Here is a 288358-nt window from a genome sequence, read left to right as displayed (position 1 = left end):
AAGGTGAAAAGTTTATTGGGAACATGAGGGGAAACTTGTTCACTCAGAGGGCTGTGAGTGTGTGGGATGAACTGCCCGCACACAAGTAGTGCATGCAAGCTCAATTTCAACATCTAAACGAAGTTCAGATAGGTACATGGATGGTAGAGGTATGGAGTAGGTCATTGGGAGTAGGCAGTTTAACTGGCTTTGGCATGGACTAGATGGGCTGAAGGGCCTGCTTCTGTGCTGTACTTCTCTATGATGATGACTCTATCTTCCTTCCCTCCGCCATCAGATTTCTGAAAGGTCCATGAATCCAAGAACACTATCTTTCTATTAACACACATCAAAGTTGCTGGTGAACGCAGCGTTCACCAGCAACTTTGATGTGTGTTGCTTGAATTTCCAGCATGTGCAGAATTCCTCGTGACTACCTTTCTATTCCTCTTTTGCACCTTTTTTTTTATAACTTATAGTAATTATTTTATGTACTGCTGTCACTAAACAGCAAAATTTCTCAACATATGTCAGTGATAACAAAACTGATTCTGACTCTTTTGATCCCACTGTGTTTCATCTATTGCAATTTTGTTAGGCCCCCGTTAGATTGAGGTGGCAACAAAGTTAGACAGATGGTTAGGAAGATGTGTGGTATACTTGCCACCATCAGTCAGGGTGTTTAGAAAGCCATTCTCCATCTGTATGAAACTTTGTTCAGGCCACATTTGATGTATTGTGTGCAGTTCTGGTCACCTCACGACAGGAAGGATGTGAAGGCTTTAGATCGGGTGCAGAAGAGCTTCACCAGAACGATGCCTGGATTAGAGAGTATTAGCTGTAAGGAGGGCTTGGGCAAACTTGGATAGTTTTCTTCAGAGCCGAGGGGTGACCTGATAGAATTAAGTAAAATAATGCGAGGCATAAATAGGGTTGATAGCCGGAGACTTTACCTCAGGGTGGAAATGTCAAATACTGGAGGGTGCAGCTTTAAAGTGAGAGGGTAAACTTTAAAAGAGATTTATGAGACACGTAATTACATAGAAGATGGGAGGTGACGGAATGCTCTGCCAGGGAAAGTGGTATAACACATTCCATGATGGTGTAATGGTTAGTGCAATGTTGTTGCAGCTCAGGACATCGGAGTTTGAAGCTCAATTCTGGCGCCCTCCATAAGAAAGCTTGTACGTGTGGGTTTCCCTCAGTGCTCCAATTTCCTCCCACAGTCCAAAGACGTTCCAGTAGGTTAATTGGACATAGTAAATTGTCCTGTGATTAGGCTAGTTGTTGGGCAGCACGGCTAAAGGGCTGGAAGGTCCTGTTCTGAACTGTATCTCTAAATTTAAAAAAATACAATAGCAATGTTTGAGAGGCATTTTGACGGACAGGCGAATATGTAGAGAGAAGAGGATTATGGACCATGTGCAAGCAGATAGGATTAGTTAGATTAGTATTAGATCACTACAGACATAGTGAGTCAAAGGGCCTCTTCCTGTCCTGTACTGGTTGATGTTCTAGCTCTATTAAGACAGCACCACAAAACTTCTCAAATCCTGACCTCTTCATCATTCCCAAATATTACTGTGGCACGTTCAGTCTCTGTGGTTTAGCTGCTATGGTGGATTGTGGACTTCAGTAAGGGGAAGTCAATGAAACATGCACCAGCCCCCGGCAAGAGGGTTTGCAGTGGAAAGGGTGAGCAGTTCCTGGGTGTCAACGTTTCTGAAGATCTACCCTGGGCCCAACATATTAATGCAATTACAAAGAAGGCACGACAGGAGCTATATTTCACCGTGAGTTTGAGGAGATTTGGTATGTCACCAAAGACAATTGGGAAATTCTACAGATGTACTATGGAGACCATTCTAACCAGCTGCATCACTGTTTGGTGTAGGGAGGAGAGTGGCACGGCACAGGATTGAAAGAAGCTGCAGAAAGCTATGAATTCAGTCAGCTCCATCGTGGGCACTATCCCCTGTAGCATCCAGGACATCTTTAAGGAGCGATGCCTCAAAAAGGCAGCATCCATCATTACGGATCCGCATCACACAGGACAGGCCCTCGCCTCATTGCTGCCATCAGGAAGGAGGTACAGGAGGCTGAAGGCACACACTCAGTGATTCAGGAACAGCTTCTTCCCCTCTGCCATACGATTTCTGAATGGACATTGAACCCATGAACACTACCTCACTACTTTTGTTTTTGCACTACTTACTTAATTTAAGTTTTTAATATATATAAACTTGTAATTCACAGTTTGTATTATTATGTACTGCTACTGCATAACAACACATTTCACAACATATGCCAGTGATATTAAACCTGAATGTGATTCTGATTGTGAACTGAGAGCCCCACATAAATTTCATGACCCACTTGTGGTTGCATTCTAGTGAAGCAAATTTTAACAACACAAGAAATGGAAGCAAGAATGGGCCATTTTGTCCCTCAGGCCTGTACTGCCTCCCAGTCAGTCTATTAGCAATCTTTAACCTTGATGCCAACTTACGGCACTAATTTCAAATTCCTTGATTCTCTTAATAGCTAAACACTTTTCGGTCTCAGGTTTGAACATACTGGGTGACCGAACATGATCTTCTTCAGTATAGAATACTTCTCAGTTCCGATTTGAATAGCCAAGAGCCTTAGTTTAATTCTGTGACCTGCGATTCGAGATAGCCCAGCCAGAGGAAACATCCACAGGTAACTGGTCTGCTGAATACATAGAGCATATTCCATGTTAATGGCAGGATTTGGGAAGATCTGTATCTCCTTCCCATCAGTGTTTTTTTTAGATTATGAGGACACGCAGTCCTCTTTTATTGTCATTTAGTAATGCATGCATAAAGAAATGATACAATATTCCTCCGGTGTGATATCACAAAACACAGGCAGACCAAGACTGGAAAACTGACAAAAAACACATAGTTATAACATATAGTTACAACAGTGCAACAGTACCATAACTTGATGAAGAACAGGCCATGGCACAGCAAAAAAGTTCGAAGTCTCTCGAAAGTCCCACATCTCACGCAGACTGGAGAAGGAAGAAAACTCTCCCTGCCTTGCCCGACCACAGTCCGACTCTGAGTCGTCCGAAAACTTCGAGCCATGATCAGCCCCCCCAACACCGAGTACCGAGCACCATCTCTGCCGAACGCTTCGACCTCAGCCTCGGTCACCAGCAGCAGGCAAAGCCGGGGATTTTGGGGCCTTCCCTCCGGAGATTCTCGATCGCACAGTAGCAGCGGCAGCGAACTGGGCATTTCAGAAGTTTCTCCAGATGTTCCTCTGTGCTTCTCACGTCTGTCTCCATCAAATCAGAATTGTCCACGGCCCCTATTTAACAGATATGATATCATTTCACTGGAGACCTGCGCACGCTGCATCAGTGTTAAGTGTGGGTTTAAGGTAAAAAGTCAACCGTGGCCACAAGTCCAGTAGGAAATGAAGCGTTACCAGTCCCTGACACTTAACTAGTCCGATATCCGCACACACCGATCTGAGGCTGGATATTCCATGGATAATCCTGCACTCACCCAAAGTCTCCCAACAAGTTAGGAATCTGATGAAATACTCTCCACTTGTCTGGATGAGTATCATTTCAACGATACTCAATCTTTTCACATCAGGGATAAGGTACTATTTGTGGAATGATAGTCTTTGCAGTGCATCTTTGTCCTTCAGCCTCTTCGTCTTTGAGGGCTGGTGGCTTCCACCAGAACAGAGTGAAGGAAGGAAGAAGAAAAGTAGTGGGCCGTGCAGTTTTTGCTCATAATCAAACCCATGCTTATTAAACTTGACATTGCTTGCAGCACACTGCTGCTCGAAGGTATAGGAGGATCTGTAGAATGTGTGTGGGTGTTCAGAGGAACACAAAAGTCAGTCTCTTAGGGAGAACTGAATGTGCGTGGGCTTTGCTGTAATAACCAAACTTACAGGGAACATGAGCTGGCTGAAATACACTTGGCTATAATTTTAAAGGGCAACATTGCACCAAAGTATGAATGATCTCTGTACTAAAGTTTTGAGTAGCTATTAATCCTTGCAGGAAACATCTACAGCGTGAGGGACGTACCCTGCAGGCTTTAATATTCTGGTACTTCTATTAAGCTGGGCTTCATTTAAAAATAAAATGGTGAACAAAATTAAAAACTGGTTCTGAAAAGCATCTTTCAGAACTTAAGCAGAGGAAAATGCCAACAACTCTTTCTCAAGTGCACTTGTAGCTCAATATTCTTAATGCTATACAGTGCAGATGCAGGCTCCTCAGCTCACCAAGGGGCGATCTTACAGAAATGTTTAAGTTATGGGAGGCATAGATACTCTGTTTGGTTATACATCTTTTCTCCAGGGTAGCACAGACCAGAATTAGGGGTCATGGTTTTAGGGTGGTGGGGGGAGAAGCTTTAAAGGTGATCTGACGGGCAATATTTTTCATGTGGAGGGTGGCGTGTTTATAGAATGAGCTGCTGGAGGAAATGGTTGAGGCAGGTGCAATGGTGTAAGAAGCACTTGGAATATGGGCTGAATGCAGGAAAGTGGGACTAGCTGGGCCAGCATGGACTCATCGGGCCGGGGGAGGGCAGGCTGCACCCGTACTGCTTTGCTCTATGGCTCTCTGACTGCCCTGAGCATCGAGCAGCATTAATCCTGCAGATATGACGGTGGCATTTCAGAGACTGCTACATAAATGCATTGACATGCAAGAAATGGAAGGATATAGATCATGAAGAGGCGGAAGAGATTTTAATTGATTCAGCATCATGTTCAGTGCAGACATTGTACGCCAAGGGGCCTGTTCTTATGCTGCTCTACTCTAAATTCTAATCCCATATTATTCTCCCTACATTCCTCCGAATTTACAACACACTAGAGGAAATTTACAGTTGCCAGTTACACTATCTACTCCATGTTTTTAGCTTGAGGGAGGAAAATGGACCTATCAAGGGAAACCCATACAGTGACAGCAAACCCCACACAGACAGCACCCACGGTCAGGATCGAACACGGGTCACTGGATCTCTGAGGTACCAGTTCGACTAGCCACGGCAAGCTCCCACAAACAGCAAATGCATGATAGCTAAGTGATCTATTTATGGTCCAATGACAACTAAAGACATCCAGCCACTTGGTTACAGTGTTCTTAATCCAGGAGAAACATTCCAAACAATTCCATTCCTCCAAAAGATGCTGCTTGTCCTACTGAGTTCCTCCTGCAGAGTTTTTCTAATGTCTCTATTGACCCCGAAGGAAATCACAAACCACACAAACTTCAGCCATCTATGTAATTCTTACCCAAAAGGATTGGTTTGAAGGAGTATCTTGGGGGAGGTAGAGAGGTCCAGAGGTTTGGGGAAGTAATTCTGGAGACTAGAATCAGAACTGGAATCTAGTTTAATATCACTGGCATATGTCATAAAAGATGTTATTCTGTAGCAGCAATACAGTGCAAAACATTAGATATACTATAAATTACAATAAGAAATATTAATAAAATAAATCAGTGCAAAAACAGCAAAATAGTAAGATAGTATTCATGCGTTGGTTCATTGTTCAGAAATATGATGGCAGAAGTGAAGAAGCTGTTTCTAAAATGTGGACTGTAGGTCTTCAGGCTCATGTGCCTCCTCTCTGATGGTAGTAATGAGAGCAGGGCATGTCCTAGGTGGTGGGGTTCCTTAATGACGATGCCAGCTTTCTGAGGCATTGTCTTTTGAAGATGTCCTCGATGGTGGGGAGGCCAGTGTACGTTTAAAATCCTCCACAGCTTACCTGATCATTAGAAGCGACCCCTCTTCAGAGATGTTGATTCCCAGGAACATTATATATTGTTACTTATATATTAGCATTTGCATTTTTTTATTGCTGTCACACGTAGCAGATACAATGAAAAGCTTTTTGCTCGCTACCATTCAGGGCCCCAAACAGCCCTTCCAGGCGAGGCAGCACTTCACCCGTGGGTCTGTTGAGGTCATCTACTATATACGATGATCCCAGCGTGATGTCCTGTATTTCAGTGAGACCCGACGTAGATTGGGAGACCCCTTTGCTGAGCAGTGGAAAAAGTGGGATCTTCCAGAGACCACACATTTCAATTCTACTTCCCATTCCCATTCCAACATGTCAGTCCATGGCCTCCTCCACTGCCGCAATGAGAACACACTCGGGTTAGAAGAGAAACGCCTTATATTCCATCTGGGTAGCCTCCAACCTGATGACATAGACATCGATTTCTCAAACTTCTGGTAATTGACCTCTGTTCCTTCACCATTCCCCATTCCCATTTCCCTCTCTCACCTTATCTCCTGACCTGCTCATCACCTCCTTTTGGTGTTCCTCCTCTTTCCCTTTCTTCCATGGTTTTCTGTTCTCTCCCATCAGATTCCCCTGTCTCCAGCCCTTTGTCTCTTTCACTAATCAACATCCCAGCTCTTTACTTCACCCGTCTCCCTCTCCTGGTTTCACCTGTCACCTGCCACCTTGTACTTCTTCCTTCCCCTCCCCCCACCCCACTTTCTTACTCTGACCTCTCATCTCTTTTTTCCAGTCCTGATCAAGGTCCTTGGTCTGAAACGTCAACTGTTTACTCTTTTCCATAGATACTACCTGGCCTGCTGAGTTCCTCCTGCATTTTGTGTGTGTATTACTTTGATTTCCAACATCTGCAGATTTTCTGCTGTTAATGAAAAGCTTTTGTTTCTGAGCCATCCTGTCAGATCATGTCAGGCGTAAATCCATCGTATAATAGGAAGAACAACAGAATGCAGAATTTAGTGATATAGTGACAGAGAAAGTCCTGTGCAGGTACAGAAATACACTACAAGGGGCACTATGAGGTTGATTTGGAGATCAAGAGTGCATCTTCAGTGTATGAGAGTGGGACAGAAGCTGTCATTTAGGATGACGGTAAGTGTGTGAAGCTTTCGTATTTTCTGTCTGATGGCGGGGGAGAAGAGAGAATGACTGAGGTGAGAGGAGTCAAAGTTCAAAGATCATAGTAAATTTTATTATCAGAGTACACCTATGCCACCATGTACAACCGTGAGATCCTTTTCCTGCGGGCACGTTGGCTCCTTTCCCGAGGCAGTCTAGACAGATTCACCTGAATGCCAACTGAAGATAGCTCTGAACCAGTGTTAGTTAGCCATGCTTCAGGCACTCAAGAGACAAGCAGCTAAGGGTTTTGGGGATGAAACAGTGGCATTGGCAGAAGTGTATTTGTAATCTGCTTTCAATGTCGCCAGCTTAATGTCCAGCGTCCTTTGAGTTATCAGGATCAGAATCAGGTTTAATATCACTGGTGTATGGCGTGGAATTTGTTGTTTTGCAGCAACAGTGCATTGCTATACTTAATAATAAAACTATAAATTACAATAAGAATAAATGTAATGCTCCAGGTTTAAGACCAAGCTTTATTTTATTAATAGAGTCAGCTATTTTACTTTCTGCAGACTTCCTCAAAATGCAATGTGTTCCTTTGATTACATTATAAAAGGGCTTCTCGATCGGGATTCTGTAAGATGTTGCTAGGGGTTCTGCAAGAGATCATGATAAAAAAAAATCATTTTTTTGAACTTGGTGGATTGAATGATGCCAGCGCTCACAGTGGTGGGCATCAGCAATATAAGCCCAGTATGGTGGTGCGCTGTAGGGCCATGTTTATTTGGTTGAGTCCATTCTTAGTTTTTAATGCGAGATAGGGGAGGCCATTGATAATTGGTAAGTCATGTATTGCACGGAGGGGAGGACTCACCCAACTTAGGCTATGACGACAGCCTCTCTTTTCCAAGTTACCTCCTCAAATTTTCCCTTACTCATTGCCGACTTATTTACGGATTGAACAAACTACCAGTCTATTAGAAAATTGGAGGGAAATTTTCATTCTAAAGGCGGTCCACTGTGGTGGTTTTTGAAGAGGAGCTGTGAGATGGAAGAGGAGGATTCTAGTCCTGGGCCTACAGACAATTCTGATAAAGTTAGTGATGAAGAATTACAAACTTCTGAGTGATTTCACTGCACTAGTGGAAGAACAAACACAAAAAGTATTTCTTTACAATGAAAGGTACTTATCAATGGGTTTTACATGGGCTGCTGATCCAAGTTGTCCTATTCCATTGTATGTAGTCTGTGGCAAACAACTTACAAATGTAGCAACCGCTCCAACAAAATTGAAAAGACATTTAACTACAAATCATAGCCATATGACACATAAAAGTGCTGATTATTTGAAACAACTATTTCAAAATCTCAAAACAGATTAAAGCTTTAGAGAGAGAGAGAGAGTGTGGATGGGGGGGGAGGGAGAGGGGAGGGGAAGGGGAGGGGAAGGGGAGGAAAAGGGAGAGGGAGAGGGATAGGGAAAAATAGGCAAGATGCCTTTTGACCTGTGGAGAAAAAAATTGAGCCTTGTATACTGGACTTCCATAATAAGGTGGGTGACGTCCTATTTGACATATTCAGATATCATGGTTGTTGATGGATGGGTTGGCTGTACTGCAGAATTTATGGCCATTATCAATAGTTTGCAATGGGTTGAACAAGTTAAGCCAAATAGATTCGTGATCAGCTTAGCTTTTGCCTCAGTGCCACAGGGTTTGGACTCTAAGTGTTGATGGAAGTGTACTATAATTTTAATGTTCTGGAGAGTGTAGGAATAGTAATAGGTTTGTTGGGTACCTGCACACGTGGGTGTATCGGGTACTTACTAAGTCAGAGGTAGATTTTATAGTTAATATGGGAAAGTATGAAGCCACATCTTGCATTAGGCTGGCTGAGATTAGAAAATAGCAGAATTTGTGGGACGGGACAGGAATGGGACAGGGGGGTGATATTACAATTTGGTTCCAACATTTCAAAGGAGGTGTTTTTGGGAAGGAGTAGGAGGGAAGATGTGTCGTTGGCGATATTGAGGTTAAGACACATGGGTTTGCACTCTGGCACTGGTTGGTAATGATGGGAACGGGTGGTGTGACTTTTGTAAGGTATCAGAGACAGTGGAACACATGATCATGCTGTTCCACAGATACTTGTTAGAACATAGGAAGCTGTTTAGGGAATTATTGGGTAGATCTGGGGTGTGTAGGCTGCCAGATATTCTGGCACCTGAAGCAGGATGGTTAAGTCATGTAGGTCGTGGTGAACATTTTAATTTTAACAGGTTTGGGAGGTAGGACCTGATCCCCATCGTGGTCCCTGTCATACTCCATTACGGTAGATGGCGGTAATGCACCTTCCTGATAGGTAGAGCGGCCACTGGCACAAAAGAAGAAGAAGGAAAGAGACAGAAGAATAGAGATGGGCAACAAATACGAGTGAAGACATAGTGAAATGCTCACAGAACCCATTTGGAAGGACAGATATTGCTGCTGGAACATCCTCATGCAGACAATAGTCCTACTGAGAAAGTACAGTTAACTTTTAATTAGCTAGTTATCACACCACCTTGGAGAACGTTTAGCGCCTTGTCCTTGGACATGGCATGGATATATATTTGGCTCGGACTGTTTTTCAGTCAGAATTGTTTAGTACTGTGAGTAAACAAAGTGAAGCAAACTGGATTGACTATGCAACAATGAGCTCCAACGATTGTGCACACCATAGGCTAATATGTATGTTATATTTATTTTGTTTGTTACAGTTTATAATATTTTATCAAGACAATTTCAATTTAAGTTTATACTGGTATGAGTTAACGTACTGCTTCTTGGTGAACAATAAATTTGCATGGGTGTGTCAGTGTTCAGACAAGTGATAGCCTCATTTCTCTTAAAGGAAAATTCAAACTTTTACGTCTGTGTTTATCCAAATCATGTTTACGCTAGACATGTTTCTTTATTGGAAATGGCCTTTTCATCATTATTCCCCATGCATTGTAGAGTAGGCTGTTGTTAGGTTGGATTCACAGTAATAGCTAACCCATTACAAGTCTAAGGTGAAAAGTTTACATATAAATAAGTCAAATGTATTAGTAGCAGAAGAATAACAAGGTGCTGTTCATGGATTTATTGTTCATTCAGAAATCTGATGGCGCAGCTGAAGAAGCTGTTTCTGAAATGTTGAATGTGATCCTGTCCACCCGTCTTGGTGGTGAGAAGAGGGCATGTCCAGTGTGATGGGGGTCCTTAATGATGGATGCTGCCTTTCCAAGACATCACCTTTTGGAGGTGTCCTGTATGGTAAGGAGGCTAGTGCCCATAATGGAGCAGACAGCTTTTTCTCATCCTGTGCAGTGGGCCCCCCATACCAGGCAGTGAATCAACCAGTTCGAATGCTCTTCACAATACAGCTAAAGAAATTTGCGAGTGCCTTTGGTGATGTACCACTTCTCCTCAAACTCCAAATGAAATATAGCTGCTCTCATTCTTTCTTTGTAATTACATCAATATGTTGGGCCCAGGACAAAGCCTCAGATGTTGACACCCATGAACTTGAACCTGTTCACCCTTTCCACTTCTGATCCCTTGATGAGGACTGGTGTGTGCACTAACCGTACCATCCGCCAATCTTTACCCATTAGTTCTCTAGCCCTCAGTAAGGACAGAAACTCTGTGGAGTAGAACTTTTTCTTCCTTGTGCTCTTTAAATGGGGGAAGCTGTGTGCTTGTGTCCAACTCTGCACCTGCTGGCATCTGGAAGCTGAAGAATATGAACTATGTTGGGGGTTAGCAGACAGTGCATGTGCATGGGTAGGGCAGAGGAATAGGACTTGTTTTGCTGCTGTTGTTTTGTTGTGTTCTGTGTTGTTCTGCTGAACATTGTGAGCATGCTATGTTGGCGCTGGAACGTGTGGCAACACTTGTGGGCTGCCCCTTGGGTGTGTCGACTGTTAAAGCAAATGATACATTTCACTATATACGGAATCGATTTATTTATTTATTTAAATTTTACATCCATCCCACAACGTGAGGGATTAAAAATCTTCGTGTTATGACTACATCATAATGTACAGACATGTAAATTTGAGTCTAATGTCTTGTAGAAAGAAGCTGTCCGTAGCCTGTTGGTCCTGGCTTTAATGCTGTGGCACCGTTTGCCAGACAGAAGCAGCTAAAACAGTTTATGGTTGGGGTGACTGGTGTCCCTGATGATCTTCCAGGCCTTCTTTATGCACCTGCTGCTGTAAAGGTCCTCTATGGAAGGAAGTTCACATCCACAGATGCGCTGGGCTATCCGTACTACTCTCTGCAGTGCCCAGTGCAGTTCCCATACCAGGTGTGATACAGCCGGTCAGGATGCTCTCAATGGTGCCCTCGTAGAAGGTCTTGAGGATTTGGGGGCTTGAGTCGAACTTCTTCAGTTGCCTGAGGTGGAAGAGATGCTGGTGTACATTTTTTTTTTGCCACAAAGCCAGTATGTACCATCCACATGAGATCTTTGGTGATGAGATCTACCAGGGAACTTGAAGCTGCTCACCCTCTCAGCTACAGACCCATTGATGTTGATCGGGCCGAGCCTGTCCCCGTTCCTCCTGTAATCCACAATCAGCTCTTTTGTTTCTTGGACACTGAGGGAGAGGTTGTTACCCTGACACCACTGTGTCAGGGTGTCAACCTCTCCTCTGTAGGCTGTCTCGTCACCGCTAGAAATAAAGCCGTTTTGATGTACAAGTGATAAATAAACTTGAATCTTGGATTTTAATCTTAAAACTAGGCTAAATAGGAATCATTTCCCCGGACAAGCATCCAGAGAGCCAGACATGCCTAAGTAATAGTTGACAGCCCTTCTACATCCCCTTTACACAGCCCACACTGCCACACACTTCTCAACCATTAGAAACTTGCACTTGATCCCTTATTCCAAATCATTTTATAGATCGTAAACAGCGATGGGCCTAGCTGACCTGTGAAAACCACTCGTCATAACCTCTCAACCTGAAATGTTCCCTTTTTTTTCATTAACCAATCCCAAATCTCAGTCTGGTGTCTTACCCACAGCACCTTGTGTATTAGTTTTGTTTGATGCCTTCCTGTGTGGCACCTTCTCAAGTTCTTCAGAAAGTTCCATCCACTTGCTTTTTCCTTCTCTGCAGATCACACTCCAGAGCTTACAGTATGCAGGCAGAGACTGCTTCATCTCCTGAGGAGTTGTGAATTGAATTGAACATTGTATGATCAGCAGTGAATACCTCCTCCATAACCTTATGATGGAGGGAAGGACGTTGATGAAGCAGCTAAAGATAATTATATTGCCCCAAGGAACTCCTGCAGTAATTTGGCAATTGCAATTTTCTTTCATAAATCCATTTTGACTCTGCCCAATACTGTCAGAGTGATGGAGTCATACAGCACATAACATCTTCACCATACATCAAACACTAATTTACACTAATCCTATTTTTATTCTGGGTATATTGCAGCCTTCAGCACTCAATGGCAAACTCACCAACCTTAGATAACTCATCCTTTCTTTCTGTCTGTATCACAGCTGCCCTTTTCTGCCAATTACCCATTTGTGCGCTTGGCTCAGTTTCCGTCTCTGCACCAATATAGTCTGACCTGATAAGCCTGATATTAGTTAACCCCCTCCCATACCCCACCCAGACCATACCCTCCCTCTAAAAGCCACATTTACTCATTTGGTGTCACCCTATCAGAGGTATTCCCTCCATTCTATCCCTCCCTCCACAGCTGAAACTAACTTATCTCCTCTCCTTTCCAGTTCCCGGAAGAAGATGGTGTCAGTGAACAACTTGACCAAAGGCGACATCCTTCAGACAGTTCATGAAACTACTTCTTCTATGTCTTCTTTTCCTTTCAGATGTGTTTCTACTACGGTTGGAGCCTATAATCTATATTGTGATGGTGTGTTTACCGGCCAGTTGAGTGAACTGACACTTTGTTGTCTCTGAAGGTATTTGATGAGGTTTAGAATGAAGGCGTGCGGCCTCAAGGCCAAGAAGCCTTGAGACGGGGCGCGAATCCATGATCAATTCCATTTCTCACCGATCTCGTTGATTAAAGTGTCGAGGAAGTTTGAAATAATCAAGGTGAGAGCGTAAGGAGAGCAGATGTACAGCACCGTCTACCAGCCTCTTGCTCGCTACTGCCACAGAAAGGTGGCTGCACGTGATGGTCCCCCTGTCACTCATTGCTCCTGGAGCCCGTGCATTTGAATGGCCTCCCTCTCTCCCTCAGTGCTATTGGAGGATGGCGCCAGAGTCCTGAGTCTTGGGCAAGGTTTAATTAATGTGGTTCGCGCACTGGACTCTGATGTATGTCTGGTTTCTGGTCAGTTTTTTTTGGTTGCTATTCTGTGCGATTTTGATCGGAGCAGTCTGCAGTTTAATGAATGACACAGGGCTAGACTGAACTGAACTGAGCTAAACTTAATTGCCTGGACTTTTTTGATGACTTTTGTGGGTAGGTGTTTTGTATTCTGTGTTTTTCACTTTTTTTTTGCTGTTTGTTGTTTTTTTGCGTGTGGGAGAGTTTGATGTTTTTCTTTGAACGGATTCCATGGTGTTTCTTTGTTTCGTGGCTGTCTGTGGGAAGACAAATCTCAGGGTGTATACTGCATGCATACTTTTGATAATAAATGTACTTTGAATCTTCGCATCTGACAAAAGATTTCAGACCTGAAATGTTAAGTCATCTTTTTTCCACAGATGCTGCCTGACCTCTTAAGAGTTTCCATCATTTTCTGTATTTATTTCAGATTTCCAGGATTTGCAAGCTTTTTGGAAACTGATTCCATCTTTCCTCTCGCCATACATTAACTAATCCCCCCACACCCTAGCCCCATCTCCTTGTTCTCCTACCACCCAGCTATACTAGGGGCAGTTTACGACAGCCAATGAACCTATCAGCCAGAATATCTTTGGGATATAGGAGGAAAGTGTTGCTTCTGGAGAATACTCTGCAATGACAGTGCTCGAGGTTGAGATGGAATCTGTCTCTGGAGCTGTGAAGGAGCAGTCCTAACCACAACAAGGCTGTGCCTTCTTGCTGTCACTTCCTTAAAAACAAATTCCATCATTTTTCATGATGTCAGTAGCTCCCTGCCTTCTCTCTTCCTTTCTTTTTGTAGTGGTGCAACTTTTTCTCGCTTTCAGTCTGCAGGCACTGTGGTAGGACCTATGGAATGTGGGAAAATGGGAAAATGGCAACCAATGCAGACATTATCTTTATAGCCTCTTCCCTCAAACCCTCTTGGAGGTTATCAGGCCCTGGAAATTTGTTGTCTTTCATTCCAGTTCATTTCTCCAACATCGATATTTTCCTCATGCACTTCAGACCAATATGTCTGGGAGGCGTTCAATGTCTTTTCCCGCACAAGTGCTTGCTTAATTTGTCTGCCATTCCCTTATTCCGCAGTACAATTCCTCCTGTCTCAGACTGGAAGGATATCAAAGTTACAGCACTATGTAAAAGGCTTAGCCCCATACTGTATACGTAGCCAGTGTGCTTAAAACTTTTGCACAGTACTGCCGTAATTTTATGTATGCACCATACTACTGCTGCAGTAAAAAAAATAAATTTCATGAAACATCTGAAATATGTGAGTGATGATAAACCTGATTCTGATATGGGTCTCTGTTGTGGACTTGGAGTTGAAAGGGGGCAAGAAGAGTGGAATCATGGTTGAGAAAAAGGGAAGGGAGAGGGGAGGGAGTGGGAAGCACCAGAGAGACATTATGTAATGATCAATAAACCAATTGTTTGGAATCAAATGGCCTTGCCTGATGTCTTGGGGCTGGGTGTGTCTGCACCAGCACCACCCCCCTCACCCCTGGCATTCCCTCTCTGCCACCCCCTCCCACGGCGCTCCACCCTTGCCATTTCCAGCATCCTTTGCTCCCGCCAGATTTACAAACACACTCTCCGCTCCAGGTTTGCAAGTACAGTAGTATGCAAAAGTACTAGGCCCCCTTGCTCTATGTATGCACCCAAGACTTTTGCACAGTACTGCACATTGCTCTTTATTTCCTTTCTGCACACTGTCAAAACTCTTACCATCTGTTTTGTATTTCTCCGATGCCATTACTTCTTTCCTTATCAATGCCTTTGTCCTCTTTTGCTGATTTCTGTAATTTTCCAATTCTTCAGATTTGCTGTGTTTTCAGCATTTTTAACCTTTCTTGTTGATCTAATGCTACCTGTATCTTCTCTCAATAGCCATGGGATGTCCTTTTATGCCTGTTAAGGGATAAGTTTGTCAAGTATATATTAGTCTTTAAAATGATCATATTGCTTTTTAACTATAAAATCTTTTCATGTTGTTTGCCAGTTTACTATAGACAGCTCTTGCCTTATGATCTTGTAGGTGCTTATTTAGATTTACAATCTTACTTCAGATTGAAATAAGTCACTTTCAATATATACCGTACATTCAGATCTACCATGTTATGTTCACTGTTTCTCTGGAATGGCAGAACAGACTTGATGGGCCAAATGGCCTGATTCTGTTCCTATATCTTACAGTCTCTTATGGTTTCCTAAAAGATCCTCAGTACAAAGTCATCAGTTAGCTCTTTCTCAGGTGGTCGGAGTAACATCACCCATCACTACTCAGTCAATTCAGTCAGGAGGTTCTCCTACTGCTGCACTTTCCTCTTGATGAAACAAGCTTGTTGTGAGATGAAGGTGCCTTACTTCAGCAAGTTGTTTCACATTTCATTGATTGCTGTTTCTCCCTGTCTCCAAGCTCTGGAGGGTGAAGGGGCTCAGCCTGGAATGTCAGCTCTTTATTCCTCTCCATCAACGCTGCCTGACCTACAGCATTTTGTGTGTGTGACTCTGGAGGGTGTGGGCTCAGCTTCCATTTGGAAACCCAATCATAAAATCTTGGCCTGCTCTCTTCCTACATTGCTGTCGAACACCTCACGATCTCCCTTTCTGAATAAAATCTGTTACCAATTTACACTGCCTGCTTTTGTTCAGGCCCTCCGTTGATCAGGGTCAACCATGGATATTGCATCCTAGTTGTCTACATGATATGCAAGCCAGGGCAGTACGATGTGGAGAGCAAGCTGTTGCCCATGCAGGAGGCTCCCCTTCTCCACCCAGATGTTGAATCCAAAGGAATGGCAGGGACTGATATCGTCTGGCACCAGCAGCATCTCAGGAGTTGCCAGTCACCGTTGAACTCAACGTATTATTGCCTTAGGACTCCAACTCCAGACTTCTCCTTGAGGTTTACTCCTGAAGCCCTCCCCATGTGTGGGTATGGTCACAAGGCAACAGAGGTTTGAGATCAGAGTATTCCTTCTCCTAGGTGAGCTGCCAACCATGGCTGACAAGCCCCATCTGCCCAAAGTGACTGGTTTTAACGCACCAGTAATCAGCCTTTGCCCCTTCTCCTCTCAGTAGAAATGGTTCCTCTGGATAAGTAGTTAAGCCACACATGAAGGCCAGGAGATGGACTTGGCTGTCAGAGGCTATTTGAAAATCACCCATTGGGAGCATTTAGTAGATAGAGGATGCGTATCCCCCATTACCACCCCTGACTATAAAAACCTTTAGAAACAACTGCCTCTTTTATTTGGTCAGTTGTTGGTGTTTTCTGAAACATTGAGCAACTTCGGGGAAGTTCAACAGCACAGAAAAATGAAAAAGAGCAGGGATAATTATTGTTACTAGGGATAATTATTACTAGGGGCAAATCTCAGCCCTAGTGTACAGTGCAATAATTAACTTAATAATATCATCAATATTATGCAATTGTAAACTGCATTTGGGACGTTGTTCTGGTACTCCACAGTTATATTGGACTCTACTATGGCCAGATTATTTTAGACCTTAACATGGTTAATGAGAAAATGTGTAATTAGTAATCTCACTATAAAGGGAGCTCTTGGGAGAAGTGATCATAATAAGGTTCTTAGTGCATTAGAGAGACATAGATCATTGGGAAGCTAGAGTCCATGTGACAGAAAACTAATTCTGTAAAAATGAGGGTAGATTGGGAAATTAGATTAAAATCTTTGCTTGCAAATCAGTGATAACAATCATTTAAAGAAGAGTGTTTAAACTGTCAAGAAATTTTATATTCCACTCAGAAATAATGATTCCAGAAGAAATGTGATACATTTGTGGTTTCTTCTCTCAAGGCAGTCCCGCAGGATGAAGGGTTACTTGCTTCTGTGGGCTTGAATATAGACTTACAAGGAGGTTGCCTGGATTGGAGAGCATGGTTTATGAGAATAGGTAGAATGAACTTAACCTTTCCTCCTTGGAGCGATGGAGGATGAAAGATGACCTGATAGAGGTGTACAAGATGATGAGAGGCATTGATCATATGCATACCCAGAGGCTTTCTCCCAGGGCTGAAATGGCCAACACGAGGGAGCATAGTTCTAAGGTGCTTGGAAGTAGGTACAAAGGGGATGTCAGAGGTAAGCCTTTCACACAGAGAGTGGTGGGTGTGTGGAATGCACGGCCAGTGATGGTGGTAGAGGTGGATACAATAGGGTTTTTTAGGAGACTCTTAGATAGGTACATGGAGTTTAGAAGAATAGAGGGCTACTCAGTAGGGAAATTCTAGTCAGCTTCTAGAGTAGGTTACATGGTCTGTACAACATTGTGGGCCGAAGAGCCTGTAACATGCTGTGGATTTCTATGTAACTGATGAGCTGAGGAAAGTGTAGACTGTCCCTTAGATGGGGCAGGAGGTGCCTGTTGGGCTAATTGGTGACTTGCGAGGCACTGGAATCCTTTCACTCTTAATGCTGGGCTTTTGCTTGCTCTGGGCACATGGACCAGAGATCTTCAGGGCTACCCTGAATTCTTTTTCTCTACTTTGAGTGATATTGAACCAAGGATTCCCAGGACTATTTGAATCTTTCCTTTGTCCACCAGGCAATCTTTTCCCATAACAGCGCTTATTGTGGGAGTCCAATGTTGGGCAAACAAATGAACCTAATCACTACCTCCAAATAGCCCAAATGAACCACAGTCACTGCCTCAGTATAGCAACACCATGTACGCTTTAACCACTTTGCCCTATAATAGATATTTTTTCTGTGTTATTTCTCGTGTAATTTATGGTTAATTGGTTTCTTCTGTGAATGTTGTGCCTCTAATGCTATGTGCCTGTGAAGCTGCTGCAAATATGTTTTTCATTGTACCTGTGCATACATGAACTTGTGCAGAAGGCAACAGCTCGACCTGTCTTGACATGCCCTGTCCAACAGAGCAACCAGGTATAAAGGGTGAATGTTGGCGTGGGAGACAGTGCTAATTTTGCTTCTTGTGGATTTGGAGGATTCTGCCAAAGCAACATAGGTGGTATTTGTTCGGTCCCTTTGGATCTCTGCTGTAGAAAGTCCTGAGTCACAAAAGTTGCAGTAGCTTTGTGCCAGTTCTGGGACCTTGATCTTCACAAATTCTTTGGCAGACACACAAAAGGCAAGAACAAATTTCATCATTGATGTCCGCCACAGCTGAGAGGTAGTTCCCAAGATATGGGTAGTTTGACCAGTTTCCGAGGCTTGGCATAAATATTTATTATTGGAAAGTAAAATTGGCAGAAGTTCCCACCAAGTGTTAAGGGTAATATCCATCATCTGTTAGCCCTCAATGGATGAGGCGATGATAACTTGGAGTACCAAGCTATCATCACCTCATTCTCTCAACTATTGTGGTTCGTGTGACGTTGATTCTAGCATGCAGTGATTGTTGTTTGAATAGTCTCCCATTGTACTTGGAGATCAGCTCTGCCCTAGCGGGGAGCTAACTAAGGTGAGCTGCAGCATTGCGGTGAGAATGTCTGGGGGAAAACGTCAAAGAAATGCGCAGCAGCACACACAAAATGCTGGAGGGACTCATTAGTCCAGGCAGCATCTATGGAAATGAATAAACAGTCAACGTCTCGTGCTGAGACCCTTCTTCAGGACAGGAAGGGAAGGGGGAAGATGCCAGCATAAAACTGGGGGAGGGGAAGGAGAGGAGGAGACCTAGAAGGTGATGGGTGAAGCCAAGTGGGTAAGTAAGGTAAAGGTCTGGAGAGGAAGGAACCTGATAAGAGAGGAAGGTGGAAGAGAAAGGGAAGGAGGAGGGGTCCTGGGGAGGGGAGGTAATAGGCAGGTGAGAAGAGTAAGAGGACAGAGTGCGGAATAGAAGAACGTGGGAGCAGGGGAGAGAATTTATTTTACCTGAAGGAGAAATCGATATTCATGCCATCAGGTTGGAGGGAAATGCACGGCCTTGTTCATCACAGGTCTATAATGAGATGGTCTTTGCTGAGGATTCATTGGTTAAGAAAATACATGCAGAAAACGGAGGTGGAAATCTATGAAACCTGCGAAAAGGACGTGAGATTTAGCATTGGTCTTGGCATCGAACAGCAGTGCAACCTCAAAGAGCCTGGAGCCCAACCCTTGTTCTTGGATTTTACATGGAGCAAGTTTGTTCACATGTTGAGCATAGTCACGGTTGAATTACGACACAATTTGCTTGTTTTTTTTGTTGCTGTTTGTGTGATTTTACTTTTGCATGGGGGGAGGGGGGAGTTTGATGTTTCTCTTTGAACGGGTTGGTTCCACGGTCCTATTTTGTTTCATGGCTGCCTGCGGGAAGATGAATTTCAGGATGGTTTACTGCATACACACTTCGATAATAAAAGTACTTCGAACCTTATAACTCACGGCATCCTCCATTCCACGATTTGTTTAAGTTTGACTATGTTCTGATTGTGTTGGAGGAGTATAGTGGATTGGGGAGTGATTAGGTTCCATTGCAACTGTTTCTGTGATAGTGTTTTTTTCACATTTTAAACTTCACTGAATGTTTTTAAACAGGGAAAGAACACCTGCTATGCAGCTTTTAAAGATGTTTACTTTAGGGGAGTCTTTTTATGAAATCCCGCAGTACAGAAAAGCGCCACTCAAAACTTAGCTTTTGTCTTGCAAGCAGTAGTTACACAGGGGAAGGGGGATAAACTGGTGATCCTCAGATTAAAATAAGGATAATCTATTAATCAGATTTACTAGACAATGGGCAGACAATGCTGGAAATACTCAGCAGGTCAGGCAGCATCTGTACAGAGAGGATTAGAGTTATCTGAGTTAGAATTGTCTGGATCTGTCATTCATCCGTGATACTTGCTCAGCTTGATTGATTTCTTTTCCCTATTGCTTTTTTCTCCCCCCCCACCCCGCCCCCGGAGTGGAGGACGTGCCACCTCAACCTGTCTTACTGCTCTGAATTTCACAACACCTTTACTTTTTTTTTGAGACTCGAGTGACTGCAGATGCTGGAGTCCAGATGGAGGATCTCCAATCAAAACATCAACTAGCCAGTTTTCTCCACAAATGCTGCCTGATCCACTGAATTCCTATGTTCCTTGTGAATTCTAATATTTGCACCATCTAGCTCCTCCCATTTACTCATTGACCAGATATCTGTGTTCACTACCTATTTCCATAGTCATCCTCCCTCTCCCATCCACTCTGCAGAGTAATGACCTTTTGTTAACTGCTGTCCAGTTCTGATGAAGCATTGGATCTGAATTGTTGGCTGAGATGTAATGGGTTTTCAGAGGCAGGGAAGAGGGAGAGAGGGAGGGAAGAGTCAAAGGCAAGATCTGTCATAGGGAGGGTGGCAGGGAGGATGGAAGGGGAATGTGGGAGCGAACAAAATGGGGCTCAGAGGTATTAAATGGCCAATACCAGAACTTGCTGTTTGGAAAGGGGGGGGCAATGTTAGTGCAACTTGTTAATAGCACTATGGTTGGAAGTCTGTAGGTTATGAGCCTATTGAATGGGTCCTAGCACAATAAGATGGACTCTTGGCTCGCATTCTACCTCACTATGATCGTGCACCTTATTGTCTACGTGCTCTGCACTTCCTATTCTGCATCCTGCTATTGACTCACCGTGATGCATGATGAAAAGAATTAATTTGTAGGAACAGTATGCAAATCAAGCTTTTCATTGCAGCTCAGTACATGTGACAATAATATTCCAATTCTTATAGAGAGTCCCGTTGAAGGGCCTCAGCCTGAAATATCAGCTCTTCATTTCTCTCCATAGGTGCCGCCTGACCGGCTGAGTTCATCCAGCATTTTGGGTGTGTGTTTTTGTCTGGATTTCCAGCATCTGCAGAAACTCTTGTGTATTTGTGTTACAGACCTACATCTGTAATCTCCACCCCCCACCCCCGCCATACTTCCTTCCCAGCATCGTAAAGTTAAGCTCAATCACAAACATCTGCAGATGCTGGAAATCAAGGCAACACACACAAAATGCTGGAGGAACCCAGCAGGCCAGGCAGCATCAATGGAAAAGAGTGCAGTCAACGTCTCGGGCCGAGACCCTTCATCCGGATTTTCCGAAGATGTTCCCTGGCCTGCTGAGTTCCTCCAGCATTTTGTGTGTGTTGCATAAAGTTAAGTTTCCTTGTATTCGCTATTTCCACCCTGGGGGAAAAAATCTCTGGCTGTCCTCGTGATCTGTTTCTCTTTTGCTCGTTGAAACAGTACGGGCAGATTGGGCATTGTAAGGGGAATTACTAAGGACAACGTGAAGCATGTCAGGAATATTGTGTAGGATCATCACCTGATCTGTCCAGCCTTGCCAACGAAGCACAATTGCTCTGCGTGTCGTACACTAGGCTGATAGAAGTAAAAGTGAAATGCTGTTGCAGCTGGAGACAACTGTCAGAATGTCCCCAGGCTATGGGTGAGATCACCAGCAGATCTGGCCAGCCTTTGGAGTGAACTGTCTGTTCGCAATCGGCAGGGATACACCCAAATCTATATGGCATGCAGTGACATGCTCCTCACTGCGGGCATGATGTCAGTTTTAATAACGAGGCTATCAGAAAGCCACGAATCACAATGCCCCATCCTGCCTTTTGCAGGGAGGTATGCACACCATGCCTGTGGCAAAGGCTTGAAAGACCTCCAATTTCTTCCACTCCCTTGCCTTTTCTCCACAGAGCTGCTGACATTTCATTCTTACATATTTTAATATATGCAGAGGAAAGATCCTTGAAAATGAGCTACAGGTTGGAGGGGATTTAGATGGGTGACTCAAGGACATGTCCTACTACAACGACACGGGACACTCAGGAATAGATTACATTTGAAATATAATCGTGTCATTCAACTAGTTCTATCTTCCCTTTTTCTTGGGCAGTTCCTTGGGTTTGAAGACGAGTTGCTTCCACTCTGGCTTTGTGGCTGATGGAGCCCATGTGGAAAATGAAGACTCCTTTGTGAGTGGGGCAGGAGGCGCATCTGGGGTGTGCAGAAGCTCATTAACTCAAGCTTCTCAATACCATCCCAAATTCTTCTTCTCCACTTTGAGCTGGGTCAGGGTTTGGCAGGAGGCAGTAGGACTGTTGCAGTTCTTGCTTTCAAGGATACTTCTTGAATCCTCTCCTCTGTTTGAGTAACAGTGATTGGAATAGAGTGTTTGATTTAGGGCTCCGGGCCATGCAAATGTTACTGCCCAGGTGGTTGTGCAGTCATCTACGGATACGCATGTGGCTTCGGGGGCCGAAGGCTGAAGCAGGCATGTGGTTGCAGGTTAGACATGGAATGGCAGTTGCTAGAACAGGTGCATACACAGCTTTGCGGCATCAGTCTCGTGCTGCTGCAAGGCGCTGATTTCAGTCATCCTCAAAGTCAGATGCAGCTTTCCTGGTCAGGGCACGCCATGCAGCCCTGTTGGCTGCGGACTCCTCAAGTTGTCGAGGCTGGAGGTCTGTCCATTTGATGTACGATTTCAGATTGTCTTTGAATCTTTTTTTGGGGCGGCCCTGATTGTGACTGCCATGCTCAAGCTCACTGTAGAGCAGCTGCCTGGGGATTCTTGTTTCACCCATGCGGATTACATAGCGTAACTGGGCCTGGAGGATCCTTGCCTCAATGTTTGTGCTGTTGGCTCTGTCAAGGACTTCCTGGTTGGTGATTCGGTCCTGCCATCGAATCCTCATGATCGACCGCAGAGAGCGCATGAGAAACTGCTCCAGCTGTTTGATGTGCCTGTGGTACAGGGTCCAGGTTTCGCAGTCATACAGGAGATAGGTGAGGACCACAGCCTTGTACACCTTGAGCTTGGTTGAAAGCTGAATGTCCTTGTGCTCCAGAACTTTGACATGGAATTTCCCGAGTCGTTTCCCATAACAGTGATTGGAATAGAGTGTTTGATTCAGGACTCTGGGCCATGTCAATGTTACTGCCCAGTGAAGCCGTAATTACTGTCTGTAATTTGAGCTGGGATATTGGCATGGGAAAGGATCTCACACTGGTTCATTTAGACTTCCAGTGCATTTGGAGGATTTTGCAGAAACAAATTTGGCGTTATTTCTCCAGTCCCTTTAGATACTGGCTGCTGGATGAATAAGTCTCAGCAGCAAAGGACGGGGGTCATTGCTGCTTGGTAGACCAAAGGTTTTGTTCCACGCTCAGCTCTTGATCTTCTAGCGTCTTTTCCTCATGTATTGAAAATCATGATTGATTGTATCAATGATATTTCTCTTTTCTGAGAGGTGCTTCCCAACTTACAGGCTACGTCTTCCAGCATCAGGATGTGAACTTTAGTTGTTAATGTCACAGTGCGCAATGGTAAAGATGGACTTGCAATGCAGAGGGAAGACTGACTGCCATATAGAGACGGCAAAAAGAGTTTATACATAGGAATCCCAACAGAACATCAGTGCCTCAACTGAGCAAAACCACAAGACAAAACATTCTCAGAACTGGGACCCCATGATAAGCGCCAGGGAACGTCTGCTGAAAAGGTACAGGTGACCTGGATTCCCCGAGCTTATCAAAATAAGCTTATCAAAGTTAAACAATTATCAATTACTAGTTGAATAATTGTTGATTAACAACAATTAACTAACTGAAGCGCTATTGAAACATCGGATCCAAGTGCTCTCTGGCTCCCCCCACAGGCTTGGAGAGCTCATTACAGGTTAAAAGGCATTGTTGTACAGCAGGGACAAGTTGGTAGACAACACACACATAAAAATTGCTGGTGAATGCAACAGGACAGGCAGCATCTATAGGAAGAGGTACAGTCGACATTTTGGGCCGAAACCCTTCGTCAGGACTAACTGAAAGAAGAGATAGTAAGAGATTTGAAAGTGGCAGGGGGAGGGGGAGACCCGAAATGATAGGAGAAGACAGGAGGGGGAGGGATGGAGTCAAGAGCTGGATAGTTGATTGGCAAAAAGGATACGAGGCTGGAGAATCATGGGGCGGGAGGCCTAGGGAGAAAGAAAGGGGGAGGGGAGACCAGAAGATGGGCAAGGAGTTATAGTGAGATGGATGAAGGGAGGAAAAAGGGGGAAAAAGAATAAATAAATAAAGGATGGGGTACGAAGGAGAGGTGGGGCATTAACCGAAGTTAGAGAAGTCAATGTTCATGCCTTCAGGTTGGAGGCTACCCAGACGGAATATAAGGTGTTGTTCCTCCGACCTGAATGTGACTTCATCTTTACAGTAGAGGAGGCCGTGGATAGACATATCAGAATGGGAATGGGATGTGGAATTAAAATGTGTGGCCATTGGGAGATCCTGCTTTCTCTGGCGGACAGAGCGTAGGTGTTCAGCGAAATGGTGTCCCAGCCTGCGTCGGGTCTCGCCAATATATAGAAGGCCGCATCGGGAGATGTTTGTCCCATGCACGTTGAAGGAAGGGTCCGTCTTCCCATATGATTCAGTGAATGAGTTAAGCACACATGGGTTTCCATTGGGTGCTCTGGTTTTCTCCCCATCTTCTAAAGATATGTGGTTTGGTAGGTTAATTGGTTGCTGTGAATTGCCTCAAGGTGAGCAGTAGGATCTGGGAGGACTTGAAGTGTATGTGAACTGAGTGAGTCAAAGGGCCTGTTTCTATACTATATCCTTCCTTGACTCTGTGGAGACAAATATCTGTATCACACGACAGTATAAACTAATCAAACGTTTGCACATTTTGTGTACAGAATAATGAAAATCAAAAATGAGGTTTTTGGTATGGAATCAAATCAGGGGGCTGGGGAACAATAGACCCATAACCAACTGATCTGATTGCACACTAAAATAAAATAATAGAACCACTCACTCAGTTGCAAGCTGGAATCAAATTGATAAATACGGGTGGTTTATATGTTGAATAATAGAAACTTATAAAGGACTTGCATGCTGGAATCTAATTGAGGTGTCCAGATGGCCTATATTTAAAATAATGCCCATTCAACTGTATTGCAAGTTTTGGAAAATTATGGCTTATAGATCTTTTATCTCCTCAATATTCCAGTTTACCTGCTTTGCAGGCTTCTCGTGTGTTTAGATTTATGTTGTGCTCTGGTTTTCATGATGTCTTTCCATTTTCTCTATACTATGCTCTTATAGTTCTTGTTGACTTCGTCTTGATTTACCCTCCAATGCACACTCAGTGTATACTCAAGTTCCATCTGTACCTAATAAAGTGGCCATTGGGTGCATGTTTGTGGTCTTCTGCTGCTGCATCCCATCCACTTCAAGGTTCGTGTTGTGCTTTCAGGGATCCTCTTCCACACTCCACTGTTGCAACATGTGGTTATTTGAGTTACTATCACCTTCCTGGCAGCTTGAACCATTCTGGCCCTTCTCCTCGGACCTCTCCCATTAACAAGGTACTTTCACCCATGTAATTGCCCCTTGCTGAATGTATTTTTTTTCCATTTATTCACACCATTCTTTGTAAACTTTAGAGACTGTTGTGCATGAAACCCCCAGGAGATTAGCAGTTTTGGAGATACTCTAAGCACCCTGTCTGTCACCAATGGTCAAAGTCACTGAGATCACATTTCTTCCGCATTCTGATGTTTGGTCTGGGCAACAACTGAACCTCTTGACCTTTATGCATTGAGTTGCTACCACATGAATGGCTAATTAGATAATTGCATGAATGTGCAGCTATACCTAATAAAGTTGCCATTGAGTATATGTGTCATATAAATGAAATTTAAGACAGATTTGGTTTCTTTTTTTTTGGCTTTGATATCCACTTGCTCCGATTTATCTGAGCATCTAACTTGAGATTAATCTCTATTTTATGTCTCTGGTGTTAATTCTTGGTGGTCTGAAGATTTCTGGCAGATGCTTATTGATGTCTCCAGTACATTGAGTAGTTCATTGGGGGGTTCGAGTGAAAAGAAGAGTCATTTTATTAAAAGGTTGGAGGTCAGCCTATAGTTCCTTTATTAAAGGAAATTAGCAAATCAGTTAACGATGATCCTGCAGTCTCGTGGTCAGCAGATGATTTGCTGCTGAATTGAATTCAAATTCTGGAACTACTCAACTGGCTTGAGTGTTCAAGGGCATTTTCAAACTCTCACTGCAGATGAAAGCTTCCATGACCATCCCCCGGTGGCACTTACATTTACTGAGATGAAGTGTTCTCAGAGGTTGATTATGACAGGAAATGCCTCCTGCCTGAGAAAGGACCTGGTCCCTCTGCAATTTGCCTACTGCTACAACAAGTCTACAGCAGAAGTTACCTCACTGGTTCTTGACCTGGCCTTGGACCACCTGGACAACAGCAGTACATACATTAGTCTGCTCTTTATTGATTACATGTATTGGTCCCCTAATCTGAGGAAAGACATCCTTGCCATAGAGGGAGTACAAAGAAGGTTCACCAGATTGATTCCTGGGATGGCTGGACTTTCATATGATGAAAGACTGGATCGACTAGGCTTATACTTGTTGGAATTTAGAAGATTGAGGGGGGATCTTATTGAAACATATAAAATCCTAAAGGGATTGGACAGGCTAGATGCAGGAAGATTGTTCCCGATGTTGGGGAGGTCCAGAACAAGGGGTCACAGTTTGAGGATAAAGGGGAAGCCTTTTAGGACCGAGATTAGGAAAAACCTCTTCACACAGAGAGTGGTGAATCTGTGGAATTCTCTGCCACAGGAAACAGTGGAGGCCAGTTCATTGGCTATATTTAAGAGGGAGTTAGATATGGCCCTTGTGGCTAAAGGGATCAGGAGGTATGAGGGGAAGGCTGGTACAGGGTTCTGAGTTGGATGATCAGCCATGATCATACTGAATGGCGGTGCAGGCTCGAAGGGCCGAATGGCCTACTCCTGCACCTATTTTCTATGTTTCTATGTTCAAATGACCAAAACTTGTGCAGGAGGAGTTTAGTAGTGGAAAAAGCCGTTGCACTGGGGCAGTTCTACTCTCTCTTCCTCAAAAATCTTGGTCCAATGGTATGAAAAATCATCATGACTGGAGACTTCCTCGGCTGCAGTGGATAGCCATGATGCCTTCTGTGCCTTGTCATGCTCTTCGCTCTCCACAAAGCATTGCAGCACCGCCTTCTTGGCTGTTGGATCTTGTAGTTAATCTCACCCGCCCAGTCCACCAGAACTGGCTTCGCGTGCTAGGGTAGGTATACCTCTGTCTCACTGGGATTGGAGGCTTCTGGCTACCCTCACCTGGTTTATCCCACTTGTCCAAGCGGTGCACCTGGGTGTGGCCACTCTCGCATGCAAACAGGTGAGCGCTGGGTGGCAGGTGGGGGCCAAATTTGAATGAGCTGCCCCGGGGCAGAGCGCAAAAAGCCTGCCACCTGAGGTGCTACCCCTCCCTGGACACTCCATACACCCCTACAGCTTAGTCGTCAAAACTGCCATCCTCTCAGTACTCATCAACAAGCCTCAAAACCTGGGTTTCTGTACCTCCCTCTGCAACTAGATTCTTGATTGGGAGACCATAGTCAGTGCAGAGTGGGAATAACATCTCTTCACTGACAACCAACGCTGCCCACCTCCAGGATCTGTTCTTAGCCCATTGCTCTGCGTTCTATGCACTCATGACTGTGTGGCTAGACACAGCTCAAATACCATCCAGAAATTCCACTGTTGCTGGTAGAATCTCAAATGACAATGAGAGGCATATTGGAGTGAGGTTGATCAGCTGGTTAAGTGGTGTAGCAACAACAACCTTACATCAATAAGACCAAGGAATTAATTGTGGAATTTGGGAAGGGATGTTGGAAGAACGCACACCAGTCCTCTTTGAGGGGTCAGCAGCGGAAAGGGTGACCGGCTTCATATTCCTGGGCATCAACATTTCAGAGGATCTAACCTGGACCCAACGTATTGATGCAGTCATGAAGCGGACTTGCCGATGGCTATATATTATTAGGAGTTTGAGGAGGTTTGGTGTGTGACCAAAGGCTCTAGCCATTTCCTCAGATGGACGTGGAGAGCATGCTGACCGCCTGCTATGGAGATTCCAATGCACAGGATTGAAAGAGGCTGCAGGGAGTTGGAGACTTAACCAGCAAAATCAGGGGCACAAACCTCCCTACCATCAAGGACATCTTCAGGAGGCGGGGACTCACAAAGGTAGAATCCATCATTCAAGACCCTCACCATCTGGTTTGTGCCTTCTTCTCATCGCTCCTCTCCTTCAGGGAGGATGTACAGGAGCTGGAAGACCCATGGTCACCATCTTAAGAACAGGTTCTTCACTTCCACCGTCGGTTCCCTTAATGACCCCTGAACCCGTTATTCCTCTTTTGCATTCTCTATTTATCAATTTCTTTTTGTAAGCTACAGTATTTTTTTTCATATCTTGCACTGTATTGCAGCCACAAAACAACTAATTTCCTGACGTACGTCAGTGGTAATAAGCCTGATTCTGATTCCGATGCTGAGGTCAGGCAGCTACTGCCGAGAGCAAAGCAGAATTGGACTTTTCAGCTTGACCATCTTTCATGAGAACCAATCTCGATCTGATCATGCTGAGAATGAACTCCAATCACCTCATGTATTTGTCAAGTAACATCACTGCCACTTTCCAATCCCACCTCTTCTTTATCCTGCATTTACATAGCTATCACAACCCCTTCATCCATTTATTAATTCTACATCCAGTTTCTACAGTTTCTATAGGAGGATGTTAAAAATATCATGGACTACACACACATCAAATGAAGAAGTTCTCAGAAGAGCCCAAGCAGTTCGATCACTCACACCAGCAATAAGAGAAAGACAACTCAGATTCCTAGAACACATCATGTGGAAAGATGAACTAGAAAAACTCATGCTCTCTGGAAAGATTGAGGGGATTAAACCTAGAGGAAGACCTCGGCTTGTGTACATCAAAAGCATAGCCAGGTGGCAACACATCGAGGAAATGGATGTCATTCAAAAAACAAAGGATAGATCTACATGGAAAACCATTGTCACCAAAGTCCGCATCGGATATGGTACCTAGACAGACAGACATCCAGTTAATATAGAATATATCTTTGTTCAGTGACTAATCCAACTATTACTGGCATTTATTTCAGTTTCATTACAGTTGAATTGCAGTTTCTAATTTTCATTTCCATGCTCAGCTTTCCCTTACCTTTCTGTTTTGTGTTATTGCACAGGGACCCTTTGTTAAGTAGGAATGAGAGAAAGCACTTGGAAACAAAATCTTGCATCTTTCATGTCTCTTTCAAAGTAAATTTATTATCATAGTACATATTTGTCACCATATAAAATCCTGAGATTCATTCTCTTGTGGGCATACTCAATAAATCTATAGAATAATAACCATAACAGAATCAGTGAAAGACCATCCAACTTAGGCATTCAACCATAGTGCAGAAGATGACAAACTGTGCAAATATAAAAAGAAAAAAATAATAGTAATAAGGAAATAAACAATAAATATTGAGAATGTGAGATGAAGAGTCCTTGGAAGTGAGTCTATTGGTAGTGGGAACATTTCAATGATGGGGCAAGTGAAGTTACCCCCTTTGTTTCAAAAGTCTGATGGTTGAGGGGTAGTAACTGTTCCTGAACCTGGTGATTTGAGTCCTGATGTTCCTGTACCTTACTCCTAATGGCAGTAGGTCCAGGGTGGTTGAGGTTAGTGATGGTGGATACTGCTTTCCTGTGACAGTGTTTCATGCAAACATGCTCAATGTTTGGGAGGGCTTTATCCATGATGGACTGGGCCATATCCACTACTTTCTGTAGGATGACCCTGAGCATCGTTTTTCCCAATATAGTTAAGAAACACCACAATCAATACAGAAGAGACACGAAAGACTAGCGGAGCAGGTATCTGGAGCAGCAGACAAGGTGCCAGAGGAACCTCACAAGCCAGGCAGCATCTATGGAGGAAAATGGACAGCTGAATTAATACATAGGAAGCTTCTACAAAGAGCAGTAAATAATAAATGTACTCTATGTCCACTTTATTAGGTACACCTGTACACCAGCTTATTAATACAGTTATCTAATCAATACGTGTCAGCAGCTCAATGCATTAAAGCATGCAGACATGGTCAAGAGGTTCAGTTGTTGTTCAGACCAAACATCAGAATGAATACTTCATACTTTATACTTTATTGTCGCCAAACAGTTGATACTTGAATGTACAATCATCACAGCGATATTTGATACTGCGTTTCCTGCTCCCTGGATTACAAGTCGATAGTAAATAGCAAAAATTTAAATTATAAATCATAAATAGAAAATAGAAAAATGGAAAATAAGGTAGTGCAAAAAAAAACCGAGAGGCGGGTCTAGATATTTGGAGGGTACGGGTCAGATCCGGGTCAGGATCCGTTCAGCAGTTTTATCACAGTTGGAAAGAAGCTGTTCCCAAATCTGGCTGTACGAATCTTCAAGATCCTGAGCCTTCTTCCGGAGGGAAAATTGTGTTGGCTGGGTGGGTCGTGTCCTTGATTATCCTGGCAGCACTGCTCCGACAGCATACGGTGTAAAGTGAGTCCAAGGACGGAAAATAGGTTTGTGTGATGTGCTGCGCCATGTTCACGATCTTCTGCAGCTTCTTCCGGTCTTGGACAGGACAACTTCTGTACCAGGTTGTGATGGTAAGAAACATGATCTAAGTGACTTTGACAGTGGGATGATTGTTAGTGCCAGACAGGGTGGTTTGAGTATCTCAGAAACTGGTGATCTCCTGTGATTTTTATACTTAACAGTCTGTAGAGTTTACAGAGAATGTATGAAAGATAAAATACAGCTGGTGACTGGCAGCTTTGTGGGCGAAAATACCTTGTTAAGGAGAGAGGTCAGAGGAGAATGGCCAGACTGTAAGCTGACAGGAAGGTGACAGTAACTCAGATAACCATGCTTACAACAGTGGTGTGCAGAAGACCATCTCTGAACTCACAGCATGTTGAACTTTGAAATGGATTGACTGCAGCAGCAGAAGACCACGAACATGCACTCAGTGGCCACTTTATTAGATACAGAACATACCTAATAAGGTCCCCTAATAAAGGTGTTAGTGTTTTTAATTGGGTTGCAATATTAACCCAGAAATAACTCTTCTCCACAGTAGCACCATAGGTTCTTTACTTAACATCTCATTGCAAAGACCTCCAAAGTAATGCTGGAGAGTCAGCCTGAATTTGTAAGTGCAAGTTGCTGGAGTGAGATTTGAAACTACCATTTTCTGTAAGTGAACACCGACAACTGAGCCACATTTGGCAGCAGATTAAGCTGCAAGACCCCTTCCCCACTTGAACTGTAGAGAATTGTCCCAGCTTAGTCTTTCATAGAATGACAACAGATAATAATCATGAAGGAGTTTAACAAGGAAAAACTTGTTGAAGCTTTGCAGAAACGTTCTTGAACACAATTTGACTCTGAAGTCATAAGCTCAAACTTGATCGGAGAGCTGGGTTTTATGAAGAGAAAGGTGTAAAGAGGTAGAAAGGTTTCAACATGAAGTTCCAGAGGTCTCAGCAAGAGAAGCACAGTGAATGATCATGATCCCAGTTAATTCAGGAAGAATTAGTGGTCACAGCTAGAGAACACAGACCATGGAGGGATGTAGGTCCGGTGCGATGCAGCAGATGTTGGGATCAATGAAAACACGAAGGGATTTGAAAACAAAGGGCAAGACATTCACAATCAAAGCGTTAATGAGGTAGGATTTGTTCATATGTGCGTCATGGAAACTCTAGTGTTTATTGTCCATCCCTAATGGCCCTTGAGAATTCGCTTCTTTACGCAGCTGTGGTCCATGTGGCGAAGATATTCCCACTGTGCTGTTAGTGATGGTGTTCCGTGGTCTTGAACCAGCAAAGATTAAGGACCAGCGGTAAATTTCCAGGTCAGGTAGCTGTTTTTCAACTTTGCTACGGCATCAGACTTTCCTGAGCTGTCTGCAAAATTTATTTTCAATTTCTTCTCTACTACTTAAGGATCTACAGTGCATTTAGAATATGTAACTGATGATTCATTGTTCCTAAATCAACACAGATTTTGTCAAAATGTCTGCATCATATATTTTTGTTCCAGGCTATAATCTTGCCCTCAATTAATCAGGTGACACTCTAGTCTGATTTCCTATACTTAGCATTTTATAGGACAGAATACTCAGCTCCCATCACGCACTGGATAGAGCCACTTTCCAGATAAAACTAAAGCATATGCACTTCCATGCGAATCAGTGCCTCCAGTTCTCTGAATTTAATTTTGAATGCTTTATGCCTTGGAAGATTAACATTTCAACCCTATCTCACTTTGAAGCACCTACTGCATTATTATTTCTTGCTCTATTTTTCACAGTGAGAAGAGACCATTCAGCCCAATTGTGTCTGTTCCAGCACTCAATTGTATCATGGCTGAACTCTTCCTCAGCTTAATTTGCTCACTTAAGTTTCATATCCTTTGACAGTTTGACCCAACTTTCCACCTGACCTTGAAAGCTCCAGATGTACCCCAACATCCTCAGGCTTTTGAAAGAAAAAAAAAGACATTTCTTAGTTGCTGGGCTGCTCATATTTAGATGGGGCCATCCTGTTCTTAATTGGAGTCATTCAGATGTAGGCCCGTCAGCCCATCTCATCCATGCCGATCTAGATATATATATATGTGTGTGCTTAAGACTGCTGCACAGTACTGTAGATTGTAGGAGGGCGTTACGAAGATTTATCAAATTGAAGAGAACTGCTCACAAAAGTAGAACATAAGGCAAGCTCATAAGATGTAGGAATAGAATTAGGCCATTTGGCCTATTGAGACTGTTCTGCCATTTCATCAGGGCTGATCCAATTTTCATCTCAGTCCCAGTCTCCTGTGGTCTACCCATATCTTTTCATGCCTTGATCAATCAAGAAGATATCAACTCTGCCTTAAATATATATAAAGACTTGGGCTCCACAACTGCCTGTGACAAAGAATTCCATAGATTCACCACTCTCCAGCTAAAGAAATTCCCCCTCATCTCCATTCTGAAAGGACACCCCTCTATTCTGAGGCTGTGTCCTCCGGTCTTAGACTCTCCTACCATAGAAAATATTCTATCAAGGCCTTTCACCGTTCGATAAGTTTCATTGAGGTCACCCCTCATTCTTCTGAATTCCAGTGAATACTTTATACCTTATTGTCGCCAAACAATTGGTACTAGAACATACAATCATCACAGCGATATTTGATTCTGCGCTTCCCGCTCCCTGGATTACAAATATTAAATATTAAAAATTGTAAAAATTAGTAAATATTAAAAAGTTAGATTATAAACCATAAATAGAAAATAGAAAAATGGAAAGTAAGGCCCATTTTTGTAAGGCACAGTAAGGTACAATACAGGCCCAGAGCGATCAAACACTTTTCATGTGACAAGTAATTCAATCCTAGAACCATTTTCGTGAACCTCCTTTGAACCCTCTTCAGTTTCAACAAACCCTTTCTAAGGTAAGGGGCCCAAACCTGCTGACAATACTGCAAGTGAGGCCTCACCAGTGCTTTATAAAGTCTCAACATTACATCCTTGGTTTTAGCTAGATCGGCATGGTCAACTTGGGCTGACTAGGTTTTAAATTGTAGTCCTCTTGAAATAAATGCTAACATTGCATTTGCCTTCCTCACCACAGACTCAACCTGCAAATTAACTTTTGGAGAATCCTGCGCAAGGACTCTCAAGTTCCATTGCACCTCAGTGGTATGTATTTTCTCCCTATATAGAAAATAGTTAACTCTTTAATTTCCTCTACCAAAGTGCATGACTATACACTTCCTGAAAATGTATTCTAGATGCTATTTCTTTGCCGATTCTCCTAATCTAAGTATTTTTGTAGTCTCTCTACTTCCTCAAAACCACTTGCCTCTCTGGTTATCTTCATTCCATCTGCAAACTTTGCAACAAAAGCATCAATTCCATCATCCAAGTTATTGACACATGAGAACAATCAGTCCCAACACAGATCCCTGTAGAACACCTAGTCACTGACAGACAGCCAGAAAAGGCTCTCTTTATTCCCAGTTTTTGCCTCCAGCCAATCAGCCACTGCTTTGTTCATGCTGTAATCTCTCCTGTAATGCCATGGGCTCATAGCTTGTTAAGCAGCCTCGTGTGACACTTTGTCAAGGGCCTTCAGAACATCCTAGTACACAACATCAACCGATTCTCCTTTGTCAATCCTGCTTGTTATTTCTTCAAAAAATTCCAACAAATTTGTCAGGCAAGATTTTCATTTGAGGAAACCAGGCTGACTATTGCTAATTTTATCACCTGCCTCCAAGTACTCTGAGACCCTTATATTTAATAATCAACTTCAACATCTTCCCAGCCACTGAGATCAGACTAACTGGCCTATAGTTTCCTTTCTTCTGCCTCTCTCCCTTCTTGAAGACTGGAGTGACATTTGCAATTTTCCAGTCTTGCAGAACCATTCCAGAATCTAGTGATTCTTGAAAGATCATTACTAATGCCTCAACCATCTCTTTAGCCACCAATTGCAGAACACAGGGATGTACATCATCTGGTCCAGGTGAATTATCCACCTTCAGACCTTTCAATTTCCCAAGGAGCTTCTCTCTAATTATGGTAACTTCTCACCTTTCATGACCCCTGACACCTGGAACTTCTACTTCACTGCTAGTGTCTTCAACAGTGATGACTGATTCAAAATACTTATTCACTTTGTCTGCTATTTCGTTGTTCCCCATTACTACCTCTCTAGCATTATTTTCTAGTGATCTGATATCTTCTCTCACCTCTCTTTTACATTTTGGTATCTGAAGAAACTTTTGGTATCCTCTTTTAAAATTATTGCTAGCTTACTTTTGTATTCCACATTTACCTTACTTTTTAGTTGATTTTGTTTGGTTATTAAAAGCTTCCCAATCCTCTCAATTCCCACCAATTTTTGCTCTATTATATGCTCTCTTTTTTGCTTTAATGTTGGCTTTGACTTCTCTTGTTCGCCACGGTTGTGCCATCTTTCCTTTAGAATACTTCTTCCTCTTTGGGATGTATATATCCTGCGCCTTCCGAGTTGCTTCCAGAAATTCCAGCCGTTGCTGCTCTGCCGTCATCCCTGCATATTAATTCTCTTCCTATTATTTCTGGCCAACTCCTCTCTCAAGTTTCTGTAATTTCCTTTACTCTACTGTGATATTGACGCATCTGATTTTAGTCCCCCGTGACTATTGTAACATTGCCCTTTTGGCATGCATTTCCTATCTCCCATTGTAATTTGTAGAGCACGTTCTTACTATTGTTTGGGGTCTGTATATAAATTCCATCAGTTTCTTTTTACTCTTGCAGTTCCTTAGTTCTATCCGCAATGATTCAACCCCTTCTGACCCTATGTCTCCTCTTTTGAATGATTTGATTTCATTTTTTACCAACAGAACAACACCACCCCCTCTGCCTTCCTGCCTGTCCTTTTGATGCAATGTGTATCCTTGGACATTAAGCTCCCAGCTATAATCTTTCAGCCATGATTCAGTGATGCCCACAACATCAGACCTGCCAATCTGCAGCTGTGCTGCGTTCATCGACCTTATTCTATGTACTGTGTGCATTCAGATACAACACCTTCAGACCTGTATTCATCCTTTTCAATTTTGTCTACTTCTTACCTCGCAACTCATCCTGTTGACTGCAATTTTGCCCTATCAACAGCCTCCCCTCACTACAGATTGCCTTGCTTTGTAAACCAGCGACCTCATCTTCAGCACCATTATCCTCCTTTCCTGGCATAATTCTTGCATTGAAATATACACAACTCAGGACACTAGTCACACCATGCTCAACCTTTTGATTCCTAACTTTGTCTCTGAGGTTTCAACAACACCTGCCTCCATAACCTCTCCACTAACAGTTCTGGCACTCTGGTTCCCATCCCCCTGCAATTCTAATTTAAACACCACCATGCAGCATTAACAAATCTTCCCACTAGGATTTTAATCCCCCTTCAGTTCAGGTGCAAACAGTCCCTTCTGTACAGGTTCCACCTTAGCTGGAAGAGAGCACAATGATCCAAGATCTTTAGCCCTTCCTCCTTCTCCAACTCCTTAGCCGCGTATTAAGCTATATAATCTTCCTAGTTCTGGTTTCACTAGCAGGAGGCATGGGTAGCATTCCTGAGATCACACCCCTGGAGGTCTTGCCCTTTAACTTAGCACCTAACTCCCTATACTGAACATCACTACCCGCGCTAACCAGAAGCCATGGATGACCGCGGATGTGCATGCGCTGCTGAGGACCCGTGACTCCGCCTTCAGAGCAGATGACAAGGCAGCCCTAACAACAGCGAGGGCCAAACTATCCCGGGCCATCAGAGAGGGAAAGCATGCACACGCCCGGCGAATCCACCGCCACTTCCAGGACAGCGGCGACACGCGGCGCATGTGGAAGGTCATTCAGGACATCACCAACGACAAGACAACACCATCTGCCTGTGCTGGTGATGCCTCCCTCCCAGATGCATTGAATAACTTCTATGCTCGTTTTGAGGCAGAAAATGACATGGCGGCGAGGAAGGCCACCCTTCCTCCAAACTACCAGGTGCTGTGTCTTACCGTGACCGATGTGAGGAGAACCCTGTGCAGAGTCAACCCACGGAAGGCTGTTGGACCAGATAATATTCCTGACAGAGTGCTTAGAGGATGTGCAGACCAGTTAGCTGAGAGTCTCACTGATATCTTCAACATCTCCCTGAGCAGCGCCGTCGTTCCTATGTGCTTCAAGGCCACCATCATCGTCCCCGTGCCGAAGAGGTCATCAGTGTCCTGCCTCAACGACTACTGTCCCGTCGCACTCACATCCATCATCATGAAGTGTTTCGAGAGGCTTGTCATGAGGCACATCAAGACCCTGCTGCCCCCCTCACTGGACCCCCTGCAGTTCGCGTACCACCCTGACCGTTCAACAGACGACGCCATTGCCATCACCCTCCACCTGGCCCTAACCCACCCGGACAAAAAAGACATGTACATTCGAATGCTGTTCATAGACTTCAGTTCGACATTCAACACAATCATTCCTCAGAAACTGATTGGAAAGATGAGCCTACTGGGCCTGAACACTTCTCTCTGCAACTGGATCCTAGACTTCCTGACCGGGAGACCTCAGTCAGTCTGGATCGGAAGCAGCATCTCCAACACCATCACACTGAGCACGGGGGCCCCCCAGGGCAGTGTGCTCAGTCCACTGCTGTTCACTCTGCTGACCAACGACTGTGCTGCAACACACAGCGTGAACCACATCATCAAGTTCGCCGATGACACGACCGTGGTGGGTCTTATCAGCAAGAACGATGAATCAGCATACAGAGAGGAGGTGCAGCGGCTAACGGACTGGTGCAGAGCCAACAACCTGTCTCTGAATGTAAGCAAAACAAAAGAGATGGTTGTTGACTTCAGGACATGGAACAACCACTCTCTGCTGAACGTCGACGACTCCTCCATAGAGATCGTGAAGAGCATCAAATTTCTTGGTGTTCACCTGGTGGAGAATCTCACCTGGTCCCTCAACACCAGCTCGATAGCAAAGAAAGCCCAGCAGCGTCTCTACTTTCTGTGAAGGCTGAGAAAAGTCCATTTCCCACCCTCCATCCTCATCACATTTTACAGAGGTTGTATTGAGAGCATCCTGAGCAGCTGCATCACTGCCTGGTTTGGAAATTGCACCATCTCAGATCGCAAGATCCTGCAGCAGATAGTGAGGTCTGCTGAGAAGATCATTGGGGTCTCTCTTCCCACCATTAGAGACATTTACACCACACGCTGCATCCGTAAAGCAAACAGCATTATGAAGGACCCCACGCACCCCTCATACAAACTCTTCTCCCTCCTATCATCTGGCAAAAGGCATCAAAGTATTCGGGCTCTCACGACCAGTCTATGTAACAGTTTCTTCCCCCAAGCCATCAGACTCCTCAATACCCAGAGCCTGGACTGACACCAACCTACTGCCCTCTACTGTGCCTATTGTCTTGTTTATTATTTATTGTAATGCCTGCACTGTTTTGTGCACTTTATGCAGTCCTGGGTAGGTCTGTAGCCTAGTGTAGTTTTGTGTTGTTTTACGTAGTTCAGTATAGTTTTTTGTATTGTTCATATAGCGCCATGGTCCTGAAAAACGTTGTCTCGTTTTTACTGTGTACTGTACCAGCAGTTATGATTGAAATGACAATGAAAAGTGACTCGACTTGACTAGACTTTCGTCACTCATCCTACCCATGTCATTGGTACCTACAGGGACCACGGCTTCTGGCTGTTCACCCTTCTGCTAAAGAATGCTGAGAACTTGATCCAAGATATCCTAGAACCTGGCACCTAGGAGGCACCATATCATCCGGGAATCTCGTTCTCACCCACAGAATCCCCTATCACAAACAAGGGAAAATCTGCAGATGCTGGAAATCCAAGCAACGCGCACAAAATGCTGGAGGAAATTAACAGGTCGGGCAGCTTCTATAGAAAAGAGTACAGTCGACGTTTTGGGCCAAGACTGGAGAAAAAAGATGAGTAGAGTTACAAGGTGGGGAGAAGGAGGGAGAAACAGAAGGTGATAGGTGAAACAGGGAGGGAGAGGGGTGAAGTATGAGCTGGAAAGTTGATTGATGAAAGAGATACAGGGGAGGAGAAGGGGGAATCTAATAGAGGACAGAAGGCCATGGGAGAAAGAAAAGGGGGGAGGAGCACCAGAGTGATGCAATGGGTAGGCAAGGAGATAAGGTGAAAGAGGGAAAAGGGGATGGTGAATGGTGAAGGCCCTTTACCGAAAGTTTGAAAAATCAATGTTCATGTCATCCAGTTGGAGGCTACCCAGACGGAATATAAGGTGTTGTTCCACCAACCTGAGTGTGGCTTCATCTTTACAGTAGAGGAGGTCATGGCTAGACATATCAGAATAGGAATGGGAAGTAGAATTCCGATATGTCTACCCATTTTAATTCTACTTCCCATTCCCATTCTGATATGTCTATCCATGGCCTCTTCTACTGCCACAATGAGGCCACACTCAGGTTGGAGGAACAACACCTTGTATTCTGTCCGGGTAGCCTCCAACCTACAAGTGTTTTCTTGCTTCCAGTGCCAACATAGCATGCCCACAACTTGCTAAGCTGTACGTCTTTGGAACGTAGTAAGGAACTGGAGCACGCAAAGGAAACAAACACAGTCATGGGGAGAACGTATAAAGTCTTTCCAGAAAACAGTGAGAATTGAATCTCAGCTGCTGATGCTGTAAAGCATTACACTAAACACCATGCTACTGTACTGTGCTAAGCAACATTGTTTAAACAGTTACCATTACCTACACGAATTTACTGTGGCTAATTAACTACCGTCTGCCATGGCTTTGGAATGTGGGGGAGAATCAGAGCATTCGAAAGAAACTCCACACTTCTGGACCAGATGGCGTCCCTGGCTGTGTCCTTAGATTCTGCACAGATCAGCTGGCGGGTGTATTTGCAGATATTTATAACCTCCCCCTGCTTCAATCTGTGGTTCCCACCTGCTTTAAGAGGACCACTATCATCCTAGTAACTAAGAAAAACAAGATACTGTACCTTAACAACTGCTGCACGGTAGCTCTGATCTGCACCATCTTAAAGTGCTTTGAGAGGCTGGTCATGGCATGCATCAGCTCCAGCCTTCCGACCTGCACAACACTTCCTTTGTAGCTGTTATACTTTATTTTGCATTGTTATTGTTTTACCTTGTTCTGTCTCAGTGCACTGTTCAGTGATCTGATCTGTATAAACAGTATGCGAGACAAACTTTTCACTGTATTTTGGTACACGTGACAATAATAAATTCCTGCTTCAATTCTCTGCGGACAGCATCCAAGGTATGAGTGAAGCTGGGTCACCAGAACTGTGAGGTAACAACACCAACAGCTGCTCACGGTACCACCCTCTTCGCATATAGTTCTGGTCTCTACGTCAATGAAATGGATCTAAAGGCTTTGGAGAAGGGGCTGAGAACCTGAGAGGAACGATACCAGAGACACAAGGTTTCACACGTCAAGGAAGGGTTGACAGACTAGGTCTCTATGCTCCAGAGAAAGGTTTTACCAGATTCAGATATGGCCCAAGTGCGGAGTGAGAGACACCAAAGCAGGTTGATAGTTCGCAGACTTTAATGCAAACAGTGTTAAAGCGAAAAGAAAACAATAAACGCTAGGCCAAACAGGACTGTTAACTAAAACCACCAAATGGAAAATGAAGCCTGCACCACGGCTGGGAAGAACAACTAAGAATAAAACGAATACCGCTAGTCTTCAGAGTCAGTTGACTTGACAGTCCAATTTCTCAGGCAAGGTGGAATGCAAGCAGGCAGCGAAGTGTTGCTGTGTCCAAGTCTCGATGAAAACTATGACGGAATGAATGGAGTTAAATACTATCACAATGTAATAATAATTAGCTGGCATGTGCATATTCACGAGTGCAATTGCCATATCTGCTGCGCTGCCGAATCCGTGGTTGTGACAGAAGGAAGGCTGAGGAGTGACCTACCTTAAAATTATAAACACAAGAGATTCTGCAGTTGTTGGAAATCTGGAGCAACATACAGAAAATGCTGGAGGAACTCAGCAGATCAGGCATCATCTACCGGGGGCGGGGGGGAATAAATCGTTGATTTTTCAGACCGAGACCCTTCATCAAGACTGGAAAGGAAAGGAAGACAGCAGAATAAAAAGGTGTGGTGGGGGAGAGGGTAGGGGGATAAGTACAAGCTGGCAGGTGATAGGTGAGAGCAGGGGAGGGGGAAGGTTGGTGGGTGGATGAGCGGGGATAATGTGAGAAGCTGGGAGGTGACAGGTGGAATAGTCAAAGGACTGAAGAAGAAGGAACCCAATAGGAGAGGACAATGGACCATGGGAGAAAGGGAAGGAGGAGTGGACTCGAAGGGAAATGATGGGCAAGTGAAGAGAAAAGAAGGGGTAAGAGGGGAGCCAGAATGGGGAATGGGAAAGGAAAGAAGGGGGATAGGGGGAGAATTTACTGGAAATTAGAGAGATCGATGTTGATGTCATCAGGTTGAAGGCTACCCAGATAGATTACGAGGTGTTGTCCTTCCAAACTGAGAGTAGACTCATTGAGATAGTACACGAGGCCACGAACAACATGTCAGAATGGGAACAAAAAATTGAATTGAAAAGTGTTCGCTGGGACACACACAGAAGTTGGAGCTGGTCCTGCACAGCTCAAGCATCCTTGGTTTGATCCTGACCTTGGCTACCATCTGGAGGTAGTTTGTGCATTATCCTTACAGCTGAATATGTTTCCTCCCATGTGCTAGTAGCTTTACCAGCTGCGGTAAATTGGCATTTGTTGTAAAGAGTGGTGAAAATGTGCCTCCCATAACCACAGAAAGTGGCTGAGGGGTAAGACTTAGGTGCATTGATGGATAAGCCAACGAAAGAGGAGGGAGCAGAGGGTAGCCCTGACAACTTTAGATGAAGAAAGACAGGAGGAGGCTCGAGTTAAGCAGGAATGATGGAATCAGCCTGGTTCTGTAATCCAATGAGACCTATAATCGGTTAATCACAACTGATCGGTCAGTGATATGCTTTCATAGCTTATTTCAACAGGGATACAGTACTGTGCAGAAGTTTTAGGCACACGTATATAGAAACATAGAAACATAGAAAATAGGTGCAGGAGTAGGCCATTCGGCCCTTCGAGCCTGCACCGCTATTTATTATGATCATGGCTGATCATCCAACTCAGAACACCGCCCCAGGCTTCCCTCCATACCCCCTGATCCCCGTAGCCACAAGGGCCTTATCTAACTCCCTCTTAAATATAGCCAATGAACTGGCCTCAACTGTTTCCTGTGGCAGAGAATTCCACAGATTCACCACTCTCTGTGTGAAGAAGTTTTTCCTAATTTCGGTCCTAAAAGGCTTCCCCTTTATCCTCAAACTGTGACCCCTTGTTCTGGACTTCCCCAACATCGGGAACAATCTTCCTGCATCTAGCCTGTCCAATCCCTTTCGGATTTTATACGTTTCAATCAGATCCCCCCTCAATCTTCTGAATTCCAACGAGTACAAGCCCAGTTCATCCAGTCTTTCTTCATATGAAAATCCTGCCATCCCAGGAATCAATCTGGTGAACCTTCTTTGTACTCCCTCTATGGCAAGGATGTCTTTCCTCAGATTAGGGGACCAAAACTGCACACAATACTCCAGGTGTGGTCTCACCAAGGCCTTGTACAACTGCAGTAGTACCTCCCTGCTCCTGTACTCGAATCCTCTTGCTATAAATGCCAGCATACCATTTGCCTTTTTCACCACCTGCTGTACCTGCATGCCCACTTTCAATGACTGGTGTATAATGACACCCAGGTCTCGTTGCACCACCCCTTTTCCTAATCGGCCACCATTCAGATAATAATCTGTTTTCCTATTTTTGCCACCAAAGTGGATAACTTCACATTTATCCACATTAAATTGCGTCTGCCATGAATTTGCCCAACCTATCCAAGTCACTCTGCATCCTCTTAGCATCCTCCTCACAGCTAACACTGCCGCCCAGCTTCGTGTCATCCGCAAACTTGGAGATGCTTCATTTAATTCCCTCATCCAAGTCATTAATATATATTGTAAACAACTGGGGTCCCAGCACTGGGCCTTGCGGTACTAGGATCCCTAAGGCTTTTGCACAGTACTGTATTTATCAATGTGCAGCAGAGAGTGGGCTTGCAAATCTGGCTGGAGCAAAGGGTGTTGGGAATGGCAAGGCTGGAGCACCAATGGGAGGGGTGTGGGAGAAGTGGCAGAGAAGGAATGCCAGGGGCGGGGTGTAGCAGTGTGTAGATACACCCAACATCGATACACCAGGCAAGGTCATTTGATTTCAGACAATTGGTTTATTGAACGTTACAGAATGTCTCTCAGGTGCATCCCACTCCTTCCCCTCCGTTCCCCTCTTCCTGCCCCCCTCTCACTCTCAGTCCACAATAGAGACGCAAATCGGAATCTTTACTCACATTTGTCATGAAATTTGTTTTTTTTTAACTTTTGCAGCTTCAGTACCTTGCAACACATAAAAATGCTACAATACTGTTAACACGAGGAAATCTGCAGATGCTGGAATTTCAAGCAACACACATAAAAGTTGCTGGTGAATGCAGCAGGCCAGGCAGCATCTATAAGAAGAGGTACAGTCGATACTTCAGGCCGAGACCCTTCATCAGGACTCACAATACTGTTAAAATGTCTTAGACATCCTAGGACATATATGTGGTGGGAATGACGGCAGGGTAGAGATGGCTGAAGTTTCTGGGGATAATTCACAAGGTGCAGGATAGATATGTTCCACAGAAGAAATAGTTCTCAAATGGCAGGTGTAGGCAACCGTGGTTGACAGGGGAAGTTAAGGACTGTGTAAAAGCCAAGAAAAGGGCATATAAGGTAGCAAAAGTAAGTGGGAAGTTGGATCACTGGAAAGCTTTTAAAATCCAACAAAAGGTAACTAAAAAGCTATAAGAAGGGAAAAAATGAAATATGAGGGCAAACTAGCCAATAATATCAAGCAGTTTTTATTTCAGTTATATAAAGAGTAAAATGGAGGTGAGAGTTGATATTGGACCACTGGAAAATAGTGCTGGTGAAGTAGTAATGGGGGACAAAGAAATGGCAGATGAACTTAATGGGTACTTTGTAGCAGTCTTCACTGTGGAAAACACTAGCAGTGTGCAAGTGAGTGTCAGCGAACAGAAGTGAGTTCCATTGTTATTACAAAGGAAAAAGTGCAAGGCAAACTCAAAGGTCTTAAGGTGGATAAGTCACCTGGACCAGATGGACTACATCCCAGATTCCTGAGAGAGGTTGCTGAAGAGATAATAGATGCATGGGTTGTGATCTTTCAAGAATCATTTGATTCTGGCATGGTCCCAGAGGACCAGACAGTTGCAAATGTCTCTCCACTCTTTAAGAAGGGAGGAAGGCAAAAGAAAGGAAATTAAAGGCCAGGTAGCCTAACCTTAGTGGTTGGGAAAGTGTTGGAGTCTATTATTAAAGATGAGTTTTCCGGGTACTTGGTGACTAATGATATAATAAGTCAAAGTCAGCATGATTTCTGTGAAGAGAAATCTTGCCTGACAAATCTGTTAGAGTTCTTCGAGGAAGTAACAAGAACAGCGGACAAAAGAGAGGCAGTGGATATCATTTGCTTGGATTTTCAGAAGGTGTTCGATAAGGTGCCACACATGAGGCTGCTTAACAAGATAAAATCCTATGAGATTACAGGTAAAATACTGGCATGGATAGAGAAATGGCTGACAGTGAGTGGGAATAAAAGGAGCCTTTTCTGGTTAGCTACTAGTGACAAGTGATGTTCCTCAGGGATCAGTATTTGGACCGCTACTTTTCACATTGTCAATAACTTAGATAATGGAATAGGTGACTTTGTGGCAAAGTTTATGGATGATATGAAGATAGGTGAAGGGGTAGGTAGTACTGAGGAAGTAATGTGATTGCAGCAGGACTTAGACAAATTGGAAGAATGGGCAAAAATGTGGCAGATGGAATACAGTGTTGGCAAATGTATGATAATGCCTTTTGGTAAAAGGAACAATAGTGTGGACTATTATCTAAATGATGAGAAACGTCAAACATAAAGGTGCAGAGAGATTTAGGAGTCCTTATGCAATTCTCCCAAAAGGTTAATTTACAGGTTGAATGTGTGGTAAAGAAGTCAATTACAATGTTGGCATTTATTTCAAGGGGAGTAGAATATAAAAGCAAGGAGATAATGCTGAGACTTTATAAAACACCAGTCATGCTGCACTTGGAGTACTGTCAATAGATTTGGGCCTTATATCGCGGAAAGGATGAGTTGTCATTGGAGAGAGTCCAGAGGAGGTTCATGAGAATTATTCTGGGAATGAAGGGGTTAACATATGAGGAGCGCTTGGAACCTTTGGGCCTGTACTCACTGGAATTTAGAAGAATGTGGGGGGATCTTATTGAAATCTACCGAATGTTGAACCAACTAGATAGCGTGAATGTTGAGAGGATATTTCCTGTGATGAGGCTATCCAGAACTAGAGGGCACAGCCTCAGAATTGAAGGGCTGACCTTTTAGAACGGAGGTAAGGAGGAGTTTTTTCTAGTCAATGAGTAGTGAATCTGTGGAATGTTCTACCACAGACCGTGGTGGAGGCCAAGTCCGTGGGTATATTTAAAGTGGAAGTTAATCATTTCCTGATCGGACAGGGCATCAAACAATATGGCGAGAAGGCAGGTGTATGGGGTCGAGTGGGATCCGGGATCAGTCATGATGGAATGGCGGAGCAGACTCGATGGGCTGAATGGCCTAATTCTGCTCCTATGTCTTATGGTCATATGGTTTATGTGCCTAAGACTTTTGTACAGTACTGTATATCCATTTCAGATTTTAAATGATCAATCAACCCAATTGTAGAGGAAAGCTCCAATATTCCCCCCACCCCCACTCCCCTTCCACATCCATGTGAGGAACTGCTTTCTAAATTCACACTTCAAATACCTGGATCTAGCTTTCAGAAAATGTGCTCTGGTTCGAGATTCCACTACCAATCAAACCTATCAGTCTACTTGCAATATCTTGAATAGGTCCATTAAAACCTCTCTTTGACTTCAAATTTGAGGGGAACAAACTTGGTTTTCTTAATCTGCACTTGTAATTTGGTTTCCAAACAAAGCTGCTATCTCTGCCCATCTTAAACTATTCCATGCATTGCCCTGCTATCACACTTGGCATCACAAATGGTAGCCAGATGCAACCTGTCACAGATGTCAAAGGAATGAAATGCCCTGTCCTGCTTCGAAGAACAGAAGGAGTAGGACACATGGCCTCTTGAGGCTTCCCTTCCAATCCTGGGCCACTTCCCCTTCACTCCACTGGATTAAAAATATTTATGAATCTCAACCGTGGGGAGATTCAGTTGTCGTATATCCACTCATCTCTGATGTGGCTCCTCGAGCTGACCTTTCGACATTGATTGGAACTGGTAGCTACTTTATTATTGTCACATGTACTGAGGTGGAGTGGGAAGCTTTGTTTACATGCCATCCAGACAAATCATTTCGCACACAAATACTTCAGAGTCATGCAAAAGGCAGGGGATTTCGGAATACAAGATATGGTGTTACAGTTACAGAGAAAGTGCAGTGTAGCCTGACAAGTTAGGGACAATGCTATGATGAGGCAGATTGAGCTTTATCGTATAATAGATCCATTCAAGAGACTTAAAACAGCAGGGTGTACCGTAAGCAGAAGCAACACACACAAAATGCTGGAGGAACTCAGCAGGTCAGGCAACACCTGTGGAAATGACTAAACTGTCGATGTTTCTGGCCAAGACCCTTCTTCAGGACTCCGTATAAGCAGTCCTTGACCCTAAGGGTGCATGTTTTAAAGCATTTGCACCATATACCTGACAGAGGGAGGGAGAAGAGAGACTGACTGGGCTGAGAGGGGTCTTCGATTATGTAGGTTGCTTTCCTGAGGCAGTGGGATCTGTACTCAGGGTCAATGGAGGGGAGGTCTGGCTTTTATGATAGGTCGGGCGGTGTTCATAATCCCCTGTGATTTGGTGTGGTTATAGTGCAGAGCATTTGCTTTTACCAGGCTGTGTTGCATTGGGTTACGATACTTGCAAAGGTACATCTATAAAAATTGTTGAGTGTCAGTGCTCCTGTAATGAGAGGAACATTTCTGCCTGTTGTTGCAAGCAAGGAGTGGAGCATTCCTGGACTTTGAAAGGAATACGTATAAGTACAACACACAATGTACTTCTGTGCTCCACTGACAACATAATCCAGAGTTCATAGTCGATAATCAGATTCAGGTTTATTATCGCCGGCAGATGACGTGAAATTTGTTAACTTAGCAGCAGCAGTTCAATGCAATACATAATATAGAAGAAAAAGACAACAAAATACAGTAAAATAGTAATTATAAATAAATTACTGTATAAGTATATTGAATAGATTAAAAATCGTGCAAAAAACAAACATACTATCTATTAAAAAAGTGAGGTAGTTTCCAAGGGTTCAATATCCATTTAGGAGTTGGATGGCAGAGGAGAAGAAGGTGTTCCTGAATCGCTGAGTGTGTGCCTTCAGGCTTCTGTACCTCCTACCTGATGGTAACAGTGAGAAAAAGGCATGCCCTGGGTGCTAAAGGTCCTTAGTAATGGACGCTGCCTTTCTGAGATAACGCTCCTTGAAGATGTCCTGGGTACTTTGTAGACTAGTACCCAAGATGGAGCCGACTAAATTTACAACCCTCTGCAGCTTCTTTCGGTCCTCTGCAGCAGCCCCTCCATACCAGACAGTGATGCAGACTGTCAGTGCTCTCCATCGTACATCTATAAAAGTTTTTGAGTGTATTTGTTGACAGACCAAATTTCTTCAAGCTCCTAATGAAGTATAGCCGCTGTCTTGCCTTCTTTATAACTGTATCGATATGGTGGGACCAGGTTCTTCCATGTTAAATAAATGGCAAGAAGTAAAGATGGTACCATCAGAGGCAGAGATCGTTAATGGTTAAAAACCTATGCTGATTGGGATCACTAATATCTCATCTGAAATATAATGCTGGACATTTGGAACTGAGAGATACCACCGCAACACAAGATTCTCTGACTCGAGAGAGTCTGCAGAGGCTGGAAATCCAAAGCAACACACACAAAGTGCTGGAGTAAGTCAGCAGTCCGGCAGCTTCTACAGAAAAGAGTAAACAGCTGACGTTTCGGGTCGAGACCCTCCATCAGGACTGGAAACAATGGTGGGAAGTCAAAGTAAGAAGGTGGAGGGAGGAGAGGAGGAAATACAAGGTGGCAGGTGAAAGGTGAAACCAGGAGAGGGGGAGGGGTGAAGTAAAGACCTGGGAAGTCGGCTGGCAAAAAAGATAAAGGGCTGGAGAAGGGGGAATCTGATAGGAGGGGACAGAAAGAAGAAAGAGAAGGGGGAGGAGCACCAGAGGGAGGTGATGGGCAGGGAAGGGGATAAGGTGAGAGAGGGGAATGGTGAAGGGGGAGTCGGGCATTACTGGAAGTTTGAGAAGTCGATGTTCATACCAACAGGTTGGAGGGAATCCAAATGGAAAATAAGCTGTTGCTCCTCCACCTTGAGGGTGGAATCATCGCCTCAGTACAGAAGGCCATGGACTCTGATGAAGGTCTAAAGATTTTGATATTTGTGAAGAACGCTTGTGTGACTTTGTTCAAAAGCTTCATGATTGGTCAGTGATTACTGTTTCAGCTTGTAATGGAAGGTTGGACTGGTGAAATTTTCCACTCAGTTGAAATAATTATACAGGTCAACTCAGAGAAACATATTCCTCAGACACTCACAAGTCAGCTGAGTGACAGCTCAGCCCATTGGAATTGCTCTTTCCATTGATTGCTTGAATGAGTTTCCACTTACACAAGAGCATGTAACATTTAAGAATAAGCGTGATTTAAAGCTCAACTAAAAATAGTTTTCCAAATATCTCATTTCCTACCCAGATCCTTCACAAAAGATCCCATGCCAACCTTATATAGTCAGCATTATTCAAGAATGCTGGGGAAATGTTTGGCTTCACCCTGTGTCACCTCAGCCAACATGCATTTCCAATTAAAGATCGCTCATAATGTCTTCTGCTCCTGGGCTTCTTGAGATGACTGTAGATAATTATCAGTTTTATACCTTGTGAATGCATGTTTTTTAATTACAAGTGTTCCAAAGGCTAAGAGGATAGTCCCTGATAGGAATCGAACCGGACACCAGATAAACAGCTTGCCTTCTCTTGCAAGTTTCATTCACTTAACTTCCACTGAGCAACAAGCACTCTTCCAACCTTCTTCGAAGATAAAACTGAACTCCCGCAGGAGTCGTTGTAATATTTTGGATGTAAAATATTACATGTGATTTTGTCCCCACGTTTGAGATTGTGGGGAGAATTAAAAATGTGATTAGATTGGATTGGTCAAAGTGTGTGGATGATTGGCAGCATGGACCTGGTGGGTTGAAGAGCCTGTATCTCTCAAAGGTGCTATGTATCACTGGAAAAAATATATTTCTTATAACCTTGTCATGGTAGCTGCAAATTTTGAGTGAAGATTTGATAGAAGTATACAAACATGAGGGATATACTGTAGATAGGATAAATGAAAGCAACCTTTTTCCATTGAGTTTGGCTGAGACTAAGATCAGAGGTCACAAGTTAAGGGTGAAAGGTGAAGTATTCAAGGGAAAACTGAGGGGAAACTTCTTCACTCGGGGAGTAGTGAGCGTGTGGAATGAGCTGCCAGCGGAAGTGATGGACGTGGGTTCGATTTCAATGCTTAAGAGAAATTTGGATAAAGACATGGATGGGAGGGGCATGGAAGGCTGTGGATCGAGGGTGCAGGTTGAGGGGAGTAGGCAGAATAATAGTTCGGCAGGAACTAGATGGGCCGAAGGGCCTGTTTCTATGCCATAGTGTTCTATGATTCTATCTGATCTCCTCAATTAGATTCCAGCTATGAACTTGAGGTACATATGGACCAACAAGTTAACTCTCTGGGCTCCCCAATCACTCACCACGCTGACACTCCAGTTTAGCACCGAGTACATAGAGGTTTGCCCCTGGCATCTGTGTCAAAGGTGTAATACAGCATTGTATCAGAGTATAAAGTGGATACGCTTTGATAAGGAAAGCTCCTGAGGAAACATACTTATCCCACTGTCTTTCCAATATCGAATTAAACAAAGACCCTGCCTGCTACCTAAGCAACTGTCCTCAGCTACTTAATTAACGATGTCATGGAGCCATCAGGAAAGGAAAAAGCCCTTGTGTGCACCAAGACCATGCCAATTACACTAATCCCATTACTTTTATATTTTCCCCACATTCCCATCAATCCCCTACTATCCACATACTCACTCGGAGAAATTTACAGTGGCATTAACCTTCTGATGCACACAATTCTGGGATGAGGAAGGAAAGTGGATCAGAGGAAATCTCTACATATATATTCCCATTCCTTCGGTCAAAATGAGCATGATTCATCAAAATGAACATGATTCAAAATATATCTTCTGGCCACTCTCATGTTGTTTATTTATTTATTGACATGCGGCACAGAGTAAATTCCCTAGCAACCCCCGATTTAACCCTAGCCGCATCATGGGAGAATTTACACTGACCTGTTAACCTACCAGCCCATAGATCTTTGGAAAACCCACACAGTCATGGGAAGAATGTACAAAGACAGCGGTGGGAATTGAATCCGGGCCACGGGTACTGTAAAGCAGGGGTCCCCAACCTTTTTCACTCTGCGGACCGGTTTCATATCGATAATATTCATGCGGACCAGCCGACCCGGGGGTGGGGGGGTGGTAGGGTTGCCAACAAACAAGAGTAGAAGAGTAGCAGTCAAATACGTTGGGATTACCCCAAGAAAGACTACAATGACCATGAAGCCTTGCGCGGGCACCAGTGTGCATGCGTGATTTGCGCATGGGTGTACGTGCCGATTTTTTGCGACAATCGCTTTTGGTGATTCTGTTCGGGGGGGAATGTTAACTACCAACGCTATAAAGTGATAAGTGGCTAATACACTCAATTTCGTTTCTAAAAGGGTTTATCTAACAAATTTAATATTAAACACACAGTGCATATTTTCCTCGCATGAATATAGCGATAAGTCAATTATCAGGGGAGTTTGAAGTAAGTGTTGAACGAACTTCCAGTAGAAGTGGGAGAAGCAGGTTCGGAATTGTCATTTAAAGAAAAATTGGATATGTATGTCGACGGGAAAGGAATGGAGGGTTATGGGCTGAGTGCAGGTCGGCGGTGGGACTAGGTGAGAGTAGCGTTCGGCACGGACTAGAAGGGCAGAGATCGCCTGTTTCCATGCTGTAATTGTTATATGGTTATATAAGTCAATAGCATCATAACATTTTAAGTAACATTTGGATATTAAACATGCAGTGCATATTTTCCCCGTATGAACATATAAAATCATTGCAGCACACCAATATCGCTGAATGAGTGAGAGACCTGGGCTTGTTTTCCTGTAACAAGACGGTCCTATCGAGGGGTGATGGGAGACAGTGATACTCGAAGGAGGTTCCTTATGTCCAGTCTATTCCGCAATTTAGTTTTCGTTGCATTCATTGCAGAGATATGTTGGAAGTGGAAGCAACGTTTTCTGCACTTTCGTGGCTATCTCAAGATACTTAGCCTTAACTTTGACCCAGAATGCCGGCAGAGATGTTATGTCAAATATGCTTTTCAGCCCGCCGTCATTTGCAAGCTCGAGGAGTTGATCTCCTTCCCGCGCTGACATGGATGATGCGTACGTAATGACCTCACGCACATTCAAGCTCAACAGTGGGTGCGACAGGGAATGAGGAAAGGTGCAGCTGACTCCTATCGCCAAATCATATCGTTTCCTCGCAGCCCAGTAGCGCATGCTTTGTGGCCCGGCATCAGTCCGCGGCCCGGTGGTTGGGGACCGCTGCTGTAAAGCATTGTGCTAACCACCACGCTACCGTGCCACCCCACGGTAATGCGCACACACTTGCGTCCATGTTTCTTATGTCTCAACAGTGTGAACAAATGTCAAATCATTTTACAGCCAGTGTGGTACTGAAGACATAAAAGGCACTAAAGATATGTAATTGTTTCATAGTATACAGCAACAATTCTCAGTTATCCGTGACTCTACAAGTTAACCGCTCAAGCCCTGCACTTAAATTCCCGTCTGTAACTCATTCCCAGAGGTCTATTATTCTACACATAAAGCATCCAAACCTGTCAATTAGATTCCCATCTGAAACTCATTTTTGAGTGTCGAAATTCTCTACATAAACCCTCTGAACTCTTCAATTAGATTCCATTCTGTAACTCATTCCCAGGTGTCTGTTATTCAGTAGAAAAAAATAAAATCTGAACCCATAATTAGGTTCCAGTCTACGACTTATTCCTGGATGTCTATAATTTTCTTAATAAATAATCTGCATCTGCACTTATAATCCTATCCATCACTCATTCCTAGGTGTTATTATTCTTCATATACTGAACTCTTATACTTCACTCTGGTATTCCTTAATGCGCTGTTTTGATTCCCTGTTACCCAATTATAGTTTCCTTTATTTTTTTGTAACCTCTTGTCTACTTTACGCCATAAGACCACAAGACCACAAAATCATAAGAGCATAACGACCGACGAGGTGTGAGCCACAGTGGCAGGGCCTCCGGCACTGAGTCTGGCCCGGTGGTACAGAAGGGTGGGACGGAGAAGAGGGGAGCTGTCGTCATTGGAGTCTCTATAGTCAGGGGAGCAGACAGGAGCTTTTGTGGACATGAGAAGGACACCCGCATGGTTTGTCGCCTCCCGGGTGCCAGGGTCCGGGATGTCTCTGACCGGGTGCACGACATCCTGGTACGAGAGGGAACGCAACCAGAAGTCCTGATACATGTTGGGACCAACGACATAGGCAGGAAGAGGGATGAGGTCCTGAAGTGTGAGTTTCAGGAACTAGGCAGAAGACTGAAGAACAGGACCTCAAGGGTGACGTTCTCAGGATTGCTGCCAGTGCTACGTGACAGAGATGGTAAGAATTGGAGGAGATGACAGTTGAATGCGTGGCTGAGGATTTGGTGCAGGGGGCAGGGTTTTAGATTTTTAGATCATTGGGATCTCTTCTGGGGAAGGTGGGAACTGTACAGATTGGATGGGTTGCACCTGAACTCTACGGGGAGCAATATCCTTGCAGGTAGGTTTGCTAGCATGGTCCGGGAGGGTTTAAACTAATTTGCAAGGAGGATGGGATCCAAAGCGATAGAATAGTGAAAGAAGTGCGTGGAGTAAAGCCAGATCTGACATATAGAGAGGCCTTGAGGAAAGAGAAGCAGAATAAACGGTGTAAAGACAGTAAGGTAGAAGGGCTGAAGTGTGTGTACCTCAATGCAAGAAGCATCAGGAACAAAGGTGATGAACTGAGAGCTTGGATACAAACATGGAATTATGATGTAGTGGCCATTACACAGACTTGGCTGGCACCAGGGCAGGAATGGATTCTCAATATTCCCGGATTTCAATGCTTTAAAAGGGATAGGGAGGGCAGAAAAAGGGGAGGAGGGGTGGCATTACTGGTCAAGGATACTATTACAGCTACAGAAAGGGTGGGTAATGTAGCAGGATCCTCTTTTGAGTCAGTATGGGTGGAAGTCAGGATCAGGAAGGGAGCAGTTACTCTACTGGGGGTATTCTATAGGCCCCCTGGTAGCAGCAGAGATACAGAGGAGCAGATTGGGAGACAGGTTTTGGAAAAGTGCAAAAATAAAAGGGTTGTTATCATGGGTGACTTTAACTTCCCTAATATTGATTGACACCTGATTAGTTCCAAGGGTTTAGATGGGACAGAGTTTGTTAAGTGTGTCCAGGATGGATTCCTGTCACAGTATGTAGACAGGCCGACTAGGGGGAATGCCATACTAGATCTAGTACAAGGTAATGAACCGGGTCAGGTCACAGATCTCTCAGTGGGTGAGCATCTGGGGGACAGTGACCACCATTCCCTAGCCTTCAGCATTATCATGGAAAAGGATAGAATCAGAGAGGACAGGAAAATTTTTAATTGGGGAAGGGCAAATTATGAGGCTATAAGGCTAGAACTTGTGGGTGTGAATTGGGATGATGTTTTTGCAGGGAAATTTACTATGGACATGTGGTCAGTGTTTAGAGATCTCTTGCAGGATGTTAGGGATAAATTTGTCCCAGTGAGGAAGATAAAGAATGGTAGGGTGAAGGAACCATGGGTGACAAGTGAGGTGGAAAATCTAGTCAGGTGGAAGAAGGCAGCATACGTGAGGTTTAGGAAGCAAGGAACAGATGGGTCTATTGAGGAATATAGGGTAGCAAGAAAGGAGCTTAAGAAGGGGCTCAGAAGAGTAAGAAGGGGGCATGAGAAGGCCTTGGCAAGTAGGGTAACGGAAAACCCCAAGGCATTCTTCAATTATGTGAAGAAAAAAAGGATGACAGGAGTGGAGGTAGGACCGATTAGAGATAAAGGTGAGAAGATGTGCCTGGAGGCTGTGGAAGTGAGTGAGGTCCTCAATGAATACTTCTCTTCAGTATTCACCAATGCAAGGGAACTTGATGAAGCTGAGGACAATATGAGTGAGGTTGATGTTCTGGAGCATGTTGATATTAAGGCAGAGGAGGTGTTGGAGTTGTTAAAATATATTAGGATGGATAAGTCCTCAGGGCCTGACGGAATATTCCCCAGGCTGCTCCATGAGGCAAGGGAAGAGATTGCTGAGCCTCTGGCTAGGATCTTTATGTCCTCGTTGTCCACAGGAATGATAACAGAGGATTGGAAGGAGGCGAATGTTGTCCCCTTGTTCAAAAAAGGTAGTAGGGATAGTCCGGGTAATTATAGACCAGTGAGCCTTATGTTTGTGGTGGGAAAGCTGTTGGAAAAGGTTCTTAGAGATAGGATCTCTGGGCATTTAGTGAATCATAGTCTGATCAGGGACAGTCAGCATGGCTTTGTGAAGGGCAGATCATGTCTAACAAGCCTGATAGAGTTCTTTGAGGAGGTGACCAGGCATATAGATGAGGGCAGTGCAGTGGATAGTGATTTATATGGATTTTAGTAAGGCATTTGAAAAGGTTCCACATGGTAGGCTTATTCAGAAAGTCAGAAGGCATGGGATCCAGGGAAGTTTGGCCCGGTGGATTCAGAATTGGCTTGCCTGCAGAAGGCAGAGGGTGGTGGTGGAGGAGAGAGTACATTCAGATTGGAGGATAGTGACTAGTGGTGTCCCACAAGGATCTGTTCTGGGACCTCTACTTTTCGTGATTTTTATTAACGACCTGGATGTGGGGGTAGAAGGGTGGGTTGGCAAGTTTGCAGATGGCACAAAGGTTGGTGGTGTTGTAGATAGTGTAGAGGATTGTCAAAGATTGCAGAGAGACATTGATAGGATGCAGAAGTGGGCTGAGAAGTGGCAGATGGAGTTCAACCCGGAGAAGTGTGAGGTGGTACACTTTGGAAGGACAAACTCCAAGGCAGAGTACAAAGTAAATAGCAGGATACTTGGTAGTGTGGAGGGGCTGAGACATCTGGGAGTACATGTCCACAGATCCCTGGAAGTTGCCTCACAGGTGGATAGGGTAGTTAAGAAAGCTTATGGGGTGTTAACTTTCATGAGTCGAGGGACAGAGTTTAGGAATCACGATGTAATGATGCAGCTCTATAAAACTCTGGTTAGGCCACACTTGGAGTACTGTGTCCAGTTCTGGTCATCTCACTATAGGAAGGATGTGGAAGCATTGGAAAAGGTACAGAGGAGATTTACCAGGATGCTGCCTGGTTTAGAGAGTATGCATTACGATCAGAGATTAAGGGAGCTAGGGCTTTACTCTTTGGAGAGAAGGAGGATGGGAGGAGACATGATAGAGGTGTACAAGATAATAAGAGGCATAGATAGAGTGGATAGCCAGCACCTCTTCCCCAAGGCACTGCTGCTCAATGCAAGAGAACATGGCCTTAAGGTAAGGGGTGGGAAGTTCAAGGGGGATATTAGAGAAAGGTTTTTTACTCAGAGAGTGGCTGGTGCGTGGAATGCACTGCCTGAGTCAGTGGTGGGGGCAGACACACTAGTGAAGTTTAAGAGACTACTAGACAGGTATATGGAGGAATCTAAGGTGGGGGCTTATATGGGAGGCAGGGTTTGAGGGTTGGCACAACATTTGTGGGCTGAAGGGCCTGTACTGTGCTGTACTATTCTATGTTCTATGTATAACACATAAGAGCACAATCAGGCCATTTGGTCCATCAAGTTTTCTCCGCCATTCCATCATAGCTGATTTATTGTCTCTTTCAACCCATCTCCGTGTCATTGTTGCTGCCTTGATTAATCAAGAACCTCCATTTTAAGTATATCCAATGACATGGTCTACACAGCCATCCATGACAATGAACTCCACAGATTCAGCACCACCTGACTGAAGAAATTCCTCCTCATATCCTTCCAAAGGGATGTCCTTGGATTCTGATGCTGTCCCCTCTGGTTCTAGACCCCCTCCCCCGCTCACTACTATAGGAAACATCCTCTCCACATCCACTCTATCAATAATCGATAGGTGTCTTTGAGATTGCCCCTCCTAAACTCCAACAAGTACAGGCCCAGAGCCATTAAATGATCCTAATACATTAACCCTTCCATTGCTAGGACTGCCTCTTGACCCTCTCCAGTGCTAGCGCACCCTTTTTTAGATAAGGGGCACAAAATTGCCCACAATACTCCATGTGCAGTCTGACCAATGCCTAGTAAAGCTTTGGTGTTACACCTTCACTTGAATCTCTAGCCCTCTCAAAATGAATTTTAACTTCAATTTAACTTCAATATGCTACACACACCTTCCTACTCTTTGCATTCGCTCAAGCATCCATTAAATTATATTACCAACCTCACAGGAAGTTTTTGTAATTATCTAATTCTGTCTTGGCCAACATTTTTCTGTCTTAATCCAAATGAGAAAAATATTGCCAACTTATTGCCAACTATTCCCAGTGCGTATCCTGCGAGTTCTTCCAGTGGGAAAGGTGATAGGATCTTCTACAAACTCCTTACAGAAGATGGTGGAATTAATCTTGCAGTGCTGTGCACTGTAATCATGTTATACTACCACGTCGAACAAACAAAGTCCTGAAGGAGCCCAGTGGATCCAGAGGAAAGGAATAGTCAACGTTTCAGGTTGAGACCTTTTATGGGGACTGGGAGTGGAGAAAAAAGGTATCTTTTACAAGGAGAAAGTGGACTGGTAGCTAGCGGCCAGGGAAGGGGTAAAGGCTGACAGGCAGATGGAACCGGGTGGAGGAAAGGGAGAGGTGGACCTGGGAGATGGAAGTAGTGTTGATAGGTGGAGGCAGGCTAAGAGGAAAGAGACAGGGCAAATGAAGTCAGATGAGGGTTCAGGAGGAGGGTGATAAGTGGGGACACAAAAACTATTTGTGATGGAAACTGAAAGGTAATCAAGAATTTTGAGATTTGATATAACATTGCACCGTTATCTCACCTCTAGAGGACATTGGGTGATTTGTCACCTGCCAAGTTCTCCTTATGGCGACCCCTGGCACTCTGCTGAGTGGGTGAGTCCAGAACCAGAGGCCACAGTTTAAGAATTAGGGGTAGGCCATTTAGAACGGAGTTGAGGAAAAACTTTTTCACCCAGAGAGTGGTGGATATATGAAATGCTCTGCCCCAGAAGGCTGTGGAGGCCAAGTCTCTGGATGCTTTCAAAAAAGACATGGATAGAGCTCTTAAAGATAGCGGAATCAAGGGTTATGGGGATAAGGCAGGAACTGGATACTGATAGTGGATGATCAGCCATGATCACAGTGAATGGCAGTGCTGGCTCGAAGGGCTGAATGGCCTACTCCTGCACCTATTGTCTATTGTCTATTGCTGTATAGGACTTCCTCCCTGGGGCATCCCCCTCTGATGCACACTTCCTCTCCTTCTCAGCCATTGCATGCAGATCGCCATGGGATCGCATTTGAGAGCTGACACTCTTTTCTAACTGTTGCTTAGCAAAAGGCTGTCTGAAACCGAGCAGGCTGTGATTTAACACCTCTTCCTGAGTGTAAAGCACCCTGACACGCACACGGTTTCGACCCGTTTCACAATTCTTTAGGTGGGATTAGGATTGGCACTGATCAAGCAGTAAATGGGACATTATAGTCCATCATGATTAGGCAGAATTGCGTTCCTAGAACAAGGGGTTATTAAAACATAGTCATGTGGCATGGAAACAAGTCCTTTGGCCCAACTCATCATGCCGATCCTAGTGCCCACTAAAGTTCAAAGTACATTCATTATCTGAGTACGTATACTTGATACAACTTTGAGATTCATCTCCTCAGAGGCAGCCACAAAACAAAGAAACTTACAAGAACCCATTAAAAAAAGACCGTCAAACACCCAAGGTGCAGAGAAAGAGAGAGAAAGAAAACAAGTCATGCAAACAATAAAAATAAGCAAACAGCATTCAGAACTGAAGTTTTATGAAGGTGAGTCCAAAGACACAAAGCTGGAGCAGGCTACAGCCTCAGTTCAGCACAGAGCTGAGTAAGTGTCACGGAGAAGCAAGCAGAACCGGCCCTTCCCTCCCCTCCAGTCCCGACACCCATTCGCCTGTGTTTGACCCATATACCTCTAAACTCCTCCCGTCCATGTACCTATCCAAATGTCTTTTAATTGTTATTACCATGCTTGCCTCAACTTCTTCCTCAAGCACCTTGTTCTATCACTGCACCATTTTCTGCTTAAATAAGTTGATCATCAGATCCCTTTTAAATCTTTCACTTCTCACCTTAAGTGTATGCCCTTTAGTTCTCATTATCTGGGAAAAGGACAAAGTGCACTCACCCTGTCTAGATACCTCATGAGTTTATACACCTCCATAAAATCACTTCATTCTCTAACGTTCCAAGGAATAAAGTCCTCGCCTGCCCAACCACTTCCTGTAAGTCAAACCCTCCAGTCCTGAGAGAATGTTGTCCGCACTCTTTCAGTTTACTGACATACCTCCTACAACAGGGCGACCAAATCTGTATGCAATACTCCAAGTTATCACTGTTAAAAGTATCTGGAGCTGAGATTTCAGCATCAAATCTTGGAACTCTCTGCCTCAGGGTGAAATTCCAGGGTGGGATCAGTTGGTTTTTGGATGCTGAGGAGGGGTCAAGGAAGGGGTTGAGTGGGAAAGTGGTTCCAGGGTCAACCATGACTCATGGGCTATCAGGGCAGGAGTGCACTCCCGCAGCTCTTTCTACATCTTTTTGGATCGCTTGTTTTAGCAGAGGTGCAAATCAGGTGGAGTGTATAGCTTTATTTTGTTTTGTATCAAATGAACATTCTGTTATTGAATAGAGTTAATATTTGTTGCATGATTTCTAAAATTAGATTTAAATTGATCTTTACTCATTTATAAAGTATGTGCTCACATTTATAAAACTGATGTTGTACAGCCATTAGAGTATAAATTCTTTGGGAGTACTGGAAAATAGTACTGTAGTTTACTAAGCAACCTAGTTAGGCATTGCCAATCCATAGCGATTACTCACAATGACCTTTGAATGAATATTTTCCCCCAGTAGCCAAGAAGATTCCTGTATTGCTCTATCTTTAAAGCACTTGTTAAAATGGAATTTTTGGTGTAAGTTCTCTTCATACATCCTCGCCTGATTGTGAGGATGAGGAGTGGTAGTTAGAGAAGTTTCCCATTGCATAACTGTCTTTATAGAAGTTCTGATAGAAGTTCATAAAATGATGAGAAGTGCCATTCGGGTAGACGGTCAGACTCTTTTTCCCAGGATCGAAATGATACAGTGGTAATGAAAACCTGTGACATTCTTGTGTTCATCAGTCAGGGTGCTGAATATCGAAGTTGGGAGTGAGGTTGCGGCTTAGTGCACATTTGGAGTATGGTGTGCAATTCAGATCACTGCCCTGCAGAAAGGATGTGGAGGCTTTGGGGGAGAGAGGGGAGGTGCAGAAGAGGTTTACCAGGATTTTCCCTGGATTGAATAAGAAAAGTCAGGCAAACTTGAATTGTTTTCTCTGGTACACCGGAGGCTGAAGGTACACCTGATGTAACATTATGACAGGCATAGATAGGGTCAATAGAGTCTTTTAGCCAGGACAGAGAGATAAAATACAGGAGTACATGTATTTAAGGTAAGGGTTGGGGAGGGGAGTTTAAAGGAAATGAACTGGACAATTTCTTCACTTGTGCTTGGAATGGGCTGCCAGTGGCACTGAAGAGGCTGTTAGATAAACAGATGAATCTACAGCGAAAGGAGGATGAGTATTCAGAAGTGTAGTGTAATTCAGTGTTCTGTTCAGTGCAGACATTGTGGGCCAAAAGCCTGTTCCCGCTGTATTGCTCTATGCGCTAAGTTCATGGATAGCTGACGCTCTAATCCCTTCACTGTTCCAAACCATTATCTGTGGAGTTGGATATTTTTAGATCTTCGGGAAGCCACTAACTTACCAATTACATCCCTTTTCCATCAGCAGAAAATGATGAATGCCATTGGAGCTGCACGTACACATTGCCTTGGTGTCCTAGAGAATTTTGCTTTGAAAAGGCGGCAGCAGCCCTCAGAAAGAACTGAGATTTACCTAAGATTTACCTCATAATCCATCCCCCTCACACATGACCCATAAGCATGATCTCAAACCAATCACCAAAGCCAGCATTTGATTTTGATAAATGCATTATTATAGATCTGTGCAGCACGGTACCGGCTCTTTGGCCTATTATCTTGTGCTAACCCAAAATCAATCTAACCCTTCCCTCCTACATAACTCTCCATTTAACCTTCATCCATGTGTCTACCTAACAGCCACTTAAACACCTGTAGTATATTTGACTTTACCACTACCTCTGGAAGCATGTTACTCTGTGTAAAATACCTGCCCCTGACACCACCTGTACTTTCCTCCCAACAGCTTAAAGTTATCCTCCCTTGTATTAGCCATATCCATCCTGGGAAAATTTCTCTGGCTGTCCACTCTATCTACGCCTCTTATCATCTTGTACATCTGTATCCAGTCACCTCTCATCCTCCTTCTCTCCAAAGAGAAAAACCCTGGCTTGCACAACCTATCCTAATTTCTAATCCAGGCATCATCCTGTTAAATCTCCTCGGCACCCTCTCTAAAACTTCCACATCCTTCTTATAATGAGGTGAGCAAAATGAACATAGCAGTCCAATTGTGGTGCAACCAGGGCTTTATAGATCTGCAACACTACCTGATGATTCTTGATGTCAGTCCCCCAACTAATGGAGACCTACGCACCATAAACATACATAACCACCCTGTCAACTCGCACTGTAACTTTGAGAGATCCTTGAATGTGAATCCTAAGATCCCTCTACACTAAGGATCCCCTCATTATCCCTGTATTCTGTCTTCAAGTTCGACCTCTCAAGGTGAACCATTTCACACTTTTCTGGATTGAACTTCATCTACTACTTCTCAGTCCAGCTCTGCATTGTTTCAACGTCCTGTTGTAATCTAGAACAACCTTCTACACTGTCCACAACAAGACTAACCGTTGTGTCACCTGCAAACGTATTAACCCAACCTTCCACTTCCCCATCCACGCCATTTATATATATCAAAAAGAGCAGAGGTCCCAGAATGGATCCCTGCAGAACACCACTAGTCACTGACTTCCAGGAGGAATACATTCTATCTACTGCCACACCCTACCTTCTGTGGGCACACCAATTCTCAATCAACACAGCTAAATTTCCATGGATTCCATGCCTCCCGACTGAGCCTACAATGAGTAACCTTCTCAAATGCCTTACTAAAATTCATTTACACAACTTCCATTACTTTGCCTTTGTCAATATGTTTTGTCACTTCCTACCCTCACTCTAGTCATCCTCCGGTTCTTCTTTGTGTAGAATGTCTCTTGGCTTTCTCTACTTACCAATGCCTTCTCATGTACCCTTCCAGCTCTCCTAAATCCATTCTTAAGCTCCTTCCTGGCTACCTTGTAACTCTAAAGAGCCCTATCTGATCCTTGCTTGCTGTTGTTCCTTTTCATTTTCCTTTTGGTGCATTGGGCGGCATTTTTGCCATTTTTGCTGCATTTGACTGTTTTTTACAAGACCAGGTTGCTAACCTCTCAATGTGGATGGACAGCATGCAAGGGGCCGCCCGGATTCAAACTTGGGGCCATTCACCTTGAAGTCCAGTGCTGATGTCATTACACCACTGGCCAGATCCTTGTTTCCTAGATCTTAAGTGTGCTGCTTTTTACTTCTTGACTATATCTTCAACATCTCTTGTCAACCATGGCTCCTTCACCCTGCAACCCCTGCCTCCGCAGGACAGAACCTCATGCAAGTGTTCCTGAACTTGCATGAAGTTCTGATCTTCAAAATCTTCCTCATTTCCATTGTGCATTTCACTGAGTACACCCATTCCCAATTTAGGTTCCCGAGTTATAAACTTGCACTGATTAGTTAATAACAAAGCAGTAAAGTGAAGCGTTTATTCTAGTCTGACCCACACTACTTGTGAAGCCGAGCAATGCACACAAAACGCTGAAGGAACTCAGCAGGCCAGGCAGCATCTATGGAAAAAAGTATGGTCAACGTTTCGGGTCAAAGGGTTTTTTTGTTTGCACTTGTGAAGTCTCCCACCTCAAAACTGACCACATCAAAAGGCAACTGACAGCAGACCATTTGCTAAAATTGACAACAATCAGCCTTACTGTTCTTTCTCCTCTGCTTCATGACAGCCTTTGGATTAAAATTAGGTTCACTGAAAGTAACAAACCAATCAACTCATTTTACATTAATTTCATGCCAATGAACCATCTCTGAAGATGCTACGTGGTATTTGCATGTTTGTCTTAATTCCTAACAAGGCCTGTTGGAATTGTGGTTACTCATAACCTCGCTCTGACAGCTTCTGGTCCATTAAGTCAAGGGACATTTACAATCAGATGACAAGTACGTTTGGAAGGAATGTTAATCCGATTGACATTACTGGAATACCATGGGAAGTCCCAGAGTTGCACGCATGCTTGGTATCTTTAGGCAGTATTTTGTCTCAACAGAGCCAGTTCTGACTTCTTCTGGTTTTAGGCAAAGACTCGCAAGTATTTTGATGAGCATAATTCTCCATGGCAACTATTCCAATTATAGAATTAATGGATCCTCAAAGATGATTGTAAACTCTTCTCGTCCCTTGAGTTGTTGGAGCACCCACATCAATTTAGCATCTTATTAAGGATCCTTCTGATGCCTAGAGCAATAAAACAAGCTCCCATTTTGATGAGATAATGTCAATACAAATTGGTTTTGCTGAAATCAGTGTTTGAGTTTGATCATTATCAACATCATGGGGGCTGCAAATTTAATCGGATAAAAACAACTGAGTCTACAAGAGCAGGCTGAAAGCTGGCCATCCATCAGTGAAAGACCCATCTCCTTACTTGCTCTAACATTTTAATTATTCACAAGTCATTACAGCGCCATCTTCAGCACCATTACTACAAAGTGTATTCTATAAGACCATAAGGCATAGGAGCAGAATTAGGTCATTCGGCCCATCCAGTTTTCTCTGCCATTCGGTGATTTATATCCCTCTCAACCCTATTCTCCTGCCTTCCCTCCATAACCTCCGTAACCTTTGATGTCCTTTGATGCCTTTGAACCTATCAACTTCCTTCAAAAGAAAAGTGTACAGTCGATGTTTTGGACTGAAATGTACTCTTTCTGATAGATGCTGCCTGGCCTGCTGAGTCCCTCCAGCATTTTGTGTGTGTTGCTTGGATTTCTAGCATCGGCAGATTTTCTCTTGTTTGAACTTCCTTCAAATATGCTCAATGACTTGGTCTCCACAGCTGTCTCTGTCATTGAATTCCACAGATACACCACCTTCTGGCTAATAAAATGGCTCCTCTTCTCAGTTCTAATGGCATGCCCTTCGATTCTGAGGTGGTGACCTCTGGCCCTACAACCACCCACTGTTCAAAGTTGTTGTTTGTCCATCGTTGATGTTGATGAAGACGTCGACACCATGGTGATGGTGTCGAGACTAGCGCTTGATTTGGATTTAAGTGAGGGAGAGTTGTACAGCATCAACCTCGCTCTCTCTTCCCAATTCCCATCTGGATCCAGCGGCAAAACAAAAGTCGAGACGGCTGGAGATGGGACTAGACGCAGTGGATGACCAGGACAACTTCTGTGTCTTGTCGTGCTCTACGCATTCCACGACACTTGCAGAGACCGCCTTCTTGACCGTTGGACCTTCCATTGTCTCGTCCACTCAATCCGCCGAAGTCTATCTTCACATGCTGGGATAGACAACTCCCTATCTCACCGAGGGTTTGAGACCCGTCGGCTACCCTCATCTGGTTTAGCCAGCTTGTCAAAGCCGTTGCCCACAGTGTGGCCACTGTGGCATGCAAACAGCTATGGGGAGCCACAGATGAGAGCTGAGTGCCAGGTGGGGACCAAAGGTGGACTAACTGCCCTGAAAAGGACGCGACATGTTCCCCTACCAGAGGTGCTACCCCTCCCTGACACCCCACACACCCCACTGTTCAAAGTAAATGTGTTATCAAAGCACATGTACGTCAACATATACTACCTTGGGATTCAATTTCTTGTAGGCATTCTCAGAAAAACAAAGAAATACCATAGAATGAATGAAAAACTACACACAAGACTGATAACCAACCAGTATGCAAAATAATACAAACTGAGAAATACAAAAAAAAGCAAATATTAATACTACTACTACTACTACTATGTCGACTCAGGCCTAGGGGGCCGGCGTTGGGCACGATGACGGACTCTCCACTTCTCCCTTTCCCTCATCAGTGTGTTCAGTTCATCTACCTTAGCCGCGCCGCTCTCTTCTAGGAGCGTGTTGACCATAGTCTTGGGAGGGCGTCCAGGGTCCATCCTCCCATGCTTGGGCTCCCATATGATGACTAGGCTGGCAGGTAGCTTGGGGTGGCGTAGACAGTGCCCCGCTAGTTGCAGTCTTCTCGCCTCGATCTTAGTGGTGAGCATCGGTAGGTTGTTATAGAGCTCAATGTTCGTCATGTGCTGTTGCCAACTCACATCAAGAGCCATCCGGAGCATTCATGTATAGCAACCAACTAGAGACTTTCGCATCATCTTGGTGAGTGTCCACGTCTCGCATCCGTACATGAGAATGGACTCTATGACTGCTATGAAAATCCTCTTTTTAAGCCCTCTGGTCAGGTTCGACTTCCAGATTTCCTTCACGTCGTTCATAGCCCTCCATGTCAGTGCCTTCCATATCTTTATGTCCTTCTCCGAACTCATCATTCTTGACCCGAGGTACTTGTAGCCAAAGACTTTCTTAATGGTATCATTCTCTATGGTCTTGAGAGTACCTTCGTCGCAGTTAAACGCCATGTACTCTGTCTTTTTAGTGTTTAGGTGAAGTCCAACTTTATTGCTTTCTATTTCCACTTTTGTCAGTAGCTGCCGTGCTTCCTCTATCTGGTCAGAGAGCACATTTATTATTACATTAATAACAATAAATAAATAAATATGTAAATAATGAGGACATGAGATGTATGATCCTTGAAAGTAAGTCCATAGGTTGTGAAATCAGTCAGAGTTGAGGTGAGTGACGTTATCCACGTTGGTTCAGGAGCCTGATAGTCAAAGGGTAATAACTGTTCTTGAACCAGGCGGTGTGGGAAATAAGGCTCCAGTACCTCCTTCCTGATGGCAGAAGCGAGAAGAGAGAATAGGCTGGATGGGGGGACGGGGGTGTTCCTTGATGATGGACGCTGTTTTCTTGTGGCAGTGCTCCTGGCAGACGTGCTCAGTGGTGGGGGCGGTGTATTTATCTGTGATAGACTGGGCTGCATCCACTAGTTTTTGCAGGCTTTTCCATTCTTGGAAACATCCTCTCCATGTCCACTTTAATTAGGCTTTTGGGTGACTTGCTCATTTGCTAAGATATGTATTATTGTTATTTTTGTCTGTATTGCAATGATCCTTCTATTTATACTATTGATGTTTTTCTTCAACGCTGTAGTTTGTAGAAAATCATAAATAAAATATTATTAAAAAACTAGGCCTTTCACTTTCTAAACATACGTCATTCTAAACATTCACACTGACCCCCACCGGCTCACTGAGGCTGTAGAGTTTGCAATGTACAGTTCAACCAGGCTACTTAATTAACACCTCCCAACCCAGCGACTCCTGCCAAGCTCAAAGGCAGCAGGCACATGGGAACACCATCAAATTCAGCCCCAATATATACAGCATCCCAACCTGGAAATAAATCTCCATTCTTTCACTGTAGCCAGATCTAAACCCTGAGGCGTTCCTGGGTGCACCGTCAGTACAAAGGGTTCAGCACCATCGAGTCCATCCGTCTGTAAGGCATTTTGTACGTTCTCCTCATGACCTCGTGGGTTTGCTCCGGGTGCTCTGGTTTCCTCCCACAGTCCAAAGACATACCATTTACGAGATTCACACATAAAAGATGCTGGTGAACGCAGCAGGCCAGGCAGCATCCCTAGAAAGAGGTACAGTCGATGTTTCAGGCCGAGACCCTTCGTCAGGACGAACTGAAGGAAGAGTGAGTAAGAGATTTGAAAGTGGGAGGGGGAGGGGGAGATCCAAAATGATAGGAGAAGACAGGAGGGGGAGGGATGGAGCCAAGAGCTGGACAGGTGATTGGCAAAAGGGGATATGAGAGGATCATGGGACAGGAGGCCCAGGGAGAAAGAAAAGGAAGAGGGGAGAAAACCCAAGGATGGGCAAGGGGTATAGTGAGAGGGACAGAGGGAGAAAAAGGAGAGAGAGAAAAAGAATGTTGTCTTCCCCCCTCATACATTATTTTTCTCTCTCTCCTTTTTCTCCCTCTGTCCCTCTCACTATACTCCTTGCCCATCCTCTGGGCTTCCCCTCTTCCCCTTTTCTTTCTTCCTAGGCCTTCTGTCCCATGATCCTCTCATATCTCTTTTGCCGATCAACTTTCCAGCTCTTGGCTCCATCCCTCCCCCTCCTGTCTTCTCCTATCATTTCGGTTCTCCACCTCCCCCTCCCACTTTCAAATCTCTTACTAGCTCTTCCTTCAGTTAGTCCTGACGAAGGGTCTCAGCCCGAAAAGTCGACTGTACCTCTTCCTATAGATGCTGCCTGGCCTGCTGCGTTCATCAGCAACTTTTATGTGTGTTGCTTGTGATTCCAGCATCTGCAGAATTCCTCGTGTTTCCAGTTACGAGATTAACTGGTCATTGTAAGTTGTCCTGTGATTAGGCTAGTGTTACTTAGGTGGATTGCTGGCTGGTGCAGCTCGTGAGACCAGAAGGGCCTGTTCTGCACTGTATCTCTAAGGAAAACAATGAAAGCTATTCTCAAGGGCAGTTTGTGAAGCCCAGGAATGCTCGCACTGCCAGTGATGCCTCTGTTCCACAGGAGCAAAGTAAAATGAAGCAAACATTTCTGGTTGAGAACACCCCTTGTTCACCTGAGGCTGCCGAGAGACTGGGAGTGGAGGTGGACACTGCGCCAGGAATAGGATGAGAAATAGTGCTGAGTCTAATTGCTAGTTCTAGCTCTTCACTTATTTACATACTGCCCTTATTGCCGCTGGTGCTTATGGCAGCAAAGAAGGTCCCCCATCTCTGTCTGTCCACACCGTTGCACACAGGTATAGAAAGATTCTTCATTGCTCTTTCCATAGCAACTTTGTTTCACCAGGCAGGGTTGCTAGCCCTGAGCTGAAACCTCGAACCTGGAGGGTGAGTGGACCACTCTTAATCTGGCCTCTACTCTTTGACGTGTTTGGCATCGGTGACCCTTCCAAGAGCCTGACTCCAGCCAACACAGCACTCCGGGTCGTTGAGGCATGCAAGCCTCCAAACCCTACGACAAGGTTGTGGTCCACTTGGAGGTCTTGCTCTTCTGGTCTGAGATTACTAGCAAGGTAATAATTTATAATTATAAAGATATAATTTCTTTATATACAGTATGGAAGGGTGAATGGAATGCACAGTAATGACATATTCAGTCAGTTAATAATTAGCATGCTCGAGCTTGCTACATCCCCAATATATCCGGGGGAGTATGGTGTGCAGGGGTTGAAGGATAACTTGAGCGAGTAAAAACAGCAGAAGATTCCAATAATGTTGAATAAAAGATCACCCTGCTCTGGATCCAGTCAGCATGGTGATGCAGCAGGCAGTGCCACTCTCTCACACATCCAGGACCTGGATTCGATCCAGACTTCAGAGTACTGTCTGTGTGGAGCTTGCATGTTCGCCCTGTGACGACATGGGTTTTGATCCAGGTGCTCTGGTTTCCACACCCAGTCCCACCCTCACATCCCAAAGACGTATTGTAGCAATAGTTTAATGAGCTGCTTAGTGCAGGTTAGGATCTGAGGGGTGGTTGTTGGAAATGTAAGAATAAATGGCAGACTACAGAGAAGCAAGAAGGGAACAAATGGAACTAATGGGGTGGAGCTAGAATAGATCTGAGAGGCTGAATGGCCTTGTCCTCTGTTGCTATCTGATGATGATGCTGCTATTTTACATGAATTAGAAAGTTGTAACCGTGTTTAAGTCCTCAATCATTGCCCAGAACAACCTTCCTGCAATCCAGTAGGTTGTGGCAATGGTGCAGACTACTCTGCTGCTGGGTTTAAAATTGCCCTTTCACCTTTGGGCTCCTGCTGAAGGTGAATGTTTTGTCTTCACTGCTGGATGTAATACTCGTGGAGGGATTTATTTGATTCTTTCAATCAACTTTCCACCTATTAACATTCCATTGCAGTGAGTAAGCTTTTAACATGATGCCTATTAACTTTAAACAGGCAATCTCACTCCAGATCATTAAATGTGGGTAATGAAAACTGAAACCCAAGGGTTCTCTGGGGTTAAGGCACATGGCAAGGAAAATATGCAGAGAACTTTGCACCTGACAGTCCTAGGAGTCTTTCATAAGACAACAATGATGTTCTAAGGTGTTTCTCAGCACCAAAATAATTTCAAAGCACTGGTACTGTTGCACTGAGCTACAATACTCAGTAAGCTACCAGGAACAGATCATGCTATATGGATTGTTGAGCTGATTCTGGACAATCAGAAATAGGACCACAATTAGGAATTGGTGCAAATGTTGGGAAAATAGATTATAGGGAAAATTAAGAGTCAACTGGAATCACTTTGTGAACTGGCATAGGCACGATGGGCCGAGATATCCTTCCTCTACACCTTGAGGAAATATGGAATTTGGGAATATACACAAATCCAAGAAAATTTGCTTAACCAGTAGAAAAGGGATATGGATATATATGGACATGTGTAGGCAGAAGAGATTAAGTTAGTTAGGCATTTAATTGCTAGACTAATTATTTGGCATAACTACACTCATCTGTTGAGATATTCCCACAACCAATGATCTTACTTTAAGAACTCTATCTTGTCATTTCATGCCCTCATTATTTATTGAAATTTATTCATATTTGCATTAGCACAGTTTGCTGTCTTCTGTGCTCTTGCTCTTCCATTGATCCTGTTTACAGTTACTATTCTCTAGATTTGCTGAGTATACCTGTAGGAGAAAGAATCTCAGGGTTGTATATAGTGACATGTATGTACTCTGATAATAAATTTTGACCTTTGAATTTTAATTCAAGTCCTGTACTGTGCTAAGTTCGATTTTCAGAGTCTCAATATCCATTGGGAAACTGATCATCTCATCTTTCTGCAGGATTTTCATTTTCTTTAGCAAATCTGGAATTGGAATTGTTTTTTTTATTGTCATGTGTATCAAGGTACAGTGAAAAGCTTGTCTTAGAATCTATTCACACAGCCCAATTCCTTACAATGGAGAATTGAGGTAGTGCAAGGTGAAACGATCACGAACAAGAGAAGATCTGCAGATGCTGGAAATCTGAGCAACACAGACAAAGTGTTGGAGAAACTCAGCAGGCCAGGCAGCACCTATGGAAAAGAGTACAGTCAATATTTTGACCCGAAACCCTACGGCAGGACTGGAGTAAAAAAACTGAGGAGTAGATTTAAAAGGTGGGGGAGGGGAGAGAGAAACACAAGGTGAGAGGTGAAACCTGGAGGGGGAGGGATGAAGTGACGAGCTGGGAAAGTTGATTGGTGAAAGAGACAGAAGGCATGGAAGAAAGAAAAGGGAGGAGGAGCACCAGAGGGAAGCAATGGGCAGGCAGGGAGATAAGGTGAGAGAGGGGAAAGGGGATGGGAAATGGTGAAGGAATGGGGGTGGGGAGCATTACCTGAAGTTTGAGAAATTGATGCTCATACCATCAGGTTGGAGACTACCCAAACAGAATAGCTTTAATGTGGGCTCATCACCACAGTGGAGGGGTCTATGGATGGACATTTTGGAATGGGAATGGGAGGTGGAATTAAAATGGGTGGCCACCGGGTGATCCCACTTTTTCTGGCGGACTGAGTGTAGGTGCTCGGCGAAGCGGTCTCTCAATCTAATTCAGATCTCACCGATATACAGGAGGCCACACCGGGAGCACTAAGCACTGTATATGACATGGGCTGTTATATAACATCAAAGAAAAAGGAACCATTAGTGTCGTCGACGCCACTCCTCTCAACATATATTAAAAAGGAATAGAATAAGTTTGGAAAGGTCAAATTACATCATATGAAAATGTTGAATAAATGGCATGCAAGTCTTTTCGAATTTAATAGAGGGACCAAAAATAACACTTCTAATTTTTTCTAAGTTTAAACACAACTTAGTTTGAGAGAACCAATGAAATGTGGTGGGAGGAATAATCTCTTTCCAATTCAGCAAAATGGATCTTCTAGCCACTAATGTAAGAAATGCAATTATCCGACGAGCTGAAGAGGTTAAGTGACTTGGTTCTGTCACTGGTAACCCAAAAATTGCAGTAACAGGGTGAGGCTGTAAATCAATATTCAGACCAGTTGAAATAATATCAAAAATATCTTCCCAATATTTTTTCAAAAAAGGACATGACCAAAATATATGAGTTAAGACCATAAGACCATAAGACAAAGGAGCAGAAGTCGGCCATTCGGCCCATCGAGCCTTCTCCACCATTTTATCATGAGCTGATCCATTCTCCCATTTAGTCCCACTCCCCCGCCTTCTCACCATAACCTTTGATGCCCTGGCTACTCAGATACCTATCAATCTCTGCCTTAAATACACCCAATGACTTGGCCTCCATTGCTGCCCGTGGCAACAAATTCCATAGATTCACCACCAAAGAAGCTATCTCAAAGTGACATCTATCACATCCAGGATTTATATGAGAATAATAATTAGCTAATTTATCCTTAGACATATGAGCCCTGTGCACTACTTTAAACTGTATCAATGCATGTTTAGCTCATATAGAGGATGAGTTAACTAACTGAAGAATTTTTTCCCATTTTTAAGTTGCAGCACATTGTTAGTATTGACATAGGCAATGTCAGCTTCACTGTAGTGTCACACAGAGAAACAAAACAGCCCAATTCTGTGGACTTTGTAATATAAATTTTTGCTCTTTTTCCAGATTTCACTATGTCATGTGACCTGCATCGCAGTTATCGCTAAAAAATGTGGGATAACAATACTCAGAGTTAATTGTCAAATTTTCCCACATCCAAACATTTGACATGATCATAAGACCATAAGATATAGGTGCAGAAGTAGGGTATTTGACCCATCGAACCTGCTCTGCCATTCCATCATGGCTGATGTATTATCCCTCTCAACCTCATTCTCCCGCCTTCTTCCTATAACCTTTGACAACTTCTCTAATCAAGAACCTATCAGCTTCTGCTTTAAATATACCCAATGACTTGACCTTCACAGCCGTCTGTGGCAATGAATTCCACAAATTAGATTAGATTATTAGATTAGATTAGATTATGAGAACACGCAGTCCTCGTTTATTGTCACTTAGAAATGCATACATGTATTAAGAAATGATACAATGTTCCTCCAGAGTGATATCACAGAAAAACAGGAGAAACCAAAGACTAACACTGACAGAACCACATAATTATAACATATAGTTACAGCTGTGCAAAGCAATACCATAATTTGATAAAGAGCAGACCATAGGCATGGTAAAAAAAAGTCTCAAAGTCCCGATCGACTCCTGAGTCCCCAATGGCAGGTGACAAAAGGGAGAAACTCCCTGCCATAAACCTCCAGGCACCGACAACTGTCGATGCATTGGAAGCACCCGACCACAGCCGACACTGAGTCCGTGCATCTGAAAAATTTGAGCCTCCGACCAGCCGCTCTGATACAGCCTCCCGAGCGTCTTCGACCTCGCCCGGGCTGCCAAAACAAGCAAAGCCGAGGATTTGGGGCTTTCTCCTCTGGAGATTCCGGACCACACAGTAGCAGCATCAGCAAAGCAGGCATTTCAGGAGTTTCTCCAGATGTTCCTCCGTACTCTCACGTCTGTCTCCATCAAATCAGAATTGTGCATGGTACCCTATTTGACACATAACAAATATCAGTCACCAGAGTGGCCGCATGCGCTGCGTCGCGCCGCCATCTTCTCCTCCTCCATCCTCTGGCTGAACAAATTCCTCTTGAGCTCTGTTCTAAAGAGAGCTCCCTCTGTTATGAAGCTCTGACCTCTGGTCCTGGACTCCCTCACTGTAGGAAGCATCCTCTGCACATCCACTCTATCTAGACCCTTCAAAAGTCGATAAGGTGTCCTTTTGTATTTTAGTGATAAACTATTAGATACAACAGGCCTTTCAGCCAACTGAGTCCATGCTGACCATCAGATACTCACTTTCCCCAATCTTGGCCTAACACATTTACTCTCCCCATATTCCACCAACTATTTCCTCAGCTCTACCGCTCACCCACCCTTGAGGATCAATTAACACTGGATAATGAACATGCCAACCTTCGTATGTGGTAGGAAACAGGAGCACCCAGGTAAACTGTGCAGTCACAGGGAAGAATGTGCAAACTCCACAAAGGAGTGCCCAAGCTCAGGATCGAACCTGAGTCATGGGAGATACAAGGCAGCAGCCTGACTAGCTGCACCGCTCTGCCACCATTCTCAATCTGAGTGCACGTCACAGCTTGGTGACAATTCAAAATTAAATAGCTTCATAGTACAAAATGCCTCCATTATCCTATATCTTCATAGTACAAAATACCTTCATTATCCTGTATCTTCATAGTACAGAATGTACCATCAGACTCAAGGAAAGCCTATATCCTGTTGTTATCAGACGCTTCCTTCAAGGGGACCAGAACCTTGTCATGGCTTGGAGGCTTGTGTGCCTCAATGACCTCGAGAACCTTGTTGAATCAAGTCAGGTCTGTATGCTTCGGCTCTTCGTAGGGTCACCCATGCCAGACAGGTCAAAGGGTAGAGGCCAGAGTGGTCTACTGGTCCTCCAGGTTCAGAACTAACAACCCTGACTAGTCAGAAGACAAACTGTTACAGAAACAGCAGTGAAGAATCCTTCTACATCTGAGTGGCGAAGGACAGACATGTGGAAGACTTGCATTGCAACCCTAAGTGCCAGCAGGCGTAACGGGCAGGAAGATTCAGACTCTTGAATGACCCTCTTGTACAATAAAATAGACCCTTGACCTCACAATCTACCTCACTGAGATCTTGCACTTTATTGTTTACCTGCACTGCACTTTCTCTGTAGCTTTTGCACTTCATTCTGAATTCTGCTATTGTTTTACTTTATTCTACCTCCGTGTAACTGTGTTATGATTTGGATTGCATAAACAGTATGCAAGACAAGCTTTTCACTGTATCTTGGTACATGTGACAATAATGAACCAATAAATTAATACCAATACCTTTCTAGACTTGCTATGCTAACTGAATGGAGAATTTGTTTCCAACCCAAGTTGTCCCTTCCCTAAACTCACAGATTTTTCTTGCAGGCTCTCTCTCTCCCTAGTGAAAAGGGAAAAAAGGCCATGCTCTAGGTATGGGTCAATGGTACTAGGCTGAGTAACAGCGCAGCTTGGACTAGATGGGCCAAAGGGCCTGATTCTGTGCCATAGTGCACTATATCTCCATGACATTGCTTCCAACCTTAAACAGATATTTTGAGTTGACTTTGAAAGAGTGCTGCATTGCTGATGGTTCTCTGTTTGGTGTGAGACATTCAACCAAGTAGGCGTGACTGATCCTGTGCCACTTTGATCAAGAAGAGCTGGCAGTTTAAAAACTCAAACACAAGGGAATCTGCAGATGCTGGAATTTCAAGCAACACACATAAAAGTTGCTGGTGAACACAGCAGGCCAAGGCAGCATCTCTAGGAAGAGGTACAGTCGACGTTTCGGGCCGAGACCCTTCGTCAGGACTAACTGAAAGAAGAGCTAGTAAGAGATTTGAAAGTGGGAGGGGGAGGGGGAGATGCAAAATGATAGGAGAAGACAGGAGGGGGAGGGATGGAGCCAAGAGCTGGACAGGTGATTGGCAAAAGGGGATACGAGAGGATCATGGGACAGGAGGCCCAGGGAGAAAGAAAAGGGGGAGGGGGAAGCCCAGAGGATGTGCAAGGAGTATAGTGAGAGGGACAGAGGGGGAAAAAGGAGAGAAAACCTCCCCCTCCTGTCTTCTCCTATCATTTCGGATCTCCCCCTCCCCCTCCCTCTTTCAATTCTCTTACTAGCTCTTCTTTCAGTTAGTCCTGACGAAAGGTCTCGACCCGAAACGTCGACTGTGCCTCTTCCTAGAGATGCTGCCTGGCCTGCTGCGTTCACCAGCAACTTTTATGTGTGGAGCTGGCGGCTTATCCTGGTATGCAGGCAATATTATCCCTGAACTCCATGTTATTGAAGTGGGTTACTTAGTCATTTTCTACAGTTATTCATTTCCCACATTACAATCAAGACAGCACTTCAAAAGAAACAGTTTATTGGTGGTTTCTTTTGGGCATTGTAAGTTTGCAAAAGGCACCACATCAATAAATTAATTCCAGGTCCCCACCTCCTCAGGGTAGCCCTCAGACTGAGCGGCCATGCGGAACACAGTCCAGTTGTCTTGGGAATCGTTTTTCATGTGGGGCTTTGGTAGACTTCATTCTGCTTCAAAAATTGTGTCAAAGACCTGAAGAGGTTCAAGCAATCCTCAGTACAGGCGAGCTGATCTCCCAGCACTGTGACAGTAAATGCCAAACTAAGTCTGGGAGAGCCGCTGAGATTTTTGCAGACAGGAAGAAGCATCTTAATGAGGCTTGGCACACAAGAATATTTGAATTAGTAGAGGACCTAGGCCGTCCAGCTCTTTGAGCCTCCTCCGTCATTCACTGAGCTTATGGCAGATCCAACCCCCTCAGTTCTATTGTCCTTGATTCCTTAATATCCAGACAAGCATCCGTCTCTGCTTTCAATAAGCTCAGTCACCGAGCCTCCGGGGTCCACTGGGGAAGAGAGCTCAGTAAACTGATTGGTTTCTCTCTGAGTGAAGAAATTTTGGATCGGAATACTCAGTGGTCTTCCCCTTTAGTCAGAGTCTTTGACCTCCCACTGGCTCTGGAACCCAAAGTCATGGAAAATGCTCTTCCTGGACCAACACTGTTAAATCTTTCAGGAGTTTTTTTTTAATATATGAATTCACTTCTCATTATTCTAGAGAATCCAGGCTTAGCCTCAAGAATCTAATATTAGAGGGGACGTACTTAAGGCACGGGAGGAGATTTTAAAGGAGATGTGTGGGGCAGGATTTTTTTTACCCAGACTGGAGAGTGCCTGGAATGCTCTGTGAGGTGATGTGATAGAGTTGTAGATGAGTTTCTTAAAATGACATATGAATATGATGAGAATGAAAGGATATCAGCCATCGCTGAACACCTACGTTCTGTCCATCTGAGGAAGCAGGATCTCCCAGTGGCCACACATTTTAATTCCACATCCCATTCCCATTCTGACATGTCTATCCACGGCCTCCTCTACTGTAAAGATGAAGCCACACTCAGGTTAGAGGAACAACACCTTACATTCTGTCTGGGTAGCCTCCAACCTGATGGCATGAACATTGACTTCTCTAACTTCTGTTAATGCCCCTCCTCCCCTTCACACCCCATCCCTATTTATTTATTTATCTATCTATCTATCTATTTATTTATTATCCTTTCCTCTCTCTCTCTCTCTTTTCTCTCTTTGTCCCTCTCACAGTAACTCCTTGCCTGCTCTCTATCTTCCTCTGGTTCTCCCCTCCCCCTTTCTTTCTCCCTAGGCTTCCTGTCCCATGGTCCTCTCCCTTTTCCAGCCTTGTATCCCTTTTGCCAATCAACTTTCCAGCTCTTGGCTTCATCCCTCCCCCTCCTGTTTTCTCCTATCATTTCAGATCTCCCCATCACCCTCCTACTTTCAAACCTCCTACTATCTCTTCTCTCAGTTAGTCCTGACAAAGGGTCTCGGCCCAAACTGTCAACTGTACTTCCTATAGATGCTGCCTGACCTATTGCGTTCCACCAGCATTTTGTGTGCGTTGCTTGAATTTCCAGCATCTGCAGATTTCCTCGTGTTTGCAAACAAAAAAACTGGAATAGTTCTTATTATCTTAACTAGTTCAACACAATATTGCAGGCCAAAGGGCCTGTTCCTGTAGTGTACTGTTCTGTTTTCTGTGCTCTAAGTTTAACACCATCTAAGACAACCTAAGACCATCTAAGCTTGATTGCTATCTCAATAGTCACCCTGTGGCTAGAACACCAATTATAAAGCACACTGCAGTTACACACATACACACCTCATCAACTCTGAGGATCTCCGACTCCATGGCAAGTAAACCCTTTATTTGACATAGTGACCGAAACTGGACACAGTGCTCCGTACAGCAGATTTGATCCATGTCTTCCTCTATTGCCACTATACGGCCTAGCTCAGGCTGGAGGAGCAACTTGTATGGCATGATCATTGAATTTTCCAGCTTCCTGTAATTTCTCCCCCTCCCTCTCTTTTTCCCCATTTTGGTTACCCTCTCACCCCCTCTCTTCTCCTCACCTGCTCATCTCCCTGTGATTCTACTCCTCCTCCCCTTTCTTCCATAGTCCACTCTCCTCTCCTATCAGATTCCTTTATCTTCAGCCATTTACCTTTTCCACTTATCACCTCCTGGCTTTTTACTTCATCCCCCCGTTCCCACCAACTCACCTTCCCCAACATCAGATCTCACCGATCACCTGCCTGCTTGTACTCCTTCCCCTACCTCACCTTCTTATTTTGTCTTCTGCCCCATGCCTTTCCCATACTGATGAAGGCACTCACCCGGAAGAGCAGGTTTTTGTCCTGCCTGACTTGTTGGGTTCTTCCAGCATTTCGTGTGGGTTGCTCAAAATTTCTAGCATTTGTAGAATATCCTGCGTTTAAAATTTGGTTCCTAAACCAGAAAAGGTTCATACTTGACATGGAGGCAGCTCAGTGTAAATTCACCAGATTCATTTGTGGGATGAGATGCATGTCCTAGAAGGAGGGACTGCGTAAGATTGATCTCCAATCCATAGGGATGAGAGCTGAGCTCTTCATCTCATATTCTCAATATTTATTGCTTATTAATTATTAAGTGTCATTATTTCTTTCTTTTTGTATTGGCGCAGTTTGCTGTCTTTTGCACAGTGACTGAACACCCAAGTTGGTGTGCTCTTTCATCGATTCAATTATGGTTATTACTCTATTACGGATTTATTGAGTATGCCCACAAGAAAATGAATCTTAGGATTGTACAAGGTGACATATATATGTACTTTGATAAGAAATTTACTTACAAATTTGAACTTTGGTATTGCAAACTTAAAATGAATTCAGACCATGATATTGATTAGCAAGCCAAGGCAGCAGAGCAGAGATGGCTGAAGTTTCTGGGAATAGTTCACAAGGCACAGGATAGATATGTCCCACAAAGGAAGAAGTTCTCAAATAGCAGGGGTACGCAACTATGGCGGACAAAGGAAGTCAAGGACTGCATAAAGGCCAAGGAAAGAGTGCAGAGAAGGCTTACAAGGATGTTGCCGGGACTTGAGAAACTGAGTTACAGAGGAAGGTTGAATAGGTTAGGACTTTATTCCCTGGAGTGTCGAAGAATGAGGGGAGATTTGATAGACGTATATAAAATTATGAAGGGTATAGATAGAGTGAATGCGAGCAGGCTTTTTCCACTGAGGCAAGGGGAGAAAAAAACCAGAGGACATGGGTTAAGGGTGAGGGGGGAAAAGTTTAAAGGGAACATTGGGGGGGGGTTTCTTCACACAGAGAGTGGTGGGAGTATGGAATGAGCTGCCAGACAAGATGGTAAATGCGGGTTCTTTTTTAACATTTAAGAAGAAATTAGACAGATACATGGATGGGAGGTGTATGAAGGGATATGGTCCGTGTGCAGGTCAGTGGGACTAGGCAGAAAATGGTTCGGCACAGCCAAGAAGGGCCAAAAGGCCTGTTCTGTGCTGTAGTTTTTCTATGGTTTCTATGAAAGGGCATATAAGGTAGAAAGAGTGAATGGGAAGTTGGATGATTGGGAAGCTTTTAAAATCCATCAAAAGGCAACTAAAAAAGCTATAAGAAGGGAAAACATAAAACATGAGGACAGACTAGCCAATAATATAAAGAAGGACCAAAAAAAGAACAGGAGAAAAGCAGGACAGGAGAAAAAGCCAAAAGTTTTTTCAGTTAAATAAAGAATAAAAGGGAGGTGAGAGTTGGGCCACTGGAAAATGATGCTGGTGAGGTAGTAATGGGGACAGAGTAAGGATAGATAAACTGAATGAGTACATTACATCTGCCTTCACTGAAGACACTAGCAGTGTGCCAGAGGTCCATGAGTGTCAGGGAGCAGGAGCGATTGCCATTGCTATTACAAAGGAAATGTGCTTGACAAACTCAAAGGTCTTAAGGTGGATAAACCACCTGGATCAAATAGACTACATCCCGGTGTCCTGAGAGAGATTGCTGAAGAGATAACGGATGCATTGGTCATGACCTTTCAAAAATCACTTGATCCTGGCATGGTCTTGGAGGACTGAAAAATTGCAAATGTCACTCCGCTCCTTAAGAAGGGAAGGCAAAAGAAATTATAGGCCATTTAGTCTAACTTCAATGGTTGGAAAAGTGTTGGTGTCTATTATTAAAGATGAGGTTTCAAGGTACTTGGAGACTAATGATAAAATATGTCAAAGTCAGCATGGTTTCTGTAAAGGGATATCTTGTTTAACAAATCTTTTAGAGTTCTTCCAGGAAGTAACAAGCAGGGTGGACAAAGGAGAGACAGTGGATGCCTTTTACTTGGATTTTCAGAAGGTATTTGATAAGGTGCCACACATGAGGCTGCTTAACAAGACAAAATCTTATGGCATTAACGAAAGATACTGGCATGGATAGGGGAATGGCTGACAAGCAGGAGGCAGTGAGTGGGAACAAAAGGGGTTTTTTCTAGTTGGCTGCCAATGATTAGTGGTGTTCTTCAGGGGTCAGTATTAGGACTGCTTCTTTTCACATTGTTTGCCAATAATTTAGATAATGGAATTGATTCCACCTCAGGCCAATGTCAATCAGGCTTTAGATGATCTGAGCAATAAGATCAACATGCGCAAAACAGTTCATCTTCATGATCATTTTGGAGGATTTTAATTCAGACCAGTCTGAAAAAAATCACTAAGCAATTACCATCAACAGATCACTTGTAATACCAGAGGAAGCAACACACTGGACCATCGCTACACCACCATCAAGAATGTCTACCCTGCTATTCCACACCCTCACTTCGGGAAGTCTGATCCCCTGGTTGTACTTCTACTCCCTGCGTATAGGCAGAGACTGAATCCTGCAGCACCGTAGTGAGGACCAAGAGGGTACGGGCAAGGGAAGCAGGATTGCTTTGAATTGGTGGATTGGACTGTATTCAGGGATTCATCTTCGAATCTGGATGAGTATGGTGCAGTTGTTACCGACTTCATTAATACCTGCGTGGATAAGTGTGTGCCTACAAAGACTTACTGTACATTCCCAAACCAAAAGCCGTGGATGAACCAGGAGATACGTCATCTGCTGAAGGCTAGATCTGTGGCATTCAGGGCTGGCGACCCAGGTCTGTACCAGAAAACCAGGTATGACTTGCAGAGGGCTATTTCAAGGGTGAAGAGACAATTCCAAACTAGGTTGGAGGCGATATCAGATGTACAACAACTCTGGCAGGGTTTGCAAGACATTACTTCCTACAAAGTGAAACTCAATGGTATGAATGGCAGCGATGCTTCACTACCAGATGAACTCAATGCCTTCTATGCCCATTTTGAAAGGGAGAACACAACTACAGCTGTGAAGAACCCTGCTGCACCAATGACTCTGTGATCTCTGTCTCAGAGGCCAAGGTTAGGCTGTCTTTAAGGAGGATGAACCCTCTCAAGGCGGAAGGCCCCGATAGAGTATTTGGTAAGGGTCTGAAAACTTGTGTCAACCAACTGGCAGGAGTATTCAAGGATATTTTCAACCTCTCACAGCTACGGTTGAAAGTTCACACTTGCTTCAAAAAGGCAACAATTATACCAGTGCCTAAGAAGAATAATGTGAGCTGCCTTAATGAATATCCCCCAGTAGAACTCACATCTACAGTGAGGAAATACTTTGAGAGGTTGGTCATGACTAGACTGAACTCCTGCCCAAGGACCTGGACCCACTGCAATTTGCCTATCGCCACAATAGGTCAATGGCAGACGCGATCTCAATGGCTCTTCACACTGCCTTAGACCACCTGGACAATACAAACACCTGTGTCAGGATGCTGTTCATTGACTACAGCTCAGCATTTAACACACATCATTCCCACAATCGTGATTGAGAACCTGGGCCTCTGTACCTCTCTCTGCAATTGGATCCTCGACTTCCTAACTGGAACACCACAATCTGTGTGGATTGGTGACAACGTCTCCTCCTCACTGGTGTTCAACACTGGTGCACCTCTTTTTTTTTACAAAATATCTTTATTGCAAATTCATTTCTACAATATATACAAACCAGTGACTAACATAATTACTACACTACAAATAGACAATACACATTAAACTAAAATGTTTCCATCTCGGTCAATGATGGCAAAACCCCCCATGGAGCCCAACAGTTCCGGAACGTCTTTATGGTCACCGTGGACAGCACGTATTCCAACACTGGCGCACCTCAGGGGTGTGTGCTTAGCCCACTGCTCTACTCTCTCTATACCCATGACTGTGCGGCTAGGCATAGCTCAAATACCATCTATAAATTTGCTGATGATATAACCATTGTTGATAGAATTTCAGATGGAGATGTACAGGAGCAAGATATGCCAACTAGTGGAGTGGTGTCGCAGCAACAACCTGGCACTCAATGTCAGTAAGACAAAAGAGCTGATTGTGGACTTCAGGAAGGATAAGACAAAGGAACACATAACAATCCTCATAGAGGGATCAGAAGTGGGGAGAATGAGCAGCTTCAAGTTCCTGGGTGTCAACATCTCTGAGGACCTGGTCCCAACATATCGATGCAGCTATAAAGAAGGCAAGACAGCAACTATAGCTCATTAGGAGTTTGAAGAGATTTGGTATATCAACAAAAACACCCAAAAATTTCTATAGATGCACCATGGAGAGCATCCTGACAGGCTGTATCACTGTCTGGTACGGGAGGCTACTGCACAGGACCGAAAGAAGCTGCAGAGGGTTATAAATTTAGTCGGCTCCATCTTGGGTATGAGCCTACAAAGTACACAGGACACCTTCAAGGAGCAGTGTCTCAGAAAGGCAGCGTCCATTATTAAGGACCTCCAGCACCCAGGGCATGCCCTTTTCTCACTGCTACCATCAGGCAGGAGGTACAGAAGCCTGAAGGCACACACTCAGCGATTCAGGAACAGCTTCTTCCCCTCTGCCATCCAATTCCTAAATGGACATTGAACATTGAACACTACCTCGCTTTTTAAATAGATATATTTCTGTCTTTGCATGATTTTTAATCTATTCAATACTGTAATTGATTTACTTATTTATTTGATTTTTCTTCATCTATATTAGATATTGCATTGAACTGCTGCTGCTAAGTTAACAAATTCCATGACCCATCTGGTGATAAAAATCCTGATTCTGATTTGGATTCTGATTGATGGCTTTGTGGGAAAGTTTGTGAAGATAGGTGAGGGGTAGGTAGTGCTGAGGAAGCAGTGCAATTGTAGTAGGACCTAGAAAAATTGGAAGAATGAGCAAAATAGTGGCAGATGGAACACCGTGTTGGAATGAATAGTGCGGACTATTATCTAAATAGGGAGAAGGTTCAAACATCAGAGGTGCAGAGAGACCTCATGCAAGACTCCCAGAAGGTTAATTTACAGGTTGGGTCTGTGTGTAAAGAAGCCAAATGCAATGTTGGCATTTATTTCAAGGGGAATCGAATATAAAAGCAAGGAGGTAATACTGAGCCATTATAGGACACTAGTCAGGCTGCACTTGGAGTATTGTCAACAGTTTTGAGCCCCATATCTCAGAACAGAGGTGTTGTGGTTGGAGAGAGCTCAGAGGAGGTTCACGAGGATGATTCTGGGAATAACGGGGTTAACATACGAGGAGCGCTTGGCAGCTTTGGGCCTGTACTCACTGGAATTTAGAAAAATACGGGGGGGGGATCTCATTGAAACCTACTGAATGTTAAAAGGACTAGATAGGGTGGATGTGAAGAGGATGTTTCCTATGGTGGGGGTATCCAGAACTAGAGGGCACAGTCTCAATATTGAGGGGCGATCCTTTAGGACAGAGATAAGGAGGATTTTTTTTTAGCCAGAGAGTAGTAAATCTGTGGAATGCTCTTCCACAGACTGCAGTGGAGGTCAAGTCAGTGATGGAAGCTGATCATTTCTTGATTGGTCGGGGCATCAAAGGATATGGTGAGGAGGCAGGTGTATGGGTTTGAGTGGGATCTGGGATCAGCCACGGTGGAATGGAGGAGCAAACTTGATGAGATGAATGGCATAATTTTGCTCCTATGTCGTATGGTCTTATGGTCTAAGCCATACCCAAGGAGCTAAATGGGCCTGCTCCTGCTTTTAAGTCCATTGTTCTTATGTTCCCGTGTTATTATTCGTTTTGGACCAGCTAAAACAATTTCTAGCTAATGGAGAACTTTCTGCTTGTAGTCACTATTGAAATGAAGGAGACAATGGCAAAATGGTGTGCACAGCAGGATCCCGTAAACACCAGTAATCTGGTGAAGTTTTTTGTAGTAATTGACTGATGAATATTAGTTAGCACATTGGAGTTGGCTGCGGGGGGGGGGGGCGTTGGCTTCCCCGCTGATTTTATTTGACAGAAGTACTCTGAGTGGCCCCATTACCTGGTAGCTCCTGTACCTAATAAAGTGGCCACTGAGTGTATGTTCGTGGTCTTCTGCTGCTGCAGTCCATTCACTTCAAGGTCTGAAGTGTTATGCCTTCAGAGATGTTCTGCACACCTCTGTGGTAATGTGTGGTTACCTGAGTTATTGTCACCTTGAACCGTCTGGCCATTCTCCTCTGACTTCTCTCTTTAACAAGGCATTTTCACCCACCCACTGGATTTTTTTTAGTTTTTTTCCACCATCCTCTGTAAACTCTGGAGACAGTTGTATGTGAAAATACTAGGAGATCAAACGTTTCTGAGGTACTCAAACCACCCTGTCTGGCGCCAATAATCATTTCACAGTCAAAGTCACTTAGATCTCATTTCTTCCCCATTCTGATGTTTGGTCTGAACAACAACAGAACCTCCTGACCACGTCTGCATGCTTTTATGCATTGGGTTGCTGTCACATGATTGGCTGAACAGATATTTACGTTAATAATCAAGTGTACAGTTGTACCTAATAGAGTGGCCATGGAGTGAATGAGGGGGATATAAGCTGCCTAAACTTTAAAAAGTTATCATTAATCCCAAAGACTTTTTTCACGCGAGTTTTTACTTTGGGCAAGAAGCAAAGCTGTTGTCAGTGTAGAGATCAAACGCATACTTTATCAGTAGCAAATGAATAAGGCAACATTTATTCTTAACATTGTGTTGGCATGCGTGGCCAAGTGGTTAAGGCATTCGTCTAGTGATCTGAAGATCGCTAGTTCGAGCCTTGGCTGAGGCAGCGTGTTGTGTCCTTGAGCAAGGCACTTAACCACACATTGCTCTGCGATGACACTAGTGCCAAGCTGTATGGGTCCTAATGCCCTTCCCTTGGACAACGTCGGTGGCGTGGAGAGGGGAGACTTGCAGCGTGGGCAACTGCTGGTCTTCCATACATCCTTGTCCAGGCCTGTGCCCTGGAAACTTTCCAAGGTGCAAATCCATGGTCTCATGAGCCTAACGGATGCCTATAAAGATTCTTAACAATGGTAATTTTGGGAAATGGGTCTGGAGAAAGGATATGTCAGCAGCTGGGAAGTTTAAAAATGACTGGAACATCTGCCATACTTAATGGCAGGATTCTTTCATCAGTCAACAAGAAACCAAGCTGAAGGTGGGGGCTAGCAATAGAGGGCAACCTCGTTCATTCTCCCAGCCTTCAAGAAGGTTAGCTGACAGAGTACGGGACATTGCAGAGAGGAGAGAGAGATCGGGAGGTGGGGGAGAGAGATTGCATGTAGAAGGGTGGTGTTTGGGTCAGCAATCCACACCACTGGGGGTATGGGAAGAGGAGAGATTGTGCAATTTAGGAACGGAGATCCTGGGGCAAGGTGGGAGGAGCAAGTAGGTGGATTTCTTAATAAAAAGGAGTAAGAAAAGTTTCAAGGGTACAGAAAAGAATAGATAATATTAACACTACAACTCAGCACTGTGGCTGGTGATGTATTCAGATTGACACATCTGAAGCAGCCTATTAAATAACAGTGGAAGGCAGTGCTGCAGGCTGCAAGTTACAATCTGCACCACAGCCAGCCACCGGGTTGATTGGAGCTCAACTGAATTCTGCAGCAATTATTCACCCAAAAAAATTACTTGAAACTTTTAGCTGAACAAGCCAATTACTAGCCCCAGGCAGTGAAACTATTCTTGCAAACATCGCATTCTTTCTATGTCTTAAAGCAATATTCATTGAGGCCTCTCTACAAAGAGGGATCACAAATAAGATCATTGACGGTGGTCACTTTGAGATTTTTTCTCCCAAAAAAACAATTCATCTTTTATTCTTCACTGTGCATTCCGTGGTGACCTCAGGAGACCCAGAGTCCCAATAATGACGCATACTCTAACATAAGGAATGAAGCACAAGACTATAAGATATAGGAGCAGAAGTAGGCCATTTGGCCCACCGAGTATCTTCTGTCATTTCATCATGGCTGATCCATTTCCCTCTCAGCATCTAATTAATGTACAGTAATGCTGGTTCTCGAGTTGGGTGAACTCGAATAAGCGTTGCTGCAGACTGTAACATTGAAAGGACGAGCTGTTGGTCTCCCCTCTTGCTGAGGAAGAGGTGACATCTCTCTCTTCCTTGTTAGTGAGTGAGAGAGAGAGAGAGAGAGCCTGTGAAAGCATTGGGTTATTGACTGTTCTTCTGATGGACCTAGACCTTGGTTTCTTTGGAGGCTTTGCTATTGCTAGCATGGTGGATGGTGAGGGGCTGATGCTTCCTGCTATTACAAGTGGGGGGAGGGGATGGGGCTTTGGGGTTCTAATGTAATTCTGTCACTCATTCTTTGGGGTTTTTCTTCTGTTTCATGGATGTCTGTGAAGAGTAAGAATTTCACGTTGTATACCGTATACATTCTCTGTTATTAAATGGAAATACTGAACCATTGAAAGAGCAGCTCAGTAATCAGCAGACTTAGTGTATTTTGACTGAGGGAGAAATATTGACCAGGACACAAAGAATAAATACCACTTCTCTTCTTCAAGGCAGAACAATAGTACCTTTCTGACCACTTAAGAGCACAATTAGCTCGCCCTGGTCCAATTGCATCACCAACATGGTCCAACCATGCAGATTTCACAGCTAAGAAAACTCACCAACAGCTCTACTTCCTCAGGAGATTAAAGAAATTTGACATGTCCCAATCGATACTTACCACTTTTTTTCAATGCACCATTGAAAGTCTCCTATCCAGATGCATAACAGTAGTTGGTATGGCAACTGCTCTGCCTGTGACTGCAAGGAAGTGCAGAGAATTGTGGACACAGCTCAATACATTGCGGAAACCAGCCTCCCCTCTGTAGATTCTGTCTGCATTTCTTATTGCCTCAGTACAACAGCCAGCGTAGTCAAAGACCCCAATTTCCCTGGGGATTCTCTCTTCTCCTCCCTGCCATTAAGCAGAAGATACAAAAACTTAAAAGCACTGACCAGCAAGGGCAAGGGCAGATTCTACCCCACTGTTATATTGAATGGTTTTCTGGTATGATAAAATGGACTTCACAATCTATCTCGTTATGATCTTGCACTTTATTGTTTACCTGCACTGCGTTTTCCCTATAGCAATTACACTATTCTGCATTCAGTTATTGTTTTACCTTGTACTAACTCAATTCACTGTTATATGAATTGTATACACGGCAAGCTTTCTATTTACCTTGGCACATAAGACAATACTAAACCAATTCCAATTCCATTCCATCCAGTTGCAGCATTCTCCCAATGCCACAGAGGTGTTTGTACTCATACATTTGCAATGGGCAAATTGAATGTGATGAATCTGAAACAGGGGCATGGTCCATAGGAAATCTCACCCAGGGAGACATTTATTAGTGAAATCAAGCTAAGGCCATCACTGCTCGTGAGGAGGGAGCTGTTGAATGCTTAGAGAAAGGGAAATGTTGTAGAAAGACTGTAATAAATGCCAACCCAGTGGCTGCAATGGGTAAATGCAGTTAAACAGAGCAATGTAATTCCATAGGGATACACACAAAATGCTGGAGGAACTCAGCAAGTCAGACTGCATCTATAGAAATGAAAAAACAGTCAATGATCAGGAAGAAGGGCGTCAGCCCAAAACTTCGGCTGTTTACTCATTTCCATAGATGCTGCCTGGCCATCTGAGTTCCTCCAGCATTTTGTGTGTGTTGCTCTGGATTTCCAGCATCTGCAGAATCTTGTGTGTCCATGATCCCACTGTTGTACAGTCCAAAACCCAAAGGAAATTCAGGAGAGGTCTGCTGGGGAGAATTCATAAAAAGGTAGTGTGGTCAAAGATGTTTGTGCCTGGTGGAAGGCAAAATATCATTAGCAAAGGGATGAGGCACACTGCTTAGCAGTAGATAAATGGATAACCAGGGAGACCACAGTAGGGATGGTAGTGGAATGAATTAGATTCAAAGTAGATTTATTATCTACTCTCAGTATGTATACAGAATAAACTCCAAGATTCCCACAGGTAGCCACGAAGCAAAGAAACACCATGGAACCCCTTCAAGAAAACATCGAACACCTAGTGCTTGAAAACAGAACTAATAATGTGCAAATGGCAAAAAGCGATTCAACAACACATAGAATATCAAACATCAAACCGGGGGTCCTGTCATATTTAGTTTAGATCAGTTCAGCGCTATGCTGCTAGTCCACCGCAGGCTGCAGAACCGTTCTTCACTGAAGCACCCCAGTCTTCATTGATCGCCTCCACCAAACTGCTCAACAACAGCAAAAGACAAGAGTAACCAGAATCCAGGAACAGATGCATCATGAACCTCAAAGTCCACCCCCCCCCCCAAAAAAAACGAGGGGAATCAGCGAAGTGGTGAAATAAGATGGCAGCAGTTGGGATGATGCTGCTGGCTCCCTCATAATATTTTATTGAGCAGGAGGGTGTGCCGATAAGAAGTTACTGTAAAAACCTTTTAAGCAAAACGACTGCAAGTTTTGTCTGCACGTGACTCTACTCCAAATTGTCCATGGATATGTTTCAATGATGCACACTGCAGACGGAATTTTGGCTTCTTACTTCATTCATCCATCTTTTTCATTCCTTCCTCCCATGCTCTCGTCCATCCTCACCTCTGCCTTCTTTTATTCCACAGTCCTGTCTTCCTCTGTCCCCTTCCTGCTACCCCATTCCTTTCTTTCCTTTTGTCTATCCTTCCCTCTTTCTTTTATCCATACCTGTTTTCATTTTCCCCATTTTCCTTTCTTAGTTTTTCCTTTCATCCTTCCCACACACTTTGCTTTGTTACTTACCTTTCCTTTCCAATTTTCTTCCTCTTCCTCCTCCTTCCTTTTACCCTCTCTTGTCCATTCCTTGCATTCCGTCAGTCTCTCCTTCCTCTCCATGAACTTTCCTTCCTTACTTTCTTCCATCATATTCTCATTTCTCTCTTCTCTCTTTCCTACATTCTTCCTTCCCTTGTTTCCTCTTTTCATTCCTTTCTTCCCTTCTTCCTTCTGTTCTTTCCTCCTTTTCTGCTTCTCTCCCTTTACGGTATTTGTTCCTTCTACTCTTTCTACCTTTCCTCCCTCTTCTTCCATTTTTTTCTTTGCTTCTTTCCTCATTCATTTGCTTCCTTACCCCTCCCTTATTCATACTTTCTTTCTCTCTCTCTCTCCCCTTCCTCCTCCCTTCCTTCCATCTGCCCTCCATTTCATCCCTCCTTCTCTGTCGCTCTCCTTGTTTCTGGGGTGGAGTTGCTAGTGGGGTGTTTGGGGTTTTCAGTGTGGGACACGTGAGAGACATTACTAGTGCTCTGTCTTGCCGCTTTAACAGAGGAACTTATCAAAGGCCAGGGAAAGACTTCTAACTATAGCTCGGTTACAGCCGTTGTTCTTGATTCTAACCATTGTGCAACCAGGGATCAGCATGGCGTGCTAAAGACTGCAGACAGGCACGAACTTAAAGCCACATAATGGCAAAAATAAGCACCATCTGTTGAGTAATCTACTTGTTCCATTCCCATTTCTATCAGTGTTGACACAGAAGTATTTTTCAGCATGCCTCATTCATTATTAATCCAACAGACATTGGAACATCTCCCCTGCAGATAAACGCTAGACGAGCAACCAGATTGAAGAATTTTGACATCCATTGGGGACCCCTGGGTTTGTTTCGACATGAAATGTACACTATTTCTTTCCTGCGTTCCTTCCGTAATCTCATCTCGCACTGTTTTCTAAATTGAGGAGTGATGATCACCAGGTGGACAGCTTGTCTCCAGGTGTCTGACTCCCTTTTAACTTTCGACAAACAGTGAGGAATCTTTTAAAATTGATCCTCTCTTAGATTTACATCTCTATCAAAATTCCAACCTTCCTTTTGAAGAAGTGCTCGAATCCCTTATGGTAACTCACATCAGATGGCATCACCCAGGCCGCTAACGGAGCCAAGGTGACAGTGGTGAATGTCAGTTTGCGACCAAGCACGCGTGAGGTAACTTAAGCTTCTTCGTCATGGTTCCCTTTCTGGTGGCCTGCATGTTCCATGCAGTTAGGAGCACTGTACTTATCAACTTCCTCCCGCATTCCAAAGGCGTACGGGTTAGGATTAGTAAATTGTGGGCATGCTACGTTGGCGCCAGAGAAGTGGCAACACTTGCACGATCTCCACTGATTTGATTTGATGCAAAGCGGTGCATTTCACTGTATGCTTTGATGTACCTGTGCCAAGTAAAGTTGATCTTTATCTTATCTTTAGACTTCCTAAGGCAGCAACTTCAAGAGGAATGCTTGGAGCAGTACACGTCCTTTATCAAAGAACTTTGATTGCCCACTGGGGGAGAACGTGGAGATAGCTCTTCAGCTAGGCTGCCTTTTGAAATTCATTTTCGTTCGACATGCATGACGCATGAGGCTTGATTCAGACTCAGAGTTAAAGTTGGGTTTATTGTCTTGTGCACAAGTCCAGGGGTGCACAGGTGCACATGAAAAGCTTACCTGCCGCAGCATCACAGGCACTTCGCATCATAAAATCAACATTCTAACAAATTATACACATTTTCCACAAGAAAGAACGCAATTAAAACCAGAAAAAAAGAAGTCTATTTTAGGGCACTCATTCTAATGAGTAGATCCTATGCCATTGTGCCAGGTCAGGCTGTGCTATCTCTTCAACTCTCCACTCAATCCAGCTCCTGGCAATGCCTCACCTTGCCTCCAACACGCTTCCCACTGGACTGAGCTAACTGGCATGGCTAACGGGAAACCATGTCACTTCATTCCAGAACTATGGCCACTCTAATCTCATTCAATTGACATCAGAGTTCAGCCAATACTTTTGCCGTACATGATAGCTTCTGAACTCCAAGTCGTTGTACACCAAATTGGTTTAAAACACAACAGAAGTGCTCCCTGCAACCGATAACGTCTCCCCCAATCCCTCTGCAATAAAGATCAGCAATGTAACTCTGGAAACTGTGAATCATTTCCCACATCTCCATGCTATCACTCAACAAAGCCAGGCGTTCAGGTGAAATGCAACACTGCCTCCTCTATGACACTCTGCTTTCACCATCTGAGTAGAAGATGCAGGAGAGAGTCCAGAAGAGATTCACCAGGATGTTGCCTGGACTGGATGACTTTAGTAATGGGGAGAGGTGATAGGGTAGGGGTTGTTTTCCTTAGACCTGAAGGAAGCCACGGTGAGATCTGAGAGAAGTCTAGAGAGTGCCAGGGCGGACTTCAGCCAGATTGAAACATCAAGTCCTGAAAGCTGTAAATGAACCAGTGTCCAGCCCCACTACTTTGTGCCAGCCAAGATCCCCCATTTGAGCCTGTCCCACCTGCCTCCCTCTCTCCTCATTACTACCATTAGGTGGCAGGCGCAGAAGCTTTGAGTCCCACACCATCAGGTTCAGGAACAGTTGCTGCACTACAACCATTGGGATCCTGGACCAGCGTGGATGGCATCTCTCACTTCAGTGCTGAACTGACTCCATAGCCTGTCTCTGCTTTCGTTATGTGTGTTTTCTCATGCATTCTATTGATTTCTTTTATTTTCCTGTGTTGGCGCGTGGCCAAGTGGTTACAGCGTCGGTCTAGTGATCTGAAGGTCGCTAGTTCGAGTCTCAGCTGAGGCAGCCTGTTGTGTCCTTGAGCAAGGCACTTAGCCACACATTGCTCTGCGACGACACTGGTGCCAAGCTGTATCGGCCCTGGTGCTCTTCCCTTGGACAACATCGGTGTCGTGGAGAGCTGAGACTTGCAGCATGGGCAGCTGCCAGTCTTCCATACAACCTTGCCCAGGCCTGCACCCTTGAAACCTTCCAAGGTGCAAATCCATGGTCTCACAAGACTAATGGATGCCTATATACTATATTTTATTTTCCTGTGGGTGCCTGGAAGAAAATGAATCTCAAGCTTGTATATGGTATACGTATTTGGATAATAAATTTACTTTGAACTTTGAACTTTTAATTATGAGGAGGGCAGATAGTTTCAATGGTCAGAATCATTTTTCCGGGGTAGGAGTATCAAAACCAGGAGGAAAATCATTTAAGGTGTGAGGAAGGTGATCTCTAGGAGATCTGAGGGGAAAGATTTTTTATTCAGTGTTTGATTGATGTTTGGAACAGACTCCCAGAGGATGGGTTGGAATCTGATGCGATCACTATTATCTAAGAGACAGGCATTCTTAAGAAGGTAAAGCATTCAGTCGATACTTTTGTTGTTTGTGGTCGACATCACTGCCATCTTGTATACTGAATGAGCCTTCGAGCTAATATCAGCAAAATCCTCCACCAACATAAACAAGATGAGTGTGAATTGAAAAAACGGAAAACCGAAGAGCTTGTTTGTTGTACTGCACCACTTTATGACTCTGCGATAAAGCTGACACCATCATAGCTTACTGGGCAGTGATAATTCCTGCCCTTGTTAATACATGCACTACCTACATCAGGGTCCAGGGGCAGGAGTGTTACCATCAGTGATATCTCCCAGAATTGCTCCTGATCCAACATCAGTGCCTTTTCCCAGTCTCATGTACCCAGGCTCTCATTCAGCCCCAAGTAGTCAGCTCCCCAAAACAGGCACTGTATCCCAGAGTTCTGTCAGAGGAGAGATAGCTAGGACAATTTTTCCAGGTTGTTCCCTAAAGCTTTATTGAACTACTGTCATAATCCCTGATCCACCAGCAATGCTGACATAGACATAGATATTCAAAGAGGATTGTCAAGCACTGAACATTTTGTATCTCTTCCTTGGTGGGGGGGGAGGGATTGCAAAAACGACAGAATTCGCCACCTCTTATAATCCCCACCTATTCACTCCATCAAGCACTCCTCCTGAAGGTCTGCAGGTCTCACATTGGCTTCATCAACGGAACCGGAGTGGAAACAAGCCCTCTCTGACCACAAGGGACTTGGGAGATCAGTAGGTGTTTAGTTATAAGCCTGTGCTTCAGGTGGAAATCATCAGCTTTTATTCTAGAATGTACGCTTTTTATTTCCTCATTGAGACCTGTGTCTTCTCCCGCATCACCACCATTCCCCGGCTGGAGCGTACACTCCCGGGCTGATGCCATGGTTTGATCGTTTAGGTGATGCTTTTAAATCCAAAGAGTACTTTGTTTTTTGGCAATGGATTTTAACAAGTGACTTTGTTTCATTTCTACCCAAGGAGAAAACACTTCCCTGGTCCAAATCTCAAAGTGGTTTAAGCCAAAAACTGATCACTTTGAAAATCGTTTGGGGGCAGTTTGGTGGTGTAGCACTGTTACAGAGCCAGTGGCCCAGGTTCAGCATCTACCATTGTCTGTAAGGAGATGGGACGTTCTCCCCGTGATCATGTGGGCTTTCTCCTGGTGCTCTGGCTCCTTCCCATATTCCAAGAACTTATGGGTTAGTAGGTGAATTAGTTGCACGAGTAGAATCGGTCAGCGCGGGCTCGTTGGAATGGAAGGGACTGTTAGGGTGTTGCATCTCCACATGAAAATAAATAAATCCTTGTGATGGTGGGCATGGCTGGCAAGAACTTTGGAAGGTCAAGGCACATGCAACCCTGGCTCATAGTCTACCGAGCAGCAATGGTCCCTCTCTTCTTTTTGTTTTCCACCCAGGGGTGACGTACCGCAGGCACCTATATCTCATCTCTAACTTGTCTTTGAAAATGTGTCAGTGAGTGATTTTTCTTGAGCCATTATAACCCATAATGTAAAGATATTTCCACCTTGCTTTTCGGTAGGAAATTCTGGGATAAAGCATGCTGTGTACATACATCTACTGATGCTTCTGGACACATCTGCAGTGATGTTCCTGGAATCATCGGGTGTTTTGGGTCTTTCAACATCATACAACCTCCTCCAGGTGACCCAGCCAGGGCTGATCGGACCCCAGCTTGTGTCCAGATGGCTAGCTACTTATGACTCCATGGCTCCCCTCCTTTGAGCCACAGCCATCTTGAGGCCCTCTCTGCCACATCGGTGGTACTGCGGATGGCTCTTCTCTTCCTCTCTCCCTTGATGCCCAAAATGCTGAAGGCTCTAACTAAAGAACGGGCTATGAATCCCCTACAACCAACCTCCACTGAGAGACACCTCGCTCTCCATCCAGCCTGCTGACAGTTGCTGACCAGTCCTGCGTACTTGGAGAGCTTCCTTTCAAAGACCTCTTCCAAGCTATCTTCCCATGGGACTGTCAGCTCTAGCAGCACCACTTGCTTAGTAGACTCAGACACTAGGACAATGTCTGGTCGCAGGGTGGTGGCTGCGATATGGTTGGGGAACTTCAGCTGCCCTTCGAGGTCCACCAACAGCTGCCAGTCCCTTGCAGAGGTCAGAATGCCTGCAGATGTTCTTTTGGCAGGTATTGGCTGCTCCCCAGCTCTGACAAAGGCAGTGGTCTGCTTGGAGGGTCGGGACCGCTTCGCCCACTCAACTCCTGCGCTGACGGCTTCAGCGATGGTCTTCAGGACCTGATCATGCCTTCACCTGTACTGTCCCTCACCAAGTGCCCTTGCACAGCCGCTGAGGATGTGCTCCAGGGTTCTTCGCTTGGAGCACAGTGGGCACGCAGATGACTCTGCCTTGCCCCATGTGTGCAGGTTTGATGGGCTTGGAAGCACATCGTACACTGCCTGGATGAGAAATTGGATGCGGTGTGGTTTGGCTTTCCAAAGATCAGCCCAGGTCACTTTCCTCTCAACCGCATTCTCCCATCTTGTCCAAGCTCCCTGTTGCTTCATTCCCACTGCCTTGCAGGCTCTCATCTCCTCCACTACTGCTCTCACCTCCTCCTGAACTAGTCGACGCCCTTCCTTCCCTTCTGGTGTCCATTTGGGGAGGCGGAAAAGATCCTAGCCCAGCTCGGCCTTGTGCGACCACTCCCACCAGCATCCTGTGATGCGGCCTCGCCTCTGCCTCCTGAACAGCTTCCTCTGCCCTCCACTTCCTGCCAGTACTTACTTGGATCCCTGCTCTAGCCACCTTCTGGTCACTTGAGTCCCGATACTGTGGCAAAAAACATCAGCAAATTGAAAAGTGTTGATTATCGATGACAGGAGGAAGAAGCTCAAGGCCCATGGGTCACTGAGATTGGCTAATTCCTTGCTTCAACGTAGCAGAGGATCTGTTGTGGGACTAACATGTAAGGAACACCACAAAGAAGAAGAAATGATACAGCCTCTACTTACTTAGAATTTCAAAGATTCAAAGATTCAAAGTACATTTATTATCAAAGTATGCATGCAGTATACAACCCTGAGATTCGTCTTCTTCACAGACAGCCATGAAACAAAGAAAACAGTGGAACCCATTCAAAGAAAAACATCAACCCTTCCCATGCAGAAAAAAAAAACAAATCGTGCCAATGGTAACAAGAAAGGAGAGCGCTAAACCCAGAATACAAACACAAAATCGAAAGAGTCCAGGCATATTCAGTTCAGTTCAGCTCTGTGTCCATTATTTGCAGGCCGCCCTAATTCAAAATTGCCCAAAATAGCAACAAAAAAAGAAATGACTGGAAAGCAGAAACGTAAATTATAAGGTCCAATCCACAGCCACATCAATTAAACCTGGCCCAGGACCTACATCTCTGGCACCATCATCTGAAAACATCAAGGAAAGGAGAGACCACTTAAACACAGGGACCCTCCTTTGCAAGCAGCCAGAGGGTGGGAGAGAGAGAGACTTACACACGCAAACACCTTCCCCTGGCAGCAGTGAGTGAGAGGCTGGTAGACGGTGCTGAGCACCCACTTGCCTTCCACATTCTCCTTGAGGATTTCAATCTTCATTGGTGCTTTAATCGGTGAGATTGGTGAGAAATGGAGTCGATCATGGGCTCGCGTCCCGTCTTGGTCTTGAGGCTGCACACTTCGCTCAAAGCCTTATAGAACACCCTCGGAGACAGCGAAGTGCCAGATCGCTCACTCGGCCCAATAACACACCACCAGCATGTAGATCACAGGCTCCAATGGTAGCAGAGCCACACTTGAAAGAAAAAGAAGATGCAAAAGAAGTGAAAGAAGAAGTTTTGTGAACCGTCTGGAGGATACGGTCATGTTTCTTGTTGGCACCACCTTCTTCTCAAGAGGAGAGGTAAGAAGTAAGTTGGTATAGATTTGCTATATTATCTAAAACTTTGACAGTGGAGAGTACTCTGACTGGGTGCATCACGGTTTAGTAAGGAAGCACCAGTGCCCAGGAATAGAAGGTCATGGATAGAGTCCAGTCTATCTCCGATGAAGCCCTCCCCACAGCTGAATGTATTTAATTGGAGAGCTGCCACAGGAAAGCAGCATCCAGGCCAGGCCTTCTTCTCACGACTAACATCAGGCAGGAGTCTGAGATTCCACACATCGGTTTTGGGAACAGTTTTTAATTAATTAATTTATTGATTGAGATACAGCATGGAGTAGGCCCTTCTGGCCCTTCGAGCTGCACCGCCCAGCAACCCCTAGTTTAACCCAAGCCTAATCACAGGACCATTTACAATAAGCAATTAGCCTGCCAACCCACGCAGTCACGGGGAGAACGTATACGCTCCTCAGAGGCAGTGGCGGGAATTGAACCCGTGTCACTGGCACCATAAAGCGTTGTGCTAACCACTACGCTATCGTGCCACCCCCTACAATCATAAGGCTCCTGAACTGGTGTGGGTAACTTCATCACTACTCTGAACGGATTCTACGATCTACAGACTCACTTTCAGGGACTCTTTATAACTCATTGTCCTCAGTGCTACTTTTATTTACACAGTTTGTCTTCTTTTGCACATTGGTTGTCTGTCAGTCATTATGTACAGTTTTTCATAAATTTTATTGTATTTCCTTTTGTCTTGTAAATGCCTGCCAAGAAAATGGATCTCAAGGTTGTGCAGGTAACATATATATATGTACTTCAAAAATAAATTTAAGTGGAACTTTGAACGCTAAAGTGCTGGCAACTCTCAGCAGATCAGGCAGCATCTGTGGCAGAGAAACAGGGGCTCTGTTTCAGGTCTAAGACCGCTTGTGGGACATAGAACATGGAACACTACAGCGCAGTACAGGCTTTTCGGCCCACAATGTTGTGCTGACCTTTTAAACTATTCCAAGATCAACCTAACCCTTCCCTCCCACATAGTCCTCCATTTTTCTTTCATCTAAATGCCTATCTAAGAATCTCTTAAATGTCTCCAATCTATCTGCCTCTACCAGCACCCTTGGCAGTGCGTTCCACCCACTACCACTCTCTGCGTAAAGGCCAATCTCTGACATCCTCTTCTACTCTTCTCTAATCACCTCAAAATTATGCCCTCTCATAGTAGCCATTACCGCCCTGGGAAAAAGGTGCTGGCTGTCCATTATATCTATGCTTCTTATCATCTGATACACTTCTATCAAGTCACCTCTGGTCAGGTCACTCGTCTGAGTGCTACAGGTACCATGTAACCCAGTACTACCTGTCACATGGTCGGGTGGTCGGCAACTAAACTGGTTCCCACACCAGGCTTGCCCGGTGAGGAGGGTGGCTAGACACCCTGCAGGATGAGAAACAAGACCCGTCAAAGGGCGGATGAACCCTCTCGTAGGGTCAACAGCCATCTAGCAAACACATGCCTTGAAGCGCGGAAAGGGCATCCCTTGCATCGAAGCTTGGTCTGGCCATTCACTGCAACAGAACCTCCCCCAGCCGTCTTGGACCCCACTGTGCTGCTGGATCCGGGAGGGATTGCCGAGAGGGTGGGTTTGGACCTGTGCAACCCCCTACTCACCTACAATCCACTCACGCACAAGCAGTTCCTTTCTGAGGAGTGGGGTACCACCCACTAACTGACTGAAAGGAACCATCATCATCCATCCTATGAGATGGATAGCCAGAGACAGAGGGATCAAATCACCTCTCATCCTGCTTTGACTGATAAATTTTACTTTCTCAAACTTTGTCCATAATTGCACAGTTACAGTAACGATCTCCCAAAAACTCTTCCATAAGCCTTCAGGGCTGAGTTACCCTGATGAAGGGTCTCGACCTGAAATGTTGACTCTCCATAGATGCTGCCTGACCTTCTGAGTTCCTCCAGCATTTTGTACATGTTATTCTGGGTTTCCAGCATCTGTGGATTCTCTTGTATTTATGTATCCACGCCAGCTGTGTTAGCTCTGAGGTGGTCAATGAGTTCAGTTCTGATAAAGGATCTCTAAAGTGAAGCATGACCTGAATTTCTTTTTCCACAGGTTCTGCCTGATCTGCTGAATGCTTCCAGCATTTTCTGTTTTCGAGAAATAGACTTAGAGATTTACTGACACAAAAAACCTGCAGACGCGGGAAATCTTGAGCAACACCCACAAAATGCTGGAAGAACTCAACAAGTCAGGCAGCATCTATGGAGGGGAATGAACAGTCAATGGTTTGGGCTGCAAGCCTTCATCAGAACTGGAATGGAAGGGGGAAGAAACCAGCCTAAGAAGGTGAGGGGAGGGGAAGGAGTACAAGCTGGCATTTAATAGTAAGACCAGGTGAGGGAGAAGGTGGGTGGGCAGGAGACGGGCAGGAGGATGATGTAAGATGATAGGTGGAAGAGGTAAAGGGCTGAAGAAGGAATCTAATAGCGGACCATGGGATAAAGGGGAGAAGGTGTGGAACCAGAGGGAGGTGAGACAAAGAGAAGGGATAAGAGGGTATCCAGAATGGGGAACTGAAAAATTGTGAAGGGGAGAGAGAGGACTAACTACGGTTAGTCTCAGACTGACAGCATGAAAGCAGACCCTTCAGTTATCTGCGCTGCACAGTGATCTCATTCTGTCTGCCCATGTTTGGTCCAGAGCCCTCTAACCCCCTCCTATACAGGTACTTACTCAGATGACTTTTTTAAACGTTGCTAATGTGCCTGCCTTAGCCATTATTTCTGGCAGCTCATTCCATATGAGCACCACCCTTTGCGTGAAGAGGCTGCCCCGATGTCCCTTCTAAGTCACCTGCCACTGACCTTAGACCTACACCCTTTTGCTTTTCTCACCACCCTCACCCCCAAGAAAAAGACTATCACTCTGTTACCCTCATTATACCTTGATCAGATCACTCTCAATCTCTTGCATTCTAGAGAGCAATTATAACCTATTCATCCTCTTGTTTTAAATCCCGCCCCCCAAGTTAAAACAACATCCTGATAAAACTTTTCTGAACCCTTTCTAGTTTAATAACATATTTCCTATTCCAAGGTGACCAAAACTGTACACAGTACTCCAAGAGAGGCTTCACTAATGCCTTACGTAACTGCAACATAATTTCCTAACTCCTGCGCTCAATGCCCTGACTAATGAATGCTATATGTCTTCTCCACTACTCTACGAAACTGAGATAGCACCTTCAGAAAGCTATGCATTCGCATTCCTAGGTGCTTCTGTTTCATAACACTCCCCAGGGCCCCACCATTCCCTGTGCAACTCCTACCTTGGTTTGATCTCCCAATCTACAACGCTGGATTGAAACCCAGTTGCCAGTTGTCAGTCCACATACCTTGCTGATCAAATTCTCCCTTTATTTTTTGATTATTGTCCACAGAACCAGCTATTATGTCATCACCCATAACTGCTTCATTTTACTTTTCCGACATCCACAGTATTCCGACGTTCAGGAAACTCCAGGACTTTAACCCAGAAGGATTGTCCAATGCCCAAGTCAGGAGGTTTACATCTAAGAGGAGCAGTAGTTGGCACTTGCATGTCCCCTCACAGATCTCAGTGACAGAGATTGTATGTGTGGGAAATGTTTTCACAAAGCCTAATGAGTTCCAGCAACATATCCTTTACTAGGCATAGGCTCCAGACATTGCGTGTTGGCGTGTTAAGGTTAAAAGACTAAAATTCAATTTGGATTAAATAAATGTTATTTTACTTGTGAAAATAATGCTAAATTCTATTCCTAGATGAATTGATGGCAGCTGTAGATACTGTACTGAAGCTGTTTTGTACGTTGAGCAGATGGCCCATAGACAAATTCAATGTTTTAATGCAGACATGTGATTCAGCTTTAATGCAGAGATAAGATACATTTTGATAGAAAGGTAACAGATAGAACGTATCGTCAGCAGGCACTTACTTCTTCAATAATCTGTTCTTGATGCTCAGTTCGGCCAGGGTCACTCGCCTCTAGACCTCATAGTCCAAGTACGGACCATAGACTTTAATTCTAGAGTTGAGGTGAGAGTGATTGAGGGCCTTCCTTTGGTTGGGGTCGACTGTGGGTGTTGTGTCCCAGCTGTCTATGTCATACACAAGCCAGTATGCAGGTCAGGCAGTACAATACAGACAGCAAGCTGTTGCCCATGTAGGAGGCTCCCCCGCTCTGTGCAGCTGACGAATACAAAGGGATGGAAGAGACCGATGTAGTTTGACACTGGCAGCATCACAGGAGTTGCCGGTCAGCATTGAACTCAACATAGTACTGCTAGGGATTCCAGCTCTGGATTTTTCCTCAGAATTTACTCCTGAAGTCTTCCCCATGAGTGCGTGTAGCCACAAGGCAGCAGAGATTTGAGGTCAGAGTTTTCCTTCTCCGAGATGAGCTGCCATCCATGGCTGACAAGCCTCATCTGTCTAAAGAGGGTGATTGACCTTTACATTAACACTACATTGGACTGAGCGTATCATCAAAACTGAAATCAATGGGCATCAAGAGACCGTTTCTCAGGTTGGATTCATACAAAGAAAACATTTGTGATGTTAGAAGCTAATTATCTCAGTCCAAGGACCTCATCTCTCAGCACAGTGTTCTAGGCTCAATCATCTTCAGCTGCTTCATCAATACCATCCTTCCACCAGAAGGACAGAAGTAGGAATGTTCACTGATGGCCGCACGATGTTAAATTTTGGACGCAACCCCTAAGAAATGATGCAACCCATGACTGTATGCAGCAAGACCTAGACAACATTTAGACATGGATTGCTATGTGACAAGTAACCATAGCACACAAGTACCATGTAATTACCATCTCCAACAGGAAGGTATCTCCTGTTTTTGAGGTTTAATGTCCTTGTTGCCGTTTGTGCGACTTTGTGGATTTTTGTGTGGTGGTGGGGGTGGTTTGGGGTTTGATTTTCTTGTTGCCTTCTGCACAATTTGTTTTTTTTGCACATGCGGTGGAGTTGATGTTCTTCTTCCTGTTTGTACTACTTGTTTTTTTTTTGCACTTGGAACATGGGTTGATGTTGTTCTTTGAATGGCTTCCATGGCTGTCTGGAGAAGAGGAATCTCAGAATTGGGTACTTCATAGATACATTGATAATAAATGTACCTTGAACCTTAAACCTTGGATCTTAACTTCATAACCTTAACAAACAATTGTATTACCCCTGTGAAACTGTATCCCCCTCCCATCTTCCCTCTTCTATTCCCAGCTCAGGCTCCCCTCCTTTCTTTTCTCATCACCTGCCTGTCATCTCTCTCTGTTGGCCTTCCTCCTTCCCTTTCTCCCATGGTCCACTCTACTCTCTTATCAAACTTCTTCTTCTTCAGTCCTTTAGTTTTTCCACCAATCACCTCCCAGCTTCTCACTTCATAACCACCCCCCCCCGCCCCCGGCTTCCCCAGCCCATCTACTTTTCCCCTGGCTTCACCTATCACTTTCAAGCTTGTGCTCTTTCCCCACCTCCCACCTTCATATTCTCATTTCTGCCCCCTTCCTTTCCAGTCCCGATGAAGGGTCTCAGCCTGAAACACCGACTCTTTATTCCTTTCCATAGGTTCTGTCTGACCTGCTGTGTTCTTCCAGCAATTTGTGTGTGTTACCCCTGTGAAATGCCCGGTTTCAGCAGCCAGAGAGTGACTCGAAACTTAGCTGGACCAGGCTCACTTTGCCTATGAGGAACAATCAGAGGCTGGGAATCCTGCTACAAATGGTATATCTGATTCCTAAAGCTTTTCCACCACCCACGATAAGCATGATGGAATAATCTCCACTCGTTTGGACAACTGCAGCTCCAACGGCAAAAGCTCAACCCATATCAGAACAAAGCAGCCTGCTTGATTGGCACCTGCACTCTTTGCCCTCTCCATCACTGGTGCATAGTGGCTGCAGTGTGTGCCATCTACAAGATGCACTGAAATCACCTATCAAGAGTACTGTTCTGCTAAACCCATGAATTTACCACCAAGGACAAGGGTAGCAAATGCTTGAGGCAGTATTGCCCTGCTTTGTCCTGCGTAGAACAGAAAGGTAAAGAGGAGGAGCGATACAGATGTGCAAAATTATGAATGTGAGATATAAAATAGGAAAAATGTTTCCATTGGCAAGAGTCTCACTAGCCAATGGATTGGATTATTGTACTCAAAATAATGAGAAACATTCTTTTTCAGGAGGTATTTTTATAATTTGGGATGGATTGGCTGAAAAGGAAAGTTCAAAATTCAAAGTAAATTTATTATCAAAGTATATATGCGAAAGTCTGAGGCACATATATGTATACTGTAGCTAAGTGCCTAGGGGCTTTGCACAGTACTGCAGTAATTTAATGTACTGCTGCCTCAAATAAAAACAAATTTTATGACACATGTGAGTGATGATAGACCTGATTCTGATATGAGTCTCTATTGTGGACTGAGAGTGAGAAGGGGGCAGGGAGAGGGGAATCAAGGATGGGAAAAGGGGAAGGGAGACGGGAGGGAGCTGGAAGCATCAGAAAGACATTTTTTAATAATCAATAAAACAATTGTTTGGAATCAAATGACCTTGCCTGGTGACTCAGGACTGTTGTGTCTGCACTTGTGCCATACCTGCCCTAGTACCCCTCTGCAACCTGTCCCATGCCCCTCTCAAGGTGTTCCAGCCTTGCCTTTCTCAACGTCCAGTCCTGCCGAGGGTCTTGGCCCAAAATGTTGACTCTATTCTTTTCCATAGATGCTGCCTGGCCTGCTAAGTTCCTCCATTATTTGGTGTGTGTTATGCTTTGCTCTTGCCAGATGTGGGCACGTGGCCAAGTGGATAAGGCATTGGACTAGCAACCTGAAGGCCGTGAGTTCGAGCCCCAGCCAAGGGAACGTGTTCTGTCCTTGAGTAAGGCACTTAATCACACAGTGCTCTGCGACGACACCGGTGCCAAGCTGTATGGGTCCTAATGCCCTTCCCTTGGACAACATTGGTGTCGTGGAGAGGGGAGACTTGCAGCATGGGCAACTACTGGTCTTCCATACAACCTTTCCCAGGCCTGCGCCCTGGAGAGTGAAGACTTTCCAGGCGCAGATCCACGGTCTAGCAAGACTAATGGATGCCTTTCTTCTTGCCAGATTTACAAACTCGTTCTTCACTCTATGTTGACGAATCCAGTACTGTGTATAATCTTATGCACCATAGCTACAGTGTATATACGTGACTAAGGCTTTTGCATAGTGCTGTATATATAACCATATACAACCCTGAGATTCATTTTCTTGTCGGCATACTCAATCAATCTATAATAGAATAATAACCATAAAAAAATCAATGAAAGACCACACCAGCTTGGGCGTTCAACAGTGTGCAGAAGACAACAAACTATGCAAATACAAAATGAAATGAATGAATGAACAAATAAATAAATAAACAAACAAACAAACAGACAAACAAACAGCAAAGAAACAAGCAAGCAAGCAATAAATATCAAGTATCTGGGATGAAGAGTTCTTGAAAGAGTGTCCATAGATTGTGGCAAGTGAAGCTGAGTGTAGTTATCCCCTATGATACAAGAGCCTGATGGTTAAGGGGTAATACAGTAACTGTTTCTGAACCTGCTGTTGTGGGTCCTGACACTTCTGTACCTTCTTCCTGATGGCAGCAGCGAGAAGAGAGCAAGTCCCGTGTTGTGGGGGTTCTTAATAATGGATGCTGCTTTCCTGTGACAACGCTCCATGTAAATTTGCTCAACGGTGGGAGGGCTTTACCTGTGATGGACTAGACTATATCCACTACTTTTTGTAGGATTTTCCAATCTTGAATGGAAAATCCATACCAAGCTGTGATGCAGCCTATCAATATACTCTCCACTACACATCTATAGAAGTTTGTCGAATTTTTGGATGTCATGCCAAATCTCAGCAAATTCCTAAGGAATTACTTTCTTCCTTACTTTCTTCATAATTGCACTTATATGCCAGGCTCAGGACCGGTCCTCCAAAATAATAACACCAAGGAATTTAAAGTTTCTGACCCTCCCCATTTCTGATCTTCTGAGGTCTGGCTTATGGACCTTTGGTTTCCTCCTCCTGAAGTCAATAATCTACTCCTTGGTCTTGTTGATGTTGAGTAAGATGTTGTTGTTATGACACCACTCAGCCAGATTTCCGATTTCCTTCCTGTGTGCTGATACGTCATCACCTTTGATTTGGCCTACGACAGTAGTGTCTTCAGCAAACCTAAATATGGCACTGGAGCTGTGTTTAGCCGCACAGTGATAAGTGTAAAGCAAGGAGGGCTAAGCACACAGCCTTGTGGTACAGCTGTGCTGATGGAGATCATGAGGAGATGTTGTTGTCAACCTGAACTGACTGGGGTCTGCAAGCGAGGAAATGAAAGATCCAGTTGCGCAATGAGGTATTGAGGCCAAGGTCTTGGAGCTTATTGATTAGTTTTGAGAGGATGATGGTATGGAATACCGAGCTGTAGTCGATAAAAAGCATCCTGATTTTCACTTCTTTGCTGTCCAGATGTTCCAAGGATGCGTATCTGCTGTTAGCCTCTTGCTCAGATAGGCAAACTGGAGAGGATCCAAGTCGCTTCCCAGGCCTGGAGTTGATATGTTTCATCTCCAACCTCACAAAACACTTCAGATCTTGAAATGAAAATGAATCAATAGAAACTTTCAAAGCGAAATTGGGAAAAAAATGTAGTTTTATGGCAATTTTACAGTTCTTTCAGAACATTCTTGACATTCAAAGCTGTTGATACGTTTTGTGTTAGCTCTTCAGTTGGAGCATTGCAGCAAAGTCAAAATGACTGGCATATGTCATGAAATTTGTGGTTATGTGGCAGCAGTATAATGATTTATAAATAAAAAAGATTGCGATATGAAATATAAATATATAAAATTCCGGGTGCTCTGGTTTCCTCCCACAGTTCAAAGACATACCGGGTAGGTAAATTGGTCATTGTAAATTGTCCCATGATTAGGTTAGGGAGACCATTTCGCTAAACACCTACGCTCTGTCAGCCAGAGAAAGCAGGATCGCCCAGTGGCCACACATTATAATTCCACGTCCCATTTCCATTCTGATATGTCTGTCCACGGCCTCCTCTACTCTCAAGATGAAGCCACCACACTCAGGTTGGAGGAACAACAGCTTATATTCCGTCTGGGTAGCCTCCAACCTGATGGCATGAACATTGACTTCTCTAACTTCCGCTAATGCCCCGCCTCCCCTTCACACCCCATCCGTTATTTATTTATTTATTATTTTTATTATTTTTTTTTTCTCTCTGTCCTTTTTCTCCCTCTGTCCCTCTCACTATACTCCTTGCCCATCCTCTGGGCTTTCTTTCTCCCTAGGCCTCCCGTCCCATGATCCTCTCATATCCCTTTTGCCAATCAACTTTCCAGCTCTTGGCTCCATCCCTCCCCCTCCTGTCTTCTCCTATCATTTTGGATCTCCCCCTCCCCCTGCGACTTTCAAATCTCTTACTATCTCTTCCTTCAGTTAGTCCTGACGAAGGGTCTCGGCCTGAAACGTCGACTGTACCTCTTTCTATAGATGCTGCCTGGCCTGCTGTGTTCACCAGCAACTTTTATGTGTGTTGCTGTAGGTTAGGGTTAATTGGGTTTGTGCTGGGTTGCTTGGGTGACATGGTTCAAAGGTCCAGTAGGGCCTGCTCTGCACTGTATCACTACATAAATAAATAAAATTAAATTTGGTGTGTGTGTAAATGTATGTATGAATAAAAAGGTAACAATTTAAAAGAGGTATAAAAAAAGACAACCATTTCGCTGAGTTACATATTATGTATTTAAATGAAACACAGAACAAATTAGAACACTACCAGTGCTACTACAGTACTATAAAACTGTGTATTAGTTCCTAATAGTTATTGACGGAGGAGTTTATCCGGTGTATGCTGCTGTGTATGAGTGTCCAGGGAAGGGTAACATTTCTGGTGTTATAACTATTCTGAGGCAGTTCACTCAACTTTGGTCCCCACCGGACACTCAGCTCTCACCTGTGGCTCCAAATAGCTGTTTGCATGCATCAGGGCCCACTCCCTGCTGAACTAGGGACATGTCTGTCCCAGCATGTGAAGTCAGCTCCCGTGTACTGGGTGGATGAGATCAATAGTGAGATCCAACAGACAAGAAGGCTGTTCTACAACGCTTCCTGGAGAACGACGGTCATGATAAGGCACGGAAGATGTAACGGCCATCCACTGCAGCCAAGGAAGATCCAAGTTTAGGACGAATACTTGTACCACTGGACCAGGACTTCACAGTGGAACTGTGGCTTTTCCACTTTAAAAACTTTCCCACACAGATGTTACTATTATTTTCAGATACGACAGACAACCAACACACTGCTGTGCTCTTTTGATTGACTGTAAATGAACAAAATTAGCACAGACTGCCTTCAATGGTCCAATGGTTCCATTTGATATCAGATAATGTATACAATATACAACCTGAAATTCTTATTCTTGGCAGACATCCACAAAACAGTAGGAAACCTCCAAAGAATGAATGGCAGAAAAAACACTAGAACCCCAAAGCCCCCTCTCCCTCCCACAAGCAGTAGCAAAGCATAGGCGCTCCCTGCTCCTTGCCAACTTGTTCCAGCTAGAAGCATCAGCATCCACCACCCACCAAGCAAGCAATGGCAAAGCCCCCAAGGAGAGACCATGATCTGCAGTCCAACTAGGTCCATTGTTCACCTAACAATTTGACTTGCTACGGGCTCCCTCTCTCTCACTAGCAAGGGACAGGGAGGTGTTGCCCTTTACACAGCAAGCAGCTCGCTTTGCGATGTTACGATGTTACAGTCTGGAGCATCGCTTTTTATTCCGAGTTTCTCCGACTCGAGAACTGGCAGCAAGCTCCCACTCCACCATCGAGAGAGAGAGAGAGAGCGATCGACCGAGTGCGGAGGCCTTCGATAACCGCACCCTTTGTTTAGATGTTTCAATTTCCTGTGATGCCTCAGATGCCGATGCTGGCAAGGAATTGAGTCCACAGGAGCCACCCAAGGCTGCACCCCCGAAGGAACACGTCTTCCAAGCCACTCCAGAGATATCGAAAATAGCCAGTTAGCGAGCTCCGAGAACAGGAACCCACTACCATAAAGAACCGCAGTTTGAGTGCAGCTGTAGATTTGACAGAACCCCAGTCCCCTTGAAAAGGGAAAGAGAGACATTAAAGAGAGGAACTTAAGCTGTTTCACATATGAGCTCAAAGAAGTTGCCCTCTGGCACCATCTTAGATCTGCCCCTTCCTTGCAATGCTCTCCACGATTACAACCATCAAAGCTTCTTTTTCATTGTCACATTGAGGATGATTGTCAACACCTTCAAATTCGTCATTGTTCCTAACTCGTTCAAGTGGTGAAATTGTTTCATTTTCACTCCCGGATGTTTCTGGCATCTCCAAGCCTGAATGCTTGAAACTGCAGTGAGCAAAACAATCCTAAATTCTCTGACTGCTTCTTTCTTTCTAATTATCAGTTACAAAAATCACTGCTTTTGGAATACAAACATATGCAACTAATGTTGTTTGAAAACTGTTTACTCTAAGCATGGTGTAGTGTCTAAAGGCCATGCAAGTTCTTGGAACTGATGCTGGTTAGAAACTGTTCAGCAAGTCTCCTGCCCCAGTATAGCGGCTTAGTGTCCCAAATTAACAACTATATTTTTGATTTGTTTTTCCTCTTTAAGAGTTCTGTCAAATAAATAGCTGTCCCAATTAACTGATGGACCGATTAACCAGAATCCACGGTATATAATTAAATTAAATAAGTAGAGCAAGGAAATTAATGAGGTAGTGTTTATGGGTTGATCCAGCAGAGAAGGATGTTCTCAGAAGAGAAGGACATTCATTTAAAACAGAAATGAGGAGGAAGTTCTTTAGCTACAGGGTGAATCTGTGGAATTCATTGCCACAGATGGCTATGGAGGACAAGTCATTGGGTAGATTTAAAACAGAGATTGTTAGATTCTTGGTCTCAAGGGTTATGGGGAGAAGGCAGGAGAATGGGGTTGACAGGGATAATAAATCAGGCATGATGGAATGTCAGAGCAGACTTGATGGGCTGAATGGCCTAACTCTGCTCCTATGTTTTATGGTCTTATGGTTCATGGTCCTTTCAGAAATCTGACTGTGTAGGGGAAGAAGCTATTCCTAAAATATTGAGTATGTGTCTTCAGGCTCCTGTACCAGCTCCTTGATGGTAACAATGAGAAGAGGGCATGTCCTGGATGATGCTGATCTTCAATGATGGATGCTGCTTTTTTGAGGGATCGCTCCTTGAAGATTTCCTTGATGCTGGAGAGCCTCGTGCCCACGATGGAGCTCACTGAGTTTGTAATCCTTTGCAGCTTTTTCTGATCCTGTACAGAGGCTCCTCTGTACCAGACGGCGATGAAACCAGTTAGAATGCTCTCACAGTACATCTGTAGTCTTTGGTGACATACCAACTCTTCTTCAACTCTTCATGAAACATACCTGCTGCCATGCCGTCTTTGTAATTGCATGAAAAAGACTGGGCCCAGGATAGATATTCCAAGATGTTGACACCCAGGAACTTGAAACTGCTCACCCTTCCACTGCAGACCCCTTGATGTGGATTGGTATGTGTTTCCTTGACTTCCTCTTCCCAAAGTCAATAATCAGCATCTTACTTATGTTGAGTGCAAGAGCAGCCCAGTGTAACAAGCAATGCAGCAGCAAACTCCCGCCAAAGCCCCTTTGAAACAACCGGTCCAATTCATAAATCACCGGTTAACTTTTGTAAGGTGTTCGGTGTATGCAAACTTCTTGCTGTTTCTGCATTCTCCATAATAATATATGAGCTCAGAAAGTACATGTGGGAGTGAACCATTTATACCTTCAATCCTGCTGCACCATTCAATACAGTAATAGTGTAATTTGTATCTCAGTGCTGGATTCTTGTTCTCTCCCCACACTCCTTGATGTCTTTAGTGCTGGAAATCTTTGTCCCTCTTAAATACAGAGATCCCCTTTCAGAAAATCTTTCCAAGAGAGCATACAGTAACGTAAATGAAAATGTTCCTTATTGGTGGGAGATTGTTCGGGTGGAGGAAAGGTTTCACAATCAATCTCCTTAAAATTCACCTGATGTTATACACTTCATTGGGTTTTCTCAGAATTTCCAATGGTTCTTGCTTCCCTTATTGCCCTTAATAAGGTTCCTTCCTCTCTCTGACCATTTTTATTTGAGTACAGGAGAACATGGGTTGATCGTATAGAGGTGTATAAAATCGTGATGGGTATGGACAGGGTGAATGCACGCAGTCTTTTTCCCAGGGTTGGGAATCATGAAGTAGAGGGCATACATTTAAGGTGAGAGGGGAAAGATTCCTCAGGAACCTGGTGGGCAACTTTTTCACCCAGAAGGTGGCCTGTTATACGGAATAAGCTGCCAGAGGAAGTTGCTGAGGCAATGTAATGTGAAAGGTTTTTTAGTTGGCAGTCAATAGCCGTTTCGGTCATCAATTGGCCTGTTTGATGGACGTAGCAGCTCCTTCCCACTGGTTGCCTTGTGTCCAGTTTCAAATACCTCAGAGCTTTCCTTTGTCCCCAGGCTCTCATATTCACACTGAGGTCATGGCCAGTGCTGAAGAACCATTGGGAAAGCATCCTGCAGATATAGAAGGGCTCATGTGCACACTTGCCTAAGTATCTGCTGAATATTTAGTTTTGTAGTTGTGTAACTTTGGGAGACATAATGAGGTGCTGTTGAGTTTGAAGTGTTACCAGATATTTAGTATCGTAGTCTGTGTAACTTGCTTCCCTTATTGTGACTGAGATAGTTACTTAATCCTATAAATGAAATACAGCCTCTAGTTTAAGGTTTGACACTTTGAAGATACTTCCAACCATATCTAAAATGGGATATGGCTTCTGCTCTGAGAACTATTTCAGAGTTGCTGGAATCCCTGCAATAAAGCACAGAGGTATACAAGGAAGTAGCAGATGAAAAGTCAAATACCATTAACACCCACACTACAGCACATGTAGTGACGCACAATAATGTTTGTTCAGTGGAGAATATTTTATCTTCCCTATAATTCACTTGTTCAGGGGATTCATTTCTTTTGCTATAAAGCAGGAAAGCAATTTCCAAAAGCTTTGTGCAAATTGATTCTCTGTATGAATTGTACATTACCAACAAAACGCATCCCGCTCAGGCAGATTCTCAGGACTAAAATGTGATGGTTAAGCATAATCATGCCACCATTTCATGGACTTAAAATGTCACTTTACCTTAAATTGTTCTAATAAGCATAAAAAGAATGAAATAATGCATTTCACTGTCATTCCAACTTGGTTAAAGGGTCTGGCGAGAAACATTTCCTGAAGGTTGTTTGTTGTCACATTGAGCACTCTGAACTATTTGTCACCATTGAGTAGTTGAGAACAGACTTGCTTGCTGCCAGTACCTTTGTCTTTTTGAGATATTTCTTGTGCTAAGCTCCCTTCTGAGACAAAACACTCCTGGACTGTTACTGCTGTAATCTTTTCTTGCATTGTGTGACACCACTCTCCACACATGTGAGTGAGGAGCATCAAATGAAGCTGCAGAAAATGGAGCAACTCTTTCATGAAGCAGTCAGCAGCAAGCTGAGAGATAATCAGAAACTTCTTGCAGGAAATTTAATGATGATGTTAGACTATTTAGTTCCTCTATTCTGTCTTTGCACTTTACTCTGTTCTCCCCGATTTTTCATTCCCTGTAACCTGATCTATTGCACCTGTCTCACAACATCCCCCCTGGTCACTGCTGCTCGTGCTTGTGCTCATTTGCCCTACATTTGCCCATTCGCTTCCTGCCTCACCTCCATTCAGAGCCCCAGACAGTCCATCCAGGTGAGGCAACACTTCACCTGCAAAGCTGCTGGGGTCGTCTATTGGATCTGGTGCTCCCATTGTGGCTTTCTCTACACTGGTGGGACCCGTCGTAAACTGGAGAATCACTTTGTCAAGCACTTCCTCTCCATCCGCCAAAAGCAGAACCCCCCGGTGGCCCCATATTTTAATTCAAGTTTCCATTCCCATTCCGACGGGTTGGTCCATGGTCTCCCCTCCAGTAAAAAAAAACTCTTTAGCCCTCCTCTTTTCTTCTGTTCCACACTCTGGCCTCTTACCTCTTCTCACCTGCCTAGCTCAGCTCCCCAGGCCCCCTCCTCCTTCTCTTTCTTCTATGATCCACTCTCCTCTCCCACCAGATTCCTTCTTCTCCAACCCACTGACCTGGCTTCACCCCTCACTTTCTAGCTATCCTCCTTCCCCCATCCCCACCTTTTTATAAAGGCCTCCTCCTCGTCCCTGAAGAAGAGTCCCAACCTGAAACCTCGACAGTTCGTTCATTTACGAAGATGCTGCCTGAACTGCTGAGTTCCTCTAGCATTTTGTGCATGCGTTGTTTTGGATTTCCAGCCTCTGCAGAATTTCCTGTGCTCATGATTTGCCCACGTCGGCTTGTCTTTGGGATGCGGGAGGAAGCGGGAGCACGCAGGGTAAACCCACACAGTCACTGGGAGAGCGAGCAACTCCTCACACAGACAGCGAGCAGGATCGAACCTGGGCTTCTGGAGCTGCTGTGCCTCTGTCAGATCAGGTGAGCCCTTCTCAGGAGAATTTAAAGGATGTCTTGCCCACCTTTGAAACAGGAGTATGGATTTCTCTCCAGAATCAGACTATACAGCACAGGAACAGGCCCTTCAGCCCGTTGCATCTGTACTGATCAACAGCCACTCATTTACACCAGTCCTATAACATCCTCTCCACATCCCCGTCAACTTCCCCCAGATTCTATCACTTAGTTTAAATGGGCCAATTAACCTACCCAGGTTACAATTGCTTGTACCATGGGTGGTATGCTAGCTCAGGGGGCACGTGGCCAAGTGGTTAAGGCATTAGACTAGCGACCTGAAGGCCGTGAGTTTGAGCCCCAGCTGAGGCAACGTGTTGTGTCCTTGAGCAAGGCACTTAACCACACATTGCTCTGCGACGACACCGGTGCCAAGCTGTATGGGTCCTAATGCCCTTCCCTTGGACAACATCGGTGTCGTGGAGAGGGGAGACTTGCAGCATGGGCAACTGCTGGTCTTCCATACAACCTTGCCCAGGCCTGCGCCCTGGAGAGTGAAGACTTTCCAGGCGCAGATCCATGGTCTCGCAAGAGTAATGGATGCCTAAAAATGCTAGCTCAGCAGTTATCACAATCACTTTACAGCACCCCTGATCACTAACCAAAGGGGTTCAATTCCTGCCACTGCCTGTAAGAAGTTGATAGACTACCTTCTCTCTGTGACCACGTGAGTTTCCTCCAGGTGCTCTGATTTCCTCCCACATTCCAAAGACTTATGGTTACGGTTAGTCAGTTGTGGGTGCGCTACTTATGTGGCAGGAAGCATGGCGACACTTGCGGCCGCCCGCCCAGTACATTGCAAGAAAAAACAATGCCACAAACGATATGTTTCACTGTACGTTTTGATGCAGATGTGACAAATGAAGCTTATCTTATGAATCGTAATCTTAAGATCCAAGATGGCGCCGAGCTGTGACCTCCATTTCTGTCGCAGCTCAGTTTTAGTTGATTAGGTTCGTCGGGAAGATTTTGGGGACAGAGAGGGGATTTTGGGGTCAGATTAGGGCTTAGGGAGTGGGAAGTGTGGGAATTAGAAAACAGGCCACAGTCTTATTTTCCACTCTGCATTTGAAGGACAGTGCCATGGATTGGGCTGTGGTCCGGCTGTTGGGGTGGCAGACCAGCACGAATGAGTCCTGGTGGACCCCTCCGGGGTCAGCAAGTTGTCAGAAGGTTCCAGAGTCGGAGTTCTGTACAGGTAAGGGTCCATTGACCTCTGCAGACATCCCACCCTGCAAAAACTCATTTCAGGGAGGTCTCAACTTCATAGCAGTCTGTGTCAATGAATTTGTTAATTTTGCAAGACATCAGATTCACTTTGCTTTGTGAGGCAGCTGACTTCTGAATTCTGTCTTAATGTGCCATGTTCACAATAGCTGCTGTCTTGGTTGATGAGTAGGCATAGTTTTTTGCTATTTCTGAATCAGGAAACATTTTCCTGAATAGCTTGCCTGTGTGCTTGCACGCCTGGAATGGCAGGTTATGCTCAACGATGAGAAGTGTGAAGTACACCTCAGCTCCAGTGACCTTCTCTGTCAGACTTTGGTTTTCTGCTGAAAAGAATTGTAAAATACTTAGATTTTTTTTTAAGATTATGAGGACACTCAGTCCTCGTTTATTGTCATTTAGAAATGCATGCATTAAAAAATGATACAATGTTCCTCCAGTATGATATCACAGAAACACAAGACAGACCAAGACTAAAACTGACAAAACCACATAATTATAACATATAGTTACAACAGTGCAAAGCAATACCGTAATTTGATAAGAGCAGACCATGGGCACGGTAAAAAAAAGTCTCTAAGTCCTGATAACCCCAACATCTCACGCAGACGGTAGAAGGGAGAAACTCTCCCTGCCATGAGCCTCCAGCACCGCAAACTTGGCGATGCAGCACCCTGGAAGCACCCGACCACAGTCCGACTCCGAGTCCGTTCGAAAACTTTGAGCCTCCGACACCGAGCACCGAGCACCATCTCTGCCGAGCGCTTCGACCCCCGGCCCCGGCTGCCGAGCAACAGGCAAAGCCGAGGATTCGGGGCCTTCCCCTCTGGAGATTTCGGATCACACAGTAGCAGCGGCAGCGAAACAGGCACCTCAGAAGTTTCACCAGATGTTCCTCTGTGCTCTCACATCTGCCTCCATCAAATCAGAATTGTGCATGGCCTCCTACTTGACAGATAACAGATATTCATCACTGGAGAGGCCGCCATCTTCTCCTCCCGCTTAGGGCTTGAGCAGCCTTCCCTGCGCTTAGCCTCCTAGTATGTTGTGGTCCCTAAAAGAAATAAAAGCATAAGGTGTATCCTTATCACAGGTGTGTGGGGGCTTAACGTCCATTCGGACAACGTCCGATTGCATATGCGTCGGTAGTCTCTCACACACACACACACACACACACACATTGCCTGCGATAGTCGGGATCAGAACTTACTTTTTTACATGAAATGGGGGATTTTAAATGAGTGATTTAGAAGTTCTGTATCTTCAAGTTCAAGTTGATTGTCATCTGGCTGATTGTCCACAAACGAAACCACCTCTGGCCGGACCACGGTGTAGCCACAATACATGTATCACGCACACCACATAAAAAAAATTACCATATTATTTAATAAAGTGTAATTCAAAATGCATATAAAGTGCGCAGCATAGATAAACAGTTCGCTGTCCTAATGATGAGACCTCGGTGGGGGCCGGGTATTTAATAAAATCGTTTTTTCTTCTGAAAATGGCTGCACTTAAACCCAGCCCATCGCGGGCTTTGATGTACCTGTAAGTGCAGGTGTTTCAGGAAAAAAACCCCGAAGAATTTGCTTGCTGTGAGCGCGTTTTTAAAGATGTCTTCGCGGACAATTTTGGAATTTCACTTCAATTTAAACCCCGCTCTAATCCCCTTTAAGACGCCAACGTGCCCCGCCCATTTAGGACAGCCTCGCGTAGTCAGATTGTCACCACCGGCCTTGGGAATTTCTTCGCCAGGCTTTCGTACTTCATCTTCAACAGCTGCCGGATGATTTCAGCATCATTACAGATGGCAGTAACTGAACTGATGGAATATGGAAGAGAGAGAGAGAGGTCGACAGTAAAGCCCGCCCACAGAGAAAACTGATAGGTCTACTTAACACAAAGAAAAATCAAGCAGGATTCATTCATTTTCTTTCTTTCTTTTTTTCCCTTTCCCTCTCTAAAAAATCGATTTCCAGGATATTGTATATAATTTGTGGGCATCAGGGAGCTGCTATCGATATGCGGGAGACTCCCGGAACCCCCGGGAGAGGTGGGATGTCTGCCTCTGGTTTCGTGAATCAGTAAAACTGGAGTTCAAGGCCTAGTGTTTGGTGTCATGTCATGAGTGAGTCTGCAGTTTGAGGCCCAGTGTTTGGTGTCTTATCATTGGTGAGCCGGAAGTTTGAAGCCTAGTGTTTGGTGCCTCATTATCGGTGAGCCTGCAGTTTGAGGTCTAGAGCTTGGTGCTGCATCATTGGTGAGTCTACAGTTTGAGGCCTAGTGTTTGGTGCTGCATCATTGGTGAGTCTACAGTTTGAGGCCTAGTGTTTGGAGATTTGCAAGTTCTGGGGTCAATTCCAAGGACTGAAGCTTGAGTGTTAGTTCGCAAGTTCGGGAGTCCGAGGCACATTGCCAGTACCCGATTCTGTGAATCTCTGTGTGTTTACTACAGTAGTCGAAGGCCCGATATCTGTGAGTCCAAGTCCGAGTCCAAAGCTGAGTCTGCTGGAGGCCAAAGAAGGAGGCCTGTCCTGGGGTTAAAGGTCTGAATGTGCCGGCATAAGGATGAGGAACGGGACTTGTTTTGTTGCTGTTGTTTTTACTGCTTGTTGTGTCCTGTTTCAGTGTGCTTTGTGTCGGTCTGTCGATGTCGAGCATCGTGGGCATGCAATTTTGGTGCCAGAATGTGTAGTGACGCTTGTGATCTGCCTCCCAGCCTACCCTTGGATGTGTTGTGTGCTGAGGCAAATGTCTGTGTGATGAATAGACTTGAATCTCGAATCTACTCCTCAATTAACGTCACCAAATCCAGACGTTATGTTTATTTTGTATTTATTTAGAGATGCAGTGCGGAGCAGGTTGTTCTGTCCCAACGAGCCACGGTTCCCAGCCACACACCGATTTAACCCGAGCCTAATCACAGGTCAATGACAAATTAACCTTTGGACTGTAGGAGGAAACCAGAGCATCTGGAGGAAAGCCACACAACACGGGGAGAAGGTACAAGCTCCTTACAGATGGTGCTGGAATTTAACACCCAATTCAGCAGCCTGAGTCGTAATAGCATTGCACTACCATGGCATCTTGTTGTATGTCAGGACCTTGTGTGTTCATATTGGGGTAGCATATTTCATGTGTTACCACAGTCAGCCCACATTCTTCATCGTTGTAAAGCTGCTGGAACTTTGTGGGACTAGTCAAAGGGCTCCAGCAGTGAAGGACTTTCTTTCATTACCAATTGTCTGCTTCTATAGTTTCGAATTTCACTCTATTCCATGCAGCAGTCAGAAGGTAACTAGCCACAGGGGATGGTGACTCACAGACGTGGAACTAAACTGGCCTGTCTCTGCCTGTCCAATCTTCTAATCACGCTCATGCACTCTCTGACATCTGCACTGTCAGAATGTGTTCGTGGTTGGGGTGTGGTGGATGAAGGGTGTGTTGAGGCCATGGGGGGGTGGGGGTGGTGGTGAGGTGCTTCAAGCGATGTTGTGAGAAGCAGCAATGTCGCAGCTCGCAACGTGTTCCCTGCTGAGGGCGGCACTGAAGCTGGGTGCAGGATGGGAAAGGGCCACAGCATAGAGTCTCCCTGCTACTGCAGAGTGAGGTGAAGAGTTGGTGAAGAAGCCCCTCAGATTACTGTAGTAGTGTATAGTGTACACCCCAGGGCGCTACATGAGTGACAACACAAGGAGTGTTTTACAACAGCGCTGAAAGCATTGACTATGTCTGCCAGAATGAAAGGGTAGTGCATGGTTCATGGTTCATTCCTGTAAATATTTTTTATTATAAATAATGTTTTTTTTTGATATAAACATCTTCTATATTTATGCATTATTTATAGATTTATTGATTTATAGAGATCAATGGCATGGAAGCCCGCTGAGTCCACACCTAATATAAATAACATTGCATTATTCCTACATTATCCTCAGTCTCAACCTCCTCAACTCCTCTGGATTCTAACACTCGCCTAAGCACTGGGGGCTAACATACAGCGACCAGTAAAACTACCATCCACCACGGTTGGTCCCAAGCCCTCCTGCGAAAGGAGGAGAGCTGGGTATTGAGTACCAACACCATCCTGTAAAAACCCAGAGCTACGGAGACGCCAACAGAAGCTCCAAAGACCCCCATCCCAGGGGGAGGAAAGATCTTCAATGGGCTACAACTTGAAAGACTGAAAGACTGGACTCTGGAGAGCTGTTGTCGGCAGCCTATGTCCCAGTAGGGATGGCGGCCTTAAGGAGAAGAAGAAGAATTAACCTACGGTCAAGCTTGTCTTTGGGATGTGGAAGAGACATCGAGCAACTGGGGAGACCCAAATGGTCACAGAACGAATATGCAAACACCACATACACAGCGCCAGAGGTCAGGATCTATCCCGGATCACTGAAGCTGTGCCCAACCAGCTGCATCTACAGTAAGTCAAAGTGGAAGGATTCACGTGAAAGGTTTTATGTCATTGTGATCATTAGAATTAAGCCTATATGTTGAAAGCTGTGGTATAAAAAATAGCATATGACATACCGAAACTACGCCAATCCAAGTACCTCTCTGCCTAAATACTTACTTTTATTGATTCTTGAACTGATCCAACTATCATCACTAAAAACCCCACCCCATAAAAACACACAGTGTATCCCTCCACCCATCGTTGCATTGCAAAATGTCCACAGGGTCCTGCCAACACATAAAAAGCAACTGCTTATAAAGTCCTGAGAATTAGTGCATTTATTCACAAGGAGCTGGCCAGCTTGACAAATCTTAACAGCTAGGTGGCCTTAAATGGACACATGCAGTTGGGACTAATGGTCTGTGGGCCGGGCATCCAGGCTCTAGCTAAGAGGACGTCATCCTAAAATGTTAGGTCCATTTCTCTCTCTTCATATGCTGCCTGACCTGCTGAGTATTTCTGGCAGTCTCCATTTTAATTTCACATGAAGCTTCGAATCACTTTTTACTGTTTGAGTGGCTGGATTTTCCACTGGAGGAGGAGGGCAGGCTATGGATGGATGGGTGGAACTTGGTTGTGAGGTGTGAGGGGTTGGGATTAGTTTAGGGAGTGTGGGGACTGTTCAGGAATGAAAGTCTGAGTGAAATGAGGTTGAAGGAGAGTGGAGGTGTGGAGGAGATGTTTAGAGCAGTTGCAATCAAACGCCCAGCTTTGCCTTGGTTGGTATTGAGCTTCTTGAAAGGTGTTGGAGCAAATGCAGGGCATCCCAGAACACCCCGACTTGTACTTTGTGGGTAGTCTTTGGCATATTGAGAGGTGAGTCAACCTCCAATGGATTCCCATATTTGCTGTTGTTGATGAAATTATGTGGCGGGTGTGGTTAAGTTTCTGGTTAGCGTAGCCCTAGGACATTTAATTTATTTATTTATGAATTTAGAAGTACAATGTGGAATGAGCCCTTCTGGCCCAGCGAGCGGCACCACCCAGCAACCCACTCATTTAACCCTCGCCTAACCACAGGACAATCTACAATGCAATTAACCTACTGACCAGTGTGCCTTTGGACCGTGAGAAGAGACCCATGCGGTTCACGGGGAAAGTGTACAAAGTCCCTACAGATGGTACCAGAATTGAACTCTGATCTCCGGAAAGCTTCAAGCTGTAATAGTATCACACTAACTACGCTACCATGGCTGATAGTACCTTTGTTCCACAAAAAAAACAAATTCTCCAAAGTAAGAGAAAGCAAACATTTCTATGATCTATTAAGTTTGCTTCTATGCATTCACCTGCCAGATTTGTGCAGCCAATTATTTGCTCAATTCGAATCCAATTCTAAAGTAATACGTTTGTTTCTCTAAGCAGCAGATATCTGCCTGGCTGTATCATTTGGCTCAGCTCAAATAACTCGAGGATTCAATAGGCCGAATGCAATGGGGTCAATTGGATGACCCATGCTTGAGTACAAAGTGCGTGTAAAACAGAGATAGAAAAATGCTTTGAAAGGCCACCTGTAAATCCTGGTGGATGTGTCAGGCTTCCAATTTAATTGTCAACTTATCATTCCAGTCACTAAACCAAAGGGTTAGGTCTTGAAACTTGATCTGAAAAAAAAAGGCAACTTTTTGGTTACTAGAGTCAGGTTTATTATCCTTAATATACGTTGTGAAATTCCTTATTTTGCTGCAGCAATACAGTGCAATACATGAAATATTTTACAGGTTATAATAAGTATTGCAAAACAAAAAGCAAAAATAGTGAGGTATTGTTCATGGGTTCATTGTCCCTTCAGAAATTTGATGGCAGAGGTGACGAAGCTGTTCGTGAAACATTAAGTGCGTGTCTTCAGGCCTCTGCACCTCCTCTCTGATGGTGGTGATGAGCAGATAAGAAGGTTACTCGTCAGGTCAGATCTCACAACAGCCCAGTTTTATCATGGTTCTCTCCCTAAATGACGACGTATTTGAAGCAGGTACAGATGAGGTTCACCAAGATGTTGCCTGAAATGGAGCATCTGAGATATGAAGAGTGATGGGTACTTGTGTTTTTTTTTTGCAGTGGATGAGGCTGAGGATAGACAATTGTGGTTGAGATGTAGACAATTATCAGAAGCATAGATTGGGTAGATATTAGAAAATTTCTCTTTGGGTAGAAGCTTCTAAAACCAGAGGGCAGGTTCAGGATAAAGGGGAAGAGATTTAGTCAGGAACCTGAGTAAGAAACTCCTCGCCCAAAGGGTGTCTAAGATCTGGAATGCATTGCCTGTATGAGTGGAGGAAGTAGGTATCCTTGTAACATTTGAGAAGTATCTAATTGGGCACTTGAAACTCTGATGGCGAAGAAGTTACAGAGGAAGTGCTGGTAAATGGGATTTTTACTAGCATTTCCACAGCAATAGAGAAACCATGTTAAATTAGCGTTCACCACATCACCAGCTGATTATTGACTTCAGGAGGAGGAAAACTGAAGACCATGAGCCAGTTCTCATCATGGGATCAGAGGTGGAGAGGGTCAGCAATGTTAAATTCCTCCTGTTATCATTTCAGAGGATCTGTTCCGGGCCCAGCACATAGGTGTAATTACAAAGAAAGCAGAGCGACACCTCTACTTCCTTGGAAGTTTGTGAAGATCTTAAACTTTGTCAGACTTCTATAGATTTGTGGTGAGAGTATATTGACTTGTTGCATTAGGTCTGGTATTGAAATACTAGTACCCTTGAATGGAAATTTTTTTTAGATTATGAGAACACTCAGTCCTCTTTTATTGTCATTTAGAAATGCATACATGCATTAAGAAATGATACAATGTTTCTCCGGAGTGATATCACAGAAAACAGGACAGACCAAGGACTAACACTGACAGAACCACATAATTGTAACATATAGTTACAGCAGTGCAAAGCAATACCATAATTTGATAAAGAACAGACCATGGGCACAGTAAAAAAAAGTCTCAAAGTCCCGAGTGGATCAACTCCCGAGTCCACAATAGCAGGCGGCAAAAGGGAGAAACTCCCTGCCATAAGCCTCCAGACACCGTCAATTTGCCGATACCTTGGAAGCAGCTGACCCCAGCCGACCCTGAGTCCATCCATCCGAAAACTCTGAGCTTCCGAGCAGCCTCTCCGATACAGCTTCCCGAGCGCCATCCTCTGCCAGCTATCTTGGGACGGGGAAGGAAAGCATGCAAACTCCACACAGACAGCACCCAATATCGGGCTTGAACTTGGATTGCTAGACCTTGGTCATTGCAGAATCACTGTGCTTGCCCATGATGTACAAAATGTTGCAGTCAGAAGGAAGGTTGTGAAGGCAGGTTAACTTGGCAATATGAGAGTAAATAAGACCATAAGATATAGGAGCAGAATTAGGCCATGTGGCCCATCGAGTCTGCTCTGCCATTTCTTCATGGCTGATCCATTTTCCTTCTCTGTCCCAATCTCCTGTCTTCTCCCCGTATCCCTTCATGCCCTGACCAATCAAGAATCAATCAACCTTTGCTTTAATTATACATAAAGACTGCCATGGCAACTGAGAACTTAAATTCTGTTTTTGTACAGGTGATAAAAAAAAACACCAGATTATTGGGGCCACAGTGACACGCAGGATACAACCTGGCCCTTCAGCCCTTCAATTCCATGTCAGATATCTAGCATCCATTTATACTAATTGTTGTGGGGGAAAGAACAGTGAGAGCTACTAACAGTAAATCGATATTACTAATGTGGTAACAGGGAACCACAGACAAAGCCTACAAGTAGAGTCAAGGAAAATAGCAGCGATGACACTCACATTTCAGGAACTCCATTAATTATGTTATAGCATGCACTCATTGTTGTAGTAGAAAATTTATTTGCTGTTAACTAAATTAAACCTGTGATTCATCATTCTATTCTGTAATTAAGTCCTAGCTTTCTACTTTTAAGTCTTTCTGTAACCATCACTCTGCTATCAAAACTTTGTTTTAGTGTTAATCAAGTTTCTGTTTAATTTTGTCAGCCGAGGAGGTGAAAAATGGACCAAATTTATGTCCAGGTAGATCAGCTTTGACTGGTCCTCTGGTGTGCACCAGTTTTAATAAATCGTCCATTATTTTGAACACCAACTCTTTGTGACCTTTCCACTTATTCCTACACAAATCCCTTTGTATTCTCAAACAAGAGAAAATCTGCAGATGCTGGAAATCTGAGCAACACACACAAAATACTGGAGGAACTCAGCAGGCCAGGCAGCATCTATGGAAAAAAAAAGTACAGTCAACGTTATGGGCAGTACTGACGATTCGTCTCAGTCCGAAACGTCGACTGTACTATTTTTTTCATGGATGCTGCCTGGCCTGCTGAGTTCCTCCACCATTTTCTGTGCATCCATTTTGTATTCTCCCTACATTCCCATCTGCTCCCCTCAAATCCCACTACTAACTCACATGCTGGGAGCTAATTCACCCATCCACCAGAAGTGGAATTTCCCAGTGGCCAACCATTTCAGTTTCTATCCCTGTTCTCGTTCTGGTGTGTCATTCCACGGCCTCCTCTTTTGCAGCAATGAGGCCACTCTCAGCGTGGAGGAGCAACACCTCATATTCCACCTGGGAAGCCTCTGGCCTGATGGCATGAATACCAACTTCTTCTTCTAGTAATATTTTTCCCTCCACCTTCCCTCTTCTTCTTTTCGCCACTCTGGCCTCTTACCTCTTCTCCTCACCTGCCTATCATCTCCCCATGGTGTCTCTCCTCCTTCTTCCTTTTCTCCTATGGTCCACCCTCCTCTCCTATCAGTTTCCTTCTTCTCCAGTTCTTTATCTTTCCTGCCCTCTTGGCTTCACCTATGACCTTCTAGCTAGTCCTCCTTCCCCTCCCCCCCCACCTTTTTATTCTGGGTTCTTCCCCCTTCCTTACCAGTCGTGAGAGTGAAACGTGGATGGTTTATTAACTTCCATAGATGCTGACTGACCTGCTGAGTTCCTCCAGCGTTTTGTGTGTGCTACTCCGGATGTCTGGCATCTGCAGAATTGCTTGTGTCTATAATTAAACTATCAAGCTGCAGTTTTTTTTGAGTGGGAGACGAAACAATAGCACACGGGGAGAACTATGTGGTCACAAGGGGAATATACAAACTCTACACAGAGAGCAGTAAGTTTGGGTCGAACTTACATCACTGGAGTGTGAACTAGCAGCTCTTCACCGTGCATAAATGACCTTGTGTGCATTGCAATAGACTCAACCCTGACTTTGACCTTGACATCTGATGGATATTGAACAAACCATGCTGCTTGTTGTGTTACTTAACTGACCCCTTACAGCAGCCAATTGTAAATCATGATAACACTTACATCATGTTCTCCTCCTGGGTAAAGAGTGCAGGCAAGGGGCGTACAATTATCGTAGTTATTTGGTGTATTGGCATATGTCACTGTTTCCTTGAGCTGGAGAAAGAATCAGTGCCCGCTGTTCCTGCAGCCTTTACTGTCGACTGAAGCACTTTCAGCACCTTCCAAATCAGAAAAGAATTAAGGAGTGAAAAGGACCCTCACTGGCTCCCAGCACAAACTGGGCCATTTCTGAGCCATTAGAGAGGCTTTGTGAGCACTCTGTGCTCTTTACGTGGCTCCAGTGTGACACCTTGTTCAATAGTTTGTCAAATTGCCTCCAGGTTCAGCAAAAAACAAATATTATTTTTGGACAAAAGAATCCATTCTTGAAAACTATAGTCGGCCTTCCATATCCGCGGGGGTTTGGTTCCGGGACCCACCACGGATGCTCAAGTCCTGTATATAAAATGGCGTATTATTTGCATATAACCTATGCACATCCTCCCGTATACTTTAAATCGAGATTACTTATAATACCTAATACAATGTAAATGCTATGAAAATAGTTGTTATACTGTATTGTTTAGGGAATAATGACAAGAGATAAAAGTCTGTACATGTTCAGTACAGACGCAACCATCGTAGCTCTTCTGGGAACATTGATGCTGCCTCGGCATCAGCCGCTGCCGATTCTCCCGTGATCTTTAAGTTCTTGAGGCTGTAGCGCTTTACACAGCTAGCCAGCCATCCCTTACTAGTCTTAAACTCCTTCGTCTCGCTCACAACACAAGTAGCGAATGAACGAGACGCGAGGCAAACAATGCTCAAACAACGAGTGCTGGAGAGAGAACTTCCGGGTTTTTTTTCTCAATCCCGATCCGCGGTTGGTTGAATCCGTGGATGCAAAACCCGCGGATACAGAGGGCCGACTGTATTACCATTTCCACCGCTGTGAAATCACTTACATAGCTGAAATTCTATTCAAGTACTTGGTGCATCTGAGGTCAGGTCAGAGGATCCTGAGATTTTTTTTCTGCAAGAAGTGCTGCTGTTGGAATGATCACCCACTTTGTGGGTACCTCATGGGAGTTATTTCTACACAACAGTTGTACACTACTTGCAAACCAGAAAAAGTGAACATTGTGTTTAAGAGTTGATCAAAATCCACTCACATCTTTTCTTACCAGCCACTTCTGAGGCATCGTGTGTCCATTTACAGACTTAGAGCAGCACAAGGTCCAGAAATGAAAGAAAGAATTAAATAGTTGTTGTCTGAAATACACACACTTCCTTTGATGTTGCGACGTTCACTGAGCTTGGCAATTAGCTTGCAGATGCTTTGTCACCAGTCGGGGTGACACCCTCGGGGCACAGTTGTTGGTGTTTCTCTCTGGGAGTGCTCGTGTTTGTCTAAGCCCCCGTTCACTTGCCTTGCTCCTGATTGGCTACCCTTTCAGTTGACCTTTGAATTCTATTGCCTTACATTTCTTTGGCTCTTAGAGGTTCGTAGATGGCATCTACTTTGACATGTTTGTTTATAGAGTTATCAGAAGAGAACCATGCTTCTAAAAATTTGCATACCTGCTTCGACCGAAGGAGTAGCCAATCAGAACTGAGAGAAATGCAGGCAGAGACAATTCGGGGGAGTAGATTTAGGACGGAGCTGAGAAGGAACTGCTTTTCCCAGAGGGTGGTGAATCTGTGGAATTCTCTGCCCATTGAAGCAGTGGAGGCTACCTCAGTAAATATAGTTACAGTGTCCTGACGAAGGGTCTGGGCCCAAAACGTCGACTGTACCTCTTCCAATTGATGCTGCCTGGCCTGCTGCATTCCACCAGCATTTTGTGTGTGTTGCATAGTTAAGACAAGGTTGGATAGAGTTTTGCATACTAGGGGAATTAAGGGTTGTGGGGAAAAGATAGGCAGGTGGAGATGAGTCCATGGCCAAATCAACCATGATCTTATTGAATGGTGGAGCAGGCTCAAAAAGCCAGATGATCTACTCCTGCTCCTATTTCTTATGTTCTTATGTTCCTATGTGTGCATATACTGTATACGGATACACGTATATTATATATATATGGGGAGAAGGCAGAAGAATGGGGTTGACAGGAATAATAAATCAGCCATGATGGAATGGCAGAGCAGACCAAGGACTGCCACAGTAGTGTAGCGGTTAACATAACACCATTCGGGGCGTCAGAGTCGGGAGTTCAATCCCTGCTTCCTCTGTAAAAAAGTTTGCACATTCTTTCCGTGTGCATGTGGATTTCCTCTGGGTGCTCTGGTTTCCTCCCACAATCTAAAGATGAAGGATAATCCAAAGAGCTTTTACACGTATAGCAAGAGCAAAAGGATTGCAAGGGATAAAATTGGTCCTCTTGAAGATCAGAGTGGTCGGCTATGTGCGGAACCAAAGGAAATGAGGGAGATCTTAAATAGGTTTTTTGCGTCTGTATTTACTAAGGAAACTGGCATGAAGTCTATGGAATTGAGGGAATCAAGCAGTGAGATCATGGAAACTACAGATTGAAAAGGAGGAGGTGCTTGCTATCTTGAGGAAAATTAAAGTGGATAAATCCCCGGGACCTGACAGAGTGTTCCCTCGGACCTTGAAGGAGACTGGTGTTGAAATTGCGGGGGCCCTGGCAGAAATATTTAAAATGTCGCTGTCTACGGGTGAGGTGACGGAGGATTGGAGAGTGGCTCATGTTGTTCTGTTGTTTAAAAAAGGATCGAAAAGTAATCCGGGAAATTATAGGCCGGTGAGTTTAACGTTGCTAGTGGGTAAGTTATTGGAGGGAGTACTAAGAGACAGAATCTACAAGCATTTGGATAGACAGGGACTTATTAGGGAGAGTCAACATGGCTTTGTGCGTGGTAGGTCATGTTTGACCAACCTATTGGAGTTTTTCGAGGAGGTTACCAGGAAAGTGGATGAAGGGAAGGCAGTGGATATTGTCTACATGGATTTCAGTAAGGCCTTTGACAAGGTCCCGCATGGGAGGTTAGTTAGGAAAATTCAGTCGCTAGGTATACATGGAGAGGTGGTAAATTGGATTGGACATTGGCTCAATGGAAGAAGCCAAAGAGTGGTGGTAGAGAATTGCTTCTCAGAGTGGAGACCTGTGACTGGTGGTGTGCCACAGGGATCAGTGCTGGGTCCATTGTTATTTGTCATCTATATCAATGATCTGGATGATAATGTGGTAAATTGGATCAGCAAATTTGCTGATGATACGAAGATTGGAGGTGTAGTAGACAGTGAGGAAGGTTTTCAGAGCCTGCAGAGGGACTTGGACCAGCTGGAAAAATGCGCTGAAAAATGGCAGATGGAGGTTAATACAGACAAGTGTGAGGTATTGCACGTTGGAAGAACAAACCAAGGTAGAACATACAGGGTTAATGGTAAGGCACTGAGGAGTGCAGTAGAACAGAGGGATCTGGGAATACAGATACAAAATTCCCTAAAAGTGGCGTCACAAGTAGATAGGGTCGTAAAGAGTGCTTTTGGTACATTGGCCTTTATTAATCAAAGTTTTGAGTATAAGAGCTGGAATGTTATGATGAGGTTGTATAAGGCATTGGTGAGGCCGAATCTGGAGTATTGTGTTCAGTTTTGGTCACCAAATTTCAGGAAGGATATATATAAGGTTGAAAGAGTGCAGAGAAGGTTTACAAGGATGTTGCCAGGACTTGAGAAACTCAGTTACAGAGAAAGGTTGAATAGGTTAGGACTTTATTCCCTGGAGCGTAGAAGAATGAGGGGAGATTTGATAGAGGTATATAAAATTATGATGGGTATAGATAGAGTGAATGTAAGCAGGCTTTTTCCACTGAGGCAAGGGGAGAAAAAAACCAGAGGACATGGGTTAAGGGTGAGGGGGGAAAAGTTTAAACGGAACATTAGGGGGGGCTTCTTCACACAGAGAGTGGTGGGAGTGTGGAATGAGCTGCCAGATGAGGTGGTAAATGTGGGTTCTTTTTTAACATTTAAGAATAAATTGGACAGATACATGGATGGGAGGTGTACGGAGGGATATGGTCCGTGTGCAGGTCAGTGGGACTAGGCAGAAAATGGTTCGGCACAGCCAAGAAGGGCCAAAAGGCCTGTTTCTGTGCTGTAGTTTCTGTGGTTTCTAATGTTTATGTATCAGTTAGTAGGTTCATTGGTCATTGTAAATTGTCCTGTGATTAGGCTAGGATTAAACGGGTGGGTTGCTGGGTGCTAAGGTTCCGTGCTGCATGTTTAAGTAAATAAAATATAAATGGCCTAATTTTCTTATGTCTTATGGTCTTGTATATACTTGTATCAGGAAACATTAGAAAGCAAGAAAGCCCTCAGCTCCTCGAGTCTCCCTGCCATTCACTGATGTTGCGGCTATTCTGTTAACTGAGTTTCAGTTCCCTCTGTCCCTGAGCTAGTGTGCCAAAGCTCCACACGTCTACCAAACAATATGAGAAAAAAAAATGTTTTGTAACTTCTGAATGACCTGGCTCTGTTTTGTACTTTGAGTTAATGCGTCAAATCTGCCCACTATGTCCCCAAATAGATTTCTTGTGAATAAATAGGCTTGAAAAAAAGCTGTTTGTTTTATCCTATTGGAAGTAAACCAAAGTTACTTGTTCTGGTCAGTGCTTCTTGAAATTTTATAATCCCTTTCAATAATACATATAGGCTGCAGATTAAAACTTTTGCTGCATCTTAAAAGATGGCCTGCTTTAGGAATATTATTCACACCATTGAGTTATAGCGACATACAACCGGGAAACAGGCCCTTTGACCCCAAAGTGAGCATTGACCATCTATATATACGCTAATCCTACCATGGTGCCATGGTAACGTAGTGGTTAGCGTGACGCTATTGTGGCTCGGTTCATCTGTAGGGGTCTGTGTGTCCTCCCCATGGAATGCATGGGTTTTCTCTGGTTTCCTCCGAGAGGCCAAAGATGTACTGGGTAGTAGATTAATTGGTCGTTGTAAATTGTCCAAAGGATTAGGCAATGGTTAAATTGGGCGGTGCGGCTCGAAGGGCTGGAAGGGTCTATTCTGCACTGTATCTCCGAATAAAATAAAGTAGGTCCCATGTTCAAGTCAAGTTAAGCTTATTGGCATTTGAACAGGTACAAGTGATATACAGGTATGATGAAAACCTTGCTTACAGTGGCATAAACACAGGAGATTCTGCAGGTGGTGGAAATCCAGAGCAGCACACAAAGTGCTGGAGGACCTCAGCAGGTCAGGCAGCATTTATAAAAAGAAATAGTCGATGCTTTGGTCTGAGGCCCTTCAACAGGACCTGACTCTTCCATTTCATAGATGCTACCTGGCCTGCTGAGGTCCTTGCAGTGGCATCACAGGCACAAAGATTCAGACAACACAATACAGAGCAGAAATTATTTATCAATCATACAAGACAGTGAAGAAAGACGCAGAATGTTGAAAATATGAGTGCAAGCAAACCAATCAGAGACTATGCTGGTGCAAGAGGTGGTCTGTGGTGTTCCATTGCAGAGGTACGATTAAGATTAGGCAATTCAGTTCAAGGTCCCTGGTGGTTGCAGGAAAGTAGTTGTTCCTGAACCTGGTGGTGTGGGGTACCTTCCTGTCAATGTCAAAGTAAGTTAAAATCAAAGTATGTAGATGTCACCATACTACCAGACTCAGACATGATGGAATGGTGGAGCAGACTAGATGGGCCAAATGACACCACATTAGTATAGTGGGTTAGTGCAACGCTATTGTACTTCGGGGCATCAGAGTCATGAGTTTAATTCCAGCATTGTCTGTAAGAAAGTTTGCACATTCTCCACATGATCACATGGGTTCTTCCGGGTGCATCCACAGCCTAAAGATGTACAGGTTAGTAGGTTAATTAGTCCTTGTAAATTGTCCTGGTGATTAGGCTAGGGTCAAATGGGTGGGTTCCTGGGAGGCGTAGTTCAGAATCAAAAACAGAATCAAGTTTAATATCACTGGCAGGTGTCATGAAATTCATTCTTTCGTGGCAGATGTATAGTGCTGTACATAAAAAAATCTATACATTACAATTATATATAAAAAACTATACGAGTAGTGCAAGTAGAGAACAAAAATAGTGAGGTAATGTTTATGGAAGGATTCATTGTCCATTCAGGAATCTGATGGTGGAGGGGAAGAAGCTGTTTCTAAAATGTTGAGTGTGTGCCTTCAGGCTCCTGTACCTCCCCACCTCACCTTCTCGACTTCCGGTCAAGATGGTGCCAACGAACAACGATTCCTTGGGTGACGTCTTTCAGATAGCCAATCATTTTGGCTTTTCTACATCTTCTACCTATACTCTTTATCTCAATTTTGGTTTTGACACTGTTGAAGCCTGTGATTAACAGTCTGTAGTTTGATCGAGCGAGCTAGCACTCTGCTGACCCCAAGAAAACTCCTGGAGAGAAATGCGAGTACAAACTACCACAAGGAGAAGCTCAGAGATAAAGACAAGGGGTCATGCACGATGCTGCGGAAGATTGAAACATCAAGGCAAATGTGGAAAAGAGTGAGCAGTTCTTGGAGAAACCTCTGACTGGTTCATGGCCTTTCCCTTGGAGATTTCACTGGTTCATGTAATTTCCCTTGGAGAGGTCACTGGTTCATGTAATTTCCCTTGGAGAGGCCACTGGTTCATGTAATTTCCCTTGGAGAGGTCACTGGTTTGAGTCACTGTTTCGAGTTGCTTCCCTTGGAGAGGCTGCCAGTTTGAGCCACTTCCATTACAGGGTCTACTGGTTTAAGTCGCTGCTCCCAGAGAGGCTGCCAATTAGTGTGACTGGCATAAGAGAGGATGTTTCATTGAGTCACTGTTATTGGAAAGGACGCTGGTTCGAGTTTTTGCTGTCGGAGTATCTGCTGGGTCCCGATGCGTTTTTTTTCATGTTCTCAGCCATTCTTTCTCGTTGCCGATTAATGATCTGGGAGTTCGAGTGATCTGTTAGCTTTTGTGCAAGGGAGGAGTTGGGATGTTCAGGGTATGCGAGTTTTTGTCTCTTTTCCTTTTCATGCAGGGGATGATTGATATCTTTCTTTCAAATACTTATATTCTACGGCTATCTGGAGAAGACAAATTTCTGAGTTGTATTTTGCATACATACTTCAATAATGAAATGAACCTTTGAACCTTTGACCCTTTTCCTCCCTGACAGTAGCAATGAGAAGAGGGTGATGGAGGTCCTTAATACTAGATGCCACCTTTTTGAGGCATCGTCTTTTGAAGATGCCCTCAATGCTGGGGAGGCGAGTGCCCATGATGGAACTGGCTGAGTTTGCAACCCTCATTTCATTTTATTCCATGATTAATTTTATGAATCATTGATTTTGATTTTTAAAAAATGCCAGTTAATTATCTAGTATGATAAGACTAAGCTGCAGATCTCAAGATTGGTCACAGACAAGCTTCACACACCAGTGAAAAGGAAGCTTTAAAGTCCTACAATAATTTTTGCTGTTTTACCTTGTTTGCCCTGATAACAACACTTGAAAACAGAAATTTCTGGAAACATTCAGTGGGTCTGTGGAAGGAAAAACAGAGTCAACATTCCATTCCTCCAGCTACTGTAATTTTTTTTGGCTTTCATGAAACATTTACTCGATTGTCTCTTCTTTCTGACAGTATGCTTGGATGAAGCTAGGCCACATGGAACTGCAGATGCTGGAAATCTGGAGCAAAACAACATGCTGGAGGAACTCAACAACTCAGGCAGCATCCGTAGAGGGAAATGGACAGTTGACGTTTCGGACTGAGGCATTTCAGCAGGTCTGGACAGAAAAAGTCATAAAGAAGTACAGCACAGAAGCAGGCCTTTCAGCCCATCTAGTCCATGCTGAAACCATTTAAACAGCATCTGCTCAATGACCTACACCAGAACTATAGTCCTCCACATCCCTACTATCTATGTACTTATCCAAACTTCTCTTAAATGTTAAAATCAAACCAGCATCCACCACATCTACTGGTAGCTCCTTCCACACTATAAACACCCTCTGAGTGAAGGAGGTCCGGAGGTCCACCTCATATTCCCCTTAAATATTTCATGCTTCACTCTTAACCTACAAACTCTAGCCCTGGCCTCACCCCACTTACTATCCATTATGCCACGAGTCTCTGCTACAAGCCCTCCTCTACAATCACTCTGAGAACCGATGCCCCACAAGGCTGTGTACTGAGCCCCCTGCTGTACTCACTGTACACCCATGATTGTGTAGCCAAGTTTCCATCGAACTCAATATATAAGTTTGCTGATGACAGCACAATTGTAGGCTGTATCTCGGGTAATGATGAGTTTGAGTACAAAGAGGAAATTAAGAACCTGGTGGCATGGTGCGAAGACATTAACCTGTCACTCAATGTCAGCAAGACGAAGGAATTGGTTGTTGACTTCAGAAGGAGTAGCGGACCGCACAACCCCATTTACATCGGTGGTGCGCAAGTGGAACAGGTCAAAAGCTTTAAGTTCCTCGGGGTCAATATCACAAATGACCTGACTTGGTCCAACCAAGCAGAGTCCACTGCCAAGAAAGCCCACCAGCACCTTTACTGCCTGAGAAAGCTAAAGTTTGGCTTGTCTCCTAAAACCCTCACTAATTTTTATAGATGCACCTTAGAAAGCATTCTTCTAGGGTACATCACAACCTGGTACTGAAGTTGTCCTGTCCAAGACCAGAAGAAGCTGCAGAAGATCGTGAACACAGCCCAGCACATCACACAAACCTGTCCTTGGACTCACTTTACACTGCACGCTGTTGGAGCAGTGCTGCCAGGATAATCAAGGACACGACCCTCCCAGCCAACACACTTTTCATCCCTCTTCCCTCCAGGAGAAGGCTCAGGAGCTTGAAGACCCGTACAGCCAGATTTGGGAACAGCTTCTTTCCAACTGTGATAAGACTGCTGAACGGATCCTGACCCAGATCTGGGCCATACACTCCAAATATCTGGACCTGCCTCTCGTTTTTTTTGCACTACCTTACTTTCCATTTTCTATTTTCTATTTATGACTTACAATTTAAATTTTTAAATATTTACTATCGATTTGTACTCCAGGGAGCGCAAAGCGCAGAATCAAATATCGCTGTGATGATTGTACATTCTAATATCAATTGTTTGGCAACAATGAAGTATAAAGTATAGTGTTTAGGGCAGCGATGAAGGTCCTTCATCTCTGGCAGTGTTCGTCATATCAGTAGCTCAGTTTTCGCTAACATAAGTCGTGCAAGTTGCAGAGACTCAGGAATACTGTTTAAAAGCAAAAGGCTGCTTTTGAGAAATGGATGAGGTGAATTTTTTTCCTCTCGATGTGTTGAGTCTTTGGAACTCATTTCCTCAAAGAGTAGTTAGTCTTGATAATCGTGGGTGAAAATTTATTTCAGGTAAATTAGAAGGTAGAGTTGAGGATACAATCAGATCTTGTGACCTTATGAAAAGCCAAAGTTGTCTCAAAGGCGGGATGATATTCCCAGCTCTAGAGCAGGATTTCTGTATCTTTGAATGGCACAGTGGTGCAGCAAGTAGAGCTGCTCTAGAGACCTGGGTTCAATCCTGGCCTCTGGTGCTACCTGTCTGGACCTCCCTGAATACACAAGGTTTTGCCTGTCATTTCGCTTCCCCACCTCCCATATCCCAAAGCCGTGTAGGTTGGTAATTCATTGGCCACTGTAAATTGCCTATGTGTATATAGAGAGAGTTTGAATCTGAGAAGAGTGGGTGAGAATGTGGGGAGAGTAAAACGTGATTGATGTAGGCTTAATGTAATTGAGTGGATGGTGGTCAGCTTGAAGTCAGTGGGCTGAAAGATCTGTTTCTACATTGTATGACTCTTTCTATGTTTCTGTATCACTGCTAATCTCATCTATGATTCTAGTCGTTTTTTTTTTAAATCAGGGTAGCATTAGAAAAGCCAGGAGTTATTGCTCACCCCTAACATCCCTTCTGCTGTCTGCTGGTCTAGTTCAGAATGCATTAAAAAGGTATGAAGTAGCTTGGGCCAAGACCCGTTATCAGGTTGAAGGGTCTTGGCCTGAAATATTGTCAGGTTATCCTGCTCCTTGGATGCTGCCTGACCCTACTGAGCTCCTGCAGCATTTCATTTGCTGCTCTGAGTTTCCAAATCCCCTGTGTTTATAAAGTAGCTTGGGAGGTTTTGCAGATTGAAGGTGGTGCATAGTCATATTGTTTCTGTTACCAGCTTATTGCCTCGTTAACTGTCCCACCCTAACTAATTGTCCGAAAATACTTACTACAGTACTTTCTGGAAAGTGAACTTGCAAATGCTTAACATCAGCTGCGTGATTTTTAAAGGTTGTTCCAAACCAATTTCTTGAGTTGGCATTACTATCACAGACTTCGAATCATTAAAATCTTCTAAAATTTGTGTATTTAGTTTTGAATGCTCAGGTCAAGGTCAAAAACCTGATGTGTTACAATGACAAGATTAATTGAATGTGACAATTTGTTAGCAGCTTAATTTTTATAATAGTTCAGCAATATAGGCTGGGTTATATATACAACCCAACCTGCAATGGGAAATTGTTTGGTCTCCAGCCAACGTTTTCCTCCTTGCTGCTGCGAGGAGAATTTGGAATTATTATCTGCCATAACCTGATCCAAAATATTTCCTTACGAGGGATCCAGGGACCACCAGATGTCACAGAAAATTTATCACTTGTTTTCTGGAGATCAGAACTAATAGGTTTGAATTAAGGAATTCAGTGTGTTGTACACTCTGGGCTGAGTTTATTCAAGCAGTACAGTTATGAATCATTTATTCGATTGGAGAACAATCCATCCATGCATGGTATAATCCTAAAAACTTTGTAAAAGATGTTCACAAAGCAGATGATTGCACGTGCTAGGAATCTGAATTAAAAACTGAGAAGGCTAACAATTCTTGGCAAGTCAGGCGGCATCTGTGGAGGCACTTAAGTTTGTATTTCGGATCAAAAACTTTTAATCAGGAACACTTACGCATTGGCAGCAACCTACTTCAATATTTTCATCCCTTCTGTTTGTTCCTTCCTTATAGACAGTACTCCTTTGATGCATTTCTGGTAAGGCAAGAGTCCATATAGATTTTTTTTGGAAGCCATCAATAATTCTCATTCTATCACAATTGACAGAATTCACACACTGAGTTATCTTCACAGTTAAGTGTTTTTTTTTCACTTTTTACCTTCATTAGGCTGAATTTGATAAATTGAGTCCTTGGGCTTAAATTATGTGTCCTTTTAAAATTTTGCTCTTTATAGCATGGTCGTGGTTATACTTTTAAAAATACATTTGTAAAGAATTCAATGCTTATGACATCTATTGATGACTGTGGGGTTGTCAAGACAACTTGTGTTCCTTGGCTTGCTTTAGCAAACAAATGTAAGTCAATTTATAATCCCCAGTGAGATCTTGCATGCCCATGGAAGGAACAAGACAGTGTGATGAAAATGGTGTTTTTTTTTTGATAAATATCTCATCTGTAAACACGTCAAACCCAATGGTGTACAGAGCCTTCTTATCCTTGGGGATAATGTCTTATTGAAACTAGAGGTCAGATCATATGGTTTGATGCAAATCGTTTTATATCTGAAGAAATACAAAGAAAGAACTTTAGATTTGCTTTACAGCTGCTTGGAAAAATATCTCCAAAATTAAAAAAAAACCACCGCCTTCCTACCTGTTGTACTCAGCTTAATTCGAATAGCTACTTTTATTCCATCATACCCTCACACTTACCATGCAGGACCACACAAGTGTTTGAGCTGCTCAAAGCTGATTGAACCTCCAATCATTTCAGAGAACGTTTGCTAGATTAATGCCTGGAATGAGCAGCTTTTTGAATGGAAAATGTTAAGGGAGCTAGAAATGTATCAATTAGAGTGTAGATTAGTGAGGAGAAGCTTGATTGCTACTATTCTGAGGGATCGTGATGGGTAGAGAGAGTCGAGAACTGGGGTCACTGTTTGAAAAAACATTTTGAGAATAACAATGGGATTAATTGTCAGATTAGTATCGGTAGTTGCTTGATGTTTGGCATCAACAGTTGGCTTAAGGGCCTGTTTCTGTGGCCTGTATCTTCCTGTCGCTTTGTGATTGATGGAGTCTAAAGTTTTAGTGACCTATTTCATCTAGAAGAAGTGTCTTGGCTTGAAACATTAACTGTCCATTTCTCTCCACTGATGATGCCCTCTTCTCATCACTTCCATGACTGGGAAAAGGAAGATATTCCAGGGAATATCAGAAATGCCATGATCATAATTATCTTCAAGAAAGGAGACAATTCTCACTGTGGTTACCAGCACTCCGCGCTAGGCAGTAAGGAGGTCTCCTTTATTGTCTAGGTCTTCCTCAGTCACCTTCTCCCAGTAACCAGTAGCTACTTTTCACAGTGCAGGGTCTATTAAAAGTCTATTAGGGGAATCAGTGGGTGGCCATGTTCCCATTTGCCTGCTACCATTGTCTTTTTCTGATGACAAAGGTCACAGGTTTGGGTGGTGTTGTCACTACAACCTGGCTGAGTAACAATCCATTCTAGGGATGGTACTCACTGCAGCCATTGTACATCAGTAATGGAGGGAATGAACATTTCAGACTATGAGGTACCATATTGACTCAAGTTAGCAGATGCCAAGTTTTTAAGCTCACCAGTGGGAGGTGGTGCTTCAGCACTGTTGGCCCACCACCTCCAGGGAGTCTTGATCATAAGTGGGCCGAAACTCCTGAAGACAGGTGGCAGATCAACTGATGATCCCACTGGTGATAGCACAGGACAGTTAACATCTTAGTCCACGTGTATTTTCAATTCTTTTCTTTTCATAATATCAAGTATTTGTATGCACAGGTGTAATAAAAAGAACTTACAGCAGCATCACATGCATGACATTCACAAGAAAAACATAAATCAGTCACATAAATGATACTAAGTTATAGAATTGTTGTTGTTATTCCTCTCAGCGCCTTGTGGTGCAATGGTTGGCAACCTTGTCATTCCTTTAGTGTTTTGTCTGTTTTTGTCCGAGGCCTAGTTGCTAGCTCGACGCTCAACCCCACACGGATGGAAAGCGTGCAAGGGACCAGCCAGACTCTAACCCGGGATCACTCGCCTCGAGGGCCGGCGCTAATGTCACTTCATCACCAGCCATCTTAAATTATACAATTAGGACAAGTAAAAACAAGACCCAAAGTCAAAGTGGTCAAGGCGTTGCTATACTGAAGAAGTGACTAAGGTTGTGCAGGGTGGTTCAAGAACCAAATGGTTGAAGGGAAGTAACACACATCAAAGTTGCTGGTGAACGCAGCAGGCCAGGCAGCATCTGTAGGAAGAGGTGCAGTCGACGTTTCAGGCCGAGACCCTTCGTCAGGACTAACTGAAAGAAGAGCTAGTAAGAGATTTGAAAGTGGGAGGGGGAGGGGGAGATCCAAAATGATAGGAGAAGACAGGAGGGGGAGGGATAGAGCCAAGAGCTGGACAGGTGATTGGCAAAAGGGATATGAGAGGATCATGGGACAGGAGGTCCGGGAAGAAAGACAAGGGGGGGGGAGGAACCCAGAGGATGGGCAAGGGGTATATTCAGAGGGACAGAGGGAGAAAAAGGAGAGAGAGAGAAAGAATGTGTGTATAAAAATAAATAACGGATGGGGTACCAGGGGGAGGTGGGGCATAGCGGAAGTTAGAGAAGTCGATGTTCATGCCATCAGGTTGGAGGCTACCCAGACGGAATATAAGGTGTTGTTCCTCCAACCTGAGTGTGGCTTCATCTTTACAGTAGAGGAGGCCGTGGATAGACATGTCAGAATGGGAATGGGATGTGGAATTAAAATGTGTGGCCACTGGGAGATCCTGCTTTCTCTGGCGGACAGAGTGTAGGTGTTCAGCAAAGCGGTCTCCCAGTCTGCGTTGGGTCTCGCCAATATATAGAAGGCCACATCGGGAGCACCGGACGCAGTATATCAGCCCAGCCGACTCACAGGTGAAGTGTCGCCTCACCTGGAAGGACTGTTTGGGGCCCTGAATGGTGGTAAGGGAGGAAGTGCAAGGACATGTGTAGCACTTGTTCCGCTTACAAGGATAAGTGCCAGGAGGGAGATCAGTGGGGAGGGATGGGGGGGACGAATGGACAGGGGAGTCGCGTAGGGAGCAATCCCTGCGGAAAGCAGAGGGGGGTGGAGGGAAAGATGTGCTTAGTGGTGGGATCCCGTTGGAGGTGGCGGAAGTTACGGAGAATAATATGTTGGACCCGGAGGCTGGTGGGGTGGTAGGTGAGGACCAGGGGAACCCGAGTCCTAGTGGGGTGGCGGGAGGATGGAGTGAGAGCAGATGTTCGTGAAATAGGGGAGATGTGTTTGAGAGCAGAGTTGATAGTGGAGGAAGGAGGCCCCTTTCTTTAAAAAAGGGGGAAATCTCCCTCGTCCTGGAATGAAAAGCCTCATCCTGAGAGCAGATGCGGCGGAGACGGAGGAATTGCGAGAAGGGGATGGCATTTTTGCAAGAGATAGGATGAGAAGAGGAATAGTCCACATAACTGTGAGAGTCAGTAGGCTTATAATAGGCATCAGTGGATAAGCTGTCTCCAGAGACAGAGACAGAAAGATCTAGAAAGGGGAGGGAGGTGTCGGAAATGGACCAGGTAAACTTGAGGGCAGGGTGAAAGTTGGAGGCAAAGTTAATAAAGTCAATGAGCTCAGCATGCATGCAGGAAGCAGCACCAATGCAGTCATCGATGTAGCGAAGGAAAAGTAGGGGACAGATACCAGAATAGGCACGGAACATAAATTGTTCCACAAAGTCAACAAAAAGGCAGGCATAGCTAGGACCCATACGGGTGCCCATAGCTACACCTTTAGTTTGGAGGAAGTGGGAGGAGCCAAAGGAGAAATTATTAAGAGTAAGGACTAATTCCACTAGACGGAGCAGAGTGGTGGTAGAGGGGAACTGTTTAGGTTTGGAATCCAAAAAGAAGCGGAGAGCTTTGAGTCCTTCCTGATGGGGGATGGAAGTATATAAGGACTGGACATCCATGGTGAAAATAAAGTGGTGGGGGCCAGGGAACTTAAAATCATAGAAAAGTTTAAGAGCGTGAGAAGTGTCACGAACATAGGTAGGAAGGGATTGAACAAGGGGGGATAAAACCGTGTCGAGGTATGCAGAAACGAGTTCGGTGGGGCAGGAGCAAGCTGAGACAATAGGTCTGCCAGGACAGGCAGGTTTGTGGATCTTGGGTAGGAGGTAGAAACGGGTAGCCACCAACCTGATGGCATGAACATCGACTTCTCTAACTTCCACCTCCCCCTCGTACCCCATCCATTATTTATTTATATACACATATTCTTTCTCTCACTCTCCTTTTTCTCCCTCTGTCCCTCTGAATATACCCCTTGCCCATCCTCTGTGTTCCCCCCCCCTTGTCTTTCTCCCTGGGCCTCCTGTCCCATGATCCTCTCATATCCCTTTTGCCTATCACCTGTCCAGCTCTTGGCTCCATCCCTCCCCCTCCTGTCTTCTCCTATCATTTCGGATCTCCCCCTCCCCCTCCCCATTTCAAATATCTTACTCACTCTTCCTTCAGTTAGTCCTGACGAAGGGTCTGGGCCTGAAACGTCGACTGTACCTCTTCCTAGAGATGCTGCCTGGCCTGCTGCGTTCACCAGCAACTTTGATGAGTGTTGCTTGAGTTTCCAGCGTCTGCAGAATTTCTGTTGTTTGCGGTTGAAGGGAAGGAACTGTTTTTGAACCTGGTGGTGCGAGACTTGAAGTTTCTGTACCTCTGACTCAACAGTAGCTGCAAGAAGATGACATAGCGCAGATGGTTGGATCTTCGATGATAGATGTGTCCATCTTGAGGCAGTGTCTCATGTAGATCCTTTTGATGGCGGCAGAGATACGCCTGTGATATTTTGGACTGAGTCTAATATTCTTTGCAGCTGCTTACATTTATGCTGATTGGATATTTTGGAGCTGATCTCACCAGGTAAGCATTGAGGATGTGACTGTACTCCTAAGGTGTGCTCGTAGCTGATAGGAAACGTTTTTGCGGCTCAGCGGGTAATTTGCGCCTTTAGACTCAGCCGCTCCAGCTATGTCTCTGCCCTTACGTAGAACTTCGCACAGTGATATTTGTCTTCAGTTGTTAACCATATTTTGCTAATTGGAAACCAAAGCCACAAACAATAATAATTCTCAAGCCTGGTGCAATCGAATGCACACCATGATCGAAAAATAATATTCTTGTACACTGACCAAGCCCTGTTCAGTTTTGTTCTGCTGAAATCCTAAATGAGGCAGAACATTTTACACAATGCTGCTGTTTTCTAATGCTGTTTATTGAATGGCAATAGTCAGTACGGGTTGATATAAACCATGAAAGTTGAGGTTGAGTTCCACAAGCTGAATAGAACCCTCTCATCCCGACATTCTTATCTCCACACTTTGCATTTGTTTCGACAAGTCAAAGCTCTTTTTGCCAATAATGCCTTCTATTATATAAGATATGTTTTCTGTTTTTCTTTTCTTAAGAGGTTGAGTTGCTGAATGAATGATTAAATGTCCACGGTGTAGAGATCTTGAATAAACTATTTTTATCCCAGTAGTTTATAAAGCTTCATTCAAGCATATCGTATTTTGGCTTCCAATATTGTTTTTATCGGGATTTCAATGTGTCATCTTGACTCTCCCCTGCCTGAGAGTAATGTACAATCCTGCAAAACATTCCCACATTACGTTCATTTCTTCCAAAGAGTCAAAGGTTCAAAGATTCAAAGTACACTTATTATGGATGCAGTATGCCACCTTGAGATTTGTCTTCCCCTATGAAACAAAACAACACCACAGAACCCGTTCAAAGAAAACATCAAACACCCAAAGCATGGAAAAAAGTACAAATCACACAAACAGCAAAAAAATGACAATAACACACAAAATATTACACATCAAAACGCAGAGTCCTTAAAGAGGTCTAGGAATGCTCAGTTCAGTTCAATTCAGTTTAATTTAGCGTTGTCACTCGTTGACTGCAGGGCGCAGAGTCAGTCCGCATCAAAGCGTCCCTATCAAAATTGTGCAAAATAGCAATGAAAATGAGTAACCACAAATACATCTAATGTGAACTGCAAAGTCCTCTAAAAATGAGTCCAATCCATAAGCCACGGCGATCAAAGCTTGCCCAAAACTCAAGATTTCTGCACCGGGTTCCAGCAGCAGAGAGTGGGAGGGAGAGGGAGACCGATCAAGCACAGGCAGATGACGCTGAACACCCACTCGCCTTCTGCTCTTACCCTCCTCCATTTCAAATTTGCTCAACGGTTAGTCAGCGAGATTGGCAAGTAGTGAAGCCGATCATGGGTTTGCACTCCGAAATCAGGCCACACACTCCGTTCCCAACCATGCTGAATTCCCTCCAAGACAGCAAAAGTGCCGGATCGCTCAGTCAGCCCAAAACCACATTACCAGGGGTGATTGATAAGTTCGTGGCCTAAGGTAGAAGGAGTCAATTTTAGAAAACCTAACACATTTATTTTTCCTACATTTACACACTTAGTACAGTGGTCATGGAGCATACGGATCTCTCCCTTGTAGAGGTCAGCATCTTGGACCTCCAGAAGTGGTCCACAGCAGGGGTGATTGATAAGTTCGTGACCTAAGGTAGAAGCAGATGAGTTATTAACTTCAAACCTTCTGCATTTTCATTCAAAGAGTTGAACTACACATGCGTGTAACAAGAGCTGTATAACTTATCTCCTTCTACCTTAGGCCATGAACTTATCAATCACCCCTGCTGTGGACCACCTGGAAGTTCAAGATGCTCTTGTTACATGCACGTGCAGTTCAACTCTTTGAGTGAATATACAGAAAGTTTGAAGTTAATAATTCATCTCCTTCTACCTTAGGCCACAAACTTATCAATCACGGCTGCTGTGGACCACTTCTACAAAGAAGGGATCAGTATGCTCCACGACCGCTGGACTAAGTGTGTACATGTAGGAGGGGACTATGTTCAAAAATAAATGTGCCAGGTTTTCCAACATTGACTCCTTCTACCTTAGACCACGAACTTATCAATCACCCCTTGTATCTAAATGTAAGTTACAGGCTCCAATCACAAGTCGACTAGTAGTAGAAGTATATTTAAAAGAAAAAAAGCGAAGAAGAAGTAGTTTCTTGAACAATCAGCAGCAGGGTGACATCCTGAAGACAGTACCCAATTTACAAGTCAGGAACCGTATTGCATACGAGGATTCAAACTTTCTGTTTTATCTATTCAGAGGAAATGAGCATTCTCAATAACACCTGGCCATTGTAATTGAATGGATCACCAGAATATTTCAGAGTTAAATCCCACAGATATGGGTCTGAAGTCTCATTTTGACCTGGCCAGACCACATGGTTGTAATAAATGGAGGGTGATGGTGGAGGATTATTTTTGGAGTTGGGTTCCATGTGACTGGTTGTGTCCCACAAGGGTTGGGGTTTGGACCATTGCTTTGTGTAATATATGTGGATGACTTGCATGTGGATGTGGGAAGCAAGATCAGTAAGGTCATGAATGGTATGAAGGTTGTTGGAGTTGTTGATAGTGAGGAAGGTAGACTGGCTGCTAAGACATAGCAACGTGTTGTTGAAATGGGCTGAAAAGTGGCAGGTAGAGATTAATCCTGATAAATCTGAGATGAAGCATTTTGGAAGTACTAATGAGGCTGGAACGGTCACTGTGAATGGAGGTGTTAGGCAATACTGAAGAACAGAGGGACCTTGAAATACAAGTCCACAAATGATGGAAGGTGTCAAATCATGGAAGGTGTTCCCCAACTCTAACTGCACCAGCTCAATCTGCTCAGCCTTTAGGAGTGGGCAGCCAATGGAGTTGCCAGTAACACCAACTGCCTATAAATGAATGTGTCAATTAAAACCAATATCTTGGTCAGTTTTGTAATTTTGTTTATTGGATTGACTCTGTGGATGCCAGGTCCACTTTTCCCAAGTTCTAGCCGTATGCACTCCATTGTCGATGAAACACGTTGGACATCCTACAGAAAACAAAATAATAGACATTCAATTGTTTTCAGTCCTAAATGGTGCTGATATGTTCATTTTCGCTATTTTCATTCATCTAAATTGATAAGGTTTCCGTTAAGCTGGTATCCAAACCTATTGTAAAAAAAAATCGAGGTACACACATCACTGTTGTATGCTCCCAAACTAAAGCTAATTTTCATAGCACTTATATCCTGGATATATATGCTGATGACATTAAACTTGAAATACTATTTCCCCCAACTATCTGCCTTTTACTAAATTATAGAGTCATAGAGCACTACAGCACAGAAATAGGCCCTTCAGCCCATCTAGTCCTTGCCAAACTATGTCATCACTTTTGGAGTCAAGCTTTACTTAGAATAGATTAACTATGACCATGTTCCTTCATCATCATCTGAGTGCAGTCAAGTACGTTCGTTTTGGACCATAAGACTTAGGGGCAAGGTAAGTCCGTTTGGCTGCTCCGCCTTTTGATCATGGCTGCTTCATTTTCCTTCTCAAACCCATTCTCCTGTCCTAACCTTTGACACCCTTACTAATCGAAAGCCTATCAATCCCTGCTTTAAATATACCCAAAGATGTAATCTCCGCAGCCATCCGTGGCAATGATTTCCACAGATTCTCTACCCTCTGTTAAAAGGAATTGTTCCTCATCTCTGTTCTAAACGGATGTCCTTCTGTTCTGAGGCTGCACCCTCTGGTCCTATAATCTCTCACTATTTCAAACATCCTCTCCATGTCCCCGCTATCAAGGCCCTTCAATATTGAGCAATAATATTATAATTATGTACAAGTCTTTTTGTGTGGGATTATATTGAACTGGCTTCAATACAAGTGAGTGGCGGGGTGAAAAACAGTTTTAGCATCAGTAATTCAGCCAACATTGGTGTCATCTCCCCTGTTTTCCTCACGATTCCATATTTATTTGCATCCTATCTCTAACTTGAAGAGAGGAAAAAGAGAAAATTACCCTAGTATGTAAATTCAGAGCCACTTTCATTGGCGTTGTTCACCATGCTGATTCCCAACGTGCATTGATCCCAACTGGTCTCCGAGTGATGGCAGAAGAAACTAACTGCTTGATTTACAGATTTGATGTCAAGGTGTTTATTCAGCAGTGCAGGTAGAAACCGAAAAGCTGAAATGGCACCAGTTACTGACTCTGTCTGTACGAGTTGGATTGTCTTGTGAATGGATTGAATTGTTTAAAAATATGCCACTCCCTATCAGACGTACTGATGGAGAAATGTGAGTGAAAACTCAAGAATGGCGAAAACATTTCTGGGAATAGAAAAGTGGATCGGTATCAAGTGAATCAGTGCGTCACGATAAAAAGTATTTACTTTTATTGGCATTTAACTTGCATAAGCATGTGAATAAACACCTGAATAATGATAGCTTTTTTTTAAAAAAATGTCTGCAAGTCTCTACTGCAAGCCATTAAGAGAGTAGGTGGAGGAAGTAAACAACAGGCCTTGGGAGTCTGCATATTATACTTTACAACCTGTGGACATTAACATCAATAATAACTGAATCCATGGCTGAAAGACATCAACGTAAAGTTCATTGTTCAAATTTTATTATCAAGGTACGCATATAAGACCATAAGACATAAGAGAACTTTTGAGCCATTTGGCCCATCGAGTCTGCTCTATCATTTCATCATGGCTGATCCATTTTTCCTCTCAGCCCCAGTCACATGTCTTCTCCCCGTATCCCTTCATGACCTGACCAATCAAGAATCTATTAACCTCTGCCTTAAATATATGTGAAGGCTTGGCCTCCACAGCTGCAAATGGCAACAAATCCACAGACAAACCACTCTCTGGCTAAAAAAATTCCTCCTCATCTCAATTCTAAAAGGAAGCCCCTCTATTTTGAGTCAGTGTCCTTTGATTTTAGACTCTCCCACCATAGGAAACATCCTCTCCACATCCACTCTGTCAGGGCTTTCAGCATTTGATAGGTTTTAATGAGATCACCCCTCATTCTTATGAATTCTAGTGATTATAGGCCTAGAGCCATCAAATACTCTTCAAATGACAAGCCATTCAATCCTGGAATCATTTTTGTGAACCTCCTTTGAACTCACTCTGGTTTCAGCACATCCTGCCTACAATAAGGGGCTCAAAACTGCTCACAATACTCCAAGCAAGGCCTCACCAGTGCTTTATAAGTCTCAAATTTACATTCTTGCTTTTATATTCTAGTCCTCTTGAAATGAATTTGCCTTCCTTCCCACTGACTCAACCTGCAAATTAACCTTTAGGGAATCCTGCACAAGGACTCCCAAATCTCTTTGCACCGCAGTTTTTTGTATTTTCGCTGCATTTAAAAAATAGTAAACCCTTTCAAATCTTCTACCAAAATGTATGACCATACATTTCCAACACTGTATTGCATCTGCCACTTCTTTGTCCATTCTTCTAATCTGTCTAAGTCCTTCTAAAAAATGCCATCCCCTCCTCTCAATTCCTTCATCTCCTTCATATCTGGCCTCTGGATGAGGCATTTCATTCCAGAACTAAGATGTCCTCCTTCTTCAAAGAAATAGGCTTCCCTTCCTCCACTATGAACTCTGCCCTCACCCAAATCTCTTCCACTATGCATACGTCTGCCCTCACTCCATCCTCTGACCACCCACCAGGGATAAAGTTCTTCTTGCCCTCACATGCCACCCCACCAGACTTTGTGTCCAGCACACAATTCTTTATAATTTCTGCCATCTCCAATGAGATCCCAGTACATCATTCCCTCCTCCTCCCCTACTTTTCTCAAGGATTGCCCCCTACATGACTCCCTTGTCCATTCATCCCTCCCCACTGATCTCCAGCCTGACATTTATCCTTGCAAGCAAAGCAAGTGCCACACCTGCCCCTGCACCTCCTTCCTCAGCACCATTCAGGGCCCCAAACAGTCCTTCCAGGTGAGGCGACGCTTCACCTGTGAGTCTGTTGGGGTAACATACTGTATCCAGTGCTCCCAGAGTGGCCTCCTGTACATCGATGAGACTCAGCATTGATTGGGAGGCTACACTCAGGCTGGAGGAGCAATACCTTATATTCTTTCTGGGTTCCCTCCAGTGTGATGGCATGAACATCGATTTCTCGAACTCTTGGCAATTCCCCCCCCCCCATTCCCCATTCCCATTTCTCTCTCTCATCTTATCTCCTTACCTGCCCATCACTCCCCTCAGGTGCTCCTCCCCCTTCCCTTTCTTCCATATCCCTCTGTCCTCTCCTATCAGATTTTCCCTTCTTCAGCCCTTTGTCTCTTTCACCAACTTCCCAGCTCTTTGCTTCACCCTGCCCACTCTCCCAGTTTTACCTACCACCTACTACCTTGTATATTTTCCTCCCCTCCCCCCACTTTCTTACTCTGACTTCTCATCTTTCTTCTCCAGACCAGACGAAGGGTCTTAGTCTGAATTGTCAACTGTTTACTCTTTTCTATAGATGCTGCCTGGCTTGCTGAGTTCCTTCAACATTTTGTGTGTGTTGCTAATTTCGTCTGTGGCCTCTCTACTTCCTCAAAATTACCCACCCTTCCATCTGTCTTCTTGTCATCTGAAAACTTTGCAGCAAAGTCATCAATTCCATTATCCAAATCATTGACATATAAAGTAAAATGAAGTGATCCCAACACAAACTCCTGAGGAAAACCACTAGTCACCAACAGCCAACCAGAAAAGGCCCCCTTTATTCCCACTCTTTGCTTCCTGCCAGTCAGTCATTACTTTATCCATTCTGGAATCTTTCCTGTAAGCAGCCTCGTATGTGGCACCTTGTCAAAGGCCTTGTGAAAATCCAAATCTCCAACAGCAACTGATTTTCCTTCATCTATCCTGCTTATTAATTCTTCATAGAATTCCAAGGAATTTGTCAGACAATATTTTCTCTTGAGGAACCATGCTGACTACGACCTATTTTATCATGTGCCTCTAAGTACACCGAAACCACATCCTTAAGAATCGACTCTAACATCTTCTTAACTACTGAGGTCAGACTAACTAGCCTATAATTTCCTTTCTTCTGCCTCTCTCCCTCCTTGAAGAGTGGAGTAAAATTTGCAATTTTCCAGTCTTCTGGAATTATTCCAGAGTCTAGTGATTCTTGAAAAATTATTACTAATGCCTCCACAATCTCTTCAGCTACTTCCTTCAGAACCCTGGGGTGCACACCATGTGGTTCAGGTGAGTTATCTACCTTCGGACTTTTCAGTTTCCCAAGAACCTTCTCCCTGGTAATGCTAAATTCATGCACTTCATGACTCCTGACTCCTGGAACTTCCACTATACTGTTAGTGTCTTCCATGTGAAGACTGATTCAAAATACTTATTCACTTCATCCACCATTTCTTGTCCCCCATTAGTACGACTCTAGCATTATTTTCCACTGAACCGATTTCCACTCTCACCTTTTATACTTTATGTATCTGAAGAAACATTTGGTATCCTCTTTAATATTATTAGCAAGCTTACTTTCGTATTTCATCTTTACCTAGTTAATGACTTCTTTAGTTGCCTTCTGCTGGTATTTGAAAGCTTCCCAATCCTCAAACTTCCAACCAATTTTTGCTTGATTATATGCCCTTTCTTTTGTGTTTACGTTGGCTTTGACTTCTCTTCTTAGCCACAGTTGTGTCATCTTTCTTTTAGAATACTTCTTCCTCTTTGGGATGTGCAGATCCTGTGCCTTCCAAATTCCTTTCAGAAATTTCAGCCATTGCTGCTCTGCTGTCATCCCTGCCAGTGTTCTGTTCCAATCAATTTTGGCCAATTCCTCTCTCAGGCCTCTGTAATTCCCTTTACTCCACTGTAATACTGATACATCTGACTTTAGCTTCTCCTCAAATTTCAGGGTAAATTCGATTATATTTTGATCACTATCAGTAAGGGTTCTTTTACCTTAAGCTCTCTAATCAATTCCAGATCATTGCACCACACCCAATCCAGAATAGCTGATCCACTAGTGGGTTCAACAATGAGCTGCGCTAAAAAGCTGTTTTGTAGACATTCTAGAAATTCTCCCCCTTGGAATCCAGCACCAGCCTGATTTTTCCAATCTACCTGAATATTGAAATCCCCCATGACTATTGTAACATTGCCCTATTGGCATGCATTTTCTATCTCCCTTTGTAATTTGTAGACCACATCTTTGCTACTGTTTGGGGGTCTGTACACAACTCCCATCAGGGTCTTTTTATCCTTGTAGTTCCTTAGTTTTACCCACACTGATTCAACACCTTCTGACCCAATGTCACTTCCTTCTAATGATTTGTTTTCATTTTTTACCAACAGAACAACACTAATCCCTCTGCCTAACTGCCTGTCTTTTTGATACAGTGTGTATCCTTGGACATTAAGCATCCTGCTATAATCTTCTTTCTGCCATGATTCAGTGATGCTTACAAACATCATCCATGTCAATCTGTAACTGTGCTACAAGTTGATCTACCTCATTCCATATACTGCACGCATTCAGTACTGTATTCACCCCTTTAAATTTTGACCATCTTTTACGTTGCAATTCTTCCTGTTGACCACAATTTTACCTTATCATCAGCCACTCCTTGCTAGGAGTCTCAGTACACATAGCCTCTGGTTATAAACCAACTACCTCATCTTCAGCATTATCACACTGGTTCCCTTCCCCCAGCCAAATTAATTTAATTTATGTCAGCATATTTATCCTGAGATTCATTTTCTAGTGGGCATTCACAGTATACGAAGAAACACCCAGTAGAATCAGTGAGGAAATACACACAAACATGGACAAACACCATATTTGCAAATGCAAAGAAATCATAATAATAACAACAGTAAAATGAATAAATAAGTAAATAATATATATTGAGAACGTGAGCTGTAGAGCCCTTGAAAGTTTATCCATAGGTTGTGGAGTCTGTTCAGAGTTGGGGTGAGTGAAGTTGTCCACGCTGGTTCAGGAGCCTGATGATCGAAGGGTAATAACTGGTCATGAACCTGGTGGTGTGGAAGTCAAGGCTCCTGTATCTCCTTCCTGATGGTGGCAGAGAGCATGGCCTGGATGGTGGGGGTACTTAATGACAGATGCTTCTTTCTTGTGGCAGTGAGAATTACATAAGTCAAATTGTGGCAGAAGATAGAATTTTTTTTACATAATTCTCACAATGTAAAGATCAGCAAAGGGCAGAGTGAAATCTGCGATCTGACAATAAAATGATTTCTGAGATGCACACTACCACAGTACTAATACTGTGGGTGTTTTGACAGCTGGTTTACCTTTGCCATTGATCTAGTTAAAGGAAAAGTGTTGATGCCTCTGTTCAGCTTTATTCCTCACGTTTTATTCATACTAGAGGAGGCTGTTAGGCCCATCTAGTCCAGCTCTCAGAGTAAGTGTATTAGTCCCCTTTTCACACAACCTACACTCATCAGCCACTTTATTTGGTACACCTGTACACTGAGTGCATGCTTGTGGTCTTCTGCTGCCTTAGCCCATCAAAATTCGACATGTTGTGCATTCAGAGATGCTCCTCTGCACACCCCTGTTGTAACATGTGGCTGTTTGAGTTACCGTCACCTTCCTGTCAGCTTGAAACATTCCAGCCAATCTCCTCTGACCTCTCTCATTAACAAGGCTTTTCACCCACAGAACTGCCACTCACTGGCAGTTTTCATACCATTCTCTATAAACCCCAGAGACTGTTGTGATCTCAGGAGATCAGCAGTCTGAGATACTCAAACCAACCCGTCTGGCATCAACAATCATTCCCAGTCAAGGTCACTTAGACCACATTTTTTTCCCATTCTAATGTTTGGGCTGAACAACAACTGAACCTCTTGACCATGTGTGCATGCTTTTATGCATTGAGTTGCTGCCACATGATTGGCTGATTTGATATTTGCATTAACTAGCTTGGGTAGCTAATAAAGTGGCCCCTGAGTGTAGATGGTATGTTACTTGGAGGTGGAGATGGTGATGGGTATTTCAAGGTGCCAACCAGTGATCAATTTCCTGGAAATTCCATTACATTGGAACTAATTTTTCATTAAATTGGACTTACTGTATGCACGCTGGCCATAAAAAAGACAAAAATAACCTCACGCACAAAACTGAGTTTGAATTCACACTTCAGAAAACCCCTGTAGAACTGTGCCAATTGCTAAGAATTTTAACAATTGATCTTTAATAGAGTGTAAAATGCAGAACTAAGTTGTATTTCCCATTGCCACACTGACGTATCTTTCTGGCTGAGTATTGAATCAGCAAGTTGTATGCTATTCAGAACTGAGTAATTTCTTGGGATAAATTGGATGAACTTTTTTTTACTGAGAAATAGAAAATACAGCTCTGCTTTACTATACAGGTCCTTTGGCCCACGATGTTGTTCCCACCCTTTAACCCATTCCAAGATCAATCTAACCTTGCCTTCCTCCATATACCCGCACTTTTACTTCATCCATGTGCCTATCTAAAAACCTCTTAAGAGTCCCTTATGTATCTACCTTTACCACTAACCCCAGGAGCATGTTCCACACACCTACCACTCTCTGTGTAAAAAACCTGCCTCTGACAACCACACCCCCATACATTCCTCCTAACACCTTAAAGTTATGCTCCCTTGTATTAGCCACGTCCGCCCTGAGAAACAGTCTTTGGCTCTCCACTCGATCTATGCCTCTTATCACCTTGTGCCTTTCTACCAATTCACAATAGCATTTGGGATTAAGAAGCCTCATGAAGAATGTACAGATTTCTTAGGGTGCAATGAATGCATTTACCACCGTTTGACACCTTCACTCTAAAACACAGCCAGGTAGAGCCAACTTATGCACTCCTTATGAATAGTTAGCATGGCTTTGTCAAAGGCAGGTCGTTCCTTATGAGCCTGATTGAATTATTTGAGGATGTGACTAAACACATTGATGAAGGTAGAGCAGTAGATGTAGTGTATATGGATTTCGGCAAGGCATTTGATAAGGTACCCCATGAAAGGCTTATTGAGAAAGTATGAAGGCATAGGATCCTAAGGGGACCTTGCTTTGTGGATCCAGAATTGGCTTGCCCACAGAAGGCAAAGAGTGGTTATAAACGGGTTATATTCTGCATGGATGTCGGTGACCAGTGGTGTGCCTCAGGGATCTGTTCTGGGACCCCGTCTCTTCATTATTTTTATAAATGACCTGGATGAGGAAGTGGAGGGATGGGTTAGTAAATTTGCTGATGACACAAAGGTTGAGGGTGTTGTGGATAGTGTGGAGGGCTGTCAGTGGTTACAGCGGGGCATCGATAGTATGCAAAACTGGGCTGAGAAGTGGCAGATGGAGTTGAACGCAGATAAGTGCGAGTGGCTCATTTTGGTAGGTCAAATATGATGGCAGAATATAGTATTAATGGTAAGACTCTTGGCAGTGTGGAGGATCAGAGGGATCTTGGGGTCCAAGTCCATAGGACACTCAAAGCTGCTGAGCAGGTTGACAGTGTGGTTAAGAAGGTGTACAGTGTATGGGCCTTCATCAACCGTGGGATTGAGTTTAAGAGCGAGAGGTAATGTCACAGCTGTATAGGACCCTTGTCATACCCCACTTGGATACTGTGCTCAGTTCTGGTCATTTCACTACAGGGAGGATGTGGAAACTATAGAAAGGGTGCAGAGGAGATTTACAAGGATGTTGCCTGGATTGGGGAGCATGCCTTATGAGAATAGGTTGAGTGAATTTGATCTTTTTTCCTTGGAGCGACAGAGAATGAGAGGTGACCTGGTAGAGGTGTATAAGATGATGAGATGCATTGATCATGTGGATGATCAGAGGCTTTTTCCCAGGGTTGAAATGGCTAACACAAGAGGGCACAGTCTTAAGGTGGTTGGTAGTAGGTACAGAGGAGATGTCTTTTACGCAGAGAGTGGTGAGTGCGTGGAATGGGCTGTCGGCGACAGTGGTGGAGGCAGATACGATAAGGTCTTTTAAGAGACTCCTGGATAGATACAAGGAGTTTAGAAAAATAGAGGGCTATGGGTAACTGTAGGTAATTTCTAAAGTAAGTACATGTTCAGTACAGCATTGTGGGCCAAAGAGCCTGTATTGTGCTGTAGGTTTTCTATGTTTCTATGTTTACAACATTGGTCTGTCCTGATGTAAGACACAAAAATTCTTAGTCTGAAAGTCAGTGGTACCCAGGTGATGAGTATTCCTCACTTACATTGACTTTCATTTCAGCTCAGTTCTTCCAAAAACAATAATGAGCAAGTTAGGGTAACATGTAAATAATCTCTATGCCTCACTGAGGCAGAATCAGAAGAAAATAGAAAGCCCTGGCAGAGTTAAAGTTTGAAGTAAATTTGTTATCAAGGCACATCTCTCTCTCTTTTGGCCATTATGCCACTGGCATTTAGGGCAACAATGAAGGTTGCCCATCTCTGGTGGCATTCACAGCTTCCTTCATCATGTCAGTAGCCTCCTCTCAGTTTTCACTACTGTAGGTCATGCAAGGCCTGGGTGGAGACTCAGGAATACTGTCGCACTCCGATGTAGGATTCTTCATTGCTGTTTCCGTAACAGATTTTTTTGACCGGTCAGGGTTATTACCCCTGAACTGAAGTCCCGAAGCTGGAGTATCATTGGACCACTATTAATCTGGCCTCTACCCTTTGACCTGTTTGGCATGGACAATCCTACCAAGAGCCAAAGTATAAATCTGGTCTCCAGCCAGTATAGCCCTCTGGGTCTTTGAGGCACGCAAGCTTCCAGACCATGACAATGTCGTGGTCCTCTTGGAGGCAAAGCACATGTATGTCACTTTCCTGAGATTCATTTTCTTGCAGGCATTCACAATAGAGCAAAGAAATATATAGAATCAATGAAGAACTACAGAGAAGCAAAGACTGACAAATAACCAATCTGTAAAAGAAGACAAACTGTGCAAACAAAGTAAAACAAATAAATGAAAAAAATGATAAATAAATAAACAGACAAATATACAAATGAATAAACAATACTGAAAATATGAGATGTAGAGTCATTGAAAGTGAATCTGTAGGTTGTAGAAGGCTGACAATAACCCCAGTCAGTAGGAAGTGTGTTGATTCACGTCCATTTTAAAAGCACGGTGGTAGAATAAACATTTAAAATCTGACCATTGTTTTTACAGCTCTGAATTGGACGACTGAATTCTGATTGGGTGATGGGGCACAGATACATCGCTGCCAAAAAAGGTGAAAGGTGCTTCTTCCCTCCACTGGCCTGCAGGTTACCGTTGGGCAAGTTGTAGCACCTGCTTTGTCCCCCAGTCAGGGTCATCTGAAGCCATGGGAGCAGGTGGTGGATGGTCATATGAACAGCTGGAGCGTATCATGTCCTGGTTATGTGACCACTGATGCCAAGCAATCTCTGAAAGGTACTGATAATCAATGTTACCTCTAATCTTTAGTAGTCAGTGTGCGCAAAAATCTTAGGTTGTGCAAATTTTTTTCCTGTGACAAAAGTATGTGCGCACTGAATGCACACATAAGACAGTTTATGTAGGTTTACAAAATATTTGACATAAAACTGCACGAATAACAACAAAATAACATACATATTTAAGTCACACACACAAAAAATGCTGGTGAACACAGCAGGCCAGGCAGCATCTACAGGAAGAGGTACAGTCGACGTTTCAGGCTGAGACCCTTCGTCAGGACTAACTGAAAGAAGAGATAGTAAGAGATTTGAAAGTGGGAGAGGGAGGGGGACATCCGAAATGATAGGAGAAGACAGGAGGGGGAGGGATGGAGCTGAGAGCTGGAAAGTTGATTGGCAAAAGGGATACGAGGCTGGAGAAGGGACAGGATCATGGAATGGGAGGCCTAGGGAGAAAGAAAGGGGGGGAAGCCCAGAGGATGGGCAAGGAGTTATAGTGAGAGGGACAGAGGGAGAAAAAAGAAAGAAAAAAAGGGGAAAGGAAAAAAACATAATAAATAAATAAATAAATAAATAAATATTAAATAGCTAGATAAATAAACAAACAAATAAATAAATAAATAAATAAATAAATAAATAAGGGATGGGATATGAAGGGGAGGAGGGGCATTGACGGAAGTTAGAGAAGTCAGTGTTCATGCCATCAGGTTGGAGATATTTAAATTTTATCATATTTAAGTCACTCAGTTATTTTTTTCTCTCTCCTGTCTTTGGCATTTACCCATTCTTTGTAAGCTCTATTTGGACTAATAGAACTTCCATCCCATTGATAACGTTTGATTCTCATTAACATATCCAAATGACATTCACGTGAACGGTTTCTCAGCTTGTTTTTGAGTTGATTCATTAGGCTCAAACCTCGCTCACAGTCTGCACTAGACACAAGAAAGGTTCCCCCAATGTCCATCAACTGTGCAAGGTCACAAAACTGTTCATTTTGAAGTACAAATGCCACCATTTGAGCAAAGTTTGAAATCGGTTTGGATTTAATTTTTTCTTGCATGGAAAATTTGAAATCATTAAACTGACTAACTATTACAATATTTTCAGCTAGAAATTCATGATATTTTAGACATAAGGCTTGTTCATTGCCAAATGTGAAGTCACAATCTGCAATTGCGGAGAAATCAAAAGCTGACCATTCTTGTACTTCAACTCTGATCTCCTCTGGGTTTGATCGTTTTCACTTTCGCTCATCTGCACTCAACCGTAACACGTGTAGCACTCCTGTAACGGGTAATGACAGGTTCTGTGCCTGAGCTTTTGTACACCGTCCAAATGCGATTTACTTGCCAAATTGACGCATCAGAAAGTCAAGTTTCCAAATATCATCCCATTTCTTTCCACTAGCAAATTCTCCAGCAACTTTTGCATCACGACAATACAAACAGATAACTCCAATTTCCAAATCATACATAAATATTTCTTGTAGCTGAACGTTCATGACCTCATGAGCTTTCAGTGTAACAGTTTCTACTACTTTGTTAAGCCATTCAACTTTAAACAAATTTGCAGATCTTTTGAGCTTCATGCCCTTCACTTCTTTTGAATTCGAAATAGTGAATCAATATTTTTTCCAATAAAAACTTAGAAAGCTATTTACAGGATTTGAAACAGATCTTTGTAAACTTTACGATATGAACACTGTCCGCCAAACATGGCTGCCACCGTGATGCAGCTGTACAAATCAGAGCAAGAAAGGTGAAGTGACTTAAATTAGTGACATGCATTGTGGTATTTGAAAAACAGACTAATTAGTTAACAGAAACACTTAGCTAAAAGATTATTTTCAATAAGTATAATTGTTAACTACTACATTATTTTAGGTAACTAACCTTTCGTGTACACATTAATTTCCTTTGTGCACTGGTTGAAAAACGTGTGTGCACGCGCACACATGCACAGCTTAGAGGGAACAATGCTGATAATATCTGGGGCCACCCTTCTTGTAAAAACACTGTCCAGAAGAAGGCAATGGCAAACCACTTCTGTAGAAAAATTTGCTAAGAACAATCATGGTCAGGGATAGAGAAAAGAATACGAAGAATGTGTGAAGGTGATCAAAAGACCATGATTGCTCACATCATACGACACAGTACATAATGAAGATGGTGATGATGAGTTCTGATTTTGCTTTATATTTCATTTTGTTTATCAAATTAGGATAAATTACAGCATCTCTCTTTTGCCTTTCACTCGCATTATCTTGACGCCCCTGTGAGGATAATGGTTGGGAAAGTTTCAAAAACCATGCTGAAAATCACATTACAAGGGATAATAAATAGCAGGCAGATACTTTAAGGCTGTAATTCAATCTGCAGGCTTTGCTTTTAAGGGTTATGCGATCATCAGGAAGACATAATTATATCATCATCTCTGCTTGCCATCTATAGGCCCTTGAGAATTTGTGCATAATCTAATCTGGAGAAGTGATGCCAAAGACTTGTGAGTATATTGATACAGCTATACATTACAAGATTCACCTGAGCCACATCATACTTCTGGGCTCAGCCCTTTTTGGCCAATATTCTTCACTCCTACAGGGAGCATCTTGTAAAGCAAAGACCTCCCCTGAATTCTACAATCCACTAACAGCCATCTACTGTTGTTTTCTTTCCTTTAGACCTGAATTTGTTCATTACCAAGTCTAGATTGACCTTTAACCTGATCCTTCCTTGGTTTAATTTAGTTTCTCTTCTTGCATTCCTCAAATTTAGGATGTTCATCCCCTTTCAATAACATCTATGAAACTCAGTCCCTCACTATCATCTGTTTACCTTAAGCTCACTGTAGTTCGTGACCCTCGCTAAATCCCTGCTGTTAGTTCCTCTTTACCACCCTATAAGGAACATTTGATGTGTCCGCCCCTCTTCTTGATGGAGTTCAGAAGGATTAAGGGGGTATCTCATTGAAACTTACCGGATATTAAAAGGCCTGTTAGAGTGGACATGGAGAGGATGTCACAACCTCAGAATAAAGACGTGTCCCTCTAAAATTTAGAAGGGGAGGAATTTCTTCAGCTGGGGGGTGGTAAATCTGTGGACTGTGATGTCACAGAGGGCTGCGCCGGCCAAGTCATTGGGTATATTTGTGGCAGAGATTGATAGAATCCCTTCTTGATTGACAAAGGGGCTAAGGGTTATGGAGAGAAGGCAGGAGAATGGAACTGAACAAAATCAGCCTTGATTGAATGGTGGAGCAGACATGATGGACTAAATAACCTAACTCTGACCCAATATCTTAAAGTCTAAATTCTGCTGCTTTCCAAGTTTCTATACATCAGCAAAACGTAGATGAGGCTATTTTGGCCCAGTCTATGTTAGCTCAAAGAACAATCCCATTTGCTCACTAACTGCCCCCTGTAACCTAACCTCCTCCCCAATTCTACCACTTATCTACATTGCAGGTAGTTTACAGTGACCAGCTAAGCTATCAATACGCATTTTATTGGGAGGAAACTGGAGAACCTAGCGAACTATAGGTGGAATTGTGTGCAAACTCTGCTCAACAGCACCCAAAGTCAGGATCGAACCTGGGCTATTGAAGCTCTAAAGAAGCAGGTCCGGTAGCTGTACCAATGTGTTGCCTCACACACCATTCTGAAGGTCTCCTTAAAATCCGCTTTAATCAAATTTGTTGTTGACACTTCTAATTTCTCCTACTTTAACTTGCCGTCCAACTTTTAAACCAAAATAAACTTTATTTGTGATAAAAAAGTTATTCACAACAATCAACCGCGCATTGCTTATTCAGAATTAGAATCAGAATCAGGTTTATTATCACTGGCATGTGTCGTGAAATTTGTTAACTTAGCAGCAGCAGTTCAATGCAATACATAAAATAGAAGAAGAAAAAAACAAAATAAAATAATAATAATAAGTACATCAATTACAGTATACGTATATTGAATGGATTAAAAATTGTGCAAAAGAACAGAAATAATATATATTAAAAAAGTGAGGTGGTGTCCAAGGATTCAATGCCCATTTTGGAATCGGATGGCAGAGGGGAAGAAACTGTTCCTGAATTGCTGAGTGTGTGCCTTCAGGCTTCTGTATCGCCTACCTGATGGTAACAGTGAGAAAAATGCATGCCCTGCGTGCTGGGGGGTCCTTAATAATGGATACTGCCTTTCTGAGACACCGCCCCTTGAAGATGGCCTGGGTACTTTGTAGGCTAGTACCCAAGATGGAGCTGACTACACTTACACCTTCTGCAGCTTCTTTCAGTAGCTGCCCCATACCAGACAGTGAATACTCTCCACTGTACATCTATAGACGTTTTTGAGTGTATTGTTGACATACCAAACCTCTTCAGACTCCTAAGGAAGTATATCTGCTGTCTTGTCTTCTTTATAACCGCATCGATATGTTGGGACCAGTTTAGATGCTTATAGATCTTGACAGCTAGGAACTTAAAACTGCTTACTCTCTCCACTTCTGATCCCTCTATGGATTGGTATGTGTTCCTTCGTCTTACCCTTCGTGAAGTCCACAATCAATTCTTTTGTCTTACTGACATTGAGTGCCAGGTTGTTGCTGCGACACCACTCCAATAGTTGGCAGTACTCACTCCTGTACGCCCTCTCGTCACCATCCGAGATTCTACCAACAATGGTTGTATCATTAGCAAATTTATAGATGTTACTTGAGCTATGCCTAGCCACATAGAGACAACATTCGTAGACAATGAATGATGTCCAATGAATTCCTACGTTCATAGACAATGCATTAAGTAGTGCTCAGTTACATTACTTAAAGTCTATAGCGCTGTTGTCCCTCGTGTGACCCCACCTGGGGCGGTACACGAGTACAATAATCGAGGGGCTTCCTCATCCAACTGGCCTTTCCCTGTCCACTATTAGAAGAACCTTCCCCATTGAGACCTTGTGTTGGCTGTCCATTTTTTGTTTTTTGAAATGCCTCTCCCACCTTAAAAGTACAATAATGAAGTACTGTGATTATACACCACAGAACCTCATGGTACTGGTTCTATATTCCCCTCCTCCTCAGTCAATCTGTTAACATGTTTCCCCATTCGTGGATCCATTGAGATATACTCCAGTACAGCATTATGCTGGTTGAAAAGGAAATGTGCTGCTTGATCAGCTTTCTGTACTGCATTTAGCAACAGGATTCATACAAGAGATAAGACCATAGGATATTCCATAATAGCTGATTTGTTATCCATCTTGTCCCCATTCTCCTGCCTTCTCCCCATAACCTTTGATAGCTTTACTAATCAAGGTCCTATCAACCTCATCTTTAAATATACCAAATGACTTGAACTCTGCAGCTGTCTGTGGCAATTAGTTCCACAGATTCGCCACCCTCTGGCTAAAAAAGTCCTCCTAATCTCTGTTCCAAAGAGATGTCCTTGTATTCTGAGGTTGTTGACTCTGGTCCTAGACACTCCCAGTACAGGAAGCATCCCCTTCACCTCCACTCTTTCTAGGACTTTCAATATTCAAAAGTTTTAATGAGACCCTCCCTCTTTCTTGCAGAATCCAGCGAGTACAGGTCCAGAGTCATCAAACACTTTTCATACATTAATGCTTTCATTCCCTGAATCATTCTCGTGTCAGCTCATCCTTTTTTTAGATAAGGGGCTCAAAATTGCTGAAGTGTAGTCTGACTCATGCCTTATAAAGCCTTGCTTTTATTTTCTAGTACTTTTGGAATGAATGCTAACACTTGTGGCCTCTGATTACAGCCTGGCAGTTTCTTAATTGAAGATTTCTTCTTAGACGGTCCCTTGAGATCCCATATCTGGTTTTGAACCCCAATGGCTCTTCCACTGTGGTAGCTTTGGCCCCCACTGATGCATGAACATCAGTGTCACAGCAGATATTGTTGCTGTCTTCTAGCTCCAGCAGTGTGGATTTGACTCTGACCTGAGGTGCTCTCTGTGTGGAGTTCACATGCTCTACTTGTGCCTGCATGAGGGTGGCTGCTACAGATGTCGGGAGGAGCTAAGCAGCACAAGGTCATAGACATACAGTACATTAGGTATGGAAACAGGGCCTTCAGCCCAGATGACCCATGCCAACTAAGCTGCCCATCCAAGCTAATCCCACTTGTCCATATCCCTCTCAGCCTTTCCTATGTATTGTCAAAATGTGTTTTTATAAAGTTGCTATTGTACCTACCTCAATCACTTTCTCTGGCAGTTCATTCCACACAAATACCACCCTCTGTGTAAAACAATTTGACCCTCAAATTCTTATTACGCTTTCCCCCTCTCACCTTAAACTTACAATCTCAGGTTCTTGATTTCCCCAGCACTGGGAAAAAGACTGTGCACTCACCATATCTATATCCCAAATGACGTTGCACAACTTGACAAGGTCATCCATCATTTCTTAAACTCCAGGGATAAAGTCCTAGCCTGTTCAAGCCCTCCCTATAACTTGGTTCCTCATAGTTTCTGAATATAAAAGCAAGGAGATAATTCTGAGCCTTTATAAGAAAGTAGACAGGCTGCACTTGGAGTATTGTCAGCAGTTTTGGGCCCCATTCCTCAGAAAGGATGTGTTGTCATTAGAGAGAGTCCAGAGGAGATTCACAAGGATGAATCCAGGAATGAAAGGGTTAACATACGAGGAGTGTTTGGCCGCTTTGGGCCTGTACTCACTGGAATTTAGAAGAATGTGGGGGGGATTTCATTGAAACCTACGAATTTTGAAAGGATAGATAGAGTGGATGTGCAGAGGATGTTTCCTGTGGTGGGGGCATCCAGAACCAAAGGGCACAGCCTCAAAATTGAGGGTTGACCCTTTAGGACAGAGGTAAGGAGGAATTTTTTAGCCAGAGAGTGGTAAATCTGTGGAATACTCTGCCTCAAACTGCAGTGGAGGTCAGGTATATTTAAGGCAGAAGTTGATAGTTTCTTGATCGGTCAGGGCATCAAAGGATAAGGTGAGAAGACTGGTGTATGGGGCTGAGTGGGATCTGGGATCAGCCATGATTGAATGGCAGAGCAAACTCGATGGACTGAATGGCCTAATTCTGTTCCTATCGGTTATGATCTTATTGAAGACCATAAGACATACAAGCATAATTAAGACATTTGGTCCATTGAGTCTGCTCTGCCATTTTATTATGGCTAATTTACTATCTCTCTCAACCCCATTCTGCTGCCTTCTGCCTGAAACCTTTGATGACTCTACACTGAAAATACCCCTGATGACTTGGCTTCCACAGCTACATGTGGCAATGAATTCCACAGATTTACCACCCTCTGACTAAAGACATTCCTTCTGATCTCTAACCTGAAGAGATGTCCATGTATTCTGAGGCATACCAATGTTTGTGTATGCTGCGAGGCCAAGCTTTAAACCATCATCGATACTGTCATTGAAAAGATATGAGAAGGTTGGCCTCATTCCCAATGCCCACAAGATCAAAGTCTTCCACCAACCCGTACCATGGTGTGCCAATGCTCTCTGACAATGAAGGTCGTGTCATGACTCCAACTTACTGATTTGTAGGGGCCTTCAATGTGCTAATACAGCCCCCAGGTCATTGAGGAAAAGGGTGTTTGAAACCCAGAACTGGTGATGAACTCACCCCTGCACTGCAATGTGCTGCTGAGATCTGAACAGTCACTAAAGCCAATGAATGGGCAAGCATTAGGAATCACCATTCTTCCACTAACCTGTCATTTTGCCTTCAGCAGAGCAACTCTTGCGTGGTGTTGGGTTTGAGCTGTTTTAATTTAATTAGCACTGTTAGTGAGACTGTGGGAGAATTGTTGACATTTTATGCAATCCAGACATTATTTAAAGCCAGCTCTTCTCAATTGGAATGAAATAAATCAGATTATTTTCAGCCTGTATTTGTCATGATTTCTCTCTTGTATTTTCTTCCACCATTTGATATTTGAACCAGATGAGAGCTGGCCCCTTGCCTGACGTCTTGGTTCAGTCCCGGTCTGCACGTATCTCCCTCTCGCTCTGCCAACTTCAGGCTCTCTGCACGCTTCTGCACAATCTTCACATTACCCTCTTCTCCTGGCTGACTTTTCCAGTGCTTGCATTCTTCTCTCACATGCACGTTTTTCCACCCTACCACCATCGCACTGTCTCCTCTATTGGACTCTCTTTCGTTTAGCTCCTGCTCACTGCAGCTCAGTTTTCAATTTTTGTTGAGCATGTTCACTCAGCTTCCTGCTGTACCTTGTCAGCACATTCTCTTGCACCATATTCGCTTGCTTGTTAAAACTCTCCTATTGTCCTATTTTTTTGGTCTAGTGGGTGCTTATGTCCCTGTGGCCCCCAGTTCTTCTTTTCTCACCAGCTCACCCATAACCCTCTCACGGTGCATTGCCCACATCAGCGATGTTGCCTTCCGCATCCCCATTCCCCACAATTTCCAATTCACTTCTCATTTCCTTTTTTAATACCCCTTGGTGACTGTGACTATGAATCTCATATGTATGCAGCTCTGGAACGTGCAACATTTCAGGATTTTTGTAAGACAGCCACAACTATCAGGCTTTGCATGACTCAGTGACTTAGTGTCAGACCACAGCTGAGAATCTGAATGGTTTGTGTGTGTGCATGTGTTAATGTGTGTGTGTGTGTGTGTGTGTGTGTGTGTGTGTGTGTGTGTGTGTGTGTGTGAGTGTGTGTGTGTGTGTGTGTGAGTGTGTGTGTGTGTGTGTGTGTGTGTGTATGTATGCTGTATATATGAGTACTCCCTGTCTACATTAATGCCTGTGTGTGTTAGCTTCTGTTCTGTATGTGAAAATGAGAGGATATTGTTTGTGTGTATCTGTGTATGTGTGTGTGTGTGTGAATGTGTGTGCATGTTTCTAAGATCCCCTCGTGGTTTAAGAAGGCAACGATAATCCCGGTGCTGAAGAAGAGCAAGGTGGCATGCCTGAATGACTATCGACCTGTGGCTCTGACATCAATCGCTATGAAGTGCTTCAAGCAATTGGTTATGGCACACATCAACCACAGTCTACCAGTCAACCTCGACGCTTTGCAATTTGCCTACCGGAGCAACAGGTCAACGGCAGATACCATCTCTCTGGCCCTACATTCCCCCTTAGAACACCTGGAGAATAAAGACACATATGTAAGGCTCCTTTTCATTGACTACAGCTCTGCCTTTAATACCATCATTCCAAATCAACTGATTCCTAAGCTGCGGAACCTGGGCCTTAGCACTCAGATCTGCAGCTGGATCTTCAACTTCCTCACAGACAGGACCCAGGCTGTAAAAATAGGGGACAAGCTCTCCCCTACAATCACTCTGAGCACCGGTGCCTCACAAGGCTGTGTACTCAGCCCCCTGCTGTACTCATTGTACACCCATGATTGTGTAGCCAAGTTTCCATTGAACTCAATATGTAAGTTTGCTGATGACACAATTGTAGACTGTATCTCGGGTAGTGATGAGTTTGAGTACAGAGAGGAAATTAAGAACCTGGTGGCATGGTGCAAAGACAATAACCTATCCCTCAATGTCAGCAAGACGAAGGAATTGGTTGTTGACTTCAGAAGGAGTAGCGGACCGCACAACCCCATTCACATCGGTGGTGTGCAAGTGGAACAGGTCAAAAGCTTCAAGTTCGTCGGGGTCAGTATCACAAATGACCTGACTTGGTCCAACCAAGCAGAGTCCACTGTCAAGAAGGCCCACCAGTGCCTTCACTTCCTGAGGAAGCTAAGGAAATTTGGCCTGTCCCCTAAAACCCTCACTAATTTTTATAGATGCACCGTAGAAAGCATTCTTCTGGGGTGCTTCACAACCTGGTATGGAAGTTGTCCTTTCCAAGACCGGAAGAAGCTGCAGAAGATCGTGAACACAGTCCAGCACCACACAAACCAATCTTTCGTCCTTGGGCTCACTTTACACCGCACACTGTCAGAGCAGTGCTGCCAGGATAATCAAGGACACGACCCACACACTTGTCGTCCCTCTTCCCTCCAGGAGAAGGCTCAGGATCTTGAAGACTCGTACGGCCAGATTTGGGAACAGCTTCTTTCCAACTGTGATAAGACTACTGAATGGATCCTGACCCGGATCTGGGCCATACCCTCCAAATATCCGGACCTGCCTCTCGTTTTTTTTTGTACTACCTTACTTTCCCTTTTCTATTTTCTATTTATGATTTATAATTTAAATTTTTAATATTTACTATCAGTTTGTACTCCAGGAAGCACCAAGAGCAGAATCAAATATCGCTGTGATGATTGTACGCTCTAGTATCAATTGTTTGGTGACAATAAAGTATAAAGTATAAAGTTAATGTGTGTATGAGTGTGTGTGTGTGTGTGTGTGTGTGTGTGTGTATGTGTTAATGTGTGTGTGAGTGTGCATGTGAATATGTGTATGTGTGTGTGAGAGTGAGTGTGTGTGTGCGTTCTGTGTGTGTATGTTGTGTATATGAGTATTCCCAGTCTACATTAATGCCTGTGTGTGATATCTTTTTTGTGTGTTAGTATTGGATGTGTGTGTTGGGTTCTGTTCTGTATGTGAAAATGAGAGGGTATTGTTTGTGTGTATGTGTGTGTGTGTGTGTGTGTGTTCTGTTTCTGTGTGTGTTGTGTTTTTGTGTGTACACGCATGGGACCTGTTTGTGCAAGTGTGTGACAGTGTGTGTGTGTGTGTGTGTGTGTGTGTGTGTGTGTGTGTGTTCTGTTTCTATTTCTGTATGTAGATGTATGAGTGTGTGTGTATGTGTTCAATTTGTGAGTGCGTGTATGCGTTCTCTGTGCGTTAATTTCTATTTTTCCATACCCTGATCCAGAAGTACATATTTTCTGCAAAAATTCATTTGTTAAATCAGGAGGAGAAAAGTTGCCATGTCACCTGCTTTTAAAGTTTAACCAATATAAAGCCATTTAAACATTGCATAACTTCTTTACTCTGGACAAATTTGATTTAACTGTTTGCACTGTATCTTTCCAGGAAATTGTTTTTTGATTCATCATGCACCTCTGAGGCTCTAGGTTTCCTTCCATGCTGGCTATCTGGACATACTCTGCCCCTCTTGGCCTCCTGAACTGTTGGCATGCACACGCATGCATGTTTAGCTGTGCAACAAGCCAAGGTTTCAGGTGATGCATAAACTTTTTCAGTGGAAAAAGTGACGGAAAATGTAATTATTCTCGTGCATGGACTCTGGAGCTGACAGGTAAACTCGTTCCATCCGCCTGGAGCTCTGAATCTCAGCCTATGCATCCTAAAGTGTGAGAACAGTGAGACTAAAATCTTTCCATTGTCGAGGTCGGGGCAGAGCAGGCCCAGTGCATGTGCGAGTAAATCCAGAGAGCTGAGATCAGCCAGGAGATCGGCATCCTATCACTGCAGCAGGAAGGAAATCGCTGTATGGACAGCAAAGATCTTGCACGGATCTCGAACTTTTGAAACCTGGTGTATCCGACTCCTTTAATGGAGCAATTAAGATGAAGACATTCAACCTGTTGTTCACAGAGGTGGTTTGCAGACTTGTCCTCTGAGCTGCATTCATTTCTTACTCTGAGAAGGTTAGGGGAGATCAGCAGAACAGACACAGTGAGATCTTAGAAATTTGATATTAGCTTTATTAATTTTTGATCTTAGATGTTTGAGCAGTAAGATTTTTAGAAGTTCGTGCAGATTCCACATGTCGATAAAACATTGACAAACTTCTGTAGATGCACAGTATAGATATCCTGACTGGTTGCATCAAAACCTGGTATTGAATCACCAATGCCCATGACCAGAAAACCCTACAGAAAGTAGTGAATATAGTCCCATCCATCACAGGCAAAGCTCTCCCCACCATTAAGCACATCTACGGGGGGGGGGGGGGGAGGATGATACCACAAGAAAGCAATATCCACCATCAAGGACCCCCACCATCTAGGCCACGCTCTCTTCTTGCTGCAGATATCAGGAAGGAGGTACAGGAGCCTTAGGACCCACACTAGCAGCTTTAGGAACAGTTAATACCCTTTGACCATCAGCCTCCTAAACCAGTATGGATCATTTCACTAACCTCAATATAGAACTATTTCATAACCCATGGACTCAATTCCACGGACTCTGCAACTTATGTTCCCAATATTATTTATTTATTTATTATTTAGTAATGTCACTGTTTTTCTTCTTACGCACATTAGTTGCCTGCCCGTCTTTGTTTTGGCATAATATTACATTGATTCTATTGTGTTTCTTTGCATCTACTATGAATGCCTGCAAGAAAATGAATCTTAAATTGGCGTATGGTGACAAAAGTCTGTACTTTGATGATAAATTTACTTTGAAATTTAAACTTACAGTTTGATCTTTGAGATCTGCTTTGGCTCAGCCTCACGTTATTTCAAATCAACTCCAAACCCTGTTCCAGGTGTGTTGAGGGACAGTGGACCCTGTTACATTATTGGCCTTGTACTCCTTCAGTGGAGCTCACAATGGAGATACTGTGTCTGGATGAGTAGTGGGGGGAAGGAAAATCGATGGTGAGGGGTTACGGAGACTGGAGAGGCTATTCCTTGACATGACAGAGAGGGAATAATGTTGAGCTAGGGGAAAGGTGACTGGGGTGAGAAAGGGGACTGATATTCGTTTAGGGCCTTTAGAAGCTGAGAGGAGACTGATGTAGAGGAAGGATGAGAGGGGAAAGGACCTTTAGATGGGAAAGGGAACTGAAATGGAGAAAGGCCTTCAGGTGTGGAAAGGGTGTGGAGATTGATTAATGGAATTGACAATGAGGAAGAGTGTGCGGATGCAGTATAATAGAGGGATCTAGGAATAATGGTGCATAGTTCCCTGAAGGTGGGATCTCATGTGGATAGGGTGGCGAAGAAAGCTTTTGGTATGCTGGCCTTTATTAATCAGAGCATTGAGTATAGGGGTTGGAATGTAATGTTGAAATTATATAAGGCATTGGTGAGGCCAAATTTGGAGTATTATGTACAGTTCTGGTCACCCCGAATTATAGGAAAGATGTCAATAAAATTGAGAGAGTACAGAGGATATGTACTAAAATGTTGCTTGGGTTTCATCTCCTAAGTTACAGAGAAAGGTTGAACAAGTTAGGTCTTTATTCTTTGGACCATAGAAGGTTGAGGGGGGACTTGATAGAGGTATTTAAAATTATGAGGGGGATAGATAGAGTTGACGTGAATAGGCTTTTTCCATTGAGAGTGGGGGAGATTCAAACAAGAGGACATGAGTTGAGAGTTAAAGGGCAAAAGTTTAGGGGTAACATGAGGGGGAACTTCTTTACTCAGAGAGTGGTAGCTGTGTGGAACGAGCTTCCAGCAGAAGTGGTTGAGGCAGGTTCGATGTTGTCATTTAAAGTTAAATTGGATAAATATATGGACAGGAAAGGAATGGAGGGTTATGGCTGAGTGCAGGTCGATGGGACTAGGTGAGAGTAAGAGTTCGGCATGGACTAGAAGGGCCGAGATGGCCTGTTTCTGTGCTGTAATTGTTATATGGTTATATATCATGTACTGGCACATCATTGCACATGATATCACCACACCTTCCCTTCCTTAAAAAGAAAAACAATTAACAACGTTAATCAAAGCAAATACATAATTCAACAAGTCTCTATCAGTCTCTCTGTGGGTTTACGAACACGAGTAGGCTTCCTAAGTGGTACACACAGACCTTGTGTTTCCTTGTTATTATTTACACGTTTTGTCTCATCAGCATCAGTTAACTGAATAGCTGAAGAATCACACCATCTTTTCCTTAAAGGGGATAAACAAATAACAACATTAACCAATAAACAAATCAGCTAACGGAAACTCTGAAGTTGGCTCTTCGCTATTTGGGCCATGACTCTTTTTGTGCTTCTTCTTTTTCTTCTTAGCTTTTCTTTATGTATCTCAACTAAACTTTTTGGTATACTCTCACATGCCTCCTGGTTAGAATCCGGAATTTCAGGTAAGCAGTTCACGCTATCTTCCTCAGCAATCTGCTTCCCTGCTTCTGTTCGGACTGTATCTTTCCTAATTCCTTCCATTTCCATTTGTAATGGAATATAAATTTTCTTTTCTTCATCTAATTCATTTATTAACTGTGTAATCTCTTTTTTATGCTGAGGCTTCATCATTTCAATACAACTTCTCAATTCCTTCACCTGTGCTTTCATTTCTTCCTTATACTGTGCCCACTGTGAGCATTCTTGCTCAAGCCGGTGATTAGACTGAATCTCATATTCTCTCAGTGTCCCTTTCATTATCACTTGCATTGAAGCAACCTCTTCCTGCCATTGCTTTTCACATCATCAATTGCCTCCTGTTTGGTCATCTCAGACACAGCAGCTACTGCTTTTATATTCTCCATGTCAGCATTTTCATAAAGCGCATCGATGTAAAATTCCTCACGTCAATCTTCAATCACTACATTTACTTGTTTCATTTCATTTTTCTTCTTTCTACTTCTACAACAGCGTGAAAAATGATTAATATTACTGCAGTTATAGCAAATTTTGCCATATGCAAAACATTTGGGTGGTGTTCCCACGCACATCGATCACATGACTTTTCTTTCAAATGCCATCTTGCTCTCTATCAGTTTTGTCGACGTATTATTATATTTCTTGATATATTTGCGCTTTTTTACAGTGTTTACATTACAGGTTTCGACAAAAAGCTCTTCAGCCTGCCGCATTACAGTCTCAGGAGCTTCGCAGAGCGCGAAAGCTTTTTCAAAATTTAAATCTTGCTCACGCAAGAGCCTTTCTCTCAGTGCATTACCTCGAATGCCACAAACTAGTCTATCTTTAATAAGAGAGTCTGTGAGCAATCCAAACTCGCATGTTCTACTACGCTTCCTTAACTCAGTCACATACTGATCAATTGTTTCAGTAGCTCGCTGCACACACGTGAAGAATTTATATCGCTCAATCGTTAAATTACATTTAGGTATACAAAATACTTCAAATCCGTCCATTATCAACTTTAAATTGAAATTATCTCCACCTTCAAAGATAAAATTATCGCATACCTCTACTGCGTCATTTCCGATTACATGGAGCAGGATTGCAGCTTTGGTTTTGTCTGTTTTTCTATCAGCTTCGATTGCCGTTAAATATATTTCAAACTGTTGCTTAAATATCCTCCGATTCTCAACTACATTGCCAGTCAGCTGCAATTTTGGTGGGGGTTGTAAACCTTCCATCAAGTTATTGTCCGAACTTTTTTCTTCTTTTTTTCCGAATATCTTCGACTCTCGATTCTCCCTTATTATTCTTCCAGAACCACTTCTGACACCATGTTATGTTACTTCTGTTTAAACGTAGCGTGGGTTAACAATGAACAATCGTATTCTGGAAGAATTAGAGAACTTTTATTTACAGTAATAAACAAACTGGTCTTAAACCCGCCATGTGCTGAAACATTTTGGCAAACCCAGCGCATGCTCAGTGCTGTCCAATCATGTACTGGCACATCATTGCACGTGATATCACTAAATAATGAGGAATTAATGGGTGGTGGGGTGGAGATACATCTCTACCAAAGGAGGTATAAAGAACTCCTTCTCTCTGCTAGCCTGTAGATCAACCTTGTGCAACACTTGCTAACCCCCCACCACCCGATTAGGGTCGCATGGAGACGTGCAAGCAGGTAGCGGATGGTCATATGAGCAGCAGGTGCATATCACAAGTTTTGGTTATGCAACCATTGATGCCAGGCAGACAATCTCTGAAAAGTATTGATAATGGCTAGGGTCACCTATCTTGTAAAGTCACTGACCAGAAGAAGGCAGTGGCAAACCACTTCTGTTGAAAAATTTGCTAGGAACAATCATCGTCATGGGTAGACCATGATCACCCATGTTATACAACATCGCACAAAACAATCAAACAGACACTGAAGAAAGGTGTCATCTTGGAGTAAGGCCAATTGAACATGGTTACTCCAGGGGTGTTCAATGACTGTGCAACCACTTTCAGCTCAAGTTCCACTGGATATATCCAGCTAGGCATGCTCAAGAAATGGGCCATCAGGAGCACGCTGAGGTCGATCACAAATGGGTGTGTCCAATTGAATATGAACTGAAAATGGTTGCAATCTTCTTTCAGATGGCCAAAAAAATAATTTTCAAACATTTCACTGTGCCACTTATTTGAATATCCAGCAGAAATGCGGCAGCTATATCCAGAGTGATTCCAGGATTAAAAGGCTTGTCATGTGAAGAGCATTTGAATGCTCTGGCCTGTACTCACTAGAATTCAGAAGAACGAGCAGTGACCTCATTGACACCTATTGAATGTTGAAAGGCCTCTAGAAGTGGATGTGGAAAGGATGTTTCCTATGGTGGTGGAGTCTAAGATCAGAGGACACAAGATAAAGGGGCACCCTTTTAGAACAGAAATGAGGAGAATTTCTTTTCAGTCAGAGAATGGTGCACCTGTGGAATTTTTTTGCCACAGGTGGCTATGGAGGCCAAGTCACAGGGTATATCCAGGGCAGAAAGATTCTTGAAGGGATATGGGAAAAAGGCAGGAGATTGTGGCTGAGAGGGAAAATAGATCAGACATGATGAAATGACAGAGCAGACTCAACAGGCCTAAATGGCTTAATTCTGTTCCTCTGCCTTATGGTCTTGTGGTCTAATTATCATTATTGCTCAGAACTTCTGAATCCATGTGTTCCTCTCCAATAACCCAATCAGAGGCCACAGAGGCTGTGCTGAAGGTCAAGGATATGAATCAACATGAGCAATTTTCCCCAAAATGTAATCTATTCATAATATATTTATAGTAAAGATAGTCAGGACATGATTCTCTTTTTGTCCTTTGTACCCTGAGTCCCTACTGCCATCTTACAATGGTTCAACACTACTCAGAATACAAGGATGTCCCTTCATAATGGAGATGAAGAGGTACTTTCTTCGGCCAGTAGGTGGAGAAACTGTGGGATTCATTACCACAGACAGCTGTGGCGGCCAAGTCATTGGGTATACTTAAAGCTGAGGTTGATAGGTTCTTGATTAGTCAGGGTGTCAAAGGTTATGGGGTGAAAGCTGGAGAATGGGGTTGACGGATAATAACTCAGCCATGATGAGGTGTTGGAGTCGACCCGATGGGCCAAATGGACTAACTCTGCCCCTATGACTATGGTCTTATGTTTCCTCCTTTAACAATGCAGCCATGGAGTTCATAAGGAGCTGTTAAAAAGCTTTAACACTTGACGAATTTGTGATGTACATCATCTGCTCACAGGGCCCACCCATATCTTCTTTGTATCATCGCAATGTTTGTACAAGTGTTGCTGGTCTGGTTGAACTTCATGGCCTGCTTTTAATAAAGTCCAGTGTCACATCAGGGAACATCTGCTAATTCATCCAAAGGCAACCGCTTCAAGTGAGGATTACTGGCAAAAAAGTAGAGAGGATCCTAATATCTACTACAATGGTTCTGTGATTGATTATTGGCAACATTGGAATTCCGAAATATTGGAGGAGATTGTGAATGTATCCCAGATTGTTGGAAGTTTGCCTACAAATTACCACAAATGATGTTTATGTTTCATCCATTATTCTCACTAGAGTTCAGAAGAATGAGAGGTAATCTCAGTGAGAAGCAAGATCCTAGTGAGGATCATTGAGGTACGTCCTAAGGGTCCAGGTCTAGGGGATAACCTCAGGTGGTTAGCTACTAAATTCACAGCCTGCTTTTTAGCATAAACAAAGGAGATTCTGCAGATGTTGAAAATCCAGAGTAACCTACACAAAATACTGGAGGAACTCATCAGGTTAGGCCGCATCTATGGAGAGGAATAAACAGTCAATGTTTCAGACTGAGACCTTCAGGGTCTCAGGCTGAAATGTCAACTCTTTATTCTTCTCTATAGATGCTGCCTAACCTGATGATTTCCTCCAGTATTTTGTGTTTATTCACAGGAGGAGGAGAAGATGGCGGCGCGACACAGCGCGCGCGGCCTCTCCGGTGATGAATATCTGTAATCTGTCAAGTAGGAGGACATGCACAATTCTGATTTGATGGAGGTAGATGTGAGAGCACAGAGGAACATCTGGTGAAACTTCTGAAATACCTGCTTCGCTGCTGCTGCTACTGTGTGATCTGAAATCTCCGGAGGGGAAGGCCCCGAATCCTCAGCTTTGCCTGGGTGCTTGACGGCCGAGCCGGGGTCAAAGTGCTCGGCAGAGGTGGTGCTCAGTGCTTGGTGTCGGAGGGCTGGTTGGAGGCTCGAAGTTTTCGGACGGACTCAGAGTTGGACTGTGGTCGGGTGCTTCCAGGATGCTGCATCGGCAAGTTTGCGGTGCTGGAAGCTCATGACAGGGAGAGTTTCTTCCTTCTACCATCTGCGTGAGATGTTGGGGCTATCAGAACTTTGAGATTTTTTTTTACCGTGCCCATGGTCTGCTCTTTATCAAATTACGGTACTGCTTTGCACTGTTGTAACTATATGTTATAATTATGTGGTTTTTGTCAGTTTTAGTCTTGGTCTGTCTTGTGTTTCTGTGATATCATACCAGAGGAACATTGTATCGTATTTTAATGCATGCATTTCTAAATGGCAATAAATGAGGACTGAGTGTCCTCATAATCTAATCTAATTAGAGTTGATATTGTGGAAGCATATTCAGTTCTAATGAAGATCAACATGAGAAATGGAGGGATAATGATCCCCAGGTTATGGTCTGGAAAGTCAAAGGTCACAGCCTCAAAATAAGTGTTCAGGCATTCAGCGCTGAAATGAGAACAGATTTCTTCAACCAACGGATCCCGTATCTTTGGAATTCACTACCTAAAAGGGCTACGGAGTGTCTGACAGTGAATACAGAGAACTGAGATTGCTGTGCTTTTAGATAGTTAGGAAATCATGAGGAATGGGCGCAGGATTAGGAACATGGCATTGAGATAAAAGATGGGCTGTGATTTTATTGAATGGCACAAGGGGATAAATCAACTACTCCTGCTTCTATTCCTAGCTTTCTCATGGGTGAGGAAAAATTTAGCACCCACTGGGCTGTCTGGTTCTGTAATTCTGCTCCCAGGAGTGATGAGGATTTGTCCATAGCATTGACTTTTGGACACCAGAGGATTCTAGAGTGAGGAGGTACAGGCAGGATTATGAGAGACAGTGTCCACCTGGATTTTGTGAACAGGCTTGAGCAAGCAAGTGGCCTAATCTTGCTTGTATTTCTTTCTTTGTTGAACTTCCTTAATAGAACATCTTGAGAGTACAAAACAATTACTTACTGGGTTGGCTAACCCTTCCCTCCTAAACTTGCAACCCCTTCTCTTCAGCCATGGGTATAGAGTAACTTTCCCCTTATTTTCCACTCTCCTTTTATTTTGAGTGGCTCAATGTTCACTCATTACGTCAATGTTCCTCTCACCCATCACCACCTTCACCCCTTAGCTGACCCGTACATCCATTGCAGCCTGAAGAATGCCAGGTCCATGAAACATTTACATCTGTAGCTGTTTCCATACAGCAATGGAAAATATTTTATGAACCCATTGATTTTAATGGAATTAATTGCTTACATGTTCCTTTTCTTTTGCAGAAGTATGTATGTGCATGATAAGCAATAGCAAACATCACTGCAAAGTGAGTTTTTTACCCAGTGATGCATGGAAAGTTGGATAGGCATCCTGCATGAGACCTTCAAAAGGCAATCGTGTACAGATTTCCCTAAGTGAGCTCTTTCTTGTTATGTGGTTTCACTGAAGACTTTTTGATTTCATTTCACCTCGGAAGATCTCTCTGAAATTAAAAAAAATGCAGAAATTTTTGTCTGTGAAACCACTAAAATGTATAATGGAAAACTGGAACCAGGCAAAATGGGCCAACAGCTGCTTAAGGTTTGGCATGAAGATGACCCAGTCAGGCGAGTCCCTCACAGTTTGTAAGCAGATTGTATGTTTTCCAAGTGCACGGAGTGATTTCACAGCCTTGGTTCTGTATTTTTGCTTGCTTAGCTACAGCCCTGTGAAACTTCAATGCTAAAACTTAATAGATTCCACCACAACTTGTAAAACAAAAATGAGATAGATTAATTCAATTGAACAGCAGGAAGGCAAGATAAACTGAGAAATCTGGCAATCAGCATTGCAGTTTTTAATAGAATATCTGATTTATTGTTCTGAAATGACTGGCTCTTAACCCTATACTCCTTAAGGTATGAATTTGGAAGAATAGTTTGAACAAACACTGCTTGAAAAGATTCACAGGTGCATCTTTGCACTAAGCTGAATCCATAATGAGAAATTAAACACCTATGGTAATGCTGTTAAAATTTCACTTACTCTTAGATCCTAGGGATAGCACAGTACATAAAATCCTGATTCTCATTCCACCCAGCAACACATGTTGTTTACTTTAGTGGTTTAACAGAAAATTATTTTTGTTTTCCTTTTATTTCAAGAAAGATCTCAAAGGTGATGTGAAATAAAAATAAAACTTTCAATGTATTTATGGTATAAGAAAAGGCCATTCAGCCCAAATACTCTTCTGCTCCACATGAGCTTCCTCTCTCTGATCTGCTAACGAGACAATAGATCCTTGTGTTCTTAATCTTTTCCCCTTCCCCCTAAAATACACTAATGTTAGTAGCTTCATTTACCCCTTTCTCACATTATGATGGAAAGTATTCTCTAGTTAGCCAGCTCGAATGCTATAATGTCGTAGAGAGTGTGACCAAAGGGATTTCTTTCTGAAAGAATTGCACAGGGTGAATAGGGCAAATGGCTGTCCTGTGCATGTATTTTTCCCATGGATCTCAGAATGTGTATAAGCCAATGGTGTGAGAGAGCCGAGGTACCAACCTGTAAGTAATCAGAATGCATGATCAGAAATCCTTATCAAAGATCTTTATTGTCACCCTAACCCCTCCTCCCATCACTGGTACTTGAGTGAATGAGTTCCTGTTTGAGTGATGTGGGACTTGGTATCTCCATGTTCCTCTTGTCTGGAGACATCCTCACATTTTCTTACAATGTGGAATGGGGTCCTTCAGCTCACTGAGTCTTTGCCTGTTCATGCATAATCCTTCCAGTGCCATTCCTCCACATTTTCTGTACAGAGATTCACAGAGCACCTAAGTTGTCCATGCAGACCAAGTTGTCTATCTAAGCTCAAGAGATTCTGCAGATGCTGGAAATCCAGAGTAATCAAATAGTCTCAGACTGTTTATTCCTCTCCGTAGATGCTTCCTGACCCGTTGAGTTCCTCCAGCATTTCGTGTATATTGCCCATCTAAGTTACATCCGTCTACCTCCATTTGGTTCATTTCTCTCTAATCCTCTTCCTTCCATGTACCTGTCCAAATATACTTTTAAATGTTGTAATTGTACCCAGCTCTACAACTTCCTGTGGCAGCCCATTCCTTTATTGACCAACTTCTATGGGAAAATCCTGCTTCTCAAGTCACCTTTAAACCTTAACCTGTCAACTTGAACCCTGGAGCTTTACTTTCCTACCATGGGAAAAAAGAGTGAGACGATCTACCTTAGCTCTGTTCTGCATAATTTTATAAACCTCAAGAAAGTCACCCCTCAGCCTACGCCACTCCAGGATAAAGGGTACCAGCCTAACTAATCTCTTTTATAATTTATGCCTTCCAGTCTTGGAATCCTTAGTGAATCTTTTCTGCGTCCTTTCTAGATTATTCTTCTTTTAGCATGGTGACCAGAACTGTATGCAATACTCCTAGTACAGTTTAACCAATATTTTGTACAACGGTACTCTAATGTCCCAACTCTTGTACTCAATACCAGAGCCGGCAAAGGCAAGCATGTCATATGCCTTTTTCGCCACCCTGCCTTTGCCAGAAAATTATACTTACACCCGAAGTTCTCACTGCTCGACCCCAGTGCCTTACTTTTCCACTATGCATGTCCTGGCATGGTTTAACTTCACAAACTGCATCACTTAGAGCTTGTCAGAGTTAAGTTTCATCTGCCATTCCCCTGCCTACTTGCTCATTTGATCAATAAGATGTACAAAGGCACCTGGACAGGTACATAGATAGAAAGGTTTAGAAGAATATGGGCCAAAAGTGAATAATTGGGCCTAACTTAGATGGGCTTGTTGGTAGGTATGATCATTTGGGTCAAAGGATCTGCTTCTGTGCTGTTTGATTCTATTAGATTAGATTAGATCATGAGGACGCACAGTCCTCGTTTATTGTCATTTAGTAATGCATGCATTAAGAAATTATACAATGTTCCCCCAGTACGATATCACAGAAACACAAGACAGACCAAGACTGAAAAACTGACAAAAACCACATAATTATAACATATAGTTGCAGCAATGCAAAGCAATGCCATAATTTGATAAAGAGCAGACCATGGGCACGGTAAAAAAAAGTCCCAAGTCCCGATAGCCCCATCATCTCACACAGATGGAAGAAGGAAGAAAACTCTTCCTGCCATGAACCACCAGTGCCACAAACTTGCCGATGCAGCATCCTGGAAGCATCCGACCACAGTCCGACTCTTGAGACCGTCCGAAAACTTCGAGCCTCCGACCAGCCCTCCGACACTGAGCACCGAGCACCATCTCTGCTGAGCGCTTCGACCCTTGCCCCGGCCACCAAGCAACAGGCAAAACCAAGGATTCGGGGCCTTCCCCTCCGGAGATTCTCGATCGCACAGTAGCAGCGGCAGCGAAGCGGGCATTTCAGAAACTTCTCCAGATGTTCCTCCGTGCTTCTCACGTCTGCCTCCATCAAATCAGAATTGTGCACGGCATCCAACGTAACAAATTAATTAATCTAGAGGCTATAAGCCAAAGTGTTGGCAAATGCGATGAGTAAAGATAGGTACTTGAGAGTTGGCATGGACATGTTGACTCATTCCTCAATGACACTTCATTTACTTGTGCACAAGGAAAACATCATGGTCAGTGTTTTGGAGTTTGAACAGAAAATTGCCATTTTGCTACAGACTTGACTAGCAGTTACAGGTAAACTGTATCTGTTCAGTTCCCTACTTGCAAGATCAATTGCCGGTCACAATACAGGTGTTAAAAGTCATAAGAAACTACAAGCTAACAACTGATAATACTCTGAAGTTAGTAAAATAATTGTCCCTTAGTTAGTGTGTGTGTGTGTGTGTGTGTGTGTGTGTGTGTGTGTATGTATGTGTGTGTGTGTGTGTGTGTGTGTGTGTGTGTGTGTGTGTGTGTGTGTGTGTGTGTGTGTGTGTGTGACTTTCATCCTTCAGTAACATCCGTATCTTATGTCAGTAAGCCAGGTTCTTTGTTTTAGGTTCATACATCTAGTGCAGAAACAGTTCCTTGGCCCACTGAGTCCATGTTGTTTGTTAATGTCCTACTTCAAGCACAGAACAGTAATGAAACCAGTCCATAAAATGTATTGGTGACCTATGCACACCAATTAGACCTCCAGACACCATTTCCCTTGACTGTATGGGGCTCTGTACTCCCTTGTTTTTGCCGTTTTATCGTCCACTGCATTTTCACAGATGAAAGGGTCAGATTTGAAACTGAGACCAGATGTCTCACCTTTTGACAACAAGCTTTCCATTGAAAGTAGTTTCATACATAAGCCGCTCTCCTCTGTTTTAAAACTTTGCCTTACTTTGTAACCTTCCTCCTCAAGGAGTTTGATCGCTCGGGATGGAGACTCTCCCTGCAGACTTATCTGACCATTATGTAGTCCTTAATTCACTTTGAATTCCCAGAACCAATCTTTGTTGACTCTAAAAGCATCTGGAATTTTCTTCCCCTGGAGCGTTGTGGAGGCTTGATCAGTGGAAACGATTAAGACCAGTTTTTGAGAGATTGGGGCATTAAGGGAACTGAAAAAGAGATGAGACCTGGGACAGATGAGCTATGATTATGCTGAAAGGTGAGTTAGGCCTGAGCCTGCACTTATTTTCTCCTCTTCTTGTTCTTCTTCTTTGATGTCCACAGAAGTTCTACATTTTTTCCTTGAATCACTCAATCAAGAGGTATATTTCTCCTCTGAGAGGTTTGTCTTTAATCCACCTCTCAGGCCTTCCCCTGACCTACTACTTAGTAAGAAAGTTACAAAAGAAAAAGTGCTCGGCAAACTCAAAGGTCTTAAGGTTGATAAGTCACATGGACCAGATGTACTACATCCCAGAGTCCTGAGAAAGGTTGTGGAGGAAGTAACAGATGCAGTGGTCATGATCTTTCAAGAATCACTTGATTCTGGCATGGTCTCAGGAGGACTGAAAAATTCAAATGTCCACCACCCTTTAAGGAGGAAAACAAAAGAAAGGAAATTATAGGCCAGTTAGCCTACCTCAGTTATTGGAAAAGTGTTGGAGTCAATTATTAAGGACAAGGTTTCGGAGTACTTGGGGACTAATGATGGAATGAGTCAAAGTCAGCATTGTTTCTGTAAAGAGAAGTCTTGCCTGACAAATCTGTTAGAGTTCTTTGAGGAAGTAACAAGCAAAGTGGACAAAGGAGAGTCAGTGGATGTCACTTAGTTGGATTTTCAGAAGGCATTTGATAAGATGCCACACATGAGACTACTTAACAAAACAAAATCTTTTCAGGAAAGATACTGGCACGGATAGAGGAATGGCTGACAGGCAGGTGGTAGTGAGTGGGAATAAAGGGGGCCTTTTCTGGTTGGCTGCCAGTGAGTAGTGGTGTTCCTCAGGGGTCAGTACTGGGACCACTACTTCTCACATTGTTTGTCAGTGACTTAGATAATGGAATTGATGGCTTTGTGGCAAAGTTTGCAGATGATACAAAGATAGGTGGAGGGGTAGGTAGTGCTGAGGAAGCAATGCAATTGCAGTAGATCTTAGACAGATTGGAAGAATGGGCAAAAAGGTGGCAGATGGATTACAGAGTTGGGAAGTGTATGATTATGCAATTTCATAAAAGGAAAAATGATGCAAACTGTTATCTAAATGGGGAGAAAATTCAAATATCAGAGGTGAAAAGGAACTTAGGAGTCCTCCTGCAAAACTCCCAGAAGCTTAATTCACAGGTTGAGTCTGAGGTAAAGAATGGAAATGCAATGTTGGCATTTATTTCAAGGAGAATAGAATATAAAAGCAAGGAGATAATGAGGAGGCTTTAGTTGACACTAGTCAGGCTATGCTTGGATTATTGTCAGCAGTTTTGGGCCACATACTTTATACTTTATTGTCGCCAAACAATTGATACTAGAACGTACAATCATCACAGCGATATTTGATTCTGCGCTTCCCGCTCCCTGGATTACAAATATTAAATATTAAAAATAGTTAAATTAGAAAATATTAAAAATTTAAATTATAAATCATAAATAGAAAATAGAAAAATGGGAAGTAAGGTAGTGCAAAAAAACCGAGAGGCAGGTCCAGATATTTGGAGGGTATGGCCCAGATCCGGGTCAGGATCCGTTCAGCAGTCTTATCACGGTTGGAAAGAAGCTGTTCCCAAATCTGGCCATAAGAGTCTCAGAAAGGATGTGTTGTCATTGGAGAGAGTCCAGATGAGGTTCACAAAGATGATTCTGGGAATAAATCGGTTAACAGATAATGAACATTTTGCAGCTTTGGGCCTGTACTCACTGGAATTTAGAAGAATGTTGGGAGATCTCATTGAAACCTACCAAATGTTGAAAGGACTAGATAAGGTGGATGTGAAGAGGATGTTTCCTATATTGGGTGTCTCCAAAACCAGAGGGCATCGCCTCAAAATTGAGATGTGACTTTTTAGAACAGAGGTACGGTGGGACTTTTTTAGCCAGAGAGTAGTGAATCTGTGGAATGTTCTGTCACAGACTGTGATGTAGGCCAAGTCCATGGGTATATTTAAAGTGAAAGCTGACAGTTTCCTGATTGGTCAGGGCATCAAAGGATATGGCGAGAAGCCAGATGCATGGGGTTGAGTGCGATCCGGGATCAGCCATGATGGAATGGTGGAGCATTGGTGAGCTAGGAGGCCTCACCTGCTCCTACATCTTATGGTCTTATGGTCTAAGATCACTGATACTGAATGACACTTTGCTCTAGTCGCCACCTCCTTGCTCTTCCTTGTATGCACAGTTAACATTACTGCTGTACCTGAGGCACACTCAAACCTTCAAACTCGGTAAAACGTTTAATTACACATGATTCAGAAGTTTGGCAGTCCGTCCATCACACCCATCTGGCTCCCAGGACATTGGCACCCATAAGACCATAAGGCATAGGAGCAGAATTAGGCCATTTGGCTCATCGAGTACACTCCGCCATTCAATCATGGCTGATCCTTTTTGTTTATCTCCTCCTCAACCCGAGTTCCCAGCCTTCTCCCCAAAACCTTTGATGCCATGTCCAACAAAGAACCTAGCAATCTCTGCCTTAAATACACCCAACGACCTGGCTTCCACAATTGTACGTGGCAAGAAATTCCACAAATTCACCTCCCTTTGGCTAAAGAAATTTCTCCGCATCTCTGTTTTGAAAGGGCGCCCCTCTATCCTGAGGCTGTGCCCTCTCCCACCATGGGAAACAAACTTTCCACATCTACTCTGTCTAGGCCTTTCAACATTCAAAAAGTTTCAATGAGATCTCCCCTCATCCTTCTGAATTCCAGCAAGTTCAGACCCAGAACCATCAAATGTTCCTCATATGATAAGCCTTTCATTCCTGGAATCATCCTTGTGAACCTCATCTGGACCCTATCCAATGCCAACACATCTTTCCTAAGATGAGGGGCCCAAAACTGTTCACAATACTCAAGGTGAGGCCTCACCAGTGCCTTATAAAGCCTCAGCATCACGTTCTTGCTCTTGTATTCTAGATCTCTTGAAATGAATGCTAACATGGCATTTGCTTTCCTCACCACCGACTCAGCCTGCAAGTTAACCTTTAGGGTGTTCTGCACAAGGATTCCTAAATCCCTCTGCATCTCAGATTCTTGGATTTTCTCCCCATTTAGAAAATAGTCCACACATTTATTTCTACTACCAAAGTACACGACCATGCATTTCCAACATTGTATTTCATTTGTCACTTTCTTGCCCATTCTCCTAATCTGTCTAAGTCCTTCTGCAACCTATCTGTTTCCTCAATACTACCTGCCCCTCCACCAATCTTTGTATCATCTGCAAACTTGACAACGAAGCCATTTATTCCATCATGTAAATCATTTGTATACAGCATAAAAATAAGTGGTCCAACATTGACCCCTGCGGAACACCTCTAGTCACTGGCAGCCAATCAGAAAAGGATCCTTTCATTCCCACTCAATGCCTTCTTCCTATCAGCCAATGCACTACCATGTTAGTAACTTTCTGGTAATATCATGGGCTCTTAACTTGGGGAGCAGCCTCATGTATGGCACCTTGTCAAAGGCCTTCTGAAAGTCCAAATATACAACATCTATTACATCCCCTTTATCTATCCTACTTGTAATCTCCTCAAAGAATTCCATCAGGTTCATCAGGCAGGATTTTCCCTGAATGAAACCATGCTGACTTTGTGCTATCTTGTCCTGTGTCACCAAGTACTCCATCAAACCATCCTTAACAATTGACTCTAACATCTTCCCAACCACTAAGGTCAGGCTAACTGGTCTATAATTTCCTTTCTGCTGCCTTCCTCCTTTCCTAAAGAGTGGAGTAACATTTACAATTTTCCAGTCCTCTGGCACCATGCCAGAGTCCAATGATTTTTGAAAGATCATGTCTAATGCCAGCACAATTTCTAATGCTACCTCTTTCATAACCCTAGGGTGCAGTTCATCTGGTCTGGGTGACTTAAGTACCTTTAGGTCTTTCAGCTTTTTGAGCACCTTCTCGCTTGTAACCGTAACCCGTCCCACTCCTCTCCCTGGATTTTACCTGCAGCACCCTGACCTTTTCTCTCTCACGTGCTCATCATCTTCCATTTTATTCTTTTTCATTCCTGACAGGCAACTTGCTGCAGTCGGGTAATGTAATGATTTCAGAGGAAACCAGAACATCCAGAAAAACTCGCAAGGTGAAGTGGGAGGGGGAGGCAAACAAACTGCACACAGATAGTACCCAAACTTAGCATTGAACCCAGGTCCCTGGAGATATTAAGTACTAACTGTTTCACTATCCTTGAATACCAATGTAATTTTCCCAGCTTTACTGGTGTACATTTCTGGTCGCCTCATTAGAGGAAGGATATGAAAGTTTCAGAGAGGGTGCTGAAGAGGTTTACCAGGAGGCTATCAGGATGATAGAACACATCTTTTGAGGATAGGTTGAGTGAGCTAGGGCTTTTCTCTTTGAAGAGAAGGAGGATGAGAGGTGACTTGATAGATGTGCGCAAGATGATAAGAGGCGTAGATAGCGTGGACAGCCAAAGACTTTTTTTTCCAATGCCGAAATGGCTAACATAACGTGGCATATCTTTAAGATGATTGAGGAGGAATTCCAGAGGTATGTGTTTCACACAGAGACTGGTAGGTGTGTGGAATGAGCTGGCAGGGGTGGTACTGAAGGCAGATACAAATACCAGCAGAAGGCAACTAAAAAAGTCATCAAGAAGGTAAAGACGGAATACAAAAGTAAGCTAGCTAACAATATTAAAGAGGATATGAAAAGTTTCCTCAGATACCTGAAGTGTAAAAGAGAAGTGAGAGTGGATATCAGACAGCAGGAAAATGATTCTGAAGAGGTAGCAATGGGGGTCAACAAAATAGCGGATGAACTGAATAAGTCGTTTGCATCAGTCTTCACTGTTGAAGACACTAACAGTGTGGTGGAAGTTCCAGGTGTCAGGGGTCATGAAGTGTGTGAAGTTAACATAACTAGAGAGAAGGTTCTTAGGAATAGAAAGGTCTGAAGGTAGATAAGTCACCTGGACCAGACGGTGTACACCAAAAAGTTCTGAAAGAGGTGGCTGAAGGGATTGTGGAGACATTAGTAATGATCACTAAATTCTGGAATGGTTTTGGAAGACTGGAAAATTGCAGATGTCACTCTACTTTTCAAGAGAGAGAGGCAGAAGAAAGAAAACTATAGGGTAGTTAGTCTGACCTCAGCGGTTGGGAAGATGTTGGAGTAGATTATTAAGGAAGAGGTCTCAGGGTACTTGGAGGCACATGATAAAATAGGCCATAGTCAGCATGGTTTCCTCAAGGGAAAATCTTGCCTGACAAATCTGTTGTAATTCTTTGAAGAAGTAACAAGCAGGATAGACAAAGGAGAATTGGTTGATGTAGTATACTCGGATTTCCAGAAGGCCTTTGACAAGCTACTTAACAAGCTACGAGCCCATGGTATTACAGAAAGGATTCCAGCATGAATAAAGCAGTGGCTGATAGGCAGGAGGCAAAGAGTGGGAATAAACGGAGCTTTTTCTGACTGGCTGCCGGTGACTACTGGTGTTCAACAGGGGTCTGTGTTGGGACTGATTCTTTTTTACGTTATGTGTGAATGCTTTGGATGATGGAAATTTTGAAGATGATGTGAAGATAACTGGAGGGGCAAGTAATTTTGAAGAAGTAGCGGGGCTACAGGAGGACTTAGACTGATTAGGAGGATGGGCAACGAAATGACAGATGGAGTACAGTGTCGGGAAGCGTATGGTAGAAGAAATTAAAGGGTTGACTATTTTCTAAATGGAGAGAAAATATCCTATTCCTCACACTTACCTTTTGAGCTACTTTCACCCGCTTCCTGTTTGAGCTTGTGGTATGCCAAGCTGAGCGAGCTGGTAACTGGTTCGTTATTACCACATGTACCGAGATACGGTGCAATATCTTGTTTGCCTGCCTTCCACGTAGATGAATGCATTGAGGTAGGGCTATACAAAAGTAAAGCAGGATGCAGAATATAGCTACAAAATGGAGATAAACAAATAAAGAGCAAGAGCCAAGCTGAGGTAGATAAAGTTCATCTTCATTGTTAAACGCTCTGCATGAGAGTCTTACAGCAGTGGGATAGAAGGTGTCCTTAAGCCCGGTGGTATATATTCTCTGCCTGATGGAAGGGGAAAAGAGAGAATGTGTGAGGTAGGAGGGATTCTTCTCCGAGGCAATGGAGTCAATGGAGGGGAAGCTGGTTTCAATGAGAGACATGGCTCTGTTTATAACTCTGTGCAATTTCTTGTGGCCTTGGGCAGAGTATTTGCCATACCAAGCAATGATTCACCCTTGTCTTGTCACACACAACACTGGAAGAAAGCCATCTCGTTCCTGCATCTCCAGGAATGTCCTGCCCAGTACAAAAGGAATCCCATATCAGGAGCAAAAGCTCATGGGTCACAATTCCTTGGCCCACGAATAATTGAAAACTTGCTACTTTTGTAGAGAAGTGTTGCTCAAGACTTTACCGCGTTGGAGGCACAAGAGGCTGTTCAGAGTGAATGGAGTTCTGTGCATTCGGAAGGAGTGAGGTTAGACGGGGTTAGGGGAGTGAAGAAATTGAGTCAGTTGATGCCATGGCAGCAATTAGAAATGAAAAGGTCAAGTAATGACTGCAGAGGCTGGAATCTACAGCAGTACAGAAGATGATGGAGGAACTTAGCAGGTCAGGTTGCATCTATGGAGGGTAGTGGATAGTCAATGTTTTGGTTCAAGACCCCTGATCAGGACTGAATGATGAAAAGACTTGACCCAAATTGTCAGCTAAGCATTTCCGTCTGTAGATGCTGCCTTAGCCCCAGATTCCCTCCAGCATTTTACGTGCTGCTCAAGTAATAGAAGGTCGGTTCTGACCATAATGGTGTCAGGGTCTGAAGTCACTTTCTTGCTGAACAGCAGGAAATTATTCAAGAACACAAGAAAATAAAAGCTGGTGGAGGCCACTCAGCCCCTCAAGCCTGCCCGGCACAAAATATCCGCTCTGCCCCTGGCCTCGTCCTTGCTTCTGTGCTAGCTCCCCATAGTCCCCAACTCCCTAATCCTTCAAAACTTTGTCTGCCTCCTCCTTGAATACTTCTAGTATTCCAGGATTCACAACTCTCCAGGGCAGAGCAGGGATTCACCATTCATTTCCATGTTAGCGTGTCTATCACCTGCAACAAAATGCTTGTGGTTTCAGTTTTGGAATATTTTCATCGATATAATGCGATAGCTTGGGGATGGGACCCAAGTCTAAACACAAAATGCATTTACAGTTCATATACAGCTTATACATATCAAGTCAAGTCAAGTCAAATCAAGTAACTTTTTATTGTCATTTCCACCATAACTGCTGGTAGAGTACACAGTAAAAACAAGACAACGATTTTCAGGACCATGGTGCTACATGAATAATACAAAAACTACACTGAACTATGTAAAAAACAACGCAAAACTACACTAGACTACAGACCTACCCAGGACTGCATAAAGTGCACAAAACAGTGCAGGCATTACAATAAATAATAAACAAGACAATAGGCACAGTAGAGAGCAGTAGGTTGGTGTCAGTCCAGGCTCTGGGTATTGAGGAGTCTGATGGCTTGGGGGAAGAAACTGTTACATAGTCTGGTCGTGACAGCCTGAATACTTCGGTGCCTTTTGCCAGATGGCAGGAGGGAGAAGAGTTTGTATGGGGGTGCGTGGGGTCCTTCATAATGCCGTTTGCTTTAGAGATGCAGCGTGTGGTGTAAATGTCTCTAATGGCGGGAAGAGAGACCCCAATGATCTTCTCAGCTGACCTCACTATCCGCTGCAGGGTCTTGCCATCCGATACATATACCCTGAGGGTATGTAGTTTTGCATAACATATTTAATAATTTTGTGCATGAAACTATAAAGTGAAACATTGTACCATAAGAAAGGTAAGCTAACACTACCTTGGCCAGCCAGGTGGACTATCAGTGGCTGTTCGGCACTGCCATCATTCCTGAATCTGAATTATTTATTACTGGTAAGCAGTCTTTGTTTTACACTTGTTCATCACACACATACATACTCAGCGATAAAAAAAATTTACATACCATTAATATAATGAAAACATAGCGTGTGCAGGTAATCACGGAGAGTAACGCACAAAGGCCTGGCTACAATGACCGCTGAGAACAAACTGGCGCCAACTGGTCCCTGATCCTTCACGGTTTGTGAGGTCAATTCTCAGAACTGTCTGTGTGGTGCACAGAGACCCAGGAAGCTCCCCAGTGCCTTGTGGAATCTTCCATTTGTAGTGTTTCAGTCAGCACTCAAAAAAAAAAAATCAGATTCTGGACGTTTTGGAATTTTGGATTTTCAGATAAGAGGTGCTCAACCTGTTGTGAATAATTGGCATAAGTCTAAAGAAGCTATTATTGCCTAATAGGATGATGTAGTACTAACGTCTCGGAGTCCCAGTGACCCACGTCTGATGCCGACCTCAGATGTTGTCCATGTGTAGATTGCACGTTCTCCATGTGGCCACACGCGTTTCCTCCAGGTGTTCCTTTTCCATTCCACGTGCATTGGCTGGTTAATTGGCTACTGCACGTTGTGCATGAAAGACAGAAAGACTGCAGATGCTGAAAATCTGAAATAACTAGAGGAAGCACTGGAGAACCTCAGCAGGTCTGCAGAGAGAGGAAAACAGCTAATGTCTCAGCTCTGGGCTCTGAAGTGTTCTCCAGGACCCAAACGTCAACTGCTTCTCTTGTCATAGATGCTGCATGATCTGCAGACTGCTTCCAGCATTCTGCATTTTCAGATCATTCGCTCTAAGACAGGGGTTCCCATCCTTTTTAATAGAAACATAGAAACATAGAAAATAGGTGCAGGAGTAGGTCATTCGGCCTTTCGAGCCTGCACCACCATTCAGTACGGTCATGGCTGATCATCCAACTCAGAACCCTTCCCCCCATACCCCCGATCCCTTTAGCCACAAAGGAAATATCTAACTCCCTCTTAAATATAGCCAGTGAACTGGCCTCAACTGTTCCCTGTGGCAGAGAATTCCACAGATTCACCACTCTCTGTGTGAAGAAGTTTTTCCTCATCTCAGTCCTAAAAGGCTTCCCCTTTATCCTCAAACTGTGACCCCTCGTTCTGGACTTTCCCAACATCAGGAGCAATCTTCCTGCATCTAGCCTGTCCAATCCCTTTAGGATTTTATACGTTTCAGTAAGATCCCCCCTCAATCTTCTAAATTCCAACAAGTATAAGCCGAGTTGATCCAGTCTTTCATGATATGAAAGTCCTGGCATCCCAGGAATCAATCTGGTGAACCTTCTTTGTACTCCCTCTATGGCAAGGGTGTCTTTCCGCAGATTAGGGGACCAAAACTGCACATAATACTCCAGGTGTGGTCTCACCAAGGCCTTGTACAACTGCAGTAGTACCTCCCTGCTCCTGTACTCGAATCCTCTCGCTATAAATGCCAGCATAGCATTCGCCTTTTTCACCACCTGCTGTACCTGCATGCCCACTTTCAATGACTGGTGTATAATGACACCCAGGTCTCGTTGCACCTCCCCTTTTCCTAATCGGCCACCATTCAGATAATAATCTGTTTTCCTGTTTTTGCCACCAAAGTGGATAACCTCACATTTATCCATATTAAATTGCATCTGCCATGAATTTGCCCACTCACCTAACCTATCCAAGTCACCCTGCATCCTCTTAGCATCCTCCTCACAGCTAACACTGCCGCCCAGCTTCATGTCATCGGCAAACTTGGAGATGCTACATTTAATTCCCTCATCTAAGTCATTAATATATATTGTAAACAACTGGGGTCCCAGCACTGAGCCTTGCAGTACCCCACTAGTCACTGCCTGCCATTCTGAAAAGGTCCCGTTTATTCCCACTCTTTGCTTCCTGTCTGCCAACCAATTCTCTATCCAGTCAATACCTTACCCCCAATACTGTGTGCTTTAAGTTTGCACACTAATCTCCTGTGTGGGATCTTGTCAAAAGCCTTTTGAAAATCCAAATATGCCACATCCACTGGTTCTTCCCTATCCACTCTACTAGTTACATCCTCAAAAAATTCTATGAGATTCGTCAGACATGATTTTCCTTTCACAAATCCATGCTGACTTTGTCTGATGATTTCACCACTTTCCAAATGTGCTGTTATCACATCTTTGATAACTGACTCTAGCATTTTCCCCACCACAGATGTTAGGCTAACCGGTCTATAGTTCCCCGGTTTCTCTCCCCCTCCTTTTTTAAAAAGTGGGGTTACATTAGCCACCTTCCAATCCTCAGGAACTAGTCCAGAATCGAAAGAGTTTTGAAAAATTATCACTAATGCATCCACTATTTCTTGGGCTACTTCCTTAAGCACTCTGGGATGCAGACCATCTGGCCCTGGGGATTTATCTGCCTTTAATCCCTTCAATTTACCTAACACCACTTCCCTACTAACATGTATTTCGCTCAGTTCCTCCATCTCACTGGACCCTCTGTCCCCTACTATTTCTGTAAGATTATTTATGTCCTCCTTAGTGAAGACAGAACCAAAGTAGTTATTCAATTGGTCTGCCATGTCCTTGTTCCCCATAATCAATTCACCTGTTTCTGTCTGTAGGGGACCTACATTTGTCTTAACCAATCTTTTTCTTTTCACATATCTATAAAAGCTTTTACTGTCAGTTTTTATGTTCCCTGCCAATTTTCTCTCATAATCTTTTTTCCCTTTCCTAATTAAGCCCTTTGTCCTCCTCTGCTGGACTCTGAATTTCTCCCACTCCTCAGGTGAGCCACTTTTTCTGGCTAATTTGTATGCTTCTTCTTTGGAATTGATACTATCCCTAATTTCCCTTGTCAGCCATGGGTGCACTACCTTCCTTGATTTATTCTTTTGCCAAACTGGGATGAACAATTGTTGTAGTTCATCCATGCATTCTTTAAATGCTTGCCATTGCATATCCACCGTCAACCCTTTAAGTATCATTTGCCAGTCTATCTTAGCTAATTCACGTCTCATACCTTCAAAGTTACCCTTCTTTAAGTTCAGAACCTTTGTTTTTGAATTAACTATGTCACTCTCCATCTTAATGAAGAATTCCACCATATTATAGTCACTCTTACCCAAAGGGCCTCTCACGACAAGATTGCTAATTAACCCTTCCTCATTGCTCAATACCCAGTCTAGAATAGCCTGCTCTCTAGTTGGTTCCTTGACATGTTGGTTCAAAAAACCAACCCGCATACATTCCAAGAAATCCTCTTCCTCAGCACCCTTACCAATTTGGGTCACCCAATCTATATGTAGATTGAATTCACCAATTATAGCTGCTGATAAGAGCATAGATACAATAGTTTTCCAATCGTCAAAACCACCCGATCAGTAAAGGCAGCTGAAGACTTTTGTGCAGCCAAGCATGACCCGGCCAGCAACAAAAAGGTCAGAAGTCCATCAATTAATCTTCACGATGCATCAAGCAGAACATTTGTTTCTACAGATGGCAAAATTTGTCGTTATAAACAACTCCAACCTCAAAAAGATTCCATAATGTCCCAAGAAAGCAGCTCAATAACTTGCAGTGTATGTAATGGAATTCACATTGCTGTGTGATAAAAATAAGACTGCTTCAGTACTTTTGCCCTTTCTGGTACAGCAGAGACATCTGATGTGTGATAAAATGTGATTGCTTCAGTGTCTTTGCTCTTTCCGGTACATCAGGCAACCGACTGCCGGGAACTCAGCGCAGCACACCTTGCAACACTTCCAAATGATCCATTCTGACAAGAACTGACTCAGAGAATTCCAGGATTGTGAAACATGTGTCAAAACATCTCACATTTGCATGCTAGTAACAGGTGAGCGGACTGAACTGTGCCTATTTGCCAAATTCTAAATCCAATATCATTGCTATCACTCATCCAGCTTTCCTCTGTCCGTACCCATTCGTACGATTTTATTTTTGCTGAATTTTGCTACACTGTTGCCCAGAACTCTTCTCTAAAGGGATTAACACCAGTTCTGTGCTGGAGCAAAGATCACATTATGTAGAGCACAAAGATATTGGCAGATAACCCTAAGTCCACTATAGGTGAGTCGAAGAAATTTCCGGAGATCTACTCTCTACGATTTCCCATGGTCTGTCCCAGCGTGTGTGGATGGGAGTCATTAGCAAAAAAAACAGTACGACACTGGAGCCTTCATAAACAAGGGGCAGGGTAGCTGCATCAAAGACACTTGCCCCTCTGCCCTCAACCTTCGCCTTCTCTTTCTTCTACCTTCTGAGAGAAGGTACAGGAGCTTGAAAGTTCAGACATTTAGACTTAGGAACAAATTCTTTCAGAATCTGCACTGTGAAAATTTGACTTAGAACCATAACACTTTGGACTAACCTACACACTTACTGAAACACAGATTCCGCAGATGCTGGAAATCTTGAGGAACACACACAAAATTCTCAACAGGTCAGGCAGCATCAATGGGTAACTTGTCGATATTTTGGGCTGACACTCTTCATCAGGGTAGGAGAGGAAGGGGGAAGAAGCCAGAATAAGAAGGCAGTTGGTACTCACTACAATGAGGGGAAATTTCTTCAGAGGAAGGTTGGTGAATTTGTGGAATTTGTTGCCATATGCAGCTGTGGAGGCCAGGTTGTTGGGTATATTTAAGGCAGAGACTGATAGGTTCTTGATTGGACATAGCATCAAAGATTACGGGGAGAAGGCCGGGAACTGAGGTTGAGGAGGAGAAAAAAAAAGGATCAGCCATGAATGAACGGTGGAGCAGACTCGACGGGCCAGATGGCCTAATTCTGCTCCTACGTCTTATGGTCTTATACTAAAAGTTCTCCAACCCAGCTTCAGTTTCAACAACATTATATTTTAGACTTTTCTGTACAGTGTTCATTTCCAATTTCAGACTTACCTCTAAGGGGAACTCAGATTCAGTCAAGAAGGGTCTCGGCCTGAAACGTCGACTGCACCTCTTCCTAGAGATGCTGCCTGGCCTGCTGCATTCACCAGCAACTTTGATGTGTGTTGCAAGTATTATTTATAGTTTGTTTGCCATCTTCTGTTTTATTCAACAAAAATTAGGTTGCACTTGGAAACAATTCTTCAGGCACAAGACCATGAAAAGCTGAATATCTCTCCCCACAGAGAACATTTGAAACTGAAGAATTTCTCGTCAATTTCAAAACCATAATCAGTTGGTTTACGTCTAGTGAGCACTACAATGAGTTACAGAACCAGGGGGAAGTTGGAATGAAGTAAAATCAAAAACCGCTGGAAATTCTCAGCAGGTCAGGTAGTATCTGCGGAAAAAGAAACTAGAACCAATGTTATTGCTCAAATTTCCTTCCTCAGAACTTCCAGTGCAGCTTTCCTTTATTCCCAACTTGTTCTAACTTACACTCAGTAACCACTTTATTAGGCACCTTCTGTCCATAATAAAGTGGCCGCTGTATGTGTATTCATGGTCTTCTCATGCAGTAGCCCATCCACTTCAAGGTTTGATGCATTTTTCATTAGTGATGCTTTTCTGTGCACCACTGTTGTAACCGATAATTACTTGAGTTACTGCCACCTTCCCATCAGCTTGAACCAGACTGGACATTCTCCTCTGACCACTCATATTAACGAAGCATTTTCACCCACAGAACTGCCACTCTCTGGAACTTTCTCGTTTGCTTTGCACACCATTCTCTGTAAACTTTACAGTGGAGAGATACCAACCTTTCTTATGCCATGGACTAATACCATTAAGCAAGGGGTTCATGGACCTTAGGGTGGAAAACCCTGCTTTAGATCCCAGAAGATCAGCTGTTTTCTGAGATACTTAAATCACCCTGTCAGACACCCACAATCACTACACTGTCAAAGTCCTTTGGACCATATTTCTTCTCCATTCCAGTGTTTGTCCTGAACAACAACAGAACCTCTTGACCATGTCTGCATGCTCTTATGCTTGAGTTGCTGCTGCGTGATTGGCTGATTATACTTAATAAAGTGGCCACTGATAGTAAATAAAACCCAGGTGTGTCTTCCGAACTCCTTCTCTTTCTGTGGTTAGCCCTGCAAAGCTCAGCAAACACTCATAACCACTGGAAGCAAAGTCAATAAAACATTCACTGAGTCAGCCAGAGAAACCCGGTGAAACTGCAGCTGAAGAAATGTTTGACCCTTCTCCTTCATTACCAAAGGAGCTACAAGAGTCAAAATTTAGATTAGATTATGAGAACACTCAGTCCTCTTTTACTGTCATTTAGAAATGCGTACATGCATTAAGAAATGATACAATGTTTCTCCCGAGTGATATCACAGAAAACAGGACAAACCAAAGACTAACACTGACAGAACCAAATAATTATAACATATAGTTACAGCAGTGCAAAGCAATACCATAATTTGATGAAGAACAGACCATGGGCACGGTAAAAAAAAAGTCTCAAAGTCCCGAGTCAATCGACTCCCGAGTCCCCGATAGCAGGCGGCAAAAGGGAGAAACTCCCTGCCATAAACCCCCAGACACTGTCAACTTGCCGATGCCTTGGAAGCAGCCGACACTGAGTCCATCCATCCGAAAACTTCGAGCTTCCAACCAGCCTCTCTGATACAACTTCCCGAGCGCCAACCTCTGCCGAGTGCCTTCGACCTTGCCCCAGCCACTGAAACACGCAAAGCCGAGGATTTTGGGGCCTTCTGCTCCGGAGATTCCGGTTACCACACAGTAGCAGTGGTAACGAAGAGGGCAATTCAGAAGTTTTCCAGAAGTTCCTCCGTGCTCTCACGTCTGTCTCCATCAAATCAGAATTGTGCACGGTCCCCTACTTGACAGATAACAGATAACATCACCAAAATGGCCGCACACGCTGCCGTTTTCTCCCCCCTCCCCGGAGAAATTTGAAGGGCAAAACTCTGAAAAGGTTCCCCACACCCAGTTTCACAGAGAAACAGCAATGGGCTGTTGGTGCATTAGATTCCAGGTTGTGTCTGTGGCTGTTCCCTATCCCAGTTCAAAGCTTCCAGGTTGAAAGAGACTAGCTAGCTTATTAAACTTGTACTTCACTGACTGCAGCGGGACACTTCTCACAACCCTCCTCTTCTTCCTACTGCAATCGTGCCACTCTTAGGAGATACAAAACATTAAACACTGTAAATATTAAAAATTAACAATTTTATTAACTATAAGTAGATGACAGGTTTGATTACATCCACGTCGCAGGTGACCTGGTCTTTGCCCCACGATTGGTAAGGCTGTGTACAGTACAGTAGAAGACTGGCTTTGTGTCCGGATGGAGATGGAGTTCTGCTTGTAATTATGTGCTGTGATCTAAACCATCTTGAAGCACTGCTGCACAGAATCGCTGCAGCTGCTGCTGTATGAACTCATGTGTTGATGGTGGTATGGCATCGACTGATATGACTTGAACAGCCAATGTCTTCATACAGATCTCATTCAGAGGGATGTGCCAGAGCTCAAACTTGTCCATGCGGTCAATGCCAGAGACATTCAGATCAGGCTGCTCTGTTAGGCAGCATACGCTTTTGACCTGGTTACCATTCAGCTTCACCATGCCGTACACTTTGTCAGTCAGCTGGAGGGTTCTACTTGATGCACTGTAGGCAGAGTGATGAGTTGTTTGGACTGGTGGGATCCCATGTGCCTGCTATGTGCATTTGGAGAAAATGGTGATGTCTGACACTGTATCAAGTTGTAGATTTACAAACTGATTGTTCATGAGTTTGTTGACAGACTACTTCCTGGCGGTAAAGTCAACTTTAAGTATGATCATTAAACTCCTTATAGATCTTGATGGCTTTTGAATCTTCTTGACTTTGTGTTTCTCTGGCCTAGAAGACAGTGAAGGCAAAAGCCTTCTTTGTGACCACAGCATTGCCATTTCCTGTTAATATGTTTCTTGAATTGCCAATTTCATATGTCATGTCATGCACCACAATTTCAACAAGCTGTGGCTGGCCACTTGGAGACCTGCTGAGTGATGATGGAATTGGAAACTACATTGATAAGGTTCTATTCGACCAGGTTGGAATCGTGTTTCAGGTTGATCAATTGTTGACCCTTGAGAGTGACAGATTGGAGAGTCATATCAGGGTCTTGCTCCAGTCTGGCCAGGAGCTATTTGCAAATGTTTGCATCAACAGGTGCCTGAAGCCCACAAATAAAAATCAGACATTTGAACTGTTGAGTCAGTCATGTTACCCAGCTTGAACTTGTTACATTCACAATTGACAAGACCAGCACATGTGATGAAGTCCTTGCCGTTGTGTTTAACTAGTTTCAGGGAATCGTAGTGAACACTGACAAGAAATGACTGCTCTCCAAAAATGCTTGTTAGCTGTTGGACAGTTTCGTCAAATGATAGGTGACGCAGGTTCTCGGGCAGGAAGAAGTTGAAATTGCACTCATATTCAGCAGTACCCAATTTTTGGAGCAAAGTGCACGTCTCCCATGAGTCGTCTTTACTGGCCAACTCAATCTGGAAGGTGTCTTCATAGCTTCTGAACCAGTATTCAAATATAACTCTCGAAGTGTCAATGAACTAGGAGTTGACAATGGAAGAAACAAATGACTGACATGAGTTTTCTGTTCAGTGTTTGATACCAATGTTGTTGGACTCACTAACAGCTTATTTCTCATGGTTTCAATTAACTTCAGCTGGGCAGCCACAGATTCTGTTGTAGAATTGCACTCAAGTCTTCTACTGAAAGTATCACGTTAATACATTACAGTACCTCATCGCTAATTTGTTGTGTTTGCTCACCTATAACCACTGATGAGATCCGAAGACAGAAAATAAAGACAAGACCGGAACACAAAATAAACTTTATTCAATAAAACCACAGAGCTACAAAAACATAACAATGCATTCCAAGGTATAACTATTTAAATATTTTGCCCAAGAATATTTGAGACTTCGTTAGGAACAATGACAATCAGTGGAAGTCAGACTGAGATTGGTTGTCAGACGATCGTTGGTTGTTTCCACTTGCCATCATACCTGAAATTTGAAATGAAAGCAGAAGATGCTGGAAAGTCTCAGGAAGTTAGGCAGTATCTGTGAAAAGAGAGGCAAAGCTTTAACACTTCAGGTTGAAGTCTCTTCATTGAATGGGAAAAGAGAGAAGCAAGTTCGTAATAAACACAAGAGATTCTGCGGATGCTGGAAATCCAGAGTAAGGCACATAAAATGCTGGAGGAACCCAGCAGGTCAGGCAGTATCTATGGAGGTCAATAAAGAGCTGACGTTTCAGGCTGAGACTTGTCATCAGGACTGCAGCAGTCTTGATGAAGGGTCTCTGCCTGAAATGTTGGCTGTTTATTCCTCTCCATTACAACAAGATAGCTTTCAGCAGCAAAGAAGCTGAGAGATGGGGCATGGATAGAACAAAGGCAATATCTCTGATAGGCTGAAATCAGAACAGTTAAATTAGAAGAGAAAAATTATTCATTGTCGAGGTGTGTGTTGCTAACAACAGTTCTCTAAGGAGTCTGAACTTCGGTATGAGAAATGTTGCTAACAACAGTTCTCTAGGGAGTCTAAACTTTGGTATGAGAAATAAGAAATCAAGGCCCTTTGAGTCTAACTACTACCTAGTTGGATTATGGATGAAATCAAACTCACAGTATGGCCCACTCAATCTTTAGCTGTTCTAAACTCCTACAATGAACATGCTCAATGACCGTGTATCCCTGGGCCCTGCAGTAGAGGCAGACTTGCAGTCATTCAAGTGAAGCATTATTTCTCCTCATCTCAAACCCATCTTGTCATGCCTGGGTCTGACCAATTGGGGGAGCCAGAGTGCTCCAGGCTGTGACACTCCTTGCCCCAATTATTAGTTGATCATTTTCACCTGTCTTATTTTAGTTATCAGTGCACCCCTGCCTTGTTTTGTTTGTCTATTCAAGTTTCCGCTAGTTTGTTTGCTTTTTCTCAGTTCTGAGTTTACCCATCCTGTGTACAATGATTCTAGCCTGCATTCTCTATGAAACAATCCACAAATAAATAAATATTCTTTGTTCAATTCCATCTTCATCTCTGGTCTCCTCTGCACTTGTGTCTCCCTAATCTGAGTCTGTCCTATTAGTCTACTAGTTAAAGATATGGAACTTCACCTTAGCAACCATGGTTCAAACCCAGCCCATTAACCACCCCTTTTATAACAAGACTAAATCATTCATAGACCAAGCAGAGGATGAGCATCTCTGATCATTGCTGGCCAACTAGGAGATCATGATGAGTAGACATGAGCATATGCTCCAGCAGATCTTGACATTCCTGCAGTTGCTCAATGAGACCACCTGGCTGAGCCACCTCAAGCCTGCGCGATTTGATGGCAACCCAGGGACCTGTAGAAGATTTCTTACCCAGTGTTCTATGGCTTTGGAGCTGCAACCCACCACGTTCCCCTCTGACTGCAGCAAAATGACCTATGTCATCAAAATAGTCCCGAAGAAGGGTCCTGGCCCAAAATGTCAACTATTTACTCTTTTCCAAAGATGCTGCCTGACTGCTGAGTTCCTCCAGCATTTTGCGTGTGTTGCTATATCATCTCCCTCCTCTCTGACGAAGCTGTCGTCTGGGCTCCAGCTCTCTGGGAGAAGAACTCTCCAAGTTGTGCAGCTGTATCCCTCTTCACCAGGGAGATGAAGAGGATGTTTGACCACCCAGTCAGCGGATGAGAGGCAGCCAACTAACACCACCAACTTTGTCAAGGTACCATGGCTGAATATACAGTGGAATACCACACCTTGGCAGTGTAGAGTGGCTGGAACACTGAAGCATTTATAGCCATGTTCCACTGCGAAATTAAAGATTAATTGGCAGCCAGAGACCCAGCTGAGGATCTCAAGACACTCATTGATGTCTCTATCTGGATTGACAATCCTCTCCAGAGAAGAAGAGAGCACCACAGTAAGTCTTCTGGGGTGTCCAATCTCTGACTAGCTCCAGCCTCAATGTCCTCAGTGTGGTCATGCACATCCCCAGCCCAAACTTGGCTTCCTGCAGGTGAGTGAATGCATCCAGGCAGAACCTAACTTTCTCCAGCTGAGTGGAACTGGAGAGGAAAGGAAAAGTAAGCAGCACACACAAAATGCTGGAGGAACTCAGCAGGTCAGGCAGCATCTATGGAAGAGAGTAAACAGTCGATGTTTTGGGCTGAGACCCTTCACCAGGACCTGATTGTTCCTCCAGCTTTTTGTGTGTGTTGCTTGGATTTCCAGCTTCTGCGGGCTTCCTTGATTGCAGAAAAATAAAGGAACAATGCCACCTCTGTGGTGGGTGGGACGAGCCGTTCCTGTTCTGCCTGTCCTGAGTTGTTGGGAAACATCCAGACCCGTTCAGGGGAAAGGTGGTCTGTCATGTGGTCCACCATTTCTCCCAGGTCTGCTACATCCAATTTCCCCTGGCCCACCATGGCGATGGCTCTGGACAGGTGATCTCTGGGCACTGGGAGGACCTGTTATCTCACTGCTCCCAACTGTCTACCTATAGAACAGCATACCAATGCTGTCCAGTTTCACCTTACTCATTTTCCTGAGTTCCCGTAGATCTTAGGACATCCCTGGTTAGTCATTTACAATTCTCAAATTGACTGGTCCACTAGTGAACTCCATGGATAGTCTTCTTGTTGCCAGACTGGCAGCCCACTTGCCTCTCCTGGGCTGCCCTGTGTTCCTCCTGAGTATGCACGCCTTCTGGAGGTTTTTAGTAAGAAGAGGGCCACAACTTTCCTGCCTCATTGAACCTATGACTGTACAATTGAATTGCTGCCTGGAACCTGTCTGCCCCGAGGAACTCTCTACTCCCTATCAGCCCCAGAAAGGGTAGCCATGGAGGAGAATATCTGTGGTGTCTTGGCATCTGGTTTCATCTGCCCCCCTACATTCCGGTGGGTGCGGGCTGCTTCTTTGTGATGAAAAACAATGGTTGACCCTGGGACATTGGAGTTGGAACTGTTCTTTTGCTAGGCCCACACCTGACCCGAAAGTCTGTTCCTGTGCTTTCTTCTCCTGGTGGCTCTCTGCTGTGGAGAGGGATTATGACATTGGAAATCAAGAGCTACTGGTTGTCAAGTTACTCCTGGAGGAGTGGTGAATTGGCCGGAGATGGCTAAACATCCACTTGTGGTCTGGACAGACCACAGGGATCTGGATTTTATTCAAGAGGCAAAGTGGTTAAGTTCACACAAGGCCTGGTTGTCCTTCTATTTTATCCGTGTTTATTTTATCATTACCTTCCACCCAGCTTCAAAGAGTCAGAAGTTGGATGCCCTCCCTAGGCAGTTTGAACCATCAGACTTGGTGGCTGTCGCAAAACCCATCCTCCCAAGGTCCATTCTGGTTTAATGGGAGGTTGAGACTATCGCTAGGAGAGTGTAACAGCAGGAGGCGATCATGAATAATGGCTCACCAGGTCAACTTTTTGTCCTTAGGTCTGTCCATTCAGATGTGTTATAGTGGGGGCACGCATCATGTACTGCAGAACATCCAGGGACTGCATAAATGGGGAGTTCATCGGAGACAGTTCTGGTGGTGGCCAGGCATGGATGAGGATATCAATCGTATATGGCAGCCTGTCACATCAGCACCCAGAACAAGGAACCCAGATCATGTTCACAGGGGCTGCTATACCCACTGCCCATTTCTCCCCATCCCTGGTCCCATAACTCCACGGACTTCATTACTGGTCTGCCACCATCGCAAGGTAACTCTGATTATGGTGTTTGTGGAATGGTTCTTCAAGTCGTCTCACCTTGTGTCCCTACCGAAGCTTCTCTCAGCTCGGGAGATGGTCATCCTCATGATGCAACATGTGTTTAAAGCACATGGCTTCCCTAGGATGTTGTTTCTGAGCAAGGTCCTCAGTTTACTTTCCAGTCCTGGAAGGCCTTCCGTCAGCTCATTGGCACCACAGTGGATTTCACCCTCGGTCCAATAGGCAGATGGAGAGGACCAACCAGGAACTGGAGAAGACCCTGAGGTTCCTTGTGTTGGGCAACCCAGCCACCTGGAGTGATCACACGCTCTGCACTGTGTGCCTCTCTTCTACAGGTATGTCTCCCTTCAAGAGTCAGCTCGTTTCCCGAGCACGAGTCCAAGGAGGGAGGCCCTTCTGTTCAATAGCTGGTAGATCCGAAATAGAGAAAGGCTTGAGTGGCCCTGCTGAAGTCCTCTCTGCAACAAAAGTGGCAAGCCAACTATCGGAGGGAGCTGGGGCTTCATTCCAGCCTGGTCAAGGGATCTGGTCCTCCATCAAAGACCTTCCACTGCAGGTTCAATCTCAGAAACTGACACCATGCTACATCAGACCAGCCAACATTCTCCATTGGATCAACCCAGTCACTTGGCATCTCAGATTTCACCGTGTCATAAGTATCAACCCCGCTTTCCACATCTCCCGTCGTGGGAGTCCACTGGCGCCAGTCCTGAGATCACCCCAGGCTCCTTTGTCAGCTTCTGGACTCTGTCCGGTTCATGGCTGGCTCCAGTTCATGGTGGATTGGGAGGGTTCTGGCCCAGAGAAAAGGTTGTGGGCTCCCTCTGGTGACATCCTGGACCAGGACCTGATCCGAGATTTCCACTGTCGCCACCTCGATCGCCCTGCGCTGTCAGGTGCTGGTTGTGGGCGGGAGGGGGGGAGGTGAGTGTCTGGAAGGAGGATACTATTATCTCGTCTGACCACTCGGGAGTGCCAGGATCCTCCAAGCTCTGACACACCATCTCCCCTGAATATTTCTTTATTTTCACCTGACTTGCTTTTGTTATCAGTGCACCTGTGCCTGGTTTTGCTTGTCTATTCCCTTTGCTCAGTCTTGCGTTTACTACCCTGTGTGTAGTCATTCCTGGGTACTCACCTGTGTTTGCTGCGAACCAATCCACAAGTAAAGATTCTTCGCCTCTGGCTTCCTCGACACTCAGGTCCTCCTGGTAGTCCACTGGTTAAAAATATGGAGCTTCACCATCAGGACCCTGGTTCAAGCCCAGCCTGGCACCACTCCTGTTACACATTTAGCTGCCCCTTTGCCTTGAGAATTTCTGCCTCCCACCACCCCTCACCCTTAGCCCATTATTTCTGTATGCTCCAGCTTGAGAAATCAAACACTCCGAGCTTGAAGTGAGATTCCTTATTATTTTTCCACATTCCATAGAATATTGTCACATCGCATTCCATTGTGCTTCATAAACCTGTCTCGATAATACCAAGCATGACTGTAACCACTTCAGATCTTTTTTAATTGTTTCCATGATGATTCAGCAAATAACTTGAACTGACTTATTTGCTTCCTGTGGTGAAGCAAGTTCCTGAAGCAAAAACAAAACACATAAATTTCTCCTGACTTTCTGTGCCATCAGTTCAATGCAATACTTTCTTTTTGCTAAATGGCACCTCGTATTTCTCGACACTGTTTGGCAACTCTCAGAGCTGGGTGTTAGTATAGTTTTTAAAAAAAGACATTGTTTTGTGTGAATTCAGGTTGTGGGCATGTTTGTAGATGTGTTCGTAACGGTGTAAACTGAGTGTGAAAAATAAAGATCCAGCAAAGAGGAAAAGTTTCCAAACAAACTTTGCAATGCAAATATAGTCCTGATGGAGGGTCTCCATCCGAAACGTTGACCATCGACAGATGTTGCCAAGCCCATTGAGTTCCTCCAACAGTTTGTTTGTGTTTTTTTGCTATGCAATTGAAAGAGTTTGCTCTGGTTAATGTATAAGGAGTGTTTGATGGCTCTGGGCCTGTTCTCACTGGGGTCTGGAAGAATGAGAGGAGATCTCATTCAGGGGAAAGGCAGGATAGTGGCTATATTTCATTAGGAGTTTGAGGAGATTTAGTATGTCACCAAAAACAATTGCAAATTCCTACAGATGTAACGTGGAGAGCATTCTAACTAGCTGCATCAGCGCCTGGTATGTGTTTGGGGGAGTGAGGAGCTACTGCACAGGATCGAAGTAAGCTACAGACAGTTGTAAAATTAGTCGGTTCCATCATGGGCACTATCTTCCGTAGTACACAGGGCATCTTCAAGGAGCGATGCCTCAAAAAGTGGGTGTCCATTATGAAGGACTTTCCATCACCCCAAGACATGCCCTCTTCTCATTGCTACCATCAGGAAGGAGGTACAGATGCCAGAAGACACACAACTCAATGATTCAGGAACAGCTCCTTCCCCTCTGCCATCCAATTTCTGAGTGGACATTGACCCACGAACACTGCCTCACTACTTTTTATTTCTTTTTTTTCCCACTATTTATTTAATTTAACCATTTAACTACATTTTCATACTGTAATTCAGTTTTTTCTCTGTTATTATGTATTGCATTGTACTGCTGCTGTAAATTTTCTTTTTGACCATCGACAGATGCTGCCAAGCCCATTGAGTTCCTCCAACAGTTTGTTTGTGTTTTTTTGCTATGCAATTCAAATAGTTTGCTCTCTCTCAGAAAGTATTGCATTAAATTGATGGTACAGAAAATCAGGAGAAATTTATGTGTTTTGTTTTTGCTTCAGGAACTCGCTTCACCGCAAGAAGCAAATAAATCAGATCTCGTTTTCTCAAAAAAAAATTATTTTTTTGATGAGGTTACTAAGAAAGTTGACGAGGGTAAAGCGGTGGATGTTGTCTATATGGATTTCAGTAAGGCCTTTGACAAGGTTCCACACGGAAGGTTAGTTAGGAAGGTTCAATCATTAGGCATTAGTATGGAAGTAGTAAAATGGATTCAGCAGCGGCTGGATGGGAGACGCCAGAGAGTAGTGGTGGATAACTGTGTGTCAGATTGGAGGACGGTGTGTAGCGGTGTGCCTCAGGGATCTGTACTGGGTCCAATGTTGTTTGTAATATGTATTAATGATCTGGATGATGGGGTGGTAAATTGGATTAGTAAGTATGCAGATGATACTAAGATAGGTGGCGTTGTGAATGATTAATTAGGTTTTCAAAGCTTGCAGAGAGATTTAGGCCAGTTAGAAGAGTGGGCTGAAAGATGGCAGATGGAGTTTAATGCTGAAAAATGTGAGGTGCTACATTTTGGTAGGACTAATCAAAATAGGACATACATGGTAAATGGTAGGGCATTGAAGAATGCAGTAGAACAGAGGGATCTAGGAATAATGGTGCATGGTTCCCTGAAGGTGGAATCTCATGTGGACAGGGTGGTGAAGAAAGCTTTCGGTATGCTGGCCTTTATTAATCAGAGCATTGAGTATAGGAGTTGGGATGTAATGTTGAAATTGTATAGGGCATTAGTAAGGCCAAATTTGGAGTATTGTGTACAGTTCTGGTCACTGAATTATAGGAAAGATGTCAATAAAATTGAGAGAGTACAGAGGAGGTTTACTAAAATGTTGCCTGGGTTTCATCTCCTAAGTTACAGAGAAAGGTTGAACAAGTCAGGTCTTTATTCTTTGCAGCGTAGAAGGTTGAGGGGAACTTGAGAGAGGTGTTTAAAATTATGAGGAGGATTGATAGAGTTGATGTGGATAGGCTTTTTCCATTGAGAGTGGGGAAGATTCAAACAGGAGGACACGAGTTGAAAGTTAAAGGACAAAAGTTTAGGGGTAACATGAGGGGGAACTTCTTTACTCAGAGAGTGTTAACTGTGTGGAGTGAGCTTCCAGCAGAAGTGGTTGAGGCAGGTTCGATGTTGTCGTTTAAAGTTAAATTGGATAGATATATGGACAGGAAAGGAATGGAGGGTTATGGGCTGAGTGCAGGTCGGTGGGACTAGGTGAGAGTAAGAGTTCGGCACGGACTAGAAGGGTCGAGATTCCTGTTTCCGTGCTGTAATTGTTTTATGGTTATATGGTAATTTAACTAATTTCATAACATACGCAGGTGATATTATACCTGATTCTGATTCTGAACTTATTGAATATTGTAAGGTCTAGATAGAGTGGATATGGAGAGAATGTTTCAAATAATGGGAGTCTAGGATCAGAGGACACAGCCTCAGATACAAGGACATCTCTTTAGAGCTGAGATGGGGAGGAACTCCTAAGCTAGAGAGCAGTGGATCAGAGGAACGCATTGCAACAGATGGTTGTGAAGGCTGAGTCATTGGGTATATTGAAAGCAGAATTTGATAGGTTTTTGATTAATAGGGGTGTCAAAGGTTACAGGGAGAAGGCAGGAGAATAGGGTTGAGAAGGAAAATAAATCAGCCATGATGGAATGTCAGTGCAGACTCAATGGGCTGAATGGCCTAATTGTGCTCCCATGTCTTATGGTCTTAAATCTCCATTTTTGCTTAAAATAAGATCTGGAGAAAATACTGTGAAATAGCTTCATGAAATAATGCCTTAGTGGACAGATTGGCTGATAACTGTGCTGCTTCACCTCCATCCTGCAACTGTCAAAATTCATACTTTAAAAGGGTCAGCCGAGCATTACGGAAATATCAGCGCATTATCTGGAGTTAGGTTTTCATGAGAGGATATTTAGTTCCTGCTGTTCTCCACTTTGCTTTGAAAGAAACTGTTTTAAAAGCAAGGAAAAGAATGGGAATGGAATACGTTTTGTCTCTTAGCCTTTCAGTGAAGTGTAATTTCTGAGCTGATGGATTGTATTTTCGTGGATAATTGACATTCGCAGTCATACAGCACGAAACAGCCCTTCAGCCCACTGATTCTGTTGCAGTCACCGTTCACACAAATCTTCAATCATTCTATTTTATGTCCTCCACATTCCTGTCAACTCCCACAGATTGACTCTCATATTATGTACAATTTTAATTAACCTACCAAAACCTGCAGGTCTTTGGGACGTGGGAGGAAACCGAAGCAGGTGAAGGAAGCCCATAAAATCACAGGGGGGAGGGGGGAAGGTCCGAACTCCACATGGTTTCAAGACCGAACCTGTGAGGCAGTGATTCGAGTAACCGTGACCCGTGATCCGGGAGCAAAGCCACTGAAGCCTGCAGAGAATACACCCCTTGTCGCTTGTATAATGATGTGCAGAAGATCGCTGTGTGGGAGATCACTCTCTCAGCAACACACAACGCTCTTGCCTTTACAGTTGTTACCATGACCTCTGGTGCTGTCTATGTGGAGTTGGCAAACTCTCCTTGTGACTGCATGAGTTTCTTCCAGGTACTCTGCTTTGGAAGGCTAATTGGCCAGTGTAAATTGCCCCCAGTATATAGGTGAGTGGTAGAACCTGGGAAGTTGATAGAAGTGCTTTAGGGAAGAAGGTGGCACTATCAAGGGAAACATCCTCAAGACAGGTCATGAAGCCACTTCTTTCACTTCATTTACATCTTTCTATTTCAGATATGGTTCTGCTACTTTTAGAGCCTGTTCTGCCGGCGTGATTTTGGGCTGATCTGGTGCTTTGCTGTCTCCACAAGTGTTCCACGAGGCTGCGACCATGACGTGTGGCATGGAGGCCAGGACGCCAGGAGAGCCCACGAGCGGCCCCATCCCCTGTCGATTAACGTGCTGAGGAAGATTGAAATCATCAAAGCCGGTGCGGAGGGTGAGTGAGTGTTCACGCCATCTCGCAGCTTCTTGCTCGCTGCTGCCAGAGAAGGTGTCTGCGTGTGGCTCTTTCTCGTTCTCTGCTCCCGCAGGAAGGTCCTTGTGTCCAAATGACCTCTCTCCCTTCTCGAAACTGTCATGGATGGTGCCAAAGCAAGGTTTGATTAATGGGGAATATAGGTTTGGACTCTAATTCAGATTTGAGATGTGTTCCAGTTCTAGTTCTGTTTGCTCCCTTTTGATACTACTTTTTGGCGTTTTTTGAATCGGGGCAGCCTGCAGCTAATGAACACCGAGCTGAACTGTACTGAAATTTGCCTTCTGATTTTATGTTTTATATTCTGTGTTTTCACTCTTTTTTTTTGTTGCCGTTTACATGATTTTTTTGTGTGTTGAAGTCCGATGTTTTTCTTTAATGGATTGGTTCCGTGATTCTTTATTTCATGGCTGTCTGTGGGGAAGGAGAATTTCAGGATTGCATACTGCGTGCATTCTTTGATAATAAATGTACTTTCAATCTTGAATCTTTGAAATATAGTGAGAATAAAGTAGGATTAAAGCAGAATTAGGCTAAGCAGGTGACTGATAGACTGGATGGGCTGAAGGACTTGCTTCTGTGATGTACAACTCATTCTTTAGAATGATGGTTTGCATTAACAGAAATCTCATGCGTTTCGAGTGCTCCTTACTTTTCAAAGGACCTTGGATTAATAATAAGTCTCTATAGTTCTTCAACACCATTTGTCACATGAGAAAACAATTTAGCTTGTATGCTGCAAAGAGCAAAGGGAACACAGGCTGATTACCCCTTATCAAAAATACTTAGAGCCAAAGTGTTTCAGATTTTAGGATTTTTTCAGAGTTTACGATACATAATGTGATAGCCTGGGATCGCCATTGTGTCTGACTCTGAATTTCTGTGCAGCCAGTAATCTTTGTCTTACACTTGTTCATCACACACGAGTACTAAGTGCTCAGTGTGCTGGATATTCATCAGCGACGATCTTGGCAAACTCATCAACAATTTCTCTGTTCCTTCATGATCAACAGACACTTTATCACCATAAATCTTTAAAGTTCTTTTTCTGTGCCTTTTGTTGAACTTATGCAACTAGACTGCTGATTATTCACAATTGCCATCATTTTCCAGTTCATATGAAGATCTTTGCTTGCCTCATCATCAGCATACCACTAAGACCATAAGATATAGGAGCAGAATTAGGCCATTTGGCCCATTGAGTCTGCCCCTGCCATTTCATCATGGCTGATCCATTTTTCCTCTCAGCCCCAATCTCCTGTCTTCCCCCTGTATTCATTCATGCCCTGACCAATCAAGAATCTATCAACCTCTGACTTAAAAACATATAAAAACTTGGCCTCCACAGCTGCCTGTGGCTAAACAATCACAGATTCACCACTTTTTGGCTAAAGATGTTCCTCATCATCTCAGTTCTAAAAGCATGCCCCTCTATTCTAAGACTGTGTCCTCTGGTCTTAGACTCTCCCATCATAGGAAGCTTCCTCTCCACATCCACTCTGCCAAGGCCTTTCAACATTCAATAGTCCTCAATGAGGTCACCCTCATTCTTCTGAATTCCAGTGAATACAGGCTCAGAACCATCAAGTGCTCTTCAAATTATATGCCACTCAATCCTGGAATCATTTTCGTGAACCTTCTTTGAACCCTCACCAGTTTCGGCATATCCTTTCTAAGATAAGGGGCCCTAATCTGCTCACAAACCTCCAAGTGAGGTCTCACCAGTGCTTTATAAAGTCTCAACATTACGTCCTTGCTTTTATATTCTAGTCCTCCTGAAATGAATTTTCCTTCCTTACCACAAACCCAGCCTTCAAATTACCCTTTAGAGAATCCTGCACAAGGACTCCCAAGTCCCTTTGTGCCTCAGTTTTTTTGTATTTTCTCTCCATTTAGAAAATAGTCAACCTTTCATTTCTTCTACCAAAGTGCATGAGTATACACAACCCAACACTATATTCCATCTGCTATTTCTTTGCCCATTTTCCTAATTGAAGTCCTTCTAAAACCTCTCTACTTCCTCAGAACTACCTGCCCCTCTATTTATCTTCATATTGTCTGGGAGCTTTGCAACAAAGACATCACTTCCATCATCCAAATCATTGACATATAATGTAAAAAGTATCGGTCCCAACGCAAACCCCTGTGGAACACCATCATCCACCAGCAGCCAACCAGAAAAGGCTCCTTTTATACCTATTCTCCGCCTCCTGCCAATCAGTCACTGCTTTATCCATGCTAGAATCTTTCCTGTAATACCACGGGTTTATAGCTTGTTAAGCATCCTCATATGTGGTACCTTGTCAAAGACCTTCTGAAAATCCAAGTACACAACATCAACCAATTCTCCTTTGTCTATCCTGCTTGTTACTACTTCAAAGAATTCCAACAAATTTGTCAGACAAGATTTTCCCTTGAGGAAACCATGCTGACTATGGCCTATTTTATCATGTACCTCCAGGTACTCTAAGACCATAGATGATTCCAACATCTTTACAACCACTGAGGTCAGACTAATTGGCCCATAGTTTTCTTTCTTCTGCCTCTCTCCGTTCTTGAAGAGTGGAGTGACATTTGCAATTTTCCAGTCTTCTGGAACCATTGCAGAATCTAGTGATTCTTGAGAGATCTTTACAAATGCCTCTTCAATCTCTTCAGCCACCTCTTTCAGAACCCTGGATTGTACACCATCTGGTCCAGGTGACTTATCTACTTTCAGACCTTTCAGTTTCCCAAGAACCTTCTCTCCAGTTATGGTAACTTCACACATTTCATGATCCCTGAATCTACCACACTGCTAGTGTCTTCCACAGTGAAGACTGATGCAAAATACTTATTCAGTTCTTCTGCCATTTCCTTGTTCCCCATTACTACCTCTCCAGCATTGTTTTACAACAGGTTGATATCCACTCTCTCCTCTCTTTTACATTTTGTGTATCTGAAGAAGCATTTGGTATCCTCTTTAGTATTACTGGCTAGTTTACTTTTGTATTCCATCTTTACCTTCCTAATGACTTTTTAGTTGCCTTCTGTTGGTTTTTAAAAGCTTCCCAATCCTGTAACTTCCCACTAGCTTTTGCTCAATTATATGTCCTCTCTTTGGCTTTTATGTGGGCTTTAACTTCTCTTGTTAGCCCCTGGTGTGTCATCTTGCCTATAGAATTCTACTTCCTCTTTGGGATGTATATATCCTGTGCCATCCAAGTTGCTTCCAGAATTTCTAGCCTTTGTTGCTCTGCCATCATCCCTACCAGTGTTCTTTCCCAATCAATTTTGGCCAATTCCTCTCTCATGCCTTTGTAATTCCCTTTACTCAACTGTAATACTGATACATCTGGCTTTAGCATCCCTTTCTGAAATTTCAGGGTGAATTCGATCATATCATGATAACACTCCCCTAAGGGTTCTGTTACCTTAAGCTCTCAAATCAATTCCAGTTCATTGCACAACACCCAATCCAGAACAGCTGATCCTCTAGTGGTCTCAACCATGAGCTGCTCTAAAAAGCCATCTCATAGGCATCCTAGAAGATCCCCCTCCTGGAATTAAGCACCAACCTGATTTTCCCAATCTACCTGCATATTGAATTTCCCCATGACTATTGTAACATTGCCTTTTGGCCTGCATTTTCTATCTCCCATTGTAATTTTGTTCACTGCGCTCCCATATGTTCACTCTGCTGACAAATCTACACTTTCGGTAAGCAATCAAGATCTTCATTTTGCACTTTATGTGGTGCTTTTTTCTTTTTCATTAACTTCTGCTCATTACAAGTGAGGTCACTCCTCAGAACTGTCTGTTGTGCACAGAGACCTGCACAATGCCTGGGAACCTGTGGGATTTTCCATTTGCGACGTCATGCCAACATTCAAAAAAGTTTGGATTTCGGAGGTTGTTGGGTTTTGGAATATGGGTAAGAGGTACCCAGCCTATATCCCTGATAGGGTGAGACTGTGGTTGGCCGGGAGATCCCAACATTTGAGTAGTAGTCCGGTGAAATTAATGGGATCCATAAGAGAGAAAACAAATAATCATACAAATACAGTTGTTGAAAATGAAACCAAATGGAGAATTCTAGAAATGTCCAGCAGATTAGACAGTATCTATTCAACCAATAGCATGCTCCCCCACCCCCATCTCAACAGCTCTGGCCTCATCAGGGACACAAGAGATTCTGCAGATGCTGGAAGTTTTGAGCAACAAACACAAAACGTTAGAGGAACTCAGAATCTATGGACAGAAATTAACAGTCGATGTTTCAGGCTGTTTATTCCCCTATGTGGATGCTACCTGGCATGTTGAGTTCCTCCAGCATTTTGTGTCCGTAGCCCCAATTTAATTTTCCTGTCCTGTGAATTTCTCCCCTTCTCTGAAATTTAAAACTAATTTATTTTCTTACTTTTCCAGTTCCAGTTCTACTGAAGATCATTTACCTGAAATGTTAACTTTTTCTCTCTCCACAGCTGCTGCCTGACCTGCTCAGTGTTTCTAGCATTTCCTACTTTTATTTCAAGTTTCCAGCATCTGCTCTTTGGTGTTCAGTAACTGTATTTAATGCTAATCTGAAAAAAAAACTAGCTTTTTCTTCCAAATAACTTCAGCCAGCTGTGAGAGATTAATAAGCTTTAGTTTTTGACCTGTCTTTATATATTATATCAATATGTTTTGAGATGTATAATCCCTTTGATTGTCTCTGGCCTGAACATGATTATAATTTCATTGAGAAAATTCTATATTTTTATAGCAGTGACGAGATGCAATAGGATTTTGCAATTTGTTCAAAATTCTCTTTGCAGAATAATCTTTGGAGCCAGATAGTCGTAAATTATTTTAAATGATTTGTAAATTATAAACATAAGAATTCTCTTGATAAATTATTTATCTTATTCAAGGTAAGTAAATATGAATTCCTGATACCTGGACTCCCTGTTACCAATATAGCCACTAATTCTTCAAACTGACATTGGAATTGCAAATAATGGTGTCATGAATTATTGGGGCTGTGTGTTAAAGCTGTACTTGAAGGTGAACCTAGTTGAGGGAACTTGAGAAGGAAGAGGCAATTTTTCTTGCTTTGGAGGACTGGTCGGAGAATAAGAGTAAGGCAGAAAGACTCACAGCTCCAATGACTTGGGTTCAATCCTGACCTCTGTTGCTGTCCATGTGGAGTTTGCATGTTATCTCTGTGACTGCATGTTTCCAGTGGGTGCTCCCGTTTCCACCCACGTCACATAAGCATGTGGGCTGGTAGCTGAATTGGCGGGCATGTACCCCTCTTGTATTGGTGAGTGCTGGAACCTATGGGGAACTGATGGGAATGTGAGAGTATAAACTGGGATTAGTGAAGCACAGTACGGCACTTTGTCCAGGGTGTTGTGTCAACATATATAAACCTACTTCACAATCAAGCTAATTCTGCACACTGGTGGGGTTGAGGTACATCCCTAGCAAAGGAGGTGTAAGGCACTTCTTCCCTTTGCATCCACCGCCCCACCCGCCTCCCGATCAGGGTCACGTGCATCCCATGGGAGAGGTGCTGGATGGTCGTATGAGCAGCCATATCATATGGTTATGCCGAAACCGACAGCAGGCAGGCAGTCTCTGAAGAGTATAGGTAATGGCTGGGGTCACCTGTCTTGTAAAGGCACTTCCCAGAAGAAGGCAATGGCAAGTCACTTCTGTAGAAAAATCTGCAAAGAACAATCATGGTCATGGGAAGACCATGACCACCTATATCATACAGGGCACATAATGAATGAACAAACTTCTCTCCTGCACAGTCCACAATCCTCCACTTTTCTTGTATATATGTACATATCCAAGAGTCTCTTAAATGCATCAGCCCCTACTTTTATCTCTGGCCGTTGGCTCCTGACACCCACCACTCTCTGTAGTAAAAAACTACCTCTGATATCTCCTCTAATCTTTCCTCCACTCACCTTAAAGATCCTCCAAGGTGGCGCCGGTGAACCACGGTGACGTGTTGTGGGCTGCTTACAAAACTTGTAAATATATCTCTTTTGAATTACACTCACTGCAGTCTCCAGCCTGTAATTTCCCTTTAAGCAACGGACTTTTGAAACATCTTAATGAACTAATGATTTCATGATCTTCTGAAAGACAGGGCACACTTAACTCTGCTGCCATCATGACCCACACTACCAAATTCAGGAACAGTTATTACCCTTCAACCTTCAGGCTCTTGAACCAGTTGGGATAACTTCACTCACCTTCACATGCCCCATCTCTGAACTGTTTCCACAAACTATGGACTCACCAGGGATTCTTAATCTCATTTTCTAGATATTTATTGGTTATTTATTTATTATTATTATTTATCTCTTCTTTTGTATTTGCACAGTTTGTAGACTTGTGAACATTGGTTGTCTGGTTGGGTAATGTAATGGGTGGAGACATTGGCATAATTCAAAACCCCGACATTGAGGTGTGATTCACTTTAAGAGATTGGTCTGACATGATGATGTAATAACGTGCAGATTTTTACCGCGCTTTGTGCTCTGTTTGGTTGACAATAAAGGAGTTGTTATAGTTTCCCTTAAACATAAAATGCCTCTGCCGTTTTACTTATGAAAACCTACTTTGATGACCCTGATGCTCTAGGACGGTTCTAGAGTTATCGAACATGTCAGCCAATGCAATCACTTTGAAACTGCTGGAGTCTTGGGAGCAAAATGCTATTGCTTGGTACAAGCTAAGGCACAATTCTCTCTGTGAGAAATCTCTGTAAATGACACTAGATATTACTACATAGTAGTGTCACTCAGTAGGTCCATAGCAGTGAGAATGGTGAGTCTGTTTGAATACCCGCCTGAACACTAACAATATTGCACACTGAAAACTCACATTTTACAGACTGTTGGACAATCAGAGTTTGAATGTGCCAAACAGTTGCTCTCCTTGCCTGGCTTGGGGGATCTGTGGCGTACCGAAGGCATGGCAGGTATGGCACGTGCCCTGGGTGCCACTTGAAGAGGGGGCGCCACTGAGCATTTTCTATTAAAGTCAGACAAACCATCCTCGGATAGTGAAAAAAGAATTTTCTTCAGATGTATGATCTGTCTTTGATTATCATGGGTGAGAAGCACTAGGATGACTTTATTTCAGAGCATTGTGTAAGACCATGAAACGTTTCTTCACGAAGAAGAAGGAAAGTGGAGCTGAAGGACAGAACAGACTGAAGTTGGAGGCGGAGGAAGCCAGGAAGTCGAGCAAGTTCTTCATGCCCTTCTTTGAAAAGCCCAGAACAAGTAGTTCAACACGTTCCATGGAGTCACCTGCACCTGCTACAAGTTTGTTAGGATCCGAAGGTGGATCAAGTACAAATGTGCCACAAGCTGAGGAGGAAGTCAAGTCAGATAAATCAGAGTATGGTGAGATGTGAGGCTGCCACAGAGAATGTGGACATGACAGGAGCAGACGGTGATGGTGGTGGTGATGATGTTGAGTTTATTGACGAGATTTTACCTGACGACACTGAACCTAGTGAACTGGATGGTGTCAAAGAGCCTCAAATTGTCATACCAGAAGTGATGGAATAGCATGACATTGGACTTCTAGAGCTCGACAAGGATACTGGAAAAGCAACTCTGCCTGACGTGTTGAGAACAGAAATAATAACGCTGGGTTCAAAGTATTTCCAGAACAGTGAGGGGCCTTTCCTACCAACAAATAACTGCTCAATGAACAAAACTTGGTTCAAAAGGAAATTAGGAAATGGTCGTGGTGATGAAGTAACTCGCTGATGTCTGGTCTATTCCCATTCTAAAAAGTCTGCATTTTGTATCTGTTGTTTTCCCTATTCCCGGTCAGACCATCAATCCTCATTGGAGCAGGAAAGTGGATTCAACCAGTGGAAAGCACCTGAAAGGATTAGTGTTCATGAAAATGCCAAGAATCATTGGGAATGCTTCACACAGTGGAAAGAAATTTAGCTGGAAACAGAGGAGTTATTGACACGATATTTCAATCACAGATTGAGAAGGAAAACCAGAAGTAGCGTGATATCTTGACGAGAATCCTTCACTACATAAAATTCTTTGAGATTCAGAACCTGGCTTTGCGAGGACACAGTGAGTCACTTCAGCTAGACAATGATTTCAATGTGGGAAATTTCCTTGGCTTACTGAAACTACTGGCCATTTTTGACCCTGTCATAAAAGAACACCTCACTCATTTGGAAAGTCATCCTGGATCCACATCTTATCTTTCCCTGGGTATCCAGAATGAATTCATCCACATGATGGCATCCACTGTTTGCCAGAGTTTACTGAGAAGCATTCGTAAAGCCAAGTACTATGGTCTCATGTTCAACTCAACTCCTGATCAGGCACACCGTGAGCAGATGTCAGAGATAGTGAAGTACGTGGAAGTTGATTTTAAGAGGAAAACAGTCCATTTTAAAGAGTCCTTCTTTGGTTTTATCCAGATAAGCCTGAAGGATGATGAGAGCTTGGTTGAAGACATCTTGAAACAGCTAGAGAAGGACGAAATGGAGCTACAAGATTGTCGGTCACAGAGCTATGACAACGCTGCTGTGATGGCTGGACACAGAAGTGGTGTCTTCAAAGAATAAGTGAGGAAAACAACCTGGCAGTGTTTGTGAGTTGCGACAATCACTCACTCATATTGTTGGGTGTACATGCAGCCAAGCAGGATACAATGATGGTCGCGTTTTTTGGAACCATCGAAGCTCTCTACGTGTTTTTCTCTCGTTCAACACAGCACTGGGAAAAACTCAAAAACTCCATGTCTGTGGTTGTTAAGTCAGAGTCCAAAACCAGCTGGAGTGCAAGGACAGAAGCAGTGAAGCCCGTCAACAAGTACCTTGAGGAGATATTTCAAGTTCTCCAGGACATGATAGACAATGAAAACGAGACCAGTGAAACAAGAAGTGACGCAAGGCAGCTATACCACTGCATGTTGGTTACAATTTTCTGATTTTGCTAGGATTTTGAACAAAGTACTGATTCGCATTGATCGTGTTCAAAAGAGGCTGCAGGATCCTAGCATGAACTTTCATGATGACGCCCTGGACTTGAAAGCCCTCTGAGATCATTTTTATGATGAAAGCGAAACGTTGGTCAGTGAGTCACTCGAAGAAGGAGTCGGTCTCTGCCAAGAATGGAATATTGAAGTTGAAAGATGTCAGAGATGAAAGAAACGAATGGCTGATCAGAACTCGAGAGACGCTGGGTTAACAGCTTAGGAGGGAATGGAAAGAGTCATGAAGGGAACACTCGACCGTCTTTACAGAGAAATGGACGAAAGGTTCGCTCATTTGCACGACACTAACGCCAAGTTTGTGTTCCTTCTCAATGTTGAGGGACTGTGTTACGTTGCTGACAGTAACGACCTAAAGAAGAAGTGTAAAAATTTGGGTGAATTGTACAGCTCTAATGTCGATGGATAGCAGCTATATGTAGAAACTTTGGATTGCAGAATGTTGTTATCAAGGCGGGTGGACATGAAAATATCAAGACCTGAAGAGCTTCTTGGATTTATTGTTCAGTATGGAGATGAGAGAGTCTTCCCCAATCTTCGCATTGCTATTCAGATAATGCTAACCATCGCAGTTTCCATCGCCATCTGTGAGAGATCATTCAGCAAGATAAAACTAATACTTTCGTATTTGAGAGCCTCCATGGGTCAAGGCAGACTCTGTGATCTTGCTCTGCTGAGTGTAAAAGGAGAAGAAACTGTAAAGACTGACTTTGATCACGTCATAGACCAATTTGCATCAGTGAAGGCAAGGAAGGTGCAGTTATGATTTTCATGCAGTGCCATAATTTATTAATTAAAAGATTAACGAGCTTGACTTGTATTTTTGAGCTGATATTATGGTGAAGTTATCTAAAAGATGGGTGTCAGATGTTTGGACAGGGGCACAATTCCAGTGCTTGCCATAGGTGCTATTTTCTGTCGATACGCCCCTGTGGGGGATGCTAGGTCTTCACAGCTAATGGACCACATGCTGTCTCTCCTGGGAAAACACCACCCTTGTTTTATTTTTAAAGAACTCTTCATGCAACAAATACCTGATCAAGTTCTCACAACCCTTGCTAATACACCTGTGAATGACTATAGAAAGTTTGCTGAAATGGCTGATCTTCTACACTCACACAGGCAGAGGTGCATAATTCCTCCTCCTTTCCCTGCTTCGATAAGCCCTGTCGTCAGGGCCTGCACACAGGCACATCCGCGGCTGTGAAACAGTCAACGTTGGGTCTGGGTCTTACCATTCGTACTTCCTGGTATGAATGCCAGGAAGCGCCGACAAGCTGGCAACTTCGACAGTGCCAGCAAATCGAGACATCAGAGGTTTGCGAACACCGTGGGTTCGGGTGTTCAGTATCCACTGCTCATTACGACCACCCGTTCGGGGTAATGCTCCTTGTGTGAGAGAGGTGCTCAAGTGAACGTGCTGCCAGCATCACCTATCAATCAGAAGGCAAAGAGCAATGAAACGTTGCTGGAAGCTGCCAACGGCAGCAGGATCCAGACTTATGGAACACAGTGGGTCGACACTCTGCTTCAGTGGGCAATGTTACAGCTGGGACGTTGTCCTGACTAAAGTGACCACACCTCTGCTCAGTGCAGATTTCCTGTGTGCCCAAGCTGATCTTACGAACTGCCGGCTTGTGGATATCAAGGACTTTGGGTCACGGCACTGTTTCCCCAGTAAGTTCCCCACAACGTCTCCGTCCAGCACATTAGAGTTCACTCGACTGCTGGGCAAATTCCCAAACCTCATCAAGCCCACATTCTCAACTACAGTCACAAAATGTAGGGACAAGCACCACATTTCCACGACCGGCCTGCCAATCCATTCTCGTAGACTGGACTCAGAGAAGCGGGCACCCACGAAGGCTGAGCTTGTCAACATGGAAAGATTTGGCACTGTATGCCAGTCAAATAGCTCCGGGCCTTGTCCCTCCACGTGGTCCCGAAGTCTGATGGTGGCTGCCGCACATGTGGCAATTACTGACGCCTTGACAATCGTTACCCAATCCCACACATTCAAGATTTTTTAGCATCTTTAGCTGGAAAGAGTTTTTTTCTAAACCTAACTTAGTTAGAGGCTATCACTAGGTGCATATGTGCTTGGAGGACATTTCCAAAATGTCTGTGATAACCCCACATAGCCTCTTTTGAGTTTCTCTGCATGAGGTTTAGGCTGGAGAATGAGCACAGATTTTCCAATGGCTGATGGGCCCTATATTAAAAGACTGAGGTTTTCTTTTTGTTTACCTGGATGTCATACTTGTTGTCAGTGCACCCAAATCTGAATACATATCACATCTCCGCACACTCTTCAAGCATTTAAACCAACACAGGTTGATTATTAATCCTGCTAAGTGCCAGTTTGGCTCGTCAACCATTGGCTTTCTCGGCCATCACATCTCTGCTGAAGGTGCTAACCCCACCCATCAAAAGTAGGCACTATTATGGATTTTCCATTGCCCCGCACAACTAAAAACTACAAGAGTTTTTAGGTATGGAGAATTTCTATCACTGCTTCATTCTGCAAGCTCCTGAATTTATGCTCCCCTATATAGTGCTGTTCTGTGTTGGGCACGTGGCCAAGTGGTTAAGATGTTTGTCTGGTTACCTCAAGGTCGCTAGTTCGAGCCTCAGCTGTGGCAGCGTGTTTGTGCCCTTGAGTAAGGCACTTAATCACACATTGCTCTAGTCTGTGCGAGGAGTGGCGCCCCACACAGACTTCCATTCTGCGCCTCGTCAGGCATGAAAATGCCCGTCGCAGGCCTTTCATGGTCTGAGTCGATGTTCCCTCCCCTCCCCTATATGGTGCACTTAATCAAGTGCTTGGATGGTCAGCTGACGTGACCAGAGCATTTGATGACACCAGACAAGCTCTTTCCAATGTGACCCTACTGGCACACCTGCTCCCCAATGCACCCATAGCCATTACTACTGATGCGCCAGACTACGCTGTAGGTGCTGTGCATGAGCAGTTGGTCAGAGTCTTTATCAGCCGGCAGCTCCAACCCCCGAAAAAAGTACCGCGAGCTTCTCGGTCTCTTTCTGGCTGTCTGCCATTTTGGTTTTCTACTAGAAGATCACCACTTCAATGTTAGTTGATCACAAACTCCTCATGCAGGAGATGGCCAAAATATCAGACCCCAAGTCTGCATGGTAGCAACACCACCTGGCCTACGTATCACAACTGACATACAATACATCAAAGGGAAAAAATAATGCCATGCTGATTTCCTCTCATGGCCAGCCATTGAGGCCATACACATCAGGGATGATTATGCCAGCCTGACAGACTACTAAGCTACTGACCCAGAGGCCCAGGCTCACCAAGCAACAGTCACAGGCCTGTGGTTGGCTGACAGTAAGTTCGGGAAAGCTGGCATTTTCCTCCTGCACTATGCCTCAACTGGTCGCCCTCATCCCACAGTGCCTGCAAACTGAAGATGTCCACGTTTTAATTCCATTCATGGCCTCTCACATCCCGGCCGTAAGGCCTCACGGAAACTGGTCATACTAACGATTGTGTGGCACGGCCTGAGAAAGGACGCATATGATTAGTGTGCAGCCTGTGCCGAGGGCCACCAGGTGGAAATTAGCCATCATGTTCGGGCACCATTGGCACCTTTTGAGACCCGGAGTGACGGGTTGACCATATTGATGTGGACCTGATTGGTCCTCTTACGCCCTTCTGCAGTTTCAGGCACCTCCTTAACATGGGGGACCATACCAGCAGGTGGCCAGAGGTCATCCCTTTAGCATAGACAGCGGCCATATTTGTGGCTCGGGTGCTCATCAGCACCTGGTTTGCTTGGTTTGGCAACCCCATCTGATATTTCCTCCGACTGCAGTCCCCAGTTCACATCAGGCCTCTGGAAGATATGGCCTGGTGTTAGGCCTCGCCACACCATGGCGTCTCATCCAGAGTCCAACGGCCTATGCGAGCAGTTTCATCGCTCCTTAAAAGCTGCTCTGAGGGCCTCCCTGACTGATGAGTGTTGGCATGATCATCTCCCATGGGTCCTACTGGGGCTCAAAATTGACATCAAAAGTGGGCCTGCAGTCATCCTCTGCTGAGTTGGTACTGCCTCCTCGGCCTCTCAACAGCGTTACGTCCCCCCCCTCAGTAAACTCAGTCCCCTTGCACCTATTCCTACCTCCCATCTGGTGTACAGTGTAGGGCTGCTGTTGACCTACGTTCTGCCCCGTTTGATTTCGTTGTAATGATGCACACCAACATCCCCTTAGGCCCCCATATCTTGGAATGGAGAGCAAAGGCTTTGATCATAGATAGGAGGAGTAAACCTGAATGTGTTTCAGTAGATCGTCTTAAACCAACCCACCAAGACTTGGAGGATTCCACTACCATGCCGCTGGCGTGACAACATGATGATAAGAGTGTTCACACATCTTTGGATGATCCAGAGGCATCGGCTGTTACTCCTCCCATGGAACACTGGACCCGAGCTGGGCAGCTCGTCCGAGCCCTGGGCAGGCTCACAGTGCCGGTTTTGGTGAATTCTGGGGGGAGGTGGGGGTGGGCCAGTGTCAGGAGATATAATGGGTGGAAACACATGCATAATTCACAACCATCAACACTGAGTTGGGATTCACCTTCAGAGGCTGGTCTGACGTGATGACACAAATGTGAAGTTTTTACTGCACTTTGTGTTCTGTGCTTGGTTGAGAATAAAGGAGTTGTTATGGTTGACCTTAAACTTAAAATGCTTCTGCTGTTTTATTTATGAAAACCTACAGCTTGTTTGTCCTATGGGGTGTGACCTTTCATTCATTTCATTGTTTCTTGGACTTACTGAGTATGTTCGCAAGAAAACTAATCTCAGGGTTGGATATAGTGCCAGGTATGTACTTTGATAACAAATTTACTTCAAGCCAATGCTCTCTGGTATTGGCAAAATTATCTCGTATTGGTATTGTTGTCCTTCCTCCACCAATGATGCTGCCCTCACATGCATCCTCTCCATTTCCCAGACATCCGCTCTCACCCCATCTTCTCACTGTCTTAACAGGGATAGAGTTTCTCTTGTCCTAATCCACCATCCCGGTCCCCATCAAATAATCCATTCTCTGCAACTTCCAGCATCTCCAAAGGGATCCTACCACCAAGCACATCTTCACCTCACTCTCACTCTCTGCTTCCTGCTGGGATCGCTCCATCTGTGATTCCCGTGTCCGTTCATCCTTGCCCACTAATCTCCCTGGTTCTTATCCCTGTAAGCAGCCAAAGTGCGACATCTGCCTGTTTGCCTCCTCTCACCTCCGTTCAGGGCCCCAAACAGTCCTTCCAGGTGAGACAATGCTTTACCTGTAAATCTTTTGGGATCATCTGGTGTTTCCGGTGCTGACAATGTGGCCTTCTCTACATTAGAGAAACCCGTCATAAATTGGGGGACTGCTTTGGCGAGCGCCTCCACTCCATCCTCTGACAGCAGAATTTTCCAGTGGACAACCATTTTAAATACGATTTCTGTTCTGACATGTCAGTCCATGGCCTCTTCTTGTGCCCTAGTGAGTCCACTCTCAGGGTGGAGGGGCAACACCTCTTATTCTGTCTGGGTAGCCTCCATCTTAATTTCTCCTTCCAGTTAAAAAAAATCCATTCCCCTTCCATCTTCTATTCCCCACACTGGCCTCTTATCTCTTCTCATCTAACTATCACCTCACCCTGGTGCCCCTCTTTTGTCCCTTATTCCCATGGTCCATTCTCCTCTCCTATCAGATTCCATCTTCTCCAGCCCTTGAACTTTCCCACCTATCAACTTCCAGCAAGCCTCCTTCCCCTCGCCATTTCCCCTTTTTATTCTGAAGTCTTGCCCCCTTCCAGTCCTGTCCTGAAGAAAGGTCGCTGCCTGGAACATTAACTGTTTATCCAATTGAATCGATTCTGCCTGATCTGCTGAGTTCCTCCAGCATTTTGTGTGTGTTGCATTGCTTTTATGTGTTTTTTTTAAAACTCTATGCAGTATGGCAGCTTGATATCAGAAGTCCAAGCCGTGATAATAAGATGTGATGTTTGGCTATGTTACGTTGTCTTATGGCGTAAGCACCCTGAAGCAGTTATTGATTGACAGAAGTGAATCCTGAGCAAAATAACTTCAGGCTCAGCCTCACCCCAGCTTTCACTGTAAGAGAATATCTTGCTAGCCGACTTCTGCATATGGTTGCCTGGCAACCAAAGGAACAAGAAACATCCAAGTTCATAAAATTCCCCACAATAGATTTGAAGGTAACAGAAGCAATGTGGATGGAAGCAAAATAATCAAATCAACGCATTTGGCTGAAAGAGCTTTGCAGAAGGCACTGACGACAATCATTACCTTATATGAATGGCACTTGTGTGTTGAACATATCAGAGTGAAAAGACCTTGGGATAAGTCAACAGGAGAAAAGTTGGGTAAGTGTTCAGAACAGAATGGAATGTGTGCCACTCTGAAGTTAATCTTTGGTTTGGTTGTTCCTACTGCGATGCAGCACAAGCTCCAAGCGGAGGCTTACGGTTTAGCCTGGTCTAATTGCAGAAACCATCTGCCTGTTTTCTGATCAATGGGATCAGAACATTCCTGATGCATAACGCCTTCATAACAAGTGCAATTTACTGCCCACCCTCATCTCCTCCATGGAACCCGTGACCATGTTACCAAGGGACTGCGGTTCACCTACCTTCTCCTTGAGCCCCTAAGTTTTCCTTCCTCTGACTTTGCCCGCCTCCCTTTCAAAGCCTGGGTCCCAATATTACCAAGAAAACCTTTGATCCAATCTGCTACACTTCCTCATCTCTGAGCTCCCCAAAGTACTTGACTCGTTTGTTGTCCCCTAGGCTGGTGGTTCACCTTCTGCCTCTCAAGTATTCACCTGCATAGTGGATAAGGTAACAAAGTGATTTATAAACCCACATTTATCATCCTACACGGTCAAGTACACACTCCTATCCCCTGACCCACATTCAGGGTCCGACCTGTGCATAAGACCATAGCAGCATGAGACATGGGGGCACAATGAAGCCATTCAGCCCACTGACTCTCCACTACCATTTAATCATGGCTGATTTATAATCCCTCTCAACTCCATTTTCCTGTCTTCTCCCAGTAACCACCAATCCCTTATTGATCAAGAATCTATCAACCTTCAGGTTAAATACGCCCAATGACTTAGCCTCCACAGCCATCAGTGGCAACATATTCCACAGGCTCACCATCCTCCATGTGTAGGCACGTGGCCAAGTGGTTAAGGCGTCTGTCTAGTGATCTGAAGGTCACTAGTTCGAGCCTCAGCTGTGGCAGCGTGTCTATGCCCTTGAGCAAGGCACTTAACCACACATTGCTCTAGTGTCTGTGCGAGGAGTGGCGCCCTGCACAGACTTCTAATCTGCGCCTTGTAAGGCATGAAAATGCCCAACGCAGGCCTCTCATGGTCTGAGTCGACGTTCCCCCCACCACCCTCTAGCTAAAGGAATTCGTCCTTGTCTCTTTTTTAAAAGGGTATCCTTCTTATTCTGAGGCTGTATCAACTAGCCATAGCCTCTCTCACTATTTGAAACATCTTATCCACATCCACTCTATCTAAGCCCTTCAATATTCAGTACAGTAGGTTTCAACGAGATATCTTCTAATCCCCAGCCAGCACCATCAAATACTTCTCACACACTAACACTTTCATTCCTAGGATCCTAGGATAAGACTTGTGACCACCCCACCCCAAGACTCTTTCCAATTCCAGTTCTTTCTTACTTAGATGTGGATCCCAAAACTGTTCACAATATTCTATATGTTGTTTGACCAATGCCTCATAAAGCCTCATCATTACGTGCTTGCTTTTGTATTTTAGTCTTCTTGAAATGAATGCAGCTCTTCCTACACACAGGTTCCCCTTGCCCGCGTATCCTCATGCTCCCACTACTCTCAAACACAATCTAATATCCATTTGCATGAAACAGCTGCACTGCGAGCTTTCCAATAGCAGCCAAATCATCTTTAGCATTAATCTTCTCCCTCGTACCATTAACTTTCCCTGGGAAGCCTAATCTGTATCTATGTGTCACCCTGCCATCAGCATCTCGGACTTGGAGGGTGGGGGGATGTGAGCAATTGGGAGGTCAGTTGTAACAGAATTGGTTCGTTTCTTCATGTACGTTGAGCACATTATGCTGATCCTCACCCTCCTCCTCAATCCCAGTGCTGCCTCTTTTTTGTCAGAATGATTGATTAAACTTTACTCTCAGATAAACTAACAAATTAAATCTTAAGATTCACAATGCCACTGTCTTCTTCCTTGCTAAGCACCTGGACAACAGTTCATTCTAGACGCTCTGCCTCCATAAAATGTAGTGTTGATAGGTTCTCCCAAAGCTCGTGTAGTTTTCTATGTTGACATATTTTCTTCTCTCGGACAACGTTCCAATTAATCTCCAGTGTGCCATGCACTGAAATTTTACAAATAGTCAATTACATAAGGAATCTTCAAGAAAGACCACTGAAATAGAAGTCAAAAAACCACACACTGTGAAGTCATTTCTTTATGTATTGTTGAAGCTTGCAGTAATAAATTGATTTCTTACTTTGGCGAAAGGTGCAACAATCCATAAAGGGAGCTGTAGAATTTACTGTAACTTCAGCTGTTATAACATGGGGACAAAGAGTAAGCAACTGCTTTTAGTCATGGTGACCATAAAAAAACGGGATGGTTGAAAAACTCCATCTGTTTCTCTGAGTCTCCATAGGAAAGCAAATCTGCCATCCTTACTCAATCTGGCTTACAAAAGACTGCTAACCCACGTTAAACAAGCTGCTTTGTTCTATCAGAATTGAAACGTCAAAGTAGAATATCAGGGGGACAGCAATGGTTCAAGAAGGCATCCATGTCACTTTACCGAGGGTAATTAAAGAGGGTTAATATGCATTGGGTCCATTGCCGGTGGTGTAGTGGAATCTGCACTGGACTTCATGGCAAGGGGTCGGCGTTCGAATCCGGCCAGCTCCGTGCATACCTTCCACCTGTGCTGGGTTGAGCGTTGAGCTAGTAACTTGGCCTCGTAAAACAGACAAACGCTAAAGAAACAGAAAGGTTGCCGCTCGATGCACCAAGCAAGGCGCAGGGAAGAACTAATATGCATTGGCTTCCTTGGTAATGCTCACAGTCTGAAAATGAACAAGTAAGAGAAGTTTTTGATGAATATACACTTTTCAGGATCCAAGAGGCTTATTACTAACTTCAGCTTTCTAGCACAGCAGCAAACCTTTCCAAGGGTCAGAGTTTCTTCTTGACAAAGTTAAACCACCAACAAATGTTCTTGCTCAGGTTCTTATTGTAAGTAAGTAAGCAGTGAGGTCTTGTAGGACGATGTTTAATCAATGTAAGACAATGGGGTTACATTAATTGGCTTGCATCAAACCAGCCAACATTGGCTAAGTTATTTGCACCATTATGACTGAGGTCAAGGAAGGTTGCAGACCAGACTGATTTAGTCACTGGCACATCAAACCTAGTCACGGAAGCAGATGAGCAATCAATAGTTGGGATATTTGTGTACACTGAGAATCAGCCCTAACAGCATTAGTTTTAGGTGTCTGTGATCTCTGTCGCCAGAAGCTTTTAGACCAACTGTGTGAATTACTTTGTCCCAGCAAAGGCATTTGAAAAATTGTCACACGCAGGCAATGTCCACTAGTAGCAAAACAGTATAAATATTAGAAAACATTAGGGATTGTTAGGAATGACAAGGAGAATAACAACAAAGAACTCAAATTCATTCCTCACTTGTTCATCTGCAACTCATTGGTATTTTGGTATGTTCTTTAGGTTCATAAGAATTGTACCTGTGCTTGGAAATCCTTTATAGTTTATGAATCATTCATAAGTCAGAAATCATTTAGAAATCATAAATCCTCTGAGTGTTAGACCTGGTTTAAGAACTATTTGTGTAAAATTAAACATGTATCGTTAAAAATAAAATAAACTACCTTGTTAGCTGGAAGCATCTCCTCCTTGGTAGGAAAAGAGAACCTATCACTCAAACAGTGGATATTGACAGCTAGACTGCACAACAGAGACCAGACAGGGAAGTAAGCTCATCTTTGAAGATTAGTTTGGTACAGTATAACCTCCCTACAGTGAGTGTATCCGTAGAAACCAATATCAGATGAGGTTTAAAATTTCCTTTTAAGTTTAGGGCTTTGTGGACGGTGAATTGAACAGCAGCATCACCCTTACAAGGACCAAAGGAGCTGAGTGTACTAGAAAGGAACAAGGCATGTCGACTGAGTACTTAGTAAACATTTGCAATGTCGAGAATTGCAAGAGGGATGGACTACAAAAGCAAAGAAGTTATGATGGAGCAGTACACACACCAGTGCATTGTCCATCCTTTAAGCAGGGTGGGAAGGTCCTGGAGAGGGTGCAGGATACTTTATACTTTATTGTCGCCAAACAATTGGTACTAGAACATACAATCATCACAACGATATTTGAATCTGCACTTTACACTCCCTGGATTATAAATAATAAATATTAAAGATATTAAAAGTAGTTAAAATTAGTAAATATTAAAAATTTAAATTATAAATCATGAATAGAAAATAGAAAATAGAAAAGGGAAAGTAAGGTAGTGCAAAAAAAAACTGAGAGGCAGGTCCGGATATTTGGAGGGTACGGCCCAGATCCGGGTCAGGATCCATTCAGCAGTCTTATCAGAGTTGGAAAGAAGCTATTCCCAAATCTGGCCGTACGAGTCTTCAAGTCCTGAACTTTCTCCCGGAGGGAAGAGAGACGAAAAGTCTGTTGGCTGGGTGGGTCATGTCCTTCGTTATCCTGGCAGCTATGTTATCCTGGATTCACTATATTGCTTCCATTAATGGCCAGAATTATACTGCTCTTCCTATAAAGACTGAGAGGAAAATTTCCCTTTGGGGAATGTGCAAGATCACACCTGATTTCAGTAGTTTCTATAGAAGCTGTTCAGGTGAGCAATTAGTTTCATGACAAATAAGTACAGATTAGTAGCTCTGGGCAAATGAATGCCGAGATCAGATATGATGTGGAACTCCCTGTCTGTAGGGGTCATGGAAACAGAAGCAACACGTGCAGGTAAAGAGGGATTGGATAAGTACTTGAGAGAATATTTTTCATGGTTATTGGCAGAGAAGAGTGGAATGGAAACTATTGACCCTGTACTGATTCTTGGTAAACAATGGTCTGATGGGTTCCTTATTTTCCAGAGCCCCATAACATCCCAAAAGCTTTACTGCTGCAGTAAGACTATAAGACCATAAGACATAGGGACAGATTTAGGCTACTTGGCCCATAAAGTTTACTCTGTTATTCCATCATGGCTGATTTATTATCCCTCTCACCCCCATTCTTCGACCTTCTCTCTGTAATCTTTGACATGCTTACTAATTAAGAACCTATTGATCTCCACTTTAAATAATACCCAGTGGCAATTTTTGGCAATGAATTCAGCAGATTCACCACCCTCTGGCTAAAGAAATGCCCCCTCATCTCTGCTTTAAATAGGCATCCCTGTATTCTGAGGCTGGCTCCTCTGGTCCTATACCACCTCGATACAAAACATCTTCTCCTCATCCACTCTATCTAGGCCTTTCAATCTAGCCATCGAACGCTCCCCATATCCTTTTCTTCCTGGGATCATTGGTGTAATGTCTTACCTCAGAGCACAAATGCTAACACTTTCAACTCAACCTTCAAGGCATTAGAAGAGCTAGTGAGCAAATGCAAGTAAATGTGTTGAGTTGAGATGTACAGTAGTCAGCAAGGACATGAAAGACTGAAGGGAATGTCTCTGTCCTGTACAGCCCGTCCATCATCAGGGACCCCTGGAGTCAAGGCCATGCTCTCTTCTCAGACAGAAGGTACAGGAGACTGAAGACCCACACCACAAGTTTTAATAACAGCTTCATCCCCGCTACCATCAGGTTCTCAAAAGACCTAACACTTCTTCAAAATATAAATCTTAGAAACACAGAAAACCTACAGCACAATACAGGCCCTTCAGCCCACAAAGCTGTGCCGAACATGTCCCTACCTTAGAACTACCCATAGCCCTCTATTTTTCTAAGATTCATGTAGCCATCCAGGAGTCTCTTAAAAGACCCTATCGTTTGCGCTTCCACCACCGCCATCGACAGCCAATTCCACGCACTCACCGCTCTCTGCGTAAAAAACTTACCCCTGACATCTCCTCTGTACCTTCTTCCAAGCACCTTAAAACTATGCCCTCTCATGCTAGCCATTTCAGCCCTGGGGAAAAGCCTCTGACTATCCACGCGATCAATAGCTCTCATTATCTTGTACACTTCTATCAGGTCACCTCTCACCCTCCGTTGCTCCAAGGAGGAAAGGCCGAGTTCAACCAACCTATTCTCATAAGCCACGCTCCCCAATCCAGGCAACATCCTTGTAAATCTCCTCTGCACCCTTTCTCTGGTTTCCACGTCCTTCCTGTAGTGAGGTGACCAGAATTGAGCACAGTGGGGTCTGACCAGGGTCCTATAAAGCTGCAACATTACCTCTCGGCTCTTAAACTCAACCTTTTTCTCTCTCTCAATTTGTAGTGTATCATGATGTTTGATGACCTCTAATGATTGGTGTCGACCTTATTCCGCCTGTCCTGCTGAGTTCCTCCCACAAACAAGAGAAACATCTGCAGATGCCGGAAATCTGAACAACACACACAAAATGCTGGAGGAATTTAGCAGGCCAAGCAGCATCTAGGAAAAGAGTACAGTCGACATTTCAGGCTGGAACCCTTCAACAGGACTGGAGAAGAAAAGCTAAGGAGAAGATTTAAAAGGTTGGGGGAGAGGAGAGAGAAACACAAGGTGATAGGTGAAACCTGGAGGGGAAAGGACGAAGTAAAGAGCTGGGAAGTAAATTGGTAAAAGAGACAGAAGGCCATGGAAGAAAGAAAAGGGGGAGGAGAACCAGAGGGAGGTGATGGGTGAGCAAGGAGATGAGGTGAGAGAGGGAAAAGGGGATGGGAATGGTGAAGGTGGGGTGGGGGACATTACGGGAGGTTTGATAAATTAATGTTCATGCCATCAGGTTGGAGGCTACCCAAACAGAATATAAGGTGTTCTTCTTCCAACCTAAGTGTGACCTCATCACGACAGTGAGGGCAGGCCATGGATAGCCATATTGGAATGGGAAGTGGAAGAAAAATGGGTGGCCATTGGGAGATTGCACTTTTTCAGGTGGACAGAGTGCAAGTGCGTAAATTCCTCCAGCATTTTGTGTGCATTACTCTTGTATCATCATGGTTATTTTGTCATGTAAGTTATGTAGAATTTATATTAATTTAAGTTTATGATACTTATATATTAATTTAAGTTTAAGTTTAGGAACACACACCAAATGCTGGAGGAACTCAACAAGTCAGGAATCTATGGAAATAAATTAACAGTTGACATTCTGGGCCATCCTGGTAAATCTCCTCTGTACCCTTTCCAATGCTTCCACATCCTTCCTATAGTGAGGCAACCAGAACTGGACACAATACTCCAAGTGTGGCCTAACCAGAGTTTTATAGAGCTGCATCATTACAGCGTGACTCTTAAACTCTATCCCTCAACTTATGAAAGCTAACAACCCATAAGCTTTCTTAACTACCCTATCTACCTGTGAGGCAACTTTCAGGGATCTGTGGACATGTACCTCCAGATGCCTCTGCTCCTCCACACTACTAAGTATCCTGCCATTTACTTCGTACTCTGCCTTGGAGTCTGTCCTTCCAAAGTGTACCACCTCACACTTCTCCGGGTTGAACTCCATCTGCCACTTCTCAGCCCACTTCTGCACCCTATCAATGTCTCTCTGCAATTTTCAACAATCCTCTACACTATCCACAACACCACCAACCTTTGTGTCGTCTACAAACTTGCTAACCCACCCTTCTACCCCACATCCAGGTCGTTAATAAAAATCACGAAAAGTAGAGGTCCCACAACCGATCCTTGTGGGACACCACTAGTAACAACCCTCCAATCTGAATGTACTCCCTCCACCACCACCCTCTGCCTTCTGCAGGCTAGCCAATTCTGAATCCACCTGGCCAAACTTCCCTGGACCCCATGCCTTCTGACTTTCTGAATAAGCCTACTGTGTGGAACCTTGTCAAATGCCTTATTAAAATCCATGTAGGTCACATCCACTGCACTACCCTCATCTGTATGCCTGGTCACCCCCTCAAAGAACTCTATCAGGTTTGTTAGATATGATCTGCCCTTCACAAAACCATGCTGACTGTCCCTGATCAGACCATGATTCTCTAATTGCCCATACATCCTATCTCTAAGAATCTTTTCCAACAGCTTTCCCACCACAGACGTAAGGCTCACTGGTTTATAATTATCCGGACTATCCCTACTACCTTTTTTGAACAAAGGGACAACATTCGCCTCCCTCCTATACTCCGGAACCATTCCCGTGGACAGCAAGGACATAAAGATCCTAGCCAGAGGCTCGGCAATCTCTTCTCTTGCCTTGTGGAGAAGCCTGGAGAACATTCCAACACTCACAACACTCTGGAGGAACTCAACAGGTCGGGCGGCATCCATGGAAACAATGAGTCGAAGTTTCGGGCCGGAACCCTTCGTCAGGTTCCGGCCCAAAACATCGACTCATCGTTTCCACGGATGCTGCCTGACCTGCTGAGTTCCTCCAGCGTGTTGTGAGTGTTGCTTTGATTCCAGCATCTGCAGACTATTTTGTGTTTACTGCGGAATATTCCTCCAGGCCCCGGGGACTTATCCATCCTAACGTATTTTAACAACTCCAACACCTCCTCTCCCTTAATACCAACATGCTCCAGAACATTAACCTCACTCATATTGTCCTCACCATCATCAAGTTCCCTCTCATTGGTGAATACCGAAGAGAAGTATTCATTGAGGATCCCGTTAACTTCCGTAGCCTCCAGGCACATCTTCCCACCTTTATCTCTAATCGGTCCTACCTTCACTCCTGTCATCCTTTTGTTCTTCACATAATTGAAGAATGCCTTGGGGTTTTTCTTTACCCTACTTGCCAAGGCCCTCTCATGCCCCCTTCTTGCTCTTCTCAGTTCCTCCTTAAGCTCCTTTCTTGCTTCCCTATATTCCTCAATAGACCCATCTGATCCTTGCTTCCTAAACCTCATGTATGCTGCCTTCTTCCACCTGACTAGATTTTCCACCTCACTTGTCACCCACTGCTCCTTCACCCTACCATTCTTTATCTTCCTCACTCGGACAAATTTATCCCTAACATCCTGCAAGAGATCCCTAAACATCGACCACATGTCCATAGCACGTTTCCCTGTAAAAACATCATCCCAATTCACACCCGCAAGTTCTAGCCTTATAGCCTCATAATTTGCCCTTCCCCAATTAAAAATTTTCCTGTCCTCTCTGATTCTATCCTTTTCCATGATAATTATAAAGGCCAGGGAGTGGTGGTCACTGTCCCCCAGGTGCACACCCACTGAGAGATCTGTGACCTGACCCAGTTCATTACCTAATACTAGATCTAGTGTGGCATTCCCCCTAGTTGGCCTGTCCACATACTGTGACAGGAATCCGTCCTGGACACACTTAACAAACTCTGCCCCAGCTAAACCCTTGGAACTAATCAGGTGCCAATCAATATTAGGGAAGTTAAATACACCCATGATAACAACCCTGTTATTTTTGCACCTTTCCAAAATCTGCCTCCCAATCTGCTCCTCTGTATCTCTGCTGCTACCTGGGGGCCTATAGAATACTCCCAATAGAGTAACTGCTCCCTTCCTGTTCCTGATTTCTACCCATACTGACTCAAAAGAGGATCCTGCTACATTACCCACCCTTTCTGTAGCTGTAATAGTATCCCTGACTAGTAATCCCATCCCTCCTCCCCTTTCACCCCCTCTCTATCCCTTTTAAAGCACTGAAATCCAGGAATATTGAGAATCCATTCCTGCCTGGGTGCCAGCCAAGTCTCTGTAATGGCCACTACATCATAATTCCATGTATGTATCCAAGCTCTAAGTTCATCACCTTTGTTACTGATGCTTCTTGCATTGAAGTACATGCACTTTATCCCTTCTACCTTACTACCTTTACACCCTTTATTCTGCTTCTCTTTCCTCAAACCCTCTTTATATGTTAGATCTGGCTTTACTCCATGCACTTCTTCCACTGCTCTATTTCTCCGGGTCCCATCCCCCTTGCAAATTAGTTTAAAACCTCCCGAACCATGCTAGCAAACCTAACTGCAAGGAACAGGAATTCTGCAGATGCTGGAAATTCAAGCAACACACATAAAAGTTGCTGGTGAACGCAGCAGGCCAGGCAGCATCTCTAGGAAGAGTTGCAGTCGAGTCCTGACGAAGGGTCTCGGCCTGAAACATCGACTGCACCTCTTCCTAGAGATGCTGCCTGGCCTGCTGCGTTCACCAGCAACTTTTATGTGTGCTAACTGCAAGGATATTGCTCCCCCTCAAGTTCAGGTGCAACCCATCCAATCTGTACAGGTCCCCTATACAGGTCTATTAGGTATACCTGTACACCTTCTCATTAATACAGATATCTAATCAGCCAATCACGTAGCAGCAATTCAATGCATAAAGGCATTCAGGCATGATCAAGTAGCTTAGTTGTTGTACAGACCAAACTTCAGAATGGGAAAGAAATGTGGCCTAAGTGACTTCGATTGTGGAATGATAGTTGGTGCCAGACAGTTTGGTTTGAATCTCCCAGAAACAGCTGATCTCCTGGGATTTACAGGCACGACAGTCTCTATAGTTTACAGAGAATGGTGTGGCAAAACAACAAAACAGCCAGCGAGTGTCAGTTCTGTGGGTGAAAACATCTTGTTAATAGGAGAGGTCAGAGGAGAACGGCCAGACTGGTTCAAGTTGACAGGAAGGCTACAGTAACTCAAATAACCAGACGTTACAACAATTGCATACAGAAGAGCATCTCTGAATGCACTACACATCAAATCTTGAAGTCGATGGGTTACAGCAGCAGAAGAACACAAACACACACTATGTGTGCATTTTATTAGCTCCCTGAGGTACCTAATAAAGTGGCCACTGAGTGTAGTTTGTGCCTCTTCCAGCTCTTGCTGCCACATGGAATTTAAAATATTTTGGACACATTGCTGCCTCATGAAACTGACTTAATAATTACATATGATTTTTTAACAAGCATGGGACTGATGTGCACAATTTAGCATTACGATACTGTGACGTTCATGGCCTTTGTTTCAAGTCAATTACTTACCTCCCAGTTACACATAGTTAAGACCATAAGCATGATTTAATAAGGGAGGCAGCATTCATTCTTCTGGTTGCCAAACAGTAATATTTATACAAGGTTTCGAATACAGCAAATGTTATATCTTCCATCTGGATGCTATGGTAATGCTTTATAAAGGTCAATGCGTACAGGGATTCATCAGAACTGAAAACAGATGTTTATACATTCGCTCACTGACAAAATGCAAGATGGAGAGATGATCTGGGTCCTCCTTTGCACAAGTTTTTGTTTTCCTTTACTTTGCAAGCAGGTGCCATTAGAAAGATGTAAGAAACATTATGTGCTTTGCACGTCATGCTTTGGATGACCTTAAGCATTTTAAAAGTTGCAACATAATTCTGCACAGGAAAAGTCTTTCTGTGCAACACATGTTGCTTGAACTTCCATGTTGCTGGTTGGCAGTGGAACCTTAGCCATTGTCTAGCAAGTCCAGTCAGCGCTTTCAACAGAGCGTCATTCCTCTTCAAAATAATTGAAAGTCTGAGGGCAGGAAGGTTTTTGACAATTTCAAGGGGTTTTTCAGAAATATTGGTCGGGCAGGGCCAGGAGTAGTAAGGAAGGCAAATTCCATATTAGCTTTCATTTTAAGAGGACTAGTATACAAAAGCAAGGATGTAAGGCTGAGGCTTTATAAGGCATTAGTCTGACCATAGCAATATTGGGCCCCATATCTAAAAAGAATGTGCTGATATTGGAGAGGTTCCAGAGGATGTTTATGAGTATGATCAGTGGAATGACAGGGTTAATGTACAGTACCAGGAGTATTTGGGTCTTGGCCTGCAGATCTCCTGCCTCCTTTTTCAGATTTTTTCCCCCACAGTTCCTCAGGCAATATTGATTCCACAATGAATATCGCAGGAGTTATTTCTGATACATCACTGCTGTTTGTGGGACCTTGATGTCCACACTGGCTGTCTGTGTTTCTCACATTCCCAAAGGGTTAACGTATGAGGAGTGTTTGATAGCTCTAGGCCTGTACTCCTTGGAGCTTAGAAGAATGAGTGGGGGTCTTATTGCAACCTATCGAATATTGAAAAGCCTAGCTTGAGTGGATGTACAGAGGATGCTTCCAATAGTGGAACAGTCTAGGTCTAGAGGATACAGCCTCGGAACAGAAGGATGTCCACTTAGAACAGAAATGAGGAAGAATTTCTTTAGCCGAAGGGTGGTGAATCTGTGAGATTCATTACCACAGGCTGCTGTGGATGCTAAGTCATTAGATATATGTAAAACGGAGGTTGATAGCTACCTAATTAGTAAGGGTATCACAGATCACAGTGAGAAAGCAAGAGAAATGAGTTGAGAGGGAAAATAAAACAGCCAAGATCGAATGGCAGAGCACATTCAATGGGCCGAATGGCCTAATTCTGTTCTTATGTCTTATGGTCTTATAGATCTTGATACCTAATGACATTGGAAACCAGCTCATGTACCTGAGTATCAAGACCCCTTTAGGCTAATCATTCAATTTGCCCATTATCTTCCACCCCTAATCCAGGGCTCTGGACTATTGATCTGAAGACATGTGCACTAAAGCAGCCGGCAGATTGTATAAATCTAGAATCGAGTGCTGGCTCTGGTAATAATGACCATAAAATTACTAAACTATTCTTCAGAGTACTTTGAAGAAGATTTGTTGTTTTTGTTTGGTCTTGGTCTCCACGCGATCATGGACATACTGAGATACATTCCTTGTTAATTGTCCACTAAAATGGTCTGGTATGAAAATTCAACTGAAATAATAACACCAAGGAATTTAAAGTTTTCAACGCTCTCCACCTCTGATCCTCGATGAGGACTGGCTCATGGACCTCTGGTTTCCCCCTTCTGTAGTAGATAATCAGCTCCTTGGTCTTGCTGACATTGAGTGACAGATCATTGTGGCACAACTCAGGCAGGCTTTCAATCTCCCTTCTATATGCTGATTCGTCGCCCCACTCGATTCGGCCAACGACAGTAACGCCATCAGCAAACTTAAATATTGCAATGGAACTATGCTTAGCCTCGAAGTTATAATTATAAAGCGGGTAGAGCAAGGGTTAAGCACATAGCCTGTGAGATGGTCATTGTGGAGGAGACATTGTTGCCAATCCAAACTGTTTAGGGTCTACAAGTGAGGAAGTCAAGGAACTAGTTGCACAATGAGGTCTTGAAGCTTGTTGATTAGTTTTGAGGGGATGAAAGTATTGAACGTCGAGTGATTGTCAATGAAGAACATCCTGATGTATGCATCTTCACTGCCCAGATGTTTCTAGGGCTGAGTGAAGACCCAATGAAATGGCATCTGCTATTCACCTGTTGTGAAAGCAGTCAAACTGAAATGGATCCAAGCTGCTTCTCGGGCAGGAGTTGATATGTTTCATCACCGGCCTCTCAAGGCACTTCATCACCGTGGATGTAAGTGCTGCTGGATGATGGTCGTTGAGGCAGGTTACCATGTTCTTCAGGGAGGAGAAGATGGCGGCGCGACGCAGTGCGCGCGGCCGTTCTGAATGATATCGATTTTGTGTTAACTAGGGGGCTGTGCACAATCCAGATTTGATGGAGACAGCCATGAGAAGCACAAAGGAACACCTTCTGGGATGCCTGCTTCGCTGCCGCTGCTACTGTGCAATCGAGAATCTCCGAAGACGAAGGCCCCAGATCCTCGGCTTTGCCTATTGTCTGTTGCCGGGGCCGGGGCCGGGGCCGAAGCACTCGGCAGAGATGGTGCTCGATGCTCGGTGTCGGAGAGCTGGTCGGAGGCTCGGAGTTTTTGGACGGACTCGGAGCTGGACTGTGGTCGGATGCTTCCAGGATGCTGCATCGGCAAGTTGGCGGCGCTGGAGGTTCACTGTCTGCGTGAGATGATGGGAATTTCGAGAGACTTTGAGACTCTTACCGTGCCATGGTCTGTTTTTATCAAATTACGGTATTGCTTTGCACTGTTGTAACTATATGTTATAATTATGTGGTTTTTGTTAGTTTTTAAGTCGGTTTGTCATGTGTTGCCGTAATATCATTCTGGAAAAACATTGTATCATTTCTTAATGCATGCATTACTAAATGACAATAAAAGAGGACTGTGTGTCCTCATAATCTAATCTTAGGCACCGGTATAATTAAAGTCTGCTCGAAGCAGGTGGGTACCTCATATTGCCTGAATGAGAGGTTAACAATCTGAGTGAACACTCCAGTCAGTTGATCAACACAGGTCTTTAATACTCAGCCAGGTGCCCTGCCTGGGACAGATGCTTTCCAAGGATTCACACTCCTGAAGGATATCCTCATGTCAGCCACAAAGAATCAAATCACGAGGTCACTGGGGCCTGTGGGAGTTTGTGAAGTTGCCTCAACGTTTTGACGGTCAGAGCGAGCATAAAAAGCATTGTGCTCATCTGGGAGCAAAGTTCTTTGTCACCTCGGTTTCACTTTGTCGGAGGTGATAGCATTCGAGCCCTACCACAGCTGCCGAGCATCCTTCAGTGATTCAAGTTTAGTCCGGAATTTGCCACTTCACCTGTGAGATGACTTTCTCCAAGGTAGTACCTGAACTTGTATGTTACTTGGTCACCAGAGCTAAGCAGCACTGATCTGATCCACAGCCAAATGTAGATCTCGTGGCTCATCCAGGGCATCCCATTGAGGATACTCTGAATGATTTTGTCAGGACATCCTGTTTTTAAAAATTCCATGACAACTGGGGTGTATTTGTTCAGATTTTCTGATGAGTCCCTGAACTTGACCCAGTCCGCCTACTTGAAACAATGCCATAGCCATGTCTTGTGCTTACCTCTGCAGTCTTGCTTTTAGCCTCTTCCTGCATGCAGGTAGAAGGAGGGCAGGCAAATGAACACATTTCCCAAAGTACAGTCTAGGGACTGAGTGGTAGGCATTCCTAATACTAGTACAAGGGTATAACAGTGTACTGGGACCACACTACCCACTTCTCCCATATTCTTATATTTACAATCAGACCAATCCAATAATCTTGCGAAGGATGATTTTGAGTCTGAATGCATCGTCTCAGGGGCATTTCAAGAGAGGAATTCTGGTGGTTGTTTGGTTTTGAATGTGGGATGGATTGAGTCGAGTAAGATCCTCACTCAAAAGATCCTTATTGTAAGACCTGTATTTATAGGGAGCTGTGACCATTATGCGTGAGTCCTTCATTCCATTCTTCCATGTTCAGACCTAACCCAATATGTTACAACACAATGCCACCTTCAAATAACCTATTTACCTTCACTTCAAGAGAGTCGATTGAAATAAGTTAATCTGTGCTTTTTAAAATATGCAATTATGTAATTAGCCTTCCTAGGGAAATAATTGACAGTTCTTTGGCGAGGTTGGGGAACTTGTAGTTCCTGATTTTTGGACTGGACCATTTCTGTGGGATTGCTCATCAGAACTCCTACTTGTTCCCTGTACCAGAATAATCACTTCATCCAAATCCAGAGCATTTGTTCTTGCCAATCATCCCTCGCCACCTTCACCTCCCACAACCTGAAATATAGGGGGGAAATCGCACAACACAGAATGCTGGAAACACTCGACAGGTCTGGCAGTGTCTGTAGAGAGGAAAAAAAAACAGATTTCATATTTCTAGTTGAAGACACGTCATCTGAACTGGAGAAAGGAAGAGTTGGACAATTAACCATCTTGCTTGCATTTATGTTGGTGTTTCCTTTTCACTTCCTGGTCTTTTGTCTATTATACTGCGATCATTAGTAACACACACAAATTGCTGGAGGGGCTCAGCAGGCCAGGCAGCATCTAGGAAAAGAGTACAGTTGACACTACAGGACTCCTGATGATGGGTTTCGGCCCGAAACATCGACTGTTTACTCTTTTCCCGGATGCTGCCTGGCCTGCTGAGTCCCTCCAGCATTTTGTTCGTGTTGCTCGGATTTCCAGCATCTGCAGGTACACCTAGGTCTGGTCAAAACGGATGTGTTGGCTCTAAGCTTGGTTTGGTGGCCTGGGCCAGGTCAGTGGGTTGAACAGCTTGTCATACACCGTTTCGGATGCCAACTCACCCAGAGGAATGGTATCCAGGGCTGTCAGAACCACTTCCAGAGTCAACTCTTACAACAAACATGGAGCAGGTCCTGGAATCTGAGATTGTGTCACCTACCAAGCAAAGTAACCCACTCACACTTCCCTCCACCCCCTCCAAACCCTATCAGGAAAAAACATTATCCCCCAAGAGTAAGAAATCCTCCACAGTGATTAGATCTTTAGGCCTGAGTGGGACAATTTAAAATTTACTATGCTGTGGATGCTTATATATTACATAGTTGAGTTAAATCATTGTGTATTGAGTTGGAGTTTATGGCTAAGCAGTGAGAAGTGTAGTGTATTTAATATTTTAGTAATATTTGAGTAATATAGTAAATGTGTTGTTTAAGTATTCTTTGTTGTTTACACAATTTATTACTTGTTATCTATAAAATACATGAATTGCATACAGTGTCATGCCACCATGTGCGCCTCACTAAAGTAAAAACAAAACTAAGACACACATCTCCTGGATCCGAGTTCTCGTTTCAATTAGTTTTATGTTTTGGAGTTACAAAACATAACACAGAGGATGACAAGTTCTTTGTTAATCAGGGCGTCAAAGGTTATGGGGATAAAGGCAGGAGAATAGGGTTGAGAGGGATAATAAATCAATCATGATGGAATGGCAAAGCAGTCCTGATGGGCTGAGTAACCTAATTCTGCTCCTATATCTTATGGTCTTAGGTTTTCTTCTGACTACTACCATCGAGCAGGAGGTACAGGAACCTTAAGCCCCACACCACCTGGTTCAGGAAAAGTTATTATCCCACATCCAACAGGCTCCTCAGCCAGTGTGGATAACTTTACTCATCACAATGCTGAACTGACTCCATGACCTATAGACTCACTGTCAAGGACTCTGCAACTCAGTATTATTTATTTTCTTTTTTATACTATTTACATGATTTGTCTTCTTTTGCTTGTTAGTTGTTTGTCAATCTTTGTTATTTATAGTTTCGTAAATTCTATAGTATTTCTTTATTTTATTGTAAAGAGGAGAGGAGAAGATGGTGGCGCGACACAGCTCGCAGCGGCCACTCTGGTGGTGATGTCTGTTATTTGTCAAGTAGGGTGCTGTGCACAATCCTGATATGATGGAGACGGACATGAGAGCACGGAGGAACATCTGGTGAAACTGCTGAAATGCCTGCTTCGCTGTTGCTGCTACTGTGTGATCCAGAATCTCCGGAGGGGAAGGCCCCAAGTCCTCAGCTTTGCTCGTTGCTCGGCAGCCGGGGTGGGGTCAAAGCACTCGGCAGAGGATGGTGCTCGGTGCTTGGCGTCAAAGGGCTGGTCGGAGGCTCGGATTCTCAGAGTCGGTTGCGGTCGGGTGCTTCCAATGGTGCTGCATCAGCAAGTTTGCGGCGCTTGGAGGTTCATGGCTGGGAGAGTTTCTCCCTTCGACCGTCTGCGTGAGATGATGAGGCTATTGGGACTTTGAGACTTTTTTTTACCATGCCCATGGTCTGCTCTTTATCAAATTACAGTATTGCTTTGCACTGTTGTAACTATATGTTATAATTATGTGGTTTTGTCAGTTTTCATCTTGGTTTGTCCTATGTTTCTTGTGATATCATTCTGGAGGAATATTGTATCAGTTTTTAACGCATGCATTTCTAAATGACAATAAACGAGGACTGAGTGTCCTCATAATCTGATCTAAAAAAAATACATCTTAAGATAGTATATGGTGATATATATACTGTTCATACTTTGTTCATAAATCTGCTTTGAACTTTGAACGAAGGAATTGAGAGAAACAGGGAATTGACACTGAGGAGGAAATGTGGCCTAGGTCAGGTCAGCCATCAATATATTGAATGGAGATCATGCCATGGGCAATCCACACTGCAATTCAGAGAACAACCACTGGCGACTAGGAACAGGTGGTTGAGGAGGACCTAGGCAGTGTCTTTCATTGTGGCAGGCTATAGGCAGACTCTCTCAATCTGACCAGACTCATCTCTTGAAGGTGATCACAATTATGGCACTTCAAAAGGCCCCGAAAATGTCATCCTCCTTGCAGATGTGAGAGATGAGGGTATGCATTTCTGACTAAAATTCCTCTCTGCTAAGTTCATGCAAGAGCTCCAAAGCACCCAGGATCTAAAAAATGGTCAGAGGCTGAGGGATATGTGGTAGGAGGATATTGCAAATTTCCACCTTGAAACCGCTTATTACTTTCCATTAACCTCACACCGTACTGGAAGTATTTGCATATCCTTGAAGCTCTGGAGGTAACACAGCAGGGGTGGACAGTGAAGGGTGAGGGAAAATTTGAGAGTATTACGATTCCTGAAACCAAAGTCTCTTGTTTGGGTCAAAGCAGGAGCAGAGCCCACATCTGCACAGATACCACATTCTGCAGACAACAAAAGATTTTCAGTTTCCCTCACAGTCATCAATAAATCTTAGACAGTAACCTTTGGTGTATACATAGGGTCATAAAACCCATCAGAAAATGTTTATCACTGGGAACTTTTATTAATTAGGTCACCAAATGGTTTCTAAGGGTTGTCATTCGCAGTGTAAATAGAAGAATCTACTTTCCCACTGATGAAAGTTTGTGCTCTACACTTAGCCAATCAAAGTAAACAACTTTACCCATCTTGTGAAAGGAGGCATAAATCAGCTTCTGCCCATTACTGGAACTCATGATAAAGCAGCTCAAACGCATGCACATCGCAGATGTTGACCTCTTTCATTGAACGACAGACACAACACAAAATGCAGGAAGAGCTCAGCGATCAGGGAGCAGCTATGCAGGGGAATAAACGGGCGATGTTTCGGGCTGAGCCCCTTCAAATGTCAAATGTTTATTTACCTTCATTGACGCTGCCTGACTTGTTGAGTTCCTCTAGCATTTTGTGGGTGCTGCTCAAGTTTTCCAACATCTGCAGAATCTTAAACACAAGGAGTTCTGCAGATGCTGGAAATTCAAGCAACACACATCAAAGTTGCTGGTGAACGCAGCAGGCCAGGCAGCATCTCTAGGAAGAGGTACAGTCGACATTTCGGGCCGAGACCCTTCGTCAGGACTGCAGAATCTCCTCTATATGTGGACCCTTTTATTGTCAGTTTTAGTTTCAACTTCAAGTCAGGCAGGGTGTCCAAGAACAAGGACTATCAGAAAGCACGCTGATCCAGCATTGAGAAAAATCAATAAGGTCGCTGCGTTTTATCCTTAAACTTTGATCTTCATTTATTTTCTCACAGGATGGGACCTATTCCCTCTAAACCAGTTCAAAAGGTAGTAAAGAAGCAGCCACATTAGTGTGTCTAGACAAACATGTCATCCAGACTGGATGGGATTTCCCTCCCTTGGGGGCACTTGTGACCCAGATTGACTTTCAGCAGTTTTATGATTCCAATCACTGAGACTACTTTTCTTATTCCTGATCTGTCTTATTGAATTCAAATTCCTCAACAGTCAAGGTGGGATTTGAATTCACATCTCTTAATCAGTTGTCCATATTTCTGGACATTAGTCCGGTGACTTAACCATGGTGCTACCACACCAGTTTGCTCTGTTTTTGTTTGGGGAAGCTATTTTTGCTATAAGGGGAGAAAGGCCTGAAAAGAACATGAGAAGTAGGAACAGGGGTAGGCCATCTGGACCTCTTCCACCATTTAATAAGGTCATGTCTGATCTGGCCATGGACTTCGCTCCATCTGTTTGCCTTTCCCTCCCCAAAACCCTTTATTCCTCTGCTGTGCACTTAGCTCCTGGTAGGGTCAAACCACGGTGGGAAGGTCAAGGGTGAGGTACCAGACAAAGAGCGACCCATGCCACATATTAGCAGTAGAGCTGGCAGAAGATGCATCAGCAGTGAAGGCGGAGGAAGGCTGGAGCAGTCAAGGGTCCCTAGTCATCTTGCACTCCATACTACTGAATCCTGACCCCAGGCTGCCAAGGACAAGGTGGCGGCTGCATCAGACTCCCCACATTATACTTTGTATGCAATGAGTTTTTCAGGCCCGTGCAGGGCTCCAAAGTTTATTAGAGCACCTGACTTGGTTCATTGGTGTTTAACGGCATTTGTTACCCATTTAGAGTTCCTTGTGCTTTCCTTGAGTGACTAGTGTTTTGTAATACCATCTCCAGGTGCCTTCTGTTTAAGCTTGTTAAGTTTATTTTGATAGCCTAAGGGAGTCCACGTTACTTGTATTACTTAAACGAATGCCCATTTAGCGTTAATTGCAGGGTCCTAGTCTTGAGAATGTTACTTCTCTCAGTGTTGGAATTATTATGAATGAACTCTCGTCACCGTCTCTACACCAGAATCTGTCTTTCCTCTGCACTTGGGTTCCGATACTGCCAGCGCACATCATTACATTATACTTATGACTGTGTGGCTAAGCTCAGCTCCAATGCTGTATTTATGTTTGTTGACAACACCACTGTCATTGGCTGAATCAAAGTTGCTGACGTATCAGCATATAGGAGGGAGAATGAAAATCTGGCTGCATGGTGCCACAACAGCAACCTCTCTCTCAGTGTCATCAAGGCCAAGGAGCTGATTATTGACTAAAGAGGAGGAAACTGGGAACCTCCTTGAGCCAGTCTTCATCAGGGGAACAGAGGTGGAGAGGGTCAGCAACTTTAAATTCCTCAGCGTTATCATTTCATTAGGAACTGTCCTGGGTCTATCACGTAGGGGCAATATCACTCCTTTCTGTTGCTGGAAAGGTCCTGGCTAAGGTGATGCTTCAGAGACTCATCAGCAACATCACCGAGTCAATGCTGCCTGAATCACAGTGTGGATTCAGGAAGAACAGGAGCACGATCGATATGACCTTCACAGCCCGGCAGCTTCAGGAAAAGTGCCAAGAGCAACATCAGGACCTGTTTATGGCCTTTATAGACCCCTCCAAAGCATTCGACACTGTGCAAAGATAGCTCTTATGGGATATCCTCCTTAGGTTTGGCTGTCCCAATAAATTTGTTAACATCCTCCGCCAGTTCCACGATGGGATGACTGCTCGGGTGACCATAGGAGGACAAGAGTCCAAGCCCTTCCTTTTACGCACAGGGGTGAGGCAGGGGTGTGTGCTAGCACCAGTGCGCTTTAACATCTTCCTCTGATGTGTTACCAAGCTTCTCCACAACGAGAATGAAGACAGCAGCGGTGTGGCAGTGGACGTCAGATTAGATGGCAACCTCTTTGACATCAGAAGGCTCCACACAACCACCAAACTCCGTAGGGAGCGGGTCCTGTAGCTGCAGTATACAGACGACTGTGCTCTTGTGGCCCATACCCCAGAGGATCTTCAGACTGTCCTTGTTGTGGTGGTGAGAGCGTACAGCAGGATGGGGCTGACTGTCACTACCACCAAGGCAGAAGTGGTTTGCCAGTGGAGTACCAGTGTCCCACCCAATCTACCTGCCTTCACTGTTGGTGATGAAAAGTTGTCAGTAGTGCCATCTTTCAAATATCTGGGAAGCATTCTCTCTGAGGATAGCGGCATTGACAACCACATCCAGAGCCACATCAGCTGCCTTTGGGAGACTTCTGCGTAGAGTCTTTTAGAACAGGAGCTTTCGTCCCCCCACAAAGGTCGCCGTATGCCAAGCGGTCTGTATCACCACCCTCCTTTATAGCTGTGAAGCTTGGGTAACCTACAGCTGTCACGTCAAGTCCTTGGAGCGCTTCCACATAAGCTGCCTCCGGCGCATCCTGGGAATTCCCTGGCGTGAGCGGGTGCCTCACACTGAAATACTTGTAAAGACCAACTGCAGGAGTATTGAGATCATGATCACCCAGCGTCAGCTGCAGCGGCTGGGGCACGTGATAAGGATGCCCCCATGTCAGCTACCCCGCAGAGTGTTATACGGCCAGCTACATCATGGTCGACGCTCAGCTGGAGGGCCGAAGAAGCGCCATTAGGATCAGATGAAGAATGCTTTGAAGAAGTGCAAGATCAGACCCGAGGACCTGGAGGATGTTGCTGCTGACCGTACCATGTGGCGACAACTGTGTAGGGACGGGGTTCGTATTCTGGAGATGGAAAGAACAACCAGAAGACAGCAGAAGAGAGCCAGGAGAAATGCAGTCACGGTTGCCACCACTACCACATATACATGTCCCACTTGCAATAGAGCTTGTAGGTCCAGGATAGGACTGTATAGTCACCAAAGATCTCACCGTTAAAGGAGTAGATATCACCATCAGATTTTGATGGGCAACCGAAGATACATACTTCGATAATAAATCTACTTTGAACTTTGAACATTAAACAAAGTCATGCACAAGCATTCTCCATTTACGTGGATCCCAGATCACCCTTTACAGCCTCCAGAAGACCCACCAATGGACAAACCTTTAGGACAGGGGTTCTTAACATGTTTCTATGGCATGGACCTCTTTGTCTGTCCAGTGAAGCCTATGGACCCCTTCTCAGAATAATGTATTTAAATATATAATAAAATATATAAGATTACAGAGGAAATAAATTATATCGCAATACAGTTATCAAAATATAAAAAGAAACAAATTTGTGATATAGTAATATATCAGACTCACACCAGTTTGCCTATAAAGCAAACAGGTCCGCAGAGGATGCCAGCCCATTAGCTCCTCACACTGTCCTGATGCACCTGGAGGGAAAGTGCACATACGTGAGGATGTTGTTTGTTGATTATAGCTCTGATTTTAATACTGTACTCCCCAGCAAGCTCATCTCCGAACTCCCCAGCTAGGCCTCAGCTCATCACTCTGCAACTGGCTCCTGAATTTCTTGTCAGAGCGTTCACAGGCAGTGAGACTGGGCCCTCACCTGTCCTCCACTACTATCCTCAACACTGGTACACCACAAGGTTGTGTATTGAGTCCCATACTCTACTCCCTCTTCACTTACGACTGTGTACCTGCATTTAACACCAATACCATCATCAAATTCGCAGACTCAATACAACAATCAACAGTGATCAGGTTGATCACCAACAGAGATGAATCAGCGTACAGAGCAGAGGTACAGAACTTAGTGAGTTGGTGCTCAGAGAACAACCCGTGAGTCGTCTAGGGTGATATACTGCGTCCGGTGCTCCCGATGTGGCCTTCTATATATTGGCGAGACCCGACGCAGACTGAGAGATCGTTTTGCTGAACATCTACGCTCTGTCCGCCAGAGAAAGCAGAATCTCCCAGTGGCCACACATTTTAATTCCACATCCCATTCGCATTCTGACATGTCTATCCACGGCCTCCTCTACTGTAAAGATGAAGCCACACTCAGGTTGGAGGAACAGCACCTTATATTCCATCTGGGTAGCCTCCAACCTGATGGCATGAACATTGACTTCTCTAACTTCCACTAATGCCCTACCTCCCCCTTGTACCCCATCGATTATTTATTTATATACACACATTCTTTCTCTCTCTCTCCTTTTTCTCCCTCTGTCCCTCTGACTATACCCCCTGCCCATCTGCCGGGTTTTTTTGCCCCCTCCCCCATTCCTTCTCCCTGGGCCTCCTGTCCCATGATCCTCTCATATCCCTTTTGCCTATCACCTGTGCAGCTCTTGACTCCATCCCTCTCCCTCCTGTCTTCTCCTATCATTTTGGATCTCCCCCTCCCCCTCCCACTTTCAAATCTCTTACTAGCTCTTCCTTCAGTTAGGCCTGCCGAAGGGTCTCGGCCCAAAACATCGACTGTACCTCTTCCTAGAGATGCTGCCTGGCCTGCTGCGTTCACCAGCAACTTTGATGTGTGTTGCTTGAATTTCCAGCATCTGCAGAATTCCTCGTGTTTACCTGTTTCTTAATACAGCAAAGACTAAGGAGCTAATTGTCAACTTTGGAAAGTCACGAGATGACGAGTACGCTCCAGTTTACATTAATGGAGGCATAGTGGAGAGAATGTCCAGTTTCAAGTTTCTGGGAATACACATCTCAGAAGACCTTACATGGTCCACTAACACCACAACAATAGTTAAGAGAAACGCTTGTTTTTCCTCAGGACGCTGAAGAAAGCTGGTCTACATGAACAGATGCTGGTGGCCTTTTACCGCTGCACCATAGAGAGCATCTTAACATACCGCATCTCTGTGTGGTATCTCAGTTGTACAGCAGCTGATAAGAAAGCACTTCAGCAGGTCGACTCTAGCGCACAGAAGATCGTCGGGACACAGCTCCCAGCCCTGGAGGACACCTACAACTCTCGCTGCCTGAGGAAAGCTACAAGCATCTGTAAGGACAATACACACCCATGCAATCATCTGTTTGAACTTCTTCCATCTGGCAGACGTTATAAGATTTTCTATGCCCGCACTTCCAGACTGAAAAATAGTTTTCTCCCCAGAACTATAATTGCTCTGAACCAATCGATCAAGCATCATCCATAAACTGTTATATTGCTATTTTTAATACTGGTTTAATGGCTGTCATGCATCTGAGTTGTGCTTTTGCACTGCTGGACATTGCTTGCACTGGCTGGTTACTTGATTTTATTTATTGTTCATTTATTTTATTTGTTGTTTTATAGCATTGAGTACGAGTTGCAAACTCATTTTCGCTGTATTGGTGCATGACGAATTGTACTATGCAATGACAATAACGATATTTCATTTCATTCATTTCATATATGTGCTTCTTTATTAATGCATTAAATAACAAGAGTATACATTTAAAATATAGGCAAGTTAAAATTAAATTTTATTTCTTAAAGGCTTACCAGTGTGAAGGCTGTTGTTGCTTAGCTTGAATTAGAACATTAAACTGTGGGGGAGGGGAGTCTTTGATAAAACAACATTAATGTCGTGTTCAATATCTAATCGGCCAGCTACATCACATGAGCGCCTGCAGAGAGGAGGACTGCAATCATGTTCGATCTAGCGGCAGGTCTAATAACTACCATAACTGCGAAGTAGTAATGAGCGTGCCATAAACAATATTTTGAGATACCGTATTTGTAACAACTGTAACGTCAGATGAAAATATCTGTGATTTCTACTGGTGACAAAGTCACAAATACTACTAATGCTATTGTGGTTTGTTGCCTCCATTCATAATTGAAGGAAATGCTAAAATTCAGTTAGAGGTTAGTGAAAATGAAGATGTAAATTTTTTCCCATCCAAGTTCACGGATCCGCTGGAATCTATCCACGACCACTGAGGAGTCTATGGACACCAGGTTAAAAACCCCTGCCTTTGGGGAACATCATACTCAACTGAAGTGATTGCACTACTGCTATACAGCTAGTGGCCTTTCGGGTGTATGGTCATGACCTTCTGCAGCTGTACCTCATCCACTTCAATTTCGATGTGTTGGAAATTCAGAGATGCTCTTCTGAACACCACTGTTCAGAGCATGGTTAGCTGAGTTACAGTCACCTTCCTGTCAGCTTGAACCAATCTAGCAATTCTCTTCTGACCTCTCCAAGTAACAAGGTGTTTTCACCCCCAGAATTGTCACTCACTGGATGCATTTTTGCTTTTCACACCGTTCTCTGTAAACTCTAGAGACGGTTGTGTGAGAAAATCCCAAAAGATCAGCAGTGTCTGGGATACTCAAACCACCCTGTCTGGCACCAACAATCATTCCACGGTCAAAGTCACTAAGATCACGTTTCTTCCCCATTATGATGTTTGTTCTGAGCGTTTTCTTGACCATGTCTGCATGCTTTTATCCACTAAGTTACTGCCACGTGATTGGCTGATTAGATATTTGCTTTATTGAGCTAGTGTACGGATGTAGAGTACCTGATACAGTAGCCACTGAATATAGATCACTGTCACAGTGGACAATAAATTAGGTTTTCTCAATATCCCAGGCACTCTGTATTCATAAGCCAACAGATTATCTGGTCACTTATATTATTGCTCATATGGCCTATCGCTGTGTACTCTGCCCCTCTTTAACCATCTCATAACAGTGGCTCCAATTTAAAGGAGCTTCATAAAAAGGGCCATATAAGCACTTACTAATGATTGCAAACAACACATCCATTTTGACCAGACCTAGGTGTACCTCGTCCGACACTTGGGATCTCTGCTTGGGTGGTACAGCAACTCTCAATCCCGACACACAACAACCCCAGTCTAGGGCAACTTCATCCCAGCATTGGTGAAGCTGGAGGAACTTAAATTTCTTTTGCTCACTCCAGCCATTTTGGGTGGCCATGTAGAGCTCAGATACGGCGGGGTCTTCTCTGGTCCCCTTTGAATCATCTTTGCCATAATAAGGAGACTTTTGAAATGCATTCGGGAGAATACCTCAACAGGTGTCCTCTTTTGTAAATTGTTCAGGTATTTTCTTTCCCGGGGTAAACAGAGCAATCCGTCATCACTTCCGTGATTAGTCAACCTCTTGAATTTGATCTTGTAATTGTGTCCACAAGAAACGGAACCCATCTCTGCATTCACGCTGCTGCTGCTAGTGGAGCACCCTCCTGTGGATTGAAAATGGACACCAATGTTGATGATCAGTAATGAGGGCAAACTCTCCCCTGCACAAAACTGATTGAAATATTTTACACCCCAACCCATACTCAGGCCCCTCTGCCCATCTGTGCATAGTTTTCCTCTGCAGGAAACATGATGCAAAGGCTAGGGGGTGTTCACTTCCATCATTCATAACTGACTGCACCCGTACCATAAGGCGAGATACCACAGGCAAACTTCACTGGATGATGTGGATCACAATGTGTGAGTACAGTGTCTGACACCCCCACTTCCTTTGGCTTTTGGAAAGCTATTTCACACTGCTTTGTCCATTACCATTTCTTCCTGATCTGTAATAGCGAGCTCAAGCTATTACAGAGCACAGAGGCTAAGTTTGGCGGGAAATTGTTCTAGCAATTGACAAATCCTAAAAAAGGACAGAACTGTGAAACATCATTTGGCCTTGGGGCATCCAGTCTGCTTGAATTTTCTCAGCTTACTTATTCAAACTTGTGCGGCAATGTGTGGCCACAGTAAGTGATGCTTGGTTTAAAGAATTCACACTCATGTCATGCTCTGATCCAATAAGCTTCTAATCTTTTCAACATTCATAACATTTGGAGATGTTCCTTGTCGTCCTTACTGGTAAGAATGATGTCATCCTGGTAACATTGCCTGGGCAGCCTTGCAGCACCTGGTCCATAGTTATCTGCCAGAGTGCAGGTGCAGATGCTACTCCAGAAATACACCTATTATATCGATAAAACCCTTTGTAAGTGTTTATAGGGAGAAAGTTTGGAGTCTTCTTCCATCTCCGTTTGCAGGTAGGCCTCAGCTAAGTCCACCTTACTGAACAATTGCCCTTCAGAAAGGTTTGCAAAGATGTCTGTTATCCTATGCAAAGGGATTAATCTACTTTTAGTGCTGGGTTGATGGTTACCTTAGAATCACCACAGAAACCATCCTTCTTGGCTACTGGGACAACTGGCATTGCGCATAGGCTCCACTCAGACTTGCAAAGAATGCCTTCAGCCGCCATGCAATCTAGCTGTCTGGCTAATTTATCACGGATAGTATAAGGAAACAGACAGGTTTATAAACCTTGAGTGTGGCATTTCCATTTAACATAATTTTACTCTTGATATGTTTAAGTTTTCCAGTGCCATCCTTGAGCACTGCTTTGGTATCATTCTTAATTCACTTTCAGACAACTCTATCGCAGGGGATGTGGCACGTAGATGGTGGATGGATCTCCAATCAAGTCGTAGTTGTCTCAGCCACTCACAAGTCTACAGTGCTGGCCCTCCTGTTTTTGCCACACTCAAACCCAAGTTGCCTTGTTGGTTGTTGTATTTCACTGTTACAAGTGTCATTCCCACAGGAATTATCTTCTCTCCAGTATAAGTATTGGATTCCAGTATTGGATATCTGCAGGCTTCAGTTCAGTACCTTTGAAAGGCCATTCAGACTCATTTTGTGGAATGACTGAAACAGCCGAGCCTGTGTACAAATCAAATTTGATTAATTTTCAGTTCTCTTCTCGTGCAAGCCATATTGCTTATCTCTTATTTGTTTAAAAATTTTAAATCTCATGGCTACCCTGTCCTGTGTCACTCTCATCATTATCAGATTTTTCATAAACAACATGCAGATTAGTGCTCTCTTTGAAACAGTAACTTGACTTTTTAATCACAAACACAATGAAGTCTGCAGATCCTCCGCATCTTCCTCCATTTCCCTTACATCCACACTCACCTCATCTTCAGGCTGCCATAATAACAATAGAGTCACTCTTGTCCTTACCTATCACCCCATCAGCCTCAGCATCTAACAACATTAACCTCTGCAACTTCTGCCATCTCCAAAGGGAACCCACTACTAAACATATCTTTACCTTCCCCCCTCCCACTGGCTTTCTCCAGGTGTCAAGCCTTCTGCAATTCCCTTCTCCATTTATCCCTCCCTACTAACCTCCCTCCTGGCATTTATCCCTACAAGCGGCCAAAGTGCTACACCTGCCTATACACTTCCTTCCTCACCTCCATTCAGCACTCCTAACAGTCCTTCCAGGTGAGGCAACAATTCACCTGTAAATCTGCAGCGCTCGTCTATTGTGACCAGTGCTGTTGACATGGATTGCTCTACATTGGTGAGACCCATCGTAAATTGGGGGACTGCTTCGTCAACCAACTCCTTACCAACTGTCACAAGCGGGAATTCCCGGTGACCAAACATTTTAATTCCCATTCCCATTCCCGTTCCAACATGTTGATCCATGGCCTCCTCCTGTACCAAGTTGAGGCCACCCTCAGGATGTAGGAGCAATATTTTATATTCCATCTGGGTACCCTCCAACCTGATGGCATGAATATCGTTTTCTTCTTCTGGTGAAATTTCATCCCCCCTCACGCTCCTCTATTTTTCATTCTAACCTTTCACTTCTTCTCACCTGCCCATTATTTCCCTTTGGGTCGCCTCCTCCTTCCCTTTCTTCTATTGTACACTCTCCTCTCCTTGTCAGATTCTTTCTTCTCCAGACTTGGCCTTTCCTATTCACCTGGCTTCACCTATCACCTTCCAGCTAGCCTCCTTCCCCTCCCCCCACAATTATATTTTAGCATCTTCCCCCTTCCTTCTCAGTCCTGAAGAAAGGCTTTGGCCCAAAACGTCGACTGCTTACCATTTTCCATATATGTCGCCTGAGCTGCTGAGTTTCTTTGATTTTTTAAAATCTTTTTCTCCTCCTTGTGCAGTCCATTTATTTTTGCCTGCCTGACATGGTCTTTGTATGTGTCCTACTTTGCGGCATTTTGAACAAGTTTCGCCTTTAAATCTGCATTGGTCCTGTGTATGTGAGTCCCTGCCACCAAGTGGAACACAATTTGTTCGGCCAGGCTCGTTTCTGTTTAGATGTTACAATTTTGTCCACCTTCACTTTCATTCCTGACTTGCACCTCTGGCTGCTGTTACCATTGATACAGCAATTTCACCTCTTTTAAATGTCAGTTGAGCTTCAGCTAAGAGATATTTTGAGTGCTTTCTTGTAAGATTCCACAAACTAAATGATCTCTCAGTGCATCATTACGCCCATCACCGAACTGACGATGCTCAGACAATCTCTTCAATTCAGCCACATAAGCTAAAATGGAATCCCCTTCTTTTTGATCCTGCTTATGAAACCCAAAGCTTTCTGCATTCGGCTGTAGTTTCAGTTCTAAAAGTTCCTGCATTACTTTCACGATGTTTTGGCTGGTTCAGTTGGAAAAGTCAAACTACTAAGCAAACTGTATACTCTTCCACCCCATGCACTCAGCAAAATTGGCGTTCATTTCTTATTGTCTATTTCATTTGCTTCAAAATACTGCTCAATTCGCTCAGTATACAATATCCAGTTATCTTTTGTGTAGCTGGATGCGCCCATCTTTCTGCTGTAGCCAGTCATTTCTGCTTTTTATTTTTTAGTATTATCACCTGGTACTCACTGCTTCTGGACATGTGTATCTTCTGCCTGTTTGTTAACTTGATCATGTCTACCCCTTACCAAAGAAGTATGTGCTGTGTTTTTTTTTTACGTGACTATTTCTCACCACTTTTTTTTAAGCTCTATCTGCTTGCTGCCCTTCAACAGTAGGTGGTCATCTCAGTTCCTTTAAGATTTCCTCATCATCACTATTATATTTTGAAAGTCCAAAACATAAAACTAATTGAAATAAAAACACGGAGCCAGGAGTTACATGTCTTAGTTTCCTTTTTTCCTTTGGCGAGGCACACAGTTATGAAGTGGTGGTGTGATGATATATGCCATTCACATACTTTCACATATAACCCATAATGAATTGTGTAAACAACAAAGAATGCTTAATCAAACAATATATTTACAATATTACAGAAATATTAAATATACAACACTTAGCTTTAAATATACTCAATGACTTTGCCACGGGATGGCTGTGGAGGCCATGAATTCCACAGGCTCACCACCTTCTGGCTAAAGAAATCCTTTCTCATCTCTGTTCTAAGTGGACATCCCTCTATTCTGAGGCTGTGCCATCTGGTCCTAGACTCACCCACTATAGGAAGCATCCTCTCCACATCCACTCTCTCTAGGCCTTTCATTATTAGATAGATTCCAAAGAGATCCTGCCTCATTCTTCAAAAACCCCAGTGAATACAGGTCCATAGCCATCAAATGCTTCTCATACACTAAACGCTTCATTCCCTGAATCATTCTCGTGAGCCTCGTGGACCCTTTCCAATGCCAGCACATCTCTTATTAGATAAGAGGCACAAAACTGCTCACAATGCTCCAAGTGCGGTCTGACTAATGCCTTATAAAGCCTCAGCATCACATCTTTGCTCTTATATTCTAGACCTCTTGAAGTGAATGCTAACATTGCCTATGCTTTCCTCACCACTGACTCAACCTGCAAGTAAACCTTTAGGGAATCCTGCACCAGGACTCCCAAGTCCCTTTGCATCTCAGATTTTTGAATTTTCTTCCTTCTTATAAGATAGACTACACCTTTATTCCTTCTACTAAAGTGCATGGCCGTACACTTCCCTACACTATATTGCACCTGTCACTTCTTTGCCCATTCTCCCAATCTGTTCAAGTTCTTCTGCAGACTCCTCCTTCCTCAACACTACCTTGGTTTTTAAAAGCTTCCCAATCCTCTAACTTCCCATTAATTTTTGCTCCATTTTACGTCCTCTCTTGTTTTTATGCTGTTTTTGACTTCCCTTGTCACCCACAGTTGCTTCATTCTTCTTTTAGAATACTTCTTCATCTCTGGGATGTATCTATCCTGCGCCTTCCGAATGGCCCTCAGAAACTCCAGCCATTGTTGTTTTGCCGTCATCCCTGCTAGTGTCCCCTTCCAATCAACTTTGGCCAGCTCCTCTCTCATGCTTCTGTAACTTCCTTTACTCCACCATAATACTGGTAGATCTGACTTTATTTTCTCCCTCTCAATTTGCAGGGTGAATTCTATCATGTTATGATCACCGCCTACCAGGGCTTTCTTTACCTTACTCTCCCTAATCACGTCTGGTTCATTGAACAACTCCCAATCCAATATTACCTGTCCCCTTGCGTCCTCAACCAAAAGTTGCCATTAAAATAAAACATCTCATAGGTATTCTACAAATTCCCTCTCTTGGAAACCTGCAACAACCTGATTTTTCCAATCTACCTGCATAACTCCATGCCCTTAAAACATACTTTTCTATTTTTTTAGATTATGAAGACACACGGTCCTCTTTTATTGTCATTTGGTAATGCATGCATTAAGAAATGATACAATATTTCCTCCAGTGTAATATCACAAAACACAGGACAGACCAAGACTGAAAAAACTAACAAAACCACACAATTATAACATATAGTTACAACCGAGCCTCCAATCAGCTTTCCGACACCAAGTACCAAGCACCATCTCTATCCGAGCGATTCGACCTCAATCTCGGTCGCCAACAGCAGCCAAAGCCGGGGATTTTGAGGCCTTCCCTCCGGAAGATGCACGATCGTGCAGTAACGACAGCAGCAGACCTGCATTTCAGAAATTTCTCCAGATGTTCCTCTGTGCCTTCATGTCTGTCTCCATCAAATCAGAATTGCCCACGGCTCCTATTTAATGGATACAATATCATTTTTCACCGGAGGGGTGCGCACACGCGGCGCGCTGCACTCTCTCCTCCCGCCAGTTTCCTGTTATAACTTACATCCCACATTCTGGCTACTGATCAGCAGCCTGTATATAACTCCCATCAGGGTGTTTGTACCCTTGCAGTGATAACAAATATGATTCTGGTTCGGATTCTCTGTCAACTTGGTAACCTCTTCCTAAAGGTGTGCTCAGAACAGAGTTTCACCCTGTTTGTCATGAAATGTGTTGTTTTGTGGCAGCACTACAGTGCAAGACATAAAATATTTCTATAAGTTACAATAAAATAGATCGCAATTCGTTAGTCTCATGAGACCATGGATTTGAGCCTTGGAAAGTATCCAGGGCACAGACCAGGGCAAGGTTTTATGGAAGACCGGCAGTTGCCCATGCTGCAAGTCTCCCCTCTCCACACCACCGATGTTGTCCAAGGGAAGGGCACTAGGGCCGATACAGCTTGGCACTGGTGTCGTCGCAGAGCAATGTGTGGCTAAGTGCCTCGCTCAAGGACACAACACGCTGCCTCAGCTGAGATCAGATCACTAGACCGAGGCCTTAACCACTTGGCCACACGCCAGCAATAAAAAGTAAATAAATAAGTAGTGTAACTGAGGAGTGGCGAGGTAGTGTTCATGGGTTTATAGAACATGATGCAAAAGAGGAAGAAGCTGTTCCTAAAATGTTGAGTGTGGATCTTCAAACCCCCTTACCTTTTCCCTGAGGGTAGTAATGATAAGACGGCATGTTCTGGTTGGGGAGGGTCTTTAATGACGGATGCCACCTTCTCGAGGTAGTGCCTTTTGAGGGCGTCTTTGATCATGGAGAGGCTTGTACCCCTGATGGAGCTGGCTGAGTCTACAACCCTCTGGAGACTCTTCCGATGCTGTGCCTTAGACCTTCCATTCCAGGCAGAGATGCAACCAGTCAGAATGCTCTCCACCATATATCTTTAGAAGTTTGCCAAAGTCTTTGGCCTCAGACCAAATCTCCCCAAAGTATAGCCATTGGTGTGTTTTCATGAAAATATGCTGTATACAAGAAATTTTTTTTAATGAAAACACACCAATGGCTATACTTTGGGAAGGTTTGGTCTGTTGCCAAAAATATATTGTATACAAGAAATGGTGACGCATGGCCAAGTGGTTAGGGCGTTGAACTAGCAATCTGAAGGTCATGGGTTCCAGCCTTGGCCAAGGCAGTGTGTGTGTCCTTGAGCAAGGCACTCAACCACACAATGCTCCAGTCTACCCAGCTGAGAATGGGTACCGGCAAAAATGCTGGGGGTTAACCTTGCGATAGACTGACATCCTATCTGGGGAGTGGGGGGGGGGGTAGTCTCGTACTCTCAGTCACTTCACGCCATGGAAACCGGCATAAGCACCGGCCTGATGGGCCACAAGGCTCGGGACAGACTTTAACTTAAAAACTTTAAATACAAGAAATACAAAAACAGTGTGTATTTTATTCCACTTTCTTGATGTTATTGCTACACAGGTTATAAGGGTGTAAAAGCAAATATATGCATGCTTGCCTTTATTAGCGAAGGAATTACGTTCATGAGTCAGGAGCTTCTGGAGTATTGCATTGAATTCTGATTGCCCCATTATAGGAAGGACGTCAAGGTTTTGGAGCGTTTACAGATAGCCAGTTCTCTGCCTAGATTTGACAAGGAGATAAGGATACGATGAATAAATTGGGTTTTTGCTTTGGAGTTCCAAAGGCTGAGAGAAGACCTGACAGAGGTTCTATACTGTCCTAGTTCTGTCAGTTGCGTGAGCATGCTCTTTACACAGAGTATTGTTGATGTTTATGTACTCCAGTTCTGGGCATAACTTAATTCAGCCACAAAAGTGCCCATTGAAGTCAGGACAATAACACAAAATAATCTGCATGCTGGGCTCAAAGCAACACTCACAACATGCTGGAGGAACTCAGCAGGTCGGGCAGCATCCGTGGAAAAGATCGGTTGACGTTTTGGGCCGGAACCCTTCGTCAGGACTGTAGAGGGAAGGGGCAGAGGCCCTATGTGAGTGAAGTCAGGACAATATTGGGTACAGTTTTCCTCTCATTGTCTGGGGAGTTGTGCCCTATGACCCGTCGGACAGAGAGCACATTGCATCTCCAGAAGGAATGGAAGATGGTACACGTGTCCGCCCGGGTAGAGGAGGAAGGAACAGGCCACACCGGAGAGTGGTTTGCACCCAATAACCAGGTTCCTGCCAGTCATCAAGGGAGAGTGCTGCTCCACAGTCTCAGTTTTCCTTTAACCCTGACTATCTGCTCCAGCCAATTTTTGCTTAGCCCCTGCGAACAAGATCCTCCAGGGAGTTAGACCCGACAGTGACAGGGATGGTGAATTTGGTCAGGCCATTTGCTGAAGAGTATGGCCTCACTCTTCCTATGGTTGACCCTGCCCCTGACGCCAACTCAGACTGGGCAAAGATGCTACTCATGCTGTGGACTGACCTCGGACCAGAGCAGCAGTTGGTGATGTCATCCAAACAGAGGGAGGCGTAGATCTGAGTGCCCCTATTGCTTGGCATCATCACCACACTTATGTCAAATCATTACTGATGGATTGGATAAAGAGTTTTATGAAGCACAAAAACAAGACAGGGAGAATGGCCTACCCTGCCTTCCTCCAGATTCTTCCAGGAATCCAGGTGTAGCCCATTCCTTGCTCCTCCATCCAAAATGGCACCTGCACCACCTTCCTCCAAATGTCAAGGTAGGCCTCCAGAGTAGACCACTCACCTACCCTGAGGAAGCTGGAGCAACACACCGAATGTTGGAGGAACTATGCAGGGAAACAAACAGGAATCCCTCTGTTTTCCTTAGACTTCTCTGCTGATGACTGTATAGAAATGATGGATCCAATTCCTGGTTCCTTTCTCAAAGCCTACTTTGGAGAGAACAAGAAGCAGCCCCTCATTGTCCATTGATGATGTTCCCAGGATCTAGATAAATTGGGTTAATCAAGGAATGTAGAACCATACACACCTTCAAAGTGCCTGTGGCTGACAGTACTGCCAACACCACCTTTGTACAAAAGCCAACTCCTAGCTTCCAACCTTCTTTTGTGCCTGGAGAATGTTACCCAGGTTTTCTGCACTTTGGAGATGGACTTGGACTATAGACCTTTTCTCAGTCTTGTAGTTTTTTTTATATTCTGTGTGGTTCACCCAATCTTTCTCATTTTATTTGTGTGGGGAGGGATTTTGGGATTGATGCGCCTGTTCTGATTTTGTTTGTTTTTTTGTGCAGGGAGGGGCGATTTGGAGGGGTTAATGAGCCTGTTCTACTTTTGTTCAATTTTTTGTGCAGGGAGGGGCTTTTGGGAGTGTCAGAGGCTGAGGGGAGACCAGACACAGGTTTTATAAAACGATGAGAGACATGGATTGAGAAATAGTCAGAACCTTCCTCCAAGGGGAGAAATGTCAGATTCTAGAGGGTGTCGCTTTAAGGTGAGAGGGAGAAGTTTAAAGGAGGCATGTGTGGTAATTTTTTTTTAAACCCAAAGAGTGATGGGTGTCTGGAACATGCTGTTAGGGATGGTGGTGAAAGCAGGCATGAGAGTGGCTCTAAAGAGCATTTAGACAGGCAGGGAATGGAGATTTATGGATCATGTGCAAGCAGATGGGTTTAATTTAATCTGGCATTAGAATCAGCATCATGTTTATTATCAATGACATATCTCGCGAAACTTGTTGTTTTGCAGTTTATAAGTTTCAATAAAAATTGAAAAAATAAATAAATAGTGCAAAAAAAGAGAACAATAATGTGAGGTAGTGTTCATGGATTCAGGGTCCGTCCAGAAATCTGATGCCAGAGGGAAGAAAATGTTCCTAAGAGGTTGAGTGTGTTGGCAAACATATCATGGCACGAAAGGCCTGATCCTGTACTGTTCTCCGCTATGTTCTAGCCTAAAATCCCTAATATTTCAAAAATGTATCTATTTCTTTTTTGAAATATCCCAATAATCTTAACTTTACATTCTTCCCAAGATTCACGATCTTCTGCAAGAAGGTACTAGGAACCTTGGTTTAAATAACTGCCCCCTGGTCTGGTGACAATGTCTTCTTGTTCGAGACTCTCCCACTGATGGAGGCATCTCAACATCTACTCTAGCATGTCCACTTAGGCTCTCAGATGTTTTTGTATGATCATCCCTCATTCTACGAACTCAGAAGAATTTACTTTGGTGGATGGAGAGATAAAGTGCAGTTTGGTAAGAGTGGGCAAGGGGCAGAAGAGATGTTGTGTCCACACAATAATAGACCCATGCTTATCAGGGATGGAGTGCAGAATAGCAAACAGGAATGGAGAACATACACAAAATGCTGGAGGATCTCAGCAGGTCAGGCAGCATTTATGGAAAAGAGTAAACAGTTGACATTTCAGGCCCACTCTGCTCAAACATTTATCTTATCTGGCGGTTTATTGAGCCCACCTGACCTTTCGTGCTGGAAACAGGCAGGCTCTATGAAGCTACACTACAGCCCAGCGATCATTTAACTGGTTGAAGGAAACAGCTTATGGGGCAGGACAATTTTCTGTTGAGCTTAATGGCTTCATGCTGCTCATTCTGGTCAAAAAGTAAAAATCTTGCAGATTTAATCAAAACCTGCAATCAAGCCAGAGAACTAGTCTTGCCAGTGACTGAAATGGAGATACTTCCTTTCACCCTCTCCAGGTCTTACAGCGTGTGGAAATGAGATCATATCACTAGTTAAAAAAATAGCTCCATACATATTGCTAACAAACAGGAGAAACAACATCATATAAACAAACCAGGACCGGTACAAGGACAGTAAAAGTTTATCGGCTAAACATGGGTAAATGGGACTAGCTCAGATGAGTGTCTTGGTTGGTTGGAAGCAACCCAGCGAAGGCCCTGTTTCCATGCTGTATGACTCTATTACTCTATATACATAGAATCATGGGCACATAAATGTGCCATTCAGCCCATCGAGCCAGAGCTAACCATTAAGTAAACATTACGCTAACTCCACACCAATTATATTTTATTTTCCTCCCAGCATTCCCATCTGTTGACTGTTAGTCAACGGAACTAGGTTAGGAAATTCACTTTGCAACTCATAATTAATTGAAGTTCGCACTTTGTTGTCTCCGTACAAACAACAACGTAACTCTGTTGACCCTGGGCCAACAGCTTAGAACATGAATTCTACTGTCCCCTGCATACCAATAACTCACTCAGACCACTTTTCCAATTTATAACACCAAAATAGCCGTTAATCAATCCTTTCTTCACCTAGCCCCTGATATGGAGGTTCTTCCTTGAGTTTGAGAGGTCTCTAGAGAGAGTTATCACTGATAGCATACTCGAAGTGTCCACTTTTATACTCGTTCCTTACTGATTCAAATCTTGTATTCCAGTGTTATTGGCTGTAGGTCATCTGATCGACCTTTAACACCTTTTTATTGGCTCTGCTTCAGGCCAGCTTCCCTTTATTGCCCTCTTCCCAGCAAATGACAATTGCTAAATTATGGGTCTTTGTTCTCTTCAGTAACCAGCTCAGATCACTCCAGGCAGGCACCAACACCAACATTCACAAATCTGCATGTTATGTTATATCAAAGAACACTTCACAAATAACTTCTTATTTGGAATGATCTCCAGTCCAGCAGATTACCTGAAACACAGAAAGCAAAGCAATTCCATCTCACAAAATGGGGGATGTAAAACAGTCCCACAAAATGGTAGCCTCCATCTCCAAACACATGGCAGGAACAACCACAATTAATCTGTCTGCTTCCACTGTCCTTGACCCATTTGAGTTTCAACATTTTAAGTCTGCCATGGCCAACACATCCCTCAGATTCCCAGACATCCCACCTCTCCCGGAAGTTCCAGGAGTCTCCTGCATATTAATAATGGCTCCCTGATGCCCGCAAATTATATACAATATCCCGGAAATCAATTTTTTTGAGAGCGAAGGAGCGAGAGAGAAAGAGCAAGAGAGAGAGAAAGAGAAAAAGAGAGAGCGAGAGCAACCACGAGAGAGAGAGAGAGAGAGAGAGAGAGAGAGCACGAGCGAGAGAGCGCACAAGAGCGAGAGAGTGCACCATGGCAGAGTGTTCCAAAAAAAGAAAATATAAAACATACGTCACCCCAGACTACCCTAAAGTGTACCCCGCCTAATAGGGGTCAAAAATAATGACAGTGTTGCTCGCTGCACTGTTTACAACAATGACTTTTCTATTGCCCATGGTGGGTTAAGACTTTAAAAGACATGCTGAGGTGAGTTTAACAGGTGTCATTCATTCATTAGCATTGCTAACGTTGTTTAAACTGGCTGGCTAGCTGATCAGGAGCTACTCTATTGCAGACATCCCACCTCTCCCGGAAGTTCCGGGAGTCTCCCGCAAATTGATGGTGCTACTTCCCTGAAATGAGTTTTTGCAGGGTGGAGTGTCTGGATTCCACCCTCTCCTACAGATGTACATGGGAATTTACCTACACCTTGCCTACACATAGACTCATAGATTCATATACCACTACATCACAGAAGCAGACCTTTCAGCTCACCTAGTTTATGCTGACCTGGTTTTCTGTCTAGCCCACCTACCAACGCCTGGATCATAGTCCTCCATATGCCTCTCATCCATGTACCTATCCAGACTTCTCTTAACTGCCGCACTGGGAATTTCGAGTGGGCAGCCTGCCAACCAGCACATGTTTGTAGTGTGGGAGGGAAACAAAGCAGCTGGGTGAGAATAGAGGGTATGAACTTAAGGCAAGAAGGACTAAGTGAAAAGGAGCTGTGCGAGGGGCAAGTCCTTTTCTTGACACAGAAAGTAGTGGGTCCCTGGAATGAGATGCCGGGGTGGTGATGGAGGTACATTCAATAGAGGCATTAGATACACACACGAATATGCAGAGAATGGAAGATATGAACTTGTTAGCCTTTTATTTCCTAGTTTAATTAGTTCAGCACAACACTGTGACCCTACAGGCCTGTCCCTGTGCTGTTCTGTTCTATGTTCTATGAAAACCTCAAGTTTACCGGGAGAACACGCAAACTCCACACAGACAGCACCGGAGGTCAAGATTGAACCTGGGTCACTGGGCTGCCAGCCAGCAGCTCGGACAGCTGCATCACACTGCCACATCTTCATTCTATCCACCTATTAGTTGGGTTCCCAGTGTTCCCACTTCATATGAGAAGGGAATAATCATCTGTTTTCAGACAGTGAAACATACAGCAAAGTAGGAGCAGAAAATGTTGGCTGGAGTAACAGCATTTTTTTTTTACCCTCTCCTTCAGCTTTCTGACTTCTCTTTGCACCAATAGCCCACATTATTGTTCAGAATCTCCACCTTGCAGTCTCTTCCATGTTAAACAAATGTAGATTGATAACAGGCAAGTACCTCTTTCAAATTGTCTGAGGAAAGGTAGGCTTGGCTGCGCAGTTTTACGACCTAACTGATATAAACCAGGGATATCGTCTGAGGAAACCATTAAACGTGCAATTACCTTGTATATCATTCAGCACTACACAGCAATTGAATGCCATATGCCTTGAGATTAAGTGAGTGAAGCATGTTATATCCAGACAATTGTTCCCAGAGAGCATGCACAGAGCTCACCACTCAGCCCTTGCTTTTTTCCCCACTTACAAATGGATGATTTAGATTTGGTAAAGTTTGTAGATGATGCAAGCATTGGTTATTTTGCCTGATACCTAGGGAGTAAAATTTTAACCTGTGAGAAGTGATAGATGGTGCAATTGTTAGGCAGTAAAATGGCACATGGGAACAACCCTGGGAAGAGTGCGGCTATGCATTTGGAGAGGTGCAACAACTCAAGGGAATGTGATGTTGTGGAGGAGGAAAGGGATGAGAGGGATCACAGCCTCAGAATAGAAGGAGATGAGGAGGAATTTCTTTCGCAAATGGGCGATGAGCCTATGCAAGTCATTGCCACAGGCAGTTGTGGAGGCCAAGTCATTGGGTATACTTAAAGTGGAGATTGATAGGTTCTTGATTAGTAAGGGCATCAAAGATTATGGGGAGAAGGCAGGAGAATGGATTGAGAGGGATAATAAATCAGCCATGATGGAATGGTGGAGCAGACTTGATGGGTCAAATGTCCTACTTCTGCTCTTATATCTTACGGTCTTGTGGATCTTAGAGATATTGAAAGGTAAGCGGACTGGTCAAGAAAGCACATAAAAAGGCATGACAAATTAGCCGAAGCACAGAAAATAAGGACAGGGAGCTTATACCAGAATATGTGTAACAGCACTTGGCTTATGTATTGAGTATGGTTCAGTCACCACCTTGAAGAAGGGATGTACTGGAGTGGGGAAAGAGGGAGGTTCGAAAGTAGTGGCTACCAGGAAAGGTTAGAGGAGCTGTGTTTGTTTTGTTTGCATGAGAGGAAGCTGAGAGGAGAGTTAACTGAGTGTGAAAAATTATGAGGTGTATAAAATTACTGACAGAATGAAAAGGGAGGACCTATTTCCCTCAGCAAAGGGTTTTCAAAAAACAGTGGAAATACATTTAATGTAGATTAGATGGAGGAAGGGAAAAAGGTCTTCACACAGGGACTGGTAGTCTGCAGGCTACTGACTAAATGGGAGGGAAAGGAAGGAACCCCCATCACACATAAAGAATCTTTGCTGTGAGCTGGTAGATCTGTTCCGGCTGTCGACCCATTGCTGGAAGCTGAGGCTTGGCTGGAGAGCTCTCCTTCAACCTGCTCTGTTACAGTGAACAAATGGCCTCTTTTCCTGACCCAACTTTTCCCCAATTGCCTCTCTGCCCTCCTACGGATTGATTGCACATTTCCCCAAGCCAAGGTCAGAACCCTTCCATCCTCGCCGACCAGACTCCAAACTGTTTGGTTGAGGATCTTTCTGCCAGGGAAATGAAGTATCTAAAGTGAAAAACCACCATGAAAGCAAGCCTAGGTTAACAGTTTAGAAAACTTTGATGCAAAAGATTAAAGATTAATGATTACTTTTACATTGAAAATGTGTTGGCGTGTGGCCAAGTGGTTAAGGCGTTGGTCTAGTGATCTGAAGGTCGCTAGTTCGAGCCTCAGCTGAGGCAGTGTGTTGTGTCCTTGAGCAAGGAACTTAACCACACATTGTTCTGCGACACTGGTGCCAAACTGTATCGGCCCTAGTGCCCTTCTCTTGGACAACATCGGTGGCATGGAGAGGGGAGACTTGCAGCATGGGCAACTGCCAGTCTTCCATACAACCTTGCCCAGGCCTGTGCCCTGGAAACCTTCCAAGGCTCAAATCCATGGTCTCATGAGACTAACGGATGCCTATTACATTGAAAAACACAACTAACACAGTACAAGGATGTGCTGAGGGCAGCCTGCAAGTGTCATGCAAAAGAACACAGAGACTCCTTAGAGACAGCACTGGGAATTGAACTCTGAGCACCGGTGCTGTAAACTCTCACGCTAGCCACTGTGCTATCATGTTATCCCCAAAAGGCACAATCTGGAGATTTAAACTCAGATTCTGAGAGGCTCACATAGCATCATGCAGAGAAACTTCACTGTCAGATGTCTGACATTTGGGGTTAATGTCAAACTGTTCTGACATTTAGAGGTAAACAATTCCTTTGTGTCATCTTACAGAAATGCGGGGGAGTTCACAGAGTCTTGCCCAATATTTATCTCTCACTAAATATCACTAAAACAAAACACAGATTATATGATCTGTTCACTTTGTGGGAGCTTGCTGTGTATGTGTTGCCTGATGCTGTGGAATAAGTGACTCGTATTAGAAGCACGATATGGGCTGTAAGATTCCTTAGAAAATCCTGAAGTTGTGAAAAGTACCAGAGGAGTGCAAATGGCTGAAACCATTCCCCCATAAGACTATAAGGCATCCGTTAGTCTTGTGAGACCATGGATCTGCCCCTGGAAAGTCTTCACTCTCCAGGGCACAGGCCTGGGCAAGGTTGTATGGAAGACCAGCAGTTGCCCATGCTGCAAGTCTCCCCTCTCCATGACACTGATGTTGTCCAAGGGAAGGGCATTAGGACCCATACAGCTTGGCACCAGTGTCGTCGCAGAGCAATGTGTGATTAAGGACACAACACACTGCCTCAGCTGGGGCTCGAACTCACGACCTTCAGGCCACTAGTTGAATGTCTTAACCACTTGGCCACGCGCCACTATAAGATACAAGAGAAGAACTAAGCCATTTGGTCCATCAAGTCTGCTCCACATTTTCATGGCTGATCTATTTTTCCTCTCAGCCCCAATCTCCTGCCTTCTCCCTGTATCCCTTCATGCTCTGACTAATCAAGAATCTATCAACTTCTGCCTTAAATATGTCCAATGACTTGGCCTCCACAGCCACCTATGGCAATGAATTCCAGATTCCCTACTGTCTGGTTGAAGAAGTTTCTCATCATCTACATTCTAAAGCGATGCTCCTCTATTCTAAGGCCAAGTCCTCTGGTCTTAGTCTCCCCCACCATAGGAAACGTCCTCTTCAGATCCACTCTATCTAGACCTTTCAGCATTCAATAGGTTTCAATGAGGTCACCCCTCATTCTACTGAATTTCAATGAGTAGAGACCCAAAGCCATCACATGCTCTTCATATGATAAGCCTTTTAATCCTGGAATCATTTTCATGAACCTCCTTTGATGAGCCCTCTCCAATGTCAGCACATCCTTTCTTAGATAAGGGGGCCAAAACCGCTCACAATATGCCATGAGGCCTCACCAGTGCTTTATAAAGCCTCATTACATCCTTGCTTTTATATTCTTGTCCTCTCAAAATGAATGCTAACATTGCATTTGCCTTCCTCATAACTGACTCAACCCGCAAACTAACCTTTAGAGAATCCTGCACAAGGCCCGCAAGTATCTTTGCACCTCAGATTTTTTAATTTTCTCTCCATTTATAAAATTGTCTACACTTTTATTTCTTCTAACAAGGTGCCTGACTATACACTTCCTAACACTGTATTCCATCTGTGTCACTTCTTTGCTCATTCTCCTAATCTGTCTAAATCCTTCTACAGCCTCCCTACTTCCTCAAAACTACCTGCCCTCCACCTACCTCCATATCATCCACAAACTTGGCCACAAAGCCATCAATTCCATCATCCAAGTCTTTGACATATAAGGTAAAAAGAAATGGTCCCAACACAGAACCCTAGTCACTGGCAGCCAACAGGGAAAAGCTGCCTTTATTCCCCCTCTTTGCCTCCTGCCAATTAGCCAATGCTTTATCCACGCTAGAATCGTTCCTGTAACACCATGGGCTGTTAACCTGTTAAGCAGCCTCATGTGTGGTAGCTTGTCAAAGACCTTCTGAAAATCCAAGTACGTAACACCAACCAATTCTCCTTTGTTATCCAGCTTGTTATTTCTTCAAAGAATCACAACAGATTTGTCGGTGAAGATTTTCCCTTGAGGAAACCATGCTGACCGTGGCCTAAGCTATCATGTGCCTCCAAATACCCTGAAACCACTTCCTTACCAATCGACTCCAACATCTTCCCAACCACTAAGGTCAAACTAACTAGCTCATAACTTCCTTTCTTCTGGCTTTCTCCCTTCTTGAAAATTGAAGTGACATTTGCAAATTTCCATTCCTCCTGAACCATGCAAGAATCAATTGACAATCTCTTCAGCCACATTTGTCAGAACACTGGGGTGTACACCATCTGGTGTGGGTAGCTTCAGACCTTTCAGTTTCCCAAGAACCTTCTCCCACCATCTTATGTACAAGATGATAAGAAGCATAGATTGAGTGGATAGCCAGAGACATTTTCCAGGGCAGAAATGGCTAATATCAGAGGGCATAACTTTGGGGGTGATTGGAGGAGATTATAGGCTGGATATCGGAAGTAAATTCTTCACCCAGAGTGTAGTGAGTGGGTAGAACGCCCTGCCGGGGCGATGGTAGAGATAGATACAATAGGGGCAGTAAAGAACCTTTTGATAGACACATAGATGATAGTAAAATGGAGGCTATGTAAGATTATATCAATCTGACAGTAGGTTAAAAGATGGGCACAACATTATGGGTCGAAGGGCCTGTACTGTGCTGTAGTGTTCTGTGTTCAAATCTATATTGATATCTTTCTCATCTCCTACAATTTTCTCCCTGAAGTAAAGGACAGCAGTACCACAGCACAGCTTATTCCTTTGCAGATCCTCTCCTGGTTCTTTAGCCTCTCAGGAAATCTGGGTGATGGTTAGTCTGAAGGAAGTGGGGAGAAAGGGCTGGCCAGCAGCACAGCAGGCTTAGTATTGCCATCAAGTGGATAAATTCTGTGAGGAAAAGCGAGTTCCCACAGGCACCCTTGGTCAACTTTAAATCTTTCACCCTCCCCCTAGCCACTCCTGCAAACTTCAACGTAATCATTGCAAAAGGGCTTTGCAATCTGTAGAGTGAATCTGACCAAATAATGCACTTAGAAATGATTTCCAGATAAGGCAAAATAAATTATCCTTGATTATACCTACCTCCCTGTCTGCTTCTTTCCTTTGTTCCCCTTTTCCACTTCCTTCTCTTTCACCCATTTTCTTACTCACTCTGTTCTCTTTAACGTTAGTTCCCCTTTTAAAAGTCCTGTTTTTCTCATTCTGTCATATTTCATTGATCTCAATCTATTGGTCTTAAATGGTTCAAATACATGCTTCTTTCAATCTCAGTCTTGTTTCTTTTCCCTCTCTTCCCTCTCTCTCTTCCTCTGCCCACCACCCCCACCACACACCTCAGTTCCACAGGCAGACCTCATCTAGAAGCAACTAGCCTAGTAAAAAGATTGGCATTCTCTAAACATCCCCAATTTCCTTTGCATAAGTCATTAACCCCTCAGGGCTGATTATAAATTATAGATCCCAGATGCAAGTAATTGAATGTTGGGTGGATAAAGTTACATCCTGTCCTCATTATTAAACCTTCCTGAAAAGTGCAAAACTTTGCCCAAATTGCTAAAACAGAGCATTTATATCAGGAAAAATGCTGAAAACCTCTATATCTGGATGTTGCAGATTGTTTAGCTCAGATCATATCTGTATTTATGGTGCATCTTGTATCTCTTCATGGTTTTCCTTCCAGTGCCAGGCTGAGTGTGAATCTAGCATACTTTTCCCTATCAAGAGGTACCACCCAAGTGTAACGTGAAGAGTTAGTTTGCTCGTCAGTCGCAAGTCACTTCCGCAGTGCTGGTCGTCGATTGGCCCATTCAAAGGAAGCAGCAGCTCTTTCTCATTGGTTGCCTGGTGTGCCATGACACAAGTGTCCAGTTCCAGGTGCCTCAGGGGGATAAGATTAGCACAAGCTGGAGACTGGATGGCTATCCTTTGTCTCCAGGGGCTTTTTTCACACTGGGGTTGCAACCAATGCTGAAGAATCATTGCAAAAGTACGCTGCAGGTATACGAGGGCCTACGCTTACACTTTGAGTGGCTTAGTCTACGTCAACACTACACCAGATAATTTTGAAAACGCCGGTTTCGAGTAAAGACAATAGGCATCCACACTAAGCGTTTTTCAAAATGTCTCTGTCCACATTAGACGGATATTTGGGTGAATCTCCTCCTACTGGGCATGCGCAGAACACAGAAAACAAGCGAAGAGGAAATGATATACTTGGTGCGCGTTTGTCCAGTTACAGAGCAGAAAAGCTTAAAAGGAATAGCTTTGGCTCTCCCACAGGAGGACTTAAAATTTAAAAAAAAACAAATACTGGAGCGTATGGAGGCAACCAACAGGGAGTTCACGGACAGTATGACCCAGCTGACGATGAACATTGGAAAACTGACTAACTCTGTTGCATACCTTGTTAAATGTATAAAACATGTCTGCATCAATGTTATCTTGTATTTCCATACAATGTTACATTAGGCGGTTACATATCTATTGTCAGAGAAGTACTTGCATAAATAGATAAACCACCTTCATACAAGCAAGGACAGAAAACAGGGCAAAGTGAGTATACTTATTTATTCAGTAAGTTATGGGTCAAAGTATTTGGTGAGTACATTTCTAACTCTAACTCTTCTGGCTTCAGTCTCATTGCCGTCTGTTCTGAAATTGTTAGGTTTTGCGAAGCGCAGAAACAAATAACGCTGTGACGATTGTATGCTCTTTTTGGCGACAATAAAGTAGTAGTAATAATAATAAGAAGAAAACAATGAAATGCCGGGATGTCGCCATCTGTTCCGGCACGTCATTTCAGCGGTTTTAAAAAGCTCCGGTTACCCCGTATACACAGCAACGGATGTTAGGCATTTTCAGATTTATTCACTCTAGAGACTGTTTCTGAAAATCTCCATTTTCGGGGGCTGAAAATGCCATTTCAGTGTGGACGGAAGGTCAAAATGAAGAGAAAACGCTTTGTTTTCAAAATTATCTGGCGTAGTGTGGACGTAGCCTTAGATGTTTGTTTGAATGTTTTACTGTTTGTCAGTAAATACATGGTTAATGTGTTTATTCGTAATCGATGTATTCTGTCTCACTTACCAAATCCATGAGCCCACTTTGCCGTAACACCAGGAGTGGTGCATCCTGCCTCCAGTGACACACAGAGTCTACACGTCCCGGGTTTCTTCAACAGCATTGCCCAAGCTCATGACTTCTGCCATTTGGAAGGATGAGGGCAAAAGGCACGTGGAGGCACCACCACCACTATCAGGTTCACCAGGCTGCACACCACTCCAGACTTGGGAGTACACCGCCCTCCCGAATTTTAGATTTTATTATTGGGCAATTAATATTCGATATTTAAAATGTTGGTTACGAGATTTGGATGTACCTTTAAATCCACATTGGGTAAATCTTGAATGTAATTCATTACAAGGGTTTTCTTTGGGTTCGGTTTTAGGAACCTCGCTTCCTTTTACTTCTTCTAAATTGTATAAACAAATGAATAATCCAATAGTTAAGCATACTTTACGTATATGGTTTCAATTTCGAAGATTTTTTGGGTTTAATCAATTTACTTTAGCAAGTCCTATTATATCTAATTTCCTTTTTCAACCTTCCATTATGGATCAAGCTTACTTTGATTGGAAAACCAAAGGTATAGTACGTTTTCGTGATTTATTTTTGGATAATTGTTTCATGTCTTTTGATCAACTTTCTAATAGATATAACTTACCCAGATCTCACTTTTTTAGATATCTACAGATTTAAAACTTTTTAATTACTGTTTCTCCTAATTTTCCACACTCTTATCCAATGGATACTTTGGAAAAAAATTTAGATCTAAATCTCTCTCAGAAAAGTGTTGTAGCAATTATTTATAATATAATTATGAATTTATGTCCTAATGTTTCCAATAAAATTAAAGCTGATTGGGAAAGAGAACTTAAGATCATTACACCGATTGAAAAATGGGAAAAAATTCTTCAATTGGTTAATTCATCCTCTATACGTGCTAAACATGTGTTGATACAGTTTAAAGTAGTGCACAGGGCTCATATGTCCAAAGATAAACTATCTCGTTATTATTCTTATATTAATCCAATATGTGATAGATGTCATTTCGAGATAGCTTCTTTAACTCACATGTTTTCGTCATGTCCTTTGTTGGAAAAATATTGGAAAGATATTTTTGACATTATTTCAACGGTTTTGAATACAGACTTTCAACCTCATCCAATTACTGCTATTTTTGGATTACCAATGATAGACTCAAATTATTTAACCTCTTCAGCACATAGGATGATTGCATTTCTTACTTTAATGGCTAGAAAATCCATTCTGCTGAATTGGAACGAGATTAACCCTCCTACTGTATTTCACTGGTTTTCACAAACTATGCTGTGTTTGAATTTGGAAAAAATTAGAAGTGTGGTTTATGACCCTTCCATTAAATTTGAAAAAACTTGGAGGCCATTCATTCAGCATTTTCATTTGATGTAATTTGACCATTTCCAAACTTGTTTTATTTCTCTGTACTGTTGGTTGAGAGGAATGGAATCGTCGACACTAAGGTTTTCTTCTCTTCCATTTTTACGTTGTTAGAATTGCCCAATCTTTTAGTTTAGTTGACTAATTCTGTTTAGTTTAGTTTTTTTTTGGGGTGGGGTTTGTTTTTTTTTCTTTTCTCTTTTTCATGATTTTTCCCCAGTCTTTTTTTGTCCTGTATTATTCATTGTTATCCTACACGATTGGGAGTTTTGTCAATTTATATTATTTGGTCTTATAATTACTCATTTTAAGTACAACAATTTATCTCCAACTATTTGTATTATTGCTATCTTATGTTTATATTTTATGAAACTAATAAAAGGATTGAAAAAGAAAGAAAGGGAGTACACCACTGCTCTTCCTTTGTCACTGGGTGTAAATCCTAGAACTCCCTCCCAGACAGTGGAAGGACTGCTTGACGAAGGTAGTCCACCACCATCTTCTCAAAGCGGTTAGGGATGGGCAAGAAATACTGCTCTCGTTCTGAAAGTTAATAAATAAGCATTATTTGTAAATGAATAAACAAGAATCTAAGTGTCACAAGCAAGAGACAATCCACAGATGCTGGAAATTAAAGTAGTCTTGCTGAAGGCTCTTGGCCTGAAATGTTGACTCTATTCCATAGGTACTGCCTGGCCTGCTGAGCTGCTCCAGCATGTTGTGCGTACTCTTAGCATCTAACTGTATTCTAAAGGGCAAAGAGAGCTGAGGACAATTACTTCTTTATTCAAATAACTTCTAATGCAGTCATACAGCAGGCAAACAGGCCCTTCAGCCACATACTCTCTACTAGCCATCAACCATCCAGTCATGATGATCCCATTTTATACTCCCCAAAATTACCCTCCAACTACACCACCCACCTACGCACTCGGGGCATTTTACAGCAATTAATTAGCAGGGGAAAGTCTGCAGATACTGGAAACCCAAACCAACACACAGAACGTGCTGGAGGAACTCAGCAGGCCAGGCAGCATCTATGGAAAAGAGTAAACAATCGACATTTTGGCCCTTCATTGAGAATGGAAAGGAAGGGGAAAGGTGGGGAAGGGGAGGGGAGGAAGGTGTTCAAGGTGACAGGTGATTGGTGAAATCAGGACAGGGGAGGGAAGAAGTTAAAGGTTGGGAAATTGATTGGTGAAAAAGATAAAGGGCTGGAGAAGGGGAAATCTGATAAGAGTGGACAGAAGACCATTGAAGAAAGGGAAGGGGGAAGAGCACCAGATGGAGGTGAGAGAAGGAAACAGGAGTGGGAAATGGTGAAGGGGAGGTGCAATTACTGGAAGTTCGAGAAATTGATGTTCATGCCATCAGGTTCGAGGCTAACCAGATGGAATATGAGGTGTTGCTCCTCCAACCTGAGTGTGGCCACATCAAGACAGTACAGGAGACCATGGACTGACATGTCGGACTAGGAATGAGAAGTAGAATTGAAAAGCAGGAAATCCTGCTTTTTGTGGCAGTCAGAGCATAGGTGCTCAGTGAAACAGTGTCCCAATCTACTTTGGGTCTCACTGATATACAGGAAGCCACATCGGGAGCACTGGATACGGTAGATGACCCCAGCAGACTTACAGCTGAAGTGTCACCTCACCTGGAAGGAATGTTTGGGACCCTGAATAGTAGAAAGGGAAGAGGTGTAGGGGCAGGTGTAGCACTTGTTTCACTTGCAAAGGTAAGTACCAGGAGAGAGATCAGTGGGGAATGATGAGTGGACAAGGGAATCATATAGGAAGTGATCCCTGTGGAAAATGGAAACTGGGGAGGGGGAGGGGGAGGGAAAGACATACTTGGTGGTGGGATCCCCTTGGAGATGGCAGAAGGTACAGAGAATTATGTGCTGAACACAGAGGCTAGTGGGTGGTAAGTGTTGAGAAGAGAAACCCTATCCCTGGTCTGGCAGCAGAAGGTTGGGGTGAGGGCAGATGTGTGCGAAATGGAAGAGATGTTGGTGAGGGCAGCGTTGATGGTAGAGGAAGGGAAGCCCCTTTCTTTGGAGAAGGAAGACGTCTTAGTTTTTCTGGAATGAAAAACCTCATCCTGAGGGCAGATGCAACAGAGATGGAGGAAACGAGAAAAGGGAATGGCATTTTTACAAGTGGTAGTAGGGTGGAAAGAGGTATTGTCTAGATAACTGTGAGAGTCAGTGGGTATATAAAAGATATCAGTAGATAGACTGTCTCCAGAGATGGAGGCAGAGAGATCAAGAAAGGGGAGAGAAGTGTCGGAAATTTGAGGGGAGGGTGGAAGTTGGGGGCAAAGTTGACAAAATCAACAAGTTCTGCATGGGTGCAGGAAGCAGCACCAATGCAGTCAGAGATGTATGTCAGTCAGTCAATGCAGACAGTGAGAATGAAGAGTTGGGGAGAGATGCCAGTGTAGGCTTGGAACATGGACTGTTCCACGTAGCCAGTGAAGATCCATAAACCTTTACAATTCTGATGAAGGGTCCCAGCCCGAAACATCGGTTATTTACTCTTTTCCATTGATGTCAGGCCTACTGAGTTCCTCCAGCATCTTGTGTGTCTTGCTTCAGTCAACTAACATACCAACCTGTGCATCTTTGCGATGTGGGAGGAAACTGGAGCAAACGGAGGAAATTCATGAGGACAAAAGGAGAACTTGCAAACACCACATAGACAACACTGAAGGTCAGGATTGAACTGGGTCCGCTGGCATGGCAAGGCAGTGGCTCTACCCACTGCAACACTCAGCCACGCACGTCTCTCAAATGTTAATGTTATAGTTCAAGATCAAGTTCAAATTTAATTGTCATTCAACCATACATGAATAGCCATTAATACAGCCTAACGAAACAGCATTATTCCTGGGCCAAGGTGCAAAACACAGAACCAACAGTCATTCACAGCACAGGACATAACATAGCACATATTAGACAGCAGTAGAATACTGTTCCACACAAACAAAAGTCCAAATCCTTAACTCCAGGAATGTTGCAGCAGTCTGCAGTTGAACGCAATACATCTTGTATTCTGCCAAGTGAACACTGGAAGGCAGCCCTGATTCCATCATGGACGTCGCGCGCGCCACACCACCTCTGGCACTCTGGTAGAGCGTACCGACTCCGATGCCTCTCTCCTGGGTGGCTACAAACAGGCGATACTGCGGTTTGAGGCCTAGTCTGTGGGCTAAAGTGCCTTGTTAATGTGAGAAATACCAACAATGAAAAATCAGCAGATGCTGGAAATCCTGATGAAGGGTCTCGACTTGAAACATCGACTGTTCATTCTTTTTCATAGATGCTGCATTCCTCCAGCACTTTTGTGTGTGTTGATAACGAGAGAGGTCAGAGGAGAATGGCCAGACTGATTCAAGGTGACAGGAAGGCAACTGTGACTCAAATAAACATGCATTACGACAGTGGTTTGCAGAAAATTATCTCTGAATGCACAACACATCAAACCTTGAAATGCCTTGGCTATGGCAGCAGTCCATGAGCCTACACTCAGTTGCCACTTTATTATGTAGAGGAGGACTCTAATAAAGGAGCTACTGAGTGCATATGGGTCAGGTTCACCCACCAATTGGGAGAATTGCCCAAAACCAAATTGCCTTATTTTTGCCTCCTATCCCTGCAGCCTGTGTTCACGCCCGGCTGGCCAACCCACCTTTACATACATTTTTGCCTTAACCACTGAATTCAGCAGTCTCAAAACTCTTCTTGCAGAAACATCTCCTTCATTCTGTCTAAATCACCCCTTTAATTTTGCATCAATAGCACCCCTGTTCACAGTCCTATAAATAAACTAGAAACAGTTTGCAACTGTTTGGCCAGTCTCGTCCTTAAGTTAGTTTCCAAGCTGACCCACCTTACCACTGTTAGGAAGAGGCCACCTTGCCAACACTCAATAAACGAGTCACTCAGTTAACCGGTCAGATTTACTGATTTATTAATGCCCGTTTGTGTAAACAGTTTTCAGAAGTCAGTCGCCCAACGAAACTTTAAAATCTCCTTCCATAATTTGTTAACAGCAAAATTTTCTTTTTCATCATCAGCTGGTGCGAGATTCCAGAATCCAGCCAACTTCAAGCCACGTCAATAGCTTGTTTCTTCGAAAGATAGTCAACAGTTACTGGATATCTCAACAAGTTGCCAGCTTTTCCTAAGGAATGATTAGAAGAAGCCTTACGCATGATGCTGACACATTTTTCTGGAGTGGTTTATGTTTGGGGTCATCATTTGGGAGGTCATTACATTCTTCCCAAAAACTAAGGGCCAATTCCAAGTTCTTACCTCCACTCTTCTAAGACCAAGTCCTTCCCTAACCCAACCTTGTTCATCTCCAAACAGTCCCAGTTCAGCATTGCTGGTCTGGGTTGGTGTCATTATTGAAGGGGAAAGGAGGAGAGGAAGAGGATGATAAGTGGTAGACTTTCCAAGTTGATTTGGAGAAGGGCCAGTTATTCAGAGTGTTGGTCTCTTAACTGAGGAGAACTTAATGGATCTCAATGGACTCTCTTTCAAGGATTATACAACTCATGTTCTCAGTATCAGTTATTTTGTTTGTTTGCTTATTATTTTGTATTTGCACATTTTGTCTTCTTTTGCATATAGGTTATTTGTTAGTCTCCGTGCATAGTTTTTTTAATTAATTCTATTTTATTTCTTTGTTCTACTGTGAATACCTGCAAGAAATGAATATTAGGGTTATATATGATGACATTTACATACTTTGATAAATCTGAGTAACATATCCCCTCCCTCCTGCCCCTGTTTTTCATTTTTCACTCTAGTTACCTCTTCCCTTCTCCTCACCTGCTCATCACTTCCCTTTGGTTTCTCTTCTCTTTCCCTTTCTTCCATGGTCCAACGTCCCCCTCCTGTTCGTTTCCCTTTTCTGCAGTTCTTGCCTTTTCCACCTATCCCTCCTATTTTCTTCCTTCATCCCCACTTCCCCACCCACCTAACTTCTCACCCTCCAGGCCTCATCTATCACCTCCACTCCCCCTACCTTCTGATACTCACTTCTTTCCTTTCCAGTCCTGATGAAGGGTTCCAATGTGAAACTTTGACTGTTTATTCCTCTCTATAGATGCTGCCTAACTTGCAACATCTATAACTAACTCTTCCAGCATTTTGTGTGTGTAAGTTGCTTGATATCCCTCCATTCCCTTCATATGCAGGAGGTCATCAGTCTCTGTTTTAAATGTAACCAGTGACAGAATCACCATCACTCTCTGGAGTAGAGAATTCCAAGTGAAAAAAATTATTAATTACATGTCCTTTATTTTCAGACAGTGATCACGTGGTTCCAGGGAAACATTGTCATATTAATGGCTCTAGTTAAGATAATGATTAGTCCGCATGCGCCGGTCGGGCGTGCAGCCTGGTACAGCCGTTCCGATCTATTCTTACTTTCTTCTTCTTACTTTTTAAACTTACGTTATTTTTTGTACTTTTTTTCTCACGGTAACACGTCGAAGCTGCACCCTCTCTAACATGCTGGTAGAGAGGGTTTTATTTGGTTTTTTTTAGCGCTGGAAATGGTTACATCCCGACACGCGGGACAGAAGCAAGGTCGCATTGTGTATTCCAGGGACCAGCTAACGCCGGCCGGTTTAGCGAGCAGAGCGTCAGACACCCCTGCTGAAATCCAGAGGAAAACACACAGAGGATGCAGAGGGGGATCACAAATTCGAGAAAAGAGGACGGGGTCGAGACAACTTATGGAGAAGAGGAGTTCGGTGGGTAATACCGTTCTGGCTGACCGGAAGTGCACTGAGAGCGGTAAGTGTAAAGGAGTTGGGTACTTACTGATCTGGTTAACAACAGATGGTGCAATCCGGGTCATATTACGATCACGGAACGTGTTTGTAGACCAGATATTGAACTTTTTACTGTTGGACTTCGGCCACATTCCACCATGATACAACACTGGGCGGCACGGGAGGTCGTTCCTGTCTGTTGTCATCGAACGTGCAGCTCCTCCCGTGGAGAGTCAGACACCCTGAGCCAATAGACAGGTCCTGGACTTATTTTCCATCTGGCATAGTTTGCATTTTGTTGTTTGATTGTTTGTGGTTTTTGTATTGCTTTATTTACGCTCTATTCTTGGTTGGTGTGGCTGTAACGAAACCAAATTTCCCTTGGGATTAATAAAGCATATCTATGTATCTATCTATCTAAATACAGATGCTCAAGAACCATAAAAACTTTTCGCTCTGACAGCACCTCTCCCCCACCCCAGGGCTGGTAGCTGATGGCTCAGGAAGCCCTGGAGGGCTCGAGACAGGGCTGTTAAAGATTTGGATCAGCTCTAGTGCTCCTGAGGCAGAGCTAAACGACACAACTGATGCTCTTGGAGCAGGGCTGGAAAATCCAGGACAGATCTGGAGCTCTCGAGGCAGCAACTCAACTCGGGTACAGCAGAAGGCAGTCTCAGTCACGAGCAGCGCTAATAATGACTCAACCCCAGGAGCGGAGGGTGGCAGATTCCCCATGAAGAGACAGAAACAAGAGGTGAGACATCAGAATTCCAACAGGCATGACTGAGCGACATCACGTGACAAGTCATTTTCTCCAACACAATGACTCCACTAAGGCACTAAACGAGAGACCTCTTCAAGTAATCATAGAATGTGGGAAACATGTGCCAATCACCATTAACTTGACAAGATTAAGCCAAAAGAACTCGAGTTTAATTGCTCTAGTTAAGATAATGATGAGTAAAATCAGGTGCTCAAGAACCCGAGAAGCTCAGCGCTCTATGGTAAGCCACAAAGCTCACAGCAGTCATGACAATATTATACCTTTGCACAGCAGTCCTGTCACAAAACAACAAATTAAACATAATACAAGTCAGTGATATATTTCTAGTTCTAATTCTGGTCCCGAGGCCAGTAGATTAGTCTCGTGATTGGGTCACCATGCTAGGAACCAATCTGCTGAACTTCCCTCGTACTCCCACTATAGCAAGAATATTGATCCCTAGGAAGGCATGAGGAGACATCTTTGTAGGGAGACAAAAATGTAAAAATCATCCCAAGTTTTGTCTCTTTAATGTCCTATATCAATATAATCACTTATCTTTACACTGGTACACTAACAAAGCACACCAATGCCTGTACTTCCTCTGAAGGCTAATGAAATTCAGTGTACTCCCAATGACTTTTGCCTGTCTTTACAGGTGCACTGTAGAAAGCATCCAGTTTGGATGCATCATTGCATAGTACTGAAACTATTCTGCCCGAGACCGCCAGCATAGTGGTTAGTACCACACTTTACAGAGTCATCTGTAAAATTGATCAGGGTTCATTTCCCACCATAACTGTATACAATTTGTCTGTTCTCCCTGTGTGACTGCATTGGTTTCCTCCAGGTGTTCCAAAGCTGTATGGTTAGAGTTAGTGAGCTGTGGGTTGTAATACTGGTGCCAAACATGTGGCAACACTTGGCTGCCCAGCACAATTCTTGCTGGTTTGATTTGATGCAAATTATGCATTTCACTGCATGTTTTGATGTACATGTGACAAATAAAGCTGATCCTCAACAATTACAGAGAGTTGTGAACACAACCTGGTCTATAATGCAAACCCACTTCCCTCCATGAACTCAGTCTACACTCTCATATACTGAGTCTATCTCACTGTGGCCCTTGCACTTTCTTTGTCTACCTTCACTGCCCTTTGTGTGTAACTGCAACTGCATTCTGTTTTTCTTCCTTCTACCTTTCTGTACTCGCGTCTGGCACAATGTATCAGGATGGCATGCAAATGTGAAGCTTTCGCTCAGTATATATGAGAATAATAAACCAACACCAATGCTCAAGTTCTTGAGCAATGAAGACCAACTTACCATTTGCCTTCTCATCCACCCGGCTTACTTCTATTGACGTGTGCACAAGGATATCCAAGTCTGTCTGAGCATCAACGCTACACAATCTCTCACTGTTTTAAAAAATACTCTGCTATTCTGCTGAGTCTACTGGCGAGCTGCCACTTAATTCCCTGCTTGTTATGTTTGGTGCCTGTTCTGATGTGAGCAGAGAATGCGAGGTCGTGATGATGATCTAGGAAAAGGGGTGAGTTTCTAATGCACGCCTAACAGAGCAGAATAATTTTCTGGTGACTGGAGACAAAGGCGAGAAGTATGATTGGACGAATTCCAACTCCGCCAATGTGGACGAAAGTGGCTCGTCAGTTTTTTGAGCTGCTCCATCATTCACGGGATCATCAACGGTCTGTGCCTCAACACCACCCATTTCCTTGTTCCATCATTATTTTGTTCCATTGCCTTATCACATTGTAGCCAGAGGGCACAGCCTCAGAATAGAAGGACACCCCCCTTCAGAACAGAGAGGAAGAAAAATTTCTTTACCCAGAAGGTGGTGAGCCTGTGGAATTCATTGGAGCAGATGGCTGTGGAGGCCAAGTCACTGGGTACTTTAAAGCAGAGCTCGATGGGTTGATTTTTATGGGTGCCAAATGTTTTGGAGAAAAAGGCAGGAGAATGGTTTTGAGAGGGATAATGATGGAATGGAGGAGCAGACTCAACGGGCCGAATGGCCTAGTTCTACTCCTTTGTTTTATGGTCTCACGGTAGCAGTCTCAGATTTAGAATAATCTTTCACACCCAGTTCTGCTCCATTAAACAGGATTGTATTTCACATCTCACGTCCTTTGCATGAACAAGCAGGCTCTAATTTGGAGGCTATGACCCATTGTGTTGAACTCACCCATCAGTAAAAAATATCCCTTTCTCTCTTGATCCTATCAATTGCATTCTCAATCCTAAAAAACCGGAAGTAAATCCTCACTTAATCTTTCTACATTCCACAGAATTGGTAAAATCTCTCCTTGGAGGTTTGAGAACATTCTAGGAAATCTGAGTGGGACTCTGTCCAAGGTCAATAGGTTTCTAAATTGGAGTGGCCAGAGTTTTACACGGAGCTCCAGATGCGGTCTAATGAAGGCTTTGCTCTGTGGTAATAAAACTTCCCTTTATAAACTGTCTCTTGCTTTGGTTTTTATCATGGAATTCAATGTTGAAGTTTTGAAATGGCTGTTCTGAAGGTATGTTGAACTGGTTTACTGGTTGCTGTTATGATCGAGTCAAGGGGAGATACAGCGTAGTAACAGGCCCTTTGTCCCACTGAGCCTGTACTGATCACCAACCATTTACTTACACTGGAGGGAAAGAAATGGCCAGTGCTTATGTTTTTATTGTGTTCTTTTCAGGCACGGGGTGGAGATGCGTCTCTACCAATGCAGGTGTAAGTTGTTCCTCCTCTACGCTAGCCGCAGATTACCCTTGGGCAAGGTGTAGCACCTGCTTAGCCCACTGATCATGGTCACGTGAAGCCATGGGAGGGGGTGGTGGATGGTCGTGTGAGCAGCCGGTGCATAACACAAGTCTTTATTATGTGACTGCTAATGCCTGGCAGACAGACTCTGAAGAGTATTGATAATGGCAGAGATCCCCTGTCTTGTAAAGACACTGCCTAAAGAAGGCAATGGCAAACAGCTTCTGCAGAAAAATTTGCCAAGTACAAACACTGTCAAGGAAAGGCTGTGATTGCCTATGTCATATGACACAGTACATAACATAACGTATTGAGTTCTTCATTATTATTGTGATTTTTTTATGCTGCATCAGATCCGCAGCAACAATCACTTCATTCTCCTTTACTGACAAATAACCAAAAAAACAATCTTGAACCTTGGAGAAAACTGTTGACATTTTGGGTTGTGATGTTGTTTTAGTGTTGGGTTTGAACACAAAATGTCAACCACTCCTTCCACTCCCACTCCCCACAAACTCAGCTCAACCTGTTGGCTTCCTCAAGCAGAGTCATTCTTTTTCCCAGATTCCAGCATCTGCAGTTTCTTGCATACCCATCAAACGTTAATCCGACACTAATCTTCAACCACGCACTTACACCCTAGGGATAATTTACAGCAACCGATTAACCTTTGGGATGTGGGAAGGAACTTAAACAGCAGGGAGAGATCCACATGGTTAGAGCGAGAACGTGCAAACTCCGCAGAGCTGCCCCCGAGGTCAAGGCTGCACCAGAGTCACTGGAGATTCAAAGAATTCCAGGGATAAGGGAGTTCCATTTGAAAGCCGTCACATGTAAAATGCCAGAGGAACTTAACGGGTCAGGCAGAAATGGACTTGATCTCATCCATCACCCATCAGCTTATAGTCTCCAGCCCCTTCGTATGAACTTCGAATTCTCCAACTTCCGGTAATTCCTTCCCCCACCCTGCCCCTATCCCTATTGCACTCTGCCCCCTCCCCCAGCTACCTACTACCTCCCTCATGGTTCCACCTCCTTCTACTACCCATTGTGTTTTCCTCTATTCCTTCTTCACCTTTCCTGCCTATCCCCTCCCCCACCCCTTTATCTTTCCCCTTACTGGTTTTTCACCTGGAACCTACCAGCCTTCTCCTTCCCACCCTCCCCCCACCTTCTTTATAGGGTCTCTGCCCCTTCCTTCTACAGTCCTGACGAAGGGTTCCGGCCCGAAACGTTGACTGATCATTTCCACGGATGCTGCCCGACCTGCTGAGTTCCTCCAGCGTGTTGTGAGTGTTGCTTTGACCCCAGCGTCTGCAGAGTATTTTGTGTTCAGCTTTCATTCCTTTCACCCCCATCCTTTCACTCTGACTTCTGTTCCCTTCCGTTCCAGTCCTCAATAAGGGTCTCAGTCCATAATGTAAGCTGTTGATTTTCCTCAAGGATGCTGGCTGGTCCACTGAGTTCTTCTGTTCAACTAACTGTCATCACAGATAACAAAATTAAATAAAAGAACTATAATAATGGGGCAGAGAAGACATGCACCCCTACAACTAAAGCACTCTTTCTATTTTACTTGTGCATAAGGAGAAATGCATGGGCCCCTGCTACCCGCACTGTTCTGAAGTCTGAACAGTACATTCTGTATATTTTCATGTGCAATTGGCTTATCATTTTTGGATATTGATCATCGGTCATTGTATATGTTTGAATTCCTTACTCGCAAGATCAATCATCATTCACAAATAGAGGTGCTAAAGGCAATCAAAACTTTGAGCGGACAGCTGATGGTATTTTGAAGTTAGTAAAGACAATAGAGCCTTACGCCCAATTTATAATTGTGCGTCAAATCGACGCTGCAGGTATGGCGTAGCCACGTACCCTGCGCCGTACCCTACCCCGTAGCCTGACACGCACCTCCTCAAAAATGTAACTACGCGTCACGACGACACAGACCGCAACAACTGTGATTGGTCGGCTTGGTAGCATCGCATTTCCTCCTACGCTGCAATAGCTTCCCATTGGGCGACTGAAGGACAGGGAAGGAACTCTGTGCAATGTTTTCCATAAAGCTTTACAGACCTCTGAAATTATGGAGGACCCTGTGTTTGATGCCAGTTTGTAGCTAGTTGCTACAGCCTGTTGACTTCCACCTGAAGCTAAAACTCGAATGGTGATTGCCAGTCTCTGAGTATACTGTGCGTACACTGATGCAAAATAAACGGTTGGAGGCGATGAACCAAATCATCAAATCTACCTGCTGACATCCGGAAATATTTGAAATGCATTTCCTTGTCTATGTTTCTCAGTGGCTGGACAAGCACAGAAAATTCACCCTCCTTCAGTTTCAGTTGCCATTGCTTGAAGTTTGAGTTTCTTTGTGTTGAGTTTCACATCCTTCCATTATCCTTCTCTCAACTGTGTCCAGCACCCTTCACTGTGTAAAAGGATGTTATGTTTTAGGAAGATCTTTCCGGAGAATTCTCACTACGGAGGCCTCGCTTGTTTGGCCTGAGTACACTTTGCCCCAGTCACCCCAACCAATCTCATCTGTTGTAGGCAGAGGTGACTCCAGCAGTCTCATTTCAGAGGTCTTACTTGACTACAACTGCCCCAGGCTCTACTTGTCTTACCGTGACTTCCACACTTCCAGCAGCAATTTGTGTTGCTCCAGGTTCCAGTATCTGTCGTCTCTTGTGGTGAAGGCTTTTAGATTCCTTACTGTAGAGCTAGAAGTAATTCTGAAGCATGGAAATGGAAGTTGGCTGTTCAGTCTGCGAACCTGGTCACACAAGAAAACCTTTTACTGACTGGCTGATGAACCAGTTCTCTTCCACATTCAACAACTCTTGGAAGAATCTCTGAGAGCAACACGGACACAGCATGCGCTCTGGGTGGTACATTTCAATTTCTGTTACCAAGAGTTGCTTGGCAACAACAGTCACTGATCAACCAGTCAGAGTCCTGAGGGACTCCGGAAATGAAAATGCACGCAGGGTTCAGCATAGACCCAGTGGGACAAAGGACCTGTTGCTGTGCTGTAGAATTCTTTGACATTATGACATAATTGTTCGATAGGTAATTGCAATTGGTAATTGATTACTATTGTCACATGCACCAAGATACAATGGAAAGCTTTTGTTTGCATGCCACCAAGACAGATCATTCCAGAAGTGCGTTGAGGTAATAAAAATGAAACCAGAATGCAGAATATAATCACAAGAGGTTCTACAGTTGCTGGAAAACTTGTGCAACACACACAAAATCTACAGAGTGGGAGATCATGGAATGAGTTGGAGACAATTCCTTGTAGACTTTATGTGGCAATTTTAAAAAGCGAGCGGGTCCTGTCAGGGCTTGTCTGCAGATCAGGAAACTGCCTGTGTTAATAGTAAGTAGGGTTAATTAGCAAGGTTTAATAACAAGAAGGAGGGTTTGAGCAGAGCGGCTCTTGTTGGAGTAGCCATTGTGTGAGAGGACAGTGTTTGAGTGGTCAGGCTTTGGTTCAGGCCAGGACAAGTTTGACAAGTTAGAGGCATAACAAGCGTAGGCAGGATGTTAGTTCAGACAGTGGAATGCTCCCCCTGCGAAATGTGGGATTTCAGAATACCTAATGAGTACGTAATGACTACATCTGCAGAAGGTGCATTAAACATATGTTCCTGACTAACAAGGTCAAGGGACTGGAGTTGGATCCATTCAGGACCATCTGGGAGGCTGAAAGCTTAATAGGTGAGTCTTTTACTGAGGTGGTCACACCCAGAGCGCAGGCTTCAGGTAATAGATAGGTGACCACCAGAAGAAGCAAGGGGAGTAAGCAGTCAGTGTGACCTTTCCCCTCAGCAACAAGTGTACCATTTCCGATACTGCTGGTGGGAGACTTATCAGGCAGAGCAGCAGCAGCCAGGCCAGTGACACTACGACCAGATCTGAGGCTGAGCAGGGAAGGGTAGAGCCATAGTGATAGGAGACTCGATATTTATGGGGGTGGACAGGAGATTCTGTGGCTCTTACAGAAAGAGAAGCCAGGGTGGTGTGCTGCCTCCCAGGTATTAGGGTCCAGGATGCCTCAGAGAGGCTGCAGAAGATTCTCAGGAGGGAGGATGAGTAGCCAGAGATCGTGATGCACATTGGCAACAATGAGATAGGTAGAGAGGAGGAAGAGGTCCTGAACAATGAATATAGGGAGTTAGGGAAAAGGCTGAAGAATGGGACCTAAGAGGTAGTAATCTTTGGATTGCTCCCAGCACCACGTGCTAGTCAGGGAGGGGAAAGGATGATAGTTACAAATGAATAAGTGGCCGAGGGACTGGTGAAGGGGGCAGTGTTTCAGATTTTTACGCAGAGAGTGGTGAGTGTGCGGAATGGGCTGCCGGTGATGGTGGTGGAGGCGGATACGATAGGGTCTTTTAAGAGACTCCTCGATAGATACATGGAGCTTAGAAAAATAGAGGGCTATCGGTAACCCTAGGTAATTTCTAAGGTAGGGACATGTTCGGCACAGCATTGTGGGCCGAAGCACCTGTATTGTGCTGTAGGTTTTCTATGTTTCTATGTTTCTATTTTTGGAGCAATTGGGAAGGTATGACTGGAACAAAAAGGATGAGTTACACGTAAATCCAATATCTTTGTGGGCAGGTTTGCGAGAGATGTTGGGCAGGGTTTAAACAGAGTTAGCAGGGGGATGGGAACTGAAGTGATAGGACTGAGGATAGGGCAGTTGGTATACAAGTCAATGCAGTGTGTTGTGAGATTGTGAGGAAGGACAGGCAGACAATAGGAAAGAATTGCAGTCATTGGGACGCGGTGAAGGATAATATGGTGGGAAATCTAAAAGGGCGATGAGCACCAGACTGAAGGTGTTGTAGTTGAAACACACAGTATATGGAAAGAGGGAGATGATCTTGTGGAACAATTAGAGATTGGCAGGTATGACGTTGTAGACATCACTGAGACATTGCTAAAAGAAGATCATAGTTAGATGCTTAATATCTAAGGATGTACCTTGTATTGAAAGGACAGGCTGATAGGCAGAGTGTGTGAGGTGGCTCTCTAGGTAAAAATTGAAATCAAATCCTTAGAAAGAGGTGACATAGGATCAGAAGAATTCTTGTGTGTAGAGCTAAGAAACTGCAAGGATAAAAAGATCCTGATGGGAGTTATATGAAGCCCCCAAAACAGCAGCCAAGATGTGGGATGTAAATTTCAACAGGAAATAGAAAAGGTATGTGATAAGGGAAAATGTAACAATAGTCATGGGGGATTTCAATATGTAGGTAGATTGGGAAAATCAAGTTGGTGCTGGATTCCAAGAGAGGGAATGTGTAGAATGCCTTCAAGATGGATTTTTAGAGCAGCTTGTGGTTGAGTCCACTAGGGGAAAGGTAATTCTGGACTGGGTCTTCTGTAATGAACCAGATTTGGTTAGTGATCTTAAGCTAAAAGAACCCTTAGGAGACAATGATCATAATATGATAGAATTCGTACTGCAGTTTGAAAGCAAGAAGATAAAGTCAGATGTATCAGTATTACAGTGGAGTAAGGGGAATTACAGAGACATGAAAGAGGCGCTGGCCGGAGTTGATTGAATGGAAACACTAGCAAGGATGACAGCAGAACAGCAATAGCTGGAGTTTGGAATTGGGAAGGTGTAAGGTAGGTACATCCCAAAAATGATGAAGTGTTCGAAGGGGAGGATGAGGCAAACGTAGGTGACAAAGGAAATGAAAGGTAGTAATAAAAGCCCAAGAAAGGGCATATAATATCACAAAAATTAGCGGGATGTTAGAGGATTGGGAAGCTTTTAAAAACCAACAGAAAGCAACTTAAAAAACCATGAGAGGAAAGATGAAATATGAAGATAAGCTGGCCAATTCTATCAAAAAGGATACTGTAAGTTCTTTTCAGATAAATAAAGAGTAGAAGAGAAGTGAGAGTGGATATTAGACTGGTGGAAAATAACACTGGAGAAGTAGAAATGGAGGACAAAGAAAATTGCAAATAAACTTAATAAATATTTTGTGTCAGTCTTCACTGTGGAAGACCCTAACAGTTTGCCAGAAATTTAAGAGTGCTGGGGGCAGAAGTGAATGTAGTTGCTATTAATATGGGAAGGTCCTTGGGAAGCTAAAAGGTCTGAAGATAGATAAGTCACCTGGACCAGATGGACGACACCCCAGGGTTCTGAAAGAGGTAGCTAACGCGATTGTGGAGGCATTGTGAGGTAAGGATCTTTCAAGAATCACTAGATTCTGCAAAAGTTCCAGAGGACTGGAAAGCTGAAAATGCCACTTTGCTCTTTAAGAAAGGATGGAGGCAAAAGACAGGGAATTATAGGCCAGTTATCCTGACTTCAGTTGTTGGGAAGATGTAGGAGTCCATTATTAACGATGAGGAATAAGGGTCTTGGAGGCACATGGTAAAGTAGGATAAAGTCAGCACTGTTTCCTTAAGGGGAAATCTTACCTGACAAATCTGTTGAAATTCTTTGAGGAAGTAACAAGCAGGATAGATAAAAGAGAGTCACTAGATGCTGGTTACTTGGATTTTCAGAAGGCCCTTGACAAGATGTTTTACATGAGGTTGCTTAAAAAGAGCCCGTGGTATTACAGAAAGGATACTAGCGTGGATAGAGGATTGGCTGATTGACAGGAGACAAATAGCAGGAATAAAGGGTGCCTTTTTTGTTGGCTGCCTGTGACTAGTGGTTCTCCGCATGGATCGATATTGGGACAGCTTCTTTTCATGTTATGCGTCAACGACTTGGATGATGGAAATGATGACCTTGTGGCCAAGTTTGCAGACAACTCAAAGACAGTTGAAGGGGCAGGTAGTGTTGAGGAAGCTGGGAGTCTACACAAGGAGTTGGATACATTGGGAGAATCGGCGAAGAAGCGGCAGATGGAATATGGTGTCGGGAGGTGTGCGATTATGCATTTTGGTAGAAGGAATAAAGGCGTAGACTATTTTCTAAACAGAGAGAAACTTCAAATATCAGAGGTGCAAAAGGACTTGGGAGTCCTCATGTAGGATTCCCTAAGGCTTAACTTGCAGGTTTTGTTGGTGGTAAAGAAGGCAAATGCAATGTTAGCATTTATTTTGAGACGACTAGAGCAAGGGTGTGATGCTGAGGCTTTAAAAATGATTGGTCAGACCACACTTAGAGTATTGTGAGCAGTTTGAGCCCCGTATCTAAGAAAAGGTGTGCTGGCATTGGAGAGGGCCCAGAGGAGTTTCACAAGAACGATTCTGGGGATGAAATGGTTAACGTATGAGGAGCTAGGACCAGAGGGCACAGCCTCAGAATATAAAGATGTCCCTTTAGAACAGAGATGAGAAGGAATTTCTTTAGCCAGAGGATGGCAAATCTGTGGAATTCATTGCCACGGACTGCTGCAGAGACCAAGTCATTGAGTTTCTATAAACAGAGGTCGATAGGCTCTTGGTTAGGCAGGGTGTCAAAGGTTAGGAGGAGAAGGCAGGAGAATGGGGCTGAGAGGGATTATAAATCAGCCATGATGGAATGGCAGAGCAGATTTGATGGGCTGAGTGGCCTAATTTTGCTCCTATGTCTGATGGTCTTATGGTCTAAAATGCTGGAGGAACTCAGCAGGTCAGCCAGCATCTATGGAAGGAAATCAGAATCAGGTTTATTATTTCACGGCATGTGACGGTAAATTTGTTACCTTAGCAGCAGCGGTCCAATGAAATACATAATCCAGCAGAGAGAGAAAAAGAAGAAAATTAATAATAAATAAAATATAACAGAATAATAAATAAACAAGTAAATCAATAGCGTATATTGAATAGATAAAAAAGTGCAGAAACAGAAATACGGTATATTAAAAAAAAGTGAGGTAGTGTTCAAAGATTTAATGTCCATTTAGGAATCAGATGGAAAAGGGGAAGAAGCTGTTCCTGAGTCACAGTGTGTGTGCCTTCAGGCTTCTGTACCTCCTACCTGATGGTAACAGTGAGAAAAGGGAATGCCCTGGGTGCTGGAGGTCCTCAATAATGGATGCTGCCTTCCTGAGACAACACTCCCTAAAGATGTCCTGGGTACTTTGTAGTCTAGCACCCAAGATGGAGATGACTGGATTTATAACCCTCTGCAGCTTCTTTCAGTCCTGTGCAGTAGCCCCTCCACACCAGACAGTGATGCAGCCTGTCAGAATGCTCTCCACTGTACAACTATAGAAGTTTGGAGTGTATCTGTTGACATGCCAAATCTCTTCAAACTCCTAATAAGGTATAGCCACTGTCTTGCCTTCTTTATAATTAAATTGCCTTCATTAAATTAATGATCAATATTTTGGGGAGAGACCTATTGGAGAGTCTTAACTTAGAATGTCGAACGTTCATTCCCTTCAATAGATGCTGCTTGATCTGCTGAGTTCCTCCAGTGTCTAGTGTGTGTTGCAGAACATAGTATTACTGTTACAGAGAAAGAGCAGTGTGGATAGACAAAGAAAGTGTGCAGCCATTTTGAGGCTAATTAGGAGTCTTAAGAAGTGGGATAGAAGCTGTTCTTGATCTTGGTAGTGGGTGAACAATAAGGAACAAACCTGGAATGAAAAAAAACAATCTGCTAGAGGAACTGAGGGTTGAGACGGAAGGTAGCCAGTATTAAGAGGAGAGGAGGAGGAGTGAGACAGTGGCCGATAAGTGAGTGGTGATGGATCATGAGCAGATAGAACCAGGTGGGGGAGGGAGAGAGGTGATGAGGATGGAACAGCCATTCCAGAACTGGGCATTGCCGAGCAGCTGTGGAGCAGAGTAGGAGTGTGCACACCTCAGTCTGTGATCTCACAGTCCGCATCGTTCCATTCCCTGCCATTGACACCAGCCTTGGTTCAATGAGGAATGCAGAAAGACACGTTGGGTAGCTACAACTTGTCTAGGGGGCAAAACACAAGGTGCACTCCAAACACCAAATGCAGCATGCAATAGACAGAGATAAGCATTCTCGCCATTAATGGGTCAGGACCAATCCCTGTGTCCTGCCATGTCTGGTCATCAAATGTTGTGGACAGTGGGAGGACCTTCCAAGAACATCAGCTTCCTCAGTGATGATGGCTCCCTGTGTGTGTGCTAAAAAGGGCTGAATATACTTGGAGCCACACTTAACCAGAGATACCAGGTGGATGATCCATCTCTGCTTCTTCCTAAGATCTCCACAACCCCTGCACCAACTGAGAGCAACTGCCCTTGACACCAAACCAGCATTTGACTGAATGTAGCAGCAAGGAGCCCTGGTAAAATTGACATCACTGAATTGTAGTTATCAAAGAGGAAGATGGCTATACTGGTTGGAGGTCAATTAACCCAGACAACCTCAGGACGTCACTACAGCAGTTCTTCAGGGCAGTGTCCCAGACCCGACCATCTACGTTACTTCATAAAAATCCTTCATCATGAGGTCAGAACTGGGACATTCATCAGCCATTCAGCCAATGAATCAGCCCATATCTGCATGCTGCAAGTTGGCTCCATGCCATAAAAATGCCCATTCCAGGCAGACAGAGTCTAAGCATCTATCGTACCTTGATATTCAATGTAATCTTCCCAAGCCCCCAGCTATCAACATCCAGGAGGATCCCCCTTGACCAATGAGAACACCTTATAACTCCCTTGACTTTGAGAGCCAATCGGTGGCCGAGTGAGTGGCTGCTAAATAGCAAGAGGTGTTTTGTTATCACATATACTTAAATACAGAGAAAAGCTTTGTTTGCATGTCATCCAGGCAAATCATTCCATACATAAACACAAGAGATTCTGCAAAACCTGGAAATCCAAAGCAACACACACACACACACACACACACACACACACACACACACACACAATGCCAAAGGAACTCAGCAGGTCACAACACATCTGTGGAAGGGAATAAACAGTTGAAGGTTGGTGGGAGGAGGACAAACTGGCAGGGGATAGGCGAAACCAGGTGAGGGGGAAAGATGGATGGGTGAGTGGAGTGATGAAGAAAGAAGCTGGAAGGTGATAGGTAGAAGAGGTGAAGGGCTGAAGAACAAGAAATCTGGTAGGAGAGGACTGTGGAACATGGGAGAAGGGTATAAATTCATTAAGGTAGCATAAAGGAAATCAATAACAGAATGCAGAATATAGCATTAGATGAAGGTGTAGTGCAGGTAGACAAATAACATGCAAGGGGTAACAAGGTAAATAAAGGCAACAAGCTTTCATCTTTATAGCAGAAAAGCTCAATTCAAGCGTCTTATAACTGTGAGAGAGAAATCCTCCTTAAACCTGTTGGCATGTGTTCTCAAAGGTTTACATCTCCTGACCCCAGAGGCAGAAGGAAGCCTGGAGATTATAACAGTTCTGGAAGGATCTTACATGTTAGGAACTGCCCTGAAGAATCCTCGGGCCCTTGGCTCAGTGATGTTGCCCTGTAATGCTATGTCTTCTGTGCCAGCAAGGGGCAGAGTCTGTGTGTAGAACTGAGGCCCTCAGCTAGTTGGGGTCGCCCATGGACATTGCGTTCCAGCTGTCTACATGATATGCAAGCCTGGGCAGTACGATATGGAGAGCAAGATGTCGCCATGTAACAGGGTCCCGGTCTCCACATGGCATCACAGGAGTTGCCAGTAGTCAGCATTAAACTGCCAATACATCTGCCCTAGGGACTCCAGATCTGGATTTTTCCTCAAGGTTTACCCCGAACCCTTCCTCATGAGTGGGTACAAGCCACAGGGCAGTGGAGGTTTGAGATCAGACTTTGCCTTCTCCGAGATGAGCTACCAACCATGGCTGACTAAACAACTGGTTTTAAGGTACCAGTCACTCGCCTTTGCCCCATCTCCTGTCAGTAGAAATGGTTCTACCAGGCTTAGTAGTTAAGCCTCATGTGAAGGTCAGGGGTTGGATTTGGTTGTCAGAGACTACTCGAGATACACACCTTCGGGTGCATTTAATAGGTAGTAGGAGCTTATCCCCACTACCGGCTATAAGGAACCGTGCGTGGAATTATATCCTGTGTAAATGTGTTGTGGGTTACAGGGTCAGTTCAACTGCTGTGTAGACGTAATACACGTTGTCAAAGTTAATGCCGATGGATATGGATTAGGAGAAGTGTCTGTAGTATATCTAGCAGATTTCCATATACACCCAGGCATTCAACCACTGACTGATGTTAAAGAAAGACTTTCCATTCTGTCATCACTTCCGAATGTAGCAATGTGCATTTCAAAGATAGGTCAGCATTGTGATGTAAGAAATGTAAGAACATAAGAAATAGGAGAAGCAGTAGGCCATCTGGCCCGTCGAGCCCACTCTGCCCATTCAGTAAGATCATGGCTGATCTGGCCATGGACTCATCTCCACCCACCTGCCTTTTCCCCATAACCCTCAATTCCCCTACTATGCAAAAATCTATCCAACCTTGTCTTAAATATATTTACTGAGGTAGCCTCCACTGCTTCATTGGGCAGAGAACTCCACAGATTCACCAATCTCAGGGAAAAGCAGTTCCTCCTCATCTACATCCTAAAGTCAACTCCCCCGAATCTTGAGGCTATGTCACCTACTTCTAGTCTCACCTACCAGTGGAAACAACTTTCCTGCCTCTATCTTATCTATCCGTTTCATAATTTTTTATGTTTCTATAAGATCTCCTCTCATTCTTTTGAATTCCAGCGAGTACAGTCCCAGGTGACTTAATGTCTCCTCATAGTCTAACCCCCTCATCTCTGGAATCAACCTGGTGAACCTCCTCTGCACCACCTCCAAAGCCAGTATATCCTTCCTCAAGTAAGGAGACCAGAACTGCACACAGCACTCCAAGTGTGGTCTCACCAGTATCCTGTACAGTTGCAGCATGATCTCCCTGCTCTTAGATTCAATCCCTCTAGCAATAAAGGCCATTTGCCTTCTTGACAGCCTGCTGCAGCTGCAAACTACCTTTTTGTGATTCATGTACAAACACTCCGAAGTCCCTCTGCACAGCAGCATGCTGCAATTTTTTACCATTTTTAACCAAGAGCTGCAGTCTTGGTTCAACATTTCATTGTCAGACTCGCCAGTGAGAGTCTAAGCCCAGTAAGGGCATGGAGGGAGGGTACACAGAGCAATTTTTTTGCCAGGGAAGAGCGCAGAGCATAAGGCAGCTGCTGGCCTCTGTGTCAGGGTGCAAGTTGATCACTTTGGTTCCAAGCCACTGTCTTTGCCACTATGATCCAGAGGAAGTTGATGGACTTCTTATGGGGCAACAGGTAATGCTGGATGTCTGCAGTGGTCCTGAGTCTCCCAACTGAAGAGGATGATCCGTTATTAGCATGTGTACATGTGCAACTGGTAGCTCTCTGCCTCAGGGCCCCGGAAAGAAACCCGCAGACTGAGCAACCTGCATCAGGGGCATTGCCTGCAGGATGACACGCAACCCTCGGGAGCGAACATCAGCCATATTACTGCAGGAGTTGCTCAGCTTTCGTGCGGGGCTAATGTGAGTCTGAGACATGGTTGCCTCCAATCAGAGACTGGTGCTCTGGACATGAGAGAGGCTGGTGAGAGAGGGCATCGAGAGGGCCCACGGGTGTGGAGTAAACCCAGCAGTGCTAATCCCCTGCTCATTGGACCCTAGGCCCAGAATATCTCTCAAGGAGCTGCTCTCACACACCATGAGCTGCCTTGCAGAGGTCGTGGCCACTTTGCCTTAGTATACAACGGTTCAAAGGTTAATTTATTATCAAAGTATACAACTTGAAATTCTTCTTCTCCGGGTAGCCATGAAACTAAGAAAGAAAAGAAAGGCAGCATGATCTTCAACAGCCAAAACCCCCTCCCACACAAAAAAAATGAACACAAACAGAAGAGGCGCCTTAACCCCCAAATATCTCCTCCCGCACAAAAAGCAAACAAAACAGAACAGGCACATCAACCCCCAAATCCCCCTCCCCACACAAAATAATGAAAAAAACAGAACTAGCGCATTGACACCCAAATCCCTCCTCCCACACAAAAAAAACAAATAAAACAGAACAGGCACATCAACCCCCAAATCCCCCTCCCCACACAAAATAATGAAAAAAACAGAACTAGCGCATTGACACCCAAATCCCTCCTCCCACACAAAAAAAACAAATAAAACAGAACAGGCACATCAACCCCCAAATCCCCCTCCCCACACAAAATAATGAAAAAAACAGAACTAGCGCATTGACACCCAAATCCCTCCTCCCACACAAAAAAAACAAATAAAACAGAACAGGCACATCAACCCCCAAATCCCCCTCCCCACACAAAATAATGAAAAAAACAGAACTAGCGCATTGACACCCAAATCCCTCCTCCCGCACAAAAAGCAAACAAAACAGAACAGGCACATCAACCCCCAAATCCCCCTCCCCACACAAAATAATGAAAAAAACAGAACTAGCGCATTGACACCCAAATCCCTCCTCCCACACAAAAAAAACAAATAAAACAGAACAGGCACATCAACCCCCAAATCCCCCTCCCCACACAAAATAATGAAAAAAACAGAACTAGCGCATTGACACCCAAATCCCTCCTCCCACACAAAAAAAACAAATAAAACAGAACAGTCACATCAATTCCCAAATCCCTCCTCCTGTACAAAAAGAACAAACAAATCGGAACAAGCAATGTCGACCCACAAATCCCTGTTCCCGCACAAAAAGACGGATAAAACAGAACAGGCAGATCAACTTCCACCCCACCAAATCCTCCTCCCACATGAAAAACTAACAAATCGGAACAAGCAATGCCGACGCACAAATCCCCCCACCTGCACAAAAAAATAAACAAATCAGAACAGGCCCATTGACCCCCAAATCCCTCCTCCCAGACAAAAAAAACCCTGAACAAATCGGAACAGGCATATCGACCCCCAAATCCCTCCTCCCGCACAAAAAAACAAACAAATCAGATCAGGCATACTGACCCCCAAATCCCTCCTCCCACACAAAAGGACAAACAAATCGGAACAGGAATACCTACCCCCAAATCCCTCCTCCCACACGAAAAGACAAACAAAAATGGAACAAGCACATCAACCCCCTAATCCCTCCTCCCACACGAAAAAAACAAACAAATTGGAACAGGCACATCAACCCCCAATCCCTCCTCCCACACAAAAAAAACCCCGGGGGACACGCTCAGGGCCCAGTGGCAGACATTTCCCTCTCCGTAGCAGAATTGA

This window comes from Mobula birostris, chromosome 8 (assembly GCF_030028105.1).
Source record: "Mobula birostris isolate sMobBir1 chromosome 8, sMobBir1.hap1, whole genome shotgun sequence".
NCBI lineage: Eukaryota > Metazoa > Chordata > Chondrichthyes > Myliobatiformes > Myliobatidae > Mobula > Mobula birostris.
This window is presented reverse-complemented; position numbering follows the sequence as displayed.